The sequence below is a fragment of the Notechis scutatus genome, chromosome 6 (assembly GCF_049901735.1).
Source record: "Notechis scutatus isolate UNSWTSFEM ecotype Mainland chromosome 6, rNotScu1.2, whole genome shotgun sequence".
NCBI lineage: Eukaryota > Metazoa > Chordata > Lepidosauria > Squamata > Elapidae > Notechis > Notechis scutatus.
Genome location: NC_142014.1, coordinates 21860849 through 22121165, shown reverse-complemented (window position 1 = coordinate 22121165; position 260317 = coordinate 21860849). Strand labels below are relative to the sequence as shown.

Sequence of the window (260317 nt, the reverse complement as noted above, 5' to 3'; positions counted from 1 at the left end):
GGCCACCTGAAAGTGTATGAACTATAACTCCGATAAGACTCCAGCCAGCCACACATGCTTCAAGTGGCCAAGATTTTGGAAACCTCATTAATATAGACTCATAAGTTGTCTTTACAATGAAGACAAAGAACATGAACTAATCAAAGCAAAGCTGCATAATATTGTGAGATTTCGTTCCAGTTCTACTTTCTCTTGAGGACTGAAAGATCCTCCATTTTGATTGTTTATTTTATTTTATTTTATTTATTTGTCAATTGCTTACAAGATAATAGGTATAAGTATAAACATAGTTATGAATACATGAAATGGATACATATAAGAAAAATAAAAGAAACAATAGGACAGGGACGGTAGGCACGTTGGTGCGCTTATGCACGCCCCCTACAGACCTCTTAGGAAAGGGGTGAGGTCAATAGTAGACAGTCTAAGGTTAAAGTTTTTGGGGTTTGGGGAAGAAATCACAGAGTCAGGTAGAGTATTCCAGACATGGACCACTCTGTTACTGAAGTCATATTTCCTGCAATCAAGTTTGGTGCGGTTAACCTTGAGTTTGTATCTATTGTGTGCTCTTGTATTGTTATGGTTGAAGCTGAAGTATTTATTGACAGGTAAGTCATTGCAATGTATGATTTTATATACTATACTTAGATAGGACCGAAGGCGGCGTAGTTCTAGGTTTTCTAGGTCTAGAATTTCAAGTCTGGTGGCATAAGGTATTCTGCAATGAGTAGAGGAGTGGAGAACTCTTCTTGTGAAATATTTCTGGACTTTCTCAACTCTGTTACTATCAGATATGTAATGTAGGTTCCAGACTGATGAGCTGTATTCAAGTATTGGTCTAGCAAATGTTTTATATGCTCTAGTTAGTAGTGTGATATTACCAGAGAAAAAACTATGTAGGATTAGGTTAACAACTCTTAATGCCTTTTTGGCTAGCATGCAGAAACGCAGAACTTTCCCATGATTGTTTGTTGAATGGCAGACAGGTCTCCCTGAATTAGATTGCAAGGGAATCATTGTCAGTGGGATGTGTGCATGAATTTGAATACATTCAGTGCAACATTTAGATGTTTGTCCCTGTTTTAATCACCCTCCTTGAGGGAAGAGTTGTAATCCATCATCAAGAGAGGACAACTGCATGAAGAACTGTGTATTGGAGTTTAAAAAAATCAATGTAGCCAATTCCATTGTCACTGGATAACTTAGTTTGCATGTGTCCAGACGTCAATAGGCCTAGGCTAAGTAAGAAAAATGAAGAATGTTTTTTTTTTTTTTTTTTTGCAAAACATTTGAGTGGTGGAGGAGAACCCAAACAGCCTCATGTCAATGAAAATTTAGCAATGTGTTGATGCAATTTAGCAATACAAGACAAGAATAACTTTTAATTTATACCATGGATATTAAAAAGTTAGTGCTTTTGACTATTATCACTCCCTCACATTTTTGGAAGTTTCAAAACTTTCAGTAATGTATGACTTTCATTGTAAAGATTTGATTCATTATCCAGCTGAGGGATTTTAATCTTGTTTTAGCTTGATGCTTTTATTTGTTTTCGTGCTTCAATAAATCTCGTTACTCTGCTGCTTTATATTGTGGGATTCACTGTGCTCTATGATAAACAAGATTTTATTTGTTGAATAAATCTGTGAAATGTGGGCAGGGGAGCCCAATTCAAGAATGAAATCCAAATTGTTCGTCGCACCAAAGGAATGCAACTGTATTTCTCTGAGGACTGAGAAAGCATTAAAATGCAATGCAATGACAAAAGCTCTTTTAATATAAGATGATTTCAATGTCAGGATTCACACGCAGTGTTTTTCAAGCTTGGAAACTTTATGATATGTGGTTGTAAGCTGAGGAATAACTAGTCATTTCTAGTGCTTGTGCAGGGTATATGAGGCAATGCTGAACAAGGCTACAACATATTTTCAATTTTTTTTGATATTCAGGTTGTAATTTGGGAATCTCAAAGTGCAAACAGACTTTCTCAAGCACTTTGCTTTGTAGCTAGAAATCGGTCTCTGGAGGCTCTCTGGAAGCCAGAAACGGGTCCTTTTCCGGCCTTCCCGAACTTCCGGGAGGCCCGTTTTTCGCCATCCCTGAGCCTCCGTGCATGCCCTCCACTTACCTGAGCCAAAATGGGCCGCATGGGGACTCCTGGGAGTGGCGGGGGGGGGGGGGGGTCAGCCAGGAGTGGGGTTTGGGGGTTCTCCGAACTGCATAGAATCTTAGCTAGGGGCTCTCCCGAATCCCTGCAGCCCACCCCTAGTTTTGAGGAGACCCCCCAAAAAATGCTTGCAAGTCCAATTGGGTGAAATTGTGCCACTGGACAAGCAGGTGTCAACAGGCTCTAACAAGCATTGGTGTTGGGAGTAAAACAGAAAATCAAGATGGCAGCCATAAGGGCCTGACTGGAACCCCTCTCTTTCTACGGTACACACACACATCATGAGGTACACAAAAAGGGGTGAGGCTTCAATCGTGCAGTTGCAGCTGCTATTTTGATTTTTTGGATGCTTCCCTTCCAGGAGATGCCCTGTGAGAGCTCAAGACATGGATTAAAATGCCACTTTTGTCAGGTTTTACATTTCTTCAAACACTGTGATGAAATTCCCAGCTCAGAAGGCACATTAAACTGAAGAACAGGGGGGAAAAAGTTTGCTGCTAGAAATATTTTAGAATCATATATTTATTTGTAAAACTTTTCTACACAACAATTCAGGCCAAATGATTCCCATAGCAGCAGGAATACATGCCAAAACACCCATTTCCATAACAATTCTTTTCTCTTTTCTTAGCAGAAAAAAATGGAATAGATTTAGGAATAAAAATAAGCACTTCTAAAAATGGAAAGATTATGTTTCTATAAGGTCTCAATTTAATAACAAGTTTAAAGATTTAATTAATCTTACACTGATATTTTAGGGATTTTGTGTTTTTTTTATCTTGGTTTCTCCTTCCCCTCTCCTTATGTTCATTTTACTGTAATGTTTGTACTTACCCATATATTCACTGAAATGCTAGTTTTATTATCCTTCAATAAATTTCTACTAGTTTTTCAACCTATGGCGGGCAAGCATGGACACTAACCTCACAATCGATGCAAAAGCTATGAGTGGCACAAACAGCCATGCTCGGCATCACAAGACAAGATAGAAAGACCTGCACATGGATTAGAGCAGTGGCCCCCAACCTTTTATTACCGCGACGGTACCAGCATCACAAATGATCAGGCCCAGTACGGCATCAGCACACATGGCAAGGTGAGCCAGCGACCGGCCAGCCAACGTCCCCACTTCTCCCGCCACCTTCAACTCCTCCTTTGTACCTTTGTTGATGGGCTTCGGGACGCTTGGACTGATGTGCTAAGCTCGTCTTGCCTTGGGTGCTGAAAGAAAAAGTCTCGACGCCTTAGTTTTGTTCGAAGCGCCCCCTCGATGAAACTGAGCACGAGGATTCCCCTTCAGGACCAACCAGCTTTCCAACTGGAAAAGCTCACAGGAGGCTTTCTCATCAAAACATGATGGCGGCGCAACAGAGCCGGCGACCCGGTAGAAAATGTTCCATGGACCGATTCGGTCCCTTTGACCTGGTGGTTGGGGACCCCTGGATTAGAGAACAAATGAAATTATACGATACCATCAAGAGAGTAAAAGAATGGAAATGGAAACAGGCTGGTCACATAGCAAGAAGAACTGGTGGCAGGTGGACCAAGGTAGTCATAGAATGGATCCCACTTGTTCAAAAGCATCCAGGAAAGACACCTGAAACAAGATGGATTGATGACAGACCTCAAACAAGATGGATGGATGACAGACCTCAAACAAGATGGATGGATGACATCAGCAAGTATTGCAGGCCCAATTGGCAAAAGACAGCTCAGGATCATATGGGTTGAAAATAGGCAAAAGAGGCCTTCATCCTTCAGTGGACAGACAATGGCTAAAATGATGATGACCAGAAGGTGGTATTCAGCCAGTTCTGACAGGTTCTGGAGAACCGATAGCGGAAATTTTGAGTCGTTCAGAGAACCGGCAAATACCACCTCTGACTGGCTCTGCCCCCATCTATTCTCTGCCTCCCGAGTCCCAGCTGATTGGCTGGGTCATCCTTGGTTGCCCTGCACAGGAGAACGGAGCTGGAAAGCAGGTTGGTGGGGTGGGATTTTGCAGTATCTTTCCCCTGCCACACCCACCAAGCATGCCCACCAAACCACACCATACCACGCCCACCAAGCCACGCCCACAGAAGCAGTAGTAATTTTTTTTAATCCCACCGATAATGATGATGATGATGATGCAAGTTAAAGATCTTGCAAACATCTTCCTCTTCTTATACTCCAGTGAATCAGGGAGGAGTCAGGCTGAGCCACTTCCAAATGTCATCCCACCCATTTTAGACTTAAAAAAAAATGTTTCTGCCTCTTTGGTCTAGATAATAGTTCCTTTATATTTCTTCCAAGGTCATCTTCCTATCTCTTCATAGTCTATGCATGTGAGGAAAGACATCAAGGGCAAGGTATGAATTTGATCCATCACTCTTCTTTTTCTGTCTGCTTATTGCATGTTTCATATGCCCTTCAATCGGAAGAAACTGCGAAAGAGATCTTGGAGTCCTAGTGGATAGTACTTAAATATAGCCACAGTATTCTATCCTCCCCCCCCCCCCCAACTTAAACTTGACTTAACCCCGGTTCCTAGCCCCTGGCTGAGGAACTCTGGGAGTTGAAGTCCACAAGTCTTAAAGTTGCCAAGGTTGGAGACCCCTGTCTATAGCTGTCAAAAAAGCCAATGCAATCCTAAGCTGCATTAACAGAGGAATAGAAAGTGGCACAGTGGTTAGAATGCAATATTGCAGGCTAACTCTGCAGACAGCCAGGAGTTCAATCCTGACTGGCTCAAGTTTGACTCAGCCTTCCATCCTTCCGACGTTAAATGAGGACTCAGCTTGTTGGGGGCAATATGCCTGACGTGGTAAACCACTCAGAGTGCTGTAAAGACTTGTGCAGTGGTATATAAGTCATTGCTATTGCTACAGAATCAAGATTACACAAAGTGTTAGTACCATTTTATAATGTCTTGGTAAGACCACTCTTGAAATACTGCATCCGGTTTTGGTCACTGGTCAGATGTTGAAACTCTGGAAAGAGTGCAGAGAAGAGCAACACAGATGATTTGAGGGCTGGAGACTAAAACATATGAAGGACAGCTGCAGGAATTGGGTATGTCTAGTCTAGTGAACATGATAGCAGGGTTGCAATATTTGAGGGGCTGCAACCAAGGAGAGGGGGCTGAATCTTTTTTCCAAAGCACCGGAAGGCAAGATAAGAAACAATGGATGGAAACTAATCAAGGAGAGAAGCAACCTGGAACTAAGTGAGAATAATAAACCAGTGGAACGACTTGTCTCCAGAAGTCGTAGGTGCTCCAACACTGGAGGATTTTAAGACGAGATTGGACAATCGTTTGTCTGAAATGGTATAGGGTTTCTGCTTCAGCAGGGGGTTGGACTAGAAGACCTCAAATGTCCCTTTCATCTCTGTCATTCTAATAATTCTTCCCTTTGTCATGTTCCCTGCCAGTGAAGTTTCCTGTTCCGTTTTCTGATGCCTTCTCCAGCAACGTTCCTTGTGCTGAATTTGAGTCTTTCCATCATGCTAGAGAGCTCACTTAGCTGAAACTCGGAGGCTTCACACCACATTGTGCCCTAACAGAAATCTTCTGTGTGGAAACAGCCCATCAGCGTGGTGCCAGAATAGTTCCACTGGGTCATGTCAAGTGTTTTCGTGATTCTCATTTGGTAGAGAGTCATTATGAAGACAATGAAGGGAGACAGATATTGGAGAGTTCTCCCATCCCACCCGTTTCCTCCTCCTGTACTCAAATAATAGAGGAATAAAATTGATGTGTGGGAACAAAGTGCTAAGTACAGGCCTGAAATAGCCAACCTATCATTAACACAACTGAAAAGAGTCCCAGGCTCACCAACTGAAGCTTTGACTGCCATCAAATCAAAGAGATTTCAAATACAGACTTTATCCCTTCTGGTCCTGGGCAAGCATATTGACACAGGTAAGTGAGATTAATTCAAAGCAGTAGAACAATTATCATTTGCACGTTACATCTTTTCACGGGCTCAGTCTCTCTATATTACATTGTCCTTGGAACAAACATCTCTCCAAAATCTTCTGAAGACTAAACCTAGAGCATCTAAACCTTGAGGATTCCCTTTCTACAATATTCTGATCCAGATCAATAAGGAGGAATTAATATATTGTAGAAATACCACACTGGGGTCAACCAACCAGGTTAACTAGGTACTAATACCACTCTATAAAGCCTTAGTAAGACCACACCTAGAGTACTGCATCCATTTGGTCACCACATTATTAAAAAAGATGTTGAGACTCTAGAAAAACTGCAGAGAAGAGCAACCAGGATGATTAGGGGACTGGAGACTAAACATATGAACGGTTGCAAGAACTGGCCCTGGCTAGTCTAGTGAAGAGAAGGACCAGGGGAGACATGATAGCAGTCTTCCAATATTTGAAGGGCTGTCACAGAGAGGAAGGGGGGCAAGCTATTTTCTAAAGCGCCTGTAGACCAGACAAGGAATAATGGATGGAAACTGAACAAGGAGAGATTTAACCTGGAAATAAGGAGAAACTTTCTGACAGTGAGAACTATCAACCAATGGAACAGCTTGCCCTCGGAAGTTGTGGGAGCGTCATCACTTGAGACTTTCAAGAAGAGATTGGACTGCCATTTGTCAGAAATGATGTAGGGTCTCTTGCTTGGGTGGGGGGGTTGGACTAGATGACCTACAAGGTCCCTTCCAAATCTGATTATCTGTTATCTGTTAAGTAGTCCCTTCTTCAGGGCCACATATGTCCACAGGCAGAACAAGTGATGCTCTCACAGTTGCCTTATGTCATTGCAGAGATTATGTGGTTTTTGCAATTTACATCATTTTCTCTGGGCAAGTAATGTTGCTGTGGCTTCTGCAGCAGGTCTATGCTCCAGAGATTTAAATTTAGCCCTAAAAGGGCCTTAACGAAGCCAATTGTTTGGGGAATCTATAAACCTACTCTGTCATAGCAGATCTCTCTCCCTCTCTCTCTCTCTCTCTTTCTCTCTCTCTCTCTGCCTCTGTGTGTGTGTGTATATGTGCGTGCATGGGTCAAAGAAGTCCAGTAGACAGCCTCAATTACATGGCCCATGCTTTCCTTCTTTTTTATGTGCAATCTTCATCATGCAACTGAACCTGCCATCTTGAGTTTTTTGTTACCACCCCAACTTTCTATCTTGCCAGAGCAGCTCAATATCCAAAGCTCTAGCACAAGGATCTTCAAACTTGGCAAGATTAAAGTTTGTGGACTTCAACTCCCAGAATTCCTAAGCTAACATGACTGGAGGAGAAATTCTGGGAGTTGAAGTCCACAAATCTTAAAGCTGTCAAGTTTGAAGACCCCTGCTCTAGCAGAGACATGAATGAAGAAGGGGTATCAACATTTGTTGGACAAGAGTTATGGTTCACACACCAAGTGGCAGAGCTTAAATTGCAATGCTGTACCAGTCAACTTGCAATTTTATTTATCAATAATACAGCATATAAGATGTATAAGGATGGATGGATGGATATAGATGTACCTCTTCTTTTAAGACATACATCAGCAATACTCTGTACTTGTTTTAGCATTATTTTTTAGAATCTTACTATAATCCTCATATTTTATTTAAAACAAGGGTGTATTTAAAAAGCATTATCTATGAATGAACAGATAATTACTGAAGTTGTGCAATTATTGCTCAGTATAATATTAGTAAAAGCTTGCGTTGGCGAGAACTCACGGGTGTGTTATGTGACAGATGAAGGCCAACCCGTCTTAAATCTAAGATTTACAAAACAACCCTCTGCCCAGTTGCACTGTATGGCACTGAATGCTGGGCAGAAACAACAGGGACCGAAAGCTCTCTCCATGCCATGGAAATGCAAATGCTCCGTTGGACATCGGGCATCTCCCTTCTTGCCCACATCACAAGTGACACCATTCAACAGCATTTTAATGTGGCACCAATTGCAGAGAAGATGAGAGAAAGCCAACTCCACTGGCATGGACATGTCCAGAGAGCAGCACCTTCCACCGTGCCCAAGACAGCCTACCAACTAGAAGTCAATGGCCGGCGACCTCATGGGCGTCCAAAACAGAAATGGTGAGACACCATCAACAAAGACATGCAAGCTGTATAGGGGAAAATTTGTTTAACGAGAAAAGACAATATGAAATTGAAACAGGACAGACAAAAGTATAAATATAATGATTAGAAAGACATTGAAACTTAGAAAAAGATAGATAATTGAATTTAGATATGAGATAATTAAAAATAAAGTTGAGAAAACCAAGGGAGGGGAAAATTATGGAGAAAATGTTAAAATAGTAATAAGATATGGAATAGAACACAAAGATGAATATGAAATTGAGTTTGTGTCTGTATGGAGAAGTGATAACCCGGGATCATGCTATTTTCAAAAAAAGATGTTTTATTTGTATTGTGTTTTTGTGAAAACCCAAATAAAATTTATATTAAAAAAAACCAAAGACATGCAAGCCACAGCTGATCGGGCAAAGTGGCATTCAATGATCCGAAAAGCAGAGCCTTCATCTGTGGGAATATGCTAGGAAGAAGGAGGAGGAGGAAGAGAAGAAGGAGGAGGAGGAGGAGGAGGAGGAGGGAGGAGGAGGAGGAGGAGGAGGTGGAGGAAGAGAAGAAGAAGAAGATAATATTAGTAAAAGCTATACCAAGCAAACTGTATTAAGTTGTTTTTAATGCTACAAATATATAGATTTTGCATCTTGCAGATCTTGACTTCCCTGGCGATTTCTGCAGCTGTCCACTGCCTTCAAGGCCCAACCTCGCTAGCCCCACTCCCCAAAGTGAGCAACCTCTTACCCTTTCCTCAGCCTTTTGGGGGGTGCAGGCAGGCACCTTCCAAACTGAGTTGAGAGATTTTCCTTTCTTCTCCCCATCCTTTTCCCTCCATCATTCCTTTTTGCCAGCTGGAAAGCTGTGGAGAACTCTTGAGTGGGCCAGAAATAGAACTTTCCTCTGAGAAATAACCGAATGCATTTTAAAACTCTGGACAGGGTCTGAGCCAATCTCCATAAATTGCATCCCCTGCAAAGTAACAAGTGAAAACGTGAGCTTGACTTATCCAGCACAGCCGTTACAACCTGCCATTTTGCAATTCAAATAGCAGCCTGCATTTAACGGATGCCAACGGTATAAGTAAAACCGGGATAGCGTTCTTTGCCGCTGTAATAATAGCTTATCTTTGCATTCTGTTTTGTGAAAAGGACCTCTGCCAAAGCTTTTGTGAGCTAACAGCATTTGCTCAAGATCTCTATGTGCTACCGGTAATATGATATGCAACATTTCATCCTAACATTAATAATATAGTTACTATTGCCGGCGTTCCAAAGCGGGTTCAATATAAAACTCCTTTTAACCCACAAGACAACAATGGAGAAATCACGGGGGCATCTAAAAACACTTGGCAAAATGTCTAACATAATTCAGGGCAGAATGAGAACGGGAACAAGATAAAGAAAACTAGCGTAGCTCCCGGAATTATTTCTCGTCCTTTTATGAGCAGTGACAAATAGAAAAACATGGGCATTTTCTTCCCTGTAAGAAGGAAATGAATTAGTTCCTGACTTATAACCTTTTGTTTAGTGATGGTGTGAAGTTACAACGGCATTAAAACAATTTATTTATGACTGATCCTTGCACTTTAACTCTCATGGCACCCTTAATGTCATATGATCAACATTTGAGCCCTTGGCAATCGTTTTTTATTTACAACAGTGGCTCAGTGGCTAAGACACTGAGCTTGTCAATCAGAAAGGTCAGCAGTTCGGCGGTTCGAATCCCTAGTGCTGCGTAATGGAGTGAGCTCCCATTAGTAGTCCCAGCTTCTGCCAACCTAGCAGTTCGAAAGCATGAAAAAATGCAAGTAGAAAAATAGGGACCGCTTTGGTGGGAAGGTAACAGTGTTCTGTGCCTTCAGCATTTAGTCATGCCGGCCACATGACCATGGAGACGTCTTCAGACAGAGCTGGCTCTTCGGCTTTGAAACGGAGGTGAGCACCACCCCTTAGAGCCGGCCAGAAATGACTAGCAGGTATGTGTGAGTCAATATGTATGTATGTATGCATGTATGTATGTATGTATACACACACACACAAAAATCTGGAAATATTATTTGTTTGAAATAAATATCAACTTTGTATAATAAATCCTGCCTAGACATAACTCTATTTCTTGTTTGGGAAAGAACCTGTCATGCATTTGCAAAAATATGAATTTTATGAATGACAGTAGGGTGTTGGGTGAGAATTGAGATGAGTAGAACATTTTGGAGTTTCTGTAGAGTAAATTAGGAATTCCAATCTTTTATTGCACAAACTGGAATCAACACAGAGCCAGATGTTATCTTAAAAGTGTATCTTAGCTACTGCTAAGCCTTCACACACGGGCTGAAAAATAACCAGTTTCTCTCACAATCTGGAATTCTACAAAGATAATCTCATAAATACATACTACGCATTCCAAAAACTGTTAGGGAAATAGATTACGTTAACTGCTGATTTGCTTGAAATAGATATTTTTATCTTGGTGGATGATATAAAAAACCTTTGTAGAGGGGCTACGTTGGTTTGCTGTGTGAACCTTCCCTCTCATTTAGTCGGCTGAGATTGGGGATTTGTTGTATGACCAATAAACATAACCCCCAAATCAATGCGTATTCTCCTTCCTACAAAAGAAAAACAAGAACTAAATAGAACTATCAATTTGATCTAAAACCTTAAAGCAACATATCCCAATCTTCTCAATGTTTTCCTTCCTTTTTTCTCTTTCGCTTTCCTTTCCTTTTCTCTTTCCCTTTCCTTTTTATCCTGCCATCCTGTTCCTTGCTCACAATACAGATTAGATGCCTCTGGCCAGAGTTCACTCATCCAGGTGATCAGAGGCGGTAGGGTAGATGATACACAACACTGGCAGAATTATGTTAAACTTCTGGAGACAGAAGAGGAGGGAGTCACCTTTTCTTGGCTGGCAGATTTAACAGCCTGAGCAGAAATGGCTTTGCTAGCAGGGATTTGTGATTCAGGCAGCAGAGAAGGAAAAGTGGTTACTGCTTAAATATCCAGGGGTGCCTAAATTGCTCCCTTTTTCAGGATCTCAAACCTTCCATTTGGCAAAACACAATCCCACAATGTATACAGAGGTGAATCGATACTTTCTCACAGTGTCTGACTATCCTCATGGATTGTGGATTGCGCTGTTTGCCTCTCAAAACTGAGAGAAGGTGGCCTTCTACTGGTTTTGCTTTTTTTCCCTTTCCTTTACAGCTTCTGAAATGCGCTTCAGAGCCATTTGTGTATTTTACCCCAATTCCCTTTGGCAATTCAATGTAAGAAGACATTTTCCTTTGAAAGATACAACTCTGGCTTTGCTCTGGAGGCCAATCCAGAAGCTTCTGAAATTTTACTATTGTACAGAAATGTCCAGGGTGGTGTGTGTGTGTGTGTGTGTGTTCATCCCCCTTATTACCACAGATTATATATATGGATCTTTGGTTATTCAGGTTTTCTCCTGCGTAAGATTGGAAGTATCTAGGCAACGTTTCGATGAAGTCTCATTCATCATCTTCAGGCTTGTGTCTTCGGCTCTGTGCTTCTCAGAGTGATGTGAGCTTGCAGCTGCTTCTTCCTTTTAACTGCTAGTGGGGGTGTGACTTGATTGGATGGGGGCTTGGCTGTGTTCTGATTGGGTAGGGGTGTGTTCTAATTGGTTGGGGGTTTGGCTGTGTTCTGATTGGTTGGGGGGTTGGCCGTGTTCTGATTGGCTGGAGGTGTGTTCTGTTCGGGTGGGGGTTTGGTTGTGCCCTTCCCATTCCCTCTCCACCCCACTAACCTGCTTTCCAGCTCCGTTCTCCTGTGCAGGGCAACAAAAGAAGACCCAGCCAATCAGCTGGGACTCAGAAGCAGAGAATAGATGGGGGCGGGGCCAGTTAGAGGTGGTATTTGCTGGTTCTCTGAACTACTCAAAATTTCTGCTACCAGTTTTCCAGAACTGGTCAAAACCTGCTGAATACCACCTCTGTGATGTATATTATAGATGCACATAAAAAAGAGGTGAAACTTTGATCCTGATCCTCTACTGAACACTTCAGATGGAATGCATGCGCCTACAAGTAATCCTTGGCTTACAAACATCAATTTAACAACCATTCAAAGTTATAATAGCACTGAAAAAAAGTAACTTATGTCTTAGACCTCGCACCATTGCACCATCTCCATGGACATGTAATCAAAATTCTGGAGCACAGGCAAGCTTAGACTTACAGTAACTTTATTGTCACTTTAAATGTATGCTAATCGGCATACATTAACATGAAATTTAATTGCATACAGCTCTCAAAGTGTTACCACCTCCAATTCACACTACATAAACATGACAAGAAAATAAATAAATAAATAAATAATATGCATATACCTGCATATTATAAACACGAAATATCACTCACGCATCATCACAAAATCTCCAGAGCCGTAAAGCCTACAAACTTGAAATTTGGCACGTATATTCTTCTGGGCTTCTAAGTGCTTACTAAGAAAAGGATTTTTCAAAACGACCATCAGAGCATTAGTATTTCATATATTATTATTAACACGCTCCGATGCTACTCCCCTTCCCCACCTGAAAAGAAATTTCTTCCAAATGCAAAACACAAGCAGAGGAGAGGAGTTTCAGTTCTATTTTAGTTTCACAGCACCAAACAGCTTTAGTACAGAACGGTTGAGCTAAGCCACACCCAGGCTCCATGCTGTCTCCTTCTTGCTCACACAGCAAATACTGTTTCCAAACAGCCCTCAACTCTTTCACACACTGACAGGAGGCTAGCTGGATAAATACCGATAGACACTGGTTAGGCACAGGCAGAGTTTTTTGCCCCTTATTTTCCTCCCCCAAATTTAAGCCCGACCACATAGTTTCATAGCACGAAACACGGGTATCGAGCTAGTATATTATATGACACAGAGAAACAACACAGTCTAGTTTGGATGTATACATGTACATGGCGAGAAAAAAGAATCCTGCAAGTTTACCAGACAGATGGCATAGAGAACAAAATGTTCTCTGTTACAGAATTGGGTAGTCCTGCTAGAAATACTTCGAAACCTCCTCCCAGTGGGGAGCAACAGAAAAGAAATACTTGTTCTTTCTATATCAGGGCTGCAAAAATCTGGGCTGTCCTTCTATCATGGCCCCATTGGTGCCCGGTTTGGAAGAGGAGGAGGAGGAGTTAGAACTGGGATTGTCCGCTGGGGATGGCATGTCTCCCTTGAAATGCAGTTCCCTTGATACAGATGTGTCATTATCCATTGTTTTGTCACACAAATATCAGAAACCTAGAAGAGAATGGTAATTGGTTCAAGACATTTAAATAGCAAATTCTATGTGTTTACAGGACGATTAAAGTAAAATTGGTACGTCCAAATACTAATAAACAGTGCCATGATTTAACCTTTTAAAATGCTTTGGGCCCAGATGATTGAAACTTCATTTACATGATGAATTTTCTAGTCTCAACTGTCATCATAAGTTGAGGACTTCCTGAATCATTTTGGAAAGATGCTACTTCTCTTTTCAGCTCAGTACTCAGTGTAAATACATTTATTGAAAACCCTGGGCTGTTAATTGTGTTTTTAGTGGAAATAGCTGGAATGAATGTGCTGGAAAAGCAAACATAGGTGACTAGATTTTCTAGTAAAACTGTGAATGATGAGTAAGGTTTATATTCTGGTCATGTTCTGACCCACGCCCTTTTCCAACAAGTCAAACACAACCCAAAGGGAACAGAAACCTTGTAATGTTTTTACAAAATAATTAGCTGTGATAAGCACAAGCTTTGCCAAACTGTGTGAGACTTGCCAAAAGATAACAGAGAAGAAATAATTTGCAATACAAGAATCTTCAAATACAAACTCAGGACACTGGAATGTCCACGAGGCTGGAGTTTCAAAACGTCTTTGCCTTCTGCAAAGTACGTTCATTCACAGCTGGCTTTTATCTTGTTGAAGGAGGGGCCATTACTGTTAAGTTTGGGGAATAATGGAGACCAGACATCTGACCAGTGACTTCAACTCTTTAATAATCGTAAATAGAACAGAACAGAGCAAGGCTATGGGCAACAGCAACCCTTTTATAGGGTTATCTGCTACCTTATTAACCAATGACATGTGCAACAAGTTCAAACTTATAACCAATGAGAAGTGTCAAAATAGTGGCCAATCAGGGACTACTTATGGACCAATCCCTAGTTGTTGTATAAGGGCCAATCAGGTGTGAAGGTTTCCAAACCCTGATTTGCATTTATGCTAGTAACTTTTATTGATTCACAACACCCTCCCCTTGGGTTCCGTTTGAGGGAGCTGTAATAAAATCCTCAAGATAGACAGGCCGTTTGGTCTGTCTGGATGATTTCGTGGCTCCACGGTTTTGGTCTAAGGTCCGGTTCCGGTGGAGCGTTTGGATGATCTTTATTAACTTCAGTTTCGCTGCACGGTGATTCCGTGCTGCTTCCACTGTGGTTGTCTCTGCTACTCCGTGTTTCTTCGGGTTTTGCAGTTCGGTTTCCCCGTATTAAAGTTCCCTGCAAAATTCAACTCCCTCCCGCTTCAAGTTCCGGTGTTTCGCTGGGCCGTAGGGTTTCCGTTGGCCTGCTATTTGTCATATCAAAGTCAATTTCCTCGATATTTCCTCCCCCTTGAGTTGGTGAACCCGGGAGTCATGGGTGCTGGGTGGTAATCTCGATCGGAGTTGGTCTATGTGGCGTTTCCACACCTCCCATCGTCCGTTAGCAGGCGGTAAGATCTAGGCCCGGTAAGGTGGGTAACGTTGCGGGTATCCATAACGGGTCGCCGGAAAAGTTTTTGGCAAAGATTAAATCGCCTACCTTAAATTCCCGGCATTTGCTGCTGGAGCCGAAAGGCTTTTCCGGTGCGAATGCAGGGTGGAGCCGGTCAAGGTGCGATCATAGTTTCTGCCCCATAAGAAGTTCAGCGGGCGTTTTGTTGGTCACGCTGTGGGCGTGATGTGCTGCAACAAGAGAATTGATTGATTTTCTCGTCGATGTTGCCAAATTCCATTTTGTGAAGGGTCTTTTTACAAATTGTACCATGCGTTCTGCACGTCCATTCGCCGCAGGGTGCGCGGGTGAGGTTAGCGCATGGCAGATGCCCCGATCAGCAAGATATTGTTCAAAGGGTAATGCAGTAAACTGTGGGCGTTGTCCGAGACCAACACGTCCGGAAACCCGTGTGTGGCAAATAGTCTGTTTAATTTATTGATAACTGAGTCCGTTGTAGTTGTGTTCATTTGATGAATCTCGAGCCAGTTTGAATAGGCATCGACAGTAATAAGGAAAGTGTGTCCTTTGGTAGGCCCCGCAAAGTCAATATGAATACGGGACCAAGGTCCCCTCGGAGTTTCCCATTCGGTTGGGCTTGCTTTAGGCGGGCGTTGCTGACGTCCTGGCAACGTTGACAAGTAGCGACCCAGGCCTCGATTCTTTTGTCAATTCCCGGCCACCAAGCATAGCTGCGTGCGAGTGCTTTCATCCGCACGATACCCGGATGTCCTTCATGCAATACCGCCAAAACAGTTTGTTGCAATTTGCCAGGGATTACGACTCGATCGCCCCACAAGATACAGCCTTTTTGGGAAAACAGTTCAGTTTGGCGGGCTTTGAAAGGCGCCCATTCCGGTGCTATTTGGTCCGTCGGCCACCCCGTTCAACCCAGCGTAGGATGTGTTGCAGAACTGGGTCACGTTTCGTTTCAAAGGCAATGTCTCTAGCCGTCAAGGGTGGTGCATGTAGAGCTTCGATCTGTAGTGTTGAGATGGTTGGGGCTGGATCTACAACAGAGTCTGGGAGCGGTGTTCTGCTCAATGCATCGGCATGGAGAATTGATTTCCCGGCGATGTTGCAAGGTGTAGTTGTAGGCCGCCAAGAATTCAGACCAACGGGTCATTCTGGGGACAATATATACGGGTTGGTTTATTACCCGCAATGATCCCCAGTAGCGGTTTATGATCAGTAATTATCGTAAATGCACGGCCATAAACATATACATGAAATCTTTTAACTGCAGCCACAATAGCTAAAGCTTCTTTGTCCAGCTGACTATAATTTCTTTCAGCTTTAGCTAAGGTTCGTGAAAAAAACACGATGGGGGCTTCCGCTCCATTTGGTAATACGTGGGCCAGAATTGCCCCAACCCCAAAAGGTGATGCGTCACACGTGATAGTGAGCGGAAGAGTCTCGTTGTACTGCATAAGTACAGAATCAGAAGTTAGCAATTTCTTTACTTGTTGGAAAGCACATTGTTCCGTTGTCCCCAAACCCACGTTGCTTTTTTGTCTAATAGTCTATGCAATGGTTCTGCTACCGTTGCTTTGTGGGGTAAAAAGACATTATAGAAATTGATAAGTCCAAGGAATGCCTGTAGGTCTGCCTTGTTCCTTGGAGTGGGGGCCTTTTAATCGCCCTTAATTTGTCTTCGGTGGGATGGATTCCTTGGCTGTCCAGGAGGTATCCCAAAAATTCTACTTTTCGGTACATAACTGGCATTTATCTTTTTTAACTCTGAGGCCTGCGTTTTGGAATCTTCGTAAACCTCTCTGAGTCGTTTTTCTAGGATGTCTTTGTTAGGGCGGCGATGAGTACATCGTCGAAATATGGTACGACCCTCTGATCCCTTGTAACAACCTTTCCATTAAGCTCTGAAAGATTCCAGGGCAACGCTACCCCGAACTGGAGGCGGTTGCATTTAAATGCGCCCCTATGCGTTACGATAGTTTGCGCCTGCCGTGGTCGGATCTACAGGCAATTGCTGATACGCCTGGGCTAGATCTAGTTTAGCGAAAACTTTCCCGCCACCCAGGGAATGGAGCAAGTGCTGCACTACCGGCACTGGATATGCACTTTGCTGTAGTGCGTGGTTTAAGGTGGCCCGGTAGTCTCCGCAAATTCTTAGTGACCCATCAGGCTTGATAGGCATCACTGTAGGGGTTTCCCAGCGGGTGTGGTCGGTGGGTTCCAGCACGCCCTGCGCTATTAGCTTATCGAGTTGTTCGTCGATTTTAGGCTTCAAGGCGAATGGCACCCGACGCGGCTTAAGGCGGATGGGTGCTATCTCAGGGTTCAAGTTAAACGAGATCGGGGTCCCCTTGTACTTGCCTAGTCCGTTGCAAAACGTCTTGGAATTCTTGCACGAGTGCCTCCTCCCAATCGTTGCTCTCGGCTCGGTGGACTCCGGCTACAGTAATTCCGAGCGGCCTGAACCATTGAAGGCCTAAAAGACTAGGCCTGTAGCGGTCCACGACAGTCAGTGGTAGAGCGACAGTGCACGGTCCTTGAAAGAGATTTGAATCTGCGGGACCCGACGACGGGAATCGGTTGCCCTGATAGTCTTTGAGTATAACCCTTTGAGGGTTAAGGTCTTGGCGGCGAATCATTGGAAGGAGCTGTTGGAGCGTTTTCCACAACACCATCGAGAGGAAGATCCCGAGTCTACCTCCATCACGCAAGGTTTGTTTTCGATGGCGCACCTTTACTCGGATTTTCCCGGGATGTAGCGTGGCCTATGGTGATTGTTGGGTGGGTCTCTTCCCGCCTGGTTTCTTCACGCCTGGTGGAAGTGGTGGACGGCTTGTTTCTGTAGGAGTGGTTTCCCCATTGGTGGTTCAGTTTTTCTCGGTGTGTGCCGAAGAATCCTGAAGATTGGCATTCGCCTGTCGGGTTTGGAGTTTTGTTTGCTTCTGCAAACCTTTGCGATGTGACCTCGTCTCCCGCAATTGCGGCAGAGTGCGCCGAGGAATTTGCAGCTGGATCGTGGGTGATTCGCCCCACATCCTGCACACGGTCGGAATGAGGGTTGTGTGAACTGGTCTCGTTCCGCTTGGAGTCGGTTGACCTCTTCCTCATCGCTTTCTGATGGGGATTCTAGGTCTTCGTGGTGAGTCGATACCGGGTGTCTCTCTGAGCGAGGCGAGGTATCATTGGCGAGTTTACGTAGCGGTGCGTTGGTGCGGCGCATTCGGGCTGCCGACTTCTTGGTCGCCTCCGCTGCCGAGGCTTCATTAAGGGCATCGGTGAGGCTGATGTCCCCTTAGCCATAATTTTGCTCTGGATCTTGCCGTCTTCTAGGCCCAGAACCAGGCGGTCCCGGAGGGCTTCTTCAAATCGGCGAATCCGCAGAGGCTCTCCAAGGTTGCGGAGGTCCGCGATGTAATTTGCAAGGCTTTCGCCCTTCCGTTGGTCCCTCTGGTAATATTCGTGTCTTCTGACTAAGGTTGGCACGGTGGGCGCGTAGTGAGCCCGTAGTAAAGGCTCGAGGACGTCCCAGTCCATCTCTTTTACCTCTGCTGGCTTGGCAAGTGATTTTGCCATTTTAAACACGGTAGGCCCGCAGTGAGTTAGAAAGATAGCTCTTTTTTGCCGGTTGTTGCATCGCTCAAATTGTTGGTCTCCAGAAACATCTGGAACCGATCCATGTATGCCTCCCAGTCTTCGGTTTCTGGGTTGAAGGGAGCGGGTGGTACGGCACCGCTGGCCATGTTGCTGTTGATGGTGCGTGTTCGACCACGTGCTCTGTTGGTTGCTTGTAACTCAGTCAGCTCTTCGGTCTCCGTATCCCACCTTCGTCACCAGTGTTAAGTTTGGGGAATAATGGAGACCAGACATCTGACCAGTGACTTCAACTCTTTAATAATCGTAAATAGAACAGAACAGAGCAAGGCTATGGGCAACAGCAACCCTTTTATAGGGTTATCTGCTATCTTATTAACCAATGACATGTGCAACAAGTTCAAACTTATAACCAATGAGAAGTGTCAAAATAGTGGCCAATCAGGGACTACTTATGGACCAATCCCTAGTTGTTGTATAAGGGCCAATCAGGTGTGAAGGTTTCCAAACCCTGATTTGCATTTATGCTAGTAACTTTTATTGATTCACAACAATTACCTTGCAGCCTTACTCCTGAGTCGCCCGTGCTGCTGCAGCTGCTCTTTCCTGCGAGCAACCCTGCGAGCACGCGCACTTGGCACAGGCTCCTCAGGAACCTCCTCATCACTGCTGCCAGCCCCCACAATCTCTGAAGGCAGCAGTCCACTCCCTAATGGTCCTGGCCCCTCATCTGAGTCCTCGCTCTCTTCAGGCATCTGCACCTGCTGCCGGCTAACGACAACAGGTGAACAGTGCCAACATGATGAGTTCATTTGTCCATAATCATAATGCTGAAGTAAGTGTGTGTGTGTGTGTGTGTGGGGGGAAACCTTGGGCAAACCAGAAATTGATTTTTGTCTATCTCTTTGTTAATTATTTTTATGGAGAACTGTAAACTCCATTGGGTTTTGCTCAGAATGTTTGACGTTTTAATTTATATCTTTTATCCCAAACTCCAGCTGGTGGATCTTGAGATTCTTAAGAAAAAAAGCCAAAAAGATGTGGCATACTTCCGATTGGCTTGCCTGCAATAGAGACAGTTTGGCAGTAGGCCTCTTACGTAGAAAACTGGGCAGCCATATCTTGATCAGTCAGAATAGAGCTGGAAGGGACCTTGGAGGTCTTCTAGTCCAGCCCCCTGCTCAAGCAGGAGACCCTATACCATTTCAGATAAGTGGCTATCCAGTCTCTTCTTAAAAACCTCCAGTGATGTAGCACCTACAACTTCTGAAGACAACTTCTGTTCCATTAGTTGATTGTCCTCACTGTTAGGAAGTTTCTCCTTGCTTCTCTCCTTGATTAGTTTCCATCTGTTGGAAGTTAAAACCCACCCCTCTCCTCGGAAAACGAAATATTTTAGGATATACTAAAAAGGCAGAATATTTCCCCTAAAGAGAAAAGTAGAAACTCAGAGAGGCAGAAATTCAGCCCCCCATTGCTAATGGGCCATTACTCTGACCTGGGCCAGACTATTTTACATAACAAAGATCTACTCCAGGTAGAGCTATAATAGGAATTGCCCAAAACCCTTTCATTACATCATTATCCAGCAAGGCTCAACCAAGCCTGGGACTTAGGACAGCCTAAGCGGGGAGATGGGACGGATGCTTCCTGCAGCACTAAAATGAGCCGCGTGGAGGCCCCAATAAGGCCTCACGTGGGCTGCTTTTGGCTGGCAGAGGGCTGCTAGAGGCCGGGAAGGCTGAATACCCTCCCTCCTGCAGCCATTTTGGCCAACAGAGGCACTGCGGGCCAGATATAAGCACCCCACAGACCGAATCCAGGCCTGCAGGCCTCGAATTTCTAGTGCATTAAGTGGGAGGTTGCTTTCTTCAAAAGCACCAATTCACAGGTAAAATTAAATCATTGATCTGTCCCCCCGGGTAACATGCTAGCCCTCAGAGAGGAAAGGAAACGTGTGTTTCAACAAGCTGCATCTGGTGCTTTACATGACAAGACAGCCGAGCAACTTTCAGCGTCCTTATCAATGGAGTAAAGCCATATTAAAACCTGCTTGATGCAAGAAAAAAAAATAAAGAAATGTGTTTGGCATCTACCTACAGCTTATGTTATAAATACTCTCAAAATAACCGCATTAGGAAAGGGGAGAGAACAGCTTTGTTTATTGAAGCAAATATGAAGTGTTTGCATTGAATTATAGCCACAAAAATGTAATGTATTCCCTTTTTTGTCAAGGATTAACTGAGAAGAGACTCTTATCAACCAGCTGTAATTTATTTGGAGATGATTTGATACTTATGGAAATATCTTGCATTGACTGGCCAGCATGATCTCTTCATTACTGTGTATTAGGGGCCAATGCCTGGATTCTCATGTCATAGTAAGACATCGCTCATGTTTTGCAGACGTGCCACAGTGGGCTGATTAATACAGGAAGTCTTTAATTTAGGACCACAACTGAGCCCAACATTTTTGTTGCTAAGTGAAAAAAATTGTTAAGTGAATTTTGCCCCATTTTGCAACCTTTCGGGTGATAGTTGTTAAGTGAATCACTGTAGTTGTTAAGTTAATAACATGGTTGTTAGGCAAATCTGGATTCCCCATTGACATTACTTGTAAGGTCACCAAAGGGTATCACATGACCATGGGACACTGCAACGGTTGTAAATATGGATCAGCTGCTGAGCATCTGGATCTTGATCACATACTGCCACGGTCGTAGGTGTGAAAAACAGCCATAAGTCACTTTCCTCAGTGCTGTTGTAACTTTGAATGGTCACTAAATGAACTTTTGTAAATTGAGTATTTACCTGTAAATACTGTCGTGGCCAGTGGTGGTATGGTACCTGTTCAGCCCGGTTTGGTCGAACTGGTAGCAAAAATTACTTCCGGTTTGGCTGAACTGGTAGTAAAAAAAGCCTCCAACGATCAGCTGAGAGGAGGAAAAAACCTCCAATGATCAGCTGAGAGGAGGGAAAAAGCCTCCAACGATCAGCTGAGAGGAGGAAAAACCTCCAACGATCAGCTGAGAGGAGGGAAAAAGCCTCCAATGATCAGCTGAGAGGAGGGAAAAAGCCTCCAATGATCAGCTGAGAGGAGGGAAAAAGCCTCCAACTATCAGCTGAGAGGAGGGAAAAAACCTCCAATGATCAGCTGAGAGGAGGGGAAAAGCCTCCAACTATCAGCTGAGAGGAGGAAAAAAACCTTCAATGATCAGCTGAGAGGAGGGAAAAAGCCTCCAACTATCAGCTGAGAGGAGGAAAAAGCTCCAATGATCAGCTGAGAGGAGGGAAAAACCCTCCAATGATCAGCTGAGAGGAGGGAAAAGCCTCCAACTATCAGCTGAGAGGAGGGAAAAAGCCTCCAATGATCAGCTGAGAGGAGGGAAAAAGCCTCCAACAATCAGCTGAGAGGAAGAAAAAAACCTCCAATGATCAGCTGAGAGGAGGGAAAGCCTATCAGCTGAGAGGAGGAAAAAAACCTCCAATGATCAGCTGAGAGGAGGGGAAAAGCCTCCAACTATCAGCTGAGAGGAGGAAAAACCCTCCAATGATCAGCTGAGAGGAGAGAAAAAGCCTCCAACTATCAGCTGAGAGGAGGAAAAAAACCTCCAATGATCAGCTGAGAGGAGGAAAAAGCCTCCAACTATCAGCTGAGAGGAGGAAAAAACCTCCAATGATCAGCTGAGAGGAGGGGAAAAGCCTCCAACTATCAGATGAGAGGAGGGAAAAAGCCTCAACAATCAGCTGAGAGGAGGAAAAAACCTCCAATGATCAGCTGAGAGGAGGGAAAAAGCCTCAACGATCAGCTGAGAGGAGGGGAAAAAGCCTCCAATGATCAGCTGAGAGGAGGGGAAAAGCCTCAACAATCAGCTGAGAGGAGGGAAAAAGCCTCCAATGATCAGCTGAGAGGAGGGAAAAAGCCTCCAACTATCAGCTGAGAGGAGGGAAAAAAACCTCCAACTATCAGCTGAGAGGAGGGAAAAAGCCTCCAACAATCAGCTGAGAGGAGGAAAAAACCTCCAATGATCAGCTGAGAGGAGGAAAAAGCCTCCAACGATCAGCTGAGAGGAGGAAAAAGCCTCCAACGATCAGCTGAGAGGAGGAAAAAAGCCTCCAATGATCAGCTGAGAGGAGGGAAAAAGCCTCCAACAATCAGCTGAGAGGAGGGAAAAAAGCCTCCAATGATCAGCTGAGAGGAGGGAAAAACCTCCAATGATCAGCTGAGAGGAGGAAAAAACCTCCAATGATCAGCTGAGAGGAGGGGAAAAGCCTCCAACTATCAGATGAGAGGAGGAAAAAGCCTCCAACAATCAGCTGAGAGGAGGAAAAACCTCCAATGATCAGCTGAGAGGAGGGAAAAAGCCTCCAACGATCAGCTGAGAGGAGGGAAAAAGCCTCCAATGATCAGCTGAGAGGAGGGGAAAAGCCTCCAACAATCAGCTGAGAGGAGGGAAAAAGCCTCCAATGATCAGCTGAGAGGAGGGAAAAAAGCCTCCAACTATCAGCTGAGAGGAGGGAAAAAGCCTCCAACTATCAGCTGAGAGGAGGGAAAAAGCCTCCAACAATCAGCTGAGAGGAGGAAAAAAACCTCCAATGATCAGCTGAGAGGAGGGAAAAGCCTCCAACGATCAGCTGAGAGGAGGGGAAAAAGCCTCCAATGATCAGCTGAGAGGAGGGGAAAAGCCTCCAACAATCAGCTGAGAGGAGGGAAAAAGCCTCCAATGATCAGCTGAGAGGAGGGAAAAAGCCTCCAACTATCAGCTGAGAGGAGGGAAAAAGCCTCCAACTATCAGCTGAGAGGAGGGAAAAAGCCTCCAACAATCAGCTGAGAGGAGGAAAAAACCTCCAATGATCAGCTGAGAGGAGGGAAAAAGCCTCCAACGATCAGCTGAGAGGAGGGAAAAAGCCTCCAACGATCAGCTGAGAGGAGGAAAAAAACCTTCAATGATCAGCTGAGAGGAGGAAAAAGCCTCCAACAATCAGCTGAGAGGAGGGAAAAAGCCTCCAACGATCAGCTGAGAGGAGGGAAAAAGCCTCCAATGATCAGCTGAGAGGAGGGAAAAAACCCTCCAATGATCAGCTGAGAGGAGGGAAAAGCCTCCAACTATCAGCTGAGAGGAGGAAAAAACCTTCAATGATCAGCTGAGAGGAGGAAAAAAGCCTCCAATGATCAGCTGAGAGGAGGGAAAAAAACCCTCCAATGATCAGCTGAGAGGAGGGAAAAGCCTCCAACTATCAGCTGAGAGGAGGGAAAAAGCCTCCAATGATCAGCTGAGAGGAGGGAAAAAGCCTCCAACAATCAGCTGAGAGGAAGAAAAAAACCTCCAATGATCAGCTGAGAGGAGGGAAAAAGCCTATCAGCTGAGAGGAGGAAAAAAACCTCCAATGATCAGCTGAGAGGAGGGGAAAAGCCTCCAACTATCAGCTGAGAGGAGGAAAAAACCTCCAATGATCAGCTGAGAGGAGAGAAAAAGCCTCAACTATCAGCTGAGAGGAGGAAAAAAACCTCCAATGATCAGCTGAGAGGAGGGAAAAAGCCTCCAACTATCAGCTGAGAGGAGGAAAAAAACCTCCAATGATCAGCTGAGAGGAGGGAAAAGCCTCCAACTATCAGATGAGAGGAGGAAAAAGCCTCCAACAATCAGCTGAGAGGAGGAAAAAACCTCCAATGATCAGCTGAGAGGAGGAAAAAGCCTCCAACGATCAGCTGAGAGGAGGGAAAAAGCCTCAATGATCAGCTGAGAGGAGGGGAAAAGCCTCCAACAATCAGCTGAGAGGAGGGAAAAAGCCTCCAATGATCAGCTGAGAGGAGGGAAAAAGCCTCCAACTATCAGCTGAGAGGAGGGAAAAAAACCTCCAACTATCAGCTGAGAGGAGGGAAAAAGCCTCCAACAATCAGCTGAGAGGAGGAAAAAAACCTCCAAAGATCAGCTGAGAGGAGGGAAAAAGCCTCCAACGATCAGCTGAGAGGAGGGAAAAAGCCTCCAACGATCAGCTGAGAGGAGGGAAAAAGCCTCAATGATCAGCTGAGAGGAGGGAAAAGCCTCCAACAATCAGCTGAGAGGAGGAAAAAAAGCCTCAATGATCAGCTGAGAGGAGGAAAAACCTCCAATGATCAGCTGAGAGGAGGAAAAAAACCTCCAATGATCAGCTGAGAGGAGGGAAAAGCCTCCAACTATCAGATGAGAGGAGGGAAAAAGCCTCCAACAATCAGCTGAGAGGAGGAAAAAACCTCCAATGATCAGCTGAGAGGAGGGAAAAAGCCTCCAACGATCAGCTGAGAGGAGGGGAAAAAGCCTCCAATGATCAGCTGAGAGGAGGGGAAAAGCCTCCAACAATCAGCTGAGAGGAGGGAAAAAGCCTCCAATGATCAGCTGAGAGGAGGGAAAAAGCCTCCAACTATCAGCTGAGAGGAGGGAAAAAGCCTCCAACTATCAGCTGAGAGGAGGGAAAAAGCCTCCAACAATCAGCTGAGAGGAGGAAAAAACCTCCAATGATCAGCTGAGAGGAGGGAAAAAGCCTCCAACGATCAGCTGAGAGGAGGGAAAAAGCCTCCAACGATCAGCTGAGAGGAGGGAAAAAAGCCTCCAATGATCAGCTGAGAGGAGGGAAAAAGCCTCCAACAATCAGCTGAGAGGAGGGAAAAAAGCCTCCAATGATCAGCTGAGAGGAGGGAAAAAACCTCCAATGATCAGCTGAGAGGAGGGAAAAGCCTCCAACTATCAGCTGAGAGGAGGAAAAAAACCTTCAATGATCAGCTGAGAGGAGGGAAAAAGCCTCCAACAATCAGCTGAGAGGAGGAATAAAAGCCTCCAACTATCAGCTGAGAAGAGGAAAAAAAGCCTCCAATGATCAGCTGAGAGGAGGAAAAAGCCTCAATGATCAGCTGAGAGGAGGGAAAAAGCCTCCAACAATCAGCTGAGAGGAGGAATAAAAGCCTCCAACTATCAGCTGAGAAGAGGGAAAAAGCCTCCAATGATCAGCTGAGAGGAGGAAAAAGCCTCCAATGATCAGCTGAGAGGAGGGAAAAAACCTCCAATGATCAGCTGAGAGGAGGGAAAAAGCCTCCAACAATCAGCTGAGAGGAGGAAAAAAACCCTCCAATGATCAGCTGAGAGGAGGGGAAAAAACCCTCCAACGATCAGCTGAGAGGAGAAAGAAGAGAAAAGCACAGGATCGGACCTCCCATCCGCCCCTGCACTTTTCTCTTTTTTCTCCTCTCAGCTGATTGGTGCTGCAGAAGTGGTGGAATTCTACTGGTTCGGCCCAGTTCTGCCAAGCCGGTAGCGGCAATGAGCAGTGGAGACCGAACTGGTTCTCTCCACCGCTCTGCTGTTGGGCCCACCCACCCGGGCTCCCATACTCGCCTTTATCCTCTGAATTTGAAGTGCAGCTGCTTTGTGCGGCACAGAAGAGTGCCACGCGGCAGCTGCTGAAGCGACCGAGAGAGTGTAGACTTGCATGAGCTGAGTTAGAATACCTCTGTGCCTGCGCAAATGCCTCTGCACCTGCACAAAGTGCGCATTTGGTGCACACATACAAAGTATGTGCATGCGCGCAAAGCGTGCCCTACAAGCCACACCCACCAAACCGGTGGTAAAAATATTTGAATCCTACCACTGCGCTGCAGGCTTCAGCTGGTGTGTGGAAAGCTGCAGGCGTGTTGTGGCTAGCCGGCAGCAGGTGCAGATGGCTGAGGAGAGCGATGACTCTGATGAGGGGCCAGGACCATCAGGGAGTGAACTGCTGCCTTCAGGGATTGTGGGGGCTGGCAGCAGTGACAAAGAGGTTCCCGAGGAGCCTGTGCCAAGTGCGCATGAGCGCAGGATGATTCGTAGAAGAGAACAGCTGGAGCAGCACAGGCAACTTGGGAGTAAGGATGCAATGTAATGGCCCCTCCCTCCAGGGAATATAAGCCTGGTTTCAAAGGATTTTTGCTTTTGCAGAAAGCAAAAACGTTTGAAGGATCCAGCATTGTGTGTAGGGACTCCGGCTTATCTGAAGAATTCTGTCAAGGCTTTTCTAGTTGGACTAATTGGCTGCAAGCCGTCTTTTATCTACAAATTAGTTTATTTGTAGATTAAAGCTGTGAAGGTTTGAAATGCTGAGTTTGTTTGAGATTTTCTTGCTGGTAACTGGGTTGGGTCAGAACAGCGCGTGATCACCGAATGCAGTGGTTAGAATGCAATATTGCAGGCTAATTCTGCCCACTGCCAGCAGTTTGATTTCACTGGTTCGAGGTTGACTCAGCCTTCTATCCTTCCAAAGTCGGTAAAATGAGGAGCCAGATTGTTGGGGGGTAATATGCTGACTCTGTAATCCACTTAGAGAGGGTTGTAAAGCACCATGAAGCGGTATATAAGTCTAAGTGCTACTGCTATTGCAACCTATGTCTTGATTTTTTTTTAAGTATTACCCTCATTATCAACACCATCACCACTATATGCCTCTAACACAAATGTTTCTCTTATTCTTCTTTTATTTTTCTTATATGTACCCATTTCATGTATTCACAACTATGTATACACTTATACTTATTATCTTGTAAACAATTGGCAAATCAAATAAATAAATAAAATAAATAAATAAAATAAATAAATCACCAGGAACCAAGCCTGATGTGAAGAAGAGTTTATATTTTTATTTGAGAATTAAAAAAAACACCAAACATTTCACTGTATCTTTTAATTTGACAATGCTAAATAAACATGATATACCAGCAGATGTCGTGTTATGAAAACCTTATAATCATCACATTGCTAATGGCTTTATCTTCTTAAAGACTCACCTAGGGTTAAGAATTTTCCCCCCTTTTGTTGTGTGTTATGTAATGATTAAAGTGGCATTTGTCCTCAAAACAAAATTAGCCATCTAAATGCCTATCTTGGCTGAATTTAGGTAGTCATTTTAAATTATTGCTTTAATGAAGAGGAGCAGTTTGCTTGTTTCAATCATTTAAAATAATGAGATGTCAAGTTTTAACTAATGGGATTATATAGGAAATCACTGTTTAAAGAAAGTTTATTTAAATGATCAAGCATTCACAGAAACCTTATCATATTAAGATTTAGCCATTAGCAAAGCCCCTTTTTAAAATGTGACTTAGGACAATTTAAAGGATCGGGTGGAGTTCCGGTGATATAAGTTGTAAATATTTTTTAATAAATATATTAAGATAGACAGATACATTATTTAAATAAAAGCTGCTTCTTTCCTTTGTTTTTAAATAGAATATTTTAAAAAATCTACTCTTAGAGATGTATTTTTTTTCAAAAAAACTTTCATTGTTTATTGTAACACTGATAAAGTGCCATCGTATCAACCTATGTCTATTATTCAAAAGATGTCTTGAACAATTATATTAATTTTCTTAGAGCATGAAAAGGATTTATTTAGGGGGATATATCCTAGCGTTTAGCATGTAAAAAAAAAAAACATCTTTCATCCTTCAGTCCGCTAAACATTTCCAAATCTATAACCACAAAAAGATGAATCTCATTTAAGAAAGGATATTTTGTAATCATATTTAAAGTAAACATGATTTGAAGAAATTAACACAGACAGCCCTCCAATGCAGGGGTGGGATTCAAATTTTGTAACAACCGGTTCTGTGGGCGTGGCCAGGTGGGCGTGGCCAGGGGACTGGGTGGGCGTGGCTTTTTTGGCAGCACCCCTCCCCCATTTTTTGAGCCTTCTGGGCCTCAGGGAAGCCTCCTGGGGGGGGAGTGTTTTTGCTCCCAGAAGGCTTCTCTGGGGCCTAGGAAGGCAAAAAATGGAGGGGGGCACGGGGGTGTGTGTGCTGCACCCCCTCCATTTTTGGCCTTCCTGGGCCTCAGGGAAGTAAGTAAGCGAGGGGAATCCCGGCACAACTGATCATAGGAACAGCTGATCGTCAGGAAAGGGGGGAAAAAGAGAAATACCTTAAGGAGTGACTGGGCGGGGAAGAACGCAGTAAGCGATGTCGGCATGTGCGCAATGTTGCACATGCATGATAAGGACTGACTGGGCGGGGAGAGGAGGGGAGGAGCAGGCAGAGAGAGGCGGGCCCAGCCAGGGGCACGGTTTGCCAGTTCTCCGAACGGTGCAGACTCCTAACAAATGGTTCTATAGAACCAGTCTGAACTGGTAGCATCCCACCCCTGCTCCAACGTTCATACTACCATAGTTGTTAAGCAAATCTGGCTTCCCCATTGATTTTGCGTGTCAGAAGTTTGCGAAAGGGAATCACATGACCCTGGGACATTGCAACTGTCATAAATACGAGCCAGTTGCCAAGCATCTGAACGTAAATCACACGGGGATTGTTGCAACAGTTGTAAGTGTGAAAAATGGTCACAAGTCACCCTTTTCAGTGCCGCTGTAGCCTTCAATGGTCACTAAACGAGCTGTTGTAAGTCAAGGACTACCTGTAATCACGTCCACCCATTTTGCTCTGGGACATCCTCTTCTCTTTCCTTTTACCTATCCCAGAATTAGCCTCTTCTCCAAAGAGCTAAATCAGGGGTCCTCAAACTTTTTAAACAGGGGGCCAATTCACAGTCTCTCAGATTGTTGGCGGGGGGGGCAGACCGGCTGGGTGGGCATGGCTAGGTGGTCATGTGAGTGGGTGGGCATGGCCAATTTAGCAGTCCATTAAACAATACACACAACTTAAACTTTAATTTGTTTTGCTCTTGGGGGTGTTTTATTTGCTTTTGTTGGCATGTTGCTCTTTTGGTTGACTTATTTTTACGAGATCGTTTTTAAAAGTTGTTTAGGAGGCCTCTGAACATCCTGTTTTTGGCCTCGCTGGCCTCCAGAAACACTGGACCAGCCAAAAACGGGGCCCGTGTTTGGCCTTTGCGAACCATTTTGGCCTCCAGAAGGCGGGTGGGGGGCCAGCAGGCAGGCAGGTGGGTCAATGTGGGTAGGGCAGCCTCCTGGTCGCGCCTGGGCCAGATTAATGGCTTTGGCGTGCCGTATCTGCCCTGTGGGGCCTAGAGGACCCCTGAGATAAGTCTTCATGTAACCTGAGGGCAGGACAAGAAGTTAACAGATGGAAGCTCATTAAAGAGAGATTCAACCTGGAACTAAGGAGACATTTCCTGACAGAGAGAACAATGAATTCGTGGAACGGCTTACCACCGGAAGTTTTTGGTGCTCCATCACTGGAGGTTTTCAAGAAGAGATTAGACAGCCATTTGTGCAGGGTAATATAAGGTGTCCTGCCTGGGTAGGGGGTTGGACTAGAATACCTCTAAGGTCCCCAACCCTAGGATCCTAAGTTAGAGTTCCAGTGTGTCTGCAGCATTAGTTAGAGAACATACTGAAGTGAATATGTATACTATGGACCAAGGGGGTTGACCATGCTGCCTTTTCCTCCTCCGTGCAACCTCCCTTCCACATTTGAAAAGAAACTGTAGAAAGTTAGCACCCACCCCTCTCCTAGAATGAAATATTTTCAGAAACATTAAAAACCTTACATCATACTTAAATAGTCAGTAGAGGGAGCGTGCATATGTGCACTAACGTGCCTATCATCCCTGTCATTGTATTTTTATTCTTTTATTCTTGTTCTTGTTTTTGTTTGAGAATTTCTAATAAATAAATAAAATAATTAAAATAAAAAGGCAGAATATTATATTTCCCTGGATGAGAAATGGAGAAACATGCTCTTGGAAAGCAGCCCCCATCTTCCTTAATATCCCACAGCAGATGTCAGCACTTAAGAGATAAAGAAGAGATAGCTAGCACTATCCATAAGCAAATACCCTCACCCAAGATCCAAGAAAGGTAAGATTAGCCCTCAGCCACAATAGGAATTTCCTCTTCAGTGCATCATCTCAGTTGTACCACCCCCAGCAGTACAAACTTCAACCAAACTTAGCTCAGACAAACTCCTAGGATTTGTACATGGCCCCATGTGAGTCTGACAATAGCCCATAGAATACATGTTCTTGCACAGGAACAGGAAGCTCAAGTTCAAAGTCCAAGAGAAGGTATAAATACCTCCCACTCTCAGCCCCATGAGGTCAGCTTCACCAGAACGACAAACATGTGCTTCTATCAATCAATAAGTGGACCATCTTTCCAATCAGCCTCCAGCCTCCATTTTGTTTCCAGTGCCTTTCTCCCGGCTTGGAAGTGAACCCGATGGATATTTCTTCCAACAAAACAAAATGGCTTTGCTGATTGTGATAAGCTTAACCCTGTTTTCCATTACAGGCCACCTTTGGGCAACCATTTTAGCTTCTGTTCTGTGCCATCCAATCTTCTTAGCTTTCAGAGACTAGCAGGTGAAGTTTCTCAGCTACGTAACTTCATAACTACTGTAGAAGCAAGTAAAATGGAAGAAGAGTGGTGATGTTCGTTTTCTCCTCCTCTTTTCACTCCCTGCTGGGAAGGAGATTAAAACAGAGCAGGGGGGAAAGGAGGACAGGGAGGGGGCAGTCAGATCTAGTCATAAGGAAGAGAAACAACTGAGGACTAGAAAAGGAAGGAGGATCACTCCATTTTTATGTTGCTGTTTCTTCATTCTCAGCAGGTGGCAGCACCTGTACAACCTTCTTCAGAAACTAAGCCAGGTTAGACCCAGTTTAGTACCTGATGGGAGCTTGCCAGAGAATAGCAGCAGGGTAAGTTAAAGCATGAAATGTAATACTTCCGTAAAGCTGCCAAGGAAACGGTGCAACTTCATCTAAACGAGTCAACTTGAGACCATGCTTTGCCTTCTGCAACTGTCTAGACAAGGAGGACAGGTAGTCCTTGACTTACGACTACAACTGAGCCAACATTTTGTTGTTAAGTGAGTTTTGCCGCATTTTATGACCTTTCTTCCCTCTGTTGCTAAGCGAATCACTGCCGTTGACAAGTTAGTAACCATCTGCAACTTTCCCAGCCACCTTTGGACAGCCATTGAGGCAAGCCAGATTTGCTTAACAACTCCACGATTGACTTAACAATGGCAGGAATTCACTTAACTGTGGTTTTAAAAAAAAGGTCATAAAATTACCTTTTTAAAAACAACCGCCTTGTTTAGCCAAAGAAGTTCTGGCCCCAACTCTGATCATAAATCAAGGATTCCCTGTAACTTGCCACTTCCAAAACAAGAACATTATTCTGCAGCTCAGGCAGGTTTCTTTCGAGATGTGACATCTTAGATTCTATCTCTATAAGTCATGGAATGTTTTTTCTTGGATCAAACTCCACTCTGGCCAGGATATGAACTGGAGGTAATTTCCAAAGGAATAAATACAGACTTTCAGTTTGTAAAATCGGATGTGGTATCTCTTCAAAATTCAACGTGTGTGTGTGTGTGTGTGTGTGCGTGTGTGTTTGTGTCAGAGGTGGGATTCAGCAGGTTCTGACCAGTTCTGGAGAGCTGGTAGTGGAAATTTTGAGTAGTTCGGAGAACCGGCAAAGACCACCTCTGACTGGCCCTGCCCCTATCTATTCTCTGTCTCCTGAGTCCCAGCTGATCGGCTAGGTCTTCTTTGGTTGCCCTGCACAGGAGAACAGAGCTGGAAAGCAGGTTAGTGGGGTGGGGAGGGAATGGGATTTTGCAGTATCCTTTCCCTGCCATGCACCCTGTGTCTGTGTGTGCATGTGTGCACATGCATGGGTGTCCCTTTCTCTGTCTCTGTCAGATCTGTCATCTTCAGCTTAGCACTTTGCTGACACCCTGCCATAAATTGTTAGGGGGAGGGGGGAGAGGAAGTAGGAAATTGGCATGTAGAGGGGAGAAATGAGCCAAGGGGAGGGGGTGACAGGTTTGACAGAAGCCAGAGGTGTGAGAGCCAGCCTGCTCCAGTCTTCAAGGCCAAGGAGCCTGGAAACGAATGCAAATTGCCACAAGTGGCACATCAAATATCCCAGTGGTTTCTAAAACACCTGTACGGCAAGCCATTGGATGAAGACAGACCAGTCAAGGGGGTGGAGGGCAAGGGAGAAGGGGAAACTCTGTAACTCTTTGTGTGGGAACTTCAGTTCTAGCCTGCTCTTGCTGCAACCACTAATCCTTAATAAAAGAAACCATCACTTCAAATAAATGGAGTTGGGGGTCTTTCTTTCCTGGGGACCGAGTTGGGGAAAGCCTGACACGCACTACCCCTGCCTTCTCTCTGTGCATCACTTGCAACATATTTCCCTGCTGAAGTAAATTTGGACAGCAGCACTTTGATATCTATCTGGAAGGAAAACTCCTGAGCATAATGGAGATAAGTTTGGAGTATATTGGTCCTAAAAATAATTACTTCAGTGTGAGGGTCACTGAAGTCCATAGAATTGACTCCTGAGTTGAAGGGAAAAGATTTCTCTGTGAAACCATATAGGCAAACTAGGAATTATTGTAGTAGAGAACAATTTATTGACAGACACATAATACAACGCCCAAACATATGAAAAGAGCTATAAAGAGCACTCTACTTTACTGCTGTACTGTGTTATTTATACTTTACAGTATTCATTTTTTAAAAAATTTGATGTACTGCTGACTAATTGATAGCCTTTCAAAGCAGTCTGTAAAAGAGAACACAACGGCATTCACATAAAATGATTGGATAATTAAAACAGGATACCAGGGAAGAGCTTCAGTTGTGCCATTGTGATTGTCATATTGTTGTTTCTGATCATGACCTGCAAATACCACTCAAGGATAAACAGGTTTAGAATCTGGATCTATTGGGAGACCCATATAGGTCTCTGAAGATTTCTGAAGCAAAATTCTTTAACCAAGTAGGGTTGTCCATGGAAGGGAGGTGCCAAAAACCAAGATGGCAACTCCCGCTGTGCAGATCTGACCACTATTTTGACTTTTTATCTCCTCCCCCTGGTGGACATCCATACCATGAGTGAATTGTATTGTTTTTATTTTGTTCTCAAAACAAGGATTCTTGATGGCATATAATTATCATTAAAATAGCTATGGTTGTGCATGGCATTGTGGCCCTGCCTGCATGCTGACATAGCAGGTTCTGACCAGTTCTGCAGAACCAGTACTGGAAATTTTGAGTAGTTCAGAGAACTGGCAAATACCACCTCTGACTGGCCCTGTCCCCAAGGGTGGGATTTTACCAGTTAGCACCTATTCGCTAGAACCGGTTGTTTACATTCTAAGCAATTTGGAGAACCGGTTGTTAGAAGAAATCACTGGCCTAATCCTGTAAGGAAGGCAGGAAGGAAACATTCTGGTGTTGCTTACAGAAACTGCCTCTCCGTTAACCCTTATTACATTCTTGGCAGGACTAGACTTCCTATCTCAGGAATGTCTCTGGAGTTTTTTCCCCCTCCTTTGCTGGTACTTTGCTTGTGTGGAGTGACCATTCAAAGTTACAATGGCACTGAAAAAAGTGACTTATGACCTTTTTTCACACTTACAACTGTTGCAGCATCCCCACAGTCATGAGAGGCCAGGCGAGGAGATGCGTGCCTCGATTTGAGTGATATTGAGTTGACCACACCCAGCCAATAACATGACCACCAAGCCATGTCCACTCAGTCACATGACCACCAAGCCATGCCCACCACCTAAGCCACGCCCACAGAACCGGTTGTTAAAAATTTGAATCCCACCCTTGCCTGTCCCCATCTATTCTCTGGTTCTCCAAACTGCTTAGAATGTTAACAACCAGTTCTCGCGAATAGGTGAGAACTGGTAGAATCCCACCCCTGTGTGAGGACCTCAACTCCCAGAATTTCCCAACCATCTGGGAATTTCTGGAAGTTGAAGTCCACACATCTTAAAGCTGCCAAGGTTGAGAAATATTGCCCTGTGGAGTTACCTATTGATAAGCCCAAGAACCATTTTTAAGAAGATCTTTTAAGAAAATATTGTCCCTCAGTGACTAAAACGATGTCAGTCTTGGATGCGGTCTTAAGCTAGGCTGAACGAATTAACCTTCCAAAAATGATGAACTGTGGTTGCTAGGGACAATGGGGATAACATTTTTGTTATTTGGAAGTCAGCACAGGATATTTTACCGGTTCAACCCAGTTTGGCTGAACTGGTAGCTCCAAGGATCAACTGTGAGTGAACCGATTTGCTCCGACAATCAGCTGTTGGGCCCTCCCACCTGCCCCAGCAGATTGCCGCGCATCAGCTGTTGAAGACACAGGGAGAGTGCAGGATTGCAGGAGAAGGTCAATAGCAAACCCTCTGCGTGCGCGCAAAGTATGAGTGCATGCGCACAGCCCGTCCACCAAGCCATGCCCACAGAACTGGTGGTAAAAAAAGTTGAATCGCACCACTGAGCCAGCAGGTTGTTAGATGGTGGCCTAGAAGACTATGGATGAATGTTGATTCCTCACTTTCTATTTTAAATTTTTGTTCACGTATAACATTAGCTGATCACTCCTATGAATTAGAGCAGGGATGTCAAACTCATTGAGGGCCACATCATGGTTGTTTATGACCTCAGGGGGCTGGGGTAGGCATGGCCAAGGTGGGCCTGGCCAGCTTGACGTCTCTCGTGTCAGGGGCACCTGTAGTGGCCCAAGCGCTCTGCCAGCGAAAACGGGCTTCCGAGCTTTGTTTCAGGTTGCAACCCTCTGCCAGAGAAAACGGAGCTCAGGGCGGCCCTGTGGGCCAGATCTAAGTACAGATCTAAGTATCTAAGAACAGTTACAGGAACTGGGCCTGTTGAAGAGAAGGACCAGGGGAGACATGATAGCAGTCTTCCAATATTTGAGGGGCTGCCACAGGGAGGAGGGGGTCAAGCTATTTTCTTTTTTTTTAAAACAAGTTTTATTAATTTTAAAGACAAACAAATCATCATTAACCATTACATACTTGAACCTTTTTCTATTATAAATTTTACAAGTCAAATAAAACCTTATTTTATACAATATAATTCTATTTTAAACCATTTCCATATGAGCATACAAATACCTCTTATCCAGTTTCTCTTTACTTCTCTTTACTCTTATTCAATTTCACTATTATTATTTCATCTATTTCTTTCTGACTTGGTTACCATTATTCTCATTCTATATTTCTGCAAGGTTTTATTAATTCTCCCAAAAACATAAACACACAACACACAAACATATAAAAATCTTTTAGGAAAGTAACTTGGCCCCAGGTACCTCTCTCTCACATGGACTTCAATTATATTCATGCTCATCTTACATGTCATTACCTATTTTATTTACCATTCTATGTCTTCTATATTAGCTTCTCCACACATTTCACTCTTCTTAATTCTATCTTATTTAATCCATCTTAATTTGAGTCATTATATTTGTATCTTTTGTCCATTCTTTATTATCCCTTTGTCTCATTCCTTATAATAAAAAAAAGAATTTCTCCTGAAATCACTAATCAGAGTATGATGCCTTTCTATCTTCCCCTAAATTAATTAGATTAACATTTAAAATAACACCTAATACCCAATCTGATTCTGCTTGGTACATTCTATCTACTAATTTTTTTTTTAATAAAAGAAAAATAATAAATCCAAAATGATTAAATACATAGTTAAATAATAGATCTAAATATTGAATCTTATAACATTCCCATTGCCTTTTCCAAAGACAAATGCTACAATAATAATTTTATAATAACATCAATACCATAGTCATATTAAACTCTTTAATTAAAACTCAATATTCTAAACATTCCCTTTAATATTTTATTAAATTTTAAAATCAATCATTACTAAACATTTCAACATTTTAATCTCTTATTAACTCTTAAACCATTCTAATTTTCTATTTCTAATACAAATGCTACAATACCATCTTATGTACCTTGCAAAATCTTTTTAAAGAAATTATACTTTACCCTTTGTCCCTAAAAAAGATTCCTCTTTTCCCATCTGATTTCAAAACTTTGTGGCTTTTCTCCACCTTTTCCCTTTCTTTCTTTCTTCTCCCACCAAACCTTTCTACCCCACCTTCTCCTAGCCTCTGCCTTACTGGCTTCCCTTCTCTGTTGTGTTCCTTTTTCTTTTGTTTACTATCATTATATTGATTTTGCACCTTATTTTTCTCTTTCTTGAGCGTTTTTTTAAATCTTAAGTCCTTCATTTTCCTTCCTTTCTTTCTTCCTTCTTTCTTAGTTAAATTTTGAAATTCATTAAAGATGGCTTCTTCTTCTTCTTCTTCTTCTTCTTCTTCTTCTTCTTCTTCTTCTTCTTCTTCTTCTTCTTCTTCTTCTTCTTCTTCTTCTGCTGCTGCTGCTGCTGCCTCCATCTGTTGTAGTGTTTGTTGATAGGTAGCAAGCGCCATTTCTAAAAAGGGAAGGCTTCTTTACACCATCTTTGCCATCTTTTTTGTTTGCTCATATTCTTTTCTCAGTTCCTCAACAGAAAAAGCCATTATAAATCTTTTCTTTTCTTTCCCCCCTCTTTCTTCTTGCAACAACCAAGATATTTCAAAAAATAGAACAATCCCAAAGTTATCAATCAATCCAAGCCAAGACAAAGTTCTCACTTTCTCTTCCTGGGGTAGTATCAATCAAAAAAGAAAGTCCAAATCTGTATCTTAAAGCTTTATTGCAATACATTTCAGTCTTCAGATCCTTAAGGCATCTCCTCCAACAAAATCTTAACATATAAATATATTTTTGTCCTCTCCCTTCCCACTTATCACATAAAGCCAGTTTTTACCTGAAAAGACAGGTTTCTCAGTATCCACTTGTTGATTCCGTAGGGAAGGAGAGTAAACTTTCCTTTCAGCACCTCAAAATTGCCGCTTATTTTCTCTTCTGGAAAGTATCATTCAAAAAGCCATAATTTCCAGGAATTATGTTAAATATGTCTTAGAGTCCTGGGTCAACCAAGAAAAACTTTCACTTTCAAAGGCTTTCTCCTCTTCCTCCTGCGCATTCTTGCCCAGCTGCCGCTTCTTTGTGGCGGCCATTACGGACCGCCGCTGCACCATCTTGGGAAAAGGGGTTCTGCCGGCCGGGAGGGGGTCTGCAACACCCCAAACCCCTCTCCGGATCCCCCTATCTTCAGCCGCCTGCAGGACAGCCTTAGCTCCAAACCCGTCCGGATCGGAGCACCAAAACGGCTAGCGCAGCAGGGATCGCACAGTATCGCGAATCCCTGCCGCTCGCGGCCGACAAACTGGAAGTCCGGGTCAAGCTATTTTCTAAAGCGCCTGTAGGCCAGACAAGGAAAAATGGATGGAAACTGAACAAGGAGAGATTTAACCTGGAAATGAGGAGAAACTTTCTGACAGTGAGAACAATCAACCAATGGAACAGAAGTTGCCGTCGGAAGTTGTGGGAGCGTCATCACTTGAGACTTTCAAGAAGAGATTGGACTCCCATCTGTCAGAAATGGTGTAGGGTCTCCCGCTTGGGGTTGGACTAGATGACCTATAAGATCTCTTCCAACTCTGATTATCTGTTATCTGACTCACTTTATTATTATCCTGTGGGCTGGATCTGGCACACGGGCCTTGAGTTTGACACCCCTGCTCTAGAGCATACTTTGACATTTGAAGTCCTAACACAGTCTCTTTTAATTGCCAAAGGATTTGTCCTTCATCCAAATAGCATTTACTAGAAGCTTCTAAAACTTCCCAATCTCAACTTTCCTTTCTCCTATTCAATAAACAGGACTTTGAAAGGAGTTGGCTCAACCCCTATCTCTGGAAATAAAAATGAAAATAAGGTGCTATGTTGTTACCCCTCATACACATATATTTATCCTCATATAGATTAATGCTAACTCTTAGCATCCCGCTACAGTTTTATTCTATGATAACAAATGAAATCCAAGATGAAGTTAGCAAAGACAACGTATCCTATGTCTAAGAGGGTTCAAATGTGACAAAGTGAATGAATTGAAAGAAGAATAAATTAATCGCTCTTGAAAATGGGGTGAAGAGTAAGCTTAGATCAAGAAATGTTCAGGGATTTTGTTCGGTCCACATTTTAAAATTCACTAAACCACTTCATGCTTCTTAGGTTACATTAGAACAGAATTATGCTTTGGGAAAAAAGATTATAATACGTATTGTTGCGCACAAAAGTGCATATTACAGGAGGTAATACATAGAAAAATACATAGAAAATGTAAACAAATTGTGCATTTTGATGAAAAATGGGCTTAATTTAAATGCAAATGTACAGGCTTTTAAAACATTTCCTAAAGTGATGTGTAAAGACGATGGAATGGATTTATTACTAAGCTCTCGAAGAACTGATATTGTCTAGGTGGTACTCACCAGTGAAGAAAATTTCCTACTGAAATTTTGTGATAAACCTACTTCAGTACTGATTTATTATGAGTCTGCACACATCTGTATGAACTTTAGAATGGGAATTAGGTGGGAAAGACTAGCTCCCCAAACACTTTGTTTTTTTTTATTAATTTATCAAATTTATATGGCTACCCATTTCACTAAAGGCAGCTCTGGGTGGGTAGCTTTTAGCTTTGTCTTTGCTATGAAGATAAGAAGCTAGTTTCTGGCAGGGCTAAGGCTGTACATCTCCTCCCCCTCAAATACCTCAAGATAGGGCTCTGATTGTGTGGTTGAAGCCTTGCCCCCTTTTGTATATCATGTGGTTGGAACCATCAACTTGTATTTTTATCCTCAGTGGTGGGATTCGAAATTTTTTACTACCGGTTCTGTGGATGTGGCTGGGGAAGGATACTGCAAAATCTCCATTCCTTCCCCACCCCACTAACCTGCTTTCCAGCTGCGTCCTCCTGTGCAGGGCAACCAAAGAAGACCCAACCGATCAGCTGGGACTCAATGGGAGGCAGAGAATAGATGGGAGCAGGGCCAGCCTGAGGTGGGATTTGCCAGTTTTCCAAACTACTCAAAATTTTCACTACCAGTTCTCCAGAACTGGTCAGAACCTGCTGAATACCATCTCTGCTCTCCACTGAAGAATGTCATGGTATGTGAGAATGGCCTTGGGAAACAAGATTCAGAGTCACAGACTGGACATCCAGAATGTAAAAGCCTATAGAAGGAGGAAGAGTGTGGGAACATGGACTACCCAATTGTTCTGGCTTCATGACTCATATTAGAAGTTTAGAACCATAGGGAGAACCGTACCTTTGGTTAGTTTTGGCTGGACTGTCAATTGCAACTTTTCTGATCAGAGATATCAGAGACTTAGAAGCTTGCCATATCCTGATTAGACCACTGCAATGCATGCTATCTGGACTACCCTTGAAGGTCACCTAGAAGACACTCCTGGTGCAGAATGCCACAGCTCATCCATTGACCAGTGATAACCAGATTAAATTGCAGAAGTTACCACTGAACATTAGTTCAGCTAAGTTCATGGTGCTGGTTGTGGGCTTCTCCATAAGGTGAACTTCTCCATAGCAGCTCCCACTTGGGGACAACTTGCACCCACAGTCAGAATAACGATGACCTGTTAGCATTCAAGAAGGCTCTAAAAGTGACACTGTTCCCCAAGACCTTTGACTAAGACAACTCCAAGTAAGTAGAAAGCAGTTGTGAGAGTTTATTTATGGTTATTTTAATTGATTGGTTATCATATATTTATGACCATAAGCTGCCACATATCAAGCAAACAGGTGGCATATAAATGACTGAACAAATGAACAAAATTAGCCTCAGGAAATAAATGAACGTGTCCTGTACTAATCCTGAAGTGTATGAAAGAGTAGTGTGGAAATGCCCTTGGAGAGAAAACAGGCAGCCTTCAAATGCAAGATGGGTTTCCAGAGATCCCTAAGTAGAAAGACAGGAGGCCTAAAACTGAAAAACTGGAAGAAATTACATTTTCAGTCTGACTCTGAAGATTGAAGACAGTTGACAGTGGAAGTCAACCAATTCTTGACTTCAATCAACCAAAAGTTCTTTGTCACCCATCTTATCCCAATTCCTCTTTTATTGCCCTCAGATTCTCCTTCCTAGCAAAGTCACTGTAAGCTACTGGCATGCCTGGATTGGCTGAACATCAAAGCTCATTGTGTTAACAACAGATCCGTATTATAAGTTAGATTTCTAATCCACTCAGAGCGTAGGACTTTTCTAAGAGAGCCATCAAGGGAGCCATGTGTCCTCTCTCCATTCCAGCAGAACCTGATCTCCTCCCACATTTTCATCTACCTTGTCCTCTCCTTAGTTTCTGAGAGGGAGAAAGGTAAATAAGCTTCATCCATCTTTGACCGTATATTCTGGCAGGCCTATTTGAGCTCTCAGTTGTCTTTTAGGACCTTGCCAACTTGGTCTGCAAGCACACTATAGACATGCCATGACAAATGATTTGTCCTCTGTGTTCTCTTGAATTTTTTTCATCTTGTCCTCATCCCAGGCAGGAGACTGGCTTACAAGAGAAGAGAAGAGAAGAGAAGAGAAGAGAAGAGAAGAGAAGAGAAGAGAAAATATGGAATGGAGTGGAATGGAATAGAATAGAAAATATGGAATGGAATGGAATAGAATAGAAAATATGGAATGGAATGGAATGGAATAGAAAATATGGAATGGAATGGAATAGAATAGAATAGAAAATATGGAATGGAATGGGATGGAATGGAATGGAATGGAATAGAATAGAATAGAATAGAATAGAATAGAATAGAATAGAATAGAATAGAATAGAATAGAAGAATAGATGGAATGGAGTGGAATGGAATAGAATAGAATAGAATAGAATAGAATAGAATAGAATAGAATAGAATAGAATAGAATAGAATAGAATAGAATAGAAAATATGGAATGGAATGGAATAGAATAGAATAGAAAATATGGAATGGAATGGGATGGAATGGAATAGAATAGAATAGAATAGAATAGAATAGAATAGAATAGAATAGAATAGAATAGAAAATATGGAATGGAATGGAATAGAATAGAATAGAAAATATGGAATGGAATGGGATGGAATGGAATAGAATAGAATAGAATAGAATAGAATAGAATAGAATAGAATAGAATAGAATAGAATAGAATAGAAAATATGGAATGGAATGGGATGGGATGGAGTGGAATGGAATGGAATAGAATAGAATAGAATAGAATAGAATAGAATAGAATAGAATAGAATAGAATAGAATAGAAAATATGGAATGGAATGGAATGGAATAGAATGGAATGGAATAGAATAGAAAATATAGAATGGAATGGAATGGAATAGAATAGAATAGAATAGAATAGAATAGAAAATATGGAATGGAATGGAATAGAATGGAATGGAATAGAATAGAAAATATGGAATGGAATGGAATGGAATGGAATGGAATGGAATGGAATGGAATGGAATAGAATAGAATAGAATAGAATAGAATAGAATAGAATAGAAAATATGGAATGGAATGGGATGGGATGGAATGGAATAGAATAGAATAGAATAGAATAGAATAGAATAGAATAGAATAGAATAGAAAATATGGAATGGAATGGGATGGAATAGAATAGAATAGAATAGAATAGAATAGAATAGAATAGAATAGAATAGAATAGATGGAATGGAGTGGAATGGAATAGAATAAAATAGAATAGAATAGAATAGAATAGAATAGAATAGAATAGAATAGAATAGAAAATATGGAATGGAATGGAATAGAATGGAATGGAATAGAATAGAAAATATGGAATGGAATGGAATGGAATGGAATAGAATAGAATAGAATAGAATAGAATAGAATAGAATAGAATAGAATAGAATAGAATAGAAAATATGGAATGGGATGGAATGGAATGGAATAGAATAGAATAGAATAGAATAGAATAGAATAGAATAGAACAGAATAGAAAATATGGAATGGAATGGGATGGAATGGAATGGAATAGAATAGAATAGAATAGAATAGAATAGAATAGAATAGAATAGAATAGAATAGAATAGAAAATATGGAATGGAATGGAATAGAATGGAATGGAATAGAATAGAAAATATGGAATGGAATGGAATGGAATGGAATGGAATAGAATAGAATAGAATAGAATAGAATAGAATAGAATAGAATAGAATAGAATAGAATAGAATTCTTTATTGGCCAAGTGTGATTGGACATACAAAGAATTTGTTTTGGTGCAAATGCTCTGAGTGTTCATTAAAAATAAAAATAAATACATTCATCAAGAATCATAGGTATAACATTTAATAGTAGTCAAAGGGTACAAATAAATAACCAAATCATACTAGCAGCAAAGTTACATTCATGCAGTTATAAGTGGGAGGAGATGGGTGAAAGGAAGGATGAGAAGATGAGATAGTAATAGTCATGCAGACTTTGTAAATAGTTGGACAGTGTTGAGGGAATTATTTGTTTAGCAGAGTGATGGCCTTCGGGGAAAAACTGTCCTTGTGTCTAGTTGTTCTGGTGTGCAGTGCTCTATAGCGTCGTTTTGAGGGTAGGAATTGAAACAGTTTATGTCCAGGATGTCAGGGGTCCGTAAATATTTTCACAGCCCTCTTTTTGACTTGTGCAGTAGAGAGGTCCTCAATGGAAGGCAGGTTGGTAGCAATTGCTTTTTTCTACAGTACTAATTATCCTCTGAAGTCCGTGTCTGAAAGCAGGTTGAAGGTAGGTTTTCTGTAGTTATGGAGTGAGTATTTCCCCCCTGCATTCCATCGTTCCAGAGAGGAAAGATTGTTTAGACTTGGCAGGAAGAGAGGAGGGCTGGGGAGCGAAGCAAGGCAGCCAGAAGACAGACTGGTGATAGTGACAGCCAATTTCATGCCAGTCTAGCTTTCTGCTAACTCAAGGATGAATGGGCAGAACGTGGGGGGGGAGAGGTCCTTTTCAGTCTTTTGAGGTCATGATTCAGAGCCCGCACTTTTCAAACTCAAATGACAGAAACCGGAAGGTGAGGATTTCAGATTGTATGTTTGGGGAAGGGAAGGAGGCAGTGATGGGATTCAAATTTTTTTTACTACTGGTTCTGTGGGCATGGCTTGGTGGGCATAGTGTGGCTTGGTGAGCGTGGCAGGGGAAAGTTACTGCAAAATCCCCATTCCCTTTCCACCCCACTAACCTGCTTTCCAGCTCCGTTCTCCTGTTCAGGGCAACCAAAGAAGAGCCAGCCGATCAGCTAGGACTCGGGAGGCGGAGAATTAGAGTGAGTAGAGCCAGTCAGAGGTGGTATTTGCTTGTTCTCCAAAGTACTCAAAATTTCCGCTACTGGTTCTTCAGAACTGGTCAGAACCTGCTGAATACCACCTCTGGAAGGTGGCTATGGATAATTTTTGACCAATTCTCCAAACCCATCACAACCATTTCAGAAAAAAAAAAAAAAAAAGGTTGATTGTCAGACAAAAGTTACAATATTGAAAAATATTTCCCCCCATACTATTTATATTTGAGTAGAGGTATCCTCAACTTATGATCACAATTAAACCCAACATTTCTGTTGCTAAGTGAAACATTTGTTAAATAATGAGTTTTGCCCCATTTTATGACTTTGCTTGCCATAGTTTGAAGTGAATCACTGCAGTTGGTAAGTTAGTAACACAGTTGTTGTGTGAATCTGGTTTCCCCATGGACTTTGCTTGCCAGAAGGTTGCAAAAGGGGATCACGTACCCCCTGGACACTGCCATCGTCATAAATATGAGTCAGTTGCCAAGCATCTGAATGTTGATCATGTGACCATGAGGGTGCTTCAGTGGTTGTAAGTGTGAAAGATGGTCATAAGTCATTTTTTTTCCGCGATCTTGTAACTGATTAACAGAGTTGGAAGGGACCTTGTAGGTCATCTGGTCCAACCCCCCCACCCCCACCCAAGCAGGATACCCCACACCATTTCTGACAGATGGAAGTCCGGTATCTTCTTGAAAAGTTCCAGTGATGAAGCTCCCATGGCCTCCAAAGGCAACTTCTGTTCCATTGGTTGATTGTTCTCACTGGCAGAAAGTTTCTCCTTATTTCTAGGTTGAATCTCTCCTTGATCAGTTTCCACCCATTATTCCTTGTCTGGCCTTCAGGGGCTTTAGAAAATAGCTTGACCCCTTCCTCTCTATGGCAGCCCCTCAAATATTGGAACACTGCTATCATGTGACCCCTGGTCCTTCTCTTCACTAGATTAGACCATGTCCAGTACCTGAAACCGTTCTTCATATGTTTTAGCCTCCAGTCCCCTTTGTAACTTTGATCCGTCACCAAATGAACTGTTATAAGACAAGGACTACCTCTATAGCTAACTAGAACTCAGTACTGGAGGGTAACACAAATCAGAAAAGATGCTTTATTTCAAACTAGAAGCAAACATGTTGAAACTGGAAGTTCGGCCCAAGCAGTCAAGAGGTGTGAATTGGCATGGTTTGCCTGAGTCAAAACTAGGAATATTTCGGTTATTTCTTGCTTTTGTTAAAAAAAAAAAAAAGAGAATCCAGCAGTCTTATGGGATGAATAGGATAAACCTGGTAACATTTCCGGCCCCTTCCCTTTAACCACCTTTCTATCTCCTGTGTTTTCTTTGCATTCAAGCACAGTATATATCAACTAGCCCACCCATCCCATCCTGGGCTAATCTGGGGAATTGGATAGGCTGACCAATTGGATATACCACCCAGGAATTGAAGGTTGGCATATCCAGCCCTTCTGCTGATCTTCCCAACTTCTTCATTTTCTACCCTTTAGCCACCAACAAATATTCCTCCCCACCACACCCATGGCATTGACCGTTTCCTGTGCTTCCTACCTGGAAACATCTCTGCCTGATATACACATGTTTCAGCGACATGCTTAGGACCAAAGGCACAATCTCAGCATCTGGACATGGAGCACCTGAAACTGATGGCTGCGTGCGCTGAATGATGCCTGCACAGAATGCTTGGCGTATCCCTGTCAAATCTTGTAGAGTAAAATTAAATAGTAATCACTGTCTACTATCGTAGCACTTCAATAACAGTTTTCAGTATTGTGATTTAGGGCATAAAGCAAGTATAAGGTTTGCAGAGGGTACAGATTGGCTCCTCTCTTCCAACTTGGTCTTTTCCTCTTTTGCTGATGCTCAGGAATGGATACCGAGAAAGAAGAAATCACCAGGAAGCCTTTTAATAGAGTGGCATGCATTTCCTGAAGATAATAAACTGAAAAGATGAAATGGATTTTTTTAAAATTAAATCTTTCCTTGCAGAGAGAAACGTATTTCTACACATTCATTGGTTACAAATCTGATTAAGTAGATGGGGCTATGATAGGATTACTTCATCAGTGTGTAAATAAGATCAGAATTTGCCCTGTTACACATTAATCCAATAAAACCTTCTAAAATACACCAGAATTAACTTCTCATTCAACAGCACTGGATTCACTGGCTGCAAGAAACATCGCTGAAGCCCTGCATGATCTAAAGCAGTAGTAAAGAGGTTTGTTTAAATTAATATCTTTCCAGTACATTTTCTAATTCAGTCATACATCATACTGATTAAAACAGTTATTTCACCACCTACTCTTTATATGGAGCAGGGGGTTTAAATATATATATTGCTTTCCACTGATACATGCCTTACTTGTTCCCTCACTTTTTCCAGAGATATCAAAGGACACAAATGCTTTCATGCAGAACACCTGGAAGCAAACTAAGCTGTGTTTACCTTACCCCTTTAATGGATTTCTCTGGTGAAGAGCTTTAGACATCAAGCAATGCAAAATTTTCTTCTGAAATCCATGAGCCTTATGCTGTAGCATTGTTTTTATAGTAGGACAATTTAGCCAGACTGATCTACCTGTAGCTACCTGCTTTCAGAATAAAAGATAGAGAAGGACCTTGCTTCTAAATAGGCAAAATGGCGTCATTTTGAGGTATTGTTTGAAAAAGCTTCTTCTTCGGACACTTTCTGGACCTTAACTGAATTCTGAGCTTCCACTGTGTTTCCCTGAAAATAAGACCAGGTCTTATATTAATTTTTGCTCCAAAAGATGCATCAGGGTGCATTTTCTTGTTAGGTCTAATTTTCGGGGAAATATAGTACTAAATGTGTCTGTCTGACCGAAGATCTTAACTGGGGTTTATTTTGGGGGGTAGGGCTTATATTAGGAGCATCCTAAAAGTCATGCTGGGGCTTATTTTCTGGTTGGGTCTTATTTTCAAGGAAACATGGTATCAGAAGATTTTTCCACTACTTCCAGATGTCAAGAACGGAGAGAGTGAGGTAAATAACTGTCAGCTGTCCTGACTAGGAAGAACTGTGTGGTCAAGATCAAGGGAATAGCCAAATGTCTATTGATTGCAGAAGATGGGAAGTAAACTTAATTTTTATTCTAAAAATTAAGGGGTGGAAACTTAGAGAGGAGTTTTGATTTCTGCAGATTATATGGACCCCCCCCCTTCTGGGTATCTATGCCTTCATTGTGTCAGCAGTAGAAGGACTTAGTTTGCCATGTTGCAATTGTGAGCCTTCTGTCAAGGAAACCAAGTCCCGATTAAAGGATTAATCTGGAGAGCCCAGTTTGGTGTGAAGCCTGACATCAGGGAGCTAGTAAAAGAGTCAGAAGAGGATTCTCTTCTATATCTAGTAAAAGATTCAGAAGATGCAAAATATGTCCACTTACTAGATGAACCAGAGGAGGCCGTTGAAGTGACACAATGTGGTGCAGGGAAAGAAATCTCATAAACACCATGCCTCAGTGAGGTGCACTGCACTGTTTCTGCACCAAAATTCACCTTGCTGATGTGTATTGGTGCATGTTGTCCGGGTAAAAGATGGCAGCAATACTAGTAAATTGTCAAGATGGCAGCAATGGAAATCCCTTTTGCCCTTTTATCACAGAGGGCTTTGATGGTTCAATCACAGCCACGTTTTCCCAAAAAAGAATACAGAAATTTCATGGCTCCATGCATGCCCTTAAAACGAAGAATTCTAGGACAACCTCTTACTGTCTCCTTCATTGTATAACAACAGAGAAGAGTAAGAAGAAGGGTAGCTCTGGAAGAAATACCTCCCTCAGTGTTGAAATGAACCTTGGGCCCACTTTTTTACAACCGGAAAAGCCACTTTGTTACAGACTAAGGGGGCACCTTTTCTGTATTGGCTTGACCGCATTCTCTGACAGGGGGCCATGGGTGGCCAGGCATTAAAAAATCAAGATGGAGGCTGTGACCATGAAATCAAAGCATCACCTCTGTTTAATATGTGGGGCTTCAGTTGTCTGGTTGCAACAGCCATCATGTCTTTTTTTGACTCACCAACATGCTTCTGGTAGATATTATTAATGCCACTCTTCTCCTTTCCCCCCAAGTCTATGATGGGTGTCTCAGAGTGAGGGGGTGTGACCTCATCTTCCTCGCAACATAATTGATGTCATTTGCATTGCGGCTGGTACCAAGTGTCTCTCTGGCCATCCTCAGTCGTGGTGACTGTGGGCTAGTAATAGCTTGGGGGTCAAGTTGTAAACTATATCAACTGCATGATACGTGAACCCAAGAATATCCAGTCATTTCATGGAGATGATAAATAGGAGGGAAGAGAATGTTGGCTCTTTCGCTTCTCACAGTTGAGGAAGTCAGGGCTCGGTTGCTACTACCATCAACTGAAACCGACGCCTTAAGAAGGAGGACAGCATTGAGTCACATGATGACTCAACCAGTCTGGTCATTCTTTCAGCCCCGCTCATCTCCCAGAGTTATTGTGTAGCTAAAACCCAGGGAAAATATCCAGGGAAACAGCCTTCAGGTTTCCAATTATATCAATCTAAGAAATCACAGCAAACAAAATCACTTCTGAATCATGAGAAGACATGACATTAAAACACAGCATAAATGTATCCTGCTCCAGAAAGGCTCATAACTGACATAGTGTAAGATGGAAGTAGGAAGGCCTTCCTAGGCACAGCTTCTACCTCTTCGTGTAGCTAGCAGGTGCTGCGAATCAAGGAGGCCCCCTACTATGTACTAGTTTTGTACAGGGAAGACTGTCCCTTCTAGAAGTAAAAATAGAATGTCCATGGATGGCTTTCAATGACCGGCTCTCCATCCATTCATGGAACTGGGGGACACTCTTGCTGGGACTGAACCTAAGCCTACTCTTCTCCCCATCTACAGCCGATTGGGAGGGGGGGGGAGAATTCAGCCGGTTCGGTCCGGTTCCAGCAAACCGGTAGTTCCTGAGATCAGTTGGTCCTGCTCACCTGCCCCTGTCCTAGTCTGTCCTTTATTTCCATGTTTTGCAGCCCAGCTGATTCATGTGGCACAGCAGATTACCACGCCTGAGCTGTTTTACTCACTGGGGCTGCAGCAGAAGGTAAGTTTTAGAGCTGAAAATGGGCGTTTTTCAAATGCGAACCGGTTGTTGTACCATTTGAATCCCACCACTTTCTACAGCCTGACAGTCTTCAACACCACAATAGCACCTACACAATACACTGTTCAGCCTAGGCGGCAAATTTGAGTTTCCTCGGCAAATCTGAATTTTATAAACAAACATCCAGTAGCTTCGTACAGATGTTAAATAGGATTGAAGAGATGGTCGGTCTGTAGCCTCTCACAGGTGAGGAATCAGGGCTTCACCTCTTCCTTGCTACCTCCACCAGCTGGAACCAACACCTTAAGCAGGAGGACAACTGCAGAGTACCCAAACATCAGAGGCAGACAAAAAAGGACACATTTTTTGTTGTGCTTCATTGTTTTTATTGTTTTGTTTCCATGTTTTAAATATATTTTTAGCTACCCAGAGCTGCTGGGAGTTGGGCAGCGTATAAATTTTAAATTCACCCATCATCATCATCATCATCATTGTTGAAGGGTGTTGAGCAATCATGGAACCTTAGGGTGATTGTACTTCTTTTTCCTAACCTAATTAGAAGGTGATCTAATGATCAAAGGTGATCATTCTTGCCTTGATGCCAAGTGTAAAATCAAAGCCAAGTTGTTTGTGATATCTACTGCTTTCAATTCACTGAAGGCTCAGATACCCAACTGAGAATTATGGATCCTTTCTTTGATGCCTCCTATCTTCAATATTTCCCACCCTGTGGAAGTTTCTTGGTGGAGGGATGAAGATTCACCTAAGATTATTAAGAATACGGGGAGTTAAGTGATGTGCCGTATCAAAGCTGGATTCTGCGTAACTTAGCTTTATCCCTACAACCTTGAACACTACACGTTGGAGATGTCAAATATAAGACTTGCCATTTTCCACGAATGAACAACTTCCTTGTGATTGTTTCTGTAATGGTATTGTGTAGCTAAAGACTCCCTAAGCCATCTTCTAAAACTTTCCCAACTAGTTCAGAGGCAAATACTTGGATGCATTTTCAAATGTGCCTTGTAATTCTTTACCCTCTTTCTTGTTTTTTTATTTCCATTTAGTTGAAAGTTAAAAAGAGGACATCTCACAGGGGAAGATAGAGAAGTTTTGAACAGTTTTGAAGCTGTTTTTGCTGGGAGCTGAAAACTTAAAGAAAAGAAAAAAATGTAAGAAATGTTATTTGTTAAAATAAGCAAGAAGATAAACGAGAGTTTAGAAATGTTATATCTCTGGATAAAAATACCTTCTATAATGGATTAAGAAACATTTATTTTTGTCATTATAGTATAGTTGTATTATAATGAAGTGCAATACAAATTTAATTTAAGCATGATGAGATACTGTAGACAATTTGTAGTCTTTCTGCTCCTTGGTAACAGATTTATAATTACATGCCCTTTAAAATACATCAACAGAAGTTATAAAAAGCCTTAACACACCAAAGTCTAAAAATGCATTTAGAGAAAGAGAGAGAGAGAGATGAATATAATGATTCTTAAACAGCGAGGCTTGTGGGATTTTTTTAAATTTATTTGTTTTTTTGCAAACATTCTCTCTTCAACAAAAATCTGATACCATTTTGATACCAAGCAAAGCCTCACAGAATTTAAAGGACAGAAAGATCTCGGAAATCACTTAGTGGAAACCCTGTCCAGTGCAGGAATTTGCTTCCACACCACTGAATATTCTAATAGATGTCCAGGATAATGAGAAAAATTTTGCTCATAGATCTTTCTGTAAATTAAATTTACTCGATAACGTGGGCAAATATGGTGCTCTGCTGAATTAATCTTTTGATAATCATTTACTGTAGTCTGTTTTAATTCATAATAGAACTTTGTTTATCTAAAAAATAAAGTAAGGCACTGTTTACCTCTGAGAAAGATTTCAAGATAAATAAGTAGCATTTAAATCCCTGAGACATTAAGTCAAGGAAGGCTTGGCAATATTCTTCAAAAGCTCTTTTAAGATGTATGATAGCAGTTAAACTAAAGACTGAACTTCCAATTCAGAGGTATCACCCAACAGTATTTGAACAAACTGTGCCAAACTCTTGCCATCAAAATGGAAGAAAAATACCTCTTTACCACTTCACTTTAAAGCAATTATTTCCATAAGCTTCCTCAGAACAGAAGTTTCAATGGTGTTTTATGCCAGACAAAGGTGTTTTATGCTCCTTCTTCAATTTGTTTCTTGATAGGCTTAGCCTGGACTTCAGAAAGCTAGAACATTTGGAAGATGAAGATGCATCCAAACCAGAGGTGGCATTCAGCAGGTTCTGACCAGTTCTGGAGAACCAGTAGCGGAAATTTTGAGTAGTTCGGAGAACCGGCAAATCCCACCTCTGACTGGCCCCACCCCCATCTATTCTCTGCCTCCCATTGAGTCCAAGCTGATTGGCTGGGTCTTCTTTGGTTGGCCTGCACAGGAGAACAGAGCTGGAAAGCAGGTTAGTAGGGTGGGGAGGGAATGGAGATTTTACAGTATCCTTCCTCTGTCATGCCCACCAAGCACACCTACCAAGCCACACCATGCCCACCGTCACACCCACAGAACCAGTAGAAAAAAAAAATTAAATCCCACCACTGATCCAAACCAATTTTCTTGAGCAAGGAGATCAAATTGGAGGCAAGTTCCATCTTCCTGAAAAAAAGAGGCATCTTTATGTCATTTCTTATAACAAGAGCTGGGAGGAGTAAGACACTAAGTAAAATTTTGCAGCTCTTTTATTGCCATTCTTAAATAGGAAATGGAGAATCAGGAAAGAGAAAAATGAGATCAGGATATTTTGAATTTGTTTTTGAGATTTAACTTTGCAATTTGGGTACAGGCATGTAAAGTCAGAACAAAGTCATAATTTCCCCCCTTTTCAATAGTTAGGCATTTTATTTTCAAGATAAGTTGCATTTTGTAATGAAATACAGTTTTTCTCCATGGACACTGTATTATATATACAGAATTCATATATTTGCAGCTAATGAAACTTTGTAATTTAATTTATTTTTAAGAATATAACATTTTCCATAGATTCCATCCTCCACATTAGGATAAAAAGTTAAAACAGTTACGGAATTCTTGATTTATTTTTTTTTGGAAGTAAGTTTGCTAAAGATTTCTAGTTGAAATGTTTTAGCTGGTGAACTAAATGTTTTTTTAAAAAACAAAACAGCACTTAGACTTATATATTGCTTCATAGTGCTTTACAGGCAGAGGTGATATTCAGCAGGTTTTGACCAGTTCTGGAGAACCGGTAGCGGAAATTCTGAGTAATTCAGAGAATCAGCAAATATCACCTCTGACCGGAGATTTTACAATATCCTTCCCCTGCCACGCCCACCAAGCCATGCCCATAGAACCGGTAGAAATTTTTTTTGAATCCCACTGTTTACAGGACTCTCTAAGCAGTTTACAGAGTCAGTATATTGCCCCCAACAATCTGGCTCCTCATTTTACTGATCTCAGAAGGATGGATGATTTAATCAACCTTGAGCTGGTCAGGATCAAACTTCTGGCAGAGGGCAGAGATAGTCTAACCACCACAGCTCCTCTTTGGTTTTATTCTCAATAATTAAAGAAAAAAAGAAAGCGTGCGGTAAAGCATTTTGGTGGCATTTTTATTAAAGAGGAAAACATGATATTCCATATTTAACTAAGTTTTTGCTAGCACTTATGTTGCAAACTTTTGGTTTAATAGAATACTTCATCTTGAGGATTGGGAATATGTGCATTTCACCAGTCCCGCCCCAAAATATCTAGTGGGATAACTGACAAATTACTTAAATCAGCCTATTCAGTCAACTAATTCAAAATTTGAAGAACTGTAAAATTAAGCTGAAGGAGATGCTTTGAAATCTTCATAGAAACCATTGTGCTGCAAAGCCTTTTAAAATGTGTTAAAAAGCATATTTGTAAACAGTGTAGCAAGCCAAGAAAAATCAATTCAAGGTATGAAATAGGAATTCATTACTTGGGATAAAGGTACTCTTTCATTCCTGTCATGACAAATTTTAAGAATGAACTTCAAAAAAAAAAAAAGACGATATAAAAATGCTACTGCTTATAACCTCAATCTACAAATAATATAAGATACCTCAACTTTTTTCTGAAGCTAAACATTATCATTTAAGCATTCTAACATCTTGTCATAACAGAGTGCACATTTGTCATATCCATAGTGTGCTTGTCTTAAACTGATGACAATTAATAGAATAGCTAAAATTAATATCCAGGAAACAGCAATCTCTCAAAATAGATTATGCATATCAACAACTCTATTCCCTCAAAGAAGATGCAATATTTATCCATTTGTTGTGAGCTGCCCAGTGTCTCTGATAATCAGGTGGCACATAAATTTGATTGATTTGATTAATAAATTTAAGACATAATAGAATAGAATAACCGAGTTGCAAGGGACCTTGGAGGTTTTTTAATTCCAACCCCCTACTCAAGCACGAGATGTGAAAACAGCCTCCCGCTGGCTCCAGAGGCCTTCCAGAAGCCAGTAACAGGCCTGTTTCTAAGGTGATCAACCATCCTCCTTTAGGGAGGAGAGTCCTTCTTTTGTAAGTTCTGTCCTCTCTGGAAAAGGACACTGAAAAAAATGATTTTATCACCTTTTTCACACTTACCACTGTTGCAGCATCCCTGTGTTCACATGATCAAAATTCAGGCTCTTGGCAACTGATTCATTTTTATGACGGTTACTGTGTCCCGGGGATTTTGCCACCTTCTGACAAGCAGATTCAATGGAGAAGCCAGATTCACTTAACAACCGGGTTACTAACTTAACAACGGTGGCCATTCCCTTCCCAACTTGACAAGAAAAGTCGTAAAATGGGGCAAAACCTACTTAACAACTGCCTTGCTTAATGCAAGAAAGGTTAGGCTCAATTGGAAGCCGAGGACTACCTGCGTATCCTATTCCTTTTTAAAAGAAATACATTCTTGTTTATATTATGAAGAGTGCAATAGATGGGATACTGCACGATATGAAATTCTTCTCCATGGTGGCACACAGGGGTTTCCACAGGATGTGTGTATATCGACAAAATCGAGACGAGTGACCACAATCATTCAATCAACGCCCTGCTGTGTGTTTAAAAAAAAAGTGTTGCATATTGGCAAGGTGAGAGGAAGGTGACCAACCATCCTCCTTTAGGGAGGACAGTCCTCCTTTTGTAAGTTCTGTCCTCTCTCGAAAAGTGTCCTCCTACATGTCCTCCTTTTTTATATTTGAAGACTAATCTGTAAATCTCCATATTTGATCGATGCCGATCCGATCCGTTGTGTGAGATGTGACGTATTTGTATTTGACATGATGATTCGTCAAGGCTCGGTACAGTGCGGTGAAATGCGATTATGAGACGCATGCACTCCACACAGGAGAATTGTTTTGAAAGAGTGTGCCGCGCGCGAGAGTGCACCATGCACAAGAGTGTGCAAGAGTGCGCTATGTGCAAGAGTGCGCCACACACAAGTGGCTTTGTTTTTTTTCTTCAATTTATTTGTGTCCTCCTTTTCATTGTAAAAAAGTCGGTCACCTTACTGTTTCTGGACTTCCAGAACTTTTGGGAGAGCCATTTTTCATCCTCCCAGAGCCTCTGCGTGGACCCTGCACTTACCTGCATCCAAAACGGGGCGATGTGGAGACTCCTGGGAGGGGCACGGTTGGGTGGGAGCGGCCAGCCTGTTGGTTCAACTACCAGCTCGGTGAACCAGATATAAATTTAACATCCAGTTCACCCAAACCGACCGGAACCAGCTGAATCCCACTCCTGTCTGTGCGGTGGGAGAAATTATCCCAAGATCTTTGTCTTCTACATGAGCTCAACATGCCATTTTGGGGAGCAGAAAGAATCTAAATATGAACTATCAGTGAACTAAATGGTAAGGGGATTTCATATGGATGAAAAAAATGATATTTGTTGAGGGAAGTGAGGATGGGAAGTGTTCTGTGTTTCAGGGACCATTAAAAACTTCCTGTTTCCCTTAATTCCAACTCTTAGACATTTCCCAGAGCTCTCTTGGCAATGATGTAGAAATGGCTTCCCACTGAAACTGCATCCGCATCCTTAAAGCGAAGTCAGCTTGAAATGGCCAGAGAAACAGAACATTCAGCTTGGGGAAAAAATGCATTTTCTTTTGCAGGAAAGAAATATTTTTTTCCCTCAGGAAAAAAAGCAGGAAGTGGGGAATCCAAAATAACAAACAAACAAACAAACAAAAAACAGAAAGAAAAAAACTTCAGTCTTCAAGAATCTAATCAAGGGTAAATATTGATGTGACTCTATTTAATCCATGTGGATTCAGTTATCAGTTGACAATTTGAAAATATTATATTTTCATAATAAAGATGCTATGTGTCAAACAGAGGTCCTGCATATAGTATCACCATCATTCTAAGCCTGATGTTACTTGTCTCCTGATGTTGGGCTTAAGAACCTAAATTTCAGCCTTGTGTTATGATGTTTACCAATGTGTGCCCATAATTTTGGCGAACATGCAGTGGTGGGATTCAACATTTTTTACTACCGGTTCTGTGGGCGTGGCTTGGTGGGTGTGGTGTAGTTTGGTGGGTGTGGCTTGGTGGCCATGGCAGGGGAAGGATACTGTAAAATCTCCATTCCCTCCCCACCCCACTCACCTGCTTTCCAGCTCCATTCTCCTGTGCAGGGCAACAAAAGAAGACCCAGCCGATCAGCTGGGACTCAGTGGGAGGCAGAGAATAGATGGGGGCAGGGCCAGTCAGAGGTGGGATTTGCTGGTTCCCTGAACTACTCAACATTTCCGCTACTGGTTCTCCAGAACTGGTCAGAACCTTCTGAAAACCACCTCTGCTAACATGCCCCGACATTTGTCTCCCAGCTGATACTTTTGCTTTGTTCTAATGGCCAACATAGCTGTGAAATCAGATTCATTCCCCCCCCCCACACACACACTGGAGAGTTGTAGTTCTGATTTTTCAGTTTCCCAAAAATTATGTAGTCCTTTTATAGTTCTAAGAATTCATGTAGGCTGGTTTCCTTTTAAAAAAAACCTTTTCCGTAGACAGTACTCACTCTGTTAACATGAGAGTTTAAAACACTTGTGAAGTTTTGTATTGGGTCTTTTTTTTTCTAAATCCATTTGTACAGACTTCTAATGGAAATATTTTTAGCTGGTAAACACAGGTAAGATAAATGTATTTTTGAAACCAAACCTCTCCTCTTTGGTTTTATACTTAGTAAAGAGCGGGGAGGGAGTTAAAAACTTTTGGTGGGGTTTGTTACTGATGCTGTAAATTCATTTTGTTGCATAGGACAAGGTAAAACGTAGGAAAGAAATGAAGATGAAGATGAGTCAAGGATATATTTTTAAAAGCACAAATTTAAATAGTTTAGCTTTCTTTCCCCTAAAAATGGACATCTTTCATATCTGTAAATGGCTACTCCAATTTATTTGACATGTTTATTTTTTACAGTATCTTAGAGAGAGAACAAGTAGAATAATAAAATATCATTTATTTTAAAATGTGTTCCTTTTTCTGCAGATCCAAACAGTCTTTCTGTTGAACAGCTGATCTTATTTTAGAGATGGATGTTTTCACCCAGATAAAATGGGATAAGTTGTTGAAATAGTGGTGTTTCCCAGCATCCTTCATAACTCCTTTATGAAGGATGCTGGGAAACACCACTATTTCTGTTCTGAAAGCCCTTGGGATCCAAAATAGAAGAATATTTCTGACTGATCTCCCTCACTGTTTTGTTGGGCCAGAGTGTGTGTGTGTGTGTTTCTGCAATCTTTTCCTCCAGCTTTTATTCTATATTGACTTCGTATACCAAAAATAACAATTATCCTGTCAGATCTGCCATCTTAGGCTTGGAGCCTTGCTGGCATCAACTGCTAAGGGGAGGGGAGAGAAGAAACAGGCAATTGGCATGTAGAAGGTAGAGATGACCTAGAAGGAAAGGATGAAAGGTTTGATGGAAACCAGAGGTGTGAGAACAAGCTTATTCCAGTCCTCAAGGCCACAGAGCAGAAGTGGTATTCAGCAGGTTCTGACCAGTTCTGGAGAACTGGTAGTGGATTTTGAGTAGTTCAGAAAACCAGCAAATACCACCTCTGACTGGTCCCACCCTCATCTATTCTCTGCTCCTGAGTCCCAGCTGATTGGCTGGGTCTTCTTTTGTTGCCCTGCACAAGAGAACGGAGCTGGAAAGCAGGTTAGTGGGGTGTGGAGGAAATGGGATTTTGCACTAACCTTCCCTTGCCATGCCCACCAAGCCACGCCCACCAAACCATGCCCACAGTACCGGCAGTAAATTTTTTTGAATCTCACCGCTGCCACAGAGCCTGAGAAAAGAATGTGAATTGCACCAAACATCCGAGCAGTTGAAAAAACACCTAAATGGCACACCATTGGTCAAAGACGAACCGGTCAAGGGGAGGAAGGACCAGGACGAAGGGGAAAAGTTTGTAAACTTTTGCGAGGGAACTTTAATTCTAGCCTGTTTTTGCTGCAACCACTAATCTCTAGTAAAAGAACTCATCACTTCAATCAAATGGGAGTCGAGGGTCTTCCTTTCCTAGGGACCTAGCCCAGGCAAGCCTGACACATGCATTCAATAGGAACATTCCCGGTGAATCCAAATCTGTAAGATGTTGCACTTGAAATGACCAAAGACGTGTCTCTTTGATTGCAATGCAGTTCCCACCACATTGCAGGTTTTATTTAGTTATTTATTTATTAAATTTATATGCGCCCCCCTTCATCTCATTGTTGAAATGAATTTTTTTATTGTTTTTTTAAATTTTTATTGGTTTTTAAAACAAACATAAACAAACAAAACATAAAAACATCAAATCATCTTCCATATATGTACATACAGTGTGCCGGTTGGTTTACAAATTGTTTTGTGCTTCCATTTCATAGTCTTCAATTATAATTACATTGTATATAACCTCGTATTTTCAATCAATATCATTATTAATAAATCATTTGACTATACTTTTATTCATTCTTGTTTTCCAAAATGATATTTTACTTAATTTGTTTTATGACAATTCGTATCATCATCCCAGATCTATCCTAGAATCATTTTGTAGATATAATTAGAAAAGAATACATCTTTATATATTTATTATTTTCTAAAAGTCTACATATTTCATTACTATATTTTATTATCTAACCATTGATAGAATAGATCCCAAATTTTATAAAATTGTTTATTATCTTGTTCTCTAATTTCAAATGTCAATCTACTCATTTCAGCACATTCCAATATTTTCTTAATGATTTCCTCCTGTGATGATATTTTCTCATTTTTCCAGTTTTTAGCAAATACAATCCTAGCCGCTGTTAATACATTTACAATCAGGTATTTCAAGTCTTTACTATATATTTCAGGTAAAATTCCCAATAAAAATATTTCTGGTTTCAAATCTATATGCTTTTTTGTCATCTTTTCCAACCACATGTGGATTTTAGTCCAGTATTTTTTAGCATCCGCACAAGTCCACCACATATGGTAATATGAGCCAGGTGTCTGATGACATTTCCAACATTTTTCGGATTTATTCTTGAACATTCTTGCTATTCTTGTCGGGGGAAAGTGCCACCTGTAAAACATCTCATACAAATTTTCTTTATATGCTGTTGACATTGTCATTTTATAATTTTGAGACCACAGTTTTTGCCATTTCTCAAGATCAATCCCATATCCAAAATTCTTCCCCCAAGCAATCATAGTTTCTCTAACTTGTTCTTCTTCTAGTTTAATTTCTAATAAATATCCATACAATTTTTAATCACCTTTTCATCAGTACCTGTCAAAATCTTATCTAAGTCAGTCAGTTTATCATAGAAACCTTCTGTTTTAGAATCTTTATCATACCTTGAATGTATTTGCGCATATGAAAACCAATTCATCTTTATACCTTGCACCTCTAGTTTTTGTATAGATTTAAGTTCACCCTTTTCATTCAATATTTCACCATATCTAACTCTTTGTTCCTTTTTGTATATTATAGGATAAGAAAATGCTTCAATAGTCGATAGCCAGACTGGAATTTTCAAATAACATTGTCTTTTAATCTTCTCCCAATTTAACCACAGAGACTCCCGTATATAATGTCTTCTAAAGTACCCCTGTGTTTTAGTTCCTTTATACCATAAAAAAGCATGCCACCCCAACAACAGGTCATGTCCTTCTAATGTCAACAATCTAGTATTTCTTAATGTTATCCATTCCTTAACCCACATCAAATTTGTAGCTTGGTAATACAACTCCCAATTAGGCAAACCAAATCCTCCTCTTATTCTAGCATCTTGCAAAAGTTTTAACTTTATTCTCGCTTTCTTACCTTGCCATATATATTTCAACACAATTTTATTTAAATCTTCAAAGTAATCTTTTCCAAGCCTAATTGGAATTGTTTGAAACAAATATAAAATTCTGGGTAATATATTCATCTTGATTGTTGATATTCTCCCTATTAATGACAGTTGTAGATTTTCCCATTTCGCCAAATCTAGCACTATCTGCTGCTTAAGTTTGATATAATTATTCTCTTTTAGTGTACTGCATCTTGCTGTCAAGTATATCCCCAAGTACTTGATCTTATTCGTGACCTGGATTTTCAGTAGATCTGCCAGTTCTTCCTTTTGTCTTGATAGCATATTCTTTGTCAAGATCTTTGTCTTATCTTTATTTATTTTCAAACCAGCCACCTTTCCATATGTCTCTATCTTTTCTATCAATTTTGATGCTATTTGCAATTTGAAATGAAATTTTGATATAGAATAGAACAGAACAGAATTCTTGTATTGGCCAAGTGTGATTGGACACACAAGGAATTTGTCTTGGTGCAAATGCTCTCAGTGTACATAAAAGAAAAGATACATTCGTCAAGAGTCAAGAATCATAAGGAACAATACTTAATAATAGTCACAGGGTACAATAAGCAATCAAATCATACTCTATAGACTCTGCTCTCAATCAGCATAGTAGGCTACATCTTCATGTATTTTATCAAATTGATCGCTTCGCTCCAAAATAGAGCTTCAGCTTAAACACATCCATGCAATTAATGCCCTGTGCCTTTATAATGCACACTGATAGGGTAGATGCTGAGGTTAGAAAGGCGGTTAGTTCGCCTTTCTTTGATCTGTCAAGCTGCCAAAACAGATTGTCAACGTAGCACTGGCAAACTCTTCTCTTTTGGTTTGAAATCACCAGTATAAGTGAACCAGGAACCATTGCCTTCACTCCCAGGGACGTGGAAGCCAAGTGGATCAGACAGGAAGCCCTTGACTTACAACCACAATTGTGCCCAAAATTTCTGTTGTTAAAGTGAGAGATTTGTGAAGTGACTCAGCTGTGAAGTGACTCACTGCAGTTAATAAGTTAGTAACCCGATTGTTAAGTGTATCTGGCTTCCCCATTGACTTTGCTTGTCAGAAGGTCAAAAAAGGTGATCATATGGCCCTGGGACACTGCCACTGTTGTAAATGTGAGTCAGTTGCTGAGCGTCTGAATTTTGATCATGTGACCACGGGGAGGCAGCAAAGATTGTAACTGTGAAAAATGGTCCTAAGCCACTTTTTTTCAGTGCTGTTGTAACCTCGAACGATCAGTAAATAAACTCTTGTAAGTTGAGGATTACCTTTATCTGGCTAATATTGGAATGGAAGACCACTAGGAGATCCAGAACTGTGGACTGGTGTGGAGCATTGAAATAAATCAAACTTCTTCACCTTTGTCTAGATTGCTTGTTCATGAAGGATGCAAAGAAATTTTGTTTCCCCTCCCCAGTGGTGGGATTCAAATTTTTTTACTACCGGTTCTATGGCTTGATGGGCGTGGCTTGGTGGGCATGGCTTGGTGGCGTGGCAGGGGAAGGTTACTGCAAAATCTCATTCCCTCCCCACCCCACTCACCTGCTTTCCAGCTCCGTTCTCTTTCTTAGAGCAGTCTTCCAATATTTGAAGGGCTGCCACAGGGAGGAAGGGGGTCAAGCTATTTTCTAAAGCGCCTGTAGGCCAGACAAGGAATAATGGATGGAAGCTGAACAAGGAGAGATTTAACCTGGAAACAAGGAGAAACTTTCTGACAGTGAGAACAATCAACCCATGGAACAGTTTGCCTCAGAAGTTGTGGGAGCGCCATCACTTGAGACTTTCAAGAAGAGATTGGACTGCCATTTGTCAGAAATGGTGTAGGGTCTCCCGCTTGGGTGGGGGGTTGGACTGGATGACCTACAAGGTCCCTTCCAACTCTGATTATCTGTTATCTGTTATCGTCTGGCGAAAATATATTTTTATATATTAGCAACAACTTACAAGTCATTTCTCTTGTATTCCTGCCTCCCTTTTATAGAAACGGGTCCACGGGACGCGAGGGAGCAAAATACTTCGATGCAGGGATGACGGGAGAACAGCCATGTTAGTCTGGGGGAGGGGCCAGGGAAATCAGAAGGATCTGGTTGCACCATTGTTAATTAATACATTCCATTAAACGGCACAAACTTTCATGAGCTGCAGCTTCAGCCTTTTAATAAAATTGCCACTTGGAAAAGATGCTGCCAGACGCCTCCTGATTTTTAAGAATGTTCAAATCTTTTTTAGAAACAAGCAAAACTCAGGACTTTGTACATTGCTATGTTGCGGATTCTGAATAATAGCAGTGAAATTATTCAGAGTCTGGTGGTGGGGGTGATTTATAATTTTAACGATAAAGCACGCATTTCTGTCTCGCACTTTGTCTAATTGTGGATTTAGATGGGATTAACTGCAAAAGAATGGGGCTGACTATAGACACCCAAGGAGAGATTAATGCTTGTGCCAATAATTCTTAGGAAAGTCTTCCACATTCAGATCCATGTTTGATTTTTTCTTTTCTTAATACGTTCGCGTGATGGTATTTCTTAGATTAGAGTAACAAAATGTTCTGCAGCATCCTTTAAAAAATGTCATCAAGAAAAAAACAAAACACCCAAAATGTATGTTAAGCGATTCAAATTCTATACCCAGAAAAGCCGAGGAAAATAAATAAGGTTTAGACCAATGTACTTTATGCGTGTGTATTTTTAGCTTGCAAGCAACAATGTGACCTTTAATTACACATTCTGGAAGAATCTGTCCAGCCTACCCTAGGGAGTTATAAAATTAAAAAAAAAAGTATTTTTCAGGCACTAACAAATATTTTAACAGTTTTAATGCCTGCTCTGAATTGGCTTTGCTATGGACATTGACATTTCCTGGCTGGATATGCTTCCTGAACTAACCATAAACCCCATGTTTACTTGGTCCACAAATTGCAGTGGATGAATACGTATCCTTTGAAAGCAGAGGTAACTTCAGGAGCAGGGAACACAATTAGGGTCTGCATGGGCCCCCACCTCAAGGCACCTGGTGCTTGGAAGTGCTATATCTCCTTAAAGTTGTATCGGTGGGATACTCAACTGCCCCTTTGGGCCTGATGGAAGAAATGTCCTTCTGGGTTCAGTTCCAAGTGGGGAAAAAGACATGGAGGCTATTTGGAAAGACGGTTTAATGGTAGACAGGACCACATGGCTTGAAGCTCCAGAGAAGGATGATCACATGCTCCAAGGTGAAGGAAAAGAGAAAGAAGGGCCGACCAAGATGCTGAGAGACCCTTATATACCCTCTGTTGGGCCCTACCTTAGCGTTTCCTGTACCTGTGCAAGAAATGTATCCCATAGACTGTCAGACTCCCAGGGGTCTTAGCTAACTTTGTAGGCTTTCCTGAGTTCCAGGCTTGGTTGAGCCTTGCTGAATGATGATGCACTGAAAGGGCACTTGGGCAACTGCTATACCTTTACCTGGAGATCTTTGTTATGTAAAGTATTCTGGTCCAGGCCTTAATGCCCCCCCCCCCCATTAACAAAGGTGGGGATGAGCTTCTGCTTCTGAGGTGACTTTCTGCTCTTGAGTTTCTACTCTTTTTAGGGGAAATATTCTGCCTTTTAAATATTTCCTAGGATATTTCAATTTTCTAGGAGAGGTGTGGGTGCTAACTTCCTACAAGTCTGCACACAAGGAGAAATGGGAATGAGAGATGGAGAGGACATGGAGAAAGGGAGTGATTGTTCTGACCTTGGCTTCCCCAAAAAGCACTAAGCAGACTTTTTGTCCCGGCAAAACCCCTTTTATTAAACGAAGGTGAATTTCTTGCATTTACATTCAGCCAAAGGCCTGGCAAACACTCTTTCAAGGGTCTAATTTAAGAGCACAGACCTTATTTAGCTTGGAGAGCTGCCAAGTAAATATTTTCAGACGCAGTGCTGACAAGGAAGGACTCAGCACAGAGTCTCTGAGATGTACAGACAGATCTTCACGCTGCTGAACGAATGGTTTCCTGCAAAAGCCCCTCCCCTTTTGCTCCTCTTTTAATCCCTATGGGAGGGGCCATTCACCGTTCATCGGTGGCCTTACTCCCACGTCGACCCTTAGTTCGTAATTGTTCTTTTCTTTTGGCAGCTCTGCGCATGCGCAAGCTGGGAACCGGCTCCAGCTGCTTCCCGCCTCACTGCTGTCCAACTCTGAAGGCTGCTGATAACTGCCAGACTGCCCCATCTCTGCCTCCGATGCAGAGCCCTCGTCCGAGCCTTCCTCAGCCTCCAGGACTGGCCCATGTTCCTCCCCAACCTCCTCACTGTCTGACACTGCTGCCAGCTCCACTAGCTGCCAGCGGGCCACAACAGTGATTTAAAAAAGGTGTTTAGTTTACTTCATTGTCATTGCATCTCGTACAACAAAATTAAATGACATCTTTAGTGTACATTATAACTATAAAAATAAAACACAAACACACCTCCTTCCCAAAACCCAAAAAACTTTAACTTAAACTGCCCCCCAACACACCCCCCCCCCCCCCCGCGAACCGCAGGGAGCGAAAAGTCACTCAAACCCACCCCCCCCCCCCCCCCCCCCCCCTCCCCTCCTTTTTTTTTTTTTTTTTTTTTCTCTCCCCCCCCCCTACCCCCAAACCATACCCCCCCCCCCTTTTCTCTTAACATATAAAAAAAAAAAAAATAAATAAAAAAAAAAAACATTCTATGCAATTGAATTGAAAACCCGATATTGCGTTCACATTGCACTATACAGTAGAATTCAATACTGCCCTATTGTTCCTACATTAAATGGATTTTAGAGTTGGAAGGGACCTTGAAGGTCTTCTAGTCCAACTCCCTGCTTAGGCAGGAAACCCTATACTACTTCAGACAAATGGCTATCCAATCTCTTCTTAAAAGCTTCCAGTGTTGGAGCATTCACAACCTCTGGAGACAAGTTGTTCCTTACACTCATTTGCCTGAGATTTCAATAAGCAATCAGAGGTATCTTGAAAAAGGCAAGAGGTTGACCAGAGCAGGGCCAGTAAGAAGGATAGGAGTGGAAGAAAGATAATGTGGCCTCAGTGGAGTCTTCTAAATTGAGAAGCCACCAATGCCACCTTTGTCCCACCTCTTTGGAGGTGCTCCGCCCTATTTCTAAAGCTAAATGGCTTTGGATGTAAAAGTAAAATATAAGTAATATTATCATACTATGGGGAGAGATTATTATACATTGGGAAAAACCAAAAAATGTAGCTAAGTGAATTTTCCACACGATGGATCTGACTTCTTACAAGGTTGTAGGAACAGCTACATGGGTTTCTTGGCAACAGTACAAAAATGGCCTCTTTCCTAGATCTCCCCTCACTCAGAGGTAGCATTCAGCAGGTTCTGAGCAGTTCTACAGAACCGGTAGCGGAAATTTTGAATAGTTCAGAGAACCGGACAATTACCACCTCTGACTGGCCCTGCTCCCATCTATTCTCTGCCTCCCGAATCCCAGCTGATTGGCTGGGGCTTCTTTGGTTGCCCTGCACAGGAGAACGGAGCTGGAAAGCAGGTTAGTGGGCTGGGGAGGGAAAGGGATTTTGCAATATCCTTCCCCCAGGAATGGGGAGGGAATGGGGATTTTGCAGTATGCTTCCCCTGCCACACCCACCAGCCACACCCATAGAACTGGTAATAAATTTTTTTTTAAAAAAACAAGTTTTATTAATTTTTTCAAAAACAAACAAATCATCATTAACCATTACATACTTAAACCTTTTTCCATTATAAATTTAACAAGTCAGATAAAACCTTAATTCTATTTTAAACCATTTCCATATAAGCATACAAAAACCTCGTATCCAGTTTCTCTTTACCTCTCTTTACTCTTATTCAGTTTCATTATTATTGTTTCATCTATTTCTTTCTGACTTGACCACCATCATTCCCATTCTATACTTCTGCAAGGTTCCACTAATTCTCCCAGAAACATAAACACACAACACATATAACATAAAGAAAAACAAAAAAAAATCTTTTAGGAAAGTAACTTGGCCCCGGATATCTCTCTTTTCATGAACTTCAATTATATTCATGCTCATCTTACATATCATTACTTATTTTATTTACCATTCTAAGTCTTCTATATTAACTTCTCCACACATTTCACTCTTCTTAATTCTATCTTAATTAATCCATCTTAATTTGAATCATTACATTTGTATCTTTTGTCCATTCTTTATTGTCCCTTATAATATATATATATAAAAAGAGAATTTCTCCTGAAATCACTAATCAGAGTATGATGCCTTTCTGTCTCCCCTCTAAATTAATCAAATTAACATTTAAAATAACACCCAGTACCCAATCTGATTCTGCTTGGTACATTCTATCTAAATAGTAAATCCAAAATAATTAAATACATAGTTAAACAGTAAATCTAAATGTTGAATCTTATAACATTCCCATTGTCTTTTCCAAAAACAAATGCTATAATAAAAATTTTATAATAACATCAATATCATAATCTTATTAAACTCTTTAATTAAAACTCAATATTCTAAACCTTCCCTTTTAATATTATTAAATTTAAAATCAATCATTACTAAACATTTCAACATTTTAATCTCTTATCAACTCTTAAACCATTTTAATTTTCTATTTCTAATACAATGCTACAATATCATCTTATGTACCTTGCAAAACCTTTTTTAAAGAATTTATTTATTTTTATTTATTTGATTTGCCAATTGTTTACAAGATAATAAGTATAAGCGTATACATAGTTGTGAATACATGAAATGGGTACATATAAGAAAAATAAAAGAATAAGAGAAACAATAGGACAGGGACGGTAGGCACGTTGGTGCGCTTATGCCCTTTATCCCTAAAAAAGATTCCTTTTTTCCCATCTAATTTCAAAACTTTGTAGTTTTTCTCCACCATTTTCCTTCCTTTCTTCCCCCACCAAACCTTTCTACCCCCCCTTCTTCTAGCCTCTGCCTTACTGGCTTCCCTTCTCTGTTGTATTCCTTTTCCCTTTTGTTTACTATCATTATGTTGATTTTGCACCTTATTTTTCCCCTTCTTAAATGTTTTTAAAATCTTAAGTCCTTCATTTCTCTTCCTTTCCCTCTTCCTTCTTTCTTGGTTAAATTCTGAAATTCATTAAAGATGGCTTCTTCCTATCCTTCTTCTTCTGCTGTCTTCATTTGCTGTAATGTTTGTTGATAGTTAGCAAGCGCCATTTCTAAGAAAAGGAAGGCTTCCCTCACAGCATCTCCACCATTTTTTTTGTTTGCTCATATTCTTTTCTCAGTTCCTCAACAGAAAAGCCATTATAAATCTTTTCTTTTCTTTTCCCCTTCTTTCTTCCTACAACAACCAAGATATTTCAAAAAATAAAACAGTCCCAAAGTTATCAATCAGTCCAAGCCAAGGCAAAGTTCTCACTTTCTCTTCCTGGGGTAGTATCAATCAGAAAAAAAGAAAGTACAAATCTGTTTTATTAAAGTCTTATTGCAATATATTTATTTATTTATTTATTTATTTATTTGATTTGCCAATTGTTTACAAGATAATAAGTATAAATGTATACATAGTTGTGAATACATGAAATGGGTACATATAAGAAAAATAAAAGAATAAGAGAAACAATAGGACAGGGACGGTAGGCACGTTGGTGCGCTTATGCACGCCCCCTACAGACCTCTTAGGAAAGGGGTGAGGTCAATAGTAGACAGTCTAAGGTTAAAGTTTTTGGGGTTTGGGGAAGAAACTACAGAGTCGGGTAGAGTATTCCAGACATTGACCACTCTATTGCTGAAGTCGTATTTCCTGCAATCAAGTTTGGTGCGGTTTACTTTGAGTTTGTATCTATTGTGTGCTCTTGTGTTGTTATGGTTGAAGCTGAAGTATTCATTGACAGGTAGGACATTGCAATGTATGATTTTATATACCATGCTTAAGTCAGACCAAAGACGGCGTAATTCAAGGTTTTCAAGTTCTAGAATTTCAAGTCTGGTGGCATAAGGTATTCTACAACGAGTAGAGGAGTGGAGAACTCTTCTTGTGAAATATTTCTGGACTTTCTCAATTGTGCTAATATCAGATACGTAGTGTGGGTTAATATATTTCAGTCTTCAAATCCTTAAGGCATCTCCTCCAACAGTCTTAGCACACAAATATTTTTTTAGTCCTCTCCCTTCTCACTTATCACTTAAAGCCAGTTTTTACCTAAAAAAATAGGTTTCTTAATATCCACTTATTAAATCCGTAGAGAAGGAGAGTAAACTTTCCTTTCAGCACCACCAAGCTGCCGCTTATTTTCTCTTCTAGAAGGTATCATTCAGAAAGCCATAATTTCCAGGAGTTTTGTTAAGTATATCTTAGAGTCCCGGGGACCAAGAAAAACTTTCTCTTTTCAAAAGCTTTCTCCACTTCCTCCTGCGCATTCTTACCCGGCTGCCAGCTTCTTTGTGGTGGCCATTGCAGACCGCCGCTGCACGTCTTGGGAAAAGGGGGTTCTGCCGGCCAAGGAGGGTCTGCAACACCCCCAAACCCCTTCCCGGATTCCCCTATCTTCAGCTACCCCTACAGGGTAACCTAGCTCCGAACCCGTCCGGATTGGAGCACCAAAAATAGCTAGCGCGGCAGGGATCGCGCATGAGTCGCAAATCCCTGCCGCTCACGAAGCCGACAAACCGGAACTACCTGAACTGGTAATAAATTTTTTTGAATCCCACCACTGCCCCCACCCACAATCTAGCCTACATTTCTGGTATTTCTTATAGACTATCGTCCAAATAGTAATCAGATCTACCCCTAAGTAATTTACCTTACTTTTACAAAACCGATCCCAGTCAGCTAGCTGTTGCCATTTAGTGAACGAGTAATGCATTAGGAGCCTAACAAATTCCATATTTGCTGCGTAGGGTGTGTAGAGGGGTTTTATGTGTGTGTGTGTCTGCACACATGTGCCTGAAGGGGAAGGCAGTGGCCATCATTTTCAGGAAAAGACACGCTGGAATATCAATCAGTTACTCAGAGTCACTCTTGACAGGAGAAAAATATAGTGCCCATTTGGACTTATGACCTGTGCTATGCTTTGGCTTCATTGTTTTTAATTGAATGCCCCAAGATGGCACCAATGCTGGCATTCAGTATGCCATTTCCCTTTCTTTTCTTTCACGCCCTCTGACTTCCCAAAGTCTTTCTCCCCATGGGCAGGGTGAAATTGGCGGAAATCCTGGACAACTTTCCAAAGGGCTGAAATAAAATGCAACAGAGTGCTTTTTGGAAAAGCAAAACTAAATGCCATGGGTTTAGAATGCTCAGCCACACTTACCTTAATTTAACTCAGTGTTTTTTTTAAAAACTTGGTAAGTTCTAAGATGTGTGTGGATTTCAACTTCCCGAATTTCCCAGGCTGCAGAACTGCTACCATTTTTTTAAGCTCTGAGATTGTCTGTTTCTTAATTTTCTCAACCTTTCCGATGTCTGGAGTGGGGAATTCTGGGAGTAGAAATCTATATATCTTAAAGCTGCTAAGACTGAGACACTTTGCTCTAGAGCAGGGGTGTCCAACCTTGGCAACTAGCTGGCTGAGGAATTCTGGGAGTTGAAGTCCACAAGTCTTAAAGTTGCCAAGGTTGGACACCCCTGCTCTAGAGGAAGAATTGGTTTCTCCTCTGATTTCCCTGGCATGGATGTACAAGCCACAATGGTGTTTCAAACATCGCCCTTGACACAGGTGGGATTCAATTTTTTTAAACAACCAGTTCTGTGGGCGTGGCTTAGGTGGTGGGTGTGGCTTGGTGATCACGTGACTGGGTGGACGTGGCTTGGTGGTCATGTTATTGGCTGGGTGTGGCCAACTCAACATCACTCACATCGAGGCACGCATCTCCTCGCCTGGCCTCTCATGACTGTGGGGATGCTGCAGCAGTCGTAAGTGTGAAAAATGGTCATAAGTCACTTTTTTCAGTGCCATTGTAACTTTGAATGGTCAATCCACACAAGCAAAGTACCAGCAAAGGAGGGGGAAAAAACTCCAGAGATGTTTCTGAGACAGGAAGTCTAGTCCTGCCAAGAATGTAATAAGGGTTAATGAAGAGGCAGTTTCTGTAAGCAACACCAGAATGTTTCCTTCCTGCCTTCGTTACAGGATTAGGCCAGTAATTTTTTCTAACAACCAGTTCTCCAAACTGGTTAGAATGTTAACAACCAGTTCTAGTGAATAGGTGCGAACGGGTAGAATCCCATTCCTGACCCTTGAACAATTGATATGTGATGTAACTGGTACAGATTACTTGCCTCATTTGATAGATAGACTTCTTTATTGGCTAAGTGTGATTGGACACACAAGGAATTTGTCTTTGGTGCATATTTGTGCAATATTCTGATGTTTCAAGTGACATTTCTGTCCTCATCAGCCATGGTCATCTCTATTGTCCTACCTGTGAGCTAGGAGCTTTGATTGCATCAGGTAAGTCTGAGACTGAGATCAAATCAAGAGTTCCAGCAGCTTGGCAAGAAGGCAGATCAAATCATTGAAAAACTACACATATTCACACCAGTAGATCGAATCATTGAAAAACTACACAAATTTACACCAGTGTTGGGATTCAAATTTTTTAATACCAGTTCTGTGGGCGTGGCTTGGTGGGCTTGGCTTGGCTTGGTGGGTGTTGTAGGGGAAGGATACTGTAAAATCTCCATTCCCTCCCCACTCCTGGGGGAAGGATATTGTAAAATCCCCATTCCCTCCCCACCCCACTAACCTGCTTTCCAGCTCCGTTCTCCTGTGCAGGGCAACAAAAGAAAACCCAGCCGATCAGCTGGGACTCAGGAGGCAGAGAATAGATAGGGGCAGCGCCAGTCAGAGGGCAGGGCCAGTCAGAGGTGGGATTTGCCAGTTCTCCAAACTACTCAAAATTTCCGCTACTGTTTCTCCAGAACTGGTTAGAACCTGCTGAATGCCAGCTCTGATTCACACTCACAGAAACACAGTTTGAGGCCGGCAGACAAGTTGCTTTTTTTTTATTTTAAAGAAAGGGACAAGAACACCACTGGCAGTGATGGACTTCAACTAGGAAGTTCCAGGTTCAAATCCAACTTTAGACCACGTACTGGATGATTTGTGGCCACTGAACTCTCATTTAGACCAACTTATTTACTTATGTATTTATAGACCAACTAATTTAGACCAACAGGGGGTTGCTGTTGGGGTTAAATGATGACGGTTTCGATGAAAAGTCTTAGAGGAGAGAGGATACACATCTCATGAACCAAGTTAAGGTAGTGTGGGATTTTTCAACCATGGCCACTTGAAGATATTTAGGCTTCAACTTCCAGAATTCCATAACCAAGATGCATAATTCAGACATCCTAAACCAGTTCCTTTTCTGTACAAATCCAAGGTATGTTCACCAATTCTCCCTCCTCATTCTGAAAAACCAGGACTCTTCTGCAGAAGGATCCGGTCTAGGTCATCTCGTATGGGATAGTATAATGTCAGGATGAGAAGTCATTTCCCCAGCTTTAATCAAGGAAAAAAAGCTGAAGCTACCATCGGCAAGATGCAGAGCACATAAAAATAAATCAAACCAAACCAAACACTCACTTGAATGACTGTTCATATGATTTTAACAGCACACATTATTGTGTTTATATCTCAGAGATAGGGATATTTTGCTTGTTAATCAAACTTCATTACACATCACCACCAGTCACACAAATGCGAATGTCATTATTACACAGTGAAATGACATGGATTTATTATAAATTAGTCTAATGTTATGAGAGATTGTAAAGCATTACTATTATTACTATCACACATTTTCTCCTGCTTAATGGGCAGCATCAGCTCAGTGATGTGATATATGTGGCGGAAGGCACACTTGAAAATAAATAAATGAAATATAGAGATTTATCTCACTTATCTCACCTGGGCAAAGCTTAACAGCTAAGCTATGCTTGGATTTGTTTGTGCCTATATGGAAGACCAATATAGGGTCTAGACCAGGGGTGTCCAACCTTGGCAACTTTAAGACTTGTGGACTTCAGCTCCCAGAATTCCTCAGCCAGCAAAGCTGGCTGAAGTCCACAAGTCTTAAAGTTGCCAAGGTTGGACACCCCTGGTCTAGACTTTTGTAGTCTAGACTGATTTTAAAAAAAATCTGAAATAGGGCCATAGTGATCTTTTTCTGTTTATTTCTAGGAAAACAGCATGTCCTAGGAAGGTATCAGGAGTTGAGTTGAATTCAGAGATGTACATTTTTTTTACTTCCTAACTTAATAAATTAAGGTTTTAACTTTTATTTCCTAAATAAATTTTAGAAAGGCTTCTTTCTTCTGGTGGTTATCATACTTTCAAATTAGCTTCCTTCTATTTAAAAAAAAAACTTTAAAATTTTGTTTTTGCTGTTTTATTAGTTTAAGTTTTTAAATTGTTCTTTGCGTTGGGGTTCAGTTCTTTCTAGCAAAAAAAACTTTAAAAGAAGCAAAGTTATAAATAGGCAAATAAATATATTTTTCTAATTAATGCAGGACAAACAAGTCCTTTCCTATAATAAGCACGTTACCATATGCCCACGTACTTGAGTCTTAGCAAATCTCTCAGACAGAAAAGTGGGCCCAACAAGAAATCTGCAAAAAAAAAAACACCACCAAATAAGCTGTGAAAGGAACTTCTTAGAATTTTCATTTTGGCAAAACCTAGCATCCAGGGTAGGAAAGGGAGGAAACCATAGATAGTCTTGAATTGAAGCAGGTATAATGTTATTCTCAAAAAATCTATACAAGGTCGGATCTGGTGAACATTTGCATAGAACCCCGAGATTTGTACAGCAGTGAAACAATCTGCCCCATGTCCCAAAGGTGCTTTTTTTTCTAAAGGCAGCTGGAATTTCTTGTTTTTTGTTTTGAGAAAAGAATGGATGAGAAGTGAAAGATCTTCAGAAGAAAAAACAAGAAAGTCCACTGGTGTCTTGAAAAAGCACCCTTTGGATTACTGTGACCTGGATGACTCAGAATCTCTACAGACTTTTAGCTCTACAATTTGGGATGAACACCCTTTGAATGGTGTGGGAGTAGGAATGGATTTCCAGAGGGAAAATTGCAGACTACAGGAACCAGGAACACTACTCAGGTGACCCTGAGGACGACACAGGTAAACCTCCAAGTGCTTCAATGACCCTCTAAAAGGATGCAAATGACAAGCTGTCTGCAAGGAATATAAATCTTTCCATTCCCCACCATCCAGTCAGAGCTGAAGAAGCTTCTTGGATGAGAAGCGAAACGTTTTCAAAAGACAAAAACAAGAAAGTCCAGTGGCCACCTGAAAAAAGCAGGAGATTTTTTAGAAAGAGGGGGGGAGAGTCACCTTTCAAGAATGGTTTAACGAGATGTGCTGCACTCTGTAGAGCAATATTACTCGATCTTGGCAATGACTTTAACTCCCAGAATTCCTCAGCCAGCTATGTAGTTGTACTGGATGATCTTCATGAACACAAAACTTTTGCTCATAAACACAAAACTTTTGCTGTGTCCCAGCATAACAGATACAGTGCCCTTGCTGACCTTAATAGGGACACTAAAGTGACAGGTCAAGGTAGTTGTGATAATGATAACTTAAGTAAGCCAGGGATCGTGGTCCTAGAAGAAGAACTTACTTTGGAAAGGAGAAAGTGTGAATCAGGTATTACGCACCAGTCACACAAGAAGAGCAAGGCATCCAAAAAGAGAAGCCACCTTCTGGTTGGGGACTCAATTGTAAGGGATGTAAATTTAGGAAAGAATACTGAGGTTTTGAAAGAGGTCAGGTGTCTACCAGGTGCTACTGCCAGCAGAGACAAGAAGCGTATTCTTAAGATAGTCAAGAATGCCAGCAAGGGCTGTGATGTTGATGCTATTATACATCTTGGTACAAATGATCTGTCCCAGAAGGATGTACTTTCTGTTCAGAAAGACTTCCAGAGCTTGGGGTATGAACTTAGTAATATGGGCTGTAGGTTTATCTTTTCAGAGGTTCTACCAGTATACAAGGAACAAAAAGGGAAAGGGCAGAGTTTAGCAGAGTGTAGCAGAGTTTAATGTGTGGCTAAAGGAGTGATGTAAAAAGGAAGGCTTTGGTTTTATTAGTCATGATGTCTGCAGCTGGTCCAGTGAAAAACTGTACAAAAGAGATGGTTTGCATTGGTCTTCTTGCAAAAAGAAACTATAGCTTAACCCACCAAAAACATAACTGTAAAAGACAGACCAGAAATAAAAGTTAAAATAAGAAAAAAAATAGTAAGAGAATACCTGTCTGATCTTGATGAAAACAAATCACCGGGGCCTGATGGATTACATCCCAGAGTTTTAAAGGAGCTGGCAGAGGTCATCTCAGAACCACTGCACCATTTCTTTCAAAAATCCTGGAGCACCGGGGAACTACCAGAGGACTGGAAAAGAGCTGATGTGGTTCCCACCTTCAAAAAAGGGAAAAAAACAGACCCAGGAAACTATAGACATCAATACCCGGGAAGATACTGGAAAAGATAATAAAAAAAACAGATCTGCCAACATCTAGAATCAAGTAAAGTAATAACTAGCAGTCAGCACGGGTTTGTTAAAAACAGATCATGCCAAACCAATCTTATTTCATTCTTCAACACAGTGACTAAATTAGTAGACCAGCAAAATACTGTTGACATAATATATTTAGATTTCAGCAAGGCATTCGATAAAGACCACAACCTACTTCTTAGTAAGCTAGAAAAAAGTGGAATAGATAGCACCACCACTAGATGGATTCGCAATTGGCTGGCAAACCGTACTCAACGAGTAGTCCTTAATGGGTCTAAGTCTACATGGAGGGAAGTAAGCAGTGGGGTGCCACAAGGTTCCGTCTTAGGCCCAGGACTCTTCAATATCTTCATTAATGACTTAGATGAGGGAATAGAAGGGGAACTTACCAAATTTGCAGATGATACTAAGCTGGCAGGAATACCTAACACCCAAGATGGATCTTGAGAGACTAGAACACTGGGCCATATCTAATAAAATGAAATTCAATATAGAGAAAAGTAAAGTCCTACACTTAGGCAAGAAAAACCAGAGGTACACATATAGACTGGCTGAAACCAGGCTCAATAGCAGTAACTCTGAGAGGGATCTTGGACTCTTAGTGGACAACCAGCTAAATAGGAGCCAGCAGTGTGCAGCAGTCGCCAAAAAAGCTAATGCAATCCTAAATTGTATTAACAGAGGGATACAGTCAAGATCAAGGGAAGTACTAATACCACTCTATAAAGCCTTAGTAAGACCACACCTAGAGTACTGCATCCAGTTTTGGTTATACATTATAAAAAAGATGTTGAGACTCTAGAAAAAGTACAGAGAAGAGCAACCAGGATGATTAGGGGACTGAAGGGTAAAACATACAGCGAACAGTTGCAGGAACTGGGCTTGGCTAGTCTAGTAAAGAGAAGGACCAGGGGAGACATGTTAGTGGTCTTCCAATATTTGAGGGGCTGCCACAGGGAGGAAGGGGTCAAGCTATTTTCTAAAGCCCCTGAAGGCCAGACAAGGAATAATGGATGGAAACCGAACAAGGAGAGATTTAACCTGGAAACAAGGAGAAACTTTCTGACAGTGAGAACAAGCAACCAATGGAACAGAAGTTGCCCTCGGAAGTTGTGGGAGCGCCATCACTTGAGACTTTCAAGAAGAGATTGGACTGCCATTTGTCAGAAATGGTGTAGGGTCTCCTGCTTGGGCAGGGGTTTGGACTAGGTGACCTACAAGGTCCCTTCCATCTCTGATTATCTGTATGATTATCTGTATCTATATGCTCTTCATGTTCTCTTCCACCCCTGCCATTCTATGATTGTAAATCCCAAGACTGGTGGACAATTTGTAACTCAACACCATCCATGAGAAGACAGTAACAAATTATTTTATTTGGGAAAGAAGACACGATAAGAGCTTTCCACAGAATTATCAGGAATTGAGACTTGACTTTGGTGAAACAAGCTATGTCATCACATAGTTGACTTGGATGGATCTTCCAAAGCTTAAGCAGGTTGGACCTGCTTAGGAAATCCCAGAACTATAGATTAAATAAAGAAGTCAACAAGCCACCTCAGAAGAAATAGTTGCAAACATCTTCTCTAGTATGGCTGAGAAAACACCAAAGTAGTCCCTAGGATTCAGGCTTCATTCAAAGGAGACTTATAACAACAGCAATAGCACTTAAGACTTATATACCACTTCACAGTGCTTTATAACCATCTCTACACGGTTTTGATTGCTCCCAACAATTTGGGTCCTCATTTTATCCACCTTGGAAGGATGGAAGGCTGAGTCAACCTTGAGCCTGGTGAGATTTGAACTTAACCTTACAACTGCTCCTAGATCACATCAAATTAATTTGGTTATTTAGATCAGTGATTCTCAACTTTGACTACTTTAAGACTTCCCAGATGAGCACGCTGGCTGGGAAATTCTGGGAGTTGTAGTCCATACATCTTATAGTAGTAAGGTTGAGAAACACTGAACTAGAGAGTTTTAAGGGCATCTGTGGGTGAATTGGTAGAGTCAAACAAAAAAACCCAAGATGTTCACAATCGTATAACTCTGGCTACCAACTTCACTTTTGTCATATGCAGAGATACACAGGAACATACCATGGGTGTCCATGTAGATGAGATAGCTGAAGCCTACTCAGATTTCAGGGTGCTCTGTCAAACAAGGGCCTGTTTAGCTGTTAATCAATCTTGAAAATTCCATCATCCAGAATGTAAATGTTAGATATTCTTTGTCTCTACTTTTGACTGAAGCCTTCGTCTAATTTAAAATGAGGAGGGAACTTTATTTCTCTCAATGATTAGCTTGAAACAAAATATAACAAGATCCAGTCATAGAAAAATATTATACTGAAGTACTCTGTAAGTAAAATATTATGTGCAGCATGACATTCTATTTAAGATGAAGATTAAAATTAAAGGTTAAATCTGGCTAAGACAGGAGAAGAGGGGGAGAAACTCTAAAATTAATTATGAGTGAAATCTAAAACTAGAGGCCGAGTGTCAGGCAATGAATAAAGAATATAAAGGGTACTGTAAAATCTAATAATCTAAAATATTGACAAGTTACAACCAATAGTCCATTCATGTATGACCGAGGATTAATGGAAGAGATATAAAGATATTGCTCATTGTACAAACAACAAGAGACAGGTCTTTGCATACATTCACAAATGCTGGGCAGAATTATATTACTGCTTGCATAATAAAGCTTTTCTTATCAGATCGGAGGAAATTAACATAAAATTTCTCAGATTGGTAAACCTTGCCAATTTTTTTCACATGCTCTTTTTTTCCGATTTATTTGTTATATTTCTTTTGCTGTTCACCTTGAAAGTTTAATATATGGCGCGCGTGTGTGTGTGTGTGTGTGTGTGAAAGATTTTTTATTTTTAAACATACATCAATATCATTGCATGGACAGTGTGGGATTTGGTACATTCATTTTGGTACAAAAGTAATATTAATACAAATAAGTGTTACTGCATTAATCAAACTTACGGGGTCTAATGTTATTATACATATCTGTATCAGCACATAGCCCTTCATTTTTCAATTATTAATATTTCCAAGTCGACAAATGCCTGTGTGCTGATGTTCTATTTCTTAAATTATTTGAACGAGAATTTGGTTGGGCCTTTCAAGTATAAGAAATATTGACATTTTTATATTTATAAAAATTGACATTTTTTATATTTCTATTCCATGTTTAATTAAAAAAAAAAAGAATAGTTATTCTCTTCTGTTGGATTATTGTTGTTGTTTACAGCCAGATATGGTACTTCTGATTATTAGATTATTTCCAAGAATCTAGGATAGATAAAGGTACCAGGGAGACTTTTTGTGATAGATGAGTTGAAATTTGATCCAGTTTTATCATCTCCAAGTGCTTTTCCAGATGTTTTGGTGTGGCACTAAGCCCACCAACCATCCACTGGTGTCACTATGACTTTCTTTTTTCACATTGGCACAATCTTCATGTATCCCTATTTTTTTAAAAAACATGTCTGTCTCGTTGATCTTTCTGTGTCATTGTTGCTGCTGTCATATTCATAGAAAAAAACAGAGAGATGTCCAGGAATAGAGGATAAATATATTTAAACATATCAATCAGACTAGAGCTGGAAGAGACCTTGGAGGTCTTCTGCTTCTAGTTCCCCTGCTCAAGGAGACCCTATACCAGTGGTGGCTAACCTTTCTGGGCTCCTGTGCCAAAAATTGTGTGCGCTCACGTGCCAGCACCCAGAAAGCAATGCGCACATCCCCCCCATGCCCCCTGTGCATGTGCATGCAATCTGCCCCCTTCTCTGCACTGCGCCTCACAGCTGATTTTCGGCTGGTTTGAGGCCTTTTTGGGCCTCCCAGAGGCTTGAAAAAAGCCTCTGCAGGCCAAATAATAGGCCCATTTTGTCACTTCCGGCATTACAGGAAGTTATGAAACCGGCGTATTATTCGTCCTGCAAAGCCTGCAGAGGCTTTTTTCAAGCCTCTGGGAGGCCCCAAAAGGCCTCAAACCAGCCAAAAAATCAGCTGTGAGGCGCACGCATGCGCAGTGAGGTAAGTTTGCCTGCGGCTCACGTGCCGGCACAAATGCCTCCGTGTGCCACTTGTGGCATGCCTGCCAAAGGTTCGCCATCACAGCCCTATACTATTTCAGACAAGTGGCTGTCCAGTCTTTTCCTAAAAATCTCCAGTGATGAAGCATCCACGCCTTCCGAAGGCAAGATGTTCCACTGGTTAATTGTCCTCACTATTAGGAAGTTTCTCCTTCACTCCAGGTTGCTTCTCTCCTTACAGACGCTTCACATCCCGGACACAAACTGTTTCCACTCCTTCCCTCAAAACGACGCTAGTATAGAGCACTGCACATCAGAACAACTAGATACAAGGAGAGTTTTTCCCAAACGCCATCACTCTGCTAAACAAATAATTCTTTCAACACTGTCAAACTATTTAGTAAGTCTGCATTACCATTACTCCTCCCATCGTTCCTTTCACCCATCTCCTCCCACTTATGACTGTAACCTTGTTGCTTGTATCCTAACAATTTTTATTGACTGTTTCCTAGTATGATTTGATTGCTTATTGGACCATATGACTATTATTAAGTGTTGTACCTTATGTTTCTTGACGAATATCTTTTCTTTTATGTACACTGAGAGCATTTGCACCAAGACAAATTCCTTGTGTGTCCAGTCACACTTGGCCAATAAAGAATTCTATCTTCTATCTATCTATCTAATTAGTTTCCATCCATTGATATTTGTCTTGCCTTCAGGTGCTTTGGTAAATAAGGTGACCCTCTCTTCTTTGTGGCAACCTCTTAATTATAATTAACATTAAACGTGAACGTGGGGAGGATGCATCCTAAAGCTAAAATGACCCAGAGTAAGTATTCACACAAGCTACTTTAACATTAGGAACTGAGTTTGCCGATTATTATTATTTTTCATTTGCACAATACTTTCAGCTACAAAGGAACCTAACGATTTCCATTTACACAACTGAAAAAAATTCTGAAAAATGAAAAGTGTCAGCCAGTTAAGCATGTTGTATGACAAGCGTTTCTGAATGCAGAAAGAAATTCAAGATTGGAGATGCAGGATGCACACTACATGGGTGCTACTGAGTCTTGGCCTAACCCAAGAATTTGCTCTGCTGCACATATTTGACAGATAAAAACCCAATAAGTCAAAGATGGCTCTCTGCATCATCCATATCCTAAACCTCTAAAGCAGAGTTTCTGCTGGCTGGGGAATACTGGGAGTCGAAGTCCACACATCTTAAAGTTGTCAAGGTTCACAAACTCTGAAGCAGCACATTTCTCACTTGGGATGAATTGCACAAGTTGAATTGTGTGTAAGGGGGAAGTGGCAGGAAAAGACAGAAAGGGCAAAGCTACAAGAGGGAAGGGGAACTTTGACCTCCAGGTCATCTCTGATTCAAGGCCTTTCAGCAACCTAAAATCTCAAAAGAGCTCCAATTCACCCCTTGCTCGCCAGCACTTGAAGTCCTTAGATCAAGCTTCTTTCCCAACTGCCCCAATGCTTTAAAGCAGAAGGACTCTGTCCAAATGGCATGCTTTTTCACACAACAGGAACAACCACAAATGGGGTTTCGAAACAGTTGACTTTTGCAGTATGGCATGAATATCCCAAAGGTGCTTTTTCAGGAGGCAACTGGAGTTTGCTTTTTCTTGGAAGACTTTTCACTTCTCATTCAAGAAGTCATGACCTGGATGACTGAGAATCTCTGCAGGCTTATGAGATGAATAGCTCCAATTCAGATTGTAAGAGGGAGCGGGGGGGGTGAGTGAATGAGAGAGAGTGAGAGTTAAAGTGAGACAGAGAGAGAGAAAGAGAGGAGGGAAGAGAGTGAGTGAGAGTGAAAGAGTGAAAGACAGAGAGAGAAAGGGGAGAAGAGAGTGAGTGAGTGAAAGAGAGAGAGAAAGGGGAGAAGAGAGTGAGAGAGTGAATGAGAATGAGAGTGAAAGACAGAGAGAAGAAAGGAAGAGAGAGAAAGAAGAGGGAGAGAGAGTGAGTGAGAGTGAAAGAGAGAAGTGAAAGAGAGAGAAAGGGTGAGAAAAGACAGAGAGAAAGGGAGAAGAGTGAGTGAAAATGACAGAGAAAGGGGAGAAGAGAGAGTGAGAGTGAAAGACAGAGAGAAAGGGGAGAAGAGAGTGAGTGAAGAGAGAAAGGGAGAAGAGAGTGAGAGTAATGAGAATGAGAGTGAAAGACAGAGAGGGAAAGTGAGTGAGTGAAAGAGAGAGAAGAGAGTGAGTGAGGTGAAAGAGAATGGGAGAGAGAGTGAGAGTGAAAGACAGAGAGAGAAGGGAGAAGAGAGTGAGTGAGAGTAAAAGACAGAGAGAGAAAGAAAGAGTGAGAATGAGTGAGGAGAAGAAAGACAGAAAAGAGGAAAGACATAGAAGGGGATTGAGTGAGTGAATGAGTGATAGTGAAAGAGAAAGGGGAGAAGAGAGAGAGAGTAAATGAGTGAGAAAGAGATAGAGAGAAAGGGGAAAAGAGAGTGAGAGTGAGAAAGGGAAGAAGAGAGTGAGTGAGAGTGAAAGACAGAGAAAGGGGAGAAGAGAGTGAGTGAGAGTGAAAGTGAGAGAGAGAAAGGGGAGAAGAGAGAGAGTGAGTGAGTGAATGAGAGTGAGGGTGAAAGACAGAGAGAAAGAGGGGAAGAGATTGAATGAGTGAATGAGTGATAGTGAGAGAGAGAGAAAGAGAGGGGAAGAGAGTGAGTGAGAGACTGAATGAGAGTGTGAAAGTGAGAGACACAGAAAGAGTGAGAGAGGGAGATGGGACTTCTCAATCCATTGGCTCAAGAGTTGCCAGCAAGATTGCACTGAGGGCTGTGTGTGTGTGTGTGTGTGTGTGTGTGTGTGTGTGTGTGTGTGTGTGTGTGTGAAAAGAGTCAAGATGGCAACCTCAAGCTTAGAACGAGAGCCCTCCCCCACCCAGCCCCCCTTTTTGGAGTGCAGGTGGCCCTCTTGAATCTTTCTGGTTTGTTCTGCTCTGGAAGACTCCTTGCATGCAGGATGGGCGACGGGAAGAAAGCAGGGAGCGGGATCTCGGCTTCCTCTTGTCTCGGTGCTTCCAAGAGGGCGATCGCAGCGCTCTGCTCCCACAGGCCCCGAAGCATCTCTCGGAGCCGCAGCGCCCGGAGGGGGGGCTCCCCGCTCTCCCGAACCTTCGTCCCCTTTGCAGGCTCCAAGCCGCCGCCGCCGTTGCTCTCCTCCTAGCTCCGTTGTTCTCTCGCTCGCGCTGCTTTCCCTTTAAGGCCGCCCACTGCGCATGCTCCAATCCAAGCCTTAAACCCTTCATATTCTCTCCCCCCACCCCCGGTTCTCTTTTCCTCTCCCTCTTCTCTTCCCCCCCGCCCCACGAGCGGGGGGAGGCGGCCGGCTCCATCCGGGCACCTCCGAATTAGCATTGACAGCCGTGGCACAACTTTTTCCTCAGGCGAAGGGAAATCAAGGCGCGCGCTCGGAGAGAATATAGTCCCTGCCGTTTTTTTTTTTTTCTTCTTTTTTAATGAATAAAAAGTCTTCGGGGTCTCCGAGCGGCGCGGGGAGGGGAAGGCCACGGGGGCCCGGAGGAGGTGCCCCCGGCGAAGCCCGGGACGGGGGTGGGGGTGTCGGCCTGGGACTTACGCCCCCCGCCCCCAGTTTGGCGGAAAGTGAGTGATGTGTCTGTGCCCCTCGCCAAGAGGCAAAAAGAGAACTTGCTTTGCTGCTGAGTTGCCGTTTCTTTGGATTGTTGGGGGGGACTTTCTTCTTTTTGGGGGTGCAAACGTTTCCCTTTCCTGAGGAGGGGCCCTTGCTTGGGATTTTTTGGGGGTGGTAGTAGTGTGTGTGTATGTGTGTGTGTGGGGGGGAGAGAAAGGGTCTGAGCCAACCCCGGGGGAGGGAGTTGCGGGGGGGGAGAGAGAGAGAGAGAGAGAATGAGACCCAAGCTCCCTCTCCCTAAACTTCCTCAGGCTTCGAGTGGGGGAAGGACCAAAAACAAACAAACCCCAACAACACACACACACACACACACAAAAAGTGCCTCGCAACTTTGTGCAAGGATGGAGATGCCCGGTTTGCAAGAGGCGTTAAAAGTGGAAAGCCACCAGGGTCGCCAGCAGGTAAAAAAGCCCCCCCCCAAAAGCAAAATAAATTAAAAAAAAAAACAAGGGGGCGAGCCAGCCCGGGCCGGGAGCATCCCCCCTCCCATCTGGGCGCGAGAAAAGGCAGCCGCCCCCTCCCCACCACCAGCCCCCCACCGGGCACGGGGAGGATAGTCTGGCCCTGCCGGTTTCCCGGGGAGCTCTGGATCCCCGCCGCAGGTTGAATCGATCGGGCTGGGGGGTGGGGGTGGGGAGGGGGGGGAGGAGGAAGAGGAGGAGGAGGAGGAAGAGGAGGGCAGAGTCCGGCTCGCGCGAAGGGAGGAAGAGGCATGGCGGGGCGGAGAGACCCTCCCGCTTCTCTCGCTCACGGCTCCGGCTCGCCGCCCGGAGCACTTCGGCGAAGTACTTTTCCGGATTGTTTAGCTGACTTTCGACGTGGGAATCTGCGTGGCTTCGATCCGGAGTCACCCTTGCGGTTGATCCTTGTACGTGTGTGTGTGTGTGTGTGAGCGAGCGAGCGCGCGCGCGTATGAATGTGTGTATATGGAGACGTCCGTCCGTGTGTGAGTGTGTGTGTGTGTGTGTTGGAGAGATTAGGACGAGACTTGAATATTTATGAGCTTTGCTTGAAACTGACTCGCTGTGTTTACTTGCCTCTTTGTTCCACACCCCTCCCTTCCCGTCCTCCACACACACACACACACACTCACACACAAGAACATACACAAACACACTCACACACACACACACACATTTTAAAAAAATCCATTCCACCTCTAAGACTTTTAATTCATTATTTTTCGGGGTACTCCCCCCCCCCTTTAAACAGAAACTAGTTGCACAGATGAAGCAAAATCCACAGGTAAATGCAGATGGCTGTATTTTTTTTTCTTAAATTAAAAGAAAAGTCCTGGCTCCACCGGATTTTCGTTGTGTTGCAATAAGTGCTCTGACCTCAGGAGGAGAAACTTTATCAATAGGAGATCCCTTTGAAGTCCGGGCTGATCTTTGTTACTTTATCTCCATCTCTCTCTCCCCCCCCCCTCCTTCATTGTGCCTGTTTTTTCTTGCGCTTTCGGTCGGAGCCATTCCTAGACACAAGTTTACTTTTAACTAGCTTTAGTTTGCACTTGGTTTTTAATCTGCATTTTATTGCCATTTTTACAGAACGGGGATCTTAAGAAACAAATCCAAGAGAGGCAATCGAGAATAGCAGCTCTTAATGAAAAACAAGTAAGAACAAATCAATTCGGTTCTTTTTTTCCCCTCTGCACTGAGCTTCTTCTGTTCTTCTCTTCCTGGCTTCCCTTCTTTTCTTCTTTTTCTCCTGCTATTAATAGTACACTTTCTAAACATCTGAAAAGTCCGCGTTGGCTGAGAAATACTTCGATGTGAATAAAATAATCGGTGTTTATTTTTATTTTATTTTTCTTTCTTGATTTGTTTCTCGGGGTGCTTGTGTGTTTAACTTTCGGTTGGCTAAAGTGAGGAACGATGTAAAGGTCGGGGTTTATTCTGCTTTGCTTTGCCTTGAAATGTCTTTATACGGATAATTCATAATAGAGGAAAAAGAACGAAGCTGTGGTTGGAACCGTTTTATTTTAACACTCACTCTCGCTCTCATACACACTCTCTCTCTCTCTCACACACACACTCAGGCGTCCATTTTGAGTTCGTCGACATGTTTTAGGAATATGGAAAATTCTTGGGTCTTGAATTAGTTTGTGTTCACTTCCTTCCAGCGTGGAATAACTCAGAGTTGGGAATCGGGAGGCTGAGACCAGCCCCCCTGGAACGTCTGCGGATCCGGATTAGGTCGGAAATGTTTATTTTGTTGGTATGTGGTGTGTATATTTCTCCAACCGTCCGTCCATACACTTGCTGTTTTCTTTCTTTCTTTCTTCCCCTTGGACGGTCTGATGCATTGGCTTTCTGAGGGTGCTTTTGCTCGAGGCTCCATTCCTCCCCCTTCCCCCTCCCTCCACCTAGTTAGGCAAATCTGAGCAGGAAAGTGAAGAGATGCCGAAAGCAAACCTGGGCTGCTCTTCCCCACCCTTCTTCAAACAAACTTTCTTTGTGTGCATGCCTGTGTGTGTGTGTGTGTGTGTGTGTGTGTGTGTGTGTGTTATGCGCGCGCGCGTGTGATCTTTGTCAGCATGTCTCCTGCTATTGCGGCGAATGACCCTGATGTGCCTGCCGTGTAATGACTGGCTCGGAGGCTGCTACCTCTTCCCCCCCCCCACCTCACCCCCACCTCCCACCCATCCCCACCCCGATCCCCCAGCCCGCGCCACCTTCCCCCGCGGCTTTCCCAGCTGAAAAGAAAGTTGGTCGGCGGGGATGAGTTAGTTGCCCGTATCTTTAAGGAGGGACCCCGGAGCTCGGATGGCTTCGGGTTTTCAGCACCACGAACAGATGCCCAGGAAAGCTCCGCCGGCGGCTGGGCAGCTTCCAAAGGAGGCACGCGCCCCCGCCCGCCACCCCCGCCCCCAACCCTCGCCCCCTCCCCCGCCGCACTCCCCAGCCTCCTTCCCTTCCCCCTTCCGCCTTCCAACACTCTCGAGCCTGGCCGTGCAGAAACCGACAGCGGCGGCTTAAGCCGACGTGCCTGCGATCTGCCGGATTATGCATTTCTCTCCCCACCCCTCCCCGCTTCGACAAGCCAACTTTCCCCGGGGCTGCCCCTCTTGTCCAGATCGCCCCCTCCCTCTCTCCCTCCCTCCTTCCCACCTTCTCTTCCCCTTCCTCTGGCGGAATCAATGCCGCGATTCCTTCGGAATGCCGCAGACGTTTTTTCAGCACCAAAACTTGGGACAGCGCCTCGTCTTTTCTTTTTTTCTTTCTTTCTGGGGGAAAAAGATTTTTTGGGGGGTGGGTAACGGGGAGGGAAGGAGGGAATGAAAAACAAATAAATAAATAATTCAGGGATCGACTTTTCGCGCCATGCTCCCCTTCCCAAAGGGAGAGGGGAGAGATCGGGGGAAAAGGAAAGGAAAGGGTGGTGGTGGGGCTATCTAGATCGTATGTTTCGTACGATAAAAGATCTGTATTATGAAAGATGTGCATTAGTTTCTATGCGGCGATAAGGGTATATGTCTGTCTTCCTCCCTCGTAGCTGGAAAGCATGCGGAAGTGTTTGGAAATGTTGCCCGCAGGATGAATGTTTTCAGTTCCCGGGGATTAGAAATCTCAGCATTTCCACTATTCTCCTCCTCCTCCTCCTCCTTCCCCCCCCCCCGCTCCCCGCAACCCTGATTGATCCTCGCCCAGAATTTGCCACCGCTCTCAGTTTGTAGTGGAAGCTTCCATTTTGTGACAAAGGGGGTGTTGGTTTCTTCCTAACATGGAGAAAAGTCTGCAGAGTTTTAACGCGGGGTGGGGAGGAGGAAGAGAAGGAGGAGGAGGGGCTGGTGGCCCATTCATGCTAAGCATTACCATTTTGATTGCTTTGATGCCATTTTGGAGGGGTGGGGGTGGGGAGAGGAGACCCCTGTCAGCAGAGCACAAAGATAAACAAAGATATTTAATCAAACCGGATAGTTTCTTTTATGGAGTGGGGGAGGGGAGAGAATCGTAGAAAACAAGACGGTAGCTTAGAGCTATTAGTTCTCTTTCTAGGAGGATGAAACAACGTGTTGTATTGATTTTGCACTGAGCCAAGGATTTATTTAAAACAAGGCAACAGCCTTATACCGCAAACAATGCATGTTAATGTTTTCCCGTTTGATAAGGAACGAGTTTGGCTGCCTTAAAATGGACACATATATTGGATTGCGCTTCTCTGTACGATTGCGACGGTTTCGAGGCAATTTACATTTTTTTTTTGATGCCGATAGTCAAAAAGAAGCAATTTTTACACGCTGTGCTGGAATTTAGATAAAGCAAAGAACTCATAGCTGGAAAAGAGAACTTGATGCAAGCTTTGGAAGTGGAAGGGACATTTTTAGCATCGTGAAACACTTCCTGGACTAAACAGTCAATTGTGGCTCTCTGCCACTCACATTACAGGCAAATACTCAGTGAACAATTATAGAACAAACAACCACTACTTGGGTTGGAAAGTGTCATGTGTTACTCTCCGCTTGTTTTATTGCCAGTGGTGAAAGATAAGTCTTGAATATTTTCACATTTTCAAGCCAAGCAGCAAGCCTATCCCAGGGACAGGAGCCATCAGTTTTAAGGCTGAAGGCATGGAAATGATTGTTCTTTTTCTTGGAGGAAAGATAAAAAAGCATAATTTCCCTAATTTCCCCCTGAAAGAGGATGCTACATATGAGCTCCATGCTGGTGTTGAATGAATGCAGAGTTTCCCTGTGAGTGGAGATTGTCAATATGGAAATATTCTGGACTGGAGGCATCCTGAAACCCAAGGAGGTTGAAATCGGTTTTATTTCTCACTGGCATTGTTTTTCCAAATATATATATAAAAAACATTAGATGATCTGGGGGACTGGCATGGATTTTTTTTTTAAAGCAAAAATAAAATGTCTAACTCTTGCAAAGTTCTGCAGGAGATTAAATGCCTTTACCTTACCCCACTGGACTGTCCAGGATCTCTATAATAAAGATGTTAACAATTGCCAGTCATGCCACTGGGGAATTCTGGAGGAAGTCACACTTTGATCTGAGGGACTCTGATCTGATGGCTGAATGCTTAATGCTTCAAAAAAATAAAAAAACCCACCATGATTGTAGTAATTTCTTTGCCAATAATTTATATCATTTTTTTTTTAAAAAAAGCTTTAAAATGTATCAAGAGATTTCATATTTTTTCCTCTCTCTCTTCTGAATGACCCACCATCTGACTTCTCTGTATAACCCTAGGCTCTAAGATTTCTCCACACTATTTTTATAAATTATGGGCAATTTCCTCTAATTCTCATTTCCCCCCAAATTAAAACTCTCTTCAAACTCTCCTCTTTATCCTAACCTATTAGGAATTTGGGGTGGCTCTTCAAATGTCCAAGTGTATGAAATTTATTGAACTACCTGTAACTGCCTGATTATTGCTGTTTTGAAAGTAAAGTTTGTGAGACATGTGGTGTATTTTTCTTGCCTACCTAGTCAGGAGGCTCATTCCTTTGAAATATGTCTATGTAGGATCTAGACGTCACCTTTTGAAACCCCCACCTGTCTTCATGCCTTTCTTCTCTCCGTTGTTTTCTGAGAACCCAGCTGAGGCAGTGATCTTCCATCTTATGGTGCAGAGCTGAATACATTTTGGCCAGCTAAGCATCTATTTATAATAATTTTTGCTTAAATGTGCAACTGCCATACTTGCTTTTGATGCATCAAAAGCATATTTTATTATTATCTGTTCACAACAATGTGAAGTCACAGCTGCCAGTTCTTTAGCTGGTGTAAGCCTTAATATGCATCACATTCTTCCCAACAACCTATCATGTGATATTGTTTCAGCATGGTATATGTGGAAACCCAAGCAGGGTGGCCTTTTGCATTTGACAGATGGAAATTTTGTCAATGCACAGATTTTCTAAGTGACATCCAAGATTTTTTAGTATGGCACCCAGTGTGCAAATAATCCCTGGTACCATTCTTGGCCAGTTTATGTCATAAGCTTTCAGCTTTCCATTTTCAGATCTTGATATTTTGTGATCTTCTCCATTTGTTGTCTTCTATTCTATTCTACCATCTCCTGGTATTTCAACATCAGGTATCTTCACTTTCTTCTTTTCAACCACAATTATTATTTATTAAATTTATATGCCGCCCGTCTTGCAGTTTAACGTGACTCTGGGCAATTAAATTTTGTGTATTCGGAGCCAAGATTTTATCAGTTTCTTTTGCAAATCCACACTATTTTAATCTGCTCATTTTCGACTACTTTTTCAACTATTTTGTTCCCAGTTATGAATGACTGATTTTTCATTATCTCCTCCCTCACAACAATGGCGTGTTGTGCCTATCCATGGCGGGAATTATAGGATGGTGATGATGTTGATGATACCTACATTTAGATTCACAGTCTAAGACTGATGATAATGGGTTTCCTTTTTCATAAGCACTCAGTTTCAATCGGCAAGTTCCAGTATTTCATAATTTTTCCCCAATGGTTTTTTCCTCAATCTTAGCATCTCCCAGAATAGCAAAACTGATGAACCAGATTTTCTGCTTTTCAATAACTGTTATATCTGGCATGTTATGAATAAGAGGCCTGTCTGTTTGGATCTTTAAGTCCCATAAGATTAGGGATGGGCTGCTGGGGGTTCGCGAGAGCCCTTAGTTAAGATTCTGTGCAGTTCAGAGAACCCCCAAATCCCACTCCTGGCTGGCCCCGCCCACCCCTCCCCTCCCCTCCCCTCCCCAAGCAGCCCATTTTGGATGCAGGTAAGTGCAGGGCGTGCACAGAGGCTCGGGGAGGGTGAAAAATGCCCCCCCTGGAAGTTTGGGAATGCCGGAAATGGGCCCTTTTCCAGCTTCCATAGAGCCTCCGGAGCCCGGGAAGGCCGTTTTCGCCCTCCCGGAGGCTTGAGAAAAGCCTCTGGAGCCCAGGGAGGGAAAAAACACTCCCCCCCACCGTGGTGCAGGAGGCCACTAGGCCACGCCCACTATAGCCACACCCACCCACCAACCGTGCAGAGACCCCTTTGCTAAAAATTTTGAAGCCCACCCCTGCATAAGATCTTAGCTCACTCTGTTTCCCAAACCTTCTCAACTTGATGGTGTTTCAAAACTACATTCCGATCCAAACCTCTGGCAAAAGTTTCTGATGAATAATTCCGACAACTCACCCATGATGCTGCTCATAGTCAGTTTGTGATATTTTTTGCTGCAAATATATTGCTTCATTCTTTTTTTTTTTTTACTTACAAAGGCAATATTTGCTGTTGTTTGTTAAAACATTGAATTTTTGCCTCCATGCAATTAGTTGGCTAAGCTTATTCTTGAACTGCTAAAATAAAACCTTCAGTTTCTTTCTTTAACACGCCTCATCTTAGCAAACTCTGTGTGGTTTTTTTAAATCAACTTTTCTTTCTATATCCTTCGAAGTTTTGACTGTCTTGTTCTTCTAGTCAGCAAATCAATTTACAGTTATTTCTTTTCTGGCTTCGTCAACATTGTTGTTTTCAAGAACTTTCCTGGATTGACTGCCTTCAGCCAAAGGTTCTTGGATTTTCTTAATGTTTTCATTCAGGCCATGCTTTCCTTCCTCCACAGTTGGTTCCACTCCTATCCCTTTAAACTCTTGGCAAATTCAGCTGGTCAGTATCACGTTTTGGTTGTTGTTGTTGTTGTTGTTATTGTTGTTGTTGATTGTATAATCAGCCAGTTGTTGGATTTGACATTTTTATTCATTATCCAGTCCTTTCCTGGGATAGGCAAATGTGGTTTCATGATTTTCCTGGTATGATTTGATTGTTGATTGTACCCTATGACTATCATTAAGTGTTGTACGTTATGATTCTTGATTCTTAACGAATGTATCTTTTCTTTGTGTATACTGGGAGTATGTACACCAAGACAAATTCCTTGTGTGTCCAATCACACTTGGCCAATAAAGTATTCTATTCTATTCTATTTGTCATAGGATGTAAGCTGCTCCAAGGAAAGCTGCCTTTTGCAATTGACCGATGGTGATTTTGCCAATGCCAATGGTGTTCAAATGGTATTCCAGCTGTTCTGGGATTTCCCCCAAGGCACCTATTATTGTAGGTAGTCCTCGATTTACAACAGTTCATTTATTAACTGTTCAAAGTTACAATGGCACAGAAAAAAAGTGACTTATGACTGTTTTTCACACGTGCAACCGTTGCAGCATCCCCCCTGGTCATGTGATGCTTGGCAACTGACTCCTATTTATGACAGTTGTGGTGTCCCGAGGTCAGACAATCCCCTTTTGTGACCTTTTGACAAGCAAAGTCAATGGGGAAGCTGGATTCACTTAACAACAGTGTTACTAAATTAAGAACTGCAGCGATTCACTTAGCAGCCATGGCAAGAAAAGTCGTAAAATGGGACAAAAGTCACTTAACCAATGTCTCCCTTAGCAACATAAATTTTAGGTTAAATTGTGGTCGTAAGTCGAGGACTACTGGTATTGGTACTGCCTTTCTTTTAACACAGTCAGTCTATTTCTATTTGCAGGTCTCTTTTTGTTTTTCTTATCTTCTCCGTCCTTTCTCTTCCTTTCTGCTGTTTCCAAGTATTGGCACATCCACTATCCAGACTGTTTTTGTTTTTGTTTTGCCTTTCTTATCTTTGCACAGTCCTTTTATTTTTATTGGCAGGTCTTTGGATTTGTATTTTGTATTTTTTGTGTCGTATTTTGTTATCTTCGATCGATTATTATTATTCTATGCTTGTAATGATAGAGTCCTCATTTGTTTCCTTTCTGGGATATCAGTTGCGAGGGAGATCCAAAATCTGTAAAATGATGGTGGAGCATTCTGATTGAAGTCCTGCCCTTTTGTGGCTACCTACAATGCACACCCAATGTACATAAAAGAGGTGGAGTCGAATTGCAATGTTGGGCCTACCATCCTGCAGATTGGATCCTTGCGTGTGAACACTGAGGATAGGTGTTTATACAGTGTCTTTGCACCTTGTTTCTTTGGAAAATAACGGTATATAAGTTAAGGCATGAATGAATTCTCCAACTGGCTCAAGGTTGGCTCAGTCTTCCATCCAGGGGTGGGATTCAGCCGGTTTGGACCAGTTCGAGGGAACCGGATGTTAAATTTACATCTGGTTCGCTGAACCAGTAGTTGAACTGACCGGCTAGCCCTGCCCAACCTGCCCCTCCCCTCCCAGGAGTCTCCATGCGGCCCATTTGGATGCAGGTAAGTTCAGGGTCCATGTGGAGGGTGAAAAACATCTCTTCCAGAAGTCTGGAAATGGGCCTGTTTCCGGCTTCCAGAGGGCCTCTGAACTCCGGGAGAGGCTGTTTTTGCCTTCCCAGAGGCCCAAGGGAAGCCTCCGGACCCCGGGGAAGGTGAAAAATGGCCCTCCCCTCTGGTAGGCTACACCCATCATGGCCACACCGGTTGCTGGGATTTTTGAATCCCACCCCTGCTTCCATCCTTCCGTGGTGGGTAAAATGAGGACCCAGAGTGTTGGGGCAAAATATGCTGACTCTGTAAACTGCTTAGAGAGGGCTGTAAAAGCACTGTGAAGCGGTACATAAGTCTAAGTGCTATTGCTATTCCTGTAGGACTGAGGTAAAACTACTTTTCAGAAAGATAACGATGCCACTATTTGATAGAAGGTACAGCCACTGAAGTTCTGCCTGGTTCTTTTTTTTTTGCTGTGTGAGCATAAAAGTATAGCGGCCATCTTGACTTTCTTGACCATCTATACTAGTGCAAGCTCACTTAATCCTACACTGTACAGGTGTTATGAGACACTCGGGGTTCACCTTTTTCTTTTGTCTCCAGGATTTCAATCTGATTTGTTAAATGGACTTTATGATGAAAACAAAAACAACAAAAAAAGAGTGAATGGTCTCCAGGGACAGTTATGAAGTATTTTGAGGGAGGACATCTATTGAAAATGTGCATTTATTGCAGAAATCGGACAGTTATTAGCTTCCGTAGTTAAGAGGGTTTTAAATGTTTTACTTTTATAGACTTTTTAAAAAGCCTTACATAGTTTCAGTATTATTGTTCGAGAACGGCCTATGGCGAGCTTTCTGTCTGACAGATTTTGAAACGGTGAAATATGACAAACTGAAATAATATAATATCCAAACGGCAAAATCAGATAATTACCCATCACCCTGCTATTGATCTCTCTCTAGAGCAGGGGTTTGCAACCTTAAACACTCAAAGAGCCATTTGGACCCGTTTCCCACAGAAAAAAAACAAAACACTGGGAGCAGAGCTGGTATTCAGCAGGTTCTGACCAGTTCTGGAGAACTGGTAGCGGAAATTTTGAGTAGTTCAGAGAACCAGCAAATCCCACCTCTGACTGGAGATTTTACAGCATCCTTCCCCTGCCACACCCACCGAGCTACACCCACAGAACCGGTAGTAAAAAAAATTGAATCCCACCATTGACTGGGAGCTAATGATTTAACATCCAGTGTGACTCACTCCCACCCAGATCACCTCCTGCTCTGGAATATGGAGCGAGGTCTCCATCGGCCACCATCACCCTTACCTTCTCAGGCCAGGTGAGGAGTGACGGGGAGGGGAGGGGTGGGACCAGGCAGTGATGGAATCAGCTGACAGAGGGTCGAAAGAGCCTCATGTGGCTCCAGAGCCCCAGGTTGCAGACCCCTGCTCTAGAGCAACATGAAGATATGTGGACTTTAACTTTGGAAGTCAATCTTGGACGTTGAAGTCCGTGTGTCTTCAGGCTGCCAAAGTGGAGGAACACTGCTCTAGACCTTTCCCCTTATCTACTGAGCTTGAAATCCTTTTGGAGGGCAGAGGTGGATTTCATGCTGCCTGGAGCTGATGGGACATGGGGTTAGTCTTAGGAGCCTCCATCTTGACTTTTTTGACTACTCTTGAGCCTGCGTCTTTAAAACTTTGGTGAAATGTAACATCAGTTGATTATATAGGCATTTTTCTCTTTAACCAAACAGAATGTGTGATGGCTCTTTTGTTGTTCCAATTGCTTTACATCTTGAAACCACACTGCCAGCCAAGCAGCTGTAACGTTTTTATCTATACTGTTGCCAAACAAGCTTGTGTTTGTAAATAAAAACCCTTTCCTAAAATGCAGAATTATTCTTTCACAGCACATCTGAAGCGCCCAGTTTCATGTTTTCCATAGGTTTTCCGAGCGTTGCTCAACAGTCCTTGCATCTTTCTCATATATGTGACTTAGTAATTGTACAATTAAACTCTAACCTGACAATTAGTATTGCCTGTTAAACTCAGTTTTTGGGAAGCCTGTGGAAGTCTTGCTGTGATGAACTGCAGATTCAGACAAGCCTATCCCAGAAGAGAACATTAAAAGTACATTCACTAAATGGCATAATCTATACGTCACCCAAGGGTGTTCTCTTCATTTCTTAGCTATTATTTACTATCTGTACAGAAATCAACTATACTGGCTGGTTTTGACATTGAGGGTAGTATATTTGGCAAATATTTGCATGGATGCCTGGGGAATTCTGGGAATTGAAGTCCACATGTCTTAAGGTTGCCAAGTTGAAAAATATGCTGGTCTAGTGCAAAGGTGGAATAACTCCACGACCCGGAATATACAGGTCATAGCAAAGAGCTATTTTATAGCAAGATTATACACATTACTCAAATATGTAAAAGAAATTTCAACATTTCAAAGAGCGGTGGAAAGACAAAGATTTGACTGATCCTCTTAAAAGCTATTCATATTCATTAAGTTGTTTGCTATTCACATAATAAGCAAGTTAATATTTAAATTTCGGTTAGAAGCAGATTTTCCCTGCAGGTAAAACTTGCTAAGAGTCAAAGGCAGCGTAACTTTGTAATTTGTACATAGCTACCCTTGGGAATTTTGCATGTTAAACAGTTATAAAGCTCAATAAACTTTTAAGCTTCAGTTAAATAACATCCCCCCACCCACCCACACATACTTATAGACCTTAGTACAAAATGAATGAAGTTGGTTCACGGAATGAAGTTCTTCCATCACCTTTTTATATTTTCAGTGGGATATTCGTTTCAGTTTTCATCCTTAGCAGCTTGTTGTGAATCATAAGATTATATTTACACTAAAATGGAAAGCACATCCTGAGAATTTTGAGACCAGTTGCAGGTGAAAACAAATATTTTTCTCTGAAATCCTAGAATAGTTCCCTTTTATGCCTAGTTGTTGTACCCAGGTCTATAAGTGTGTGTTCATATGTGTCTATGTGTCCATGTATGTGCATATGTGTATATCCAGTATTTCTTCCATAAATGACAAGGAAAGGTTTTTTTTTTAAGTGTCTGTTGTCATGCAGCACTTGGAAATGCCAGAAAAGTGAATGCAGCGCTTTTTGTAACTATTTTAAAGTGTTTGCTGTGATATTTTGGATCATTTCAAAAATCTGCTGTCAGAACAGGATAATTGATTTAAATGAACTTTGAATTTATTCAATCTGATGACTAGAGTGATCACAGGATGCTTCATTAGGGGTTACTGACAATTCTCAAAGTTCTCCCTCGTTATCATGAGCTGGTTTCCATGCAGTGCCATTGTCTCCCCAAAAGAATTAAATTCTGGCCACAGGTGCCATCTCTTGCCCCGTGCGGGGAGACATTTGTTGTGTCTTACATCTTGGGATGATTTTTTTTTTCTCATCTGGCAATGAGCCCAAACTGAATCTTAAATAGTTGATGCTTTGATTACATGGATCCTGATTTAGGTTGGGAGATGCTTAATCTTACTTCTCTTGTGCCTCTGTTTTCTCAAAAATAAGACCTAACTGGAAAATAAGTTCTAGCAAGATTTTTCATAATAATAAGCCCTACCCTCAGAATAAGCCCCAGTTAAGATTGTCACCCAAACCGACACATTTAATGCCGTATTTCCCCCCCAAATAAGACCTAACTAGACCTAACTAGCCCCAATGTAACTTTTGGAACAAAAATTAATATAAGACCCAGTCTTATTTTCGGGGAACATGGGTAAGTTTAAAATAACTTTCCATTCTTGTCTAGGCTTGCTGTGTAACTATCTAGCTGTTAAATTACTAAATCAGGGTTTTTTTTTTGTCCAGAACTTTGCTTAAAACCATTGCAATCGTGCCTCTCTCTGTTATCTGGTGACGTTTTTCAGAACCTCATATGTTACTTAGTATGGAAGTTTAATGCTTGAACGTTCCTCCTTGGAAGGCAATATCATGCTTACATTACTTTCAGCTCCACCATCAGCAAAATCAAGATGGCAATTTTATGCATTGCCCATAAAAACATGCGGAGTTTCTTGTTCAGTTTAACGTTTTTATTGAGTTATAAGATAGAATAAGATACAAAATGCAAAAGTAAATAGGAAAACGGTGGGGAGGAAGAGGGGGAAGAGAAGTGAGGAAGGATAAGAAGAAGAAGAAGAAAAGGGAACATTGACATCACAACTTTTTGGTTTTTTTTATAATAATATGAACAAGCCATTTCTATAAAGATCTACCAAATCTAATTAGGAAAACTCAAACTCAAAATTCCATTCTTTTCTACTTCAAGCACAAAGTTTCTTCAAGCACAAAGTTTGAAGCAGCCTCCATATGGAAACAAAAGTACTTATATTCTTTTCTTTAATCAAAATAGTCAATTTTGCCATTTCAGCTAACTCCAAAAAACATGCAGAGTTTCTACTGCACCATCATAGCTGCTGCTATCTTTACTTTTATCATCATCATCATCATCATCATCATCATCATCATCATCATCATCATACATTGCACACATCTGTGAACATAAAGGTTTGTCTTAAAAGTGGGTTAAAATTCAGGCTTATTGGATTTATTTTATGTTAACAGCAACAACAAAAAACCCCACAAAAATCATTTGTAGGAGCTTCAGCCCTTTCTGCAATGTGACCCTAGCCTTTCTTAATTTAAGTGCCTCACCCAGGCATCTAAAAAAAAAAGATTATTATGAAGCAAAAGTCAAGCTGTTGCTTTTGTGCTGAAATAATGAGCAGGAGTTTTTAAAAGTCAAGATGCCCTCATGGCATAATACAAAGAGGCGGGACTTTGACAGCCTTGGTGATCGTCATTGTGATATATTTTTTTAACCCTCCCATAACTAGACAAAGATGTACAGGTCTAAAATGTTCCTTGCATATGTTGACTTTGATTTATAAAGCTGAGTATATCAGTAAGATAAGAGGCTTCTCCTCTCCAGGATTTTAACACCTAACTAGATGTCCAAATGTAGCTTCAGAAGGAGATTAAGGCCAAGACTTTATTTCTGTTGAATAGAAGCTTTTCATTTCAGGATCCTGAAGATGCAGAAGGGAAGAAAATGGAATGTGTCATTGCTGTCGTGAATATTGGCCTGTTATTTGCTCTCTTTTTTTATGGCTCAGTTTGAAATATCCTCTTCTTCTCTCCTTCTCCTTCTCCTCCTCTCCTCTCCTCTCCTCTTCTTCCCTTTATCTCTTCTCTTCTCTTCTCTTCTCTTCTCTTCTCTTCTCTTCTCTTCTCTTCTCTTCTCTTTTGTCAATATTATTATGTACTAGCAATTTCCACAACAGAAAAGCCAGAATTTCCATATGAAAATGCTGAGGTAGCAAAGTTCTAGTTACATTCTGCTACCCAATAAGAAGCAGATTTTGAAACCTAATAACTGTTATGCTTTTGCATAGAGTCTGCTGTTCTTATGCTTCATCTAACAAAGGAACCCCAGTAGGAAAAAACAATTGCAATTTTAAGCCCTGGAAAAATTAAATGTGCAGCTCAAGGTTAGGATGGAAAATTAAAGAAGATTTCTCGGCCAAAAAGTAAAACAGGAGAAACTTTCAGTAGACTCAGTAAGACTGCTTTGAAAGATCTGCGGTCTTCCAAAAAAGGTCTTTTTCATTGGGGAGTAAATTTACTCCAAGGAATGTAGCAGCTGTAACAGGAGCAATTGGATGTAATATTCATCAGACACTGAATCAACCAGTCCATGTAATTGGGCTACAAAAGCTTTTCTTTCCAAAGCTATTTAAATTAACAGTGGTTTATATGCTTTGTATGAGACGGAATACTTTTATTTTGGGGGTAGCTTACATTTCACTGCAATTCTTGTGTATTTACTTGTGATTTACTTGTGCAGGGAATGTAACCCTGGAGAACCATGTATTATCCAAATTTTAATTTTTTTTAAAAAGCTGTCCAATTGCATTCAGTGTCGCCGTAGCTGGAAAAGAAAAGTAGCTTGATATTTTGCGGCACTTAAAAGCAGTGTTTGATATCAGTTTTTTTTTTAATTTCCCGAGCTCTTTGACTGAACCGTGATTGCTTAAAGAGAACTTGATAAGACTGAAATTTTCTTTACAAAACTGGATGAGGGAGGATGGCTGCTTTGGAATGGCAACAGTTCCAGAGGCTCACTTTCTGCACGTATGCTTATGCAAATATGTGTCTGTATGCACAAGTGTCTGTGATATAAATATACAAATTATTTCTCAAAAGTTAATATACTTATGTAAATGAATCCGTAAGTCTAATGAAAAATGTATAGTGTTTATTGCTGACTGCAATACGTAGAATTAATTGCAACATGACAGTTAACGGACCCCATTTCTCAGATAAGCCACCTCTTATCTCCTGCCAGGCATTGGGTAAAATTCTGTACTCAGGTAATCCCAATTCCTCTTTAAATTTAATTCCTTTCTAAATTGAATTCTGTTACCAGTGGAATATGCAAAATGATCCATTTGCATGATTTTTATTAGTTTGCATAATTTGCTTCCTAGTTTCTACTGTTATGCATACTGTTATTCTGATTTAGCGCCATTGAAATTCTGCTTTCGCTGTGCCATTTCTTACCCTCCTATCCTTTCTGCCTTCCAATACTTTCTGGACAGAAGGATATGATTTAGAAATATATAAAGAAAACAAAGCAGGGGCCTCTGAAAGTCCGTTGTGTTGATTACCCCACTGTCAAACTTTGCTTTAGTCCAGCTAAATCATAGCACACGTCCATGACTTCTTGTCTTTTATATGTTTATTGACAATCACTTAAATGTGAGCCAGCAGTGTGCAGCGGCAGCCAAAAAAGCGAATATAATCCTTGGTTGTATAAATAGAGGCATAGAATCAAAATCACATGAAGTATTAGTCCTGCTTTAAAAAACCTTAGTAAGGCCACACCTGGAGTACTGCATCCAGTTTTGGTCACCACATCACAAAAAAGATGTTGAGACTTGGGAAAAAGTGCAACGAAGAGCAACTAAGATGATTAAGGGTCTGGAGACTAAAATATATGAAGAACGGTTGAAGGATTTGGGTGTGGCTAGTCTAGAGAGAAGAAGGATTAGCATTGTTCCAGTATTTGAGGGGCTGCCACAGAAAAAAGAGGGGGTCAATCTATTCCCCAAAGCACCAGAAGGGCAGGACAAGAAACAATAGATGGAAACTAATCAAAGAGAGAAGCAACCTAGAATTAAGGAGAAACTTCCTAAGAATGAGAACAGTTAACCAGTGGAACTTTCCTTCAGGAGTTGTGGATGTTCCATCACCAGAGGGTTTAAAGAAGAGACTGGATAGCCCCTTGTCTGAAATAGTATAGGGCAGTGGTAGGATTCAAATTTTTTAACAACCGGTTCTGTGGGCGTGGCTTAATTGGTGGGCGTGGCTTGGTGGTCATGTGACTGGGTGGACGTGGCTTGGTGATCATGTTATCGGCTGGGCATGGCCAATTCAATATCACTCACATCGAGGCACACATCTCCTCGCCTGGCTTCTCATGACTGTGGGGATGCTGCAACAGTCGTAAGTGTGAAAAATGGTCATAAATCACTTTTTTCAGTGCCATTGTAACTTTGAATGGCCACTCCACACAAGCAAAGTACCAGCAAAGGAGGGGGGGGGAATTCCAGAGACGTTCCAGAGACAGGAAGTCTAGTCCTGCCAAGAAGGTAATAAGGGTTAACGGAGAGGCAGTTTCTGTAAGCAACCCCAGAATGTTTCCTTCCTGCCTTCCTTACAGGATTAGGCCAGTAATTTCTTCTAACAACCAGTTCTCCAAACTGCTTAGAATGTTAACAACCGGTTCTAGCGAATAGGTGCAAATCTGTAGAATCCCACCCCTGGTATAGGGTCTCCTGCTTGACCAGGGGGTTGGACTAGAAGACCTCCAAGGTTCCTTCCAGCTCTATTCTGATTGATCCCTGGGAGAGAACATGTCGTACACATACATCATTTTCAAAAATAGTTAATGCCTTTATGCTACTGTTCAAGATCTCCCACTTTCCTTCTGTATACAGTCTCGAAAGAGGCTAATGATTGCATTGGTCACTGAAAACTACCTCCGCTAGTATATCTTTGGCTAATAGATAATGTATTCAAAGAGGCTGTGGCATTAATAAATTAAGAGTGACAGTTTTGCACTGGCCTGTTTTATAACTGGCTTGTTATAAAAAAATAAAATAAAGTAAAAATAAGGTTGACCTTCATTTCCAAGCTTAGAGGGCCGGTAGGAAATCTATGGCTGCTTTTCAGGCAAAAGGCTTTTGAGGAAAAAGATTTTTCAGGCAAAATCTTATCCACGAAGTTTGAGATTTCTTCAGAATGCCAAAGCTCATTTCCCCGCTTTCTCCTCGACCTTTGTGCCTCTTCACTTTGGATTTCTATGCATGCATTTGTGCAGGTGTGCATATGTGCAGCACGCAAATCTACACACATGCACTCGCGATGTGTACAATGACTTATTTACCAGCATTGGGTTTATCAACATTGTTTGATTAGGACGCTCGAATGAAGTGCCGGGTCCGTATCGATAATCTAATTGTCATCAGGAGGGAGAGGAGAATTTCAATCTCCCTTCTGATGACAATTAGATTATCTAGAAAAAGAAAAAGGGGTCGGGCAGCTTTGTTTAAAGTGTCCTTTAATGAACTTCTTTAGCAGCTTGTTTCTTAGCAACACATTTTATTACATAGCAGTGCAGGAGAAGCAGTTTGCAGATGGATCGCACACAATAATTTATTCTCTCCCTTTCTACTATACCCAGTCTCTCCACCGTCACTCCCTCCTCCATTCTTTGCTCTGTAGTGAGTGAGTCAACTAAAATATGCAGAATAGCTTCCTAACTGGGATAGCTCACTTGAAATCCCTGATTGGTTCATTTGTATGTGCTCGGCCTTGTTAGTTGATGAAAATAGCATTTGCGATCTCAAAGACTAGCACACCTCTCTTACTGGATTAAAAAACCAGCAGAGGGTTGGCTGCACTTCTGAATGGGGAAATTGGGTTTAACGCAGTTGCAATCGCTTGCTCTCCTTCCTCATCTTCTGAATACTGTTCAGGCAGTCCTCGGTGTACGACCACAACGGGCCTCCAAATTTCTGTGGCTAAGTCAAGGAAGGGTCTTCAAACTTGACAGCGTTAAGACTTGTGGACTTCAACTCCCAGAATTCCTCCTCTAGTCATGTTAGCTCAGGAATTCTGGGAGTTGAAATCCACAAGTCTTAAACTTGCCAAGTTTGAAGATCCTTGGCCTAAGTGAAGCATTTGTTATGTGAATCTTGCCCCGTTTGTGACTTTGCTTGCCAACGCCCTCAAAGGGAATCGCTGCATTTATTAAGTTAGTCACCCGGTTGTTAAGTGAATCCTGGCTTCCCCATGGATTTTACCTGTCAGAAGGTCCCAAAAGGGGATCACGTGAGCCCGGGACAATGCAACCAACATAAACATGAGCCAGTTGCCAAGCATCTGAATTTTGATTCTGCTGCAGTGGTTGTAAGTGTGAAAAATGGTCATAGGTCACTTTTCCCCCCGCCATTGGAACTTTGAATGGTCACTAAATGAACTGTTGTAAGTCGAGGACTTCCTGTAGTCCTATTACAATCACAAGGCACAGGCATTTCTGCCTCATGTGATTTAATTCATCGTCAAAACTGATGGGTTTGTTTGCATTTGATATCCCTGCCTTTCTGGCTTCTCTCTTCTTCACTGGCTTTCTTCCATTGACAAATATCAAACTCTTTTCCAACTGTAGATTCCTGTCTATTGGTAACCCTGGTTCTTCTCATCAGTTGTGAAACATTGTCGATTTGGATCTATTTGTACTTCAGGCACCTTCCTCCAGTTTCTAATCAAGCAGTCAAGACTGATTTTGGTTGGGACTTAATGAAGTAGCTGAGGATTACTTAGCATGACTAAGCTTTTTTTTTTTTTGGAGAGCTTTTGTTTCAAAATGAAAAGAGAAGATATTTATATGATGGAATCACACAAATGTGGAAGGGCACGTTAGCAAAGTTGTACTGCTTCCGTGTCCCTCATCATGTTCCAAAGGAACAAAATTCTAACTGCAGTACTCTTTAGATGGAAAAGAAGAAGAGAATGGAAAAAGAAAGATGGGACATTATATATATAGGTATGACTTGCATGGAGACCATGCAGGACCCTTGTAGGGTAAACATCTGGAGAAGATTGCTACCTGAAGATCTCCTGGGTGGAAAACTACCTGGTAGAAGTGGAGGATACCATTGTGAACAGAACATTCTTTGTAATCTTTCTTTAGCAAAAACGAGGATTGGCAAATATATTTTAAATTCAAAATAAAAATTTAAATAAAAAAATTTAAATGAAAGAATGGAAATGGAAACGGGCTGGTCACAGAGCAAGGAGAACCAGTGGCATGTGGGCCAAGGCAGTCATAGAATGGATCCCACTTGATCAAAAGTGTCCACGAAAGAGACCTGAAACAAGATGGATTGATGACGTCAATTATTGAGGGACTGATTGGCAAAAGAAAGCTCAGGACCTTATTGGTTGGAAAAGTGTGGAAGAGGCCTTCATCCTGCAGTGGGTAGACAATGGCTAAAATGATGATGATTTTAAATTCCATGGTAATGTTTCTATGCCCAAGGATACAACAAACTTCTATACAAGTCTTTTGATTCCTGCTGTTCCTCTTTGATGGTTTATATGACTGTGAGGTTATTTTAGTCCTCCGGTGAAAGAATCCAGAACAGTGATGGTAGTCCACCGGTTCGGCCTGGTTCTGCAGAGCCGGTAGCAGCGATGAGCAGCGGACCAAACTGGTTCTCTCCACCGCTCTGCTGTTGGGCCCACCTGCCCACCCAGGCTCCCATATTCACCTTTATCATCTGCTTTTGATGGGCAGCTGCTTTGCGCAGCAGCTGCTGAAGCGACCGGGAGAGTGCAGGTTTGCTGGAGGTGAGTTGGAAGGCCTCTGTGCCTGCGCAAAGTGTGTGTTTGGCACATGCACGCACGCAAAGTATGCGCACATGCACAAAGCGCGCCCACCAAGCCACACTTACTGAACCGGTGGTAAAACTTTTTGAATCCCACCACTGATCCAGAAGATTAAAAAATGTCTGCATAATAGAAGAGCTCCAATACATGTAACAGAGTCCCTCGCTTCTACCCCTAGAATAGGGCCTAGATTGTTTCAGTATTTGAACCAAAGTAACAGGATTTCTTTCGAAGTTCCAAGCGATTCCAATTCCATGCAGTTCCTGTTTTCTGCTGTTTTATTTTTACAAATAAAATCTGTATATCCCTGGAAAGGGATAGAATCATTTCTGAAAGAGCATCTGAACCCAAATTTCCACATCATTTTGAAATTTCATAATAAATGAAATACAAATCCAAAATACAAATCTAAGCTTTCACTCTTGGGTTAAGGCAGAGTTTGTCAAACCTTGTGCAGTTTGAAGATGTATGGACTTCAACTCCCAGAATTCCACAGCCAGCATGCTAATTTGAGAATTCTGGGAGTTGAAGTCCACACATCTTAAAAGTTGCCAAGGTTAACAATCATTGCTTTAAACCTTTCTAAAGATGGAAGAACTGAGCTGCACTATGGGAAGCTAAGCCCCGGCTGCACGAAGAACATAACCATAGTGATGAAATTCCAATGGTTTTAGAATGCCATATTGACTGTACAAATGCTAACTCTCCCCCCTACATTTTTTTAAAAAAAAATATTCTTAAACCCTCCTTCCTACAAACGTAGGCTTCAAATCACCAATCTGAGTTATGCACAACACCAGCCCATTTAAAACAATAAGTCCTGACTTGGATATGAAAATAGAATAGTTTTTATGCAGGTATTTGCTATCCAGCGTGCATAAATAGAGACAAAACCACAGACCCACACAAGTCAATGTCAGTGAAATAGGAAACACAACACTTAAGCAGTAGATGGGACTAGGAGGTGCCTGCTCAGAAGTAAAGGGGGTTTAGTGGGCATATTTCCCAATAGATGGCAGTGGATTTGAACGGAAAGGTCACAGAATATAAAAATAGGTATATTTTTAAAAGATGCCAGAGAATCTGCTGTCAGTTGCCATGAGATGTTATCAGATGGTACAAATACGGCTCTCTGAATATTTCCAGAGGCTAATATTATGCAGTTCTTAATAGCAATAGCACTTAGACTTATATGTACTGCTTCACAGTGCTTTTACAGCCCCCTCTAAGTGATTTACAGAGTCAGCATTTTGCCATCAACAATCTGGGTCCTCATTTTACCGACCTCCGAAGGATGGAAGGCTGAGTCAACCTTGAGCCTGGTGAGATCTGAACTGACAAATTGCAGTCAGCCAGAAGTCAGCAGAAGTATAACCTGCACACTAATCACTGCGCCACCGCGGCTCTTAATACCATCTATTGATCCTGTGCCCATTCTCATAGGAATCTAATGGAATATAAAATATGGAAATAGGACTGGGATGCGTTTTTACTTCCTGGTTCCAAGATGGTCACATAGCCAGAAGAAGCTGAAAACTTGGCAGAGATAGATATAGTTAGCATATGGCACATCCAGAGGTGGGCTGCTACCGATTGTTAATTTTATGGCCAGTTTGGTGAACCGGCAAATCCCACCCCTGGCTGGCCCTGCCCACCCCACCCCGCCCCTCCCAGGAATCCCCATGTATGATAAGAACAGTAACAACATCCTGGCATTTGAGGACCAGTGAATCCAGTGACTATAACCACAATCACACTAAGAAGAAAAACTACGTGGATGGGCTCACTCAACCCTCCAAGTCCCATCTTGATGGAACATCCAGGTTTTCAAGTTGTTATAAAATGCTAGCAGGTTTTGGTACCAAGAGAATCTCAAGTGCCTTCTCAGCTTTTAGACTCTTATGGTTCATAGTCACTGATATACTTCTTTTCCATTAATTTGCAACAATCTTGCTTTTTAAAGCCTGGCTGATCTAGACTAGACTAGAATGAATGAGGTGGAAGGAACCTTGGAGGCCTTCTTGATCTAATTAGGACTTGGATGGGAATACAAGCATCAGCAGGTCTGAAGCTACAAAGAGAAGAAAAAAAATATGCAGATAATGGCCCTAACAATCCACTTTAATATTTTTGCCAAGAAAACTGTATGGAGGCTTCCATAAAGTCACTAAGAGGTCATCTTAATTTGAAGGAGATTTGACTTATTTCTTTTAATACTATGGAGAACTACTTAGAAATAGATGTTACCCATTCATCATTGTTCTTCAGTTGGTTCCCTGGCTGAAGGATTCTTTGTCTTGTTATGATGAAGGTGCAAATAAAAAAGTGGAGGAGTCAGTTGAATGATTTTTAAAATATGGTGTGTCCATAGTAAAATACAGAAAGAAGGCAGACCTCAACTTATAACCGGTCACTTGGGAGACCGTGAGCAAATCTGAGAGTGTGGGAGTGTGTGAAACTTGGGGAAATATAAAAAGATGCATAAAGGACCAGGGGTGTCCACGTGGTATGATGGTCAAAAAGTCAAGATGGCAGCTGCCACTCATGCAACACATCGAAAAATCCGGCAGAAACTTGACCTCTCCATTCTGCCTTTTTCATCCTGCCCTGGGGATCATTGCCACCAAATGTTCCTGCTTGACCTAAACGAGCCAAGAACATTTTCTGCAGTGACTGCCACAAAAAAAAAAAAAGAAAAAAGAAAAAGAAAAAAGAAATGCTTGAGCCAGGATAAATGTAAAATGACAGTGCCTGCCTCAAAATAAAATTTCAGAAATGTGCAAAGCTAAACCAGCTCATCCTTCCCATGTTTTGTTTCGTTTTCTTTAAATTAAACATGATAGTTTTATTATTTTACTAGCTTCTATACCAGTGCTTTGCTACGAAACTATGTGATCTGCCTTAGGTTTTGGGGAGGAAAATAAGGGAAAAAATTGTGCCTCTGCTACCAGCATTCATCAGTATTCATCTGGCTAGCATCCTGTCAGTGTGTGAGAGAATTGAGGGCTGTTTGGAAACTGAAGCAGTATTTGCTGTGTGAGCAAGAAGGAGACAGCAAGGAGCCTGCGTGTGGCTTAGCTCAACTGTTGTGTACTAAAGCTGGTTGCTGCTGTGAAATTAAAACTGAAACTGAAACTCCTTTCCTCTGCTTGTGTTTTGCATTTGGAACAGATTTATTTTCAGGTGGGGAGGGGGAGTAGAACTCCTTAGCATCAGAGCGTGTTAATAATAATATACAAAATACTAATGCTCTGATGGTCATTTCGAAAAACCCTTTCTTAGTGAGTACCTAGAAGCCAAGAGGACCATAAGTGCCAAATTTCAAGTTTGTAGACTTTACGGTTCTGGAGATTTTGTGATGATGCATGAGTGGTATTTCGCTTTTATATAGAGATAGATTTGGAATGAAACCTTTTATAAAATTGCTAGGCTCTAACGTTCTTTTATTTGAAAGATCAGCTAAAATTCATTACTATGGGTCGTCCTTGACTTACAGTGATTCATTTAGTGACTTTTCAAAGTTGCAACAGTGGTTTAAAAAGTAAGTTATGACCGGTCCTCACATTTACGATGCACAGCCATCTAGTGGTGATGGGATCAATTTGGGTGCTTGGCAATCAGCATGTGATCGTCCTTTGCAATCTTCCCAGTCAGCCTCTGATAAGCAAAGTCAATGAGGAAGCTGGATTGACTTAATGACCCCGTGATTCATTTAACGACTGTAATGATTTGCTTAACAACCATGGCAAAAATGGTCTTTAAATTGGGCACAACTTACTCTCCAATAGGTTTGCTTAGTGACAGAAACCCTGGTCCCAAATTGTGGTCTTAAGTTGAGGACTACCTGTATATTAAAATTGTCTTTTTATTTATTAGTCAACCCTAATGAGGAATTTGTATTCATATTATCGTATTTTATATTTGTATGTTATGTATTATACATCTTATGTATTTTATACGGTGATTTATTTTATATTAGTATTGTTAGTATATTAGTCGTTCCTAGGTGATTTATTTTATTTTATTTATTTTATATTAGTATTTTATATTAGTATTATTATTGTTCCTAGATGATTTATTTTATTTTATTTTATTTATTTTATATTAGTATTATTAGTATATTAGTCGTTCCTAGGTGATCAGGAATCTTTTATCATTTTAATGGGTCAAGGTAGCACCAACTTTTGAGAACACCTGATTTCTTTCATTAAAAATATTGATACGCTGCCAAGCTCAAATTGACTCGAGAAGCACAAAACTTTGACTTTGCAGGGATCTTTGAAGGCAAGGCAGGTTTTAAATTTTAGAAGCATGACAGATGTCTTTTTAATTCCAAACAGTGGGCAACACATATTGACTGCCCCAAGCAAAATAAAAAATAAAAAAGGAGAAAAGCCAGATCTCTGCCCACAGAGAAGCAACATGGATAGAAATGTGAGTGAGCTTCTGTCTTAATAATCAATGCTAATGTTAACTGTCTTTTGCTCTGCAGATATTTTCACAATAGAAGTTGCAAAGTTCTAAATCAGTAGAGGATTGGGTACAGGAAGTCCTCGACTTACAACAGTTCATTTAGTGACCATTCAAAGTTCCAACAGCAGTGAAAAAAGTGACTTATGACTATTTTTCACACTTATGACCGTAGCACCATCCTCACGGTCGCGTGATTTACACTTTGGTGCGTCACCGTGACTTACATTTATGATGGTTGCTGTGTCCCAAGGTCACGTGATTCCCTTTTGCGACCTTCTGACAAGCAAAAACCAATGGGGAAAGCCAGATTCATTTAAATACCATGCTACTAACTTAACAGCTTCAGTGATTCACTTAACAAATGTGGCAAGACAAGTCATAAAATGGGGCGAAATGTACAATGAATTCCCCACTTAACGACATAAATTTTGGGCTCATTTGTGGTTCATAAGTTTTGGATTACCTGCATGTATATGATGCACAAATATTTTATTTAATAATAATATTTATACTGCAGTTTTCAACAAGCAACAAGCAATTCAAAATAATTAAAACACCAGGACACCCAATCAATGCTGATTTTTTTTCACAGATTCCCCCAAATTATAAATACACAAGAAACGTAATAAAAACTAATCAATTAAAAGTCTCCAAAATACCACAGCTGGTTGAACTGATAATCCCATTCCTTACACATTTGCCATGAATAGAATTCAGTTCAAGAAATAATCAATAAGCATCAAAGCGTCAACAAAATATCAGCCTGGCTAAAGGCTCAGATTTTGAAGTACCACCTAGTCAGTTCCCCTCGAAGGCACTCCAGACTGAAATAGGTTCATTTTATCTTTAAAATTGGGTCTGAGCCAAAGGCCATTACAACAACGAATCCTTCAGCCTAGGAGGAGATGGCCAAAGCTCTTAGCCCTGACAACGCTGGGAAAGAGGAATCACCCCAATATTCTGCTAGAAGCAGCAAACTTGGCTTCTCCAAGCTTCAATTGGGTTCAGTCTCTTCTTTGGATGCAGGTACCCTGAGATATGAGGAAACCTTGGCAGATCAAGAACGTTGCAAATGACAATGTTCTGGATCCAAATCAAGGAGGAAAGATCCAGTTGAAGGTGGCCTCTTCCAGTAGTCCAGGGGTTAAGCAAGGAGGGCCTGCCTCATTGCATCTGTTGTCAACAAGAAGCTGATCCATCAAATGTATATTGGACAGAAAGACTTTAGCCATCGTTGCTATAAATGGCTGAAAAGATGCCTTATTATTGCTGAAAGTTCCAAATCTTTGATATTCAAGATGGAGGCTACTGAAGAATCCTGGAAACAGATGGAGATCAGGAGGAGAGGAAGAGGTAGGGTTGGGATGAAAACAAACAAATCAAGTCTGGAATATCTGATGACCCAAGCTATTAAATGCTATTAAAAATCCAGCAGCACCACAGTTGACCAGTACTGTACCTTGACCACCCAGACATCGCTTTACACAAAGTTGGATGGATCTCCTTTTTCAGTGGAATGTCTTGAGGGATTTTACAGTTCAATGGGCAAAGCTGAGATCATTTTCAGTCTGGAGTTTTCATAATCTGTGTAATAGATGACCGGGCAGAGCCTGAGGCCGTGGTCAAATGTATCATCAGCTGGGAATTCTTATGTAATCACAAGAGACTTAAGTTCAGACCCTCATGAATTCTTCTCTAGTGTCAATTTGGCTTGACTGTTAATAGATTAGATTCTTGTGATGAACTGTGGTGGCGCAGTGGTTAGAGTGCAGTACTTCAGGCTACTTCTGCTGACTGTCGGTTGTCTGCAATTTGGCAGTTCACATCTCACAAGGCTCAAGGTTGACTCAGCCTTCTTTCCTTCCAAGGTGGGTAAAATGAGAACCCAAATTGTTGGGGGCAATATTGTTAAATATGCATGACACCACATTTACATGAGCCTACGTTATATGCAAAGTGGAGTCTGATGTAAGACTCCACTTATTGGTTCAGCCGCTGGTGGGAAGATTGAGTTCCCATTAGTGGCTGAAGTGTCGGACAGCGCCAACTATAAAAAGCCAGCGCTGGCCGCGTTTGTCCGCTTTTGAATCCAGTTTGTAAATAAAGAGTTTCTCATATTCCTGAGTCCTGCTCCTTCCACATCTGTGCCCATTTAACAGCATTTAATGCTGACTCTGTAAAATGGCTTAGAGAGGGCTGTAAGGCACTATAAAGTGGTATATAAGTCTAAGTGCTATTGTGTATAGATAGCATGTAATAAACTTCTAGTGCTTTGAACTCAACTCCTATTCCTGGTTATTGCACCTGACAATCCAAAGGAGTAGAGGCAAGACAGTTTTTATTGTATCTGATCTTATTTTATTTATTAAATTTATTCGCCCTCCATCTCACTGTCCTGCGACAGGTTTTAACAAGTTACGATCATGTGGCCAAACTGAATTCTTAAATCAATTGGTATTTTACAGCAACATCACTCACTCAGTAGTGATGATGATAATGTTATTCATTCAGTCGTATGTGATTCTTGACGACTCTATGGGCCTGGTCTCTCCACATCTTTCAATCTTGCACAACTTCTTTGAGGTATTTTTTTGGCTCACTCAGTAGCGCTTCCGAACACATTACTCAAATCACAGGGAATCACATTTTATGAGCACAGAGCTTACGTATATTCTGCATTCCCAAGAGGAGCAAGCTGAGTTTAGAGTGACTAGAAGTACACCCCCTCCCCGAATATTTCATTTTTCCCCTCACAAATTTTAATGTCAATCTATTTAGCCTAATTTCATGGCCTGGTTTCAGAAAGATCATCAGCCTATCTCCTCTGAGAATGATGTGTTTATACGGGTATATTGGAGGAAGAGAAGAAAGAAAGGATGTTCCCATCCATAAGCAATATGCAGCTATTTATTTATTTATTTTTAAGAAAGAAAAAAGTTTCACCAAAGGATATATCATTTTTCTGATAATTACAATAAGCCATATCCATGTGCTCACATTGTTGTCAATCATAACAATTAAAAACCAAGAAGTTGATATAAATTGAAACATGCTGTCCAAATCTAAATACTTATCCAGCTGTCTAAATACTTATCCAGTTTCCACTGGTCAAAAATAGAAGAAAACACCCCAAGGCCCTTCAGCCTAGTGTAACTTTATTCTACTGGTGTAACTATAAAAATGCATGCTATATAATTTTATTTCCTTCCTATAAATTTCTCTCCAGAGCTAGTTTGGTCTAGTGGTGAAGGCACTAGACTATAAACTGGGAGACCATGAATTCTAGTCCTGTCTAAGGCACAAAGCCAGCTGGGTGACCTTGGGCCAGTCCATTTCTCTCAGCCATAAGAAGGAGACAGTGGCAAACCTCTTCTGAAAAACCCTGCAGGAAAATCTCAGGGTCATCAGGGGAATTTCTGGGTATCAGACTCAGTTGAACAAAAGGAGGGGGAAAACGTGGTGTGTGTGTGTGTGTGTGTGTGTGTGTGTGTGTGTGTGTATGTATGTATGTATGTATGTATGTATATATATGAGTAATTATCAAAAAAAATGAGCATTTACAAATTCCAGTGACTCTTCCAAAAGAAACCTAAATATGAGAGATTTAATTATGCCTAAAAGCTGCTGTAACATATAACCACATCACACGTCGTCTTGAAAACACCACATTTCTAACCAGGTGCTAAGCCTACATCTCCTCCAAACGATGATTAGTTTTCCAATAGATGCAAAATTAAAATGCTGGGGAGAGTTAATAATAGTTTTAAATCTATATGAATATGCCATCTAATTGCCTAACTGGTTTTACGTTAAGGTTCCTGTAACAGACATTTGAGGTCCTTATAGCACACCTCTCTGTAGTCTTGAACTTCTAATTAATGTGTTTGAGCAATCATTTATGAATAGCTGTTGTAACAACAATGGCTCAAAATAATAGGCTTATTATTTTTGAGCTACACACAGTTTCCTAATTGGTGTTTCAGTTGCAAGTTATCACAGCTACTCATCTTTCAAAGCAACCAAACCCACCCACCTGGCAGAAGCCATAATGGTGTCGTTTGTATTATGATGTCATCAGTCAAGAGATACAAATGATCTAATCATCACATAATTACCGTCACATGGTCCTGGTCCTGATGACAATTACACAATTCAAATCATTTATGTAATGATATGACACGGGCAATGCTGCTTCCCCATTTGTCTGTCATGCCCCTGTTGGAATCTGACTTGGAGGAGGAAACCGAACAGCTGATAGGCAGTGGGAGTGTGGCTCCGTTGGCTGTGGAAGAAACTGGGGAAGGGCAAAGTCCAGCTGGGCAGAGCAAGGGAGAGGGAATTCAGAGGAAGACCCAGGCCCACCCCCTCTTCTTCCTAGGGCATGCAGGGAGGAATGGAGAAGAGAGCAACGTGGGTTGCATGGCTTACGGGGGAGGAAAGGGCCCTGATTCCCTTCATTAGCTGCAGCTGGGAACACAGTGTATAAAAAAGGAAGCTGCATGCAGCAAGCTGTTGGGAGCAAACGTGACTATAGCTTGTATCGTCATGGCTTATCTGTGTTCCTGGCATCTTCCCAACTGTGTGAGTTTTGCCGTGGTTTCAAGTCTGAAATTCCTTCTCCTGCCCTGTCAAGCTAATTACTTCAGTTTGGTTTGTTTGGATTTTAAGTTACAGTTTGTGCATACCTTGTTTTGGATTGAATTTTCTATAGTCACAGACTGTTCCTGAGAGAGTTTTTTTCAGCCTGAAGTTAACCTGGACATTTGGGGCAAAGTTGGAGATAATAAAGGGACTCTTATTGCTTATTTAACTGTGTTGCCTTTGTGCCACACCCCGGGTCATCACGTTGCCCTTCCAGTATGGATGCTGTGCATCTAAAGCAGGGGTTGGCAACCTTAAACACTCAAGGAGCCATTGGAACCGGTTTCCCACAGAAAAGAAAACACTGGGAGCCACAAAACCCTTCCCGTGCCTGACCATTTCCCGAGCAGCCACAAAACTAGCATATGTACCAGTAGTTGAATTTCTTTGATTTCTGATTTCTTTGAGTTCTGATTTCTTCTGAAACTTTTCTTTTCTTGGATTTACCCATGGTTGGCCTACCAGGAGTCGAAAAGCTCAATAAATCGCATGCCAGTGGGTGTCACACACATTGGCGGTTGTGACGCATATTTTGAGCGACAGGGAGCCACAGCAGAAGGATGAAAGAGCCACATATGGCTCCAGAGCTGCGGGTTGCTGACCCCTGATCTAAAGGCTGATCAAGACTATTCATAAAATAGTTGATTTGTTTTAGCAAAGGTCCCGGGCATAAACAGGTTTATGGGTAGTCCTCGACTTACAACAGTTCATTTAGTGACCATTCAAAGTTACAAAGGCACTGAAAAAAAGTGACTTATAATCATTTTTCATACTTATGACTGTTATAGCATCCCTGTGCTCACATGATCAAAATTCAGATGTTTGGCAACTGGTTCATGTTTATGACTGTTGCAGTGTCCTGGGATTATGTGATCTCCTTTTGTGACCTTCTGACCAGCAGATTCACTTTAGAACCGTGTGACTCATTTAACAATATCAGTGATTCACCTAACAAATGTGGCAAGAAAAGTCCTAAAATGGGGGCAAAACTCACTTAAGGAATGTTTCACTTAGCAACAGATGTTTTGTGGCTCAATTGTGGTCGTAAGTCTTAACAGATAACAGATAATCAGCCCAAGTAGGAGACCCTATACCATTTCTGACAAATGCCAGTCCAATCTCTTCTTGAAAGTCTCAAGTGATGGCGCTCCCACAACTTCCGAAGGCAACTTCTGTTCCATTGGTTGATTGTTCTCATCGTCAGAAAGTTTCTCCTTATTTCCAGGTTAAATCTCTCTTTGTTCAGTTTCCATCCATTATTCCTTGTCTGGCCTTCGGGTGCTTTAGAACAGCGGTCGCCAACCGGTGGGCCATGAGAAAATTTTGGTGGGCTGCAAAGAAATCTCACCCCCAGAGCTCCCCTACAAAGCAATTAATCCAGGCTGCGCAGAAACACAAGTCTGCACTGCTCACATGGCCCACGGGAACCCTCCCCACCCACTCACTCCTTACCCGGTAAACTTGCCTGCTAAAATGCTATTTTTCCTTTTTCCAACCATCATCTGTTCTGCTGTGCCGGAAGATTTAGATTAGCTAGGAAGCAGGAAATGGTTGGATTTCTTGCTTTCTAGCTAAGCACATCTGAATCTCCCTTAGGATTGAAGGTTTGCTTGCAAGCAAATTCAGTGCAGACTCACGGCAAGCAAATTTGAGAGACTGAGCTAGCCGATGGCAGATAGATAGATCACTGAATGATTCTGTGAGCAACTCAATCTGCCTGCTTTGCCTGATTTTGGGTAAAAGTTGCTCTTTTTTATAAAAAAAATTCAATATTTACATGCATGGTGTGTTGTGAGTTAATTCTGTGAGTTTGCTTGCAAGCAGATTTTATGTGACAGACTGAGCTAGCCAATAGATAGATCTCTGAATGAATCTGTGATTCTGTAAGCAACTCAATTTGCCTGCTTTGCCTGATTTGGGGTAAAAGTTGCTCTTTTTTTAAATAAAAAAATCAATATTTACATAAATATTTATAATATTTACATACAAGCCATGCCCAGCCAGTCACATGACCACCAAGCCACACCCACAAATTTGGTCACACCCACAGAACCGGTTAGTGGTCCCTGGGATCTAAAGTTATGAGTTTGGTGGTCCCTGAGGTCCAAAAGGTTGGCAACCCCTGCTTTAGAAAATAGCTTGACCCCTTCCTCTCTGTGGCAGCCCCTCAAATATTGGAACACTGCTAAGTCGAGGACTACCTGTCCTACGTCTTTCATGCAATAATCTGGGAAGTATAGCTAGCCCTCAATTTACAACAGGGGTCTTCAAACTTGCCAGCTTTAAGACTTGTGCACTTCAACTCCCAGAATTCCTCCTCCAGTCATGTTAGCTTAGGAATTCTGGGAGTTGAAGTCCACAAGTCTTAAACTTTCCTAGTTTGAAGACCCTTGATTTACAACATTTATTTAGCGATTGTTCAAAGAGATAGTGATGCTGAAAATGTGACTTTTGACTGGTCCTCACACTTATGACCATTGTAGTATCCCCATAGTCATGTGACAAAAAATTTGGGCACAGTTTGGGCAACTGGCATGCATTTATGAAAGCTGCAGCATCCTGGGGTAACGTGATCACCATTTGCCAATCTCCCAACTTGCAAAGGCAAATAAGGTTGTAAAATTAGTCGTGATTCATGTAACCACCTTGGTTAACAATGGAAATTCTGGGCCTAATTGTGTCCATAAGCCAATGACTCTCCATAGCGAGTTGTGCAATTCTTCTTTGCTGTTAGTTTCATCTCTTATTTCCAGCTCTTTCATCCAGCTAATATAGAATAGCATTTCTCAATTTACCTGGCTGGGGAATTCTGGGAAGTTGAAGTCTTAAAATGGCTGGAATTGAGAATCCCTGAATGAACAAATCAGAAAGGCTTGCAGATGGGGCATCACTTTTGTTTCCATAAGAAAAATGAAAGCACTAAAATGAGGAAAATAATTCAGAAATATAAGGAAGTTATTTTGCCTTTATGAGGATGTTGGAGTATATAGTAACAAGATGCTCCTGTGCAAAAGTCTCTTCTCTTGAGAGTATGAAAAGAGCCAAGCTGCATCAGGTTGAAGCTCTGGCCAATTTGACCTGGTCAAATGCCTTTTCAATGCAGCCAGGAAGCTCCATTATTAGTTATCAGCCAGGTATTGTGGGGTGCGAGAGAAATAAAGAATTTTGGTAAACAGTTAATGAGGAATATAACAGTCCTTATATCACCATTTAACTTCTAGATATTGGGATCATCCTGATTTTATAAAAAAAAAAGATGCAGTAATTAAGGCAAGCTGACTTTTCGGTGTAGCTTGAATAATTTTTTAGATACACAGGTGGTCCTCGAATTAGAACCATTTATTTAGCGACCATTCAAAGTTACAATGGCACTGAAAAAAATGATTTTATGACCTTTTTCACACTTACCACTGTTGCAGCATCCCTGTGTTCACATGATCAAAATTCAGGCGGTTGGCAACTGATTCATTTTTATGATGGTTACTGTGTCCCGGGGATTTTGCCACCTTCTGACAAGCAGATTCAATGGAGAAGCCAGATTCACTTAACAACCGGGTTACTAACTTAACAACGGTGGCCATTCCCTTCCCAACTTGACAAGAAAAGTCGTAAAATGGGGCAAAACCTACTTAACAACTGCCTTGCTTAATGCAAGAAAGGTTAGGCTCAATTGGAAGCCAAGGACTACCTGCGTATCCTATTCCTTTTTAAAAGAAATACATTCTTGTTTATATTATGAAGAGTGCAATAGATGGGATACTGCACGATATGAAATTCTTCTCCATGGTGGCACACAGGGGTTTCCACAGGATGTGTGTATATCGACAAAATCAAGACGAGTGACCACAATCATTCAATCAACGCCCTGCTGTGTGTTTAAAAAAAAAAGTGTTGCATATTGGCAAAGGTGAGAGTAAGGTGACCAACCATCCTCCTTTAGGGAGGACAGTCCTCCTTTTGTAAGCTCTGTCCTCTCTCGAAAAGTGTCCTCCTACATGTCCTCCTTTTTGATATTTGAAGACTAATCTGTAAATCTCCGTATTTGATCGATGCCGATCCGATCCGTTGTGTGAGATGTGACGTATTTGTATTTGACATGACGATTCGTCAAGGCTCGGTACAGTGCGGCGAGACGCCATTATGAGACGCATGCGCTCCACACAGGAGAATTGTTTTGAGAGAGTGTGCCGCGTGCAAGAATGCACCGTGCGCAAGAGTGCATCGCGCTCAAGTGCCTTTGTTTTTTTTCTTCAATTTATTTGTGTCCTCCTTTTCATTGTAAAAAAGTTGGTCACCTTAGGTGAGAGCCTCCATTTTGATCTTTATTTACTGATTACCCCTTGGGCCATATCAAAGTACAGATCCACCATTTTGAATTTTGTTTTACCTCCCTTCCCTTTGGGTTCTTTTGATGGCACCCTTTTCTAACTAACTTCTCACTTGTTTTGTTTGTTTTTTGGTATGTTGGCTGGATTTGCATGTTGTTGTTTTTTGTTTCTTTGCTGATATTTGATTTTTTACAAATGCCAGACATTGTTTTCAGCATACACTGGGTTAGCAGTTACAAACTTGGCCCACTCAGTAAATAAACTGACAAAGAAAATGTTGCACATGGAAGGCAGTTCAGAAGTTTTGTGCCAGGGCCTTGAAAGCCAAGTCTGGCTCTAAGTTCTGCCTCAGTTTATCTTCCCAATAAGCAACTGAGTCGGAAGATCTTTTACAAGCAGTTTATTAGGGCATCCTGATAACATGGGGTCTCTATCAAAAAAAGGAAGAGAGAACCTCAAGTCCCATGTTTCCCTCCTTTTGGTAGCTAACACAACAAAGAAAATGCAAGAGGAAAGTTGACTGGACAGAATAAAAGTAACCTCCCCTTTGGATAGGAAATCAGTTACACGTAGTCAAACATGTTACATATTTGCATTCCATAATATCTCACATGTTCATTAAAATAAGGTCTGACATCAGAAGGAGTGTAACTGTAAGGAAAAGGGCTGTTTGGGGTTCACAAAAGAGATAAAGCACACCCCAATTTGTACCAAGGAACTTTTCTCATCTGGAGCTAGTCTCCAGCTTGTTTATCAGTTTAGGACTGTTAAAAGCTAATAAATCTGAACACCATTTTAAAAGAGAGGAAATAAATCAAATTAAAATACAAAGTAACTATGTTAGTTAACAAATTACAAAACCCATGTCATTTGCCCCTCAACATGGAAGGCAGTTCAGATGTTTTATGCCAGGGCCCTCATTAATGTGAGAAGCAGTGCTGCCAGCCTGTAACATACACTGTCTGACTTTTTTTGTGACATCCAGGAAAGATAGTGTGTCATGATGCTCTGCACTGGAGCTGTTACTGTTTTACACAAGGTGTTGTCATTTGGTTGTATTTTTTCACACTCTCTAACCCTCTCCATGGCCATCAACAGCATCTGAAATTTCATCCATCCTTTAGATTTTGACCAATGGCACAAAATCAGGAAGAATTTAGCCCATTGTCTCTTTCCTCCAAATAAAAACCTTCATGTATGTATGGACTGGGGAGAAAAATCGATCAACACATTAAATTACAATGCTGCCGAGGCTTGCACTGCAAGACAATTCTGCATTATATTTTAAGGTGTGAGATTTTTCGCTTGACAGGCATCTGGTGAGAAAAAATTCACATACGGTCTAACTTTCCACTGTCTGACAGCTCTGGGACAGAGAATGAGACCTGATGGGGAAGAGAAGATGAATGACTGTCCAACTTCAAGCTATTTGCAGGTAGTGGGGAATGAAAACTCATTTAAAAAAAAAGCATTTCTGGCCAATATAAAGTAAGCAACATTTGAATTTTTTTGGTCTATGTGGCTCATTGTGTGACAAATGGAGTAGGAGTTTGACAGAAACAGACACAGATGAGTTTGGGAGACAGATATCGAAAGTCTGTGTTCATCTTTACAGGCAGATTGGGCAAGAGAGAAAATATCAGAATTATGAGGATCCCCAAATACCAACATTTACAATTTGGTAGTTATAGATAGCATTTCTAGTAGGGCGTGTCAAATTTTTTAACTCTCATTTTCCAAACATTTAGGGGTACTCAAAAGTTGTGACATGCCTTGGAGATTGTAAATATGTTTTGGTTACTTTAGTGTAACTTAGATGTGCTTGGTAAGCAATTATATACATATAACTTTTTAACATTTTGATTCATGTCTTCTATAGTCTCCTAAAGTTAGAATCACCCACATGTCCCTGTTCACTGTGCCTGCTGCTCTGCTCTACCTTTTAAAATGTAAAAATGTGAGTTTCATTTTAATCCAAATGTAAACAATCGATTTTAATCAAAATTTTAAAAAAGGGGAAGCTCCTGCAAGGTAAGCACCATGCAGGACTTCTGACAAGAGTTGAAGATGATAACAAAAAACAAAACAAAACACCATGGCCATTGCAATTGTGAGGTTGTTGTGATAGTCATCTTGACCTTTGTGACCTGCCTGCAGAAGCTCCTTTGGTGCCAGTATCCAAAATTATGCTGATTCCCAAAATGCTCTTGAATTCCAGATTTGGCTCCAAAAGGCATTGTCTGCAAAGTGATCTCGAGCTGGGTTTGTCCATGAGCCCCCATCTTCTAAAAGAGGAAGATGACAAAATGAAGCTGGGGTTGATGCCTATCTTGGGAAGCTAGAAAAAGATGGCGGGAAGTAACCCAGAATCATAGGATTATAGGACTGGAAGGGATTTTGGAGATCTTCTAGTCTAACCTCTCACCCATGGCAGGAGCCCTTATTCCACCCTAGACAAATGAATATCCAATCTTTTCTTGAAAACCTCCAGTGATAGAGCACCCACAGCTCCGGGAGGCAAGCTCTTTCACTGATTAATTATCAGGAAGTTTCTCCTCAGTTCCAAGTTGGATCTTCCTCTGATGAGCTTCCAGCCATTGCTTCTTGTCCTGCCCTCAGGTGCTTTGGAGAATAAATTGATCCCCTCTTGCCTGCAGCAGCCTTTCACATATTGGAAGACAACTATCATGTCTCCCCTAAGCTGCCTTTTCATTAGGCTAGACATGCCCAGTTCCCTTAGCTAGCTGGTGGGTATTGTAGGAGAAGCCACATCTTGCAGCACTTCTTGTATGAAGAGGAAAGATCTCCACGGAAGCCATTTTTAGTGCATCTCCAGCAATTTAGTAGGAATTATACTGTAGCAAGAGCACTTAGACTTATATCCCACTTCACGGTGCTTTATAGCTTTCTCTGGGAGGTTTACAGAGTCAGCCTATTGCTCCCCAACAATCTGGGTCCTCATTTTCCCCACCTCGGAAGGATGGAAGGCTGAGTCAACCTTGAGTCAGTCAGAATCGAACTCCTGGAGTGAGCAACAAATTAGCCTGCAGTACTGCATGCTAACTACTGCGCCACCACGGCTCTTGTAGGCAGAGTAATCAACCCCATTTTGTTTGGGGATGCAATTGCACATAGGCTTTGTAGTGGATGCAAGGGCAAAGCTTGGATAGAGATCACGGCAGATATCAGGGAACAATGGAAGTCAGGTGCTCCTAACCAAGTCTATAAAGCCTATTCTGTTTCTATAACCCACCTTTTATTATCCTGGACTGAGTGTACCCCATTCTGACACTGGAGTGCGGAGGGGGCCTGTTTTCTCTGCTCTCAAACTCATAGTTTTCAACTACGCCCTCTCCAGCTCTTGTACATGCTCTAAAAAAAAATGTCAGACGGTCCACAAATTTGGAAACTCCTGCTCTAAGGTGTTGTATCAAAGCACTTAATTTAGAACAGCTTTGCATAAATTGGTACCCTGCAGATATCTCATCACCTTCAGCAGTAGTGTGCAAATTGCATGATTTCAGAAATCAAATGATGTCTTTCGAAAAAGCCCACCGTGCATTAAAGTAGGACGGAAAATAATGCTCTTTGTGACTGGGATCGTCACTGCCTTCATTAAAAAAAAAGAAATTGTTTGCAAGTATGAAAATGATACGATGTCACATGAATGGATCCATTTTTTTTCCTTTTAGGGGAAATGTGTTCTGTGCTTCACACTTCGTTTTTCAGATGAATTAAGCTTACCTCTTAATTCAGATTACATCTCAAGTTTCTAATTTCTATCTCTGTTGTCCAACCATTGATAAAATAAGCCCCAAGTTTGATAGTTTTCCCCTTTTCCTATGGCACCCTGAAACTCTGCTTTGGAAGAACAGAACAATGGGAAATATATTGCTAATATGAAAAGAAAAGAGGATGGGGAAAATGATCCCCCTTTTCTTTGGCCAGTGGAGAATTATGGCCAGAATTTAGCTCAGAATAGGGTCAGAGTTTGGAATGGGGGAGGCAGGACAGTTAAATCTTACATCAATTCAGAAACGGATCGATGGATCTGTTTTTGGTGTTTATCAGTTTTGTATATTGTGCATGGATCAGTTCTGTTTCCATAAAATATGTTTTTTTTTAAATAAACAAGTTCTCCATTCGATAGGCATTTTATTCTAAAGTAGGAATCTGGGTGTCCATTGCATTCTAAAACATGCATTTTTAAGAGTGCATCTTGGCTCAAAAATGCATAGGAAACGAAGAAAGCCAATGCGCAAAATTTAAGTTTGTGTAAAGTCGGTTTGATATCTGAATCTCAGCCCACATTTTGAGAAGTGCAGAGCAAGTTTGTTTATGTAAAAAAAAAAAAGTGGCTGAATGTCATTATGCATTTTTTCCTGTAAAGTTTGGAAAGTAAGAATAGAATAGGATGGAATGGAATAGAATAACAGAGTTGGAAGGGACCTTGGAGGTCTTCTGGTCCAACTCCCTGCTTAGGCAGGAAATTTTACACCACTTCAGACAAATGGTTGTCCAATCTCTTCTTAAAAACTTCCAGTGTTGGAGCATTCACAGCTTCTGGAGGCAAGTTGTTCCACTGATTAATTGTTCTAACTGTCCGGAAATTTCTCCTTAGTTCTAGGTTGCTTCTCTCCTTGATTAGTTTCCATCCATTGCTTCTTGTCCTGCCTTCAGGTGCTTTGGATAATAGTTTGACTCCTTTGTGGCAGCCCCTTAAATATTGGAACACTGCTATCATGTCACCCCTGGTCCTTCTTTTCATCACACTAGACATACCCAGCTCCAGCAACCGTTCTTTATACCGTGTTTCTCCAACAATACGGCCTCCACCAATAAGAAGGCCCAGCATGATTTCTAGGCATGAGGTGAAATGAAGCCCCACCCCAAAATTTAGGCCTATTTAAACCATGCGTTTCCCCGCCATTTCTCACATCGTTCGTTAGAACTACACGAGGTGAAGAGAAGTGGGGGGGAAGGGGGGGGGGATGGGGAGAAAACTTGCCTTTAGGAGTGCCCTGCAGGTAACCTAGGCTAGAATACCCCGATAGCTGATAGAAGCTCCCTGAAGGCAGAGTCCCCAGCCGCTTCAGGGCGTGGCGTGGCTGCCCATGTCCCCTCGCCTTTAGGGCAGTCTCTTTCGGGCGATGGAAGCTCCCCAAGTGCAGCCACCAGCCACTTCGATCGGCCGGTAGAAGCGACCTCGGGCCGAGGGGAGTGTGTGTGTGCGCTCGCCCCGAGGCCGCTTCTACCGGCCGATCGAAGTGGCTGGTGAATGCACTTGGGGAGCTTCCATCGCCCAAAAGAGATTGCCTAAAGGCAGCCACGCCACACCCTGAAGCAGCTGGGGACTCTGCCTTCGGGGAGCTTTCGTCTGCCGATAGAAGTGGCCTCGTGGCAAGGTACGTGCGTATGGGCCGCTCTAGGTGGGGGAGGAAATTAAGTCACTCCTGAAAAGACGGCCTAGCCGTTTTTTCAGGGGTCAAAAAAAAAAAAAAAAGGCCCGGCCTTATTTTGTGAGAAACATGGTGTGTTTTAGCCTCCAGTCCCCTAATCATCTTTGTTGCTCTTCTCTGCACTCTTTCTAGAGTCTCAACATCTTTTTTATATTGTGGGGACCAAAACTGGATGCAGTATTCCAAGTGTGGCCTTACCAAGGTATTATAAACTGGTATTAAGGTTTAGCTTTGGGAGATGTAAGAAATTAACAATAGTAACTGTTTATTATGAGAAGTTATCGGCCCAGTTAAAAATAAAACAAACCAGGGTGTGCACAAATTTGAAGCCGTTTCTTTTTATGTGTCTCCGATAAGCATTCTGGTTTTGTCAGGTTTGGGGTAGGTGGGTGTGTTGCAATTATTAACAAAAGTAATAAAGCTGAGTAACAGCCGTGAAGTTGGAATCCTCAACATTCAGAAGTAATGGCATCAAATTTCAAATAAACCCAGCATGCTTAGGATGGATGGTTGATCTTAGCTGAGAAGGCTAAGAAAGTATTTTATTTGATGTAACCAATGCCTCCTCCTGCATTTGTGGATATGACTGGATTGCTCTTGATTTTTTTTTTTTATTAGCCTCTTCTTTGACCTTGGGACAGATTGAGGAGGTGCCTTTGAACTTAATTCTAATATGTGAGCACATGTCCCGGAATTGCTTGTTGTTTTCACCTTCAGAATGATTCAATCAACTATAAATCCCACCAGGAGCAAATGCATACATGTCAAGTGTGCTCTTCAATGCACAATCATGAACATTAGGGCACCGATGTCTGCACCGAGTGCTTTGTCAGGCGATACAGCTAATTAAATTCAGTTTAGTTGATGGTGTGGGAAATACAGGAGAGCGGAAAGAAGTCAGAAACTGTGTTGGCCAAGGGCAAAAAAATAAATAAAAATAAATCAAACATCCATAGGAACAATATTTTTATTTGGCAATCATGGCAAAAAAAACCCGAGATTTCAGTCACTTTTCTTTAGAAAAGAAAGCAAAAGGAAGTGGGAGAGAGATTAAAAAATATACAGACATATATTCAGCCATGGCTATTCTGGCTGAATTATGAGAAATCTCTCTATCAGTGTTTCTCAATCTTAGCGATGTGTGGACTTCAACTCTCAGAATTCCCTAGACAACAGAGAAGAGAAAGAGATAGACTGCTCTAGACACCCAAACTGGGTCCAGATTGGAGATAGAATAGAATAGAATAGAATAGAATAGAATAGAATAGAATAGAATAGAATAGAATAGAATAGAATAGAATAGAATTCTTTATTGGCCAAGTGTGAGTGGGCACACAAGGAATTTGTCTTGGTGAAAATGCTCTCAGTGTACATAAAAGAAAAGATACATTCGTCAGGAATCAAGAATCATCAGGTACAACACTTAATAATAGTTGTAGAGTACAATAAGATAAGAGTTCTTTTAAAGCTTTTTTGAAGGAAAAAAAACAACACAATTTGCATTCATCTTCTCATGGAAGTCAAAAAAGTCAAGATGGCAACTGGAACCGGGTGGTCACAGTATGATTGGTAGTCTAACCTGAAAATTGATTAGTAGATTTGAGTCCCAACCAAAAAGGAAGGTGTGATGACAACTGCCAGCTTGGAAACAGGTTAGTAGGGTTGTTTTCAGGGAAAATGGAGAATCACTGTTTTTAGAAGACACTGCTTCCTTTCTTACCACCGCCACTGAACATACACCATTGACAGTTCACTTAAATGAGAAAATTGGGGTGTCTACAAGATATGGTTAAAAACAATTAGACAAGATGGTAGCTACAATAGTGTGATCAAAGTTTCTCATCATGGCATCATTCAGACATATTTGACCACACTCTACAGATCCCCCCCGGAAGAAATTATAAGCAAACACATGTACAATAAAATGCCAAGTGTAAAAAAGTAAAAACTATTGTGAAATAACAGCAATAGCAATAATACTTAGTATACTTATATACTGCTTCACAGTGCTTTACAGCCCTCTCTAAGCGATTTACAGAGTCAGCCTATTGCCCCCAACGTTCCCGTTGCTGAAATTTTTGAAGCCCACCCCTGGAACCGGTCCCAGGTGCCCAAAAGGTTGGGGGCTGCTCAGAGGTGGTATTCAGTGGGTTCTGACCAGTTCTGGAGAACCAGTAGTGGAAATGGTGGCTACAACAATTCAGCGTTCCAGGTAGAACTTTCATAGTTTTTTTTTTTTTTTTAAGTTTTCAAAAAGCTGGTTTTCCAGCAGCCAAATCAGAGTGAAAGTTATTGGATCTAATCAAGACATCACTGTGATAGAACATGTTAAAAAAAGACACAAGTGTTATAATTGTTGAATGCAGTCCACTGTGAGAAATGGGAGTTCTCTTCACTTTGGAAACTGTCGTTAGCCTGGGCTCCGGAAAGTCACACATTAAAAAAAGGGGCAGGTTTCAACTGCCCGGTTACTACTACAACTTCACTTTTTTTGAGACACACTGTCTTCCAATCTTTATCCATGTGTTGTTGTTGTTTTTTACAAGAGCCACGGAACATTCAAAAACTTCTCGCGAATGTTTTCACGGTTAGTTTCTCTGCCTCAGTCGGTCGCCGTTCTACCCGAATGCTTTTTTTTTTTTTTTTTCATTCTGTGCAGGGCCCCCTGGCCTGGCTTCGTGGCTGTGAAGATACAGGGTGTGCTTTTGTCCTTCAGCTCTTATTTAAATTCTGAAATGGCAGCCACACCAAAACAAAGGGAGCCATCTCAACCGCCCCCATCCCCCTTTTCCAGATGCTGCCAGCTCTGAAATACAGCTCGGCACCATCTCACTCAGGTCACTCGTTGGGGTCCCAGAGGAGCAACTGCAGAATCGCATAAAATTGGCCGGAGGAAGGCCTGGGATGCATCTTTCCTCCTTGATGGGATCCAGAGCAATTCTTTCTGAACTGATGAATAAACATCACGGGAATGACCTTCATCCGAGAACTCTAGCACGATCCTGCATCAATCTTATCTACAAAGCAGATTCCAGGGTATTTCTCACACACGCACCCCACTTCTTTTATTACAGAGCATGACACTTACAGGCGCTGACAGCAAGCTATAACATTGACAGCAATTTGACGATGACCTCTTTTTTTTTTTTTAATAGCATTCGGTAATTTGATGGATCAAGGTTGCAGCTGGCCAATTGGGAATGCAAAATGAGTTCATTTGAATGGGTTTGAAAAGGCATGCACATGGGGTGCCTTTTAAAAATGTCTCGATCTGGTGTTTAACTGCCCTGCTGATCCGTCCTTTTTTACAGCATTTTTGCTCCAGGACAACATAATCCTCCTCATTAACACCGAACGCTACATGGTGGAAGAGACAGAAGATGGCACTAGACAAATTTTCAACTTCCTCTTGCCTTCTGGAACCAGTTGTGAAACATTTTCCAATTAGAGATGCAGATGATTTACCCCACAGTGCTATCACAAAACTAAAAACTTTTGAATCGCTACCGTTAACTCATTGGACACACATTTTTATATGTACTCGATCAGCAGGAATATCTGCAATGAAAATAAGAATTTTTCTAGGTACTTCTTAGATTCTACTTTGGATTAGAAGCCAGAACAAATGCATTTTCTACAGAGCAATTTCCTTCCTTCCTTCATGTTATCATTTTTGAAAATAGGCATTGCTCTCCTACACTGTTTCTCCTTCCAGAGTTTCTTGCTCCCTCTTTTAGGCTGGATGTGGTATAAGTCACATGGATGGTCTATCCCAGAGGTTTCCAAACTTGGCAACTTTAAGACTTGTGGACTTCAACTCCCAGAATTCTCCAGCCAGCATAATCTGGCTGGAAAATTCTGGGAGTTGAAGTCCACAAGTCTTAAAGTTGCCAAGTTTGGGGACCCCTGGTCTATCCAATCAAAATAGTAGCATGTATCATTTGATGGTCCATCAAATTAAGGTCTATGTTCATGGCATTATGGGGCACCTTTGGCTTGCCAGATGTTGCTGAATCAACATCTAGCATTCCACATCATTAACCTCTCAGGTTGTGGGGAATTGTAGGTTTTTGTAAGACATGCTAAGAAATCCTGCAACCATTCTTCATATGTTTGAGTTTCCAAACTCATGAAAACAGACCGTACGTACTTATATTGTTATTTTTTAAAAAAATGATTAAAACACATTTCTAGCACTTAGGAATGAGGCAATTAAAAAAACAACTATTAAAAGTTTTCTCCTTGATGTGACATCAGCCAGCTCTTCTGCTTCTTTATTGCCTTGGCTGACTTTTGGCAATGAGCATCCTTCTAAAGAAAGCACAGGGCTAAATTTCATTGTGAGGGATATCCAGAGGGAAACACTGCATGAACGTTCTGTCAGCTTTGGAAGCCATATTGAGACCCGATGCTCCCACGCTGCCACAATTGAGCCTGGGAAAGTAGGGGTGGAGAATTCATTTGAGTATATCTAGTTAGACAAAATAAAATTCTCTTGCTGGTTCAAGGTCATGTAGTGTTGCACATAATGAAAAAGAAGTCTTACTTTGGGACGGATTGGGCCATGTGATGTGGTGATGGGTGTGGGGGATGGATTTGTAGTTTTTATTTTGGAACGAAGCCTGAAACTCTCAGATTCAGGATTCCACAGATGTATCAGTTACTGTCCAAATAAAAGGAACCTCTGAGAGATGTCTGTCTCGGAGTTATTGGTTGGAATGGAGGGTTGCTGGAACGCTGACAGTTCAACATGGAGCAGTGGTGGAATTCAATTTTTTTTACTACTGGTTCTATAGGCATGGCGTGGTTTGGTGGATGTGATGTGGCTAGGTGAGCATAGCGTGGCGTGGCTTGGTGGACGTGATTTGGCTTGGTGGGCATGGCTTGTGGGCATGGCAGGGGAAGGTTACTGCATAATCCCCATTCCCTCCCCACCCCACTAACCTGCTTTCCAGCTCCGTTCTCCTGTGCAGGGCAACCAAAGAAGACCCAGCCAATCAGCTGGGACCCGGGAGGCAGAAAATAGATATGGGCGGGCCCAGTCAGAGGTGGTATTTGCCGGTTCTCTGAACTACTCAAAATTTCCACTACTGGTTCTCCAGAATTGGTCAAAACCTGCTGAATACCACCTCTGACATAGAGACTGCAAAAAGGGATTCGGTTTTCACTGCAGTGTTGCCAATTATAATTGTTTTTTTAACCATCACACAGGGCCATCCTTGCCTGGTATTGACCCTGTCTTGCCCTCGAGGCAATATTAGGTTGGTGTTAGAAGTCAGTGTTGGATGTATATTTTGTGTATATTCGTAGATATTGTACTCTCAAATTGCAAATGGAGACGTGGGTACTCTATTTTTCTTATCTTCATTTTTAAGTGCTTTGGTTTTATTGTATTGCAAACAGTTGCTGGGGTGCATCCACAGTTTCGTTGTACTTGTACAATGACAATAAAGTTCTTCTAATTCTAATTCTAATTCTAAAAGCTGGAAAGCTAGCCAACTTTTAGGCATTACAACATGCCCCCTTTTCACTTTTTACTGAAATTATATCTTGAAAAGAATAAATGATACGAAGGGCTTTGCTGTGCTATACTCTCCTTATTTAACCTCTTAGAGATGATTTCTCTTTTAATGTCCTTTGAAACCCGTGTGAGAAGTAAGAATTCTATGGCTGAATTAAAAATAGTGGATTACTTAGGACACCAAGATGTTCATTCAAGATCACTCATTGATCGACTGCTTAATTTATTTCCTGACCTTTTCTGTATTCCGTGTACTATATCATGACTGTGGTTATGCTTAGTCCAACTTGACCTCTTAGTTATCTTTATTTATTTATTTTGTTTGTCAAGCATGTATGAGAAAACAAGTATAAGTATGAACATAACATACAAACATATAAGTATAAACAGGTATAAGTATATACATAATAATTGAGTATGAAAAAATGGGAACAGAAGGACAGGATAGCTTATGCACGCCCCCTTTAAGGACTTCTTAGGAATGGGGTGAGGCCCACGGTAGACAGTTTGAGGTTAAAGTTTTGGGGGTTTGAGGCTGTAACAACAGAGTCAGGTAGTGAGTTCCAGGCATTGACCACTCTGTTGCTGAAGTTGTATTTCCTGCAATCAAGTTTGGAGTGGTTTACTTTGAGTTTGTATCTATTGTTTGCCCGTATGTTATTGCGGTTGAAGCTGAAGTAGTCTTTGACAGGTAGGAGGTTGTAGCAGACAATTTTGTGTACTAAGTTTAGATCAGATCGTAGGCAGCATAGTTCTAGGTTGTCCAGGTCCAAAATTTCAAGGCTGGTAGCATAAGGTATTCTATTGTGAGCTGAGGAGTGAAGTACTCTTCTCGTGAAATACCTTATACCGTGAAAGAGTTGTTTCAATATGAAAACAGACTGTACGTACTTATATTGTTATTTTTTTTCAAAATGTTTAAAACACATTTCTAGCACTTAGGAATGAGGCAATTAAAAAAAACAACTATTAAAAGTTTTCTCCTTGATGTGACATCAGCCAACTCTTCTGCTTCTTTATTGCCTTGGCTGACTTTTGGCAATGAGCATCCTTCTAAAGAAAGGACTAAATTTCATTTACTATCTAGGAGGCATCCAGAGATTGTATGGAAATGTATATACCGTATTGCCGGCGTATAAGACGACTGGGCGTATAAGACGACCCCCAACATTTCCACTCAAAATATAGAGTTTGTTATATACTCGCCGTATAAGACTACCCCCTCTTCCACACACCTTCCACTTTTGCACTTTTTTTTTTTTTGACGCACTTTTCTGCTTTGGACAATTTTGAAATGAGCTAATCCAATTTTGAACCAAGAATATGCAAATAGCTATGGAGTTTAGAAATGAGTTTTAAAAATATTTTTCATTGCTTACCATTAAGCGTAAAATATGTTGTAAATAAAATGAGAACACAGGAAACGTTCTCTTCTCAATACAGCTGATCTCTCTCTCTCTCGATCTCTCTCTCTCTCTCACACACACACACACCAAAAACCCGGACACTGAAAAGGCTGCCAAGGAACAGTATATTCAATGCCTTCTCTTTAATCAAGAAACAAGGAATTCCTTAGAATCTTTTTTTTTCCCCAAGTGGCCCTCTTTAAAAAAAAAAAATGGAGGTAACACTTTCATTCAAAAAGTCTTCCAGTATCTGGAGTCGCTCAGACATATTGAAGTGAGGCAGGAGAGTAAGTGAAATTTGAAATGATCCAGCTACCGTTTTCTTCCCTCCCGCCCGAAGGCCATTATCTCCACGTCAAAACGAACGAGGGGAGGCAAAGAAGCCAAACACGCTAAAAAGGATCTCTTTATTTTCCTACACAAGGTCACACCTACTTTTCCGCATTCAAAGGACAACCTCTCCTCACCACCACCACACACACACACACACCCCAATACCCGCAAACAATGTTCTGGGCATTAATCACCATTGCTACATTAACCTGGTAAATTTATACCCTGCCTCCCCCAGTGTTGCTTTGACGGCAGGATTTCACACAGCGGGCGCTCGCTCGCTCGCTCTCTTCTCCGCTCTCCCACCGTTCGCACATGTTGGAAGCACCGTAAAACCTGATAACCCACCCGGGGCTCCCCATCCTTAACCTACAGCCGCCCGCATGCAAAACCTGCGTGCAAAAAGAAAAAAAAAAAAAGAAAAGTACGCCGCACGTGAGGATCTTGAATCCTCTCCTCCCCACACCGCTAAGGAAGGAAGAGGGGGAAAGGTTGCGCAGCGCGTGGCGAGTGACACCCGCCACACACACACACACACACACACACACACACACACACACACACAAACCCCGCTCCCCCAGCCTCCCTCCGGCTGCAACTCAAGCTCGAAGTGGGAGTCGGAGTCCTCCCGGCGTATAAGACGACCCCCACTTGGAGGCATGTTTTTCAGGGCAAAAAGTCGTCTTATACGCCGGCAAATACGGTAGTCCTGGAGATTGGGGCTTTGCTTTGTAACAGCCTAGTTTCCATTTTTTAAAAGAATGGAAAATAGCATTAAATCAATAGTTCTTGAAACCTGGCAAGTGAAAACAGAATTTTTATTCAGAACATTGGCAACGTTGGACACCAACCAATGAATCTAGGGCTTCGTATAATTTGTTTTCCCAGTCACTCTGTTGTGAAAATTGCTGCACCAAGTACTTTGCAAATTTGGGGTAATTGAGGACTCTTGCCTTGGGCAGAGAGTTGGACTAGAAAACCTCCAAGGTCCTTTCCAGATTCTATAAAGCTTCATTTAAATAGTGTATTATTAATCTTCTCATAGGGACGCAGTGGCGCAGTGGCTAAGACACTGAGTTTGTCGATCAGAAAGGTCAGCAGTTCGGCAGTTCGAGTCCCTAGCGCCGCGTAACAGAGTGAGTTCCCGTTATTTGTCCCAACTTCTGCCAACCTAGCAGTTCGAAAGCATGTAAAAAATGCAAGTAGAAAAATAGGGACCCCTTGGTGGGAAGATAACAGCGTTCCGTGCGCCTTCGGCGTTTGGTCATGCCGGCCATATGACAGAGACGTCTTCAGACAGCGCTGGCTCTTCGGCTTTGTAACTGAGCACTGCCCCTAGAGCCAGAAATGACTAGTACGTATGTACGAGGGGAACCTTTATCTTTTAATCTTTTCAAAAAATGTAAGTGTTTTGAGCTAGTCTACAGATACCTCCAATATGATAACATCCAATTTGGATCTCAAACAATTAGTTCTTATCAATCCCTTTGGTTTCCCCCTCCGCAGGTCTCAACAGTCTGCTTCAGGCTTTAGGCAGTTTTTGGGTGGCTGTGCAAATGATGTTAATATTTTGGAGTGAAGAAACTGCTCATGTAAATGGATACCATTGGCGTTATTTCCCCTGGATTCTGGGGGAAGCCATACTCCTCTAAAAATATTAAGCCAATTTTAGGACTTACTATGATTTTAATGTGATTCCTGCCTCAATATAGCAGGGGAAACATACCACCAGTTTCCAGATATCTTGGTGATAGCCAGGAAAAATCCAGGAGGTGGGGGCAACCAAAAAGCTGTTTAGGAATATGTGCTTAATCCAATACAAAGCAATATAATATGAAGATTAACACTGCAATCCCTACACAGGCATTATTTTTTTTAAAAAAAGCCACATTTAATTCACTGCAATCCAGGGATTATGGAATATCTCTATACCAATAAAAAATGTCCCCTCTCCAACCATATATGGTCATCAGCAGTGTAGTACACTGGAAACATTTTCTTTTAAAAAGAACTCCCATTTCTCACTCTCACTCTGGCTAAATTTGAAAGAAAATCGTTTGCTCATCTTTAATATTAGTTTATTCACTCAGTTATGAACAAAAAAAACCCCTCCCTTCCTCACCTCCAGGATATCCTTCTTGTTACGGTAGCCTAAATATCTTGTTTGTAAAATGTTTCCTTTGGATCAAAAAAGAAATCAGTTTCTGTAGCCAATACATTTCAGCAGAATAATAACTGGGATCTATTTCTGATACTATTGTAAGTTAAACAGGATAATTTATATTAAGAATTATTGTTTGTAAAAGAGAGGTTATCTATATTAGAATATGGATTGTTACCCTAACAGCAATAGTCATAGCCCTTTGACGTCATACACCTCTTCACAGTGCTTTATAGCCGTCTCTAAATGGTTTACATAGTCAGCATCTTGCCCTCAACAATCTGGGTCCTCATTTCACCGACCTCAGAAGGATGGAAGGCCGAGTCAATCTTAAGCTGGACAGGATTGAACTCTTGGCAGTGAACTGAATTAGCCTGCAATACTGTATACTAACCACTGCGCCACCACGGTTCTTGATATTTTCAAGTGCAATCCTATACTTGTTTATTCAGAAAGTAGATCCCTGACACTCAATGCGATACACCTCAAGATAACAGGGTTATCAAATTGGAAGGTGGAATTATTAAACTGTGTTGGGAAGTATCTCTGAAAATGTGTGAGCCAATAGGTTGACTCAAACCAGGGAGGGGAAGGGGGTATTGGCCTGACTTTCTTCCCTCTAACTCTGCCATATGCTCCAAATCTGCTCTGGAAAACTGTAGGAGAAAGAAAACACTGAGTAGTACCTAAGGTAGTCTTCTGATTAAATAAGAGTTGTAACTGTGCACTCTCACTTTAAATCTTAATTGATTAATGACTTGGTAGGCCAACCTGAACAGCAAATGTGGGTATAGGATTTTAAAATAATATGACAGCATTTGCTACACGTCTAACCATTTCCAATGTCTGATTTGGTAAGAACTTTTGGCAGTCCTCTGAAACTCTTGCCAAACTTTCTTGTTGTGTGTCTTTGGTCTAGAGCAGGGGTCTCCACCAGAGGTGGTCTTCAGCAGGTTCTGACCAGTTCTGGAGAACCAGTAGCGGAAATTTTGAGTAGTTCAGAGAACCGGCAAATACCACCTCTGACTGGCCCCACCCCCATCTATTCTCTGCCTCCCATTGAGTCCCAGCTGATTGGCTGGGTCTTCTTTGGTTGCCCTGCACAGGAGGACGGAGCTGGAAAGCAGGTTAGTGGGGTTGGGAGGGAATGGAGATTTTGCATATATCCTTCTCTTGCCATGCCTACCAAGCCACGCCCAAGAACCGGTAGTAAAAATTTTTGAATCCTACCACTGGTCTCCACCCGTAGCCACTGTAAGACTGGTGGACTTCAACTTCTAGAATTGCCCCAACCAGCGATATTGAAGTCTACTAGTTTTAAAGTTGTCAAGTTTGGAGCTCCCCCTGGCCTAGAGCAAGGCTTTGATATAAAATAGGATTTGTTTGATGAGGCAGAGGTGTGCCATAGAAGCATTTTCTCCAGTGGGACAGAGAAGATGTGGGGAGGAGCAGTGGTGGGATTCAATTTTTTTTACTACCGGTTCTGTGGGCGGGGCTTGGTGGCCGTGGCAGGGGAAGGATACTGTAAAATCTCCAGTCAGAGGTGGTATTTGCCGGTTCTCCGAACTACTCAAAATTTCCACTACTGGTTCTCCAGAACTGGTCAGAACCTGCTGAATACCCACCTCTGGGGAGGAGTTTTTCTCATCTTCTAGGAAGGCATTTTTTTGCCATAACTGACAGGGTGTTTTTTTAAAAAAACTTATTTGAAAAAGTCTTCCTCTTTAATCATTAAATGAATTATATCATTCATTGATAAAAAGATTTCTATGGTTGTCATTTTTCTTACCCACCACATTTTATAGACTCCATCAAATTAAAGTAGTTGTGAATTAAATAAGCATTTTCATCATGCCTGTCACTGATCACACAGCATTTTCTTCCACTGGAACTGGAATCCAAGTGATTGGATTATTATAATATATCTTATCTTATCTTATCTTATCTTATCTTATCTTATCTATCTATCTTATCTTATCTTATCTTATATATAATAATATATTAGAATAGAATAGAATAGTAATGATAATACAGTATAGTATAATAATACTGTATAATGTAATAAATATGTATTGTAGTATAATGTAAAAATTTTTACATTATTTTAACATACACATGAGTGATCTTTTTATGTTAGAATAAAGAAATAGCAGGAGATTAAGCTGTATGAAGTGTTCCAACCTTGCCAAGTTTCTTTCTGACTGAAAAGTCATTTATCTGCATGCTTTGTCTTTTTCTCTTCTTTCTTTTTTCACCAGCATTGGCTGCCAATCTTACATAATCAATCCTGACTGCTTATTGAAGGAGGTTTATGTTGAAGGACATATGGGCCCAGAGTGTGAACAAAGCCCCGTTCCTCCTGTACACCAGGAGAGGCAAGTTACCATAATAATACCATTAGGCAAAGTAGCTAGCTGAATGTTTCTCAACCTTGGCAACTTGAAGATGTATGGCCTTCAACTTCCAGAATTCCCCAGCCGGCCATGTTGACTGGGGAATTCTGGGAATTGAAGCCCACTCATGCGGGCAGTGGAATTCGGGTCCTGAAATTCACACTTCTTTAAGTAGCTAAATTTGAGAAACAATGAGGTAGAAGAAGATGAATTTATGCAAAGCAATGCTTGGTTTTTCCTTGTAGGTATGGTGATCTCAGCAGAAGAAGAAAGTAGAAATGCTTGAACCTCTCCTAAATTTATAAAAAATAATAAAGATGGGATATCAATAAAAATAAATATTTGGGATCTCGGCTTCTGTGGGAAAGGCAAGAATCAGGGTTCAACTATTTGCTAGTCTTTGTTTTTTTTAAGCTGTCATTGCACCTTCGAGTTTTGTGGAGAAACTTGGATCAGAACAAACAACCTTCTCAGAGCTGTGTACAGGTAGGCCTCGACTTACGACCACAATTCAGCCCAAAATGTATGTTGCTAAACAAAACACTTTTTAAGTGAGTTTTGCCCCATTTTAAGACCTTTCTTGCCACCGTTGTTAAGTGAATCACTGCAGTTGTCAAATTAGTAACGTGGTTGTTAAGTGAATCTGGTTTCCCCATAGACTTTACTTGTCAGAAGGTTGCAAAAGCTGATCACGTGACTCCGGGACATTGCAACGGTCATAAATATGAACCAGTTGCCAAGCATCTGAATTTTAACCATGGGACCTAGGGGATGCTGCAACAGTCATAAGTGTGAAAAATGGTCATAAGTCACTTTTTTCAGTGTCGTGTAACTTTGAATGGTCACTAAATGAACTGTTCAAAATTATAAAACTGAGAAGAGACGACACCTTCCCCGTTCCTAAATCTGAAATTGTAACTTTGAAATACTGAAAAAAAAATGAGACTTACGTTAAAGGAAGAGCAGTAACCAATGGGAATTGTGATAATAATCACAAAAAAACAGCTGGATACATGTGAACAATATAGAAGAGCTTTATTATTAAGCTTTTGCAAAAGGGAATTCTGCTCATAGCAGAAGACATTTTCCCTAGGAGGGCTGGGGTTTATATACAGGTTCAAATATACAGTCTCTGCCCCTTTCCTAGGTTCACAATCTATCCAAGCTACCTATCTCCCTATGCCACACCCATATTATTGTAGTGTAACACTTGTTTCCTTGTCCTTGCAAACTACCTTTGTTCTCATGGCTTGTCTTCCTGTTATGACCATATAAACACAATGGATCATTAACAGGTTTCCGCTGGGTCAGAATGGCCTAGAACTTCTCACATATATCTGTAAGCCAAACATTACAAACTCCTACTCCAGCCAAGAACTTGACATTTGAACTTTTAAAACATAACAAGTTACAAAACAGTACATGTTTATTAGATATAGTTATATAACTGTCCAATAATCACTTCATAGTTCAAATATTGGATAAGTATGGCTTCCCTTCTGTTCTTCATTTTCACAGGTCTAACTCATAATATGTAATTTCTACATATCACAGGAATTATAATCACAAGGTGTATTATTGAGGTGCAGCTGAATGCATCAACTTTTTCCTATTAACTTTCCAACATATAAAGTGCAATTTTTATTGACATTCTGTGTGTTTTGTCTCTCCTCCTCTAAAATCCATGCCCAGCCTTTTGCTTATGTCTGTGTTAGTAGTTTAGCCACTAGTTCAATCAAAATTCTCAACACAGCCTTTGAAAGGAAAGAAAGAAGCTTTTAACATTCAAATAGTGTTAAAATGTATACCACTTCTTTTTTTGTGTGTGTAAATTTTATCTGAGTTTTCACAAAGAAAAAAAATACAAATAAAACATCTTTTTTGAAAGTAGCGTAATCCCGGGTTACATTTCTTCATACAGACACAAATTCAAGTTCATGCTCATTTTTATGTTCTATTCCATATCTTATTACTGTTTTACATTTTCTGCATAGCTTCTCCCCTCTTTTAATTTTCTCAATTTTATTTTAATTATCTCATCTCAATTCAAATCATTATATTTATATTTTTTGTCTGTCCTGTTTCAATTATCTATTATCTTTTCTCATTAAACAAAAGTTCTCCTGTAGTTACTGATTGGAGTATGACGCCTTTATATCTTTTAAGTTTATCCATTTAACTCTTATTTAAGCTTCAATATATACCCTAAAGTTATAACGTTCAATATAATATATAACTTCCATTCGGATTCTGCTTGGTACATTCTTAAAATACACGCTATATTCTTAAAAAAAGAAAAATTATAAATATATGTAATTAAAACAACGCATTCCATTCCAATTCAATTCATTAATATTAATATTCATTAAAATCTTAACTTCTTTAACATTACTTTTCAATTAAATATCATACTTCTATGGGGACAATTATAAGCTTTCCATAATTAATCCCCTCCCTCTTCACTTATATTTTATAAAACATTAACTAATTAAAATGTTCCCGTTCCTTCCTAATTCAATTTTCTCATTTATTTTATTTCACTTATTTTATTAACAAACATTTCACTAAATTACACTAACTATTTTATCCCTCATTTTAATCATACATTGTTTCCAATTTTCTAAAGTTATTTCTATTACTAATATAACAATACAATCTTATGTACCTTTACAGAATCCCTTTTTCAGTTAGATTTTCACCCATTATCTCTAAATAGGTCCTGTTTCTCTATATCTTGTTCCGGTCCTTTGTAACTTCTTATCCTTTCCTTCTTCCCTCTCTTCTTCTCTCTCCCCTTTTTACCCACTTGTCTCTCTAACTCTATTTCTCTCTTCTGTATTCCCCTTTTCTGTTGCTTTCCAGTATTATACTTATTTTTTGAATTATTTTTCTTTTCTTTGGTTGTTTTTTTAAGTCTTAAATTCACCATTCTCTTCCCCCCACCTTTCCTTTTTCTTTCCCACATAGAATTACTTGTTCATTAAAGATGGCTTCTTCTTTGTCCCAGTCTTCTTGATTTGCAGACGTTTCTTGTTGTTTCTCATAGTTCCAAATCTCCATTTCTAAGAATTGAAAAACGAAGCCAAAAGAACCCTTCCCTTCTTGTGCATCTTCTTTATATTTTTTAAGTTCCATTTTCAATTCATCCAGAAGCAGTGCCATTGTATAAATTTTTAAACAACCACCCGATTAATTTTAGTCATTCAAATGTAATAACCAAGAATCCAAAGATCACCAAATAATCCAAATACATGCAAGCTGTTTCTTTTTGCTCTTTTTTTTTCCACTTTCTCTTCCTGGGGTTACTGTTTCATTACAAAGTTTCAGTTAAAATGTATCTTTTAGAAGTCTTGTTGAAGTTTTACTGTAGATTCTTTTTAATTCCAGGCAGTCTCCTCCCTCTTCCAGATCCTGCCCTTATTCTTTTTCTCTCCCTTCCTGCTTATGAAAAAAAAAATTTAGTGTCCAGAAATCTTTGTTATCACTTTGACATTTTGTTTTATTTTCAGCTTAATTGCCTGTTGATGTCAAAGCGGATTTTTCCAATTTCTTATTTAAGTCTCTTAGTTGTCAGTATAGGGAAGGAGAGAGAAGAAAAAAACCCCAAACCTTTCCCTTTTCACTTTCCTTTGCTGCTTCCGACTCTTCTTTGGGAGCGATGTTATTTTTTTGTAAATTTAAATTCCAGGATACCTTAGTTGTTGCTTTTACAATTTAACCCAGTCAGCCAAAACTTTCACTTCTTATCTTCCTCCTGCACATTCTTTTCCGGTCGATTTCTTCTTTGTGGTGGCCATTTCTGACCTCCGCTGCAACCGCCTTCAGGAAAGGGAGTAATGGCCAGCTGAGGAGGAGAGATGCGGCTCTCCTCAACCCTGCTGGCAGTCTCCCCCTTCTTCACCACCTCTACGGGGTGGCTTAGCCCCGAAACCAGCCGACTCGGGGTGCTCCAGCAGCGAGCCCAGACCGAAACCGTGCACAATCGTGGATTTCTGTCTGTCGCCGAAGAGACTTCAAACCAGAAGCCCAAAATGTATACCACTTCTTGAGCAGCTCTTAAGTAGTCAGAAAGTTAATAATGAACGTTACTGATATACTTTCCAATGGAACCTTTTTCCCCACTGTGAGTAATAGTTTTTTTTTCTTTAATTACATTCAAGAGGTCAAAAGAGCAGCGAGATATTCATCTTGGAAAAAGCTGAGCTTCTTTGTGAGATGTTGAGGCTTTCTAAATTCTTGTCTCACACCAGAATAGCAGAAGATTTGGCATTGCATGCCAAAACAACTAGACACAACGATGGGTTCCCCCTCCAAATGCCATTACTCTGCTAAACAACTAATTGCCACAATACTATCTTATGCCCTGGGATGTCAAACCATTTAATAGGGCTGTATTAATATTATCCTTCTCATCTTTCCTATTACCTTAGCTTCTTATGACTATAACTTTGTTGTTTGTATCTTATGATTTATGTTGATTGCTTTTGTTAGTATCCCATTATGATTTTTGTTGATTGCCTATTTAGTATCCTATGACTATCACTGAATGTTGTGCCTTATGATTGGTGATGACTGTACTTTATGATTATGATCATGATTTATCACTTGTTGCTTGTGTGTATACTGAGAGCCTATGCACCAGAGACAAATTCCTTGTGTGTCCGATCACACTTGGCTAATAAAGAATGAAGAATTCTAATAGCAGAAGATGGGAAACGAATGCAACGGAGGTGTCACATACAGTGGCATTTTATTTCTCATTCTTGTTGTAATCAATTGAAGATCAGTTTCAGATGCACACATACACGCAGTTTTAGATGCACACATATACGCAGGGATTTTTGGGATGCTACTTTCAATTTCTCTTGCCTTCCTCCTTCCTGCTGCATAGATCAGCCAGTGCACATCAAACAACGTAGTGAGTTCTGCCACAATCTGCATTTTCCAACATGTAATGTAAAAGTGATTTTTAAAAAAATGTTTCACACACATCCCTCAAAGTACAAGGCCTTTTTTTTTCATCCGGGGAAAAAAAGTGATAAATACTAGTATCTCTGCCATTAAAGCGTATCATAACCAACGTTACATGGCCACCTGCAATGAGTAAATTAAATATTGACTATTTCATTGACTGCTAGATTTAATTTGAAGCAATCAGGCAGGAGCCATAATGGCGCAGAAGATGACTGGCTATTTAATTTTGGCTGTCGTCCCCGTTAAGTGTTGAATAATGAGAAAAAGAATACACACTTGACAGAAGGAGAGAATTCACTTCCTCTCCAGCTTCTGTGTCAGGGTGGACCACAACTTCATAAAGCCATTGGCAGCAGCTGTTGAAGTAACATTCAGCCTTGTCTTGTGCAGCCAAGGGTGAGTGAACAATGCTCTTCTCCCACTTGATTCAATTTCAAGGTAATTGTTTGCAGTGGTCTCCACTAGTCACCGGCTGCACCTTCCTTTTCTGTTTGCACACCTTTTCGGTCGGGTGCAGCAATAAATCGGCTCTGCTGCTTACAACAACTTAATAGAGCAAACCAGGATCCAGGGTAACTCAAGCTTCAATTTTTCATCACTAGGATCTCGAATAGAAGAGGAGGGGGAATCAGGACTCTCCAACATCTTTGGCCCATCTGGTGGGTGACAAAGGAAATTTATGTCTAACAATATGTTTAGCACTGCAGGTTTTCTACCAGGACCCTCTGGTTCCTCATAAACAGGACATGAAAATGATGGCCTTCCCATCCTGCTTAGTATGGTCTGATGGAGCTGCAATTTATCTCTACTGGGCTGACTGCTGTTGATAGATTTATCTCTGTGATTTTCCTTAATTCTTTTGGAGAGCGGTGGGTTAGGCCATCCTAATTTCTCCCCTTGGCTTCAGCATAAATAAGAGGGGCTCCGGATTTGTCCAAAGGAGTAGCAATGGCTTACAACATTGGTAAATTAAAGTAAATTATTCACGGGCTGACATTGGTGGGCTGTGCAAGCCCATCTGGCCTGGCTGGTTTATGGCTTGCGTCGTGTAGACCCAAGTAAATTGGAATAAGCTGTTAACCGAGAGTTAGCATGACTGGGAACGCAGACATTACACTAAGCCATTGTTTGTTTTGATCATGGTTTGTTGAACAAATCACAGTGGTTGAGCTGACTTATAACACTAAAGTGTTCTCCATGATTTAGAAATCACAACTGCACTAAGCCAGAGTCAAAATCGTATCTCCTTTTGGCTTAAGTGCAGCGGGCAAGCAATTATAATTATTTTTCTTGTGTATTTCTCCTTTTCTTAAAGAAGCAAAAAATATTGTAAAACAAAGCACCAAAGAAGGCAGTGTTGTGGGGGCATGGTGGTGGTGTATGTGTGCGTGCCAAAAAAAGTCACATTAGCAGCCACAACTGCTTGCTTGTTTTAAGTACATCCCGTTTTTCCCTCTTTTTCTTCCCGAAGGACAATGTTTATATGGTTGCAATAGAGAGCCAGTTTGGTCTGGTGGTTAAGGCACCAGGCTAGAAAGCTTTTTGCTTTGTTTGGGTCCCACCTTAGACATGAAAGCCAGCTAGTTGACTTTGTTCTTTCTCTCTCAGCTCAACAGGATTGTTGTTGCGAGGAAAATAGGAGGATGTTCACCTCCTTGAGTTAATAGTAAAAATAATAAAGGCAGGAAACAAATAATTTTTTTTTTTTTTAGTACTCTGCTCCAATAATTTGCAAATTGCGGTCCGACAATAGATGTGCAGTTTTGCTGGCTGGGGGATTCTGGTAGTTGAAAGTCACACCTTAGTTGCCAAGGGTGAGAAGCACAGCATTAGACCATTCTCTGCCTTTAGTTCCATTCGGTGTGTTAATATTAAGTTGAGTAAAATGATTTTTTAAGAAGTAAAAGTCCACTTCAAGATAAGATTGAACTTCTGGACTACTCCATATGTTTTCTTCTCAACGATAAAAAAAAAAGTGGTTTTCCATACCTGTCTCCCAGAAAGATTTTAAACTTTCCTAGTTCAGTCTGAGATACCATAGTTGTCTCTTATCCAAGTATAAGCCAGTTCTGGCCCTACTGTTTGAGAATAGCCAAGGTTGACTGCATGGACACTTCATGGACAAATCTATGTAATGGAATAGCTTGCCTTCAGAAATCATGGACATTCCATCACTGGAGGTTTTGAAGAAGAGACTAGACAGCCACTTATCTGAAATAGTATAGGGTCTCCTGCTTGAGCAAGGGGCTGGACTAGATGACCTCCAAGATCCCTTCCAGCTTCTATTCTATTCTGTTCTGTTCTGTTCTGTTCTGTTCTGTTCTATTCTTGGTGGCAATATGGAAGAAGTTAGCCATTGCTTTAGAGGTTATCCAAAGAACGTTGAGACATTAAGACTTGATCAAAACTCTTTTTAAGTGGGCCACAGATAGAGCTTCGATCACATCCTTATAGTTCCATCTTGACTTTTGCAACATTGTCTGTGACACCCCATGTGGCCTCATTTTTGTTAATTGTTATTTGATTTCTTTGTATTTATCCCTCTGTCCTGCAGCCCTGAAATTTCTGGGCTGTAGGACATAGGAGAAAATTATTCAACTCAACCTGATACATTAACGTAGAAAGATCTTCCTCTATAAACCTGGTGTGGCAAAGCTTTTTTGTGCAGTTTTTGCCCTGTAAAAGATTTGGGAACTTCAAAATGCCTTTTTTCACTCTATCAATATTATATAATTTGGAGGTTTTTTTCATTGCATAATTAAAAATGAGAAACTAGGAAACAGTTCATAACAAGGGAAAAAACTCCTGCTGTTGCTTCTTCGGTGCAGCATTGTCTGACACAAAGGGAATTTAGTTTTCTGTGCTTTTAAAAAATATCCTTTCCCACACTTTTGCATAATTTAGTCTCAGAATGGGAAAACAAGCCAAAGCATTTAGTTGCATGACAATCAAATTATACACGTTCATGTTCTCTTCCCTTGGCAAAATAAATTCTGTCTCTTGTTGGCTGGAAACTAATCCTGCTTAATAGAGAAATTGCCAATTTGCTGCGTATGATATAAAGATGTATATTGCAGTGATTATATTTAAAAATTTGAATACAAATGTAAACACGCAAATTGTACTATCCTCAGAATTTTTCTTCTTTTTATTGGAATGCTTTAAATCATGATACATTGTATTATTTTAATACAGATTTCAGTGCAGTGATGTTCACATAATATAATTAAAATTATTAACATTCTAGAAAAAGAGAAAATAAAAAATATATAGTACAACAATATATAGTACAACAATATATAGTACTAATATTGTTGTACTATATATTTTTCGGATGTTTCGGATGTCTATGTTACAAGCATGCCTATTTAACTTTTTATTCAGAGTATAAATTGAGTATAAGATAAAAAGCTATCACTGCAATTCACATCAAAATATTAGTTATATGATAATAATTTCAGACTTGAACCAGTTACTTAATATTGAGATCTCCATTGTATTGTTACTTAATGTGTGTATCTCACTTTCCCTTTCTATGTACATATATACATATACATATCAAGTAATGTAGACACACACACACACACACACACACACACACCCCTGCTTAATGTGTGTTTGTCCATATAGATAAAAGGAAATAAAAATAGATGAAATAAATTTAACAAAAAATGCAATAACTAATATCTAGATATAACAGACACCTAAAAACAGGATTCAAGTGTGCTGTTAAACAGAAAACTCCTTTATATCTATGACTTCCTAATTTTGTGACTTTTCTGACATAAATCTGGTGATCACCTTTCTTAAGTCAGCTTTGGGAATACAGAGAATGTATAATTGCTGTAGTCCAGGGGTGTCCAACCTTGGCAACTTTAAGACTTGTGGACTTCAACTCCCAGAGTTCCTCAGCCAGCTTTGCTGGCTGAGGAACTCTGGGAGTTGAAGTCCACAAGTCTTAAAATTGCCAAGGTTGGACACCCCTGCTGTAGTCGATAGAAACCATGACAAATAGGAGTCAGTTTTTCTTTTCTTTTTTTAAATGCACATTTCTTCACTTCATTGTGATTTATAGCTGGTAATTGTTAAGGATATACTTCATGTCTTCTTTTTCTATTGATTAAGTAGATAACAGATCTCTGCTAAAACTCAGCTCCCAACAACCTCAGCAATAAGAACATATAGCTCATAACAATCGCAATAGTTCTTAGAATTATATACCACTTCATAGTGTTTTTATGGCCCTCTCTAAGCAGTTTACAGAGTCAGCCTATTGCCCCCAACAATCTAGGTCCTCATTTTACTGACCTCTGAAGGATGGAAGGCTGAGTTAACCTTGAGCCTGGTGAGATTCGAACTGATGGCAGTGGGTAGAGTTAACCCTTGCATACTGCATTCTAACCACTGCACCGCCATGGCTCATTATTATTATAATATCATTTCTAGACATTCTGTTTTTAACATCTTCTAATGTTATGGTTACAAAGATGAACTGTAGCTGACATTCTTTAATATTCCTAATCTTAGAAGCATTTCCCTCCAACAATTCTTAACTAGGAGCTGGTGTTGCAACCATTGCAAAACTAAAGTTCATGTTACACACAGGTCTGATGTTACTAGGAGCATCCCTGAAGTTCTACTTAGTATGTAAAATCACATGTAGTTACTTTCATTTCAAAATTAGCTAAACTCATAGTAAGCTTTCAAGGGAATTTGTAATACTTGTACACAGGTTTTGCTTTCGCTCATCTTGGATTGCAATCCCAAAGGTGTTTTTTTTCAAAAGGCAACAGGACTTTGTTTTTCCTTGACGATGCTTTACTTCTCATCCCAGAAGCTTCTTCAGTTCTGACTGAATGGTGGAGGATGGAAGGATTTATATGCTTTACAGTCATCTGGTCATTTGCATTCTTTCTGAGAGTTGTTGAGGCCACTTGGAGGTTTATCTGTCCCCACAGGGTCACCTGAATAGTGCAAATGGGTGTGGAACCTTCTCGGAACTGCTGAAAGGACTGTGTTGCAAACAGGAAGAGATCCAAACATCACCATCTTGCTGGCTGATAAAGGAAGATATGTAGTTATCCTGAACACAGATGACTACAGTGCCAAGGTGAACACTCTTCTGAAGGACACTGCTACGTATGAGACATATTAGGTGACAGAACCAACTGCAGCCCAGACCACATTTGTACCTTGCTTGACTTCTGCCTGACCACCACCTATTTTAAATACAATGAAGGTTTCTACAGACAAAAACCTGGCTGTGCCAGTGGTTCACCTGTGTCCCCCATTGTGGCCAGTCTCTACATGGAGGAGGTAGAAACCAAAGCCCTAAACACCTTCGCAGGAATTCCACCCACTCACTGGTATAGGTATGTGGAGAATACTTGGGTCAGGATTAAAATACAGGAATTGGAAGCCTTCTTCAAAGACATCAAGCCTGTGGACAGATACATTAAATTCACTTGGGAAGACAATAAGGACAATGTTAAGGGAAATGTTAAGTTAAAATGTTAGCGGAAAATGTTAAGAAGACTCAAAACCTTGGTGCTCAGTCTCAACAATTGAGTAAAATGATTAAGGTAAATGATTAAGCTTGCCGTCAGAAGTTGTGGGTGCTTTATCACTGGAGGCTTTTAAGAAAAGACTGGACAGTCATTTGTCTGAAATGGTATAGGGGTCTCCTGCTTGAGCAGGGGGTTGGACTAGAAGACCTCCAAGGTCCCTTCCAGCTCTACTCTAATTGCATTGATTGATTGAAAATAGTCTGGCCTTCCTGGACATGCAGTACATATTAAAGAAGACAGAAGCCATAACACTGAAGTTTACAGAAAACCTCCACACACAGATCAGTATCTACATTTTAATTCTAGCCACCTACCACAGGAGTGTCAAACTTGCGGAGTCATGTCGTCACGTGATGTATTGTAACTTTCCCCCCTTTGCTAAATCGGGGGTGGGCGTGACCAGCGGGTGATGCATCTGGGCCACGGGTCACGAGTTTGACACCCCTGTCCTACTGGAACACAAAATGGGAGTGACCAGAACTCTACATCACTGGGGTGAAAGTTTGTCTACCAGCAAAGATAGAAACGAAAAAGAACTAAAACACGTCAAGCAAGCTTCAGAAATTACAGCTCTCCCAACTGGGCCTTCATCAAATTAAAAAAAAGGATCCTCTACAACCTACAAAGAAGAGAACCTCAAATGAAGCAACATTGTCATTCCATACATTCCAAGAATATCTGGAAAGCTCAGGAGGATTTTCAACCAACACAATATACATGCAACCCAAAGATGCATTAAGGCAGAAGCTTGTCCACCCCAAGGATAAAACAGCCAGACACAAACTGTCTGGTTTTTGTAATTGGTTTTTTTTTTTTTTTTTATGATGCACCTAAAAACAGTTGCATGAATCAAGATACAATCCTGATTTTATTGTCCCCACCTTCCAAATGCTGCATGGCTCTAGGTACTATATCATTTTCAACCTGGATTTTCCTCCCTAGATGAGGCCTTGGCTGCCTCTTCTATTGTTGTATGTCTTGTGGTGGAAAAAAAATCTTGCTCAAAAAGAAAACCAGCAACTGGAGGGAATCCAGACAATTATTTTCTTAGTGAAAAACTGGTAGGCTTACAGTGAGTCACTGGTCTTTTGCAATTGGGGTGAAGACTGCATGCTAAAAGCAGAACTTCGAGATAAGGATGCAACAAAGCAACAGATATTTACAACTGACAGAATAATTGCTTTGCAATGCACAAAAGTAAATAGGTAAAATAAAGAATGCCTTGGTTTCATCCCATTCCGGGGAGATATCAAATCATCAACTCTTTAATTTATTTATATATTATAATTTTTAAGCCACCCGATAGCTGAAGCTCTCTGGTGATTTTCAATGGAACACTCTAAAAATACAATTTGAATAACAACCTATATAATAAAATCAGCTAATTGCAAAATGAGAACATATGTAAACTAGGCAAACAACAAGACATTCATAACTGAAAACATTATGAATTAAAATACAATTTAAAAAGGTAGAAGAATATAAATTGTGCCAAAATGGGCACCACTTAAGCCTCTCTAAGCTAGGAGTTCCATAAAAGAGGGGCCACCACTGAAAAGTTTTTTTTTCTCTTGAAGAGACCCACATCTCTTCCTTTGGTGAGGGGATTTTGAAGAGGGCCTCCTTAGATCAGGGATCTCCAAACTTGGCAATTTTAAGATTTGTGGAATTCAACTCCCAGAATTCCTCAGCTAATCATGCTGGCTAGGCAGTTCTGGGAGTTGACGTCCACAAGTCTTAAAGTTGCCAAGTTTGGAGACTCCTGCATTAGATGATCTTCTTCGTGTCTAGAAAGATACTACCTGTATTTTGAAAGGTGGAATTGCTTCTTAGCCCATCCTGGAATGCAGAGTTCCTAGCTCTGAAACACAGCAAAATATTAATTGTTAATATGCAGTTTTCAGAGTATGAACCCTCAAGAGGCTGCAAACATAGAGGTTATAATTATGCTATCTGTGAGAAAGTCAGTATTTTCAAAGAATTATCAAGGGAGGAATGATGACATCAGAACATTACCAAGATTATACTTCTACTGAAAGAGTTTAGATTTAAAGAATAAAAGTTTATATTCTTGGAGTACAAAGTACACCTACATTAATTCTGTATTTTGTGTTGTCTCTGTTTACAAATATAAGAATTGCTTACCACTCCCAAGTTTCCTTCCAGAGCAGTGTCTTTTAACTTTGGCAAATTTTAGATGCATGGATATTAACTCCCAGAATTCTCCCAGAATCCATCCATCTTAAAGTTGCCATGGTTGAAAATCATCACCCTAAAGCATATGCTTATATAGAGTCTGACAGTCCATAGCTGACTATAGCAGTGGTGGGATTCTACCAGTTTCCCTACTGGTTCACTGATCACGCACTTTGTGTGCACGCAGCTTTCCAAACACCAGCTGTGGCTCTGATGCGCCAATCATCTGAGAGGATAAAAAAACAGAAAAGTGAAGGGGCAGGTAGGAGGGCCGATCTGCACTTTTGTCTTCCTTCGCCTTTCAGCTGATCATCTGAGCTTTTTTCTACTAAAGGTTTGGCCAACCAGTAGCAGTTTTTGCTACCGGTTTGGTTGAACCGGGTCAAACCGGTATCATTTTACCACTGGACCATAGGTGATCTGCACAATTAAGAAAGATATGCCCTGGCTTGTAGTTGGATGGCTGTCTGGAAAGATCATCTGTAAACAAGACTAGGAAGTTAATTAAAACACCATGGAAGAAGACAATGGGAAAATATTTTTTTTTTTGGCTGCCAAGAAAAAATATCTCACCATGTCCATGAAATCAGCAGGAGTCAAGATTTTTACCTATAGACTATAGAAGAACTGTGGCTTACTAAGAAGTTATTCGTAAGTTAAAAACAAACAGCTATTAATATATCTGCGTTCCCAAAAGCAAAAGCCAGACCCTCTATGGGGAAGGGTTATAATTATTTCTTACTAAAATCCATTATCGGCAATTCTCATTGCACCTGTACTAATAATGGCATAGTTAGCTTACACAGTGAAAAAAAATACATTTAAAACAATATATAAGCTTATGCAGTTAAAAATCTGTGTTGCTGACACAGTGCTGAAAAATCCCCACTGCTTAGCACTAGGTGAGATTTTTGCTGTGATCAACACAAATGCTGTTCAATTTTGCAAATTAAGAATTGCATACTGAACTGGGTAAAAAGGAACAAACAGTACAATCAATATCCATTGCTCTTTTCAAAAAATAAATAAAACATCTACAGTGTTTAAAGGAAGGGTGTCTTAACGCATGTAGCATTTTATTTTAAAAAAATATGTTTAGCAGCCTCTACAGAGTATTTTATTGCAGTGGCTTATCTTTTTGACAGCGTTCCAACAACCTCCGCTTCAAATCCAGAACACCTTTTACGATAGAAACCCAGCTCAATGTTATCCTGTTGATAGAGTATCTTTGCCCTTGCTGGATGGCACTGCTGGCCACATCCTTGTCCACTTTCCTTTTTTATTTACCTGAGCCTAAGGATAGAATTATGCCATTTCTACGCAATCATTGTGAACTTCAAAATGACAATCACTTTATCCTTTTGCTTCTAGGAGATAAGTCAACAATGACTTCTGGAGATGTCACAAAACTGTGTGCAATTGCCACTACAGCCTGTGGTGAGGTTGTTTAGACCTGGATTGCTGTCCTGACATTTTCTGTTTATTTCGGGCAATAGCCAATAGGGAGTACAGGTAGTCCTCGACTTATGACTACAATTGAGCGCAATATTTCTGTTGTTAAGTGAACCACTTGTTAAGTGAGTTTTGCCCCATTTTACCACCTTTCTTGCCACAGTTGTTTAATAAAATTACAGTTTTATAGATATCCAATACAAATCATGATAACAGCTGCTTTCTTGCAGATGTCTATATGCTTAGTTAGGGGTCTGCCTGAGTCCTGGCACCAGCATAATTGTCACATGTGTGAGGCAGAAAGAGAGAGAAAAATGGACCAACCTGGATTTGCTAGCAGGAGAATTCTGGGAGTTGAAGTCCACTCATCTTAAAGTCGCCAAAGTTGAGAAAAACTATACTGAAGTAATTTTTCTTTTTGGCTTAAGAAGAGCATGTAGCCCCCAACTATTATCTAGAGGAAACAGCTGAAAGAAGAAACTCAACCCTGAGGGGGAAGGATTTCTTTAAATGATTCGAGGAGAATGGAGTTCTGTTTTTCTCCAAAATTATGCCCAGGAACCAGTGGTGGGATTCAAATTTTTTTACTACTGGTTCTGTGGGTGTGGCGTGGTGGGCGAGGCATGGTGGGCGTGGTGTGGTGGGCGTGACAGGGGAAGAATACTGTAAAGTCTCCATTCAGAGGTGCTATTTGCCAGTTCTCTGAACTACTCAAAATTTCCGCTACTGCTTCTCCAGAACTGGTCAGAACCTGCTGAATACCACCTCTGCCCGGAACCAGGAATGAATGAGGCCTGTTGCCTTTCTCTGGTTTGGTTATTCTTAAGTCTGGGCCATGAAGTGGGATGACTGGCTGTGCAGGATCTTAAGATTTTGATGTTCTCTATTGCTAAACAGCACCATTATTTGCTGTGGACCTTGCGTTAATGATGAAGATGAAGGAATATAGATTGAATGAAAACAAAAAACAAGGAAGAAGAAGTTCATGCCTTTGTAAACCAAAAGTAATGTCCTGCCCTGTGTAGTGGACTGATTTCAAGGCGCTACCTTGATTTCTTGGGAAAGATTATTCTCCTTACGTCAGCATCTGGAGTTGGGCCATGTCCTTGTGGTTTTATGAAGTTGGGCTAGTATGATGTCCATCTTTTGAAGCGTCGTCTGACTGAAAAGCTGAACTTCTGTTAGGAAAGCCTCAGCTGCCGGTTAGTTTCCACAAAAGCAGGAGTGTCCTCAGTGCTTGTCAAAAAATTCACAACAGTTGATCCTCCTGGCGCATTCAAAACTCTTCCTTGGCTGTCCTCCTGTCTCTTTTTGTCACACCCCAGGACAACCCTAGACAAGAGCTTGTAAGGTGACTGTTGCTTTTGAACTGAAACTATTAGAGCAGGAACGTCAAACGCAAGGCCCGGGGGCCAGAACTGGCCCATAGAGTGCTTAGATCCGGCCAGTGGTGGGATTCAACCAGGGTAACAATCGGTTCGGTGAGTTCACGCTTTGCACGTGTGTGCCAAATATGTGCTTTGTGGGCGCGCACAGCGTTTTAAAACCAGCCATTTTCAGCTCTAAAACTTACCTTCTGCTGCAGCCTCGGTGAGTAAAGCAGCTGAGGTGCGATAATAGGCTGTGCTGTGTGAATCAGCTGGGCTTCAAAACAAGGAAATAAAGGGTAGACTAGGCAGGGGCATGTGGGTGGGACCAACTGATCGCTGGAACTACTGGCTCGCCCAAACCGGTCCATACCAGCTGAATCCCATCCCTGGATTTGGCCCATGGGGCCGCCTTGGAAATAGCGAAGACCGGCCTGCAGTGCCTCTGCCAGCAAAAATGGAGCTTGGGGGGGCCTCCTGTGGCCCTCCCTAGCTCTTTTTTCACTGGCAGAGGGCTGCAGGTGGCTATATTGCAGCTGAAAACGGAGCTCGGGTGCCCCCGACTACAGATGCCCCTGACGCAGGCGACTTTGAGCTGGCCACGGTCACTCTGGCCACGCCCTCCCAGCCACGCCCCCCGCCCCCGGCCCCACGAGGTCAAACACAACCCTGATGGATGCGGCCCCCAATGAAATCGAGTTTGACACCCCTGTATTAGAGAAAAGAAAACCCAATTCAAGTTTCCCCTTCTTTTTGCTGAAGCTGAAAGTACAAGCATTCTGATTCCATATATGGACATTTCCACAGCGAAGCCTTGATGAAGTTCATGGTAAGTGAAGGATTTCTGCTTCAAAGAGAAATTGTGCCTCCTCTCTATGAAAGGAATGGGGGTTCTTTTATTTCCTACCAGCCTTCCACTTTTGAGCAGAATACTTTAATGTTGATGTAATTAAGGGCATTACTTTGCCTATGTTCATTACGGAAATCCTGCTGGCTGGCTGTGTGGATCTAAGCTTCCTTTAGCTTTTCTCCTTTTAACTCCAGATCAGAAACAGGGTGTTGTAAATACTGCAAAACGTGCACACTTTTTCTAGAATTATGCAAAGGGGAAAAAAAAACAAACAAGTTGGCACCTCCCTTCTTCCCAAATTCCATTCTGCTGTATCTTTCCTCTGAAGACCTGATTCTTCCGACAGTCCATTTCTTGAAGAACCAAATCGGCCAAATAAACTAGGAAAGAAAAGCTCCCCCCCCCCGCGCCCCACCACAACCTCCCCAATTTTCCCCTGATCTTTTATCCTCTCTCTGTTTCGCCGTTTGAACTCCCCTCCTGGAGGATAATAACTGGGAGAGAGCCGTTGAAAGGAACAGCTGGCAAGTTGCACAAATGGTGGTCAGGGGGCCATCAAGGGAGCTGTCGGCCCCCACCCCCTGCATGGAAGCTTGCAAAGGGGTTTGCAAAGCGCAGATGGACGTCCTCCTCCCAATTGCCACAGGCAGATGCAGTTCTAAAAGTAACAGATTTATAGGGGATGATGGTTTGCTCTTTACAGGATGTGTGGTGGTAAGGAAACTGTCATGTCTGATCCAGCAACAACCCTTGCAAGTAGCTGGCTCCCCTTCCCTAAAAGCGCTAGTTAAAGAGAGATAGAAGAGAAGAGAAGAGAAGAGAAGAGAAGAGAAGAGAAGAGAAGAGAAGAGAAGAGAAGAGAAGGAGAACAAAATAGAATGAGAATAGAATAGAATAAATGAGAATGAGAAGAGAAGAGAATGAGAATGAGAATAGAATAGAATAAATGAGAATGAGAAGAGAAGAGAATGAGAATGAGAATAGAATAGAATAAATGAGAATGAGAAGAGAAGAGAAGAGAATGAGATTAGAATGAGAAGAGAATCAGAATAGAATAGAATAGAATAGAATAGAATAGAATAGAACAGAAAACAGAACAAAAGAGAACAAAAGAGAACAAAAAAGAATAGAATTGTTTATTGGCCAAGTGTGATTGGACACACAAGGAATTTGTCTTTGGTGCATAGGCTCTTAGTGTACATAAGAAAATAAAAATAAAAATACATTCATCAAGAATCAAAATAAGCAGTTACTAATAAGCAATCAAATCATACTAGGAAACTAAATCAAACCATGCAAATCGTAAAGTTACAAGCAACACGGTTATACAGTAGTTATAAGTGGGAAGAGACAGGTAATAGTAAGGATGAGAAGAATAATAGTTAGTCTTAACTAAGTAGTTTGACAATGTTGTGGGAATTAGTGGTTTTGCAGAGTGATGGCATTTGGGAAGAAACCATCCTTGTGTCTAGTTGTTCTGGTGTGCAGTGCCCTATAGCGTGGTTTTGAGGGAAGGAGTTGAAACAATTTATGTCCAGGATGTGAGCGGTCTGTAAATATTTTCACAGCCCTCTTTTTGTGCTGTATACAGGTCCTCAATGGAAGGCAGCTTGGTAGCAATTGTTTCAATAGTATGAGGTTTCATAGTGCTGAATGCTCACCTTTGCAAAGGAAGGGGACTTGATAAACTTCTCTGAAATATTATGCAACTTGTATTTTTCTTGCAATAGTTCTGATAGAAATGGTACGAAGCTGGAAAGTAAGTTTGGCAGTTCTCCCCAGTCTGATGATGGGCTGGGCTACAATTTCCATTATCTTCAATCAGCATTGCTCCCCCTCCCTCCACACACCTGTACCCATCCTTGCTGTTTATTATTTCTGGGACTGAAGTTTTCATAGTTACACAGATTAACAGAGTTGGAAGGAACCTTGTAGGTCATCTAGTCCAACCCCCCCCCGCCATCGCCCAAGCAGACCCTACATCATTTCTGACAGATGACAGTCCAGTCTCTTTTTGAAAGCTTGCAGTGATGAAGCTCCCACAACTTCTGAAGGCAACTTCTGTTCCATCAGTTGATTGTTCTCACTATCAGAAAATTTCTCCTTATTTCCAAGTTGAATCTCTCCTTGTTCAGTTTCTATCCATTATTCCTTGTCTGGCCTTCAGGAAAATGGCTTGACCCCTTCCTCCTCTCTGTGGCAGCCCCTCAAATATCGGAAGACTGCTATCATGTCTCCCCTGGTCCTTCTCTTGGCTAGACTAGCCATGCCCAGTTCTTGCAACTGTTCTTCATATGTTTTAGCCTCCAATCCCCTAATCATCCTGGTTGCTCTTATCTGCACTCTTTCTAGAGTCTCAACATCTTTTTTATAATGTGGTGACCAAAACTAGATGCAGTACTCTTGGTGTGGTCTTACTAAGGCTTTATAGAGTGGTATTAGTAACTCATGTGATCTTGATTGGTCTAACCCAGGGTCTTCAACCTTGACAGCTTTAAGACTTGTGGACTTCAACTCCCAGAATTCCTCCTCCAGTCATGTTAGCTCAGGAAGTCTGGGAGTGGAAGTCCACAAGTCTTAAACTTGCCAAGTTTGAAGACCCTTGGTCTAACCACATTCTTTAAAAATTCTTTAAACTTGGACATGTTGATGTGGAACAGGGGTCGCCAACCTTTTGGACCTCAGGGACCACCAAACTCATAATTTTAAATCCTGCGGACCAGAGACCCTGGGAAAATCCCCCCAAAAGTCTGTAGGAAAATTCCCCACCCTGTTTTCCGACTGATCAATCATTCTTTATTTGGGATCACAGGATACCGTCTCCAGCTCCATTCTCAGGGGGCGAGAGAGAGAGAGAGAATTTTGCCTTCATGCAAGGAAAGCAGCAGAAGTCTTTCTTTCTCTCCCCCAAACTCCACCAGAAATGAGTCTGCTGGCGCAGCCTCTTGGAGCAGGAGGCCTTGCAGGGTCCCTCTTGGAGCAGGAGGCCTTGCAGGGGAGAGAAAGAAAGACTTTTGCTGCTTTCCTTGTGTGCAGCCAAAAGCAGAAGAAGAAAAAAGCAGAAAGAAGCAGCCCGGTGGCCAGGCCAGGCGTATAGGGCAAGTTCCCCCCTCCGCCCTTTCCCCCCTCCCCTCACTTCCTCAGTTTGTTCGCAATGCAAGCGACGCAAGACTGGTGTTCCTGCGGGCCATGTGGGCGGCGCAGCCTTGTGTTCCCGTGCAGCCTGGATTAATTGCTTTGGAGGTGACATTTCTCTGTGGACCACCAAAATTTTCTCGTGGACCACCAATGGTCTCTGATCCACTAGTTGGTGACCACTGATGTGGAAGAACTGAGCTTGGAAAATAGAGAGTTGCATTTTGTGAAAGCATGACTTGGTGTATTTTCAGGGGGTTAAAACCCCCATGCAGAAGTCTGGCTGCCAATACCTCACCCAAAGAAGAATCATCCAGTAGGTCCTGGATTTTTTTCAGGAAAATAAAATTCATTTCCTTTTGTTTTGTGCTGGAGTGGTTAGGGTTCTATCCTTGATTTACAAAATAAGGAGAGGCAGAAGGTCTCCCAGAGATTATTCTTGATACAACCCTGAAGTTTCCATGGCAGTGGGGTGGAAGTAGTGCCAAACAAAAAGAGGAAAAGACATAAGAAGAAGTATTCTAATAGTCTCTCCTTTTTTTCTTTTTTCCTCATTTTCCCAGGTGCTAATTAAGGAGCTATTAAAATATAATTAATATAATATATTAGTATAAACACTTTTAATTAACATTACATTTTTTTAAAAAAATTATAGTATGCTTCGGAACATCTATGATTTATTGCTCATGTCTATTTGGATTGTTTTAATAATTTTTTAAGTTTCTCTTTTTCATCAAAAGAATATATTCTAAGTGTCTTAATTAACTGTTCTGTGTGAAGCGTTAATATATAAGGTAGTTGGTTAGACTTCTGCTGTGTGCGTATGCTATCAATTTCTTCAGTTTTAGTCCCCCAATTCCGTACTAACAGCAAGCATTATCTTTTCCAAGACTGTACAGTTCACGCTTCGATGATTGTTGAACCCTGTTGCCAGAAAGACAACAAAATTAGCCATTTCATGCTCTTTTAAAAATTAGCCAGATGCAGTATTTACTTCTTTTTTTAAATGCTTGCTATCTCTTTTATGAAATGGGTGAATACAAATAAAACTCAGGGATGCTCAATGCTTCTTACTATTTCATAACCACAAAGAAAGAGTATTTCCGTTTTAAGTTTAAACTTGGCCAATAAAGAATTCTGTTCTATTTTATGTACATTGAGTGGCATCAATCATACATAAACTATCGTCTATGCAAAGGAACCAGTGGAGTATATATAAAAATCCAAGGGTGCTGCTGTCAGCAGACAATGAACTTGAAATTAGAATGTTTTCTTTTAAAGTCCTCTTTTTTGCATTTTGCATTCACAGATATTTAAAAATGTTGAAAAGGAGAAAAGCCTCAATAGTGGAGATCACTCTTTATATGGAAAATACAGTTCTCAGCTTACAACGATTGTTTAGTGACCGTTCAAAGTTATCACAGTACTGAAAAAAGTGACTTATGACCATTTTTCACAATTATGACCCCATGGTAACGGGATCAAAATTCAGATGCTTGGCAACTGACTCATACTTACAACCATTGCTGTGTCCCAAGGACATGTGATCACCTTTTGCAACCTTTTGAAGAGCAAAGTCAATGGGGAAGCCCGATTCATTTAACAACCGGGTTACTAACTTATCAACTGCAGTGATTCATTTAACAACTGTGGCAAGAAAGGGCAAAATTCACTTAATCAATGTCTCAGTTAACAGAAATTTTGGGCTCAATTAAATGTTTAAAAATATGTCTAGCAAAAGACAGGAACATTTTAACATACGTGGTGGACTTGTGCTAAAACAAAAAAAATGGGCAAAGATACACAGAAAAGATAATAAGGAAACATGTTCATTTTAAACCTGAACTGTTTTTATTAGGTATAATATCAGAAAAATTAGATAAGAATAGTATGTATTTAATATTACATGTCATAACAGCAGCGAGGATTATACTCTTGTGACACTGGGAAAATGGAGAAACACCACGAGATGAAGAGATAATTAAGAAGATACTAGACTGTGCAGAAATGGATAGATTGACCTTGAAAATTAAGTAGAAAGAAGACACAGAATACTATCAAACATGGAATGTATTTTACCAGTGGTTGGAAAAAAAGGGGTGGTGTTTAAGAATATAATCTGTATCATTAAGCAAATTAAATCCCCAGACAACACGGTGTTTATTAAGCACTAAGAAATGTAATTAATAAAAAAAAATCAATATTTTTTTTTAAAAAAGAAATTTCGTGCTCAATTATGGTCGTAAGGTCAAGGACTACCTATATACTGCTGATTTGAGTCAGAGGAAATATCTGAAATGTTATAGAACTGAGCTGATGCTGTTTGACCAGATAAACTGTTGGTCTGTCCCAGGGGTGGGATTCAAATTTTTAACAACCGGTTCTGTGGGCGTGGCTTAGGTGGTGGACATAGCTTGGTGGTCATGTTATTGGCTGGGTGTGGCCAACTCAATATCACTCACATCGAGGCACGCATCTCCCCCCCTGGCCTCTCATGACTGTGGGGATGCTGCAACAGTCGTAAGTGTAAAAAATGGTAATAAGTCACTTTTTTCAATGCCATTGTAACTTTGAATGGTCTCTCCACACAAGCAAAGTACCAGCAAAGGAAGGGAAAAAACTCCAGAGAAGTTCCTGAGACAGGAAGTCTAGTCCTGCCAAGAATATAATAAGGGTTAACGGAGAGGCAGTTTCTGTAAGCAACACCAGAATGTTTCCTTCCTGCCTTCCTTACAGGATTAGGCCAGTAATTTCTTCTAACAACCGGTTCTCTGAACTGCTTAGAATGTTAACAACTGGTTCTAGAGAATAGGTGCGAACTGGTAGAATCCTACCCCTGGTCTGTCCACAGGGTTTGGTCAAAATATATAGTTGTGTAAAGCCCTGCTAAAGTGAAACTAACCTTTAAATAACCCTAACTGTTAACTCCAAGTGTTGGAAGGAAACTTAGAACATTCATATCTGGGCGGGCTTTTTCAAGTATCATGATTGGTTAAGGGCCTGTGGTCCTAGAGTATAAATTACAGGCATTTGCCTGCTGTTCCTCAATTCTAGTTTGGAGTCAATAAATGCTGTTGCAGCAATGCTGGTCTGCTTCTTGCCTACTGAAGGCCACTGCACAATAATGGTGGCCATGATAGAATGATAGAAAATCCACCTGTTTCTTACGGCATTGTGGCAAACATAAGAAATAGATGGCACTTGAGTCCTACCTTCCTGGACACCATCTGGATTTTTTGTGAACATCCTCGTGTCTGCCTCGGAAACATAATATACACTGACAACATCTTTTTGTTTCAGCTCTTTCTGGAAACAAGTCTGCATGGTAGCTAATCAGCTGTGACTTGGGGCTTCCACTCTGGTTGTCATCCTTTCTATTAATGCACCCTCCAAAAGTTTATTACCATCTTTATGTGCCACTATGCATGGCTGGCAGAATTTATTTAAATAAGGGGCAGCTTCTTAACAATGCATTCCAGCTTAATAATTCATTCAGGAGACTATTATACAAGGTTGAATATATAACTTAGTCCTTACATTCAAGGGTGCTATATTTTTCTAATCTAGCTGTACAATATTGGCTGTGTTCGGAAGAAGAATGACAAGGCTGTTGGACGTTGATCCTCTTTTGCGTACCAGTCATGCAGTTATTTTAAAATAGGGTTTGAACATCAGCAGCTACTGGAAAATGAATTTCTCTCTGAAGATCCTATAATTTATTAGAAGAGAGTAGAATAGAGTAGAATGGCATGGCATGGCATAGCATGGCATGGCATGGCATGACATAGTATAGAATAAGAATTTAGAACAGAATAAGAAAATAGAATAGAATGAGAATTGGAATTAGAATAGAATAGAATAGAATAGAATAGAATAGAATAGAATAGAATAGAATAGAATAATTTATTGGCCAAATGTAATCAGACACACAAGTAAATTGTCTCCAGCGCACAAGCTCACAGTGTACATATAAAGAGCAAGTAATAGATCATAGGTCATAATCATAGTTACAATCATCATAAGTTACAAAACAATTGATAAATCATAAGCAACCAATAGTAATAGGAAAGATGAGAAGCAGAGGTGATATTCAGCAGGTTCTGACCAGTTCTGGAGAACCGGTAGCAGAAATTTTGAGTAGTTTGGAGAACCGGCAAATACCACCCCTGACTGGAGATTTTACGGTATCCTTCCCCTGCCATGCCCACCAGAACCGGTAATAAAAAAAAAAATTTGAATCCCACTATTGATGAGAAGATGAGAAAAGATGAGAAATGAGACCGTCCTATGGGAATTAAGTGTTCCGCAGAGTGATGGCATGGGGGAAAAACTATTTTTATGTCTGGTTGTTTGGGCATGCAATGCTCTATAGCAGCCTCCTGAGGGGATATATTGAAATAGATTATGTCTAGAACAGGGGTGTCCAACCTTGGCAACTTTAAGACTTGTGGACTTCAACTCCCAGTATTTGTTTGGTTGCTGTGCCAAACCAGGCAGTTATTGAGGCACAATGACATTATTATTTATGTTGTTTGGCAGCGTGGCTCAAATCATGCCAGTTTCAGTGTACATTTCATTGCAAGGGGACTTCCTGTGTTAGTAAACACAAGTGGGAGAACCTTCCCAGGAGCTCAGATGGTTTTCTTACTTAGTCATGCTTATCATGCTTCCTGTGTTACATAACAAGATTGATGAGATTGTCAGCCTCTGAATCTACCTGGTTTGTATTTCCCCTTTAGATTAGGTATTTTAGATTAGGTTTGTATTTCCCCTTTAGATTAGGATGGATGCTTGGTTAAGTTCATGCAGTAGACCAAGGTTCTTCAAACTTGGCAAGTTTAAGACTTGTGGACTTCAACTCCCAGAAATCCTGAGCTAACATGACTGGAGGAGTAGGGATTCTGGGAGTTGAAGTCCACAAGTCTTAAAGCTGTCAAGTTTGAAGACCCCTGCAGTACAGAGACTGTTTCAGTTCCATTGTTTCAGCCAGCCACAGCATTCATTTCAGGAACAGGTCTCTATTACAAGCTGGAGTGTCATCACAGAGGCTAAGATATTATAGTGTAAGTAATCTGCATGATGTCATGATAAACATGGCATCTCTTATCTCGTTTGCCTCCCTCTATGTCAGGGTATCAAACTCAATTTCATTGAGGGATGTATCAGGGCTGTTGTTGACCTCGGGGGGGTGGGCAGGTATGACCAACTGGGTTGGCGTGGCCAGCTTGATGTCACTCCCCAAACTGCTCATGTTTCCTCTTTGCACTGAATAGACGGGGCCAAAACCACGCTGGCCTGATGTTTCCTCTTTGCACTGGGTAGACCGGGCCGAAGCCGCATTGGTTAGACTGGGCTAAAGCGATGCAGGCCGGCTTCTTATATTTTCCAGGCTGGCCCCGCAGGCCAGATCCAACCACATTGCGAGCCAATTCCAGCCCATGGGCCTTGAGTTTGACACCCCTGCTCTATGTGGATTTCCAAAATTCCCCAGCCAGTATGGTCATTGCAGTGAATTCTGTGGACATTTGGGTTGGGAATGTTTGCTTTGAGTTATTCTCTTATTTCTTAATCTACAAGTGAGATAAACATTTTCACTTTTCAATTTTGTGGCAGGTAATCGGGATGTCTTTGATACCAAGTATAATACAATTCAGAATTTTTGTGCTTCTGGAAATACTGTAATCTAATACTAATATTCGGTGTACGCACTCTCTCTGTATATTTGCATAATACGATGAGAAATATTCATTGAGATGAGTGCATTGACATTTGTTTCTACTCGGATGATTTTATCATTCCATTAAGTTGTTGCTATTGTATCATAGATTACTGAAGTCTGTCAGTGGCTTACAATAAAACATGATATTAAAAAAAAAAAAAGCTCAGGACAACAATGCCCGATCAAAGAGCTTAAACTGCTGAACTCAGTAGGGAGCAGATACCAAAGAATTACTCAAAGGTACAGACAAGACATGACCTCAAGTCCAGACATGGCAGGCTATTGCAACTGTAATCAGTGTGTCAATCAGAAGGAAATTGGCAGAAATGTCTGTTTCTGGGCTACATTTAAAGACAGACTCAAATAAAACTGTGGGGTCTCCATAGTTCAACCCTAAGATAGAAATATTCTCTTCAGTCTCTATCAGATAAATCTCTATAATGATAGAGTCATTATAAACAGATATAGAAACCACCTTAGAAGTTGCCCACAGGTTACAGGTCAAAACAGCAGTCACATCATCAGGCTAACCCCTTGTTAACACCACTTTGAAATGGGTGAAAATAGTATGCTTCTAGAATTAACTAACCCTAGAAGGCTAAAGACTGGCCTATAAATGTGGATCTCTGAAAGACCCAATACAAAGATCTAATTATTGCCTGCTCAGCTAGGTGGAAACAACTAACTAGCTTTGGTTGATCCTGAAAGCAGGATCAAATCTTAGTTGTGCTTTACAATGTGAAGCAGCCTGAAAAACCATAACTGTATGGTAGAATGAGAAATCTAGGACCACGGACAATCACTGATAAACTATTGCCCAAAAATCTATGTGAATGGATCCATGAAATTCCTAAGAGTCAAAGTTGAATGAAAGGGGGCTTAAAGAAAGAGGTGTCCTCCAAGAAGCATTTTTTTTACTTACAGGTAGTCCTTGTTTAATGACTGGCCACTTGGCAACTGTTTGAAATTACAAAAGGCACCCCCTGAGTTACTTATGATTTATTTTTGAAGTTACGATGGCCACACACGCTATCATAGTGTAGGTCTGTGGTTGCATTTTGGGCACTTAGCAATCAGCTCTCATTTACAGAGTCCTGTGGTCCACAATTTTCAATGTTTTCAGTGTTTTCTTAAGGTTTACTGCAAAACAATTGCCCATTGGTGAAAATGGGTTTGTTGAACAATCGCAGCATTCTCTTAACAACTGCCTCAAAAAATATTTTAAAATCAGGCATGGTCCTGTGGTGACCCGGTTAACCATCAAGTCTTAAGTCATCTTTTATGATTTTTGCCTCTAATTCCAGATACCCTTGTAATTTGAGAACTATTGTAATGTGACAGTTCAGACTTGTTTCTTCTTTATAATTGTTTATAAGCAAATATTGCTAAGAATAAAAGAACATAACATTGCTAAGAACATATAAGAACAAATATTGGTGACATGATAACTTAGGTGGCATAATTTCAGAAAAACAAAAAATCGTTTTGTTCATACAATTTTCAAATCTCTTTTTTAAAAACACTGACTTTACCATTACATAAGTTTTAAACTCCTAGAGAAGCATAAATTAAATAATAGGAAATGAAATAACACATAAAAGAGTAAAAGGAAAAGTGAAAGGTAATAAAAAAGATATCTTAAAGGAGCAACTTCCTAATTTCTTTGCAGCAATTACAAAAACAGCATTCACCATTTCCAGTTTTCCATATTGCTTGTCATAGTTCTTGTCTTCCCATAAACAAACCCTTTAAATCAGTAACTCCCAAAATCAGTGATGAATTTTTATCCATTTTCAGCAGAAAGTCCCTAAAGGATCTCTAGTCTTTTGTTAAAAATAATTATACCTCCTTCCTTAAGCAAGTCAGTTTAGCCAAGTCATCCATCTTCATCCATTCCTCCTTCGCGAGTATTTCTGCAGCCTTGTATCTTTGTGCCTAGCTATAAAAATTTCTGAAACTATTGTTTTGTGGGATCTTATAGATGAAGTTGAAACACAGAGGTCAGTTGTGAGAAAGCAATTAAGTGAACGCAGGCCTTTCTTTGTAACATTTTTGTTAAAATTGGGCCATGAGATCGATCTTCAGTTTGAATTCTCTGGAAGGAGAATTGGAGAAACATAAAACTCCCTAACAGTATGATGCACTTTGAAACACTTCAAATATTTCCCAGAAATCTTGCTTTCTAGTGACCCTTGAGGAGTAAAATCTCAATTCCAATGTTGTTGGAATACAAAACAATTTATTGAAGTGTTTGGAAAGGCTGGTGGATTTCCAAGCAAACAAGCAAGAGAAATCACACCCAGTTACAGATCTCAGCATATTTTATACATTCTTATCACTGGCCGCTTCAGTGGTGGGATTCTACCAGTTTCCCTACCGGTTCAGTAATTGTGCACTTTGCGCATGCACAGCTTTCCAAACACCAGCTGAGGCTCTGCCACGCCAATCATCTGAGAGGATAAAGAACGGAAAAGAGCAGGGGCAGGTGGGAGGGCCGATCCTGCACTTATCTCTTCTTTTTCCTCTCAGTTGATCATTGGTGCTTATTTTTACTACCAGTTCGGCTGAACTGGTAGCAATTTTTGAATTTTTAGGTGGAATAGTAGGTTAAAAGCAGACTGTTAGCATGTGACTGACCTAGCCTCGGAAGGAGGGGCAAGCGGCCCAGTGGTGAAATGCTACCAGTTCAGCTGAACTGGGCCAAACCGGTAGCATTTCACCACTGGACTGCTTGTCCCTCCTTCCTAGGCCCAGGTCAGTCACATGCTAACAGTCTGCTTTTAATCTACTATTCCACCTAAAAGTTCAAAATTACTTAATCCCTTGTTGCTAAGCACTCAGCCCCCTTCATTTCTCACTTCTTTTCCCTTATCAGTTCTCTTGTTTTTCTGTATAATGCAGTAGCTGGTACATATTTCAAGCCAGAAGCTGTGTACGTCATTGCCTGTCAGGGTTCATACATTGGGCAAATATGGCTGTGCCTTGGGTATGTATTAGTGTGGCTATACTTTAAAATACTAACTCTAGGTAATTTGAACAAAGCATAAATCTTATATAAATTGTATACTATGTCATTCATAAGCTATATATACTAGTCTACATTATGGAAAATTACAGCTTATTATATTGTATCTCACAACTCTTTCAACAGACTTGTAGGAAAAACATTATTATTTCTGGATTATGAATAGGGATGGAGATGAGGTTTGACACTGCAGGTTGCCCCATGCCACCAAGTGAGTTAAGAGCAGAAGCTGGAGTTGAACTGGAACTTCATGGTTCATAGCTTAGTCTCTTTGTTGTTCTACTACATGCACTCTTTGATAAATGTTCTTCCTGTAAGTTTAGTTAAGCACCGGGATAGAAACAGCAAGATACATCGTATATTAAAGGTTAGTATCAAAAACCCTACATCTGTCAAGAACCCATGCCATCTGCCGTGGACAGACCTTTGATTAATGTCTGTGAAGACACGGTGTGAACAACCTGCTCTCCTAATGCAAGAGGTATTTTATTATCAGTAATACGCCGCACGACATGTTAAAAATAAAAATCCTGGTTTCTGCTTTACCACCAGCGAGGCATAAGACAAATGGAGAATCAGTAGAGAGGGCAGAGGGAAAACCAGCTATAATCTCACATCTTCCTCTGATACCACCAGCCACATGAAATATTTAAAATGAGACCTTGCCTTGATTGACCTGACTACACCTTGCATCTAAAAATGGGCAGGCCACTGATTGATTAGAGCCATGGTGACCCAGAAGTTAGAATGCAATACTGCAGGCTACATCTGCTGACTGCCGGCTACCTGCAATTTGACAGCTCGAAGCTCACCAGACTCAAGGTTGACTCAGCCTTCCATCCTTCCAAGGTGGGTAAAATGAGGACCCAGATTATTGGGAGCAATATGCTGACTCTGTAAACTGCTTAGAGAGGACTGTAAAGCACTTTGAAGTGGTATATTAGTCTAAGAGCTATTGCTATTGCTATTGTAGCCACCATCTTGATATCAACATCTGCTGTTCGCCCAATCTTTTTTAAAATTTGTTTTTGTTTTCTGCCTTTTATAATTTTAAAGTATTCAATGTTAATAATGATATGATTTTGTATATCAACCTTGTGATATGCCTCCCAGAATTACATGATCGTGAGATCGGTTGCCATATAAATATGACAAATAAATACATGTTTACCTCTTTCCTGCGGGGACCCCTGGCTCTTTTCCTTTAGAAGAATATGAGAGATCCTGAACTGATTGGCAGTTAAAATGTGCACAATAATTTAACAATAATTACAATGACCCTTTTAAAATGCATTTGCATGATAAATATTTGTGAGTTTGTATATTTGAATAAGCGCTTTGTCTGTATATCACTTTGCAATTACTTTTCTTCCAATGGTTGTAACTGACATTGTTAAGTCCTGAGCATGGGCGCAAGGAACGGAGACGAGGCATTGAACTGTGACTTCAGCTCTTTATTAGTGACTTCAGAACAGAGCAAAATACTTGGGCAGCAGCAGCTCTTTTATAGAGCTGGCTGCTGTCAAAACAACCAATGATTTGAGTTTGCCGCTCTAAGAAGCGTCCAATCAGAGGCGACCCGCTGTCAGCCAATCAGATCAGCCAGAAACGACCAATCACGACTCGCTATTCGCAGGCCAATCAGAAGTGCAGGATTACGAGCCTGCTGTTGAAGTAAAACTATTAGGGTTGTTAATGAACGCGTTAGCTTAGTTCGTAACAGACATCATTAGAAATATTGATTTGTGATTTCAAATGAGACAGATCAAAAGAATGATCAATCTATAGTTAAATTTATTTATTGATATGTTTAAATTGATTTAGTTGGGCACCCATCTCACAAGTGTGATTCTAGACAGTTAAAAATTCAATATATAGAACGTAAATATAAAATTATTATATCTAACCAATTAACACAAAATGGCTTCCCAAAACACTATTTACCAGCAGCACAGCCTCAGTTGCTCTCCTGACTGCCATGCCTGGGAAAACAGACCAGTATTCAAGGTTCTATGAATTTGCGAGAATATGATTCTGAACTCATTGGACATTTATTTCATATTTAACATTGATGAAGTATTTCTCAGTAAAATGACTTTCTGGAGGGTAGATTTAAATTACTTGGGTGTAATTTGCTGTTTTAGGGACACCAACGAAACTGATGCTATTTTAATGATTTGTTTTATTCCAGATAAATGCACTAAATGGGACACGGTGGCTAAGATGCTGAGCTTGTCGATCAGAACGGTCGGCAGTTCAGCGGTTCGAATCCCTAGCGCTGTGTAATGGAGTGAGCTCCCATTACTTGTCCCAGCTTCTGCCAAACTAGCAGTTCGAAAGCATGTAAAAATGCAAGTAGAAAAATAGGGACCACTTTGGTGGGAAGGTTATCAGTGCTCCGTTCACCTTTGGCGTTTAGTCATGCCGACAACATGACCATGGAGACATCTTCGGACAGTGCTGGCTCTTTGGCTTTGTAACGGAGATGAGCACTCCTCCCCCTAGAGCCAGAAACGACTAGAACATATGTGCGAGGGGAACCTTTACCTTTACTTAAAGGTACTAAATTTCCCCCAGCTCTTTTAACGATCTGTTAATTCCACTGTGATGTTTTGTAAAATTTTATACTACCCTTTTTGCTTTTTGTTATTGCTTTTATTTTATTTACTTTGCCTTATATATTTTATACCAGTGGTCGCCAACTGGTGGGTCACAGCCCACTGGTGAGCCATGAGGAAATTTTGGTGAGCCGCAGAGAAATCTCACCCCCACAAAGCAATTAATCCAGGCTGCACAGAAATACAAGGCTGCGCCGCCCACATGGCCCGCGGGAACCCTCTCCGCCCACTCACTCCTTACCCAGTAAACTTGCCTGCTAAATTGCTATTTTTCCTTTTTCCGACCATCATCTGTTCTGCTGTGCCAGAAGATTTAGATTAGCTAGGAAGCAGGAAATGGTTGGATTTCTTGCTTTCTAGGTAAGCACAGCCGAACCTCCCTTAGGACTGAAAGTTTGCTTGCAAGCAAATTCAGTGCAGACTCACAGCAAGCAAATTTGAGAGACTGAGCTAGCCGATGGCAGATAGATAGATTACTGAATGATTCTGTGAGCAACTCAATCTGCCTGCTTTGCCTGATTTTGGGTAAAAGTTGCTCCTTTTTTAAATAAAAAGTTCAATATTTACATGCATGGTGCATTGTGAATTAATTTTGTGAGTTTGCTTGCTAGCAAATTTTATGTGACAGACTGAGCTAGCCAATGGCAGATAGATAGATCTCTGAATGAATCTGTGATTCTGTGAGCAACTCAATCTGCCTGCCTGCTTTGCCTGATTTTGGGTAAAAGTTGCTCTTTTTTTATAAAAAATTCAATATTTATATAAATATTTATAATATTTACATACACTCCATGCCCAGCCAGTCACATGACCACCAAGCCACAAATTAGGCCATGCCCACAGATCCAGTTAGTGGTCCCTGGGATCTAAAATTATGAGTTTGGTGGTCCCTGAGGTCCAAAAGGTTGGCGACCCCTGTTTTATACAATGCAGCAATGCATGGTTTTATTCACTGCCATTCGGATAATTTGAATTTAAACCCAAAAAAAAAAATCCCTTATCTTATATTTGTATGTTCTGAATAATATTCTTCCAGGTGCATCTTGGGAAGGGTGGAGATACAAAGAAAATCAAGATAGCATCTGCATTTGTTAGCTCTGTCCCTTTCTAAACATGAGTTGCATGCAAAATATGTAAACAAGGGCAGGAGCTTCGATTGTATGATTGCAGTTAGCATTTCACTTTTTTGATGCCCTCTAAGGACCCTTTGCTCTTCATTCCATATATGAAAGAATTTATGGCCTGCAGATTTCATTCAATATATAAATGCGTGATGTTCAAATACTTTTGTGGCGTGCTGTAAGCGAACATTAGGGCACGGTAACCTTTAGCTAGAAAACCAAAGCTAAAGTGGATTTGTATCTGAAACATGCAGATGTTTAATAGTTATCGCCAATTATTAAGGCATGCATTGTGTTAGGAAGAATACATTATTGACGTGCTACATGGATTCTTTCATTCACTTTCATTCTCTGCAACATCTAAAGGAAAGGACTGTTGGGCTCTCGACAAAAGGAAAAAAAAAATGGCCTTGAGTTGTTTCCTTCTTTTTGAAGCCACTCAATGTGAGGCCTTTTAATTAACACATTGATTACTAAGTTCCACTTTTACAGCTGCGGCACAGTGTTAACTCTTTTCACCAAATGCCTTTGCAAATTCACTTGATGGCAGTTCTTCATTGTTCGTAGCCAAGAATGCAAGTTGGAATGGGAAGATGATAGATAGATAGATAGATAGATAGATAGATAGATAGATAGATAGATAGATAGATAGATAGACAGATAGATATGTGTGTGTGTGTGTGTGTGTGTGTAATGCAGTAAACACCTGACTTTGTCTTGTCTTCTCTTTGAATAGGAAAGCTGTCAGCAAGCATTAGGAATTTACTGAAAAATTCACAAGAGGCAGGGAGGATAGATAGATAGATAGATAGATAGATAGATAGACAGACAGACAGATAGATAGATAGAGACAGACAGACAGACAGACAGACAGACATATAGATAGAGATGATAAAGATAGAAAGACGTACTCGTGATATAATTTTACCCTGTCTTATAAATTTTTTTTGCCACCCAAAAAGGCTCCAGGTCTTATTTTCGGGGGATGTCATCCACTGACTAACCTCACATCACCCCGGCTCAAGTCTTGACTCAGCCTCCCATCCTTCCGAGGTGGGTAAAATGAGGACCCAGATGGTTGGGGGCAATAGGCTGACTCTGTAAACTACTTAGAGAGAGGGCTGTGAAGCACTATGAAGCAGCATATAAGTCTAAGTGCTATTGCTATTCCTTCAGGTTTCCTGCACTAGGCTAGCATTCAGTGTTCCCAAAGTCCCTTCCAATCAGAGGCGGGAAATCCAAGAACTCAAGATGGAGACCACACCAAACGAGCAAAACTTTGATCCTGCAGGCATAGCCCCCATTGTGCCTCTTTTGACCTTTCCTGCGGCCAGTTCTTCTCTTCTGTGATTCTGTTTCAGGCTTTTCTCTCCTGTCAAACGGTCCAAGTGACCAACTTTGAGAGAAACCCGAGAGATTTTGCCAAACCAATCTACTGAGAGAATGGAGGCATTTTTCCTCTGAATCCTTAATTTAGTGCTGGAGGGATGTTTCTCCCGCCTGACTCTTTGCTCGGGTTACATGTTCATTGGATATAGATTATGTGTAACTGTGAAGAGGCTTTTATATGCACACCATTAGTTAATGTAATGAGTTAATCTTATACCAAGCAACGGAGGAAGCCCCCAGAGCATCAAACTGAGCGTGTAGCTGGTATATTTGAAGTACAGCCATCTAATCCTCCCGGTTTAACATTAGAGGTAAATACAATTAGAGACAATCCCTAGTTTGAAATACAAAAAAGCATCAAAGTAGCAAAACTATGCATACTTATTTAAAGTAGCATATTTAAGTCCCTATCTATTTAAATTGTGGAATCAACTCCAGGAGAAAATTTTATTACCAGAAACAGATATTACAATGTGGAATAGGAATGGACTAGACTAGAACACAGCAGAATAGGAGCTGGGACCTTGGAGGTCTTCTAGTCTAACCCCAATACTATTTCAGACAAGTGGCTGTCCAGGCTGCTCTTAAGAACCTCCAGTGATGAAGCACCCACAACTTCTGAAGGCAAGCTATTCCACTGGTTGATTGTTCTTTTCTAATTGTAATTTGTCTGAAATGGTATAGGGCTTCCTGCCTAAGCAGGGGGTTGGACTAGAAGACCTCCAAGGTCCCTTCCAACTCTGCTGTTCTATTCCTATTCCTATTCCTACTCCATTCCATTCCATTCCATTCCATTCCATTCCATTCTATTCTATTCTATTCTATTCTATTCTATTCTATTCTATTCTATTCTATTCTATTCTATTCTATTCTATTCTATTCTATTCTCACTGTTAGGAAGTTTCTCCTTAGTTCGAGGTTGCTTCTCTCCTTGATTAGTTTCCATCCATTGTTTCTTGTCCTGCCTTCTGGTGCTTTGGAAAATAGGTTGACCCCCTCTTCTTTGGGGCAGCCCCTCAAATACTGGAATACTGGAATGGGTGTGCACCATTTGCATTAACCATTATGGCTGTATATATGTATAAAATAAATACACATCCACCAGAGGTGGTATCCAGCAGGTTCTGACCAGTTCTGGAGAACCAGTAGCGTAAATTTTGAGAAGTCTGGAGAACCGGCAAATACCACCTCTGCCTACCCATGCTCCCATCTATTTTCTGCTTCCCCAGTCCCAGCTGATTGTCTGGGTCTTCTTTTGTTGCCCTGCACAGGAGAGAATGGAGCTGGAAAGCAGGTTAGTGGGGTGTGGAGGGAATGGAAATTTTACGGTTTCCTTCCCCTGCCACGCCCACCAAGCCACACCCACAGAAGCAGTAGTAAAAGAAATTGAATCCCACCACTGACATCCACATATGCATTTATTTTATTATTTTCACATACACAGTACTTTCCATAATTAGGAGCCTCTGAGGTAAAAAAAAAAACACAACAAGATGGCAGCTGATCTGCACTAAGTCCTGCCCCATTTTTACATGTATTTTGCATGAACTGCACATCAAAAACGGGGAACCCTCTTTGTCATTCTAAGGGAGATTAAAAACTAGATGAACATCTTTTGCTCACAGTTGTCCAAGCTGTAGGTTTGTGTAGAGTTTTCTGGTGCAATCAATATCGGGCATCTCCTTCTGATGCTAACTGAATCTCGGCCGTGGAATCAGTAAAAAGGCAGCTTGTAATGAAACATCAGAGGAATTTATCTTTTTTTGTTCTTTTTTTTTTTTTTTTGAAAACCGAAAATCGGAGCCTTTCTACCCTTTTTTTCCCATATAGCAAATGAGAGTGATGATAGAATTCTTTGTGTGTAAATCAGCAGGGAATGTAAAACTGCTTTGGAAATTGCGCTAAAAATGAAATTCTTTTGGAATCGTGTAAAGAAAAGTATTTTTGGAAAACACACGCACACGCACACACACACACACACACACACACACACACCACCCAGTGGTGGGATTCAATTTTTTTTTACTACCGGTTCTGTGGGCGTGGCTTGGTGGGCATGGCAGGGGAAGGATACTGAGGTGACATTTGCCGGTTCTCCGAACTACTCAAACTTTCCGCTACCAGAACTGGTCAGAACCTGCTGAATACCATCTCTGATACCAAACCACCACCACCCCCAAACACATGGTAGATCTACTTTCTGAATTTTAATCCAGATTCAGGAAAAGGGGGCTGAGTCTGCACCTTGTTTCCGCAAACATTTTTCTCTTAAGAGAGTTAATTTCTAGCATCAGTAAAAAGTCTGTCTTGTCACCTGGTGACATCATGGACATATTAATAAACTTTATTAATGTTTAATAAATTTAATAGGCCTCCGAATTTGCCATTTCCTTTGGGGATGTTTTTTTTTTTTTTTTTACTTTGGGGATGTTTTTTTTTTTTTTTTTTACTACTTCCTAATCTAACCTATCAACCTGGAATTCCGTGGTGTCTTCCACTAATAGTTAGATCCAGGTCCACACAAAGTTGGCCAGGAACTGCCCACCCATTTCTGATACTCTAATATTAATAGAAGAAAATATCTGTAGATCGGGATTGAATGTGCAGTCTTGATGCTCCCTGAGCTTAGAGTTTGGACACTTCATTACCTGTCTAGGTAAAATAATCAATGCTAGAAGCCTTCTAGCATTGAAGGGGTTACCTAGCCAGGTAATGATGTATCTGTAAGAAAACATGGAGCCAAGCAGAGAGACCATTAAGGACTCCACATTTTAATATCAAAAGAAATGACAAAAAATAGCTGTTTCTTTTTTCACATTAAGTAATGTGGGAGTTATCTTAGTTTAGTGTATAAGACAGCTATAAAAGCACTGTTTTTGGTCTCTCCCACACACACACACACACCGGCCTCAAGCCTCAATAGGATGTTAGTAGTTTGCCCTGATTCTCCATGCTGCCCCAGCAAAATTAATTGCTGGGACATGACCACAGAAGTAAAGACAAGGATAGAGAAAGCTTGAACAGCATTCTTCAAAATGAAAAAAGGTTTTCTGCAGTCACAACATGAGCCTAAGACTGAAAATCAGGCTTGTCAGATGTTGCATCTTTTCTATCTTGCTCTACCGAGTGGACAGTTGGCCTCTCACAGAAAGCCACTTGAAAAGACTAGAAGCATTTGATATGTGGATTTACAGGTGGCTATTATGTATAAGCTGGCTTGACAAAATCAGAAATGAGGAGTCATAAGCCACCTGGGAAAGCCAAGGGAAATCATCAAAACTATTAAAAAGCAAAAGCTTCAATATTTCGGACATATGATGCGACACCTGGAAAAATACCGCCTACTTCGCTTAATCCTCCAAGGAAAGATTGAAGGCAATCAAGGTCCAGGCAGAAGAAGAATATTGTGGCTTCAAAATCTAAGGGACCCGTTTGGACAAAACTCAGCAGCACTTTTTCATGCAGCTGTTGATAAAAATAGGATCGCTGACATGATCGCCAACATCTGATGGTGGATATGACACAAGAAGAAGAAGGTGGAAGAGACTGTTCTTTATTCACATTTTCACCTAGGTTTTTGCAGGCTATGTGGGAGGAAAGAGAAGAAGAGGAAGAGCAGCAGCAAGGGGGATGAATTCAGTTGCGGTGGTGATGGGTGCACCATGGAGAGAGTTGAAGGACCAGATTAGGGACAGATCCTCCTGGAGGAAATCTATCTCTGTGGTCAGTAAGGGTTGACAGGGGTTTGATGGCACATAGTGCATAGAAGCAACTTAGAACCACGGAGAAATTTCCTGACAGTTAGAACAATTAATCAGTGGAACAACTTGCCTCCAGAAGTTGCAAATGTTCCAACACTGGAAGTTTTTAAGAAGAGATTGCATAACCATTTGTCTGAAGTGATGTAGGGTTTCCTGCCTAAGCAGGGGGTTAGACTAGAAGACCTCCAAGGTCCCTTACAACTCTGTTATTCTATTCTAGTCAATCAAGTCAATTTTACATGCTCCGAGGAAGTAGACTTAAGCTGAAGTGGTTCCGCTGAGATCGGGTCTAAAAGCAAAATATTTGCGCTGAAAAAGGCAAAGCTGAGCTCCAATACTACAGTAATTTGAAAAGAAAATACTCTCTGGCTTTCAGAATTGGGAACCAAAGCACCCCTATAAAATATATGGTGCTAATAATGTTGACATTTCCTTACCCTTCCATGCTCAGGATGGCTAGTGGCCATGTTGACCAGGGTGACTTAAGATGAGAGATTTGAAACAAGAGGAAAAATCCAACCTGAGTGAAAGTGTATACTAAAAATAAAATATGGATGCCTTGCCAACACTTTGAAACAACCTGTTCTACGTTTTGTTTTGCTGGTGGGCTGTTTGAAAATAAATAAATAAACCAACCAACCAACCAACCAACCCATCATTTCCAAGGCATGGCTAGGCCCTTGCATAGTTTCTCCCCATTGTTTCTGTCCAAGAGTTTTCTAAGATAATAGATAAAAAGGCAGACATACCAGAAGGCTCTTCTCCTGCTATCCATCCCTTCTAGGAGGAGGGCCTTGATTAATGGGTCATTCAGTTTCACATCAAAATCTCAGAATGAATTCCAGGTTTTTTGTTTTTTTTTAAGACGTTTTATCTGCCTTGAGAGTGTGACTCTCTATTACAGCTTTGGAAAGAGAAGCGCTGATGTCCTTGCATTCCGCTTAGCTTTGTCTTCCCATTCTCATTGTTGCTGAAAATTGGAGCCATCCCTTTATTTTATTTTTTACCGCTTTGGCATTCCACACACATTTGGTGCCATTGACATGGGCAACATTACCTACTCCACCTCCTTCTTCATGGTCTGGACCTCAATAGCAAGGCTTTCTGGCCCTTCGGTTTCATTAGTTCCCCTCCTTTGTTCATTCTTAAAAGGGTTTCTCCTCCCACACCACCTAATACTGATTGTTTCTCTTTGGCATCTCCGATCTCCTTGTTCTGCTGAGCTCCCTTTAAATGTATACTTTATGTTCTGAGAATGCAACCTTAGGAGCTACGTGCTTTTGCAAACTGCATCTTCAGAAAGCAAGCCTGAATTGCTACAAATGTCTCGTCTCTCGGAAGACTTTCTTTCTCTTGATCGCAGAGCTGGTATAGTTCTAACGATCGTTTAGATCAGAGTTCCTCAAACTTTCCGTCTTTGTGGACCGGCTGGTGGGGATCGGGAGCATGGTGCTGCATGAATGGTTGGCCCCCATCACCATGGCCCGGTTCCAAACAGCTCAAGGCCCGGTAGGGGCCACAGCTGAGTGTCTGGGGACCCTTGATTTAGATGACACTTCCTAGGGACTATGATTGAATACAGGTAGTCTTTGACTTACAACCACAGTTATATTGCTAAGAATAGAATAGAATGGAATGGAATGGAACGGAACAGAACAGAATAGAATAAGAAATAGAATAAGAAATAGAATAGAATAGAATAAGAAATAGGAATAGAATAGAATGGAATGGAACGGAACAGAATGGAACAGAATAGAATAAGAAATAGAATAGAATAGAATAAGAAATAGGAATAGAATAGAATAGAATAGAATAGAATAGAATAGAATAGAATAGAATAGAATAGAATAGAATAGAATAGAATAGAATTCTTCTTGGCCAAGTGTGGTTGGACACACAAGGAATTTGTCTTGGTGCAAATGCTCTCAGTGTACATAAAAGAAAAGATACATTCGTCAAGAATCCCTAGCACCACGTAACGGAGTGAGCTCCCGTTACTTGTCCCAGCTTCTGCCAACCTAGCAGTTCAAAAGCATGTAAAAATGCAAGTAGAAAAATAGGGACCGCTTTGGTGGGAAGGTAACAGCATTCTGTGCTCCTTCAACATTTAGTCATGCCGGCCACATGACCACAGAGACATCTTTGGACAGTGCTGGCTCTTCGGCTTTGTAACGGAGATGAGCGCCGCCCCCTAGAGCCGGAAATGACTAGCATGTATGTGCGAGGGAAACCTCTACCTTTTTACAGAAGACACAAATTTCACAGTTTTTTCAGGAGATATGAAAATGGGGCAGAAGGAAATGAAAGAAAGAAAGAAAGAAAAAAAGAAAGAAAGAAAGAAAGAAAGAAAGAAAGAAAGAAAGAAAGAAAGAAAGAAAGAAAGAAAATAAGAACAGAATGTTAAAAAGCAAATGGGATGCTAGTTTTCAGTCTCCTTTATCTATTGGGAATGTTAATTAGAAATCCCTCTCTTTCAAACTTTAAAATAGATGCCAGACATCTTAAATTTGATAGAGCAACAGAGCTTTTAATGTTTATTGAAATCAGTATTGGACTCTGGTGACAGCCTGGGCCACTCCATAGAGTTTTTTGTACCATGCGCTCTTTTTCAAAAGTGCTTTGCTCTTGTCTTCTTATAGGGCCAAGAGAGAGGGACTAGCCCAAAGTCCCCCAACCGGTTTATAGTCTACAATAAATAGCCCACATTCTCCCAGTGCTTTACCCACTGTACCAAATTGGCTCTATTTTTCTCTTTTAAGAAGGATTAATTCCCAGGAAAACAAGAGAGCTATGCTGAACTCTATCTTGAGAAAGTCATATATCTTGTTAGGAAGATTAAGGAAAGCCTGCAAGCTCAGGGTCAAACTAAACAGAAGTTTGCAATATGTTTTCATAAAGGTAGATGTTTTCTATATATTAAACCTCTAGAGCAGAAACACAGGATTTTAATAGCAGCTTCCTCGTTGCTTTGCTTGAGTTATGTAAATTTGATACCCATCATTTGTTCTTAATTTGTAATTCATCTCTAATAACCTATTTCCTCTGGGGCCTTTTAAAATTTGATAAAATTGAGAAATATTTCAGACATACGATGCAATTTCAGAAGTAAAAGAAAAATGTAGCGATGTGCTGAATACATCTTGCAGTCAACTGGGTGACAAGTAACCCAAAAGCTTAAGTACTTTGTGGATGATATTGTGACTAATTCATTAAATTGGCTTTCTTTCTTTTTTTTTTTTTTTACCTGTGAGCCATTCAGCTGCATTATAAATTATATTCCAGTAAATCTAATAGTGATAGAAAGCCTATTTAGGTTCAGTCAATATTCTCTCTCTAAAGAGTCATTGTGTGTTTGTTTCTCTCTCTGTGTGTGTAATTATCTAACTTTATTAGTTTTCCAAAGAGTAAAAATAATACTAATTTTAAGTGAAAGAGAAAAAATGAAAGAAAAAGGAAAAAGAAATAAAGAAAAAGATAGAGAAAAGGAGGAAAAAAGAATGAAGAAATAATGAGAGGTGACTTCTGAAGTTCTTAACAGCAATTATAAGTACATGTATATTTAACCTCTCTCTTTTTAAGGTTACATGAAAATTTCTTTCTTTCATTATCTACCCTTTCTAATCATCAAATCTATAAATCGTTTCATTTTTTTCCCAGCAAGAAAGTCCACAAGGGATTTCCTGTAAACTAAAAGATCTTCAGTAACTGCAGAATTTACTAAGCCACTCAACATAATGTTGCATGGTTGTTATGCAGCTACACATGAATGAAAAATGTGAAAATGGAAATGGAACATTCAAAATAAGACTGACTTTATGCAGATGTATGCTAATAGAGGTGGGGAAATGGGCACGGTGTGACTGTGTTATTTGCCAATACAAGCCAAGTAGCATGCATCGCAAAACCGGATTGTGTGTATCATTTGGCATGGTAGAGTACACACAATTTTTCTTTCTGCCCCAGTGAATTATTGAAGAGAAAGCTTGTAAAATTATAGGAGGAGAGCTGCACAAAAGGTTATGCCTTTCTCTCCCCCAGAAGTTTTTATTAATCCATGTTCAAACAAATGAACAAAAAATAACATGAAGTAAAATAAAAATGAACAATTTAATATACACAAAAACCAAAGAAAAGAATAACATTATAGTATAGAAAAATAAATTAAAAAGCGACAAAAATAACTATATCCCCAGTTTGCCCACTCTTGTAAATCTTAAACAATAACTAAGCTTTTAATATTGAACAAGCCTGTCCAAGATTTTTTTTCCAAAGGGAAGGATGATGTGACATTTTCTGATTAAGCAAACATATAATTTCCTCAAAAATTCTTAAGTAACACATCTCTAAAACCTGATCTTTCTATATCTGGGATTATAGTATTTTTCTATTTCTTGAGAATTATTCTTTTTGCTACTTATTAGAGCATGAAAAACCAATCTTTGTTCTGAACATATTAAATTCCAAATAGTCACTATATTCAGTTCAAGATACATGCCTTTAAAAGCCAGAGTTTTCTCCATAATACCATCAATGTATTGTACAACATTATTCCAAAAGAGGCAGAAGGAAGAATATGACGATAACATATGAGTTAAGTAAGGGACCCTCAAAGTTATTACAACCGCAACATAAATAGTTATAATAATCTTTTTTGAAATTTTCTAGATCAGTGTTTCTCAAGCTTGATTTCAACTTCCAGAGAAGTCTACCTATTTTAAAGTTGCCAAATTTATTTATTTATTTATTTATTTATTTATTTTATTTATTTGATTTGCCAATTGTTTACAAGATAATAAGTATAAGTGTATACATAGTTGTGAATACATGAAATGGGTACATATAAGAAAAATAAAAGAAGAATAAGATAAACAATCACTGTAATCTAGATGGTGTCCAGCAGATATGAAAAACAATATTTTGATGGATTAATTTCAAATTTAAGTTACAGAATACAAACTTCATGTTTGTGAGCCCATTGATTGAAAAGAACTGACGTTTGCAGTTCTTGATTCCAAGTGTCTTGTAAATTTGCTATAATGAAAAAAAAAAAAAGGACCATTTTGGTTCAGTAGCTACTCCCAAAATTTGTCATTCCGTTCCATTCCATTCCACTTCCTGTTTCCTTTTTAAAGATACATACTGAGAAGTTTGAGAGTTCTCTTGGAAACCCAACGTCTGTTCAATACCTGGTTAAAGGTAGTCTTTTGACTTACAATCATAATAGAGTCTGGAATTTCCATCATAAGTCATGAGGGTTGAAAGCTGAGGTACCTACGTGAGTGGCTTGATTTTATTTTGGGCAGAAATGGGCCCAAAAACCCCAGTATCACGCAAAAAAAAAAAAAAAGCCAGAAATTATGCCCAGCCATAAAGGCAAGGAAGCTACCAGGTGACAATCATGTGGTTATCTGGCTGCAGGGTGTGTGTGTGTGTGTTACTGTCAGAATTCTGGAGGCTAGGTCATAAGTACCACAAGTACTGGGGGGGGGTCCATCATAAGTTTGAATTTTCACTAAGAATATAGTTGTTAAATGAGGGCTACCTGTGTTCCATTTCAAAATGTATTTTATTTTTATTGATTAGATTTGTATAGCACCCATCTTACTGTCTGAGGTGACTCTGGGCAGTTTACAATATAATAATAAAAAAATAGAGATATAAAAACGGTTATAAATATAAAGACTAAAATTACAAAAGACTAAATACAGAGTAAAAGATCAAGGTCTTAAAATCTTTTTTTTATAATATAATTTTTTATTGAAAATTAGGTTTTAAAAACATTGAACGTGGTGATCTTTTTGACATATATCTCAGTCTTTACATTGTTATATGAGCAAAATATCACCAAACAGTATAAACATTTATATACATATATGTTCTGGCTCACCTTTCTTCTTTCCCAAAAGATGAAAGAGTACAAACTCACACAAACACAGGCAGGCAAGCTGACTCGGACTTCACAGAGTTAATTCTTTGGAACTGATAACGTCCTTGGCATACCAACACACTCTGCCTGCCAAGTCCGAATTGATAACAAGTAAAAAGCTACTCACAGAGAATGACAAGGCAGACCACAAGAATCATTCACAACGAAAAACCTGAAGTAAGATTAAACTTTGTCCCGTTCCAGCCAACAACACACCCACTTTTATCCCCTGTGGGGTGTGGCTCAATGACTCAGCTCACTCTCTGACCCTCCCACGCCTCCTACGTTGCTGCTCACGTTTCTCCCTATGACGCTGCCAACATTCTTCCTCTTGACTCCCTGTCAGGGGCTGCTCCGATATGCCTTCCTCCTGATCAATCCCAGGCTGTTCCCCTCGGCTGCCCGACGAAACCCGAGGCACCACCAGGGAGGAAGGCACCGCCAGAGAGGAAGGTCCCGGGGAGGAAGGCATTCCCAGCTCCCCCCCTCCATCCTCCGAGTCCTCCTCCTCCAACAGCACAGGCCCGGGAATCGGAGCCACAACACATATATATAGCTATATATATATATTTACATTGTAATCTTTGTATCAATTTCTATCTTAGATATTATGTTGCAATATAATCTCTTAAACTCTATTTCACATTTTTTAAGACTTCCTTTCACATCCCTCCATTTATAAAAATTTTCTCATATTGCATAGAATTCTGAAGTGTCTCGCTCCTTCAGTTCTAACGTCATACTATCTAACTCAGTGCACTGAAAAAAAATTTCTATTATTGCTTCATTTAAGGGCTTAAAATCTTCATATCTTCCTTTCTGCTTGGATTTTTATAAAAATATAGCTAAGAGAGAAATGTATTTGCAAATTCAGCATGGAGGGGTAGAGAAAATGTTGAAAAATAGTCCGGGTCTGTTTATTTTCGAACAGGTCCCAGGGTGTTATAAGGGTTGTTGTTCAAAAGGGTAGGCACTTGAAATTAGATTTCATAAATGACTAAGTGTGCATTAATTCCACGGAGCAGAGAATGTTGCTTTTTGCAGGTCTCAGTTTAAAAGATTGCACACTTGGAAATATAAACCCAAGTTTATTTGGTTTGGAAACATTAAAATACAAAGCTCAGCGGAATGTACAGTGAGGCGGAAAAAGTGAGCAATGCATTTGTGTCTTAAGAGAAACAGAGGATTTTAAGAAAGGTGGGCCTCAGGGCCATTGTGCCACATGGATCTAATTTATCAAAAATTGACAAGATGTACCTTGCAAAAATACAAAAAAAGTTTGCTTTGCAGCTGGATAATGAAACCGTAACATTGCCCAGTAAAATATTTGACTGAGCCTCTGTATGCTTTGTGAATTTTCAGCCCAATGTCCTTTTGCAGTTACAAAAAGCTAAATTAGAAACATGCCTGTATTTTGAACTGGGCACAAACTATTATTTTATTGGACTTATTTTAAAACATATCAGCTTAAAGAAACCTCACATGTGCAGAAAAGTTGTGAGAATGGACAGTTCGGCAGTTCAAGTCTCACTGGGTAAAGGCTGACTCGTCCTTCCGTCCTTCCGAGGTCTGTAAAATGAGGACCCAGATTGTTGGGGGGCAATAGGCTGGTTCTGTAAACTGCTTAGAGAAGGCTGTAAAGCAGTACAAAACAGTATATGTCTAAGTGCCATTGTTATGGACCAGGTAACATTAAATTACAGAAAGCAATGAGGGGCTTCTACTTAGTTTTGCTTTGCAAGAAAACATTTTCCAGTCTTTCCGTAGACTTGCCAACTCAACTGGCTTGGGGTGTCCATAGGATGCAGTCAAAAAAGTCAACACGGCATCTGCAACAAGACAATTGATGCGCTACCTAGTTTGAGTATGTGTTCCATGCAGACAGAGCTTTGATCTCGTTGTGGTGACCTCTATCTTAACTATTTTGACTCTGGATGGTTCTGCAACTGCCTCTTTCCTTCTTCATGAAGAATAAAACTCAGCTGTTGAAGTTGTGTGAATGGAATATTAATAGACATCAGATGATCTTCAATAAACTTGACTTGGTCTAATATGTTTTGCTGATGATTCCCCACCTTGTTTCGCTATGGCAGTTTATAAATTTGAGTAACTTTAAGATGAGTGGATTTCAACTCCCAGAATTCCCCAGCCATCATGGTTGGAGAATTCTGGGAGATGAAGTCCACACACCTTAAAGTTACTGAGGTTGAGAAACACTTGCGAATTGTATACAGTCGTGCTGATAATTGGTGGCTCATTCAGACATATATGTAGGGTTGTTTTTATTGTTGTATTTGCCCAATTCCTAAACACTAAATGCATGACTTTTTAGTTTGTATCTAATAGGTTTTCTTTAGCACTTATTCTTTGAGTTCCAAACTAAGATCTTTGTAAAGAATGAAGATAGGACAAAAAAGAAAGAAAGAAGTTACTTTATTCCTGTGATCATATTCACTGGAAAAGCTACGCTTTCTTTCTTTCAATACAGTGATACTGTATCTCAATCAGTAGATAAGCAGGTTTTAGGATTTTCTACAAATGCCTATAAGGTTTAAGAAGAGATTGGACAGCAATAGTCTAGGGCAGTGGTTCTTAACCTTTTTGAAAGAATCTCCCCCTTGAGCCATTGAGGAAGTTATCATCGCCCCTCCCCCCCAAAAAATAACCTCTCAATCACAACAGTGGAAATAATTCTTCAATTTATACAAACACGCTTTTTGTTTTCTTTAAAATGGTCATCAGGACATATCGATGCAAATAATTTATTTCCAGTCTTTTCCCCATATCTCAACTGTGTGAAAAATTCTGATGCCACCCGTCACTTTACTCCCAAACTTCGTGATACATGTATTTCATTATTATCTTATTTATTCAAGACACTTAAATGCAATGACCACTGAAAACAAAATTCAATTGCAAGAAAATGAAATGCCCGAAAAAAATAGTAACATTTAATGATTTAATTACAAGTGAATTTTAAGACGCAAAAAGAAATATAAAAAGGGCATAAGAACAAACCACAATGCAGGAACTAAGAATTTCAAGAGGAAAACTCTGAAACTAAATTAAGATTCGAGGAAAATATATATTCATGCACACTGTAAAAAGGGTTAAAAAGATACAAAGAAAATTTTTACAGAAGGAAAGCAACAAAAATCAGAGCGACAAATTTAATGGGTAGAGTGATAGAGGCTGCTGCGTAACACACATGAAGATAAGCGATGCGTATTCACATATGTACGGCGTTCTGTACTGAAGCTAGCTGGAGGAACATTTTAAAACACAGTTCAATCCACTAATAAATAGCGAGTGATCTGATGTTTTTGTACGACAGATATACAGTGGTTCACTGTACGAAAAAAGTCTCAAAAGTGTCCCTAAAACTTCTCACTCCATTGCCCCCATATCGCCCCCCCTTCCATTCCTTCAACCCCGCATTGCCCCTTTTCGTTCCATCGCCGACCTGAAAAATGAAATTGCCCCCTTGGGGGGCAATATCGCCCAGGTTAAGAACCACTGGTCTAGGGTATCCTGCATGAAAAGGGGACTAGAACAGCTCCAAGATCCTATCCAGCTCTGTTATTCTGTTATTCTATTCTGTTTTTCTTATTTATAAAATCTCCACGCTGGTCTATGACTGTGATAAGAGTTGATTTATGTGTAAATCTTAATATGTTGAAAGAATTCTGGATTGTATGAGAAATAAGATTTAACTATGAAAGGTTCAAACACTTGAACTGAAGCTGTTCGTGTAGATTTTGCCATTAAAGCTCCTAAATTGGTTAAAATATGTTTACTGAGAATGAGCGGAAGGTAAATTAACAGAGGTCAAGTCCCTCATGATGAAGAAACGGCTAGTCAGAGATCTGAAAATATTGAATTATTAATCAATCCTTCCATTCACTTCTTGAGTTGTGCACAATATTTTTAGAATTGGCTACATAGGAAGTAACAAAGCAGGGATGGATTTTACTGAGCAAAAGATCAGCAGAATTTTAAAATCTTTGTTTTCACATCTGAATCTTGAGCAGAAAATATCATTCTGAATTAACAGAGGATATGAAGTACGTTTAATATATAAATGTGCACTTTTAAAATATTTTTTAAATATATTTAATTTATCAGTATATAAAGCCTTTTGGGGTTGTAGATACTGTGGGTCTGATAAGCCAGGATAAACAAGGGCTACATTGAAATTATACATTATTTCCTCAGTAGACTAGCACCCTTCATCCTGCACCTCCAGTGCTTCAAACCAGTATGATGGAAGATAAGTGAGGAGCTGTGTTTCCCAGGGCAGGAATGCCTGTAAGGTCAAAGCAACCCATTCCTATTCAGTCACAAGCACAGAAGGAAGGAAGAAATACGAGATTGAAACTACGGTGGAAATAAGATGACCAGCAGTTGACATTTGATTGAGGAGGGAGACAAGTGATTTAAATTAGCTCCATTCTGGCACACTCAATAAAAAAATATAATCGGTGGGGTTCTTGGCGCTCTGTGAAATGGATTGTTTGCTTGCTTCATCACCCAACTAGGTAATATCATCAGGTGAGTGTGACATTTGTTGCCTAGTTGGGCAATACAAGGTCTGCCAGCAAACAACCCAGCTCGGAGAGTGCCAAGGATTCCACAGTCCAATCCTGGTCAAGATCTTCTCCTCTAATTAGAATATAATCCAGCTGTGACATGCCTGGTATCTGGGTAACTTCTGCTAACTTTGGACCAGAGGGAAACAGCTGATAGTCAACACCAGTGGCTGATGGGTATTTGAAGGCTTCCATAGTTGCAAAGAGATGGAGAGACCCAGTCCGCATGTAGTTTGATCCTATCAAATCATTTTCCTGTTGGTTCTGGCAAGAAAGCTGCCACATATTTTTTGGGATGGAAGCCTTTAATGTCCCCAGAACCCTTGTCTTTGGTGAGGCTGCCTAACAGCATGTGCCCCTTTCCTATTGTTGGGAGAAATATCCACATGGTTCAGTTCCAAGCTGGGAGAAAGACACTGGAAACATGGAGGCTGATTGGAAAGCAGATGTCAGGATTCCAGCAATCGCTCTAATTAAATCATGATTCTCGAGCCAAACTTCAAAAAACTTCAAAGGATTCATTAGAGGCGACATACTGCCACTGCCCTGTATGAAGCCAACCTCTGACATATGTAATTTACAGTCACCTGTGACCCTGTTTCCCCCCTCCTCCCTGGGTGTCTCATAAACCAGATTCTCCAATTGAGCACGTTCACGGGCTGGGTGTCATCATTCACATTCTCCAATTAAATATATTAATGGGCAAAAACTCTGGTATTTTAGTTACACTATTTTAAAGATAAGAGTTGGAATGTACTTTCGCTTTCAAACTGCTGCACTGCTCTTCCAGATTTCCTCCCCCCCCCTTTTTATAGCAACTACTAAAACAGGCATAGGAATGTTTTATGAGTTGACAGCAAAACCATCAAGCACCTGGTTCTCTGGTGCAGTTGAACACATGGAGTTGAGAGTGAGGACTTTTATACCTTCTCTTGGGCTTTGAACTTGAGCTTCCTGTTTCTGTGCAAGAACATGTGTTCTATTGGCTGTTGTCAGATTCCCATGGGGTCATGTTTGTCTGAGCTCCCAGGTTTGGTTGAAGTTTGCTGGGTGATGCAATGTCCTTAGGAGATTGCAATGCAGTGAGCTCTGTGTCCTAATATGAAGAGGGGGTGGGCCTGGGTCTTCCTCTGAATGCCCAGCCGGACTGTGCCCTTCCCCAGTTTCCTCCACAGCCACCGGAGCCATACTTCCACTCCATCAGCTGTTCCGCCTCTCCCTTGGACTCAGATTCTAACAGGGACATGACACTCCCCCTCATTTCCATATACAAGAAGAGAAACTTTTCTTGGCCTATAATTAAATATTACAAATACTTAATCCTTAATTCTGTAAAGCAGCATTCTTGAAATTTGATTTTTTTTTTTAAAAAAAAACACACCTCATTCCCAGGTATTTTTAAATGAAAGGTGATTATGTTTAACAAATAGCATGGCATCGTTCTTTATTTAATTCATAATTCATGGTTGAGATTTGCTTCTCTTTTAGAGAAAGTTGTCTTTCCCTTCACCACCTTTGTTAAATATTTTTAGTAGTAGCGACCTTTGAGATGGCATGCCATTTGCATTTTAATTGTTCAAGTAACAGTAAAGCTATTTTGATGAAAGGGGAGAAAAAATGTTGGCTTTTCTTTTCATAGTTTTTATACTCCACCGTGTAAAAAAAGCTGGAAATCACAAATGAGCAGTTGCTTTTCCAGCACATTGATGAGGGTTAGTGTGTGACTAGCATATTTATTCCCATAACTCCAGCTTGTCTGTGGCATCCTACCATGAAAATGATAGTTGTGCTGTTTCTGAAAGAAGCCAATTCAAAAACTGTGGTTTTATGCAGACTATGGGTTTCAGAGGAAAAGCTGCTTTCATTCATTCATTTATTTATTTGATTTGCCAATTGTTTACAAGATAATAAGTATAAGTGTATACATAGTTGTGAATACATGAAATGGGTACATATAAGAAAAATAAAAGAAGAATAAGAGAAACAATAGGACAGGGACGGTAGGCACGTTGGTGCGCTTATGCACGCCCCCTACAGACCTCTTAGGAAAGGGGTGAGGTCAATAGTAGACAGTCTAAGGTTAAAGTTTTTGGGGTTTGGGGAAGAAACTACAGAGTCGGGTAGAGTATTCCAGACATTGACCACTCTATTGCTGAAGTTGTATTTCCTGCAATCAAGTTTGGTGCGGTTAACTTTGAGTTTGTATCTATTGTGTGCTCTTGTGTTGTTATGGTTGAAGCTGAAGTATTCATTGACCGGTAGGACATTGCAATGTATGATTTTATATACCATGCTTAAATCAGACCGAAGACGGCGTAATTCAAGGTTTTCTAGTTCTAGAATTTCAAGTCTGGTGGCATAAGGTATTCTACAACGAGTAGAGGAGTGGAGAACTCTTCTTGTGAAATATTTCTGGACTTTCTCAATTGTGCTAATATCAGATATGTAATGTGGGTTCCAGACTGATGAACTGTATTCGAGTATTGGTCAAGCAAATGTTTTGTATGCTCTGGTTAGTAGTGTGATATTACCAGAGAAAAAGCTACGTAGGATTAGGTTAACAACTCTTAATGCCTTTTTGGCTATGTAGTTGCAGTGGGCTCTAGCACTTAGATCATTAGAGGTGAGTATTCCAAGGTCCTTTACAGAGCTTGGGTCATCAACAAGATCTTGACTATTCAGCTTGTATTTTATTTTCTGATTTTTTTGCCAATATGTAAGACAGAGCATTTATTTGTTGAGATTTGAAGTTGCCATTTGTTTGACCATTCTGATACATAGTCAAGATCTTTTGTAGGGTAGCAGTATTGTCTGTGGTATTGAACAGCTTTACATCATCAGCGAAAAGAACGCAATTGCTCTTAATATGATCACAGAGGTCATTTATGTAGAGTATGAAGAGAGTTGGTCCTAGAACACTGCCTTGGGGGACACCACTATTGACAGGTACAGAATTTGATAGGACGCTCCCAATTTTGACCATTTGTTGTCTGTTTGCCAGGAATGCTTCTATCCAGTTATTCAGTTGTCCAGAGATACCATAGGATTTTATTTTTAGGAGTAGTTTGTCGTGTACCACTGAATCAAAGGCTTTACAGAAGTCTATGTAGATTGCGTCTATTGCTTTGCCCTGGTCGAGTTGTGTCGTCCATATGTTTTTGCAGTGTAAGAGTTGCAGATTACAGGATAGTTTTTTTCTGAAACCAAATTGTTTATTGGAGAGTAGGTTGTTTGTCTCTAAGTGGAGGATGATGGATTGGTTAATAATTGATTCCATGACTTTACAGGTGACGCAGCATAAGGAGATTGGTCGTTTTTATATATAGAGAGGGGTCTCCTTTTATAACTTTAGCTTTTCAAATGCTGGAACCAAAGCAAGCTTTGCAAAGCCACCATACTCATTATTTAAATATAATGAATTCTGTTGACTGTTTCCCGAAATGGAGATTTCCCTTCTCTTAAAATTGAGAGTTTTCCTTCTAATTAAATTTGGTGGAAATAAAACGGGGCAGATGTAGCTCTCTTGTTTGAGGAGGATTTCTCCCCACCCCCACCTGTCATTTCATAATATGCATTGTTTCTGCCAACACCTTTTTATCAGCCTTTCCATCGGGTATAAAGTGAAGAAGAAAGAAGTTCATTAAAGAAGAAGACCAAAGTGTTGTTGTTTTTTCCCTGGCAAGAGAATCTAATTAGGAAAGATGTTCTGCTATGTTTGATCAATACTTCCCTTCTTGGTTTTGTTTTAACATGAAAACATTGAAGTCGAGCCAAATACAGTTGTTTAGGCTTTAGGGTTTATCACTTCTTGCACTGAAAATGTCTACATTTAGAATCTTTGAGCTCCTTCCACTACCGTCCAAGGCCCTCCTAGCTACAGGTTATCCTCACCTTACAACTGCAACTGAGCTCAAAATTTATGTTGTTAAGTGAGATATTTGTTAGGTGAACTTTGCCCCATTTTCTTGCCCCATTTGTTAAGTGGATCACTGCAGCTGTTGAATGAGTAAGACAATTGTGAAACGAATCTGGCTTCCCCATTGACAGAAGGTCGCCAAAGCGGAATCACTTGACCTTGGAACACTGCAACCATCATAAATGCGAGTCGGTTGTCAAGCAATCTGAATCTAAACCACGTGACCATGGGGATGCTTCAATGGTTGGAAGTGTAAAAAGGGGTCATGGTCACTAAATGAACTGCTGTAAATCGAGGAATCCTGTAAGGGTTGCAACTGGTCTACTGTCAACCATTAATTATACTTTTGTAGGGTTTGCTTCTTGGGCAGGGGGTTGGACTAGAAGACCTCCGATGTCCCTTCCAACTCTGTTATTCTGTTACTATGGATGGAAACTGAACAAGGAGAGATTTAACCTGGAAATAAGGAGAAACTTTCTGACAGTGAGAACAATCAACCAATGGAACAGAAGTTGCCCTCGGAAGTTGTGGGAGCGCCATCACTTGAGACTTTCAAGAAGAGATTGGACACCATCTGTCAGAAATGGTGTAAGGTCTCCCGCTTGTGCAATGGGGTTGGACTAGGTCCCTTCCAACTCTGATTATCTGTTTGTCTGTACCTGTTAGTAGATTTGATGGATGGATGGAAGACTATCTGTATTTTTTTTTCCAAAGTGCACATGGTGCTTGGAATAAAGATAGGAACAAATAAATGTGTGTGTGTGTGTGTGTGTGTGTGTGTGTGTGTGTGTATCTATCTATCTATCTATCTATCTATCTATCTATCTATCTATCTATCTATCTATCTATCTATGGTTATTCGGGTTTTCTCCTGCGTAAGATTGGAAGTATCTTGGCGACGTTTCGACAAAGTCCCATTCATCATCTTCAGGCTTGTGTCTTCGGCTCTGTGCTTCTCAGAGTGATGTGAGCTTGCAGCTGCTTCTTCCTTTTAACTGCTAGTGGGGGTGTGACTTGATTGGGTGGGGGCTTGGCTGTGTTCTGATTGGGTGGGGGTGTGTTCTCATTGGTTGGGGATTTGGCCAAACCCCCAACCACCAGCTGGCTGGCATGTGCATATGCTCCCAGAGTTGCTCTTCCAGTTTCTGGTGCTCCCCCATGCGCAACCAGCAACGTGCATGTGCGCTGGGCAGCTGCTCTTCCAGTTACCAGCACTCCCACGCATGCAAAGACCAGCTGGCCAGCACGCATGTGCATGCTGGAACCCGGAAGAGCAAAGGGATGGCATGCCCGGAGAAATGGCTCTGCATGCCACTTTCCGGCAGACGTGCCATAGGTTCGCCATCACGGAACTAGGTTGTTTAAAGTTTCAGATGAGTCTGAAGCAAAAATAAAAAAAACGGGTCCAAATATAGTTATTGGCGAATAAAACTTGGAAACAGTGAAAGCTTAAAATCTAAGTGGTTCATAAAGAAATATCTGGAAAATCACAACTAAAATCTGTTTTCTTAGGAAAATTTTATAATTACGTACAGGTGCAATAATTAAGTACAGGTACAGCCAACATTTCTGTGGTTAAGTGAAACATTTGTTAAGTGAGTTTTGTCCTATTTTACAACCTTTCTTGCCACAGTTGGTAAGCGAATCACCGCAGTTGATAAGTTAGTAGCACGATTATTAAATGAATCTGGCTTCCCCATTGACTTTGCCTGTCAAAAGGTTGCAAAAGGTGATCACGTGACCTTGGGGCACAGCAACAGTCATAAGTATGAGTTAGTTGCCAAGCATCTGAAATTTGATCATGTGATCATGGGGATGCTACAAAGGTCGTAAGTGTGAAAAATGGTCATAAATCACTTTTTCAGTGCCATTGTAAATTTGAACAGTTGCTAAATGAACTGTTATAAGTTGAAGATTACCTGTATCATGCTTTTCCCCTTTTTATTTTTATTAAGCTTTTTTTTAACATCCTGTTTCCTACCAGCCATAATGTGATATAATCACATTGGATACTGTAGCTTGATAATAGTTTAAAGTTGGGGACTATCAGACCACCTCATTCTTTCAAATCCTGTAGTATCTTAAATTTAATCCATGTTTTTTATATTAGACCATACAAAATATCTCTGCCAATCGTAGAGTGCCTTGTTTCCAATTTTTATTGGAATCATTTGGCATAAAATATAAGCTTTGGAAGAGTGTTCAGTTCCACCGTTCTTCCTAACCAATTCAGTTTTAATTCTCTTCAGCTTAATGTGTTTGCTGTTATATATTTTTCCAGATTGGTGAATAGTTATTTTAAAATACATCTTTACTATTTTTTGTCAAATAAAGAGGTATTTAACCTTTTCAGCAGTAATATTGAACCCCATCATTTGATACAATTATTATTTTTCTTCCTCGGTTAACTTCTCTGTCAACGTTTCAGTTTTATCCTTATTGATTTGACATTTTGATAGCAAACTATACTGTTAAATGTATGGCATTGCCAATTCTAGAAAATCCTTAGGCTGCATAATTATAGTAGTATGATAACATTGGCATATTATTTCAAGTCAGTAACTTGTGTTATGATTTAATTTTTGACATTTTATTTTATTGATGCATCTTATTTGCCAATGGCTCAAAGGCCAATAAGAATAAGGGATGAGATTATAACATGGTCTTGTCACATTCCTTATGGTGCATTTTGATGCTAAATTACCATGTATTATGATCTTTATTTCTTGTTCTTTATAAATATTTTGTATCCATGTTAAAAAGTTAGAGCCACTATGTTAGAGCGTAAGCATGAAAGACCATTCCAAATTATCAAGACCTTTGTTTGCATCAAAACAAATCTAATCTTCTTCTTTTTTCCTCCTCCTTCTCCTGATTTGTTTAATAATTTTCAAAACAAATCTGTTATTGTCTATTATGTATCTATTTGGGACAAATCCAATAAGCATTACTTTGGTTAGAAAACCATTGATTCTTTTTGTAAGTAAGGCTATAAAGATCTTGTAGTCTACAATCAATAAGGAAATAGATTTGTACAACTCTAGACAAATAGGATTTCTTCCTTATAGTTCAAGGAGATAAAAGCTTCTCTCCATGACAAAAAGGGTTTGGATATTGTTGGCTGGGTTGGTTTAACCAACATTTCTTTAAAAGTCTTGGACTACAGTCACAACTACATTTTTGCCCAAAGTTATGACTTTTCTTGCCACACTTGTTAAGTGAATCACTACCCTGATTATGTTAGTAACATGGTTGTTTACTAAATCTAGCCTCGCCATTGACTTTGCTTATCAGAAGGTCACAAAAGGTGATCACACAACTCCAGGATATTGCAACTGTCAAAAATATGAACCAGTTCCCAAGTGTCTGAATTTTGATCATGTAACCATGGGGATGCTGCAATGGTCATAAATGTGAAAAATGGTTGTAAGTCACTTTTTTCAGTGCCATCGTAACTTTGAATGGTCATTAAATGACTGTTTATAAGAATGACTACCTGTATACTGTAAGATCAAATCCTAAACTTTGCCTAGTTTGGATTTTTGTTTTTTAAATTATTTCTTTGGTTTCATCTTCTGTTATGGCCTGTTAAGCATTTCTTGTTTTGGTCCATATATTTTATAAATGGTATTCAGTCTCTTCTGGATCAGATGTCTATTTACTATACAATCTTGAATTGTTCCATCAGGCCCCTAACTGTACAATACATCTAGTTTCACCAAAATAATAATAGTAATGCTTTTATTTTGTTTCTTTTACAGTTGGTAAACCAGCAATTGTCCAGCTCACCATTTTTCCAAAATATTTGTTTGCCTAAATTTAACTTTTCACCATTTTAGAAGGTTATTTATGTCGGTTCAATCTCATAGATTAGAAGCAGCTTTAATTGTTTCTTCTAAGTCCCCAAATAGATTATGCTTATGCTTTAATTTTTGATACTTTATTTTATTCAGTAATTTCTGTTTCTCCAGAGTTTTCATACTTGAATGCTACAGAGATAAACAGTCTTTTCATAAATACTTTGTTATTTTGTAAATAAAAAACACCAGAGATTAGGTTCATTTGAAAGAAGTCTTTTAATTTCTGCTAGCAATTCAATTTCATATCCTCTTGTAATGTTAAAAGTCTGTAACATCCCCATCTCTTTAGTCTAGAACTTTATTTTATTTTATAATAAATGGGTTTATAATTTATATATGAAGGAGCTGCAACCTCCATGTATATAAAATTAGTTGATAATGAGTTGGAAATCCATCACATACCTATTCTTGAATAGTCTTTGTACACTGAGGAATAGTAAGCGTGTTCTTTCTCTGCGGGAAGATCTTTTGAGGAAATTTAGCAGAATTCCTTTTGATGAAGGTTGGTCATATTTCCAATATTTGCCAGGATGTGTCTCTCTACCTATAAAAATCAAAATCATGCAAGCCATAGATATTGTCTGTAAAATTTTCTGGAAGGGAAATGTGAATTTTGAACAGGAATGTTATTGGACGCTTAGAAGCTTGCTGTTGGAAAAAGCTCTATTTCAGGGGTCTCCAACCTTGGCAACTTTAAGTCTGGAGGACTTCAACTCCCAGAATGCCCCAGCCAGCAAAGCTGGCTGGGGCATTCTGGGAGTTGAAGTCCTCCAGGCTTAAAGTTGCCAAGGTTGGAGACCCCTGCTCTATTTTATTCTGGAGAATTCTCCTGTCTCTTGATTCTGCCCCTCCCCTCCAGAAACTGCTGCCTTTCATTCTCTTTTTTTTTTGCAGAGAATGTCTTCATTCTTAAAACTTCCCTCACTAACTTTCTTTGAAAATTGCTCATTAAGTACTTCAAAGTAGTATGAGATCTTCAAAGTATCATTTTTGATAAGTAAAAAAGTGATTTTATGCCCATGATTTCTTCTCATTAAACCAAACCAGAACAAATGATTTTATTAACAAAGGGTATTTAACAAGATATCATAACATATATAAATGTCCAAGTAATATAAGATAAGATAAAAAGAGCTAAAGAAGCAATGTTTAAAAGCTACAAGTCTTAAGGCTGAATTCTAGCTATAATAATTAATACCTTAAAAAGAAATTGTTTAATACTGGCATTCTTTATATTAAAAACTGAAGTATTTCCCTATTGTGTTTTCCCAAATATTTGAACATGTTCTAAGATTAGCATCTTATACTAAATTATGATTGCATTAATTTTTTTCTATCAAAGATAACATGCCTAGAATGACTTGCAAAATGTAAAGTTCAAAACTCCATTAAAAATACACACCATAAAAAGGAAGGTTGTTTTAAACGTATATGAGAAAAAGATAGAGGAATCAAATTGTTTTGGCTGTAACTGAATGAGTATATATAAAGTGCAATACTAGGAGGAGAATATCTTCTAGCATATCACATTCCAAGTCTGTTTAAAATGAATTATCTTAGTGACCTACTGAATTTAGCCAAAGCTAAACCATTTTGAAGGAACATGATTTGAAAATGCTTTGAATTTGACTGAATTATACTTAATGATGAGTTATTCCTGGCAATGTTTTTTGTATAGAGATGGCTAAATGAATACAGGGCCTCTGGAGTCACAATCGCAATAATTTGATATACTATTAAATGCATCTGTCATTCAGCCATAAGGTTCAACTGATACACCTCCATCTGAGTGTAAAACGTGGAATTCACACTAAAAGTTAGTTACATTTTGTTTTAAAGACAAATAGCTAAATGCAGTTATTCCATCCTTCAGAGAAGGAAATCCTAATCTTGCTATTTTTTTTATTACCCTTCTTATATGGGTAGACGAGAAGCAAACTTAATAAATCTACATTAAATAAATACATTTAATTTATTAAAATGTATCTATTATTGTGCTAACTTGATTTTGATGAACAATATTTGAGTAGTCAGCTAGATCATTTTATGATAATAAAACTGCCAAGGGTAATTTACCTACAGGGTATGATCAAAAAAGCCAAAATGGTGGCCACAACAGGGCAAATGAAGCTGTTTGATTTTAAATACATCTTGACAATTTTTTTTTCAAGTTTTTATTGGTTTTTAAAAATAAACATAAACAAAACATAAAAACATCAAGCCATCTTCCATATGTATACATACAGTGTGCCGGTTGGTTTACAAATTGTTTTGTGCTTCCATTTCATAGTCTTCAATTACATTGCATATAATCTCGTATTTTCAATCAAAAATTAAATACCTTAGTATCATTATTAATCAATCATTTGACTATACTTTTATTCATTCATGTTTTACAAGATAATCATAACTTACTTGTTTGTTTTATAACCGTTCATATTATCATCCCAAATCTATCCTAAAATCATTTTGTAGATATAAGAAGTACATTTTTATATATTTATTATTTTCTAAAGGTCTACATATTTCATTACTGTATTTTATTGTCTAACCATTGATAGAATAGATCCCAAATTTTATAAAATTGTTTATCCTCTTGTTCTCTAATTTCAAATGTCAATCTACTCATTTCAGCACATTCCAATATTTTCTTAATGATTTCCTCCTGTGATGGTGTTTTCTCATTTTTCCAGTTTTTGGCAAATACAAACATCTTGACAATTTTTTAAACCACACTCTACAAACATCCTTAAACAATATCTTGAGTTGACTTCTGATATTCTTACTTACCTTAAAGTCTGTAGAGCAAGGGCCTTCAAACTTGGCAAGTTGAAGACTTGTGGACTTCAACTCCCAGAATTCCTGAACTAACATGACTGGAGGAAGAATTCTAGGAGTTGAAGTCCACAAGTCTTCAACTTGCTATGTTTGTAGAGATTCTTAGTCATCCAGGTCATGGTTGTCCCAAAGCTGCTTTTTCAAAAGGCAACCTGACTTTTATTTTTTTCTTTTGAAGACATTTCGCTTCTCATCCAAGAAGCTTCTTCAGCTCTAACAGGACAGTGAGGAATGGAAGGATTTATATTGCTTGCAGACAGCTGGTCATTTGCATCCTTTTAGAGGGTCATTGAAGCACTTGGAGGTTTATCTGTGTCCTCAAGGTCACCTGAGTAGTTCAAATGGTCTGGAACCTTACTTACCTTCTTCCAGGATTTCTTACACTCATCAATATCCTAAGGTTTCCCCATTCAACTACTAACCAGATTAACTCTGTTTATTTTTCAAGGTCAGCCAGCCATTTACTTGGTGAAATGTAAATATGGTCTTGAATTCAATTGGTCTACTATTGACTATGTATACACACAGCCATGTAGTTTTCTTGGCAACTATACAAAAAATGGTCAATGACTTCCAACAGGATTGCTTTTTGACTTTCCAATTTAGCCTATAGCTCTGAAATTGGCTGGTCATCTCCCATCCAGATGTTCACCAGATTGATCCCACTTTATTTTTTTGAGATTAATCAAGGTCATCTAGCTGTTGTCGTTCCTGTGCTAAATAAAAATGTTGATAAACACATTATAGCTTTTCTCTCATGAATATGATGTTAGAAGTGGGACCTATAGCTTGCAGGAAGAGCTGTCCTTCTGTTTTTATAAATTGTGGTTGCAGTTCTATAACCTAATAGAAGAGAGGATCTGTAACTCAGGTTGAATGTGGAGTTCTTGGTGCACTCTGAGCTTGGTGGTTTGTTTGCAATATATTTTATTACCCAAGTAGATGACATCATCGGTGCTAGTGGATCTCAGTTTGCTCCGTTTACAGTTGCCCTGTCAGGGTTGGTGAGGGCATAATCTTCTCCTTGATAGTTCCATGATGATAGTTTTCTGTTTGATTGTTTGGCTGGCACTAATATCTGTTTATCTGAGTGTTGCTGGAGGGAATGTATCCTGGTCTTTTTGTTTAATTCTTGGGGGGGGTTAATTGTACCTTCCAAATGGTGTGTAAATGTGGCTTATCTCTATCTTATATCTGTTGATGGCTGAAACACACTGCCATCAACACTGGCCATTTCTGGCCAAGTTCAGCAGCACATTGACCTGCAAACTTAAGATAAAAAGAGGAGGTGAATTAAAAGCTCAAAATGAGGTGACAGCACAAGCAGTATGCTTTCTGGCCTTTTTTTTTTTTTTAGATTCAGTTAGAATTGTAGTTAGTTTCCTCCAGATGTTTCAAACCATACTTAGGTCCAGCAGCATCCAGTTTCACTTGCCAAGATGGGCTTTAGGCTTCCCTGTCCCAGGAATCTGGACTCACTAGGTGCTGCTAAAGAAATTTAAGGGAGTATATTTGACTACACATACACACATACTGGATAGATAGATGGATGGATGGAAAGACAGATGATATAGATAGATGATAGACAGATGATGATGGATAGATAGATGATAGATATAGATAGATGAGATAGATAAACAGATGATAGATAGATGATAGATAAATAAATGATAGGAAGATAGATAGATGATAGATAGATATAGATAGATGAGATAGATAGACAGACAAAGAGATGATAGATAGATAGATAGATAGATAGATAGATAGATAGATAGATAGATGGATGGATGGATGGATGGATGGATGGATGGATGGATGGATGGATGGATGGATGGATGATGGGGGCTTCATGGTGGGGAATCCCCTTCCCCACCATCCAGTCAGAGCTGAAAAAGCTTCTTGGATGAGAAGCGAAACGTCTTCAAAGAAAAACCAGAAAGTCCAGCTGCTTCTTGATAAAAGCACCTTTGGGTCCTCTTTACCGCCCTCTCCCCACCCTCCACCTCCCCACTTTTCTTGGTTGGTTCCAGGCTACGAAACCCCCCAAAGCTGCAGCGGCAAAAGGAGGCGCGGGGGTTGCATATGTGTCTGTGTGGGGAGGGAGGTCGCTTTCTCCGCAGCCCTCCCCAGGCTCAGCGGCCAAAGCGCGTGAGGGAAAGGGGAGCAACCAACGCGCAGGCCGCCTTCCGAGCCGAGTGCGGGGGGGACGGGACCCCTTCATCCCACCAATCCAGCCCCCCACAGATCCCAACCTGCTTTGCGAAACGCCCCCTCCCCGCAACCCAAAGCTTCTCCCCCCGCCCGTCAGCCGGCGACCGGTCAGCGATGTGCGCAGGCGCTCGGAGTTCTCCCTCCCACCCTCCCAGCGCCACGCCGGGCGCCCCAAATGGGCATCTCCGAGCGGGAGGGCGTCCCTCCCCGCTCGCCCCCGGTTCGAGGAAGCGAGGGCCGGGCGCCGTGCGGGGCTGCAACTGAGCGGAGGCGCCGCGGCTTGGGAAGGGAGGTCTCGCCAAGCGCCAAAGCGGGGCTCGCCGCGCCGTTCTCGCCTCTCTCGGTTGGGCGAGCCCGGATCCCCGCGGCCCCTCGACCCCGGCCCCGGTCGCCATGGTGACCACGCAGCCCCTGGGCCGCCCGAGCGGCAGCGCCGGCCCCCCGCCGAGCGCGCCCGCCACCTGCGGAACGAGGCTGGAGCGGGCGCCCAGGTGAGCAGCCTCAGGCCGCGCAGAGCGGTTGGCCCCGCTCCCCGGATGGCCGAAGGCGGCGTTGCCGGCTGACCGTCAGCCCCGAGCTCTTCTGGAGGCTGGGTTCGCGCAAGAGCCGGGTCCGGTAAGGAGCTGTTTGTGCCTGCAAAGGGCAAATGGGGGGGGGGGGAAATCCTACTGGGAAAGTCAAAACGGGGCGGGGGGCGGTTTGGTGTCCTGCGTATTTGGCATGGCTTTGACTGACCGACCCTCTGACTGGACCCATCAGCCCCAAATGGTTTAGAACAAGCGGCCGTCGGCTCTCCAGAATCCAAGATTGACAATCGCAGGGTTATCTTGCCCAGCTTGTTCCCGACGAAATCTGTTACTCTGTATAAAGGCACATCTGTAGAGATTCTCAGTCATTCAGGTCATGGCTGTCCCAAAAGGTGCCTTTTTTTCAAGAGGCAACTGGACTTTCTTGTTTCACTTTTCACCCAAGAAGCTTCTTCAGCTCTGACAGGATAGGGGGGAATAGAAGGATTTATATCCCTTGCAGACAGCTGGTCATTTGCATCCTTTTAAAGGGTCGTTGAAGCACTTGGTGTTCATCCCAAATTGTATAGCTTAAAAGTCTGTAGAGATTCTCAGTCATCCAGGTTGTGGTGGTCCCAAAGGTGCAACTGGACTTTCTTGTGTTTTCTTTGAAGACGTTTCACTTCTCACCCAAGAAGCTTCTTCAGCTCTGACAGGATAGTGGGGAATAGAAGGATTTATATCCTTTGCAGACCGCTGGTCATTTGCATCCTTTTAAAGGGTCGTTGAAGCACTTGGTGTTCATCCCAAATTGTATAGCTTAAAAGTCTGTAGAGATTCTCAGTCATCCAGGTTGTGGTGGTCCCAAAGGTGCAACTGGACTTTCTTGTGTTTTCTTTGAAGACGTTTCACTTCTCACCCAAGAAGCTTCTTCAGCTCTGACAGGATAGTGGGGAATAGAAGGATTTATATCCTTTGCAGACCGCTGGTCATTTGCATCCTTTTAAAGGGTCCTTGAAGCACTTGGTGCTCATCCCAAATTGTATAGCTTAAACGTCTGTAGAGATTCTCAGTCATCCAGGTTTTGGTGGTCCCAAAGGTGCAACTGGACTTTCTTGTGTTTTCTTTGAAGACCTTTTACTTCTCATCCAAGAAGCTTCTTCAGCTCTGTTAGGATAATGGGGAATGGAAGGATTTATATTCATAGGATAGGATAGGATAGGATAGGATAGGATAGGATAGAATTCTTTATTGGCCAACTGTGATTGGACACACAAGGAATTTGTCTTGGTGTAAATACTCTCAGTATACATAAAAAAAGGTACATTCATTAAGAATCAAGAATGTTGTCCACTAAAAAGAGATTTTTGTTTTTAATGTGAAAAACTGAATAAAATTTGTTAAAAAAAAAGAATCATAACGTACAACTCTTAATGATAGTCATAGGGTACAATCAGCAATCAAATCATACTAGGAAACAGTCAATATAATTGCGGACAGCTGGTCATTTGCATCCTTTTTAGAGGGTTGTTGAAGCACTTAGAGGTTTATCTGTGTCCTCAGAGTCATCTGAGTAGTGCTCCTGGTTTCTGTCTACAATTTTCCCCTCCCCTCCTGGAAATCCATTCCTACTCCCACACCATTCAAAGGGTATTCCTCCCATATAAGGCAAGTATTTATTAGGAAGAGCTTTCCAATGAGGCAGTTGACTAGTATGAATGGGAGAACTTCAGCTGGGTTTTTTCTCCTGGTTTTAATATTGTTGTTAGAGCTTGATTGAATGCAAGGACACATTTGAAAGCATTGATCCATTTTTACTTAGGGGCAGCTGGAGCGGTCAAGGTGATGACTGAAGTCTCCTGATAATGTTTAATTCAGTTGGAACTGGAGGTGATCCAGAATCACTGAAGAATCTGCAGTGTGATTTGGGGACCAAAGGCTTGACAGGTAGACAAGCCAAAACTGTCTTTAGCCATTGAAATATTTAGGCCAAGTTTCAAGGGACAAAAATAAGCTTTGATAAAGTTCCACCATCGGATGAGATGTTTGGTGATTAGAGTTTCTTGTGATTAGGGTTTCTTGTAGGTTCATCTCCTTCTTCCCTAAAGTATGCAACATGTCAGTATTATGCAAAATGAAATAGAACCCATGGCAGACAATTACAGTAATACATAAAAGTTTCTGGCAGTGGTTTTGCTCTTCAAGCGTGTTTCAGTTTAGTTTCTGAACGTTTTGTGTAATGTTTGGTAACGAAACATTCAGAAGCTAAATTGAAACATGCATGGAGAGCAAACCACTGCCAAAATCTAAAACCCTACAAGTATTTTCTATTATTTCAAATATAAAAGTTTTTCATGTGCATGCCTGGTTATGTTTGGGGAGATAGACAGACAGGTAGAATCCATGCCCTGTTTTCTATGTTCTGTCTTTCCTTTTAATTGCTTGTTCATTTAGAATGCAGAAAGAGACATAAGTTCTTACGAGTTCTTATATTCTCTTAAGATTTCCAGAATTGCCTGTTAAAAATTATTTGGGAAATTTGACTAAATTAGACATAAGGCTAACTCTAAGGTTTTGTGGCAATCTCTGTTCATGTTGTTCTTCGATTAGGCAGAGTTTTGGCTCATCAAATGTCCAAAGCCTGTTATCTAGATTTCTTCTTTTTGATTTACCGGTAATGTTGCAAAATTCATGTGTTGGGTTTACATCCTGCTGAACTAAAACATGCTCATCTGTCAGTTATACAATTGTGCATCCTCCTTGCTCTACCTGAGAAATACATTTGCAGGATAGAAAACATGAATTCTGCTCCGTATAAATGCTAAAATATTTGAGGGGCCACAGATGTCAAAATATGCACAGAGAGCAAGAAGCAACTGCATTGATGATGATATACTGAAGTCAGTATGAAGTCATTTGCACTATCTTATCGTGATTTTGTAGTAGTTTTGTTAAATGGAACAAAAGATTAGGGTTGTCTCCTGGCATTCTGCAACAAACCCGCTTCCATTGGCTGCAGGGAATGTCTGAGTAATATGTTCAGACTTACTTTGCAGAAATATATTCCTAGAGTACTGTGAAAACTGGCTTTCTTTTTCTTTTATCTACATAGATTTTTCTGCTATTGTAAAAATCTCCCAGCATTTACTAGATTTTGTGGAACCAAAGAACTAACAGTTGAATTCTGTTAGAAGCTGTAATAACAATAAAACAGAATTGGAAGAGACCTTGTAGGTCTTCTAGTCCAACCCCTGCTCAAACATTTCAGATTGCTCAATCTCCTCTTAAAAATCTCAAGTGTTGTTGGAGCACGCACAACTTCTGAAGGCAAGTTGTTCCACTGATCAATTATTCTGTCAGGAAATATCTCCTTCATTTTAGGTTGGTTGTTTCTTTGATTAGTTTCCACCCACTGCTTCTTGTCCTGCCTTCTGGTGTTTTGGAGAATAAATTATTAATACTGTAATACCACTATAACACTAGCATTATAATACTATTATAATGCTATAGATAAATACAACAACAACAACAACAACAATAATAATAATAATAACAATAACATTAATTATCTATAATTCTGTACTTCTAATGATCACTGCTTCCCCTTCGGAGAAATCCACCTATTTTTTATTAGTCTTGATGTCCATTAAAAACTGGAGATAGTCAGAAGCCTTCTCTCCAAAAGAAGTATTGTTTGAATTTGACCAACTTCTTTGCTTCCAAAATCCAGGAGTTAAGTCAAAACCTGAATTTACTTTCCTTCCAGCTACAAACATGCAACGCTTTGTACATTGAGAAAGGAATTCCATACCTCTCTTCAGAATTGCAGGAAGATAAAGTTTTCATTGCCATAAAGCTGAAACATATCCTGGAGTTTAGGAATTGTGTGTGTGTGAGAGAGAATGTGTCTCCACAATTTCTCTGTAAAGAATGAAGTGTATCAAAGCTCCCAGCCCTTCTTGTGTGTTGAAAGAAACTGAAATTGTACCCCTTTTGCAGAAATTCATGTGATTGAATTTTTTTTCCTAAACTTGTTATCTGTTCCTTCTCAAATCCAGTTTCTTTCATGAAGACTGACTTAACCCTTTTATTGTCAGGCCCAGAAATAAATAAATGTAAGTGTATGAAATTAATTGAGTTAGTTGTTGCCCTTATGTGCCACTCCATTTTCTTTCTCTTTTTTTTTTTTGTGCCTTCAACTAAGTTTTGATTCCTGGAGACTGCCTGGATCAGCCGCTGCAGTTTTCTTGGCAAAAGCTTGGAAGTCGTTTGTCATTGCTACTTTTCTAGAATCTAGATCTAAGAGGGAATGACTGGGTTTGTGCCTAAGGTGGAGTAGAACTCACAGTCTCCTGGTTTCTCGCCTGGTGTCTTAACCACTGCATCACGTTGACTTTCTCACTCCAATTTATACTAGCTTATCATAGTGCTTTACACATACTTATTTTTGTAAATAAGGTTTAAAAATGCAAAATGAAAAAAACATATTCAACCTATTGTTTAATCCTAGTGATCAGTATCTTAATACTATATTAAACACTATATTATGCCCCAGATTACAAGAGAGAAAGGTTGCAAAATTTCTGCCACTACAAACTGCTGAAAAAGCCAAGTTTTAATGGCTCCACAGTTTTGGCACCACAGTGATCCCTGGGAAAAGCTGTTCCAAAGAAGAGTAGAAGTGATTGGAAACCGTGCTTCCAAGGCCAAGATGATAGCATTGAGTGAACAGATTCAGAATAAGCCTCTTCTACCTGATCTCATCAGGTGGGAAATTGGGAGAAGTTGGTTTGAAAACAACCCATTTCTGAAACAATACAGCTCTTGAAGCAGTGGGGTTTCATAGGCATATCATAAAATATCCATCACTATTCAAGCTGCTGCATTCTGGATCAGGTGTGACTTCTGCTGAGTCACCTTCAAGATCAACCTTGTGTAGAACTGGTAAAAAAAAAAGGAAGTCTTGTGTCCTCAAAACAGGTCCACTGGCTTCTTCAAGTGTTATACTTCAGGAATCCATGAGGGTTTGTTGGCTGTGAATGGCTCTTGGCTAGGCCTTCATTGCAGGTTCCATAGTGGCAAACTATAATAATATTTCATGTTTCATTCTGGAGTAACGAAATTTGGATTTCCCCCCATTTTGCTTGTTTTTTTAAAATATATTTTCTTTTTGTTCCCATTTTATCCCATACCACCGTTTTCTTTTTTTAAAAGGAAGTCTTTTTTCTGCTTAAATTACTATTTACAGTGCAAAACTACTGTGCCTGCTTAAATTCTAAGTTTTGTTTATATTTATGCTAAGGGAACCGGGCTTATCTGTACATCTACATCTCTTTCTCTCCCTCCCCCTCTCTCAGTATGTTTTTGTGTGTGTGTGTGTGTGTATATATATACAGAGAGTATATAAGGAGTTGTTGCTTTGTATTAGCATCCATTTGGTTGTTAACTAAATGAAAAAGCTAAACTTTCATTTTGCCTTCCAGCAAAAATTTTAAGGAAAAATTGTAACCGTGTAATAAAATTTCAAACCTAATATTGTAAGCCTACTGCCAGAAATCTGCAAACGATTGAGAACTTAAGTCTGAAGTGCTTCATACAGGTAGTCCTCAACTTACAACAGTTAATTTAGTGACTGTTCGAAGTTACAATGGCACTGAAAAAAAATGACTTATGACCCGTTTTCAAACTTACGATCATTGCGGCATGCCCATGGCCACGTGATTTACATTTGGATGCTTGGCAACTGGCTCATATTTATCACTGTTGCTGAGTCCCAAAGGCATGTAATCCCCTTTTGCAGCCTTCTGACAAGCAAAGTCCATGAGGAAGCCAGATTCACTTAACAACTGGGTTACTAATTTAACCTCTGCAGTGATTCAGTTGACAGATATGGAAAGAAAAGCCGTAAAATGGGGGCAAAACTCACTTAACAAATTTCTCACTTAGCAGCATAAATCTTCGATTCAGTTATGATCGAGGACTCCGTGTATCTCTGTGCTCAGAAGAAAAGCCCAATTGTTACAACATTACAGAATAATGGAGTTGGAAGGGACCTTGTAGGTCATCTAGTCCAACCTCCTGCTCAAGCAGGAGACTATAGTACCATTTCTGACAAGTGGCTGTCCAGTCTCTTGAGAGCCTCCAGGAATGGGGGAGGGGGGACCCACAACTTCTGAAGGCAAGCTGTTCCATTGGTGGATCAACTGTTCAGAAAAGTAAAAAATTATTCTAAATTGTACTTTTAAAGAAGGAGTCTTATCGGGAAATATGTTTCTGAATGATAGAAAACAGCACTTCTGCAAATAAAGTTGAGTTGAAAGAGGGATTACACCTCTTCCACAGCATCCTCCAAATATTTTTCTGTACATAAAATCATAAATAATAAAGAAGAAAGTAAAAGGATATAAAAGGAAGACGTTAAAGATCTTTATCATTTTGATTGGGGCTATTTAGTCTTAAAGAATGGTTTCAAGTTAATGTCAACCATGTGCAAAAATATTGAACTCTAAATATGATTTTTTCTAACAGCTCTGTTTGGTACAAGGCTCAGATATATTTTCGAGAATGGTTCCATGCCCTGGAATTCACCCTGTCCTTCTAATTTAAGTTGAAAATATTATTAGCTTAAGTGCTGTATTTATGAGTCTCAAACTCTGGAGCCAAGGTGGTATAGGCCAAAAGAATAATGTAAGTCCTTAATCTTGATAAAATTGTGGTTACCCATTGGCGACTTTTTAATGTAGGCTATTCCTGGAATGCAGCATACTTTTGAAATAGAAACTATGTTCAGCTTGTGATCTGAAACCATTTGCAGATCAAAAGTTGTGTGTATTGGCTAGGAGATCAAGAATTGGAATTGGGATCTTTCACAAATCTTTCAGAATCTTGGCTGGATCTCTGCAATCGCAGATCCTTTGGATTCCTAGGAATAAAGTATTTATTATAAGGAATGATATAGTGCCAGATTGATAATTGGTGAAATCTTCTATAAGGGTCACTTGAAATGGAGAAACTAGAGAGACCACACAGTTCAGAGGAGGAGATGATAATTAAAGATGCCTTTAAAAAAAAATCAGTTCATGAACCCCTCATTTCCCCCCAATTTGATGAGATTTCTTTTTTTAAAAAAAAAATTCCTATCAAATGAAATGAGAATAGGATGAAAAACTTCAGGTGAAATGTTCACCTGTCTCCCATGTTTTAATTCCTTATGTTATCCTTTCTCACAGTTTCACTCTTTGAAATATTGGATTCAGAAATGGCAAAAGGGGAAGAAAGGCCCAAAGCTTTCATCTTTTCACTCCCAGATGTGAATTCTTGGATTTCCTATCAATTTAAAAATAGCAAGTAAGAAATTAAGAAAGGGTTACACTTTCTTTGTGATATTCCAAAATGAGTGTCAGTTTATAAGGCCTGGTTATCTAGGAATTCCTGATGCACATTCCGGATGAGAAGCTATTTCAACAGTGCATAATAAACTGTTTTCTAATTGAAAGAAATATATATACTTGTGGTTCCTACATAGCTGCTCACTTCTAGAAATGCACAGACAATCCTCGAAACAAATAGGTGAGTTTTCTCAGAAAATGCTTCAGAAATGAAATGCTCCCTTTGAACAGTGCTGAAGTTTTAGTTATCTTTTCTTTAAGCATAGTTGTGTCAATTGGTTTGTGCAAAAAAAGTTACTGATATGTATGGGAAATTCAGAATACTTCAGCCTGGCCAGTGTCAATATGTTGCGCTGTTTAGTTTGTTTCAAACATCCACGTTTTTAATATGCCAAGAGCAAAACTCTTCAAGCGGAGGGAGAGATTTAATATAATGGAATGGAAATACGGTTGTTGAAGATGAAGATCACACAATTCATTCCATAAGAACGAACAAATGAAAGTAGTTGGCAAAGTTAAGGAATTTAATCTGCTTAATAGGTAGCCCTACTCCGTTGTTGGTTCTGTATCATAAATCCCTGTATTCAAGTAATAGTAAGCATTTGTCAATCTCACCCTACTACATCAAGCCAGCATTTCACTTATTATTATTATTATTATTATTATTATTATTATTATTATTATTATTATTATTATTATTATTATTATTATTATTATTATTATTATTATTATTATTATTATTATTAAGAGTTGCTAAGAAGGAGGCAGAGTCAAGTTCTTCCAGGGGAGATAGAGACTGACCACAAACCCTCCACATCAGGGGTTTCCAACTTTGGCAACTTTAAGGCTTGTGGACTTCAACTCCCAGAGTTCCTCAGCCAGCTTTGTTCCAGATTACTGTTGCTAAGGGAAACTTACGTCAGGGCAAGAGTTTGCTTTGGTAACATCACAGCTGAATTGAAACAGGTGCTTTGGCCTTGAAACCTTTCCAAAAGGTCACAGCAACCTTGAAAGTACATTGGGCAGATCAAAACAACCTATTTTGAATTTATTCTCACTCTATATACTTTGCCCATCCCTGTTGCTCCAGCCCCAAGCCTGAATACTTAGACTCCTTATCTGGTAAAGATAATTTGGTTGTTTGCAGCATTTCTCAGCCTTTCTATCCTAGAGAGACCCTTGAAATAATGTTCAGGTTTCGTTGAATCCCTGAGTCAAAATTATGTCTGCAGTTAGCACCGCACAGCATGGAAAATTAGAAAGTAATGTCAGTTAGTTTATTTTTCAGTCATGATCTCTTGCAGAAATCTGGGTGACTTCTGGTGCAAGCAACCCTAGGTTCAGCAAGATACCTGGCTGAGAAAGTCTGGATTAGAAAGAGGTTTGTTCATTGTATTAGTTTGGAGTGTGGAAGCAGCTTCTCTCTTAAAAGAATGGGAGGAAAAGATGTAGAAGGTTCTGAGTTACTTTTCTGACTAGGTATGTGTAGATGGACCTGGAATATTGGGCCTGTAGTTCCGTCCACAAGATAATGGTGTGTTGTCTGATTGCTTCCTTTCCTCTCCTCTCCTCCCCCCTTCCTCCCTCCCTCCCTCCCTCCCTCCCTCCCTCCCTCCCTCCCTCCCTCCCTTCCTTCCTTCCTTCCTTCCCTCCCTCCCTCCCTCCCTCCCTCCTTCCTTCCTTCCTTCCTTCCTTCCTTCCTTCCTTCCTTCCTTCCTTCCTTCCTTCCTTCCTTTCTTTTCCCTCCCCTCCCTTCATTCCAGTCTAAACACTTGGATAAAACCATATTCACTGAGAGCATGGAGACCATTCTCAAGAACCTTTATATGGTTTGCTTTATGAAGGCTTCCTATTTTTCTCCCAATGTCTATATTTTTATCCCCGAAAATATCTCCTAGCATGATCCTCATCTCCAGGTAGTACACTGTGCTAGAAATGTCTGAAATAAAATATACAATTTCATTTTCCTTAACGTTAATTCGTTTGGCATATATAGCATAAACATTTTATTCCTGCTTATTTTCTACTGCATGCAATATATGTACACAGTTATTTTAGAACTGGGCAGTGCATAAATCGAATAAATTAAATGTATTCCATTAAAACATTCAGGTTTGCTTTCAGTCTGCTATTCTAGGCACTGTGCCATACTTTTTTTTTGTACTAGGGTTTCTAGATAAAAAAAAACTTGGTGTTTAGTTACACATCTATCAGGATGCTCATAGAAGTCATAATTCTGCAGATGAGAGGAGAAAATTTCATGTGTTTGTGTGAAGCTAGATGAGGTAAGCATGGCTTTTAATGTATATAAAACAGTCGTGAATGGGAGAAAATTCTGTCTCCTGTGAGGACCATCTCATTTATTCATTTGTTCATTTGTTTGCTGACTGCTCAGTGCATAATATAACCTGGGCATCTTATGTAACACAACTTTGAAATATGAGAATAACAGAGGAACAATAACAATAGCCACATTTGAAGGAATGAAAACACGTGATCTAGGAAGGAACATAGTTTTTAGAGCCTTGTGGAAGGACATAAGGGTTGGGGAACACTAGAAAGGTAGTTAATAGTTTTGCTTTACAAATATTCAGATTGAGCCAAGAAAATAAATAAACACAGTTTCTGGGGATCCCTGCCAAAATTAAGCAATAGCTGCTATTTCTATATAAATATTTTAATCTAAAGGCTGCTTTTGATTAATGATTCTAGCGCTGTAAGTAATATTTCAGTCGTCTTTCATGAAAAGCTTTGGATCAAGGTTTTAATTTGGCAACTACCAATCCTGGTGGTTGAGTTTACTTCATGAACAACACTGAAAATTTATATTGTGCCTGAAGAGATTTAAATAGCACATTGTTTCTTTTTGTTTGTTTGTTTCTTTTTAAATAGAAGTTCAGTCATCACTGGTAGATCTGGCAAATTATTTTAAACCCACTTAACTTGTTTTTAAGAATGTGTCTATTGTATTTGTTTTCAGAATAGGATCTAGTAACACCTCCTTTAAGACAAGCAAATGAAATAAAATCCACAATTGACTAAGCTTACCTCAAAGGTGTTTGAAAGTAAAACTTAATATTCATTGAAAGTTCTGCAAAGATGTGTACTGGAAATGTGGGTTTCCACATAAAAGATGGTTTTCTTTTCTCTCTTCTCAGCTTTTCCACCATGTATAAAAATAGTGGGTACAATGTTTATTGAGAAGAAAGCTTTGAGTTCATATTCCTTAAGTTTTTAAGAGCAAATTCAAGGTTGCCTTGCAACATCCTTTGTAAATAAATGCACTCACACACACAGCACCCTGCAATTACTTTTCTGAATGTCCATTCAAGTTAAGAATTTTCATCTTTGCGGTTGCCATAGCAATCTGTTCTCCTCTTTCTACTACATTAAAAATCTATTCAGTTGCCAATAATGAGTGTGGAACAGGGGGAAAAAATTCTTTAAAATAGCTTTAGCGTCTTATATGCAACAGAAAACAGAACTGGCTTTTATATGAGGAGAGGTGGGTGGCTGGTGTAATGTAGCAGCAAACTTTTAATGAAAAAAAAGGTCGTTTAAAAATACTACAGATAAAAAAATGTTTAATAAGCCAACTCAGAGGAAAGTGTTGCAAATACATTTTGTGTAACTTTACTAAATTAGGAATTAATGGTCCAAGTAAAATTTTAGAAGTAAAACAGGCAAGTCCTGTCTTATGTAACATTATTCAGTTGCCTGAAGGTTCTTTAGCTAGGTTTTGCTTAACTTTGAATCAGATGGAAATGCATCAAATCTTATTTATTTAGAGATGGAGTGGGTAATTTTTTCCTATTGTAAATTTGGTATTTGATGCTGATTTCTCAAATTTTGATTGAACTATTTGGAAGTCTTAAGATAATTTCGTCTTGCTCTGGGAACCTGCCTTTCATATATCAGGTTGTAGCAATAATGTATATTTAACCGATAACTATCTCTGTTTATCTTGGTTAAGTATTATTTTGTTGAAAGGCTCATAGTATATGCATGGTACTACTACAGTATTCCCCAAATAATTTCTCTTTAAAATGGACAGACCTTCTTCAATTAACTGACATTTGCTACTGGAGAGCTTCAGTCTGTTAAAATTTTCATGATTGAATATCCTTATTATGTTATCAGTCTGTTGAATAAGTGATATTGCCAGTTTTGGATGAGTTCTGTTCTTTTTCACTTCTGATTGTCATCGTTATTTTATAAAATAGTTTTGGTGTCAATTCTGGGTTTTTCTTGAATATTGCTTTATACGAACTCTCATCTCAGGCTGTGGTGAGCATACAAATGGAAGAGTGACATAATCATACAGCATTTTCCTCTGAAGTACAGAACAAACACTAGTATTATAGGGGCTTCAGGAGGACACTGCATGGAGTCTGCAGCCATACAAGAGATTTGAGGTTATCTTTTGACTCTTACAGTCCCTTTTTTATTAAAAAAGCTTAGCATCATAAATGTAGTAATAAGAAACTAATTTATCTTGACAAAAGTGCTACTATAAACTATTCTGCCATTATAAAATAACCTTTTAAAATTATTGTTTCTGCTGGTATCCATACATTTATGCAAAGCACTTAAAGGTCAGGCATTGCCGGAAAATGTCTTTTTCGATTGTTAATTAAAGGTTCACAGGAACAAGCACCGGGTTTACTCTCTTAACAAAAGGAAAAGATGTCTTATTCCCAGAAATAGAAAGCAAAGTCAGAACAGGAAATCAGGAAAAGAAGGCCCATGCAGTTGTATGGGGAAATAATCTGCACCATTCAAGTCAGGGTGGGTGAGTGGTGCAGTGGCCTAGAGCTTGGAGCTCTTGCCTCACAATCAGGAGGCTGTGAGTTCAATCCAATGTTCTGACCCAAACCCCTTCCCAATAAAACAAACACAAACCAAAGGGTACAGAAACCGTTTAATGATTCTTATTAATCCCCGGTTAAAAGTCTGCTGCAAACTAATTAACTTTGATAAGCACGAGCCTCGCCAAAACTGTGCGAGGCTGCCAAGAATAACAGATAAGGTTACCTAGAAATATTTTACAACACAAGAGTCTTCCAATACCAACTAAGATACTGAAATGTCCACGAGTCTTTGCTTCCTGCAAAGAACGTCTGATTCACAGCTGGCTTTTATCTTCTTGAAGGAGGGGCCATTACCTTGTAGCCTTACTCCCGAGTCGCCCATGCTTCTGCAGCTGCTCTTTCCTGTGATCAATCCTGTGCACACACGCACTTGGCACAGGCTCCTTGGGAACCTCCTCATCGCTGCTGCCAGCCCCCACAATCTCTGAAGGCAGCAGTACATTCTCTAATGGTCCTGGCCCCTCATCTGAGTCCTCGCTCTCCTCAGCCGTCTGCACCTGCTGCCGGCGAACCACAATAGGCAGATATTTCTCTCTGGCACATTGAGATTATATCTGCTGAATATAACTCCTCATTGGCGACAGGAAGGGTATCTGGCCAATAAACACTCGTCTCCATTCAGTTGCCCAGGCTCCACCCTGGGATTATGGGGTCATTAAAAGATGATGATGATGGGGATGATTCAAGTCAGGGTGGGTGAAAGCAGTGGTGGAATTCAAAATATTTTACTACTGGTTCTGGGGGCGCGTGCGGAGCATTTCAAAATGGGCAATTTTAAGCATGAAAACCTATCTTACTGACAGCGCTGGTGAGTAAAACAGCTGAGGCTCAGCAATCCACTCTGCCGCGCCTATCAGCTAAACTACAAACAAAGGAAATATAGGACAGGAAAGGGAGGGTGCAGGTGGGCGGGGCCAACCGCCGACCAACGCTATCGGATCACTAGAACCAGTGCGAACCGGCAGCATGCCACTACTGGGTGAAAGCTTGGACAGGTGCTTGCAGAAATGCAGTTAATCCTTGACTTACGACCGGCCGCTTAGCAAGAGGTCAGAGTTACATAGTTTACCCCCAAAAAAGATACTTCAGACCTGGATTTGAAGGTCTGATTTACATCTCCACCCCTCCCCCATGACCATATGCTTGCATCTTGGGTGCTCAGCAATTGGCTAGCATTTATGATCGTTTACAGTGTCCTGTGGTCATCTGAGCATGATTTATGACATTTTTTTGGTCAGAAAGCGGTGTTTACTTCTGTGTCCGACTAAAAACACTCAGGTGCAGATGATGGATATGACCGGCTCAATTATTGTTGTAAGTCGAGGACTACCTGTATCGTGAATGAGTTTTACTCCCAGTTTATTTATGAACCTGTTCTCATCAAAATACAAAAAAAGAGAAAAGAACGGATACTAGCCCATTCTGCTTAGCCTCTGAGCTGGGAATTCACAAAGAAATTGAGTTTTACCACAGCTTTGATGGTTTAAGCTCCTGCGTCCTTCAGTGCTCTATCTTCTGTCTTTGTCAACTTCCAACTGAGCAGATATGACATAAAGCTACTTAAATTCTTGCTAATATGTAAGCTAGAAACTTGCTGTTTGCTCTCTATTTAGATATTAAGCCAAATACATTGAGAGTTTTTATTGGGATAATTAACTGTAGCCAAAGTTCTGTGTGAAGCTTTCCAGAAATAATCACAATGTTGCAAGGAATGGGAAAATTGGAAGGGGTTATCTTGATTCTAGCAAGATGTTAGGCTGAATTTAGTTTGATAAGGCAGAAACCATGGCTGATGGTAAATTTTAATAGCAGAGCTAGTTCTCATTGTCCATTGCATAGAAAAGTAACATTTTGAACTGGTTACACACAGTGCCTTCACCTGGATAAGGCAAACGGAATTCCTGTATCCAAAACCTGTACTACTTGAGGCACTTGAATACACTCAAGATTAGCCCTGTGCATAATGCATCAGTAACAAAATGTGGAAGTTAGTTTTGTGTTCCTAACCAAGACAGAGCTGGAAGCAGTAATCAGGGCTTCAAGATACAATTCTAGTTCCCAAAGCATTTCCAAGCTAAACACCATACCTCTTTATTTGCACAATCAGTTGTACATAGCAATTTTAAACTCTTTTAACACTTTCACTCTGCAGGTTCATCTACAGTTTATTACCTACCATTTCGATCAAACTTGGCAACTCTAAGATGCGTAAACTTTTAACTCCCAGAATTCCCCAGCCACCCATGTCAAAACTTCTCCTGAGTGTGAGGATGAAAAATAGAACTAGCCTTCTCATTGAGATTTGAAAATGTAGGATGGCTGTTACAGCTGTGCACGCCTCCATGCATGCAAGGGTGGGATTCTACCGGTTCGGACCGGTTCTATAAGACAGGTTGTTATGATTCTGCGCAGTTCGGAGAAGCGGCAAATCGTGTCCCTGGCTGGCCCCTCCCCTCCCCTCCCAGTCAGTCCTTATTGCGCATGTGCAACATTGCTCACATGCCCGACTTCACTGATTGTGTTCTTTCCTGACCAGTCACTCCTTAAGGTATTTCTTTTCCCCCCCCTCTCCTGACGATCAGCTGTTCCTATGATCAGCTGTGCCAGGATTCCCCTCCCTTACTTACTGCTTCGCCCAGGAGGCTTCCCTGAGGCCCAGGAAGGCAAAAAAAAGGAGGGGGAGCTGCAGCCCCACTGCCCCTTCACTTTTTTGCCTTTCTGTGCCCAAGGAAAGCATCCAGGGAGCAAAAACACCCCCAGGAGGCTCCCCGGGAGGCCCAGAAGGTCCCAAAATGGAGTGCAGGGGGGGTGCTGCGAGCCCCCTCTATGCTCAGTTTTTTTCCTTCCTGAGCCCAAGGGAAGCCTTCTGGGAGCAAAAACGCCCCCCCAGGAGGCTTCCCTGGGGCCCAGAAGGCCCCAAAAACGGGGTGGTGGTGTCTTTGTTTTTAATTCTTGCTTTTCATTTATTTGTATTTTAATGTATTTTATGTATTGTATTTTATTTGTACCAAGACAAATTCCTCGTATGTCCAGTCACACTTGGCCAATAAAGAATTCTATTCTATTCTATGCATACATATATTTTGACGGTAAGCCTCCCAGAGTTACCTTATGGTAAGATGGGCAGCCAATACATTTTATAAATAAATAAACAAATAAACAAACAAGTGAGTGAGTGAGTAGGAGTGAGAGAAAGAAATAATTTTCCATTAGGACTCCAAGATCCCTCTCACAGTTACTGCTTTTGAGCCAGGTATCACCTAATCTGTATTTGTACATTTGGTTTTTCTTGCCTAAGTGTAAAATCTTACTTTTCTCTACATTAAATTTCTCTACGTTAAATAGAGCACTATCTTTCTCACCTCCACCTGAAATAGTAGCAACTCCCATGGTGAGTGGGGTGTGAAGAGTGTTTTCTCATTTTAGTAATGGTCAGAGCTACATCATAAATAACCAGTTTTTGCCCTTATGAGTTACGTTGATATATCATCTGCATATGCTTAACTCATTCCAGCTGAAATCAATAGTATTAAAAACGTTTGGCTGGATGGTACAATAAATAAATAAACAATATATATTGGGTTTTTTCACATTATTATGTTATCTTCTGATTATTACTCACCTGCTTTTTTTCTCCATCCTCAGCGGACTGATAAATAAAATAAACATTTAAAAAAAATCAACACATTAAATTCCAAGATAGTTGTGTGCAGAATCTGCTGAACAGCTCATCAGCAAAATTCAGATGGAAGTTGCATATTAGATATGCATACAGAAAATAATAGAAATAAACATCAGACATGATCTACCCTATGTTTTTTAAATACCTTCCCATGTTAAATATTAAACAGCCAAGTTTTAATATTAAGAGGTTGGTAAACTTTAAGTACATATTGTTTAGCACTAAAAATTTCATGAGTGAAGAATACCATAATTTGTCTCCATTCTCCTGAGAAGTAATAGCAGACTTCTTCAGGGAAATAAATTGGTAGCATTTTCTGAGCATGTAGGTGACAGAACTAATGATAACTTCATTGAAAAACATCATATAACTAGCTTCCCTGGTCCTCTGGTACCTAGAGAAATGAATTTAGCTACACAAAGAAACTGTTTGGCTGAGTTGTTCTTTTCCTCTTTTTTATTTTTTAAAAATTCTCTGCGCTTTTGGTTTTCCTTCAGTGTTTTTTTGTTCTCCAGAACTCATTTAGCTGCTGAAATGAACTGGGATTTGGGTTTTTCAGGGAAGGAAAAGTGGGACAAGGAAGGAAAGGCAATTGAGAAGCAAATTGTGTTTTTTGGAGATATTTCTTCACTCTGATTTTAGTTTTTAAACATTGGTTGCTTATCTGATTGGTCCCAGAAAGAAAGTGTCTTTTTGGTTGGGCTTTTATAGGTGACAACTTGTCTTATCACGGCCTGGGTTTTATGTTTCTCTCTGGGTTAGGCAAAGTCTTGAGCCCTGAACCAATGAAGTCGGATGAATTGTATAATAAATGCTTTTGTTTTTTCTTTTAATTTTCCTGGCAGGCTTTGGGAACCATTACTTCAGTGCCGATTAAAGTTCCTCAGGTCAGTTCCTTGCAGAGGTTGGCAGGACAAAGACCAGCAGTGCTACCTCAGGTAGGAGCGTTAATTACTTTGATTTTATTGGCTTTCAAAAAAGATACAGTTTAAAGATAAGCTGTAATCAAAGAGTACCTGATTGTTAGTTATAAATACTACATTTTAAAAAAGAAACTATGATCAGCTCTAATATTAATCTCTTTCAAGGAAGTTTTTTTTTTCTCTTCCCTTCCTTTTTTTATAAATGTCATTATGATCCAATACATTCTATATTAACACTCTGGAAAACTTCCCCCCTCTCTATTACTGGACTAGCCAAGCTGTTGAAGCACTGTCTGGGGGTGAATATTTTTGAGATTAGTCTTCTTCCTTGATGTGAAAATAGCTACAGGATAATGGTTATTGCATTTAACAGATTTAACGGATTAATAGAGTTAGAAGGGGCCTTGTAGGTCATCTAGTCCAACCCCCCAACCAAGCAGGAGACCCTACATCATTTCTGACAGATGCCGGTCCAGTCTCTTCTTGAAAGGTTCCAGCAGTGAAGCTCCCACAACTTCTGAGGCAACTTCTGTCCCATTGGTTGATTGTAATTAAAAATTACAATGCAAGGTTAGAGTGAGCAGGAGGGATGAGTGCTGAAGAAGTTAGAACTCTAAAGGAGTTTACTGCATGGAATACTAAACTGTAGTTATGTGAACAAGCTGGTTTGTGAACTGTGACTGTCTCTTCCCACAGTCTCTTGTGTCTGTCTATCTTCTGTGCAGCCAAGCATAATTTTGCAGAAGACTATTTCATTCAAACGTATTGAGCAGCCGTTTGTTCAGATAGTAACTGAAAATCACAATCCAATTGTGGATTTTATGCTTTTTTAATGAAGAAGAATGTTTTCAAGGACAAGAATGAAGGAGCAAAGCTTTAACTTTACATCACCACTGAACATACAATTTAATAAAAGATGTGTACTGAATGGCTGATTTTTACTGTTTTTCTTATGCATCTTTTTAATGGGCGCTTCCAAATTTTCACAGAGGAACCTCAAAAGATTTCCAGTGGGGACTATGAAAAAATCATATCTGGAAATGAAATGTTGATAGAGGATCAGCTTTCTTTTACTAAAAACATTCTGTATTTCAGACTGCCATCTGATTAAATTTCCTGAGCATATGTATTGAAGAAGCAGAGGGCATACATTTCATCATGTCTATTCGACTCTACTTTAGATTTGAGTGCATAACCTCCTCTTTATACTTTTATCATCATTTAACATAGGTTTGCAGTATCTATTGTTGGGGCCTTTTTAAAAATAAAATCTCTAATCCTTTAATTATATATTTTAACACTTAGTTAAAGTTCACTGGCACAATGTGTAACGTGAGGATTAAAACGGTTCAGTAAGAAAATTATGCTAATTTTTCGTAGCCTCTGGGGCAGGGCAACTATTTCATTTTTACAAAATTTATGCTGTGCACACAGTGGCACTTTATTTGTTATATGTAAAAATGAATTATTTTGAAATGGTTTGAAAACAGGTGAAAACTTAAGATGTAGATAGAATGTAGCTGAATTTTCACAAGGGGGCAGCAAAGGCCCAGGGTTAATCTGAGCTATCAGTTCACATATGCAATAGAATTTCTTTAGGATTTTGTACAAGGCAGTGTGAAATTTTATCTGCATATGTACATTAATGCAATGCTGTCAAATGTACTTAAACTAGCCTAATTATAGCATTCATTCTGTTGTGCTAATAAGATACATTAATGTAGATTGAATTATTTTATCATTAGTACAGATAATCCTCAACATAATAACAGTTCGTTTAGTGTCTGTTCAAAGTTAAAACATCTTTACTATTGTACTATACCAACTTTGCTGTGCATATACCCTAATGAAGTGTTTCCCAATCTTGGCAACTTTCAGATGTATGGACTTCAACTCTCAGAATTCCCCAGCTAGCAAGGTTGAGAAACACTGCCATGAGGCGTGGACCCCAAAGTTTCACAAGCATTAAAATGAGATCTGAGGGAGGCGACAAAACATGCATGGGGGCCTAAGAAGGAAAGAGATTGCAAGAAAAACGAGCTCCATTAGGAAAAATGATTTGCAGAGGTAAAAGATGGAGGCAGGTATTGATGTGGTAACAAGGGCATGAATTCCTCCAGGTAATACTGAAGAATGACTGCTAGGTGATTCATCATTAGCTGAGCTGACTGGAACCAATTCGAGTTGTTCAGCAGCTGGACACAGACATCCTTTCTGCAGGATTCTTCCTCTCTGTTAAGAAATCAAGACACAAGTGTCTTGATGATTAGGGGTCTGGAGACTAAAACATATGAAGAACGGTTGCAGGAACTGGGCATAACTAGTCTAATGAAGAGAAAGACCAGGGGAGATATGATAGCAGTCTTCCAATACTTGAGGGGCTGCCACAGAGAGGAAGGGATCAGGCTATTTTCCAAAGCACCCAAAGGCCAGACAAGAAATAATGGATGGAAACTGATCAAAGAGGGATTCATCTTGGAAATAAGAAGAAATTTTCTGACAGAACAATCAACCAATGGAACAGCCTGCCTTCAGAAGCTGTGGGAACTTCATCATTGGAGGCTTTCAAGAAAGAGATTGGACTGCCATTTGTCACAAATAGTGTAGGGTCTCCTGCTTGGGTGGAGGGTTGGACTAGATCATCTAAAAGGTCCCTTCCAACTCTGTTAATCTGTAATCGATAAGTATTACCATATGAGCTATATCACATTGTATTGCCATGGAGCTGGAACTACCAGAATCAGTACTGATGTGTGTGCAAATAGGGCAGCCCTTCTGCCCGCCTTTGCCTCTTTTCTTCAAACTGCAATAGCTAAAATCTACTTTTGCATGCTGAAAGGCAACAGCATAGACAGTTATTTTCAGTATCCAATTATTGGGAAACAAACAGTGCTAAGAGCAAGTGGATTGGAAGAAACTGAATTTAACTATGTAGCACAATAAATCATTTGTGCAGGATCTTAAGTATACAGCACATTGTTTACTTAATTACATCCACAGAAAGCATTGTAGTTACCTGAAGACCATCTTTGTTGGAAAATGTCTTGAATGTCACACAGAAGGCTCTTTGGAGCGTTCTTAGATTATTATTATTTTTACAAAACTATTTTTCTCTCTCTGTTTTGGATTGTCTTCTTGCCTTCCTCATTCCAACTCTGTTAGCTTCTTTAAAGAAATAAAGTAGGAAACTTAGCTTCTGTTGATGAATCTCACCACCATTCAAAAAAATATTCACCTTGTTATATATAGTCTAAGGATAGCTACTCCAAGGAATATTTCCTACAGCAAACATGCTTGTCAAATATGGAACAAAGTAAGGTGATGGTTTGGCTTGACATTTTTCAATGACACACTTGGCATTCTATTGATGACTTCCTACAATTTGTTCCTGTTAGAGGAGAAGATTATTTAGCACTAAGTCTGATTACGCTATGAATAAGGTACAAAAGATCAGAATGATAACATCCATTTTGTTCTTGGCCTCAACTTGGAACCAAGCTTTCCATACACTAATTGTAGGCGCAGTATTTTTTTTTTTTTAAAAAAATCATCTTCACGTTCAGGATATTTCTTCATCATGGAGGAGGACTTTCAGACAAAACTTTGAATTGTCTCTCATATGTCTATCTTCTTTGTTGATGGATTTCACTTGTTTTATCAATGGAGAGATCAGATGGTCGATCCTTGTTATTACCCAGGAAGATGATTAATTAATCTGATTTACAGACTATCCTACTAGAGCAAGGAATTCAAGGTGGTGTACAATGTTGTAGAAAATCCAGTGAGTTTCCACAGCTGAGAAAGGGGTTTCTGGTCCCAATCCAATAGGGCACCACACTTGTCTTTTGCCAGGTGATATGACAGATTCACATCCAGACTTCCAGAAGGCATTTTATGTTGTATCCCACATCAGGGGCTCTGATTTCTCTTGTGCATCTAGTTCATCTGCAGTTAGAACAGGAATTGCAGTCCAGGTGCTTCGTAGGTTAAACTAACTTCTGTCCGGGTGGGGCTGGCTTCATCTTCGATAAATTTCATTGCACCTAGAAGTTGTTCCTACTGATGAACATTTTTCACAGTTTTTGCTATTCATGAACCACAACCATAGGTGCTTCTTGAACTGTGAACCCTCTGCTGCCTAATCGTTGCGTTCAGGATCCCCGTTGAGACTCCTTCCATCTGCTTTGCTGAAAGGCAAATTTAATAGGCTCCTTTGAGGAATACAGCTGCCCTTCTAACTCAGAGACAGGTGAAAGAGTTGGGCAAGCTCTGCTATATACAGGTTTTATAAAGATCAATGCGATAACCGTATTGTCTTTTAAGTAAACTTTCCAGGCTGTCCAGAATAGCAAGAGCACTTAGAGTTCTATACCACTTCACAGTGCTTCACAGCCATCTCTAAGTGGTTTACAGAATCAGCCTATTGCCCCCAACAATTTGGGTCCTCATTTTTTTTTTTTTTTTTTAAAACAAGTTTTATTAAAAGTTTCAACAACAAACAAATCATTACATATTAAATCTTTCCCTGTCTTTCTACAATAATTTCCCCAATATTCTCATAAAACACAAACAAACACAAACAAACATAAAAAAAAAATCTTTTAGTAAAGTACCTTGGCCCCAGTTACCTCTCTTTGCATGGGCTAAAATAATAGCACATATCACTCTTCACATTTCTATCTTATTTAATCCATCTTAATTAAATTATTAAATTTGTATCTTTTGCCCATTCATTTATCCCTCTATCTCTTCTTATAATAAAAAAAAATTTCTCCTGAAATCACTAATCAGAGTATGATGCCTTCTCTATCCTCCCCTAAGTTAGTAAATTAACATTCAGCATAACAAATACCCAATTTGGTTCTGCTTGGTACATTCTATCCACCAAAAATGTTTAAATACATTGTATCCTCCTTTCCTTCGATATTTTATTACATTTTAAAAATCAATCATTATTAAAAACTTCAACATTTTAATTTCTTATTAAATCTTAAACCATTCTAATTTACTATTTCAAATATAAATGTTACAATACCATCTTCTGTACCTTAGCAGAATCTTTCTTACAGAAAATTATATTTCATCCTTTGTCTCTAAAAAAATCCCTCTTCTCCCATCCAATTTTAAAGCTTTGAGGCTTTTCTCCGCCTTTCCCCTTTCTTTCTTCCCCACCAAATCTTCCTACCCCCTTCTTCTTCTAACCTCTGCCTTGCTGGGATCCCTTCTCTGTTGTGTTCCCTTTTTCTCTTGTTTGTTATCATTATATTTACTTTGCATCATATTTTTCTCTTTCTCAAATGTTTTTTAGATCTTAAGTCCTTCATTTTCCTTGCTCTCTTCCTTCCTTCTTCCTTAGATAAGTTTTGGGATTCAATGAAGATGGCATCTTCGTCTCTTCCTTGTTGTTCTTCTTCCGTTTCCATCTGTTCCATTGTCTGTTGGTAATTGACCAGCGCCATTTCTAGAAATAGAAAAGCTTTTTCCATGCCATCTTTGCAGGCTGCTTTTGTTTGCTCATATTCATCCCTCAGGTCTTCAAAAAGGAAAGCCATTATAAATAAATCTTTTCTTTTCTTTATTCCTCTTTCTTCTTACACCAACCAAATATTCCGAGAGAAAGGCAAAACAATCCCAAAATCCACAATCCTCAATAAATCCAAGCAAGCCAAAATTCCCCTTCCTCTTCCAGGGTGGTATCAAACAAATAAAAAAAAGAATCCAAATCTATATTTTAAAGCCTTATTAAGATTGTATTTCTGTCCTCAAGTCTTCAAGGCATCTCCTCCAACAAGATCCAAATTTATATATTTTCTTTATCCTCTCCCTTCCGGCTTAATTCCGTCGGGAGGGAGAGTAAACTTTCCCTTCAGCACCTCAAAATAGCCGCTTTTTTTTCTCTTGTGGAAGAAATCATCAGAAAACCATCTTTTCCAGGAATTAAATTAGATAAATCTCAAAGCCCTGGGTCGACCAAGAAGAACTTTCACTTTCAATAACTTTCTCTTCTTCCTCCTGCGCATACTTGCCCGGCTGTCAACTTCTTTGTGGCGGCCATTGCGGACCGCCGCTGCACCGCCCTGGTAACAGGGGTTCTGCCGGCCAGGGAGGGGGTCTGCAACACCCCAAACCCTTCCTCCGGATCCCCTTACCTTCAGCTACCCCTGCAGGGCAGCCTTGCTCCGCACCCGTCCGGGTCGGAGCCCCAAAACGGCTAGCGCGGCAGGGATCGCGCAGCTTCGCGAATCCCTACCGCTCGCGGCCGACAAACCGGAAACCAATTTGGGTCCTCATTTAACCCACTTCGGAAGGATGGAAGGCTGAGTCAACCTTGAGCCTGGTGAGATTCAAACTGCCAAATTGCAGGTAGCTGGCAGTCAGCAGAAGTAGCCTGCAGTACTGTAACCACTGCGCCACTGTGGCTCATTTCTTCCCAATATTTTCTTAGAGATAGTAATTTGTTCCCAGCTAAAAGGCATCAAATTGTGCCGGGGTAATGGAGTACAGCAGCAGATAATGAGTAGTATCAGCTAATCAAGTAATCTATCTCATTTTTTGCCTGTTTATAATATATAATCTATGACATTAATGTTAATATTTATTTTGTTATTGAATTATTGTATGGCTGTTCTACATCTGTAGCCTATTTTATGTTGATGGCAACTAAACCATTCATTCATTCATTCATTCATTTTTATGCCAAGGGCTTTTCTACCCTAAAAAGGTATCTTAAGTGTGATTGCTTTTGTATCTGTTCAGACGTTTCTCACAGTGAACCTTTCATTGAGTTTGGTCAAGAAAATTGATTTATAACAATTATTCTGGAAGATGCTTATTTTCAAATTGCATTCAGTCTATGTCCCAAGTTATATTTGTCCTCGATAGAAAGTATATAGTATACAGTGCATAATACATATTGAATATTTTGAATATTCACTATATGTTTCGAGCTGGCAGGAACTTTCTTTGTCTCTCAGAAATGATGGTACATAGACAAATCTTTGTGGACCATTTTTTTCCAAAGATGCTTTTCTATACCGGATCAATATAATCAAACTTACTGGGTCCAGAGTGATCTTGTTTCATGCTGTTCATCTGTCCACATTTCAAATGAACTAGGTTCCATCTCTAACAGAATCAAATTTCCAACAGTAGATCTCTTTCTAAGTCACAAGGATGAAATGGATGAAATGGAGGTATTAATGTAATTTCAGCATGAGCAGGTGGCATCACACAGATAACTTTGGCCCACCCCAAAAAAGTTCAGTGGGAATGGGCCTGATCAGCACTTGGATAGGTTACTATTAGGAAATCTCAAGATTTAGAACAATTTGGGAAGCTGAAAAAAATCCCCTTCCATATTTCTGCCTGTCAGCCATTCAAGGTGGACCTGACTAGGAAACCAAAATATTGCAAGATACTGCTATTTTTGTTACAGGATTATATGAACCAAATCTTGCAATGTGCCTCCCTCCCTTTGTCTCCTTCATGTCTCAAGGAGAGCTGTATCTGAGACACTCTCAAATTACAGTTCTGAGCTAGACCCAGTATATTTTTTTTTTAAATCTGAGATCGTCTTCCTCCTCTTCCTGAAATTTATTCTCACAACCCATTACACTGCCAAGAAATTATACATCTTTATTCATGAAATCAGCAGAAGTCAGGTTTTTACTTTTAATATTTACATCAAAGTTATTCAATCGATTGAAAAACTTCACACGTTTTGAAATTAAAAGAAAATGCTTGTTGGTCAGAACTCTGAAAAGTGGGTGCAGTTTTAGCACTTTGTGAGTGAGGGAGATGTTAACTAACTTTTCACAAGGAATGTTTGGAAGAGGTCTTGTGTTTTTGCTCATTTATATGAATGTTAGTTGAGGTGGAAAGCAGCAGATGGAAGGTGGGAAGGAGTGATGCGTTCGTTCATTTATGTATTCCAGATAATGCTTATCTGCTGTTGTAGATTCATGATTGCATAGCTGTGGGCAGAGATATCTACAGGGTATGGTTAAAAAAAGTCAAGAGGACTGCCATGAGATTGTGATCAAACTTCTGCCCATGTGTTATATGTGATGCACACGTACACACACACACACACGAGAAATTTCACTTGCATCTTTTCGACAATTTGAGTTGAATGAGCAGATCAAGAACCTTTCAACTATGATGTTATATATTGCAACTTCCTCTTTTCTGTAGAGCAGATCGTTTCAGGGTTTGATGTGGAACTTACAGTGGAGAAAGAGCCTAAATTAACAGACCCAAAACTTTTGGGCCCCACGGGCCCCTTCTGTGGAGAGCAGTTTTTCCACAGACCAGGTGAAGGTGTGGTTTCGTGGTTCCCCATGTGTGCAGGTGGGGCTTCGCTTGCTTGCGTGGACCGGTTCTTGGCAGACCATGGACCAATGCCGCTCCATGGACTGGGGGTTGGGAATGTCTGGTCTAAGAGAAAAGGCTTCCTAAACTCTATTCTGCTTATGCCTTTGTGAGATGCTGCTTTCATGTCAGCAGAACTGAGAATAAGGTTGGAAATCTGCATTTCAGCAAACTGATGAAAAAAAAAATGATTTGAAAAAAGCCCCAGGTCTACTTTTTTTTAAAATGGCATTGAAATGGCTTCCTCCTGTCGTGCCTAGAGATGGAGCTCTCACCTCACAATCAGGAGGCTGTGAGTTCGATCCTAGGTAGAGGCTGATATTTCTCTCTCTGGGCACACTGAGAATATATCTGTTGAAAAAATCTCCACATTGGCGACAGGAAGGGCATCCGGCCAGTAAACACTCAGCTCCATTCAGTTGCCTAGAGTCCACCCCACAAGGGATTGTGGGGTCTTTAAAAGAGGATGATTGAAATGGCTTCCTCTGGAGTTATGTAGAAGAGTTTTTTTCCTCCCTCTTTCCTGCAGGTTAGGCCAAAGACTCTGATCCCAGACAGCCTCCCAATTTCTCCATGCAGAGATCAACCTTCCAAGCAACCTCCAACGTTTCAGAAGGCAACAGTGGTCAGCATCAAGAACCCAACTCCTGCCCTCCCCACTGCCAATAATACTGTTAGCCATGTACAGACGTCCAGCAACCAATCACAAAGTGTCACAGAGAAGGCAACCATCTCCTCATCCCTGAATAGTGCTGGGGTAGCATATGCCATTATCTCAACATCTCCCAATAATGCAATGCCCATCAACACCAGCGCTGCTGTCTCGGTGGTTAATGACAGCATTAAAGTGCAACCACTTCTCATCAGTGCTGACAGCAAGGTAGGTTTCATTAGGGAACTGCAGACATTACAAATGTCTCAAGTTAAGACAATATCAGGATGGCAGATCTGAGTCTCTCAGTACAGTAACTGCCCTGATGAATAAAGTGAGAATCTTGTATGCCTCAGTAAATGGGATTCATAATCAAATCTTATCACTTGACCTCATTTGTCAGTCATGAAGGGATTTGTTCATATATCCCAGAACTGGGCGATATAAGAGGGTAAGGGTTAGCCGGCTAGCAAGCTAAGCAAGAGAGCTTTTGCAGAATTGGCATATTCATTATTGGCTTTCAGGTGTGGTATTCAAAAAGGGCTGAGTGTCCAGAAACGTCTTTTCATTGCAAACCAATTAAGTGACCATAATGGTAATCAGATCAAGATACTATCAAAGCAAAATTGGCCCTTAAAATTAACAGGAAACAGATGCGAACAACAGAGCTGATGTGTTAAGAATCCAGGGAGAATGCCCAGAGCTTTATTTTCAATGGAGAATGTGATTCCCAACAGAAGAGATATTTCCATTTTATCCAGGGCTCCTTGGGTGGCCTTTTAGATGGAATGCAGGCCTTTTCTCAATTTCTTTTGTAGTTTACTCTCATCTAGCCCTTTATTGATTCTTGACAGGTGCTAAAGAATATAAGATTAGGTATTCTAGATTATAGATTAAACGATTATCTGCAGATTGATGACCTACTATTGCATAAGTCTAAATGTTCTTTCAACAACTTTATATACGTTAAGGATACAGACTGTTCAGGCCAGGAGATGTGGTGGTGTAATTTTGACCCCTTTTTTGCTGTTGGATAGTAGTGATGATTGTTTAAGACTTGAAGATGCGTAAGGCAGCCATTTTACCCCTTCACCACTCCTGAACCCCCCTCACAAGGTTTCTGTTGTAGGGAAAATAGAAAGATGTGTTGGATATGTTTGCCTACATAGATGAAATTGTCAGTTCAACTCAAAGGATACTTTTATAGGATGCTGACCTGACATTCAGATCTTATTACAACTTATTAATTTGTACATGTTTTATTTATAGAGCAGGCATCAGCTCAAAGGCTTTGCAGTTTCCCTACCCAGAATTCTGGCTAAGGAATTCTGTGAGTTGAAGGTGTCACATCTGGAAATTGTCCTTTAGGAATCTGGAAATTCCTTTCCTTTAGCTATACACATAATGTTTATTTTCACGTCTTATTTTCACCTGCCTCTTGATTTTCAGGTCATCATCATTCAACCTAAAGTTCAAACTCAGACAGAAAATAAAGTGGAGATAAAAAAACCTGCTGAAGAGTCAACTCAGGGACCTGCTACCAAAAAGAAAAAAGATGAAAATCCTGAGGTAAAAAGACCACTTTATTATCTTGAAAAACATAATACATGCCTGTTGTGTGCATCTTCTTCTTCTTCTTCTTCTTCTTCTTCTTCTTCTTCTTCTTCTTCTTCTTCTTCTTCTTCTTCTTCTTCTTCTTCTTCTTCTTCTTCTTCTTCTTCTTCTTCTTCTTCTTCTTCTTCTTCTTCTTCTTCTTCTTCTTCTTCTTCTTCTTCTTCTTCTCCTCCTCCTCCTCCTCCTCCTCCTCCTCCTCCTCCTCCTCCTCCTCCTCCTCCTCCTCCTCCTCCTCCTCCTCCTCCTCCTCCTCCTCCTCCTCCTCCTCCTCCTCGAAGGAAGGCCTCTTCCACATGTTTCCAACCAATACGGTCCTGAGATATATATTTTTTGTCAGTTGGGTCCGTAGTACTCGCTGATGTCATTGATCCATCTTGGTCTCTTTTGTGGACACTTTTGATCAAGTTCATTCTACGACTGCCTTAGTCCACCTGCCATTAATTCTTTTTGCTGTGTGTCCAGCTCATTTCCATTTCAATTATTTTATTCTCACATAAAGACTTTAATAATCAAAATATAAAATAGATCAAAGATTGAAATAGATGCATCAGATAGTTTTGTTTTGTTTACAACTTCTGTTAGTGACAGCTTCCTGAAGAATATAACCACAAAATATAACTGAGACAAATGTAACGTGCCTCTTGTTGGGCATTACTTTTTTTTTAATGTTCTCCACTATTTTCCCCACCATTTTTTTATCTTCTGAGAAGAACTCTTCTCAACCTTCATCCAGTTTACGCTGTGCCTGTACTATGCTAGTCTCTTAATGAAATAATGAGGATGTCAATTTACTCTTGCTTCTCCAAAGTCCAATAAATAATTGTGCCAGGAAGAATTCATCAGGAAGCATTCACACCATAACAAGTTAAATAGGCCAATATCCACTTGCTTCAGCTCTACACAGAATGGTTATTGTGAAAATGTGGTGCTGTGATAAATAACACAGCTCCTTTCCCATTCTTCAGGTAGAATCTGTTGAAAATTGATGTTCACTTGTATTCTGTGCAAAGTTGAAATGGGTAATATAAAGGGAGGTTGTCTTAAGAATTAAACTTGTATATAAACTACTTTTCTCACATCTGCTAGAATAATTTTGATCAGAGGTCTGGGGATAACAGAACTTAATTTTGAATAAATGGTCTTTTTATTCCATGTGTAAAGCTATTGCTTACATTACTAATATAGCTGAGTGGAACTTATATTTGGTTTTAAAATTAGACTACAGCATGCTGGGTTGAGATACAAAGGTGATTTTAACCAGAGCATTATCTAAAATTCATCCAACTGATAGCCACCATTGTTCATTAATTCACTTTCAAAGGCTAAACACTTGCCAAGTGCCTCAAGACAAAATTCCTAGAGTGACAATATTTGACAGCTAATCTTAAAATTATACCCATAGTTCTTAGAAATTTTCATTTTTGAATAAAGATGGTTACACGTGAATTGTAAAATGATACTAATTCTAAAAATTTTAAAAAAGTATAGGAAATACCACAAATTACCCCCCCCCCTTTCCCATCATTTCTATTGGATGGGATGGGATGGAATTAGGAATAGAATACTTTATTTGGTCCAGGGTGATTTGACACACAAGGAATTTGTCTCTGGTGCAAAAGCTCTCAGTGTATATGCAAAGCAACAGAAAAATCATAAACATAATGATGATAGGAGGGGGTAGTAAAGAAGATGTGAAGGATAATAATATTATTATGGCTATACAACATGGACAAATATACACAGATATACGACAGTACTGTGAGCATTAGGTGTTCAGCAGCTTAATGGCATGAGGAAAAAACTGTCGCTGTGCCTAGTTGTTTTGGCATGCAATGCCCTATAGCAGCGTCCTGAGGGGAGGAGTTGAAACAGTTTATGTCCAGGATGTGAGGGATGTGTAGATATTTTCTTAGCCTTCTTTCTGACCTGCGCAATATACAGGTCTCCTGTGGAAGGCAGGATGTTTGCCACTGATATAGTGCAATGCCATATTGGCAGCAGCATCTGCCAGTCTATTTACTTGGTACACAAACTGCTAGGGGTCTAATAGCAGATCATGATAATTTTCTGGTGGGCCAGCGCTATCCTTTTGACAGTTTTTATAACTACAGGTGTCAGAGCAACTGGTTTGTAGTCATTCAGCTCCTTGATGGAGGGTTTCTTAGGAACCAGGATGATAGTAGAGAATTTGGAGCAAGAAGTGACATAATAGATCTCTAGTGATTTATTCAAACTGTGGTTGAAGTTGGGGACCAGTTATTCAGCACAGTTCCAGTTCAACAGGAAGGAGTTACTGTGTCTGGGCTTGGTGTTTCTATGATCTTTTGTCTATGAAAAAAATAGACCTCATACATCAGAGGTGGGCCCAAAGAGTTGGAGATAAGTGTAGGAGCTTTGGCTACTGCTGATCCATCTGAGGTGAGGAAGATAGTCATGGATGACAATGATCACCTCTCAAACCTACAATAGAACATATTCAGGTCATCTGCCAGTTGCCAATTCTCTTCAGTAAAGGAGGGAGGTCTGTTGCAGCCAATGATATTATTCAGGCTTCTCCACACATTTGCTAGTTCATTAGCTGAGAACTGATTTTCCAGCTTTTCGAAGTAGCTTCCCTCTGCTATCCTGATCTCCCTTATTAATATATCTCTGCCCCTGATTGCATAAAATCCTATATTCTTTCCTGTCGGCCTCCCCTTTGGCACAACATAACTGCTTGAGCTTAATCGCTGCTTTTGAAAAAATATTTGGCTTAGGCATTTCTTTTTCACTCTAAGACTCTCCACATAGAATATTTTTAGCGTTGCTTCTATTGTATTAAATCTGTTCTACTTCCTGTGACCAAGTTCAAACCCATTTTTTAAGAATGATCCTGGGAGCCGACAAGGACATGCCAGTCCCATGATCAGAGTAAGAACAGGCATCCACTCCATACCCAGCCGTTTCTAGGCAAAGGAGATGTTTAAACAGAAAGTCCTAGATACCAATGTTCAAATAGATATGAAGTTATTGGCAAAGTAAATGTTTAAACTGGTTGTCTAAGAATCACTTCCCAAATGGAGAAATACCTTGGTGAGTTTGATACAATTCTTAAGAAAGTCCTATTTTGGAATAAGGTTTGAGTTATTGGATTTCATAGCCAAATATGGCCCCTTTTGTTAAAATATCATGACTGGTTGATTAGATATCTAAACTCTCTACTTGAAAGAACAGCCCACTGAAAAACTGAACTGCAACTGTCCTGTTTTATACAGGACTTTTAACGTATACAAACTTAGCAGAAATGCCAAGTTTAGAAACAAGGTAGTTTGGCTAAGAATCCATTCTATTGAATGGACTATCGTATAAAGGTGATATATTTATCTGAATATTGACTGTTTGTGTTAAGCAAATGTGTATTTTGTTATTGAATTTTCCTTTACCTATTTTATCTTAGAAACAGACCTGGTATTTAAACTTTATTTTTAATTTTTGATATGATCGTAAGACTAATCAATCAATAATCTATATCTGTCTGTCTATTCATTTATCCATCTATCAAATCATCAGTTTCGCTTTATTTCCTATTTGAAAATGAAAAAGATGAGCAGCGCATGAAGCATTGTACTGTTTTTAACTTGTAAATGGCATTATTTTATTAATAATACCACTTAACATTCACACTGAACTTTGTGGCAATTCATGTATTTTTACCCAGGATTTCTTAGTGTGGTATTAAGAGAAAAGTTAGTGTTATCTGTGCATTACAGAAGGGAAGATTCAGAAACTGTAATTTATCAGGTTCCCTGCTAGGTTTATAGCAGAAGTCAGATTTTAATGAAGAATCTCCTCTCTTACAAATTACACTCTTTGAGCCAACACATTAATACTAACCAATTACTATCACTAACCTGTGCACCCATTGCTATTATTGTTATTAATTATTTTGTTATTGGGGTCACTTCAAATGCATAATTTGAAACAATATAATATCTGTAATCTGTATGCTGTCCCATAAATACAACATGTATACAATATTGTGGAAATAGTCAGAAATTGAAATTATTTCTATTGTAGTACCTAAACTGATTTTCAATACTTTGCATGCCTTTATTATATTATGAGTTTGCTGATTTTGCAATTTTAATAATTTTCCAGATTTTTTATAGCCATAAGAACAAGCCCCTGGAAGGTATAAGGAATTCTGCCAATTGTTCAAGGAGCCTGCCCTAGCTAAATCAAGTTTCCACAATTAATTTTGATATCTTCTGCTCCTGCTTTTTTTTTAAAAATATCACAGTGAACCCCAGGAAAATTACTCCATCACAAAACTGGGCCAGTACAAGCCTCAAAAGATCACAGAGAAAAGCCATGTTTTCATAATTGCTATGGGTAACAGGGAGAGATTGGGGGCGGAGAGAGAGAGAGAGAGAGAGAGAGAGAGAGAGAGAGATGAAGAAAGAGAAAGAAAGAAAAATGGAAAAAAAGAAAGAATCTAAGCAAGTGTACTATCTCAAAGTGTTGCTAGGCCAACCGGCTAGAAACACTGACTTGGGAAGAGCTTATTTACAACAGACAGGAAAATCCTACCCCGTGGCCAAGAGCCATGTTAATTGACTTCATTTAATACCCTCCTGGAGCTACCAAGGTCTTCTGCCTGTATTCTGTTCACATCCATGTACAGATAGTCCTTAATTTACAAATATAATTGAATCCAGAAATATGGTTGCAAATTGTGCCATTCGTTATGTGGATCGTTGTGATTGTGCCTGATTTTATGACATTTTTTGCAGTGGTTGTTAAGTGAATGCCATAGTCGTTAAACAAATGTGTTGCCCGCAATGGGCATTTTTGGTAGAAAGTGGAAGTAAGCCCTGGTTTCTAGTACCAAATTGTGAATACGGAATGCTGCAAACAGTTATAAATGCAGTAAATACTGGAAACGGGCAAGAAAGTCATAAATCATGCTTACATGACAGTGGGATACTGCAAATGACCATAAAGGTGAGCCAGTTGCCAAGTGCCCAAAATAGGACCACGTGACTGCAGGGGATGTGGGTGTCATAATTTCAAAAATGGGCCATAAGTAGTTTTTGTGTGGTCCCGTTGTAACTTTGTTCGTAACCAGCCATAAGTTGCGGATTATCTGTATTGATTGCCCAGTATTGAGTCATACTATGTAAGACTTTAAACAAATATAGTCAGGCTAAATTAATGACACAAGGCTCAGGGTAAACAATTGTCTGGATTTGTAGCATAACTAAGCACTTTTCCTTATATCACTCACTTTCTTCCATTTCTTCCCTCACATGCAACTATCTGACCTCCAACATCGTATTCTTCATTATGTTTCATCACACTGTGCTTATCTGAAATGTAAGGAGACTTCACACTAATGCTGGGTGCTGTAGCCTAATCCTAATGTTAAAAAACAGGACTCCAAAGCTTAGTTTTACCTGCGTTCTGTTTATGGATGTGTTGATTTAGCAGGAGCCTTCGTTTTTATTATCACCTGGGATATAAAGTTGAGGTCTGCTTCTTGCTTCTCAATTTTTATGGGTGTACTAAAGAAGCAAATATATATTATTGTCTTGGCATTGATAAATAAGCTTTGGGTTAATTTATTTTGTTCCTTGAATAAGCTTTAGTTGATTAACATGCATTTATGCAATTAGTGTAATTAGACCTAACTGTATAATTAGTATAAACACATGTTAACGACAACTAGAACATATAATTACAACATGATTATATATATATATATATTCTGCCGAAACGTTGCTACAACTTTAAAAGCACAACTATAATGACATGGGAAAATACTGGAACAAAGCTGAATACCATATATATGTATGTATATATGTTTATATTTGTGTGTGTGTGTATATATATATATATATATATATATATATATATATATATATATATATATATATATGGCATTCAGCTTTGTTCGGGTATTTTCCCACGTCATAGTAGTGGTGCTTTTAAAGTTGTAGCAACGTTTCAGCAGAATCTCATCTGCCATCATCAGGCTTTTGTATAGTGTTCGTCTGTGAGTTAGACTTTACACATACATACACATATATACACACACCTTACCAAATTATTCAAAGAGAGATACGCTGCTGATTTCTTAAGGCATTTATTTATATTTTTTATCACATCATGAAACAAAAAAGCCTTCCATATCTATGCTAGTCTTTTAAAAGAAAAGTTAAAAAGTAGATAAAATACTGTAGGTTCTGCATAACTCCAACTGGATAACAGAAGACCAAATAATCCACCATACTTTACAACATGATATAATGGTTGAAAAAAAGAAATGAATAATAGTTTACTTATTTAATTTGCATTGTCCCTTAGAGCTAAATTTGACATGTACATTGGAGTACATTGGATATTTCTGAATCCTATTTTTGTCTCAGTAACATGGATGTCATGGAGTTTTAATCTTTTCAACCTTTGTTTTTCCTCGCTGATTACCAATTCGAGGGAATTAGAAAAATTCTAAAAGTAGTCACAGGTCCCTAGAGTTGGAAGGGACATTTTGGACCATAGATTGCAACTCTGCTCTGTGTGTGAACGAAAACTAAAGCTTCCCAGACCTTGGGTGAAACCACCTCCATTTAATGAGTTCTGCTAGTGAAAGGCATTGATCATTAGGAATGTCTTAACATTCCACTGGATTTCACTTTCTTATCATTAAACTCTCTGGGGCAATAGAAAACCTCAGTGTGATATATCTCTTTAGCTATTTCCCCATTAGGAATAAAGATTTCTAATTCCTTCTTTGCAATACTTGTTGCTCTTTGAGAGCGATACTTAGAAACTAGAGAGAGTTCAAGGTTTGCACCTGACTAATGGAGAATATAGTGATCGGGAACTACGACAACTTCCTAAATAATGCTGATGACAATTTTCCAAGTGCTGATGGCTTTCCATTGTGTCTGATTGGAGCGTTGCCCTTCTTGACCAAGTTGGAGCAGCTCAAGGGGACATACAAGGGATTGAACACATTAGAGTTGCTGGAAAGGTGCCAAACAATATGGACAGTGAGAGAAGAATATCTGAGACCTGCAGTGTCTGTGCAAAGTATTTTTTCCTGCCCGAAGAAGAACCAAACTACACCTGCTGCAAGTACAAGCTTGGTTTCTACTGAAAGGGAAATCAAAAAGGTCTGGGAAACAAGACTCTACACTGAGGCACCATGAAAGAAGAGAGCTTCCTGCAGCTGAAGCTTGCCATGAAGCACTAGGGAAGTCACTTGCGTTTCCATGACTCAAAGATCTCTGGTGGATCTTTGCTGGTGGATAATTAATCCATGCTAAAGAAACGAAGATCCAATGGCTTGAAAACCTGGAGGAGAAAGGTATCTGTGAAGGATGAGAAATCTTACCAAATGAGGATACTCTTGGAATTCCTTTCTTGGAATTCCTTTTTAGACCAAAGCCTTCGGGACATCTAGTTGCTTACAATGCTCTACAGTCTACAAAGGCACAATTACAATTAAAGTAGCAATGTGAAGCGTAGCTTTATGAGAGAAGAATAGCCTGTCCTTGGATGCTTCCTGACTATTTTTCCAAGACTGTGCGTGCTCCTCGTTGAGGGTACGGTGGCCTAGTTGTGGAGCTTTTGCCTCAGAATCAGGAGGCTGTGTAGAGTTCGATCCTCGGTAGACACTCAACTCCATTCAGTTTCCCAGACTCCACCCCGCAAGGGATTATGGGGTCGTTAAAAGGAGATGATGATGATGCATACTCATTGAAGGCTTTTTCCTCTGGCTTGACTTTATGCACTATTCATCAGAGTCACAACAGGGGAAGATATTATAATATTTCAATTACTTCTGAAAATTATATATGCTCAGGCAAAGAAATTGAATCTGTAGCTCATGTTCCATTAGTGTTCACTTTATATGCAATGAAAATTTCAACTCTTAATTTCAGTTATTAGAAATTTTAATCTCCCTCATTATGAGGAGATCACTGTTTCGCTTTTAAGCAACTAATTTCTAGATGCATAAAAGGCAGTGGTGAAATTTGTATATATAGCTTTCCTTCTTCACAGTTTTGATTTTCTTAGTTTTATGTTATTTTTATGCATATACAGTATCTTAATGGTGTATATATTTTACAGTAATTGGTTTGATCTTGGACCAAATCGTAATTATCATCATCATCATCATTATCATCTAGTTACAATAAATTGAAGATTGAACAAAATACCAAAAATAATAACACTTCTTTGGGTAAATTAGAAATAAACAGAAAGTCAAAGATATGGCTTGTTGTAAGGATAAATGGTCAATGTGAGAAGGCAGAGCTTCATATCTCAGAAGGGAAATGGGGCACTGGCTGGTGATCCTTTTACTGCTGAGAGGAGGAGGAAATTAAAGCTTAGAATATATACAAGGAGGAACTAAGAGAGAATCTGGCTAATTTAAATGAATTCAAGTCCCCAGGATCAACTGGTTGATCTCTCTGAGTCCTAAAGGACTATTAGAGATGACTCAAGAACCACTCTTAGAAATCCTGGGAAAATCCTGAAGGACCAGTGAGGTCCCAGAAGATTGGAGGAGAGATTGTGTCTTCTTAATTTTCAAAAGATGAAAGGAGGAGGATCTGGGAATCCATGTTGGTAGAGGGTTAGGGTCTCTCACAAGCTTTATACCCTTCTAACTTTATTCTCTTCTTTGATAGTCGCTAGCCATAGTATACCTGAAACAAGTGATCTTTAATTTACTTTCCATATACTCTATGATTTCATTCATGCAGCTTAAAATTGCTGATATATTTCCTTTTTTCCTCCCATCACTCCATTAGTCTGTTTTCAAAGAACGGTTGTAGGGCCCAGAAATACTTTTGAGAATAAATTGGTGCATTTGCCATATTTTTTTAATATTTATTTTTTATAATATGAAAAACAAAACAAATTAAAGATGTGTCTGTGTGCATTAATAGCAGGAATTGGAACTCACAACCCAGTACAGCAGACCAGAGAGGCATATAAAATACTGTATCAAACCATTGTCAAATAATAATTTTTTAAAAAACCAAACATCTATATTTAACTGAATAATTTTATTTTGTTTCATATAAACTCCAAAAGGATGCATATGATATAGAATATATAAATTTGTGGTAACTCTTTGGTGGACTAAAATAACCATCAATTACTGATATGTAATAATTATGGATTATGTTCTTTATGGGAATAATCATAAATAACATTTATTTGCTTTATTTCTTCTCTAGAAAATTGCCTTTATGGTAGCATTAGGCCTGGTTACGACTGAATACTTGGAAGGTAAGAAGGCTTATCTTACTAGAACAAATTCTTCTGTTTTTCAAAGCAATGTATTTCAATATAATAAAAAGATTATTTTATAAAAGAAGATTGGAAACCTTAATCTGAAGTGTTTTATTGTATTATTGGAGTGAGATCTCAAGGGAAAGAACTTGAAAAATGCAGCACAGCTCCTGTTTGCAGATCTTAAACATGAATCCTATTGAGTCATTATAAGATGAGCAAACTGATTATGCAAGTCATTACCACAAATAACCAACATTTTATAATGAAATCAGATTTCTTTTTGCATTCTTAGAAGTAGGCTATGCAAACATGTTAAAGGTAACAGCTCTGCTATGCATAATTAAAAAGCTTATTAGGATTAAAAATTCAAGATTGCTATCTGGATTTTCCCTCTTTTTCTAAATAAGGTTAGAAATGAACTAAATGAGCTTTAGTTTTTCTATTCATGGCCTTTCGCTTGAAATGGACAGCTCCCTTGAAATAATTCAGAATTACAATCAAGTCTTACCATTGGAGAAATTGGCCCTAGGTTGTGAGCAAAATACATTGCATGGTTTGCAATATCAAATTAGGATGAAGCCCCAAATATTGTGGGCTTCGAAGCTTTTGTGTTGCTAGGAAAATCAATTTCACATTGCTGGATCAGTCTGAAGAACTTCAGAAACCCAAAGGCCAAGAGTCAACCAGATGTGAGTAATAAAAGATAAGGTCTAATCAGAAGGTTTGCCTAAGTAACAAAAATCATCTGATCAAATAAGTTTCATCTAAATATTTTATGTACAGAAAAATAACCCTTTTGAAATTGATTATAGAAATCCAGAGCAAACGTCAGGAAAGAAAAAGAAGAAGTACCGCCAATCCAGCTTACAGTGGACTCTTGGAAACTGAGGTAGCCCAATATTTAAACATTTGCACTTTTGGTTTTATTTCTGGCCTATGCAAATTTAAAGAGATTATAAGTCACAGGAAGGTGAGAAAGTCAGGATTGTACCTGCAACCACATGAGTATTATTTTTTAGATATCCTTGACTTATGACCACAGTTGGGAGAAGAGTATCAGTTGCTAAGCAAGGCAGTTGTTAAATAAGTTGCACCCAATATTATGATTTTTACAAAATATAAAATTACATAATCTTTTAAAAAAGGATAAAGAATACATTATTCTTTCAAGAATGGGAATAAATGCAAAGAAAATCATGTATAGGGTTAATCCTTCAAGACCTAATACATCAGTTGAGAAAATGACAAAAAGATGATAAATATTATTAATGAAATCAATAAGAATGTAGTAAGATTTTTTTTAAAAAATACTAACTAATCTGAAGCAGTAGTATTATGGGCAATCAGACACAAGGTTTACCACTACAATAAAAAAAGCTAATAGAAACAAAAAAAAATTAAAAAGAAAATATAGAAGGCATAGAAAAGAAAAAGGGAAAAGGATATATTAAAGAATATATGTGATTAATTCTATAGCATACATATAATGAACTTGTCTGCATGTTTGTATGTGTGTGTGTGTGTATTTCTGATTTCATCACAGCAAGTATAAACACCTTTATTTCATCACCTCATATTTATAAAATCTTAAGAACCTTGTCTTTTCAGTCCTTATTAGCAAAAGTCTGTTAAGAGTTACTAGAGATAACAACATTATTTATTTTAGACCTGTTCAAATAAACCAGCTTTAACCCTAACCCATTTACTTTTAACAATATTGATATTTAGTCCCTTAAAATAATATTTTAAAACTTGATTTTTCTTTTTGTTTTGTTTTTCCTACTGACAAAATTCTTCGAAGCTTTTTTTTTAACCCTCTTTTGTAAATCTAACATAGGAAGATTATTCAGTTCACTCTCTTGGTTTGATATAAATATATCCCTTTTAATTATTAAAATATTAGCTGGTTTCTTTTATAAGTCCAGCCTAGCATCTTTTTCTATGTATGTACTATGTATTTTCTATGTATGTATATTCTATTCATGTAGCTTGTCACTTTTAAATCCACTTTCAGATCAGTCACAATTTAGTCCTGTAAAACCTGTTCTTCTTCCACAACTTTTAAACACAGTCTATCTATAGAGGCAGACACTCTTAAAATTAATTTCAGGATGCATTGTTTAAAATAATTTTCAGTTTGTTGAATGTTAACATATTTTTCTTCCATTCTATGTTAGTAAGTCCTATGTATATGTTCTTCTATAATCTTTAGTTTCTTCCATTTCCCTCTAGTGTCCAACCTTCAAAGTTCCTTCCTGTCATCATTTTTTAAAAATCAAATAATTTTATAATTTTATAAACATGAAGTTTTAATCATCCTTTTGATGTTTATTCCATAAGACAAAGTCTTTAAAACTGTATTTAAAAGCTTCTTTCATAAAGGATTGAAGGAAACTCACCTTGTGTTTTCACACTTGTCAATCCAAAGATTCCTAATAGCTAAAAAGCAGTTAACAAGCAATTTCCGAAAGTAATTAGTAAAAGAATTATGTGAGCTTAGTCTCCTTTCAAAGGTGCCAACCACAGTTTGAGCAGAGATGACTATTCTCGCATCTCGCAGAGCTCTAATCCCATTGGAGACTGCTGAACATGCTGAAGAAGGTTTATTTTCTGACTCAAAATGTTGACTCTAGTCAGGATTGTAACTTCAAAAGAACCCTTTTCTCCCCTGGTCCAGCTCCCTGAAAGACTGGGCATTTTCCAGATCAGCAAGAATTTAAATCTCGTTTATGGGCTGGACCAAAATACTTCTGACTGATGGTCCTAATTTGTTTTTGAACCGAAAGCATGGCAAGCATCACCAAATTTATGTTTTGTTTATACTGCTGATTGAGATCTGAGTTGAACACCAGCTGGTCTTCATGAGGGTTGAAAGTATCACCTTCATGGTAGGTGATACCTACCTGCGAAACAGGGATGGTTTCGTTTTTCCGAAAAAAGTAGAGATTTCGAAATGCATTATTTACATATTCTCTGCTCACAGTTCTGGTACAAGGTTGGAGAAAGAATTGATGATATTTAAATGTGGAAACAATCTTATTTGCTTATTCCATTCTTTAACTTAAAAAATACCTCCAGTTCAGGAAACTTATCTCAGTACAGTAGTAACAAATTTGACACAAAGGAAAAATGATAAGAAGTGGGGAGAAAATTGTTTTGAATTGTTCTTTTTCTCTGAATGTATTTATTATGTCTAAAGTTGCAGATGATTTTGGGGGTTAGATTTATTTATTAAACTTTCTTGGCTAAGAAGCTTTGCTTCGTGTATCATTCTATCATTGGCTTCTAAATCATATCATTAGTTTCTAAATCAGGGATGATAAACTCACACCGTCATGGCGACGTCATCGTCACATGACATATCGGGACTTTTTACCTCTTCACTAAACTGGATGTGGGCGTGGTCAGCATGTGGGCCGGGAGTTTGACAGCCCTATTCTAAATTAAGGATGATCTGGTATCTGAGAATTTTTTTTAGGTTGCAACTATTTTATGTATGTTTAATAAACAGAAGAATAAAGCTGACCCTATCTGTTGCATTATTTTTTTTGGCTAATTTAAGGCAAAGCAGGAAAGAAGTGGGACATAAATGTCCCCTCACTAATCCCCAAGAGAGAGATATCTACAAAACTCCTCATGAGGAAATGCTGTTGGCTACCAGAAGTAGCCTTAAATAAATTAGAGTCAGCTGTTTAGCACTTACTCAGTTAGTATCTTTGATTTATTTCTTTTTAGCGATACTGATAAAGTAATAGTGACATTCCAGGCATTTTGTGGCTATTTAACTTACAATTTGATCTCGTGGGCAATTCTTAATAGCTAATTGCTTAATTTGAAATTGGTTTTTTTCCTGTTCTTGCTCTATAATTAGAAAAAGTTACTGGACCAGACTGTTAATATCAGTGATCCAACACCCATTGCGCAAAATGGCAAATTATTTCAACTGAACATAAAGCATTAATTAATTACTCACTTAAGGAAATGAAAGAAGTAAAAATGTCACTACTTCTTCAGTTCCTATATCTCTTCCAAACAAACACTGAGTAAATACACCTGAAAAATAATGTCAAGAAGTAATTAGTAAGAGTCTCCGAACCAAAAGATGGGTATCAAAAATTTGAAAAATAAATAAATGATAAATAATAGAAAAAAGCAAGAATAAATTCAAAGATCGTCTATAAAAACACTATTGAAGGAGACCTTGAAATTCAAAATATTAACTCTTGCTATGATTAACAATATTTTGGCTTGATAAAGTCACAAGAATTAACACTTAGGTTAAGCAAAGAATTTAGAAGTATGCCAGTAGCAAAAATTAGGGCACTTCATTTGTCCAAAAACATACATAAAGATCTGTAACATATTCAAAGTCTGTTTCTCCAAAAAAAATTAACATTTAGAAAAGACTGGCTTATCAACTCCACCCCCATTATCCTTTAGCCCTTTTATTTCATCATCCCTTTTATGATGAAGATAAAATTAGACAGCACCCACTATTAGGAAATGAGAGGACTACATTATTTAAAAGATTTATACAATGGGGTCATTCCTAGAACAGGAAACAAAGTAAATTTATGGTTTTAGATTCATTAGATTTCATTTCAGTTCCTGCAATTAGCACATGAGCAATTAGGCCATGAATAAATTTAAAGTCAGGCTAAATTTGTCAACTAATAGAACAAAAAAGATATATATTTAAAATGTACAACGTTTTATTGAAAGGGAAGCAATGTTTTTGATTAGGAAAAAAACAATACAGGAATCTATATACTATTAAAACTCTCATTGTCATGATCTTTAACTGGGCAATATGATCCACTATAGGGCAACAGTTTTTGAACCAAGGTGCCTCAAACAGGCTAACTTAAAGAATGTGTCCAAAATCTGGGACCCTGACTCTTAAGGGAATGAAATTTGGAGATGTTTTCTGTCAAAGTATCTCTGGGGAAGTGCCAGAATGGGCAAGATGGCAAACATGTTATCATGATACCAGTCCCACTCCTTTTGTGTACAGACCATCTTGTCTCTTCACCAACTTCCATCCTGTGGATATTGATATTCTCAACTGAACTAAAGGTCCTACAGTGTCTCCTTATCTCAAGGAGAAGAAAGCCCCTGAGGGCCCATGAGTCATTCCCAAAAGAAATTTGACCCAGTTACTGCACAACCACAATATTGCTCACACGTTGATTCAAACTAATCGACTAAACTTTAAAAAAATACAATACGTCACAAATATTCATTCTTTTTCACAAACATATATATGTTAATGATGCTATATATTTAAGTTTTGGGTTAAATTCTTTAGAAGAAAACTACTTCGATTTTTCAGAAATCGATGCAAGAGCTACCATTCGTATAAATATGGACTTTTTCTTCTTTTTCAGCGGAAACGCCTTGCATCAAATTATTTGAACAACCCTTTTTTCCTCTCCACAAGAGGTAAGCTCTTCAAGTTATTGAATGGAAGATCAGCACGCCAAACACATGAATAAAATAGTTCTTGTAAATTCTAGTGTCTCCTGCTTGTAACCCATGTGCTGTTAGATTTCAGAAAGATCGAAATCTAGCAGAAACCACAAACTTGGGACAAGAGAAAATAGATTTGAAGGGCTTGTTATGAAATTTTACTTGGGAATATAGCTGCGTTGCTGTATATCTGACACTTGATCCCTAAACGTGAAAATTTATATTATAGCAAAAGTTAGTAATCTTAAAAATGTTTTTTTTAAAAAAACTGGTAGTTCTTGTTTTACTCTAATAACATTGTTTGAATAAGTTTTGCAATTTCTTGTTAGGAAGTATGTATTGTAGATATCATACCATTAGTAATACCTAGCTGTATTGCAATTGTACTATAAACTATAATTTTGGCTTCTAGTAGAAAGTTATGAAATTATTTAGCAAGAGCAAAAAAGACAAACCCACAAATTTAGAAAGAAAACAGAACCCTAGCTCAGGTAATCCTTGCTTAGTGACCACAACTGGGATGCTCAACTTGGTTACTAAGTGAAATGGTCGCTAAATAAACCCACAACTGTGCTTACAGTCCCTTCAATTTTGCTTACCTACGAAGATTTGCTTAAATGTGAGGATTGGTCACCAAGTTTATTTTTTCATCACTATCCTAACTTTGAACTGTTGCTAAATGAGGCAGTTGCTAAAGTCTGTATTAAAGACTGTATCACAAACACACAGTTGTTAGTTTTTTTGTTACCATCAAATCTTCAATTCTTTGTTGTTACCTTCAGTTTTTTGAAGGTATAACTTTGGTGTTATTCAAGTGGAACTAATCTTGTGCCTAACATGGACAAATGCTTCCAGAATGGGGTGCTTATTCCTCTAGTGTTTCAGGAGATTTTATATATCTTACTTTATACATTGCCACATTTCTCATTTCTTCTACTAAACTTTTTGAGAAAAGACATTGATCTCTGAGCTTGCAGGCTAATTCTGCCCACTGCCAGCAATTCAATTCTGGTTGGCTCAAGGTTGACTCAGCCTTCCATCCTTCCGAGGTCGGTAAAATGAGGATCCGGATTGTTAGGGGCAATATGCTGGCTCTGTAAACCACTTAGAGAGGACTGCAAAGCACTGTGAAGCAGTATATGAAGTATACTTAAGTGCTGTTGCTATTGCTATCTTTCATAGCCCTGGCTGATCAACCTATACCTGTTATTTTTATGGATGGTTACTGAGTATTTGAGCAATTCATTAAGCAATTGCCATGGTTCCAAAATAGGAATCATACAAAAATGGAGATTGTACATCAGTGTTTTTCACACTGATTGATTAATTCTGGAAGTTGAAGTCCACACATCTTAAAGTTGCTAAGTTGGAAAAACACCCTTACGTATGGAAAAATGAAAATCAAAGAAATTGCAAGTTGAGTTGATTGTAAATATCTTTGTATCGATTGCAATTTTGTATAATACATTTGGATCATCATTTAACTGCCACCCATTAAGCTGCAAATCTAACCTCACTTCTACTAACCTGTCTTTGCCCTTCCTCACAATGCCAGCCAATGAGGATCCATGTTGGAAGGTATGTTTTTGTCCATTACTACGAACTGTTTCAATCATAGCATGTTTTTCTGCAAAGAGTAATTTATATGTGAGTCCTGCAACATACTTTCCTTACTGCCATGATCCACACCTTCCATTGACTCAAGAGCCACCTGGGCTTTTCGCAGCATCATGACGTGGGAAAAGCTTCATAAAATGGACAGGACCAAGGGCTACATTAGATTGGATTCCTCCTCCTCCTCCTCTGGGGAATTCTGGGAGTTGAAGTTCACACATCTGAAAGTTGCAAAAATTGAAAAACACTATTATAGATCTTGGATTTTCCAGAATTTAGTCACTACTTCAGCATAGGCAGATTAAGGGCAGCGTCTGAAGTTGGATTGCAAGAGGTTGTGTTACCGTTTCAGGAAGACAGAGGTGGTTTATTCAGTCTTATTTGGATGTTCCATGTAACTGATGGTTTTAGTGTGAATCACAACTTGCCTAAATCTAAAACAAAACAGTAAATTCATAAAATCTTTTCTATAATAAAAAACATGTTTATCTTTCTATAAAAACCAAAAGCCAAATTAGTCTCATTTCAATAAGTCAATAAGTCACATTTATTCTGAACTGCAAAATATATGAATTCAAAAGTTAATAGATTTTTAATTCTCCTAGTAGTAATTATTCGTTGCCCGTAGATTAGCAAAGCAATTTAATTTGACACACTATTTTGAGATACTGTGGTTATTTTTTCAGCATTTATATTTCAGGCTTCAATCTCCAAAAAGCTCCCTTAGTGGCTTGCAAAGATAAATAAGAAGACATTTGCTATTCCCGGCCTTACAATTACACTTTTCTTCTGATATTTTGTTGTAAGTGCATCCATGAAATAGGAGTTTAATTCAGTTTGGTCGGCCTTGAAGCTTCAGTCCTTTTCCCTGGATGACTATTAGGAGAAAGAAAGATCAACACTGTCCATTATCTTTATGTACATATAAGACTCTGGATAATTTGATGTTGCTTGCAGACTTTTGTATCTTGTCCTGCTTAATTTGGGCACATAGGTTTTTAACTGTATTTTTAAATTATATATTTAAAATGCTGCAATTGCCCAGTGTATTTTCAGAGTCAAGCAGCCTTGAAAATCAAATAAATAAATAAATAAATAAATAAATCTTTAATCAAACTGTAATGCTGCAGCCTTTCCATTCTGATATGGTTTTTTTTTCAGTTCCTTTATCATTCTGAGAAGCAAAGATTTTTTTTAAAGAAAATTATTTAAAGTTGTCATTTTGAGATAGATGATTAATATTCTATATATATTAGGACAATGCAACAGAGGCAATTCTATTTTTGATTAATTTCATCACAATTCCAAGTGTGTAATTTCTATCTTTCACAGCTGTTGTGGACTAAATTGGCATTTTCATTGCGTTGTCAATCAGGACCACCAGATTCCTTCCTTGAGTAAAGCATCTGAGAGATACAGGCATTTGCAGAGTATGTTGCCATGAACAAATCACACTTCTTTGAACCATTAAAGCAGCTATGTTACTGGGAACCTTCAGTGTACACAATTGACCCCCAAATTTCTTTTGTTAAGTGAGTTTTGCCCCATTTTACTAACTTTCTTGCTCCACTTATTAAGTGACACTGGCTTCCCCAGACTTGTATGTCTTCAAGGGAGCCACCTGTAGTGGCTTTCACTCCCTGTTCCTCAGAATAATGAACACCTGCCTCAAGACATTCATATTTAGTTGCAAGGCATAGTGATAATTAGTGATCTTTGATGTGATCCTTGGAGGAAAGCTTGTGAATAAACAAGTACTAATAAAGGAGAATATTTGTAGCTCAGGATTGACATGAGAGGTGCTTGATGCTCTCTGAGCTAGGTTGTTTTCTTGCAGTTACCCAAACTAGGTAACATCATCAGGGCTAGCAGTAACATCTGCAAGAAAACAATCCAGCTCAGAGAGCATCAAGGACCCCTCATGAATAAACAAGCGTACTGGTGAAATGTTGAGGGATATGGTGGCCTAATTAATGCTTGTTTAGTAAAATGCGGGGCCCCCAAAAAACTATTTCTGTTTTTGAGGAACTGCTTCAACTTTACCCTTGCCATGTTTCAGAATGAGGTCAGCCATGAGGAATACTGTTCAGCATGCAAGCATGGTGCCAACTTACAACCTTGTGGAACATGCTCCAGGGCCTATCACCTCAGCTGCTTGGATCCTCCCTTGAAGAGCGTTCCTAAAGGAGCATGGGTCTGTCCCAAGTGCCAAGAAAAGGTAAGCTACTTGGCACTGCAGGTACTAAACAAAGAATCTCTGAGATGTGAACTCTGTTTAATTTTGATAAGATAGAGTTGTATGATATATTCATCTTTTCCACAACAACTTTCTTTCTCGTTTGAGGATAAATTATGACCTCAATAGCCATGCTCCCATTATAAGATTCCTATGAAGACTGATGTTTCATATCTTCAGTTGAAACAGTATTTGGAGTTGAAAACAGAGCTGTTTAGCCACCAGACTGTCAATATGATCAGAAAATCCCATTCCAAAATCCAGAAGGTGGCTGCTACTTGCTCGAAACAAGGAAGTCAGCCTCAAAAATGGGATGTTTCCACTTAGAACCAATGAAGACTTAAAACTTTTTGCACATTATAATTTGCAAAATATTTTCCATATCTTGTTCATTCTATCAGCTGTTGTGCAAAATAAATAATCACTTTTCTTCTTTCTACAGATTGGGCATAAACATTTGTTTCTGAAGTATGCCTGCTTTTTTTTTTTTTCAGAATTTTTTTAGGATTTATTTACTCTAGAATTATTGTCATACTGAATGTAAAAACCAAAGTATTGTGTGATAGAAAAGGTGATAATATTTCTTCCTTCAAGAAATTCTAGATCGTTCTTCTGTGGGATAACATCTTTAGTACAGCAATTTCCATTACCTGGTACTTACCAAAATCCTTTTCAAATGCATATTATTAAAAAGGCACTTCAATTGCATCATTACATCCACTGTCTTGATTTTTTGGACAGCTACTCCCATGGCCATTTCAGATATGATTATTAAATAATAAGGCCTCTCTCTGTCAAGATATGGCCAGTTCCTAAATATAATAAATAAATCAAGACAGACCTGCAAAATGTTTGCCACAATCAAAGTAGTGAAAAAAAGAATCTCCCTCATTTATTTGCTGATTTAATATATTGGTAGATTATTTTAAAGTATAGAACAAAAATTGAAAATTATATATTCGAGTTGAAAAATAGAAAAAAATAACAAAGACAGATAACAGTAACAGATAACAGATAATCAGAGTTGGAAGGGGCCTTGTAGGTCATCTAGTCCAACCCCCTGCCCAAGCAGGAGACCCTACACCATTTCTGATAAATGACAGTCCAATCTCTTCTTGAAAGTCTCAAGTGATGGCGCTCCCACAACTTCTGAGGGCAACTTCTGTTCCATTGGTTGATTGTTCTCACTGTCAGAAAGTTTCTCCTTATTTCCAGGTTGAATCTCTCCTTGTTCAGTTTCCATCCATTATTCCTTGTCTGGCCTACAGGTGCTTTAGAAAATAGCTTGACCCCTTCCTCTCTGTGGCAGCCCCTCAAATATTGGAAGACCTCTATCATGTCTCCCCTGGTCCTTCTCTTTACTAGACTAGCCAAGCCCAGTTCCTGCAACTGTTCGCTGTATGTTTTACCCTTCAGTCCCCTAATTCTGGTTGCTCTTTTCTGTACTTTTTCTAGAGTCTCAACATCTTTTTTATAATGTGGTGACCAAAACTGGATGTGGTCTTACTAAAGCTTTATAGAGTGGTATTAGTACCTCCTTTGATCTTGATTGTATCCCTCTGTTAATACAATTTAGGATTGCATTAGCTTTTTGACTGCTGCTGCACACTGCTGGCTCATATTTAGCTGGTTGTCCACTAAGACTCACAGTTACTGCTTTTGAGCCTGGTTTCACCCAGTCTATATGTGTACTTTTGGTTTTTCTTGCCTAAGTGTAGGACTTTACTTTTCTCTACATTGAATTTCATTTTGTTAGATACAGCCCAGTGTTCTAGTCTGTCAAGATCCATCTGGATCTTGAGCCTATCTTCTTGGTTGTTAGCTATTCTTGCCAACTTAGTATCATCTGCAAATTTGGTAAGTTCCCCTTCTATTCCCTCATCTAAGTCGCTAATGAAGATATTGAAGAGTCCTGGGCCTAAGACAGAACCTTGTGGCATTCCACTGCTTACTTACTTCCATGTAGACTTAGACCCATTAAGGACTACTCATTGAGTACGGTTTGTCAGCCAGTTGTGAGTCCATCTAGTGGTGGTGCTATCTATTCCACTTTTTTCTAGCTTACTAAGAAGTAGGTTGTGGTCTACTTTGTCAAATGCCTTGCTGAAATCTAAATATATTATGTCCACAGTATTTTGCTGGTCTACTAATTTAGTCACTTTGTTGAAGAATGAAATAAGATTGATCTGGCATGATCTGTTCTTAACAAACCAGTGCTGACTGCTAGTTATTACTTGTTTCTAGACGTTGGCAGATCTGTTTTTTATTATCCTTTCCAGTATCTTCCCTGTATTGACGTTAGGCTGATTGATCTATAGTTTCCTGGGTCTGGTTTTTTTTCCTTTTTTGAAGATGGGAACCACATCAGCTCTTTTCCAGTCCTCTGGTAGTTCCCCAGTGCTCCAGGATTTTTGAAAGAAATGGTGCAGTGGTTCTGAGATGACCTCTGCCAGCTCCTTTAAAACTCTGGGATGTAATCCATCAGCCCCCGGTGATTTGTGTTCATCAAGATCAGACAGGTGTTCTCTTACTATTTTTTTGCTTATTTTAACTTTTATTTCTGGTCTGTCTTTTACAGTTATGTTTTTGGTGGGTTGAGCTATAGTTTCTTTTTGCGTGAAGACAGAGGCAAAGAATGAGTTAAGCAGTTCTGCTTTCTCTCTGTTGCCTGTTACTTCCTTGCCATCTTCTCTCTTTAGTGGACTGACTGTTTCCTTGATTTTTTTCTTGTTATTTATATATTGGAAGAAATTTTTTTTTAATTATCTTTGACTTTTGTTGCAAGTCTTTGTTCATTCTGAGCCTTTGCTATCCTGACTTCGTCTTTGCAGATTCTGGCTATCTGCTGATATTCTGTCTTAGTTGTATGTCCTTCTTTCAATTTTTTGTACTTTTCCTTTTTTTCTTTCAATTTGCCAGAGAGATCTTTGTGTAGCCATGCTGGTTTTTTCTTGGATTTCTTGTTTTCCTTTCTCAGTGGTATTGTGCTGGTCTGGGCTTCTATGATTATACTTTTTAGAGTTTCCCAAGATTCTTGAGTTGTTTTCCCCTTTAGGATTTTCATCCATGGAATCTTTCCCAAGTTCTCTCTGAGTTTATTAAAATCAGCTCTTTTAAAATCCAAGACACAACATTCCTGCAGAGAAATCTTAGATCTTAAACACTTTTAGCAGGTACTTAAAAGATATACAGTCATTGTGAATCCCTCACTGATTTTAAGACAGGGGATATCTCCAAGTGTGGGAGTATTACATATATTGTATTATATTCAATATAGATATGAAATGAGAGAAATGGGTGGCTGCATAAATTTACCAAATAAATAAATAATAAATATTCTCTTATACCTTTCTTGAATTATAGAAATTTAAGTTTTCCCCATGGAGAATCCAGGTACTCCCCGACTTACAACCGATCACTTAGTGACTATTCAAAGTTCCAATGGCTTTACTTCGGGGGTACTTATGATCCACATTTGAAGTTCCAACAGTTTCCCACTCTAGGTCAAATGACAGCACTTCAGGCATTCGGCAACTGAGCTGCATTTATTGACCTTTGCAACATCCTGCAACATCACATTACTCTGTTTTATGACAGTTTTGCAAAAAAAAACAACCCAGCATTGCTTCCATTTTGAGGCAAAATCACATCCATAGTAAACCCCTGGTTCTCATAATAACTGTGCTGTTCACTTAACAACTGCCATAAAAGGTCATAAAGTTGGCTCGGTCACATGACATAACTTGGGGACTACCTGTGTGGGAAATAAAATTTGCATGAGAGATTCCAACTGTTTTTTAGGCTCTCTGCTTCTCACAGGGATATCCGAGGAGAGATTATCATTCCCAGATTTACTTCTTTATTTATTTATTTTATTTGGCAATCGCTTACAAGATAATAGGAATAAGTATAAACATGAATAAGAATACAGGAAACAGGTATGAATAAATGGGGACAATAGGACAGGGACAGTAGGCACGATTGTGCACATGCACGCTTCTTACAGATCTCTTAGGAAGCAGATTTTATTGAAGCAGATTTTCTCTTGAGACAAGGCAAAATATACCTTTAGTGGTTATGATTTCATTGTCAACACAGACATGTTAAATGTCTTTATGCAGTTTGGGCACTGCATATATGGTGGCTGGCAACCAGTTTGAGTGGCTTGGGGAGATATTTACTAGATGGATAAAACAGAGGACATTTTCCTATTCTCCATAATAAAAGAGGAAAAGAGAGTTTTTACATTTTTTCCATAAGATCTCCCATGAATTCTTATTTTGCAAACCACTTGAGCCAATGTTGTGTACCTGTTGGGTATTTCTGATATGACCAACTTTTGATTAAGAAAACTGAGGGGAGGAGATGATGAGGTGCTCACAAATATTGTGTCCTAGCTGTGTCCTTGAATTGCTGAAAGCTGTTATTATCTGAAACCTGTAGGTGTTAAAGAAAGATGACAATGTCCCCTGGTCTGGAACTCTGGCTGTGGTGCAATCATACGTTACTCATAAAACAGGTATGTGCTGAAGTGATTGATTATTAGATAGAGGTTCTCAAATGTCAGCAGCTTGAAAATTGAAGTCACCCCAGGGGTGGATTGCAAGCTACTCTGAAGGCATGTGCCCATCTAAATGTAACAGGAATGGTCAGACAAGAACTTTATCCAACAGCTGTTCTTAATACAATTTACACTGGAGACAAAACTATTTTGAGAGAGAGAGAGAGAGAGAGACAGACAGACAGTGGATGAATTCAGATGTCTTCCTAACGTATTTATTTGAAAACATGTTTTACTCGTTTTTACCTTAATTCTCACGTCTTTTGCACTTTCTAGACTTTTTTAGAATCCTAAAAGGTGACAGCATATAAATGTATAGATCAGGGGTGTCAAACTCATAGCCTGTGGGCCAGATGCATCACACACAAGCCACGCCCATGCCCAGTTTAGCGAAGGGAAAAAGTCGTGTCACGATGAAATGATGATGCGAGTGTGACACCCTGGTATAGATCAATCAGTCAGTGGCCTGAAATTGGGAAATCTCTTTGCCAACTATGGAATGGAACATTATACAGTACAAGTGGTCCTCGCTTCAGAACTACTCCATTTATTGATCATTCAAAATTAGGATGATGCTGAAAAGTTGATTGATGATCGACCTTTGAACATGGGACTGTTGCAGCATCCCTGTGGTTGTATGATTGTGATTCAGGCTGTTGGCAACTGGCACACATTTGTGATGGTTGCAGCATCCCACAGTCACATGATCAACATCTGCAAGCTTTCCAGCTGGCTTCTGATAAGAAAAGTGATGCTGCACTTAATGCCTGTGGGTGAATTGTGATTAACAATCTTGGCAGAACTAAAGTTATGAGCCATGTGGTACAGTGGTTAGAACACAGTACTGCAGGCTACTTCTGTTGACTGCCGGCTGCCTGCAAAATGGCAGTTTGAATCACTAGGCTCAAGGTTGAGTAAGCCTTCCGTGGTGGGTAAAATGAGGACCCAGACTGTTGGGGACAATAGGCTGACTCTGCAAACTGCTTAGAGAGAGCTGTAAAGCACTGTGAAGTGGTATATAAGTCTAAGTGCTATACTACTGTGATTTGGGCTTGCTGCTATGATATTTCACTTAATGACCATGCCGCTTACTGACAATGTCCCCAGTCCTAACTGCAGCTGGTAAGTGAGGACTTCTTTGTATTATCTTGTTAATCTCATTGCAGCCACTGAATTGTATGAGAAAAAAATGTGAATTAATTGAAGGATTTAAGAATCTTGTTTATATAGACTCTTATACACTGCTCAAAAAAATAAAGGGAACACTTAAACAATACATTGTAACTCCAAGTCAATCACACTTCTGTGAAATCAAACTGTCCACTTAGGTAGCAACACTGATTGACAATCAATTTCACCTGCTGTTGTGCAAATGGAATAGACAACAGGTGGAAAGCATAGGCAGTTAGCAAGACATCCCCAATAAAGGAGTGGTTCTGCAGGTGGTGACCACAGACCACTTCTCAGTTCCTATGCTTTCTGGCTGATGGTTTGGTCACTTTTGAATGCTGGTGGTGCTGTCACTCTAGTGTTAGCATGAGACGGAGTCTACAACCCACACAAGTGGCTCAGGTAGTGCAGCTCATCCAGGATGGCACATCAATGCGAGCTGTGGCAAGAAGGTTTGCTGTGTCTGTCAGCGTAGTGTCCAGAGCATGGAGGCGCTGCCAGGAGACAGGCCAGTACATCAGGAGACGTGGAGGAGGCCGTAGGAGGGCAACAACCCAGCATCAGGACCGCCACCTCCGCCTTTGTGCAAGGAGGGACAGGAGGAGCACTGCCAGAGCCCTGCAAAATGACCTCCAGCGGGCTACAAATGTGCATGTGGCTGCTCAAACAGTCAGAAACAGACTCCATGAGGGTGGTATGAGGGCCTGACGTCCACAGGTGGGGGTTGTGCTTACAGCCCAACACTGTGCAGGACGTTTGGCATTTGCCAGAGAACACCAAGATTGGCAAATTCGCCACTGGCGCCCTGTGCTCTTCACAGATGAAAGCAGGTTCACACTGAGCACATGTGACAGACGTGACAGGGTCTGGAGACGCTGTGGAGAACATTCTGCTGCCTGCAACATCTCCAGCATGACCGGTTTGGCAGTGGGTCAGTAATGTTGTGGGGTGGCATTTCTTTAGGGGGCCGCACAGTCCTCCATGTGCTCGCCAGAGGTAGCCTGACTGCCATTAGGTACCGAGATGAGATCCTTAGACCCCTTGGGAGACCATATGCTGGTGCGGTTGGCCCTGGGTTCCTCCTAATGCAAGACAATGCTAGACCTCATGTGGCTGGAGTGTGTCAGCAGTTCCTGCAAGACAAAGGCATTGATGCTATGGCCCGTTCCCAAGACCTGAATCCAATTGAGCACATCTGGGACATCATGTCTCGCTCCATCCACCAACGCCACGTTGCACCACAGACTGTCCAGGAGTTGGGGGATGCTTTAGTCCAGGTGTGGGCGGAGATCCCTCAGGAGACCATCCGCCACCTCATCAGGAGCATGCCCAGGCGTTGTAGTGAGGTCATACAGGCACATGGAGGTCACACACACTACTGAGCCTCATTTTGACTTGTTTTAAGGATATTACATCAAAGTTGGATCAGCCTGTAGTGTTTTTTTCCAATTTAATTTTGAGTGTAACTCCAAATCCAGACCTCCGTGGGTTGCTAAATTTTATTTCCATTGATAATTTTTTTGTGATTTTGTTGTCAGCACATTCAACTATGTAATGAACAAAGTATTTAATAAGAATATTTCATTCATTCAGATCTAGGATGTCTTATTTTTGTGTTCCCTTTATTTTTTTGAGCAGTGTATATCTGGAGTATATTGTCTGGATCATGTCTGCATGCAAAGCGGGCACTGGATTGAGATCGGTGCTGACATTTGCTTGTTCCTATCATATTGTTGGGCTTCCAGCCATATTGAAAAGCTGAGCAAATTGACACAAATAAAATGTTAAAAAGTTATGATATTTATGTAGTTACTTACCAAGCACATCTAAATTATATTAAAGTAACCAAAATATCTTTACAATCCCCAAGGCAAGTCACAACTTTTGAGCACCCCTGATGTTTGGAAATTGAAAGTTGAAAAACGTGACACACCCTAAATAGTAATTAGCTTCTAGCCATATTGAAAAGCTGAGCAGATTGACACCATATAAGTAATTAGCTGAGCTTCTTTACCTGTGGTAGAATCATTTCTCTTTGGGCAGAACTCCAGCCTCGTCCCTTCTCCAGAACAACACTCATTCTTCTCTGGGACAATTTTGGAGGATGGGACTACTCTTCTATCTTGGCTGGCTGGCCCATTGGAGATAGTCTTTGTCTAATACACAAAAACTATGTCAGGTAGAAAAGCTGCAAGCCATGTGACATGGCCTTGAGTGAAGGAAGATCTTGTTGAAGTGGGGAAGGCCATTGCCTCTTCTGCATCACCCCTAGTTGCTGTCCCAAGGACCTGTCCAGTTCTTTCCAGATGCATTTGACTTATCTGCTGTGTTTGGTAGAAAGTGTCATTATCTTCATTGCTTCTGTTTGTGTCTTTTTCAGTCAAAGAAGAAGAGAAGAGGAGGCTATTAAAGAGGAGCAGTGAATTAAGAGGAGAACACAGACAGCTGGAGGAAAAAGAATGCTTTCTTAATAATGCAATGAAGGTATAATTCCCAGCTTGTTTCTTATCTCAAGGCCCACAGGAGACAGAGATAAATGGGAAGGTTTCTCAGAATTTCAGGCGAGCTAGAAGATGGTAGCCAAAGACAGTGCTCCTTCAAGAGCAATTTTAAGAAAACAAGACTTTGCAAGACATTATAGTCAATTGTCCTTTAAGCCCCATTAGGTCATTATTAGGCGTTTCATTTTCACCATTGACTTCTTTACAGCTTCTCCTCATCATTCAAAGCATGATCCCTGTAACAATATTTCACTTGTCTGAATCTAAGCAGATGCCAATCATTAGAGCAAATGCTGCATTGCTAGCAGGTTAAAAAAAAAGAGACTTTTTGCCAGTCATTCTGGTTACTCCACCAACAGGCCATTGAGGATTACTTGGCTGTAAAATACTTCTTTAAAACACATACACATTTTCCTTTTCTAACCTTAAAGTTCTGGCTTCTTGCTGGTCTGTCTACTAAGCAGATTATACTTTGTATACCTCCATTTACAGCTGTTTCTTTAGCAATGGTTCAGCAATGGCACTGGAAAAATGCGTTTTATGGCTAATCCTCCCCCTTATAATCATCCCAACATCACCACGGTCACTTGATCAAAATTTGGACCCTTGGCAACGGGCATGTTTTTGGATAGTTGCTGCATCCCAGGGTAATCATGTGATTACCATTTTTAACCTTCCCAGCTGGATTCTGATAAGGAAAAGATGATGTTTTTGTTGTTGTTATGTCCCAAGGGCTGTCAGATAATGAATGTATGGTAGAATTTTTGGGAGGGAGGAAGGTGGTAGTTTGCGGTTTGTGTTAGGGGGTTGGCCAGCTGCAGGTCCATCTCCAGTGGCATGGGTTGGGGCTTACATGTGACTTCCCTGGGAACGGAGACTTTTTGAGTCTGCAGCACAGATCTCCTGATCTCTGTACATTTATCTCTGCTGCTTTGGGGACAGGTGTTGAGTGATGATGGAACCTGGTTGTTAGCTTGGATACTGTTGCTACTGATGACACTTCCCCCTCCAATTTTTGGACCTGCTGGTGAATAAGTGGAGAGTGGTCTTCTGGAGTAAAGACTTTGAGGCTATCAATGGCATGATTTGCCTTCAGACATTGTGGATGCTCCAAGACTGGAGATCTTTAAAGAAAAGATTGGACCACCATTTGTCTGGAATGGTTTGGAGTTTCCTGCCTAAGGAGAGAGTTGGACTGGAAGATTTCAAGATCCCTTCCAACTCTGTTATTCTGTTCTTCTAACAAGGTTTGCTCTTTCTTAGTCATTTGGACTTGAAGGTTCAAGAGAATTGGTTGGTAGGAATCAGGTTGGGAAGACAAAGAAGCTGGGCTAGTGCCCCTGTGGAATATCTCAGCTCTCTAGTGGGCAGTTTTCTTTAATCTCTGCTGAGTAACTGGAGTAGGAGGTGAACTGGGCACTGGACATTCCTGCCCTTGAGTGGCCTCCCTGTGATGGCCAATCTAAGATGGCTCTCAGAAAGATAAAAGTACCAGAAATGATACTTGGAGTGTTAGATAAAGAAAGCGAAAAAGAAATCTGACTGAACATGTCACTATAGTGATAAGGGAATCAAAGCATTGTTGCTGCTTCTTTTCTATTTTATATATATTGGAAGACTGTTGTTCAGTGGTCTTGCTCAGAGTTACAAACTCATTGCTGCGCTGAGATAATCTTGTAATCTTCTGCCTGGTCTTTGTGACCAGATTTATTTATTTATTAAATTTATATGGAAGACTGTTGTTCAGTGGTCTTGCTCAGAGTTACAAACTCATTGCTGCGCTGAGATAATCTTGTAATCTTCTGGCCAATTCCAACTAGTGTGGAAAACAGGTGGAATTGTCAATGCCAAGTCTCCAATTGTGGGAGGGAGGAATCATCTGCAGCTTGAAAAAAGTTTCACCCCCTTTTGAAGAGACATCCCTAGAACCAAGAATCCTGGGAATTATTGGCTGGTCTCTAGCTTGTCTTTGTAGGGAAGGTTGTTGATGAGATAAAAGGTGATCATCTTCTCAGTATCCCACAAGCAGCAGGACTCTTTTTAATCTGAATTCAAATCCAGGTGCAGACTGGAGACGGTACTGGTTATTCTCCTGGATGATCTGGGTTAAACCCTGGATGGAATATGCCCTCTAATTGGATCTCTCAGCCACATTTCCTATCACCAGCCATGATATTTTGTTGGACAGCCTGCTGGTATTGAGGATAGGAAACAATATTTTGTGGTGGCTCTGCTTCTTCTTCAATGTATGGCTTTAATCTACTGTAGTAGTTGAAGAGAAGACTGCCTGGTTTACTGCAATATGTGGGGCCCTGCAGGGTTCTTAACATCTTTATGAAGCTGTGAAGAAAGCTCATTTGATGGGTTTGGTAATGAGCATCATTGGTGTGCTGATGATACTCAGTTATACATTGAAGTCTGGGCTGTGAGGGGACCTGTTTCAAAGTTCTTTCATGGTATTGAAACCAGGATCTGGATGGGAGATAATAAACTGAAACTGAACTCTAGTAAGTCAGGGTTGCAGCTGATGCATCAGAGTTCCCTGTCACCACTAGACTTGTTCCTTGGCAAGTAAGCCCTACGCATCAGAGGGCACCTTCTGCACTCATGACTCCTGCTTAAACAGCAGATGGAAGTTGTGGTCAGAGGGACCCATGGCTAGCTTCCACTGGTGATTTAGTTGTGATCTTACCTGATGTGGCAGAACCTGACTACAGTCATTCATGTCCTCATTACCACCTTGGTAGCATGCACTGCTTGATGCTGCCTTTAAAGAGCACTCAAAAACTTCACTTGTCCAAAATGCAACCCATGTGCTTTTCAGCTCCTGGCACTGGAAGCATATAATACTGGTTTTGTAGACTCCACACTGGCTGCAGATCCATTTCCCGGTATAATTTAAAGTACTGTTTTTGGCCTATAATACTTTTTATAGACTGGCACCCAGATACCTGCAGAACTCCACCAGTACTAGAATAACCAGGAGAAAACTGCTGCAAATCCCACATTTTTGAGAAATTAAGGTTGGTGGTGGCTGAAGTGAGAAGGTACTGCTTTTCTTTGGCGGTGCCAGCGCTATGGAACTATTTCTGGTAGAGACAGGTTGTCTCCTTCCCTGCTGACCTCCTGAAATGGTTGAAATTTCACAGGAGGTATCCTCTGAGTTTACCTGTACCACAAACTTTTCTTTTTCCATCTGATTGCTTTATTTTTGTGTAGGTTTCTTTGTTACATGTTAGTTTGTGTTTGTTTTATTTGTCATTATGACATTTTGATTTTTGTATATTTCATGTGAGCCTCCAAGAGCAATAGGAATTTCTTTAATAAAAATATAATAAAATAATATACATGATTTTTTGACTTTTCATTTTTAGAATCCCGGCAGTTGTCCCATTCAAATAATAACCAGAGCGGGTTGTGCTCATTTATTTATTTGTAGAATTTCTATCCTGTCTTTTTTCATGAGGAAATCAGTCAAAGTTAGATAAAGGTGATCTTAATAAACTGTATGTTACTTCAGAGTGAAACTGGTTTGGAAAACAATATCTGTATTAAATTATGTCGGTATGCCACCAAGAAGAAATAGGAAATAGGAGGGAAAATCTGTTTTTAAGTGCCCTGACTGATATTCTAGCCATAAGGATGTCGCAGGGCAACTATCTTAGTTGCAAGTCCTCCGTGGCGTCCATTTGCTGAGGGATGCTTTGATCGTTTCTTGTGCATGATTCCTTACTCTTGTCTTTCCATTTCTAATTTGACAGAAATGCCTAGAGATCAAAAACAGCCTGTTGGCCCAGCAGAAAGGGGTTCAATCATCGCTGGAACACCTCAAATCTCTCATTAGACTGATACAGAATGAGCAGATGCTTCAGGTTACCATGACAACAACCACCACCTCCTCCTCCTCCCTGCTGACTGTCCCCTGGACCAAACCATCGGCTGCCTCGGCTGCCGCTGCTCCCCAACCCTTGCAGTCGACACAGGGCAACAACTGACGGGGGGGGCTGCCCTCCCCTTCCCCCCCCATTGGTGGGTTTCCCCCCACACACAAAAAACACACTTTTCTTCAGAAGAGAAACCAATCCAGCCAGCAAGAACACTTTAAGTGCATGCAGGCCTACCGAGAGAAAAGATGCATCCAGAAAAATAAAAACCTGGGAAAACAAGAAAGTGACATTGGTCTTCTTCCATGTACTGAAAGTTGTGTGGGGGAAAAAATAGTAATAACAATCCCACCATTGAGTCCCGTTCCCCCCCCCCTTCTTGGCAGCTCAATGTCATTATTTCCTCTCTTTTTTTTTTCATTGCTGGGAATCTCAGTGCTTACAACCCTCCCTTCCCTTCGTTTGGTTGCTTTGGCCTTAATGTAATTAATGCAGAAAAGGATGCCGCGTGGATGGAAGACGGGCGGCCTGGACAGGCGGAAGGGGCCTGCTAGAAGATGCAGAGGGGTGCAAAGAAGCTGCTCTTTGGGAAGAGAAAATAGGTTGAAAAGCAAACCATTAGTGCGCTAGGGCAGATAGATAGTAGATACAGGCACCGAGAATGAAAAATGGTAACTTTTTCTTAAAAAAAAAAAAAAAAACTAGCATAGATTCCTGATTTTTTTTAATTAAAAAAAAGGATCAAGTGTCGTCTTCATTCAGGGCTATAGAGAAGTTACATTTGTGGACACTTTCAGAGCCTTCAAAATCAAATCTTTTTTTTCAGTATTATAATTGCAGATATTTAAATAAAAATGTATGAAATTTTACCATTTCTAGTGAAATATTGAAGTATTTTCATGCTGAGGCTTCTGTATATGCGTTCTGAAGTATTGAAAGAGTTAATGCCTGTATAAAACCCTTCATTTCAGCGGCTCCTCTTAACTTATTTTGCTATTGATGTATTTTTCTCATTGGGGATGGGTTTTTTTGGGGGGGGGGGTCTGCTGTTGTTCGAGGTTTAACAATGATAGTAGTGAAAAAAAATATTTTAATCAGTTGGATCTTTTTAGTTGGGGGGGGGGTCTTTTCAGGGCTGTCCATAGATAGGGTCAAAAAAGGCAAGATGGCAGCTGGGACAATGCAATCAGAGCTCATCTGTTTCGTACTGATTGCACTTCATGGCTGCCATTTTGATTGTTTTTTTTACCTCATCCTGCAGCACATGGCTGGTTTTGAACCCTTCCTTCCTTCCTTTCTTTTTTTTTTTTTTGAAGGAAGAAAGCAAATAATATTCATTATTGCTGCTTTTTATTTTATCAAAACAGTACAAATGATATGCCAAAAAACTTAACTCTTTTGTACTGCATTTTTATTGTAAAATAGGAAATGTGGGAAAATGTTGTTTGTTTGTTTTTTGTTTTCCCTTACTTTGCAGAACTATCTGCTAAAATTTACAAGAAAGGAAATAAACTGCCTCAAGTGGTCATTTCTTTTATTGGATATATCAGGAGTTTGGGGGTGGGAATATCTGATTGTGAAAACTTTTTTTTAAAACCTTTTTATAATTTTGTTAAATTTGAGCACGTGTAAAACATTAGCTTTAGCTTGAGAAGATGCTAGAAAATTGCCTATATTTCATTTGACTTTTCACTAGCTAGTCTTCCTGAAGCAACCAAGCTCAGACTGGGCCCAGTATAGGTCAGATAGCCTATGCTAGCGCCTTGAGGCTTAACCTCTCAAGTTTTTGATGTGCAAATGAGTTTCTGGTCAGTGTGGCTTTCCCATTTTATAGCTCTATTTCTCCTTTGCCTCCAATTTCAGAATTCAAGGGTTGAAGGGGAAATTTAAAGTTTTTCTGAGGGATATAATAAAGATTAAATTGAAAGTAGCAGAGTATTTTAATAGCGTTGGTTAAGTTTACTTTTTTTTAGCAGAGGAATTGGGGCTGTTTAATTTTTTTTTAAGGCAGCCTATGGATTCACAGACATGGCCAAAAATATAAGTGCTCCTGAGAACTAAAATGGTCATCCTTGCAAGAAGGGCAGTGAGAAATACGGCTCCTGCCCCCTCCTCAATGGCGCCCTGAATTCAGCTCTGTCAAAAGTCAGGCTCTGTCTCTGTGTGCCACAGGTGAGGCTTTTCACCTTCGCCTCTCATACTGTGCCGAAAAGCTAATTTTTTGTTTTGTTTTGTTTTTTGATGGATCGGAAGCTGCCCACAGAAGGCAGCACACAAGCCCTTTTATCCATTTTCACAACTCCGGGAGAAACTGTGCAGTACTATACAAATCTATTTTAATACACTTAACACTCTGTTGAACAAGATTTTTATATTCTTTTATTGATGAACAAAAGTGAACTAAGTAAAAATACAGTTGCGATACATTGGTTAGGTATATCAATTTATGCATTTGAACATAGCTTGCAATGTAAATGTTTTGGGGATTTTATGTTTTTCTTCTCAGATGAATTTAAGAAAAATAAAGGGTGGGGGGGAAGCATAGAAAGTTTTGTTTTTTTTAAATTGGGAAAACTTTCTGAAAAAGTGCTTTTCTGGGACTCTTAAAAAGTAGTTATTTTGGAAAAGGGACTGTCCCGTGGATAGTGTGCATAGAAAACAAATTGTTTGTCTTAAATATACCAATGTAGTTTACTTCTTTAAGATGAATTAAACTTGACTGACAGATTTAAAACTGGTGTGGTCACTGAGGTGTACTTGTATTTTTCCAACCTTGCATGTGTTCTCTTGTAATTTAAATAAGAATTATTTTGCCATCGTTTCTGTTACTACTGTTCTCTACCTTTTCCTTCTTAAGCCTTTAAGACAAAAAGATCTTCTCTCTAACAGTCCTTAAATGAACTTTGCTTTGCACTCTCCTACATTTTCAGGTAGTGGAAGTGACAACAGATGAACAACCATTCATACAAAAATGAACTTTATAAACCAGGCACTTAAAATGTAATAAACAAAATCTATCATGCCTTTTAGTTGTCTTTAATATTTGATTTTTGCTGTTTTCTCTATATGTCAATAATCTCAAAAATAACATGTCTTTAATCTGCAATATTGCAAAGTAAAATTAGACTTTGTTAAGAGTTTGGCACATTAAAAATATACTTTTTCTTTCAAATTCAAAATGCTCTATGTTTACATATGTTCTAACTTTACTGGAAATATTTGGACATTATTCCAATACTTTTAGAAATGTTCCAGGCTTTAAAAAAATCATATCTCAAGCCTGGGACATTTCCATATGGTTAAAATGGTTCTTTAAACGAGTGATTAAAAAAACATCATAAACATTTTGGTATGATGTGGAAAATTTGTTTTAAAAAATGGTGGGCTATACATTAGGAAGATTAAAAACAGATTTTCTGAGATGTCTCAATAAATCTCAGATGAACTGAAACTTTTCAAAAGGCTTCAACACCAGGTTCCCAGTGGGTGAAATACTGAATTTTCTGCCATATTTAGATTGCACAGGATTGTGAACATGGCTGAGTTTACCATGGCTTTCTTTTTACCCAACCCCAAAACCTTACTAAAGAAAATTTTAGTCAGTGTTGCCCTTTCAAGAAAAGGCCCTGACTGGAAATAATTTCAGTAGTTGACACCCATTTCAGCATTTTCTCCGATGATCCAAGTGAGAAGCTGGAGGTGCTTTAAAGGGAGCCTAAAATGGATCAGATGAGAGCAAGTAAAGTGATTACAATCTGTTCTGCACTTTGTTGGCCAATAACTTGTTTACAAGTCAAGTGAACTCACACAAAAAGAAGGGGTTGAGAATTCTAACATTCTGAAATTTATGGAGATTTTGGATATTATGCTCAGAGAAAAGCATCCTGATGTGTGTGTTTTTTCTTATTCCATTCAAGACCATTACTGTTCATTTTGTTAGCTATTTACTTACCTGTATTTAAAACAAATCATTTTTTTCTATTTTAAAAAAATTTACAGGAATTCTAGTTCACATATTTTTCCTTTCTTTTTTCTTAAACTGTCAGGACTTTGAGGTAGGAGTCAAAGTGCATTGAGAGTGGTGTACCGTAAAATGCTTCCTATTTATTAACATATAGTTAATGCATACAAAGGATTTGCAAAAGAAAATAACCAAATCCCGCATGAAAATATGGCTTATTCCTGGCATGATTTACCCAAGTCCATTTGTACAAATTAAAGCATCCAAGGATGATGCACTCCTGATCTTGTATAAAATCACATTTATTTGAATTGCAGCCCCGGGGCTGAAATCTTGTGCTAAATTTGACTTTAGATGTCTTCTTCTACCTCACCCAACAGAACAAACTGGAGCCCCAAAACCCCAATAGGAACAGCATTGTGTGAGGAACTGAAGCCCGAAAAGGTGAATAATTTTACAGGGAAACACAAACCAAAATGAAAAGGCAACAAATTATGCAACAAAGAAAGGCATTATTCCAAGTGAAGCTGCAACCCATCAGAAAGAAGGCTTTTTCTTTTCATCTGCTTCCTTTATTATCCCGATTATAAAATGTACTATCTGTTTGTAGACAGACTCAAAAGAGATGCCATTTCACTGTTCCTGCAATCCACTTTTAAACAAATAAAGATGATTAAAGATTACATCAACATGGGCACCAAGGAGTTTCCAAGACTTTGAAGGTACTGGGAAATTCTAGTGTAAATGATTCAAATTGGTTTATTTACACTTTCTGAAGAAGAGGCTATTTTCCCAACCACTGTGAAAATTTAGGAAGGCTTCGATGCATCATAAAGAAGTTACAATCTCTCTTCATTCTCTTGCCATTTTATCAAGTAATATTTAAGGAAACTTTAATTTCTAAACTCTTTACTCAGAATTGGAGAATGTCAAAGCTGATGTTAAATAAAATAGACATATTTTTGCACATCCAAGTTCTCCTAAATAACTGATGATACATCCTGAGGTTTAATATTCATCACATGATAGCAATAGCATTTAGACTTATATACTGCTTTATAGTGCTTTACAGCCCTCTCAAAGTGGTTTACAGAGTCAGCTTATTGCCCCCAACAATCTGGGTCCTCATTTTACCCACCTTGGAAGGATGGAAGGCTGAGCCTGGTGGGATTCGATCTGCCAAATTGCAGTGGGAGTAGTTTGCAGTACTGCACTCTAACCACTGTGCCACCAAGGCTCCGTATAATGTTCAAGTTATTGAGGAAAATATGCTCTTCTTTGAGTTTATATATATTTTTTAAATGCAATGAAGTATTTTTAAAATGTAGGAAATAAGCTGTTATAAGAATGTTGTGCAAGGCAGTATTTTAGTTAGGCTGTTCTATGAAGCAGATGATCTTGGTTTATTTCATAACTTTGATTAACCTGGTTTATTATTCAGGAGATGCATACAAAACATCCTGTTTCAGGGACAGAACAATCTTGTGAACCCTAATTTTTCTCTGGAGTCCCCTGGCAGGCAATAGGGTTAGATCACCTCTGGAACACAGTGAATCCTCTTCCTGCCCCAAAAGATTTATTTCCAGAAAGCTATTTTGGTAGATTAGAATTTTGAGGAAAAATAGACTATTCCAATATTTTTGAAAGCCATTTGACTCTAAAATTTATAGAACATGTTGCAAATTCCAACATATATTTTTCTTACCAGTAGTTCTAGTTATTACAAAGCAAAGAAACTGCCATTTTGCACTCACCCCTTCCCACTACTTTCACACTCTCCCACCTGGCAGAGAACTGGCAATCAGGGATCACCGTTACAACCTTTTTGCTAGTTCTATGTCACTGATGGATATGGTCGAATAAAACCATAGAGATGAAGTATCTAGAGAAGTCTTGTTTTTCAGGGTCTAGAACCTTGTCTCAGTCATATAGTTAGAAGGAATAGAAGCATTCTGGCAAGAAGTTCATTTTGCACAGGGTATGTTAAATAGAGAGTAAAGTATTTAACCTTGCAGAACTGGGTCTGCTTGAAGCCAGATCTTATGCTCTGGAGATCAGTTGACTAGGGACAGTGGACTGGATTGCCAGAAACTACAGGTTCATCTTAACAAGTTTTATCAAAGAGTAAAAGTTTTACAAGAATGCAAACAACTAAATTACTTCCTATCAGAACCCATTGATCTTCTAAGTTAATGTTCCTCAATCTTGGCAACTTTAAGATGTTGGACATCAACTCCCAGAATTCCCCACTCAACTTTCCCCATTGTTAATTAGGCCTACAGGCAGTCCTAATTTTTGTTGTAAGTCATGACAATTGTAAATCAAGACGCCCACATAACCAGACCTGATTTATAACTGTTTTTGTAACGTTATTAAACAAACATCATGGTTGTTAAATGAACCCTGCAGTCATTGCCATGCATTTGTATAGGTGGTTTTTGTTTTGTTTTTTTGCCAGAAACTGTCCGAAAAGGCTGATAACCAGCTAAAAACATTGTAAAGTGCAGTCACGTGACTGCAGAATGCTGCAGCTGGCCATAAAGGTGAGCCAGTTGCCAAGCAGAATGTCCCCCACGGAAGCAGGTCCACAAAGTTGGAATGATTGGAGAACTCTACGCTAGAGGATAAGGCTGACTAGGCCTGAGTTGTTTGCTGCCTTCAGTTATTAGTAAAAAATAATAAAAATGGGACATATATATGTATCTATGAAGCCACTGATAGCCAGTTGAGGCTATTTTCCGCTTTTTTTCTGGACCCAAACCACCGAATCTCCCTTGATCTGTTAAAATTTCAGTATTGCTAAAATCGTTTACAAAAGAGATACTCTTTTATTCTTTGCTTAAGAGTTTTAATACATTAACTACTGATTTTGTGTTGACTTAAAAATTGTTGACCTAGTCATTACAACTAAACATCAGATTATTGAAAACCGTTCCACATACATGCCTTCATTTGTTCAAATTCTTAAACCACAATGATTTTTTAACCTTATTATTATATATATTATATTATATAATATATATTATTATATATATAATATATATATTAATATTATATTAATATATATATTATGATTCTTTAACCTTAGACTGTCTACTATTGACCTCACCCCTTTCCTAAGAGGTCTGTAGGGGGCGTGCATAAGTGCACCAACGTGCCTACCGTCCCTGTCCTATTGTTTCTCTTATTCTTTTATTTTTCTTATATGTATCCATTTCATGTATCCACAACTATGTATACACTTATACTTACTATCTTGTAAACAATTGGCAAATCAAATAAATAAAATAAATAAATAAAATAAATGATTTAGCTGAAATGCAGCGGCTGTTTTCCATAGTCTACTTATTATTAGCCCCTATCTTTCCAATGGCATTTGTTGAACGGTGACATTCATTGAACTCTCCGAGCTAAAATTATCCTGCTTAATAGATGCCATTGATTCAAACATTTTGTTTATTATCCCCTCATTTAGCGTCTGCATCTCTGTCAATATATTTATTCTAAAATAAGAATCTTATCTCCTTGCTCCTATTCATCACAGACAATGCCAGGAAAACAAACCAGCTTCCTGGTTTGGGTTCAGCCAAAGTCACCTTGATTTTTCCAATTTCCAAGAAATATAGATTTTCATTTGATCTAGGACAACCATTTCTTATATTCCTGGCTGGCACTGTTCTACTTCCCATATTCCCAGGGGTGTATGGATACCACATGTTCCGCTTGAACACCTGGATTGATTCTATGTCATGGTGATGCTTGTAAAAAGTACTTTACTCCTTTTCAGATTCTCATTATTTTTATGTGTGTATCTTTGTGACCAAATGTTTTTTTTTGTAAATTTTATTTGAGTTTTCACAAAAAAAAAAAAAACCACAATACAAATAAAACATCTTTTTTGAAAGTAGCACGGTCCCGGGTTATATTTTTTCATACAGACACAAATTCAATTTCATGCTCATTTTTATGTTCTGTTCCATATCTTATTACTGTTTTACATTTTCTACATAGCTTTTCCCCTCTTTTAATTTTCTCAATTTTATTTTGATTATCTCGTCTCAATTTGAATGATTATATTTATACTTTTTGTCTGTCCTGTTTCAATTTCATATTATTTTTTCTCATTAAACAAATTTTCTCCTGTAGTTACTAATTGGAGTATGACACCTTTTTTAAAAAAATAAAGTTTTATTTGGGTTTTCACACATACAAAATACAAGTAAAACATCTTTTTTGAATATAGCATGGTTCAGGGTTGAACTTCATTATACAGACACAAAACTCAATTTCATGCTCCTTTTTGTATTCTATTCCATATCATACTATTTTACATTTTCTATATAGTTTTTCCCCTCTTTTGATTTTCTCAATTTTAATTTGATTATCTCATCTCAATTCAAATCATTATATTTATACTTTTGTCTGTTCTGTTTCAATTTCATATTATCTTTTCTCATTAAACAAGTTTTCTCCTGTAGTTACTAATTGGAGTATGACACCTTTATATCTTTTAATTTTATCCATTCAACTCTTATTTAAACTTCAATATATACCTTAAGGTTATGACCTTCAATATAATACATAATACATAACTTCCAATCGAATTCTGCTTGGTACATTCTTATAATACACACTATATTCTTTAAAAAAAAAGATTGTAAATATATGTAATTATAAACCCTCATTCCGTTCCAGTTCAGTTCTATCATTAATAATAATTAAAATCTTAACATCTTTAACACTTCTTTTCAATTAAATATCATACTTCCTTAAAAACACATATAATCTCCATAATTAATTTTTCCCTTATTTCTCTTCACATGTTTTATAAATCATTATATACCTTTTATTACATTTATTTGACAAGCATTCCACTGAATTTCGATAGCTATTTTATCAGACATTTTAATCATACATTGTTTCATATTTTCTAA

General features: G+C 40.0%; 1 protein-coding gene across 2 annotated transcripts; it reads left to right on the top strand.

Moving 5' to 3' along the window:
* Nucleotides 1-81506: 81506 nt before the first annotated feature.
* PHF21B (PHD finger protein 21B) lies at nucleotides 81507-254156 on the top strand. 2 transcript variants are annotated; one of them, XM_087969487.1, is made up of 13 exons: nucleotides 81507-81672; nucleotides 82822-82887; nucleotides 209980-210072; nucleotides 218957-219307; nucleotides 220529-220648; nucleotides 229930-229981; nucleotides 230800-230876; nucleotides 235375-235429; nucleotides 237012-237034; nucleotides 239130-239288; nucleotides 243750-243825; nucleotides 247418-247521; nucleotides 251300-254156. In XM_087969487.1, the coding sequence occupies exons 1-13, from the start codon at nucleotides 81613-81615 to the stop codon at nucleotides 251531-251533; spliced, it is 1470 nt and encodes a 489-aa protein (XP_087825613.1). In that variant the 5' UTR covers nucleotides 81507-81612; the 3' UTR covers nucleotides 251534-254156. The 2 variants fall into 2 exon arrangements, with proteins under 2 accessions (XP_087825613.1, XP_087825614.1); XM_087969488.1 differs by lacking the exon at nucleotides 81507-81672 and adding an exon at nucleotides 82348-82516.
* The last annotated feature ends 6161 nt before the right edge of the window (nucleotides 254157-260317 follow it).

Coding starts and splice junctions, on each gene's coding strand:
- PHF21B (XM_087969487.1), top strand. CDS start 81,613: ATGGAGATGCCCGGTTTGCAAGAGGCGTTAAAAGTGGAAAGCCACCAG. Junction 81,673..82,821: donor GCCACCAGGGTCGCCAGCAG/GTAAAAAAGCCC, acceptor CCATTTTTACAG/AACGGGGATCTTAAGAAACA. Junction 237,035..239,129: donor ATGAGGATCCATGTTGGAAG/GTATGTTTTTGT, acceptor GCCATGTTTCAG/AATGAGGTCAGCCATGAGGA.